The 232,765-nt window shown below is 39.5% G+C and overlaps 2 protein-coding genes across 3 annotated transcripts; both read left to right on the forward strand.

Moving 5' to 3' along the window:
* Positions 1-8,916: 8,916 nt before the first annotated feature.
* On the forward strand, positions 8,917-23,349 carry YIPF4 (Yip1 domain family member 4). The gene is made up of 6 exons (XM_009911708.2): positions 8,917-9,136; positions 12,266-12,419; positions 15,460-15,631; positions 17,688-17,765; positions 19,517-19,630; positions 22,383-23,349. Exons 1-6 carry the CDS (start codon positions 9,052-9,054, stop codon positions 22,518-22,520), a joined length of 741 nt encoding a protein of 246 aa, XP_009910010.1. The 5' UTR covers positions 8,917-9,051; the 3' UTR covers positions 22,521-23,349.
* Positions 23,350-26,710: 3,361 nt separating this feature from the next.
* On the forward strand, positions 26,711-206,615 carry BIRC6 (baculoviral IAP repeat containing 6). Of its 2 annotated transcripts, none has more exons than XM_054162362.1 (74): positions 26,711-27,106; positions 42,089-42,270; positions 45,164-45,301; positions 45,612-45,805; positions 47,231-47,342; positions 48,435-48,517; positions 49,595-49,817; positions 49,925-50,085; positions 51,852-51,910; positions 52,848-54,242; positions 65,593-65,742; positions 71,014-71,239; positions 75,096-75,256; positions 76,514-76,645; positions 78,543-78,674; positions 78,945-79,123; positions 79,717-79,847; positions 81,868-82,029; positions 82,168-82,299; positions 83,209-83,306; positions 84,430-84,577; positions 85,501-85,634; positions 86,732-86,878; positions 87,408-87,595; positions 88,087-88,401; positions 89,557-89,656; positions 90,120-90,334; positions 90,522-90,730; positions 91,040-91,386; positions 91,690-91,909; positions 92,809-92,942; positions 95,500-95,637; positions 96,321-96,448; positions 97,043-97,174; positions 99,063-99,278; positions 99,618-99,801; positions 100,454-100,609; positions 100,941-101,074; positions 102,644-102,797; positions 103,528-103,644; positions 104,698-104,852; positions 106,007-106,133; positions 106,853-106,963; positions 112,031-112,164; positions 112,757-112,884; positions 115,813-116,375; positions 117,670-117,845; positions 118,400-118,496; positions 118,670-118,864; positions 120,802-121,002; positions 121,739-122,018; positions 123,689-123,945; positions 125,157-125,265; positions 125,773-125,994; positions 128,745-129,525; positions 130,382-130,525; positions 131,218-131,347; positions 134,987-135,118; positions 137,275-137,442; positions 138,083-138,256; positions 139,232-139,428; positions 141,817-142,117; positions 144,671-144,888; positions 147,218-147,382; positions 149,308-149,476; positions 177,946-178,156; positions 188,800-188,945; positions 189,706-189,816; positions 190,998-191,215; positions 192,176-192,337; positions 194,921-194,998; positions 200,055-200,243; positions 203,214-203,348; positions 204,695-206,615. In XM_054162362.1, the coding sequence occupies exons 1-74, from the start codon at positions 26,848-26,850 to the stop codon at positions 204,872-204,874; spliced, it is 14,589 nt and encodes a 4,862-aa protein (XP_054018337.1). In that variant the 5' UTR covers positions 26,711-26,847; the 3' UTR covers positions 204,875-206,615. The 2 variants fall into 2 exon arrangements, with proteins under 2 accessions (XP_054018337.1, XP_054018338.1); XM_054162363.1 differs by having other exon boundaries at positions 86,732-86,866.
* Positions 206,616-232,765: the final 26,150 nt, after the last annotated feature.

Below are 232,765 nucleotides of genomic sequence, written 5' to 3' on the forward strand. Positions count from 1 at the left end.
TCATATTGGCTCAAGTACAGTTCAAATAATTAACTGTTTTCAATTGTCAGTAAAATTTTGCTAATCGGGTCTGTAGGGGAAATATTCTCTGGTTTGTATTTAGGGCAGGAGATGGGGTGGTTTACATTTAGTTTTATTTTAGCATTCTGACTAGCAAATTTGCTCATACACTTGACCATGTGTGAAGAACATGACAATGTGTCATACTTTCAAGAGCAAAGCTGGCTTTCCTCCATCTCTGAAGCACAGATTGAAATTCTATCATGTTCTTTTTGTAGGACCCAGGTCAGGCTTTAAAATGGAAACTTAGTGCCAGGTTTAACTAAAGAACAAATTGCTCTTGCATCACTTCAATACAAATAAGCTTCCCACTTGAATTGAAGTCAATATTGAGCAGTGATTCCTGACTTCTAATCTAGCAGCAGTAGGGGCATTGATTATGTAGATCAATGGCTTAGTAATTAATTTGCTTTCAATCATAAATTCTTGGTTAATCTTTGCTGAAAACTACGATCAGCCGAAGTACAAAAGTTTCAGAGCGACTCTGTGCCAGGCACAGACTAGCACTACAACACTGCAAAAGATCATGTATGTCAAGACTTGGGGAAGAAAGAAGCAGTGAAACCTGGGCTTCAGGGGATATACCAGAAAAACTCCCAGTAACACCAGTGGAGCATAGCTGTGCATAACTACCTATGAGTGTTGACCCAGATGACTACGCTTTTGCAAATGTCCCAGTGAAAATCCCTCAAGGTTGGGGAAGATGTGTGCTTATGAGTTGACTGACATCTACAGCAGTGTAACCCTGACTGTTGTGGTATACTACTATACTGATTCACCTTCCAGGCTGTGGCTTTAATGAAATACTTGGGTTTATCCTAAAGCCTGTGGAAAAACCTCATAGTCACCCTTACTTCTTTTCATGTAGTGCTAAAAAATGTTTGCTTCCTAGCAATCACATAAATTCACTCTCATTTTCTAATACTTGTTTTGAACAGGGGCTGTTTGGACCTTTTATAGTCCTCTCATGTCCTCTTGTCCAAAGTACACAGGCTACTACCAGAGTTTTCTAGTAATACACTACTGCTACTAGTAGTTCTAAGGTAGGTGCACTCCACATTCATACCTTCAAACCTTCAATTAGAAGTGGTCTGGGGTAATTTTGAGTAGAGAGCCTAAGAGGTAGTGAGTAGAGTTCCTGAGCCATCTGTATGTCATGAAGGAGACCTAAAAATAGTTTGGTTTCTGCAAGTATCTCCAGATCAATGAAATTTCTCTGTGGATACCGGGATATTCATAGGCTTGAAGAGGAACAACCCTTTGCTGTTTTCCCTATTACTATTTTTTTTGTAATTGGAGAAAAAACATCTGAGTTTTAACACTGACAAGTCTGCTTTTAATGTTATTTTCTGCTTTTTGGCAGGTGGCACCAATTTTTAAGGGCCTGTTAATGAACGAATTTGAGCAGTTGAAATTCCCACAAAATTAACCTGATCACTGCTATATCCCAGCCAAAGTTTAGTTAAATACATTTTGGTTAAAAAATTCTATGTATAAAGAAAGAGATGTCAGGGAAGATTCACAAGAAAAAATGAATGGGAGTAGAAAGGAATAAAGTTAAAGGAGAAAACAAATGCAGAGGAATAAATGTAAAGGGTTGCTTCCCAAATGTGAAGGAATCTCTGCAGTTAGAAATAGTCCAAATCTTATTTTCCTTCCACTGCAACCCATTATGTTTTCACACAAGGGAACTAACACAATAAGAACGTTAATGATCTTCTTGCGTGCTAGCTAGTTATTAGAGACTCACAATAAGGAAGGTGATCAGAGAATACTTGTCACATGCCCAAACCACCCTAATTCAAGGAAATTGCCACCTCAGTGCATCATATGAGGCAGGTCAAGCTGAGGGTGAAGCAAGCTTTCTGTGTAAGAATTTTAATTAGCAATGAGCACAATAAAATACATAAGCTGCTGAAAGTTAACAAGTGCTACTCTTTGAGAATCCATGCTGTGTACTTCTCTTTCCTCACCGCCATAGTGGATTAGCAGTATACTGGACAGTAATCAACAAATATTACAATCATCCTTCTAATCTTATTAACAAACTTGGAAGAAGCATTAAGGACATATTTACACCACTTGTGGGAAACAGTCCAAATACAACGAACCAAAAGCTGCTTATCTAGGAGCAAACCCAGCATTACATGACTGGAGGGGGCCAAGTTAATCAGACCTATCAAGAGACTAATTCAGATCCAGAGAGCTGTGAAGGCAGATTAAATGACTGTTCTTAAATAATTGAAAGTAGACACTATACAGCATTGTAACAATGAACAATGATCTTCTGTAGGGTGCAGTTTCCTCAATTCTGTGCATCTGTGTTTTGACATTTTAAGTATCTCATCAGCATCTTTTGATCCTGAAGTTGTGAATGTGCAGCAATAGCTTTATAATTCAGCTTGTTAATCATGAGATCTATAGGAAGGAAGGAAGAGGATGGGTTGTAAAAACAAACCTAAAATTGTGCACTGCAGTGCTACATGCACATACAAAATATAGAAGAATATGACCCAAGATGTTGTGGGGAAAAAATGAGGAAAGCAACCAAATGTGACAAACCATCTTTATATGTCTCACACTCCTTTTCTTTACAGACTGGAGGAGAGGACACTGCTGGTTAATTTTTTACTTCACAAACATTTTGTAGAGGCACTGAAATAGGCTGGTTTAGTGAGAAATTCAGCACACCAAAATGAAAGCTTATTCACTGGTTCCACCATGGAACAACTTGTGGTCTGGTCTTATTATACCTTTCTTCTAGTAGGATTGAGACTATGCACAGGCTATGACTGACTTCTCTGCAGAACTGTCTTCCAAGGTTCAGTTACTCACTTTTGAAAGTAATTGAAACACTGCTTTTTGGCTGCTTGCTTTTTTTTCCCTGACAGCTGTCACAGAATCACAGAAACATTCAGGTTGGAAAAGCCCCTCAGGACTACCAAGTCTAAATGACAACCCTACTCTACAATGTTCACCCCTAAACCATACACCAAGCACTACATCCAAATTACCTTTAAATGTTGCTGCCACTGTTCTGAGGGCAGCTGCTGGACATGTGCACGATTCCTTAGCTGACCAATTCCTTAGCACGCTGTGTAGAGCAAAACAATAGCATTCCATGTGTGCCAAGAACATCATCGTGTTGGCACCCTTTGATCGGAACATACTGCAGGAGCCACCTCCTTGACATGCTGGCACCTCTTATTGAGAAAATAGCTTATATAAGTGGTTGGATTTTACTGGTTAAGTGACTGGTAACAAACATTACAAAAAACAGCCACTCTGAGCTATAATACAGACTGGGGGGTTAGGGCTTCTCTAGGGATGTTGGTTAGGGATTCGGCTAGGGCTTTGGTGTGGGGATGCTGCTAGGGATATACTCAGGACTTCTTCTGTACGTGGGACTCTGAGACTACATAATGCTAGGGATTCTACAATGCAGTAATAAAGGACTTCTGGGAGCACTTCTGAGATTCTCTGCTCTCTGCATTTCTGGAATCTCATTGCTATATGGCAATGAGGTTCGTGCCTTCATTCGTCACCCAATGGTGACCCAAATCAGGGAGAACAACATTTAAACACATCCAGGGTTGGTGACTCAACCACCTCCCTGGGCAGCACATTCCAATGCCTGACCACTCTTTCAGTGAAAAGATTTTTCCTGAGTTAATCTGTTTTAGCTAAATAGTTTTAATTTATCATTATTTGTACTACAGTGACCTTGTTAAAATGATTTGAGCAGGTACCTTACCAGACTGAATGTTTTTGGTAATGACAACTGAAACAGAACAACTATGAAAACTTGCTTAATCCATCAGTGATTTTGACTTCCTATTCACACAGTAACTATTACAAAATATTCCAGTAAATTCACATACCTAACACATTTTGTACTATTAAAATTAGAGTAACAGGAATCCTTCCTAAGACAACCATTTGCAGCCAGGTTCTATTTGCGTCTATCTGACAAGGCACTTACACCCAGCACAGCTTTCTAAAACCTTTTAAAATATCTCCTTTCCCTGACTACACAGTAACCCAAAGCACAAGCAACTCGTGGCAGCAGTGAAGGTAGCACTTGCAAACAGCTGAAGATAGGAGGGTGGTTATGTGAAAATAGGTCCAAGCCTGCCTAAGCCTCAGCAGAGCAACTGGAGCAATTTATGATTGCTTACACTTTTACATGTCAATGAAGGTAATTTCTAAAGTGCACAGAAAGGGAAAATGCATAAAATGGTGAGAAATCTAGCAGCAACATCTGGATGAAACAGGTAACTCAGCTGGTTCTGAACACTTTTTATGAGTCCCATGCTGAACTGAAACCTTGTGCAAGATCTGGCAAAAGCAGCACTAGGTTGCCCTCCACTGGCACAGTCCAGGCAGCAGACAATGGGTTTCTCACTTGTATAATCTGAAGGAGGCGGCGGTTGAAAGCATGGAGAGGGCAGCCAAAATCTCCCAATTTGAGCAAATGTATTCCTCCCTCCTTGCACTAGTACCTACAAATAAACCATGTGACTAAGAGCATCATCCAAAAAGCTTCTTGAAATCTGACAGGCTGGCGCTAACAGTATCACAGTATCACAGTAACTAAGGTTGGAAGAGACCCCAAGGATCATCAAGTCCAACCTGTTCCAACAGACCTCACAACTAGACCATGGCACCAAGTGCCACGTCCAATCTCCCCTTGAACACCTCCAGGGACGGCGACTCCACCACCTCCCTGGGCAGCCCATTCCAATAACGAATGAGTCGCTCAGTGAAGAACTTTTTCCTCACCTCGAGTCTAAACCTCCCCTGGCACAGCTTGAGACTGTGTCCCCTTGTTCTGGTGCTGGTTGCCTGGGAGTAAAGAGAAAGAGGTATTAGAAATTGAAGGAAGCCTATTGCAAAGGTCTTAAACAAATTGCACATAATAAAGAAAATTAGTTACTCTTACCAAGTGTCCTGCATGCTCACTTTTAAAGGAGAAATCAAGTTATAGAAATATCTCTAGGCCTGACTTGTATTATCAAAATAATTTTCAATTAAAAGATAGGCGACATGCAATTACAGGGATCTTTTTTCTGTTGCTCCAAGGAAACCAATAATGAGTATAAAATGTTTGTAGAGAACCTGAATCCCAGGTGGACTTGATATAAATGCAAACTTCAGTTACAGTTGGTATCTGTGTTTAGAGCCATAAAGTGAACTCAAATCAGATTTAATGAAATATCAAAACTAATATTAATGTCAATGTAAAATATACAAAGTTATACTCAGCTCAATGGTCACAACAAACAGGTAAGCAGTCCTCAGGAGCAGACTGGTAACCAGAGAGAACAACTCTTGAGATGAGTTGAAGAAAGAGTCTCTACCTCTTGCAAACTTCCTCCTTTATGCTGAGTATGATGTTTATGGTATGGGATACACCAGTGAGCCAACTCAAGCCAGCTTCCCTGACTGACCTGAAACTGCAAACAGCCTACAGATCATTGCTGGCCTATGATTCTGTCCCACCAAAACCAGGACAGTTAAATATTGCCAAGTAGGAACTTCTCAATAATAACATAAAAACCAGATTGTTGCTCAAAATTATTTGAGATTGAAATCACAGTAATTTCCTTTAATGAGATCTAAATGAAAAAGGAGATTCCCTCCCCAAGTCAAACTACTGGTCTAATGCAATTTCTTGTCCTGCAACTTTTTCAATTAAAACCATATAAAGTACCACTGGATAGTAAACACAGAGGCAAGCTCTCCTGAACAGTCAAATGGAAGGGTGCACTTTTTCATATCCATCATGGAAAGAAAATATTTGGGGTGATGGTTTTTTCCAAGAAAGAAAGAAAAACTCCAGTGTTATATTTCAAAGGCTGAGTATTTGTCAGCAAACCTTTTGATACTGGAAGTTCAAAATAGTATTTTTAGCAACACGTAGGAAGCAGATTATGAAGCTCAAGCAGCGTATAGAAAGACAGGAAGACAGTATCTCACTCTCAAATGAGAAGCAGATTGTCCTGGTTTCACTGGGATAGAATCATATGCCAGCTATGGTATGCAGACCATTAGCAGTTACAAGTTAGCCATGAACTTAAGATGGGAGGGGAATAAACCAGGGCAGCTGACAGTTCTGGCTGGCTCACAGGTATATCCCACACCATGAACACCATGCTCATTGTGAAGGGGGAAGTTTTCTGGGCTTGGGGGTTCTTTCTGCCTCTCTCCATTCCTGGAGAGGCTTGTCTATAATTCTGCTCCTGCTCAACTCTTTTCCTGTTTATTGTGACCCTTCAGATATTTGCAGACATTGATAAGGTCCCCTCTCAGTCTTCTTCAGACTAAACAGCCCCAGGTCTGTCAGTCTTCAAAACAGTCCTCCCCCAGCTGTCCTGTAGATCCCAATCTTCTCTTCTCTAGGCTGAATAGCCCCAGCTCTCTGAGCCTGTCTTCATGGGAGAGATACTCCAGCCCTCTGATTCTCTTTGTGGCTCTTGTCTGGAGCCACTCCATCAGGTGTACATCCACCCTTGTGTTGGGTTCCCACAGACACAGTGCTCCAAGTGAGGTCTCACCAAGAATTGCCACACTTTGCTGGTCAAGCTTCTTTTGATGCAGCCTAGGATGCAATTTGCCTTCTGGGCTGCAAGTGCATGTTCTCCATAGAATCATAGAATAGTTTGGGTTGGAAGTGACCTCTATAGGTCATTTAGTCCAACTCTCCCTGCAGTAAGCAGGGACATCCTCAACTAGATCAGGTTGCCCAGAGCCCTGTTGAGCCTCATTTTGAGTATTTCCAGGGATGTGGCCTCAACCACCTCCCTGGGCAACCTGTTCAAGTGCTCCACTACCCTCATGATAAAGAACTTATTCCTAACATCCAATCTAAATCTACTCTAGTTTGAAACCATTGCCCTTTGTCCTATCACTACAGGTCTTTGTAAACAGTCTCTCTTAATCCTTCTTGCAGCCCCCCTTCAGGTACTGTATTGATAATGAAGATTGTTCCATCCTAGGTGCAAAACCCTGCACTTTATCTTGTTGAACCTCATGAGGTTCACCTGGGCCCACCTCTCCAGCTTGTTCTTCTGGATGACATCCCATCCCTCTGGCATATCAACAGCACCACTCAGCTTGGTGTCATCTGCAAACTTTCTGATGTTGCACTCAATCACACTGTCTATATCACTGATAAAAACATTAAACAGCACACATCCCAGTACAGACTCCACAGGGACACTACTTGTCAATGCTCTCCATCTGAACTTCAAGCCATTGAGCACCACCCTCTGGATGTGACCATCCAGCTAAGTCCTAACCCACTGAACAATGTTGAGGTTCCTTAGGTGGTCCTGATTTTCCCTTACCATGGGAAGAACTTTACCCTGATGGTTTGCACCTAGTGGTCCATCCACTCAGGAAGGGGATGGAATAAGACTGCAAATGAAGACTGAGACGAAAAGTTATTGGCTACCTCAGCCATCTCCTTGTCTGTTAACACCAGCTCTCCATTCTCACTTCTCAGAGGGGGTACACTTTGTTTGGTCTTTCTTTGCTGGTTGATGCACCTGTAGAAGCCCTTTTTATTTGCACCCTTTGCCAGGTTCAGCTCCAGCCATGCCTTGCCCTTTCTGACCTCATCCCTACACAATAAGGCAATGCCACTATACTCCTCACAGGTTACCTGTCCCTGCTTCCACCATCTATGTAATTCTCTCTTGGTTCTTTACTTTGACCAGCAGGTCTCTAGCCATGTTGGTCTCTTCCCTTTCTTGCCTGACTTCTTACACATTGGGACTGAGCACTCTTGTGCTCTTGTCCTGATTTGAGGCCAGACAGACCCTCTCTTGCCCCTGAGAGGGACAAAAGAATGACACTCACATAAATGGATGGCAAAAGTGATGGAATGTTTAAATGGAGAAGCAGTGTTTTACAGAAGCCATAAAGTATAGTGACAAAAGATCCCTAAAGCACAGAGAGCTGCTTACAGCACACCCAAAGGCCTCCCAGCACTTCCCTTCTCCCCACCTGAGGGTACACCCCAAACCCCCAGGGCTCTTCTCTTCCTGATCCCTATTCTAAGATGGTCATTGGATGAGAGAGAAAATGCTGTAATTTAGCCCTAAATATGTGCTAAACTCGGACCATTAAAAATTAAATACGGTAATAGGCAGATGGCATTTCCCACGTGGATGAACCACTTGAAGAAAAACTGTTGCAAGCAGTTGTCCCAGGGTGCAGAGAACAATTTTTTGCTGTCAGCCGTCAGAACAGTTCTGGAAGGTTAAACTGGGCTAAAACATCTGGCCTCATGTCTTAACATCACCCATCTTTATGGCTGGAGCTCCTCTATGGAAGCAGCCAACAGTCCACTGGAGAGACCCGGGCAGTCTTCCAGAAGCTCTGCTACAAGGAGCTGGTTTTTATCATTTGTAGGGTCTTGCCAGACAGACTTTCATAAAAACGTGCTGAAGGAATACTTTGGCCCTGCGTATCTGCTCCATCCCTGCGAGCGGCCCTGAGAACGCACAATTACGGCACCGGGGGCAAACCCTTGAAGGAGGGTGAGCGAAAGGAAGGAAGCCGCCCAGGAGGCGGCTGCCACTGGCCGGCTGACGACTCAGGAGCCGAATAACAACTCCACAGCTCAGAAGGGTAGCGTAACAGCTACAGCGCCTCGCAACGCCCTGAGCCCTTGCTCCTCCCACCGGTAGGGTCACGCTCTTCCAATCAGGAGGAACTTTACACTGGAGTGGCAGTGATCTCACTCCCAGGGCCAGAGCAGGGGAGTCAGCAAGCATAGGCCCTGTGAAAGCCAATCACGGTCCGCTTTGCAAGCAGCCAATCGGAGAGACTGTGTCGTTTGTTGTTGCCCCGTGAGGCGACTGCGCTGTGGGTTTTGGGTGCTGGCTGCTGTTAGAGGAAGCATCTGAGGAGGCTCAAGGCCCTGGTGCCTGCTGGCTTTTCGCTGCCGTCACCGGCCCTTCGGTCCCCGCGGAGGGGGGGGAAATGCAGCCCCCGGGCCCTCAGCAGCCGCCGCTCTATGCGCCGAGCAACGGGGACTTCACCTTTGTCTCCTCGGCAGACGCCGAAGGTGAGCGCGGTGCCGTGGCTGGGGCCGCTCGTGCTTCCCGAGAGACGGGCTCGGCCGGACTCCGGGGTAGCGGCCAGTTTCTGTGCCATTGAGATAAAAAGTGCCTTCCTTGCTCTCCGCCTGCCGCCCCTGAGGTTGGTGGCGTGGCTGGAGGCGGAGCAGGATGGCTGCGACAGCCTCTACCCTCGGGCCGCGCAGCCGGTGCTTCGCTGCAGCAGGGTGCTGGGAGCGTTACTTGACGCGGGTTAGAGAAGATGCGTACGACAGCGGCGTGGCAGGGCCGGCCGTGGTGTTTCGTTTCGCAGGTTCTCCTAAAGCCATTATGGAGGTCTTGCCTGCCATAACTTTGACAAGCGCTGTCATAGACCACTCCTCTTTCCCACGTTGCTGGAAGCAGATTTTTTTTTTCCTCTTGGAAGATTGTACCATATGTTCACGTTAGTTGTAATTCTGTGCCGTGTCCTATTTCAGTACAGTAATGAGAGGGTTAAAAAAAGCCGCCTGTGTAGTCAGGGTGAAGTGTGGCCTGCTGCTTAGCTGCTGCACAAGTAACTCCGGTGTGCCAGCATGAAATGAAAACCTGCCTTCAGACTGTGAAAAAAAACATACAAGAGCCAGGCTTGTGACAAGTTATTTTGATGACAAGTTATCTTTTGAGCTCCTTTAAACAACTGACGTTGTATTTTATATGCGTATTTAGTTACTGTTGTAATTGTGCATAGGGTGGGGAATCATTTAAATCCCGAATCTGGTGCCCCACCCTGGACAAGAATTACTGAAGTGGAAAAGCTACTGTAGAATACCTGTTTTTTGGTAAATTTTGCAGTCCTGACAAAGAACGCTAATCAACGGGTATTGGTGGTGGCTTTTTTTTGTTGCTGTTTGTGTCTGAGTGAGTGTGTTTGGTATTTGATTTGTTTGTGGTGTAGGTGGTGGTTGTTACTGTTTTTCATCATCTCAGCCTGAAAAAGAATTGATGCATCCTGGATTCCCACTGAAGTACTTACTGAGCAATGCAAAACCCAATCCAATACAGCCACTTTTCCAGTGGGATACTGAATTGCACTTGGCTGTGTGTTTTATGAACACAGGCAAGATTCTGCATAGACCTACTACTCTGACAAAGAAAAACATAAGCAAAGTTAAACAGCTTGATATTTCTAAATGAAAATACTATACATTGCACTCTACTTTGTTTGCTTCTCAAATCTAATCCATATGAAAAACAGCAGCATGAGATGTTTCATCTTCTAATCTTATTTCCATGAAAGGTAGGAACCGTTTGTGGGAAAGAACGCTGGAAACAGGTGTTTTCAGTGAAGTGGACAGATAAGGTACAAAGAACAGATCATTTGGTGGTTGCTTTGTTGTGGTGGTTTTTTTCCTTGTTTGTTTTTTTTTTTCTTGCACTGCTTGCTTAAAATTGAGAGTAAAAGGCTGTCTTGAAAGCTGTGTTCCCACAATGACTGGTTGAAATGAGGCATGTGAGATATCTTGGGTTCGCTTCTCTGATGTTCTTGCCTAAGACAGGAGCAGTGAAGGCACCCCAACTCTCAGAAGCAAGCATCAGAATCAATTTCTTGTCAGATTCCTCAGCACTCTGTTGATCTGGTGCTAACCATTCAGCGCAGACTATAGAAGAGGAAGTGGTGGATTTGTTTTCCTTGATGTCTGTAGCTTTAGAGGTCTTGCAAAATGGATTTACTGCTTGTGTCTTGTGAAAATATTTTGTCTGTACCCATACTGATAGGAGCAAAGAGAAATTCCTTCAAATTGCAGTGATCTTTACAAGCATCCTGCTCAGGTGATGTTCCAAGAATCAAAGCAATGGATCATTAACCCTCATGATTATGAAACAGCTGAAAACCATTTATGGGAGAGCTTAAATTTAATCTTAAGTGGCCTAGCAAGGTGATTAGGAAGAGACTGAGTGGTCAGTGAACACTTCAGATGTGCTGGCTGAAGACTCTGCAAGATCTGGCACTGTACTAGTTTTGTTCCTATAAAAATATGCTGCATTTTGATAGAAGATGTTGCAAATGTAATCTACAAATATGTCTTACCTCCTGAATATGTGTTTCAGAAACGTTTCAGTATGTGCTATAGCTAGGTGTTTTGAGAAATTTGTGCCTATGAGCGTTTTTGTGTGGGGAAAAAAACCAAAACAAAACCAAACACAACAATGGAAATGATGGATTTCCTTTGAAGTGAAAAAGTGTTTTGAGGAAAGAGTCTTCTCAATATATTTGCCATAAGCCTTGTGCAAAAAATTGACGTGTTTCTGTTTGGATTTTTCTTTTTTGGCAAATAATGGAAATTGATTTCCTAAAGGAATAATTATTCCCCTCTTCTGTTTTTTTTCCCTTTCTTGAAATTGCTATGTTTATTTTCACTTACTATTTTGTATTTTTCATCTGTATATAGCTGAATACAATGAGATAATGCAACTAATATTTGTCGGTGATTTTGACACAGCCCAAATGTATGTAAGTTGTTCTTTGTTTTGTTTAGTCCTATCACAGAACAAGATGATAGTACATTGAAGAGAAGTCCTTGGTATCTCTTTGTGTTGATTGGACTCAAAGGACCTGTGATTGTATTATGTTCCTAACATTTTAACCTGTATTAAAGTTGGGCAATGAATTAAAACATCCCCTAATGTTTTCCTGTCATGAAACATTTGACATAAAAGCAGAGAATGGTTTTGGCTGAAGCAATGCCACTGTGCAGAGGTGGACTAGAAGAGAAATGTAGTATAGTCAGCAAAAAAATGGTAAACTAATCACAACTTACAGTATGATGGAACTAGTTCTCCTTTCATGCTTTTAAATGCTTAAAGTAGAAATTGAAGCCTTTCTGTTAGCCATTGTGTTGTGTTACCAAAACGAGAGTTTTGTCCAGAAGCTAAAACTTGGTAATTTGAGACCAAAACTAATATTGCTACTGTTGCATTAAAGACAGAAGTATCTTTTCAAGTTACATAATCTGTTAAAATGTTATTGTATAATTATGGTGATGATCAGGACATTTGGCTTTATATATCTGTTACTTATTTTCCAGTACTTTTGAAATCACATGGCTTTTGGCAAGACATAGAAAGATGTATATTTCTCTCCCTTTTTCTTTAAGATCTTAGTGGCTCTATAACAACTCCAGATGTTAAGCTAAATCTTGGAGGAGAATTCATCAAAGAATCTACTGCAACTACATTCCTAAGACAGAGAGGATATGGCTGGCTTCTGGAAGTGGAAGATGATGACCCAGAAGATAACAAACCACTCCTGTATGTTATAATTACTTTTGGGTATCTATCTTTATTATCTGTGTAGGAAAACCAAAAATCTTGTGCCTTTCAAATTGTCCCACCAAATCATTTCATCAGTGAGTGTTTTCTGGTATAGGAATGAAAACATTGTTTATCATTTTGGTGGAGGAAGGAAGGAGAAAGTAAAAACCAATTGTATTAATCTGTATAAATATAAAAGTTTTATGACTTTCCTGCTCTTAAATGTTGTAATGGTTGGAAAATGGCTTAAATTATTAGGGCGTGCTCTTTATCTCTTGTGCTGACGTTGCAAGTTTCTTAATGCTGTTAAAGAATCAAAGGTGAAGACAATTCTGGGGAAAGATTCACGTGAAGCAGATCTAAGCAAATGCTGTCAGTTACTCAAATAGTGAATCACACTTATTGCAACAGGAATACTAGAAGCAAGGTGGCACAAACTTTAATCTTGGATAGTATTGTATATTACAAACCTAGATTAAAAGGGTGTTAAGTGTTCAAAGACCAAAATGTTGTTAAAACTGAAAAATCTCTGCAGCCCTTGTTCTATTCACAGAAATGTTTGGCTAAAGGAGGTTTGTATCTTAAGGTTACTACACTGAGTTACTGTGAGGCTGGGTCTCAGGAACTTTATTCCCAGTGTTTTCCTGTTCAAATTAAAAATAACAACACTTAAAAACATTAAGTAAGCAAGAAAGTACTCTGAAGAACTTGAATGAGCATGTTGGGAGAGAACAGATGTCTGGAAAGATTAATAATGATACTGTGACTTGGAAAGTACTTTAAGGTGTGCAGAAGGAGCTAATTGTGTGATAAAAGTCTGTTCTGTAAGCGTCTTTTAGTTAAGGAACAGGATGGTGTACTGAGGTGACAACTTAGGAATTCCCTCTGTTGTGTAACCTTTTATACTACAAAACTTAAGTTTGATTTAAAGAGAGCTGCTGATTGCTGGAGGTCAGGAGAACAGGCCAGGGATATGATGAGTTTGTGGCAAACAGGATGAATATAATCATCCTAACAGTGACAACCTTAATCTGACTTTCATGTACCCCTTTTAATGCATTTCTGTTTACTCCCAGAACATGTGTTCTAATAAAGCCTTATAACCTGAATCCTACTAGAATTAGAAAACCAGTCTCCAGCCCTCCTACCCTCTAACAGATCAACACCTGCTCCTAACGTGGTATCTGAGATCATTGAATCCAACCCCTCTGCCAGAGCAGGACCATAGAATCTAGTGCAGGTTGCACAGGAATGCAGCCAGATAGGTCTTGAAAGTGTCCAGAGTAGGAGACTCCACAGCCTCTTTGGGGGGCTTGTTCCAGTGCTCTGTGACCCTCACAGTGAAGAAGTTCCTTCTCAGGTTGAGGTGGAACTTCCTGTGCTGTAGTTTATATCCATTTTCCCTTGTCTTATCACAGAGTTGTTAGATAACTGAGAAGAGCCTATCCCCTCCTCCTTCATACCTAGCTCCGAGATATTTATAAACACTTATCAAATCCCCTCTCAGTCTTCTCTTCTCCAGACTAAAGAGCCCCAGGTCTCTCAGCCTCTCCTCAGGGCACATGCTCCAGTCCCTTAGTCATCTTTGTAGCCCTCTGCTGGACTCTCTCCCCTAGATCCCTGTCCCTCTTGAACTGAGGAGTCCAGAACTGGATGCAGTATTCCAGGTGAGGTTTCACTAGAGCAGGATAGAGAGGGAGGAGAACCTCCCTCAATCTGCTGGACCCACTCCACTTAATGCACGCCAGGATCCTCTTGGCCACAAGGGCACATTGCTGACCTATATATAACTTCTTGTCCACCAGGACTCCCAGATTGTTCTCCACAGGGCTGTTCTTCAGCAGATCACCCTCTAACCTGTACTGGTGCAGTTTATTTTTCCTCCCTAGATGCAGGACTCTGCACTTGCCCTTGTTAAACTTCATTAGGTTCTTCTTGGCCCAGCTCTCCAGTCTGTCCAAGTCTCGCTCAGTGAGCTTATTTATTTTAAAGACAAATTGTGATGAAATATGTCTTTGCATTTATTTCTTGCTTCAGTATTTCTGAGGAAATCATAGCCTTGTACAAAACTTTCTTAAATGGACTTAGGGTACAAATCTACATTTTTCTCCACTGTGCTCTTAAATGCAGAGCAAAGGGATATCTGCTGGATGTCTCTTGCAACACTTAGGAGCTCCTTGGCTATGACTGCATAAGATACTAATGTACAGCTCTGTCTTGAGGTTCCACACACAAACTTCAAGCCAAATTGCCAATTATTTCCCAGTATGCTGGGACAACCAGCACAAGATGTTAAGCCTCCTGTGCGGAAGAGTCTTCTTGTCACATTGTAGCTGCTTACAGATTGCTTGTAGCAAGGAGCAGAAAAGTCAACTAGAGAACAGGAAAATCTGTTGACAGAATGCATTGCTAGTTCAATTATTTTTATTTATTTTTACCCATATTGCAAACAAGTCAGCAGTAATTAAAAAATTGGCATAAACTGGTTGGCTGAAAACTACTGTTGTTGAAGTGAGGCCAAGCCCATTTTATTTACCAAAAAATGTATTTTCAATGATTTAGGATTAGTAAATGTAAAGGTATTTGTTCTCATAGAGTTTGAAACAAAATGTTTCTGTAGTAAGTGCAGTCATGGCAAACTTCTCAGCACAGAAATACACAGATATCCTGCTTTTGTGTATGCGTGTCTTTGACTTCTAAGGAGTTACAATGGTGTGAATGTTTTGTTCCTGCATGTCAGAAAATAGATCTAGTGTCTTAGTATAGACTGTTAGGGTATGTTTTGTGTGTTTTCTATTCTTAGTCATGTAATAGTTAGACATGCTTAACTATTCAAAAATCAATCAGACCAATTACTGAATGTAGGATGAAGATAACAGTGTTGCTCTGGATGGACTGTTCCTTGTGCTTGTCATGGCTTTAATGTATGACAGGAGACTTGCTCTATAAACCTACTGTTTGCTGCCCTACTTACTATTTTCATGCTCTGTTTCATTCCTGTGGTGTATAGTAATGCTTTCTTGCTTTGTAATTCCAGAGAGGAGCTTGACATTGATCTGAAGGATATTTACTACAAAATTCGATGTGTGTTGATGCCTATGCCATCTCTTGGGTTTAATAGGCAGGTAGTAAGAGACAATCCAGACTTTTGGGGTCCTCTGGCTGTTGTCCTCTTCTTCTCAATGATTTCATTATATGGACAATTTAAGGTGGGTAAAAGTCTTCTACCTAAAATTAAATCTAAACTAAATCTGGGGACCTGATTGCTAGGCAATTTGTATTTTTGAATAGATTCTTCTTCACGTATTAATGGGGTGCATTTCAAATGTAGTTTCTCAAGTTAATATGTAGCAAGACAGGAAGAAGAAATTTATTCTGTGGCTCACAGAAGTTAATTATGAAAAAATGTCACATTTGTGACAAAGGAAACAAACAAAGGAAAGATGTGGTTTCTAAAGGAAACAGATTGATACTAATGAGTTTATAAGATATATTGGTGCATCTTTTCATTTAAATTATGACCTTTAGTCAACATGCTTTTGATTACTAAAAAAAAATATTACTGAAGAACAGTTGTTTGGATGCCATGAACTTTAATTTCCTGACAAATAAAGCTACTTTTAAAATTCAGACCATATCACTGATATTACCCGATATATTTATTCTTCATTAGTGCCATTTGCTATATTGTCCTCCCTGCTGAATTGCAATCAAACAGACTCTAGTCAACTGACTTTTTCCATAATTCTTTTTTTAATTCCAGGGTAAATAGCTGTTCAGGGGCATTGTGCAGATTTAATTTGCCTCCATAAACACCGTTTTTGTTTGGTTTTTTAAACATTTAGATTGAAATGGAGTAGTGGTATCACTTGTAGTCACAACTCCAATCTGAGCCTATGTGATGCTGTTTCAGAAATCTTTGTGTGTAATTGGATTTGTTTTAAATACAATGTCACATAGCAGTAAGCCATACCTGAAGTAGCAGAATGTGCTTATGCAAAGGGTTTTTGTGAATGGTGAGATAAAAACATTCCCTTTGTGACCTCTGGCTTCCATATGGTGTACAAAATGCTGAATGAGAATTCACTCTATTTTGTTTTTTATGAGGCTTGACTTGAGTAGACTAAACCACTCTTTTATTCAAGTCACCTGGGTGGGCTACTTACCTGTCTCTCAGGGAAAGAAAAATGACCTTCTGTAGTTTGTACTGTACATGAACAGTAGGTCTTGTGTTTCTTGGAAATGGTGGATTTACCATGCCAATATAAGAGTACTCTGTGTGTGCAGGGGGGAAAGCTAGTAGCTAGCAGCAGGGTGACTGACAGTAGATAGATTGGATAAACTGAATGGCAGGCTGTAAGGTGGAGAGAAATGAGCATTCCTATTCTTAGACTTTAATTTGGTCCTCCTCTTTTAGACAGTGAAGGAAAGAAGGATGTAAAAGGCAGGCACGTGCCATTTTCAAATGTCATAAAGTGATTGCATTTTTTTTTAAGTAGTGATGTGATTTTTATCTGGTTCTCCACTATTTGATTCTTCTGGGAATCTGGAACTTTTAATTAAGCAAAATATTATGTACTAAATTAAGTTCAGACATTGTACATTTGGAAATACAGCAATTGGACTGATAGCATTGTTTCCTACCAAACACGTATTTCAAAAGGGAGAGCTTCATTTCTAATGATTCTTCTTCAAGAAATCTTAAGAGCAGAGCAATGAAAGAAGCAATAAAAAATGACAAACTTTGTCCCAGGACTTTGGAGTTGTGTATTAAGGTGCATTCATCAGCAAGTTCTACTGGGAGTTAATGTCCTATGTCGCATTCTGAGCATTCTCAGCTTTAGTAAAGAATAAAGGGGCATCTTTAAAGAAATAGAATTCCAGCACCTTGTGTTGGTTGGACTGACCTTTGAAAATGACTGAGCCCACATTTTGTAATGAGCAGGATGTGAAGACATTTAGCTAAGGTGGTCTTAGCTCTAGTTTTAACTAAACTCTTTCTACTTTGCTGTGGTATTGTAATACATGCAAAACACATTGCATGTGTATTCCATGTTCACCAAATATACAATTAATGAGTTTCTGTAAACCTGACTTTTGAATTTTGTTTTGAAGTTGCATTGTGGTACTAAGTAAATCTATTCTTGCTGCAGTTCAGAATTCAGTTTTGGATAATAAAAGCTTTGCAGTGAAAATTATTAACATAAATGAGTTTTTCTTTCTTGCAATGAAAATGATTAAATGAACTGTTCTTTATCTCCTAAGGTCGTTTCTTGGATTATAACTATTTGGATATTTGGATCCTTGACAATTTTTTTACTGGCCAGGGTTCTTGGAGGAGAAGTAAGTACCTCTATGTTAAAAGGACATATAGGGAGGTAACGTAAAGTCTGTTGTCTAAGTTTTTCGGTACTAGTTAGGTTTTCTTAGCGCTTGGCTTTGGACCTTTTAGCCAACTAAGAATGGATGTGGTTGGTAAGTATAACATCTATGGCCTCCAAAATGGGAAATACAGAGATGGTCAGCTAATCTTTGTATGATGGATAGCATGCTGGATGTGATAGAACAAAATGGATATTTATACTGTGAATCCCAGAAACTGTATCAGCTGCCTGTGATCCTGAACTGAAGTCCATCCTTGAGGGACAAGTGCTCTCAATTTTTTCATCACTAAGATAAATGGGACCTTTTTTCTCCTTTGAATTGATTATTTAAACTCTTTTATAAATGGGGCTACCAGCAGTTGAATAATGTAATTCTGGCTAGAGCACCTACTAGTTACTAGTTTTCATTCTTGTCCTGATGCATTTCAAATGCATTAAAGGATGACAGCACATATTCTTCAGCTTCAAAGCCAGTCGAACATCTGGCCTACACCCCTCCCTTCAGCTATTTTTACCAGTAGGGATGGAATAACTTTGAGCTGTTTACAAAGTGAGTTACTAAGTGATTGAGGTGTAAAGGAAAAACTACTTGCAGCAAGGCCTACAGACAACTACAGCAGAACAATCAGCAGGGTAGGATCAGCAGCATAAAATGCATTGAACTGTGTTGTGGAGAATTAAATATTCAGTGATAGCTGATTTTTGTATTTTCACTGTGCATCTTGCATTAATGAACTAGTTGCAGACTTCCTACATTTACTTTCTTTTTGTTTAGATTTTCCCTTCAATCATAATTGCCAGAGTTGCCTTCCATGAACACTGTTTTGAAAGAAGCAGCTTTTATAACTGTGATTGCATAGAACTGCATGCCAGTGTCGTTGGGATGCTTCTGTATCAATCTGTTTTGTGGCTCAAAATGTGAAATTATCAGAATGTATAACTGGGGAGAGAGTATAGGTCTGTGCGGTTTACTGTGAAGGATCAGTGGTCATGAGATTGCTTTCAAGATGGTCCCTTGTCTCACCATTAATTTTCCTATTAAATTCAAACAGTGTAACTGGGGCTAGGAATATTTTTAAACTGTAGTAAGGGAAAATCTGATGTCAGTGTGAAAAAGAGTTATGGAAATATTTGAACACATCTGTCTAAGTCATAATAAACTTAAACTGGAAATCAAAAGATTTCTGTGCTTAGAGGGATCGAGTTCTCGGTCTTCCACTGATACCAAAAGCATTCATGTATGTTACGTATTTATATATGAATGGATATGAGTATGTTAATACAGAGAATAGTATTTTTGCTGCTTGTGACAGCCAGGACTGCAGCTGATGACTGAAAGGTCTGTTGCAGTTTTGTGCTCCTGAGTGTCATATGTATGCTCTGTGGAGCGTGGCCATTGAACCACTTAAGGCGGAACATGAAAATGTGAGGGGTGGGTGAAATTACATACTTTAATCTGTGTGAATACCTCCATTGGAAATGACAAAGTAATTCAGTGTTTTTAAAAAAGAGCCTATTTCTAAGAGAACTGAATGGTTAATGACAAAATTCTAGAGGGTAGCATACAGAAACTAGCAAGCTTCCCTACCTGAAATGTCATTAATACTTCACATTATTATCACTGTTTATACTGTTGTAACAAGATCAGATTGTATTTGGTGACAAAGATTGAGTACTTGAAGCTTGTTTCTATGTGCTTGAAAATTTCAGGTTGCTTATGGCCAAGTTCTTGGTGTGATAGGATATTCCCTACTTCCCCTCATTGTTATAGCACCTGTACTTTTGGTGGTTGGATCATTTGAAGTTGTTTCTACCCTAATAAAAGTAAGTTCAGTATAATCGTGCAAGCTCTTTACTGTTATTTTTATGTCACTCTCCTAACACTTAAGTTTTGTTCAGGACAACATCATAATGTCAGAATCTGATTTAATGGCCATGGTGGTGTTAGGTCAATGGTTGGACTCAATCTTTGAGTTCTTTTCTAGCTGAAACAATTCTATGATATTTAGAACTACACATGCTCTCTGATCCTTTCATCTAGCATGGTGGACATGACTGCTAAGCAAATTCTGTTTCAAGTGTTTCTTTTGAGTGCTTGGGGATTATAGGTTGCTGTTGCTATAACAACGCTTGTTATCAGGTTAGCTTCTGTTTAAGTATTTTGATGTACTATATTAGTTGCATTAAAAATAGACAGGATTATCATTTTGAGAATAAATAAACCTCAAAAGGAAGAATCTGCAAAGGAGGTGTTCTATCCCATCCCCCATGGTGCAGTTTATTTTTAGTTCCTGCAGCATGAATATGACATTAGTCGCTGTTCTGAGACCTTCCCATAATGGTAGCAGTACAGAGCTTTCAACACCCTTTGCAGAGAAGGTGAGCATTGTTCTGATTTTTGCAGATGTGGTATGTAAAACACAGCAAGAATATCTTGCCTGATGCCACCTGCTGTTAGATGCCTTTTATGAAACTAGCAATGTCCTTGACAAATCCCAAAACTACATAATGTTCTAGAATGCTTCCAGTACTACTTGAAACCCTTTTAGGTAACCTTTGAAATTATTACTGAATTTTTGGGAAGGTTTGCTGAGAAGATTGTTACTAGCTGAGCTGTATGCTTTTTGAGTTCTTGTTCTATTGATTTGATAGGTTTCTGTCTGTTTAGCACGTTGGTAAACATTAACTTTCCAGTTAACTAATATGCAACTTGAAAATAGATGTTAATGAAATGTCTCTTACTTGGTTACTACTAGGAGCCTTATGTTAGCATCAGAGTGAATCTGAGCAATGTTCTTACCTTTGCATCATTTGTATGAAAATGCAGGACAAGGTTCATATGGCCAAAACTGCTTAGGCTATGCCAAATGCTGCTACTTATGACTTGAGAGCTCTGTTCTTGAGGAAATATATTTCACAGTCCTGAAGTAGAATAGTGACATTTCGGTCAGTTTTTCCTAGTTGCAATCAGCAAAGTGAACTACTAAAGTAATGCACCTTAATTGCTGCAGTGTTTGGTTTTTTTCAGTTATGGTGGTGGGTTTTGTTTGTAGATTTTTTCTTTGTTTTGTTTTTGTGTTTGGGTTGGTTTTTTACAACGGCAGTTGAGTGGGATGCAGTGCTATGTGGCTTCAGTTTCTGACAGAAGATGACAGAGCTGTGTAAAGTTCTTTGCTGGAAGCCTATTAGGTCAGCCCTCTTTGGTCTTGTGTTTTGCAGAAGAGTAGTGGTTGTGCATGCCACTAAATTTTAAGTATTTTTCATTTTGTGGTTTTTTTTAAAATTTTATTTTATTTATTAATGTTTCAGGTATTGCTAAAGGATAACAATATCTGATTGGTTTTTGCTATACCCTTGTTAGTTGGAGGTTTGAGTCAAGTTCACTGACCTTGAGACTTTTATTCTTTTTTAAAGTATGCATGCGAACTGCATAGAACATAGTGGGTATCTATAAGTAATATTGCTGTCTACCAATCTTTTCAACTGGTTATTTCCTAACCCCTATTATAAGAAGGATATGGATGTGCTGCAGCGTGTCCAGAGAAGGGTCACAAGGATGATTAGAGGGCTGGAGCACCTCTCCTGTGAGGACAGACTGAAAGAGTTGGGGCTATTAAGTCTGCGGAAGAGAGAGGATCTGAGACCTTATTGTGGCCTTCCAGTATCTTAAGGGGGCCTTCAAAAAAGATGGGTGAGGGACTTACTAGGGTGCCAGGTAATGATAGGACTAGGGGGAATGGGAAAAAAAAAAAAAATAGAAATGGGTAGATTCAGAGTGGATGTTAGGAAGAAATTCTTCACCATGAGGGTGGTGAGACACTGGAACAAAGTTGCGCAGTGAGGTGGTAGAAGCCCCATCCCTGGAGGTTTTTAAGGCCAAGTGGGATGTGGCTCTGAGCAACCTGATCTAGTGTGAGGGGTCCCTGCCCATGGCAGGGGGGTTGGAACTAGATGATCCTTGAGGTCCCTTCTAACCCTAACAATTCTATGATTCTAATACAGGCTTTGATGCAGATTGTGTTTTGGCAGGCTTCTCACTGCACCTTAAAAGAGTAGGAATGTTACTCTGTGGTGAGGGCACCATATTTAAAGAAAAGCTTATGAGCCACATGACTCTTGGGGGGGGAAAAAAAATGGTAATTTAACTCTCTGATATATTGTAGGAAGAAGAGTCAAGTGTAGTAACTTTTGCTTAAAGAAAAGGAGGTGGTCAGTAGTTGGGGCAGTCAAGGTAGAGACAAAAATTGTTAGTCCAGTGAAGTTTTAAATTACCAGTGTGTGTAAGATTATGGCTTGCTTTATGGTATCTCTGTGGCTTACATTAGAGAAAATTTACTATAGATCCTTAGCTACTCAATTCTGTAAAAATATCTCAAATGCAAACCGTGTGCATGTTTCTTAAAAATTTCTCTGAACTAAAATGAAAATGCATAGTATATTCTTTGTGTGTGTGTAGTTCTTCCACCAAAAATTCTTTTTAGGGGATTTATTTTTAATCATGTTCAGAGATATTTATCTTGGTATTTTGAGTGGTTTTCTTGTGGTGTCACCTAAGATTATTCATCTTCTCTTTCAGTTGTTCGGAGTCTTTTGGGCTGCATACAGTGCTGCATCATTACTAGTTGGAGAAGAATTCAAGACCAAGAAACCCCTTCTAATTTATCCAATCTTTTTATTATACATTTATTTTCTGTCCTTGTACACTGGGGTGTGATCTAGTGCAAGATGTGGCCAGAAACCATATTACATTAACTTGCAGACTTAAGATGCATAAGATTAAGGGGGCTGGAGATAATACAAGTGACTGTTTTGTATCCAGTTGTCGAGATGTTTTGAGATCGAAGAGTGTATTTGTGTATATTATTTAATGAAGCAATTGTAGCTATATAGATTTGTATCAAAGTTCTAGGTTTGTTTAAGACTCTTCAGATTTTAATTAACAAAATAAAAGAACATTGTGTTTTATAAGGAAGTATAGCAAAACCACAGCTCAATACCTGTGCCAAAAGCACTAGGACCAGATTACCATATTTGAGGTGAAAAATGAGAAGTAAATTATAACAATCTCCAAGTGCAATTTTTCTTTTCAGCTTAAACAGAGCTGGCTTTTTTTGACATGGCAAATTCTGTAGATAATATATATTTATGGAACAGTCCTGATTGTTCACAGAATAGTCTGTATAATCAAGACAGGAAGATACTACTTTTAATTTAGTGCCTCAATTACCTTGATTTGGCTATTGAGTTTTTATAAATTCCAATTTGTTTTCAACACATGTATATACTGTGTATTTTGTATCTATGGCTTGTGTGTAGAATAAATACTCCTTGGTTAAGGATGTATATTGGGTTTTTTAAAATGGAAGATACAAGTATTTGAAGTCTTAATTTACTATATCTCTGACCAAAGGGGCGAGATACTTACTGTGTGACATAATAAGAATGCATATAATAAGAATAAAATTATTTTACTTAAAAGTATAAATTTACAGAGAAATGGCTCAACACCTTTCTCAGCTGTAGTGCTGGCTTAATGTCGGAGGGAAAAAGATGATCTATCAAATTTGTGTGATCCTTAAACAATGTTATTTTATGATGACAATAAAAATGGTTTCCCTAACTGTTTTGCAACATCTTGCTCTGTCTTACTTTTGATAGTGTGGTATTTAACATGCATCTGTTTGTTTTCTCCAGTATTATTAATCCCTTGTGAGGAGAAATAAAAAATATTTGTAAGGACAGATTCTCCCTCTACTAAATAAGGCAGAATTGCAGCCTTAGTAACAATTACAGCCTTGCCAATTTTGACTATCCAACAATTATGTAATAACATGATGACATGTTAAATATTTCCTGTGTACTGTGTTGACTGCTTACTGTAACGTTTCTTCACAAGGGAAGTCCACTGAAGTTCACTTTGCATGGTACTAACTTAGACATTTGCAATCTTCAGTATTTAGTATTGCCAAATCAATCTTAACTTGTTCTACTGGGTCTTGGGTTGTGGTTTGTTTGGGGTTTTTTTTTGTTGTTGTAACAGAAATAAATGCATTTCCCATGTGCTTTAAATGCTGCAAATAAAAATGGACCATGACAAGGTAATAGCAAGGGACATATTTCCTTATTAGCACTGTACATTTTCAGCTTTTTAGTCTGTGTAACTTGCCATTTTGGTAAATTATTTTACCACTCATTACTGATGAAAGTTGTATGTTTAAATTCCAACTCTACGAAAATCTTCAGCTTACTCAGTCTGCTTTTCTGGCTGATGCTTGTGTAGGTTTTAAACAGAACTACTTAAAGTTGATACGTAAATTGTAATGTAGTACTTTGGCTTGTAATGCATTACAGGAGAAAAACTGGTGGAGTGATCAACTTTTCACCTAATTTTTGACTTCTGCAGAAGTGCAGGTGGAATGTGTGCAAAGTTGTACTAAACCAGTTATACTAGCAGTCTAATTCTTGTCTGCAAGTGAGCGTTCATACCGCAAAAAAAAAAAAGGCAAGTTACAGTATATTTTAAAGCATCATGTTAGTGTTGGAATCTTCTGTGATGATCTGGTCTTACCTCTCTTTTTCATGACATATTTCTTTAACAGAAATATTCAACCAGTATTAGAAGACTCAACCTATACTGTGAAACATGTTAACATGTTTAACTGAAATCACCACAAACATGAAGGGTAAGGACATATTTAGGTTACTAGGCTGGCAGAGAGCTTTAAACTTAGTAGTTCTTTGCATAGCTGTTCATTAGATGTCCATAATGGGTCCTGTGCATCTGAAATGACTCAATATCCAGAAGATGCAGTAATGTTGTACTTAATATCCAAATATCTTAATTTCCTCTTTGCTAATGTTCTGTGAAAATTATAGTTGCAATTTTGTTTCTTTCCACAGACTTGGTACCTGTGTAATATACAATGTAGATATGCACTTAACATAGTACATATTTTGTACACAAATGCAGATTTGCACCTTTGAATTTTAGCATCTCTAGGGTTACCTTCTGCATATGCCATGCAAGAAATACGTAAAACCAGCTCGCAGATGGTTCTAACAGTTTGTAATAACTCTGCATTCAACAAATTCGTATTTTTAGATGAGGTACATGTGTAAATACAAGATGTATTTTATAAAAATTTTGAATTAAACTTGTTTATAGACTGTATGAAGCTCATTTATATTTACTGAATCGGGACATCTATATTTCTGTTTGTCAGTCTTAATCATGGAGGCTATAACTTTTTGTGGTAATGTATACACTACTTCTTTCTGTCAAATTGGAAACTTGTACGTGCATCCAGCAAAAAGGTCCCTTTGCAAGATGCAGCACCTCATTTTAAGGTAGAGGCAGGGCTATATCATACCCTAACGAGGCATGCTCTTTAGATGATCTGTGTAGAGCTGCTAGACATGTATGGGTCTTTCTCCATCTTCCATCAGTCACTCATGCTGTTTAGCAGAAAAATTATACCTACATGGAAAGTATATAACATACATTGTTTTGATGCAAACAGCATACAGCCTGAGACTTGCTTTCAAGTTTTGTCACAGCTCTTTAGTACTAGAATCACTTGAAGTGGTGAAGCAAGCATAAAAGCTGCTTATTGTGCTCAGGGCAATTTGATTAGCCTGAGTGGCATACGTACCCCTGTGGGTCTGGCTTCTTTTCCTCCTTCCCACCCCCCCCCCCCCCCCCATGCTGGTTCTGAAATAATTTCCCTGTCATAGTAGCCTCTGCTATTTTGGGGGCTTCTACTAAAAAACTTGTCTGTAGGAAACCACGTTCTATTTGAAACCTCATTCTCTTTAAGACCATTGGTAGCTTAAAGCTTTCTCAGATGTTTCAGCAGAACCTATCACTTAAGTAACGAACAGTGCCCGCAGATAGGCTGAGATACACAAGCTGCAATCGTGTTCCAGTAGGTGAGAAGCGGAAAATCTCCACAAAATAGAGGTGACTTCGTCATGCTTCTGTCATTTTTGAAACATAGTTAATCCTGCCCCAGAACAAGTGCTTTCATGGGTACAAGGACTTTAACCCTGCCTGCCTGCCCTTTTTTGGGGGGGTGGGGGGGTGGGTCGGTAGTGTTGGGGGGACAATGATGCCGCCGCCACATTGTATTTACACGGGGACACACGATGGGCAACAGAGGCAGAAGCACTCCTTCCTCCCCGCCGGGACAGCCTTCTCAAACCCCGTTTTTTCCCTGAAAGTAAGCTGTAGCATACTCGCGCTTTGACTTCGTGGCTTGCTACCAAAGCTGGAACCAACTTAAATAGGAGCTCAGTCACTCTTCAAGCACAAGAAAAGCGGCCTCGGAGCCAGAGTATTAAAAGTAACTCCCCGTTGGAGTTTCCCGGGCGGAAAGCGGCAAATGCGCTCGCCCACTTATGACCCAGTTTTTATCCGAAGTGGTAACGACACCGCAGCTGTAACAGCCACGGAAAGACGGCGTCCAGTCTGCCCCTGACGCCCTCGGGCCGGAGCGCGGCGCCCGACACTGCTGCTGGCGCAACCCAACACAGGGCAAAGGCCAGGCAGGCCGGCGCTAGCACGCCGCAGCTCGGGCTTGCCTTGCGGGCCAGCCGGGCTTGCCTAGATGCAGCGTCTGCGCCTGCCTCTGGGCTGAGGGACGGTGCGCCCAGCACGCGAAGCCCCCCCGAACCCCCCCTCCTCACAAAAGCGCACGACGCCCCCTGCCGTAGAGGACGCGTGCGCCTTTCTCCCGACAGCGGCCGCGCCCTCCTGTGGGCCGAGGAAGGAGAGGAAGATGAGGACACGCGCGCGTGGCGCAGCCCCGCCCCGCTCTTTACCCCTTCCCCGTGACAAGTAACTGCTCCTCCCTCCCCTCCCCAGTCGGCGGTCAGTTCCGCATCCGGCGCGGTTGTGTCACTTCCTGCTTACGCTGGCGCTCTCCCTTTCCCCCTCTTCCCGGACCCGGATGGTGACTGGTGGCGGCGGTTCTAGGGACTGTCAGTGAGTGGCTCCCCTCGGGCCTCTTGTGCTGAGGGCGGCGGCGACAGCGGCCGGGAAGATGGCTGCGGCGGCCTCCTGCTCTTCGGCAGTGGCGGCGCCGGCTGGGCCCGGACCAGGGCCCGGGCCGGTGGCGGCTGGGCCGGGTTCTTGTGAGTGGCTGCTGCTGCGGGACGGCTGCCTGCGCTGCGACGCCGACGGTCTCTGCAGCCTGTGCTACCACCCGGCTCTCAACGCCATCCTGGCCGTGACCGCTCGTGGCGCCATCAAAGTCATCGACGGTACCTCGGGGGCCACGCTGCAGGCGTCGGCACTCAACGGTGAGTGCCGGGCCCCCGCGGCCTGCCGGGCCCTTCGGCCGCGGCCCGGGCGGTGGGACGATCGTGCCGTGGCAGCCCTCGGGGCGACTGCAGGGCACGATCACGGCGCTGCGGAGCCACGGGGGAGGCAGGCGGGCCGGAGGGTTTCCTGAAACAGGTGTTGTCGCGGGCGAGGGGCTTCCGCATGGGGAGGCTCGTGAGGAAGAGGCCGGGCTTCATTCGGGCCCTTGGTGCTGGGGAGGTTCCTCTCTCTCTTTCAATTCTACTCACTCTTCACGCCTGAACAGTTCCTGGTGTTGTGGGCAGAAATACTCGTGTAGGCAGCATTGAGGCGTTTGTTTTTGTTGTTTGGTGGGGAGGGTTTGGTGCGTTTTTCGTTTTGTTTGTTGGGGTTTTTTGTTTGTTGTTCTGTTTTGGGTTTTTTTTTGGGGTTTTTTTTTTTTTTCCTCTGTAAAATGTATTGGCGTGGTTATTTAAAGATTAAATGGAGATGGGAAACTATCATATGCAGGGCCGTATTTTTGTGTTCTAATTTGCCAGGTGTGCTTGTGGATGATGTAACATTGATACTTTGAAAAATTAGAAGCAGGGTGTTATGCAGGGTAGGTGTAGTTCTAGTTCTTATTGACATGTGATACTATAATAATTTATGTATTGAGCCTAGATCTGGGTTTGTTAAGAAGCCTTATATTTTAAAGGTGTCATTTGTCTTGTAGCTCAGAACTATTTAATGTCAGAACCCTTCATAAAGTTATTTGAAGATACGTTTTTATATATATTTGCACAATTCTTCGTGCTGCTGCATATACTGACTTTCTCTGGTGATAGTAACAATATCCCTGACCTTATGGTAAGAAGGCATGATTGTCTGCTGACTTTGTGGAGGCATTTTCATTATTGTGAAGTCATTTTCATGTTTTCCAGTTGATGTTTTTGTACTATCTACAAGATGGCTCTGTAGAAAAAGCTATCTATACCATTAACAGCTGTGTTCCTGGGTCATTAATGGTTCTTAAACTCTGGTATTTGTCAGAATATTGGTGGGGTTACTTACTTAGTATGCAGTAGAAAGATGTGATTCTTACTAGTTGCATGTTTCCATGTTCAGTTTCTCCTTACAGTTATACAGTTGAGTGTTGCTAATAAGATCTAGTTTTGCTGAGGGGTGGTAGTGAGGGGTTGGTGTTTGCCACCTCTGCATGGTGTAGTAATGTCAGGATTTGTACAGAGATTATACACATCACCTAGACTGTGTATTTTCACCTTGAAACCCAGCAACGGTACTAGTGTCAGACTGAAAAGAACAGGACAAACATGTCTGATTTCCTTTCAAAGGTTAAAGTTGGTACTTTATAAAGTATAAAGGTTTATAATGTTTAGGTTTATAGTGTTAAGTATTTGGGGTGATAAAAATTTTGTGGCATTATTAAGAAGCTGTAACCTGCTTTTGTTGTCAATCACATGTATTGAAAATGAGGATCTTGTGTTGTATCTCCTGCTTTGTTCGGAATTCAGATCGCTTTGCTTCTATAATTCCTTTTCTTTTACTGTTCTCTCTCCTAAAGTGCTTTTTTTATTAGTAATTTGGGTTTTTTGCTTCAAGCTCTTGCTAGAATATAAGAATTGCATTTAAGTTGTGGATGAAGAGGGCATAAATCAAGGACTTCATCTATAATTGGTTGTCTGTGTAGGAGATGTTTAATTCTCATGAACAGAAAAAGAGGAGGACTGTAAATCAAAGCCTAAATTATTATTTTTCACTTTTCCATGATAAAATCCTTGCAAAGGATTAGATTTGGTATTCAAAATGCTAATGCTAATTCTCCTTTAAATAGTAGCTATTTAAAAATAACTTATTACTTTGCTTCTGTTGCGTGCATTCAGTCATTCAGACATTTAGTGTCAGTCTTCTCTGTGACAGCATGACTGCAAAAGATGTTTTGTACTCCTCCTCACATGAAACAACAGAATTGCTTGTAATCTACCCATATTTTATCTGTGCAGTGTAGCTGATGATTACATTACTAGGAAAAAAAAATATAACCTTAGTTTAGGCTGAAGAAACTTTAAATGAATGTCCTCATAGATTCAGACCTTCATGCCTCTCAGAAACCTGGCTCATCTCAGCAGATGGTGTCTGTTAGGGTTGCTAGCAACCATGTTTGCTCTTGTTCTCTCCTTCTTCAGCCCTTCTTTGGGAAGAGGAGGATAAGAGGGTTCAACTGTTCTTCTGATGTTTGGCTGCTTTGTACGGCTTGAGCTCTTTTAATGTAGCATAGCAGTAGTTGGACACTCAGACCTGTAGAACCAACTCTGTCCCTGATTCCTCCCCTGCCATAAATGACAGGTCAAAGGATTTTGCTTCAGGGACTTCTGGTGCTATAACTAAAAATAGAGTCCTTAGGAATTAAAACTGCTTCTCTTGGGAGACTGTTTGTCCTCCTTGGTAATTGGGACTGCAGGTCTTTTGCCCTTCCAAAACATTTACATTGGACAGAAATGTTGTTGCTCATTACCCAAAGAAAAACAAAACTTAGCAGGCCTCTCTTTCTGGAAAGCAGATCAAGAAAAAGGATCCTTCGTGAAGGAAGGAGAGAATAAAAGAAAGCACCACCAGGCCTCAGTGTTGCTTTTATTTGCAGTTGCAGTTCACTATGGCGATACATTAAACTTTTAGCTCATTCTCAGTGAAAAGATTGAACCTGAAGATTACTGAACCTGATAGAACAGTGGAGGCTGCCTTCATTAAAATGTAAATGCAGATTTCTCTCTGTGATGTGTAAAAGTACACAACAGAAGATTTGCAGCCAAAACAGTTATAGATTGTTTCCAAATATTAGGATGTGTTCTCTGGTCTCCATGCTTCAGTTTCTCATGCAGATATCATTGGTCTGATGTATGTAATGATCCAGGGATGATATTCTGAGCCCAAACTGTAGGAATCCAGTGAGGATTGTGATGATAATTATACCACACTGAATTTTCATCAGATCTCTTTCTTGAAAGTGCATGATTGTCTTTAATCTGTTTCCTTTATGGGCACTGTGACTTTTTACTCTACTAAGGCCAGACTGGGAGTGCAAGGACAATTCTTGTAATTACTGGATATCATGCATTTCTCTGTGTTTGCCAGTAGTGATTAGTCAGGACTTGTTTTGAATCTGTCATGCAAATCTATCAAGTACTTTATTTTTCCTCTTAGGCATTTAAATATTTGTGTTTTCAGTTGCAAGTTGCGCAGTAGTAGCCAAAAAGCATGAATGATCCATCTCCAAATACTTCATCTAAGGATGAGTCTTTGCCTCAAAACACCCCAAACAAACCCAAAAGCCAGACAATCATCACCATGTTCCCCAAAACAAATGTCCTTATTGATCTTCAGGAGAGGTGTTTGATTTACCTTCTATTTACAACTAAAATAGAAAACTCTTCTAACTGGGAGAGTGCTGTAGTTCTCAGAGCAGCTTTTTCAGGAGCACAGTAAGAAACTAAAATGTACTGTTGGATGGAAATTGACCATCTTGAATGTCTCTGTGGGTTTTTCTAGATCAGTTTGACACAGCAGTAGCTTCAGAGCCTTGTTTACTAAAATGCACAGTGTTTCATTGTCAAAGCCTTATGAATTACTATAGATGTCCTAAAAATAATCCAAATGCAGACATCTGAAATCCATACAGGAAATAATCTGTTCCTTGTACATATGTAGCAGTTCCTCTAGGGGAAACAGACACTCGGCATTATCACTAGAAGCCCTCAACCACTGTTCTTTCACAAAAAGAATATAGAAGGAAATAGTTTCCAGCCCAGGAGGCTTACCTGTGGCAGCAAGTTCAGCTCTGTTGTCTGTCTATCAACATTCTCTTTTGGGAAGCTGTGTTTGGCTTCACTTGGATTACTTTGAATTATGGAGTCTTGGAAATTTATCAAGGGATATCCGATTCAGTTTCTTTTAGATTTCTTTCCATGTGATGCAAGAGGCAATACAGGAAGAATATGCTCTTTTTGCAGCTTGAAAGTCATAAAGGGTATGTACACTTCTTATAATCCCTGGGGAGAAACTGTTGGGATACTCTGCTGTCCAGTTCTAGGCGTGAGTTACATGAAGACGACATCAGCAATTCCACTCATTCAGGCCCATTGTGGTAATAGTTACTCAAGTTGTCTCCTTCATTCCTCGAAATTGGGGCAGGTTTCTTCACATTCTTGGCTCTTATTTTCACTTTTTTGAATTGTGAGGCAAAAAAAAAAGGCAGCTGCTCCTTGTTTACTTTCTCATCATGTGAGGAGTGTTGCCAAATACCTCCTGGTCTGCTACATCCCACCTTGTGTTTGAGTGTACTTGGATGGCAGTGTTAATCTGAGTAACATGCTTTCTCAAGCAGATCGTTCTATTGAAGTGAATGATTTTGTTGATGTATATCATGTGTATATGAAGAACCTTAATCACTTAAAAAAGAGAGTAGAAAAACTTAGATTTGAGTTCAGTGTTTTGTACCAGTAGAGATTCTAGACTGCTCTGTGCTGCATCTGTCTGCTAGTTTAATCAGAATGTCAGTTACTTACTATGCATCTTGCCAAACTGTCAAGGTGCCATTAATTAATATTTCCAGGCTCTGTGGAAGCACATCTGGATTATCTTGTGCAGAAGCTCACATAGATTAAAAATAATGATCTCTTTTTCACACATGCCTTTAAAGGAGTGTTTTCATTGCCCTATATATTGCAGGGATCCAGAAGTAACAACAGACAGAGATGCAGCCATATGTTATGTTGCCAGGCAAAATAGCACCATATTTTCTGTTTTATTGTCAGATCTTCATATCTGTGCTGATGGATTCATGGTTATCATTGCAACATTAGCACTGTGTTATTAAAGGTTGCATAATGCTTTAATGTCAGATAAATCAGAAATTTCCTAGCCCTCTACAAATGGACTTTGAAAAAGGTCTTCTGGAGGAAGATGTATCTTGAAATACTTCTTGCTAACCCAAAAAAGAAATCCTGTACTCTGTATCAAGGACTTGAAATTTGACTTCTCACCTTATGTCATGGGTAGTTAAGGTATGTCTTGTTGATATGAAGAATTCTTGGGAAAATACTCATTTTTTAATCTCAGTGCTGATCGTGCTCCAGCGTTGGTCAATTTTCAATAGTAAAACAGGTTGTCTTCAGGACAACTGGCCTCCCAAGCTGGTAGATGGGGTCAGGGAACAGTATTGCCCCCCTGTAGTCCAGGAGGAAGCAGTTGAGACCTGCTGAGTCACTTGGGTCCTCAAAAGTCTATGGGACTGGATGGGATCCATCCTAGGGTACTGAGAGAGCTGGCAGAATCACTCATTAAGCTGCTCACTGGAGAGGTCCCAGATGACTGGAAGCTGGCCTGTGTGATGCCCATCCACAAGCAGGGCCAGATGGAGGAACCTGGAAACTACAAGCCTGTCAGCCTGATCTCAGTGCCAGGCAAGACTATGGAACAGGTCATCTTGAGTGCAATCACACAGCAGCTACAGGATGGCCAACATGGATTTAGGAAGGGCAGGTCCTGCCTGACCGACCTGATCTCCTTCTATGATCAGGTGACCCACCTGGCGGATGTGGGGAAGGCTGTGGATGTAGTCTACCTGGACTTCAGCAAGGCCTTTGACACTGTCCCCCACAGCAAACTCCTGGCCAAGCTATCAGCCCATGGCTTAGACAGCATCACTGTGCTGGGCTAGGAACTGGCTGGAGGGCCAAGCCCAGAGAGTGGTGGTGAATGGTGCCACATCCATCTGGCAGCCAGTCACTAGTGGTGTCCCCCAGGGATCAGTATTGGCCCAATCCTGTTCAGTATCTTTATTGATGATCTGAATGAGGGGATTGAGTCCACCATTAGTAATTTGCAGATGACACCAAGTTGGGAGCGAGTGTCAATCTGTTGGAGAGTAGGAGAGCTCTGCAGGGACCTTGACAGGCTGGACAGATGGGCGGAGTCTAATGGCATGAGATTTAACACATCTAAGTGCTGGGTTCTACCCCATGCAGTGCTACAGGCTGGGGTCAGAGTGGCTGGAGAGCAGCCAGGCAGAAGGAGACCTGGGGGTACTGGATGACAGTAGGCTGAATGTGAGCCAGCAGTGTGCCCAGGTGGCCAAGGCAGCCAATGGCATCCTGGCCTGTATCGGGAACAGTGTGGCCAGCAGGACTAGGGAAGTCATTCTTCCCCTGTGCTCAGCTCTGGTTAGGCCACACCTTAAGTACTGTGTCAAGTTCTGCGCCCCTCAGTTTAAGAAAGATGTTGAGTTGCTTGAATGTGTTTAGAGAAGGGCAACAAGCATGACCCAGCCAACTCATCTTCCAAAGCCCTGATCTTTTTCCTATCCTGAACGTTGTGTTGGTTAATGGTTTGGATCTAGGGTACTCTCCTGTTGTTTAATTGGTCCTTTCTAGCAGCCTACCATAGTGTCAGCTGTCTCAGTAGATCCCCTTTCTTGAGTCTTTAGTTCCATTTTTTTAAAAGAATATTTTTATGGTTGCTAATGCATAACTTTTCTTATTTCACTTAAGCTTATCCTAGACTGAAGATTCACCTTGTTTCTTTCAAGCTTTTAATAGCAATTATGTCTGATTTTTTTGGTATGGTGTTGAACTGTATTTTCTGATTTTCTTTCCAAGTTACTTCAAAGCAGGAAACATAGTTATCCATCCTTGCTGTTACAAGGATTCTTTAATTCTTCTTGAGCAGTATGATGTCTTTCAGAAATACTTCTTAGGCTGTCTTGGAGATGGAGATAAGGCTTACAGGCATGTGAACTCTTAGACTAATATGCTCAAAAGTTGTCTATGATATGAGACAGGTTTTTGCATGTTGTCTGTTCCACTGGGATCCATAGCTGCTTACCATTTACTTTGTTTTATATTTAAATAAAAATTATACACGTGGATCAGTTCAATTCCCTGATGGTTCTTAAGCGATACCACAGTATTGCTTTCTGCTGTTAGAAAGCTGTCCTTTAAATAGTTAATGCTCTCAATTGCAATGACTGCTTGCAGTTACTAGATGAATGCTTATAAGTGAGTGAACAGTTCAAGACAAAATAGCTATTGCATGGAGTTTTCCCATTTATGTGATGTACCTGTGGTTTCTGTTCAGTCAAATATTGGATTGTGCCTTTGCTATCCTATTGTTGGGGAGAGTATCAAGATGTGGTAAAGATCCAGTGCACACAGCTAGTCAAATAGTTGACTGAAACTGGTGTATGCAAATTGTTTTTTGGAGATTTGCATGTATGTTAGGGGAAAGAGCACTCCACAGAGAAGGAGGGTTTATTCTATGTATTCTCTGCACAAGAGAGAGGGGAGAATGAAAGAGTTTTGTTTCACAGCTTACATTAAAGGTGTACAATTTGTGGCAGTAGTGACTGTCCCATAAAGGTAAATGCTACACTGTTAAAAATTTTCTCAAGGTATTTGCCAGGGCTGTCCAATGAGTATTTTATTAAAGTTTTTGTAATGTGTAACTTGGGGTATTTCCTTCTCAGTTAAGCAGACCTGAAAATTAGTAGCATTAGTGAGAATGCATACCCAGTCTCAAGTACTAGTTAATGAAGGCTTGCACAGTGTCTGGTCTGTCAGCAGTCCTTCAGTCTCCTGTATAGTTCATGGCAGGGAAAACTGATCCACTGTACTTCACTGACTTGACTCTGTGTGAAAAAATCAGGATCTTATCTGAGCATTTGGCAGATGTAGGAGAGAGTATGATAAATTGTTTACTGAGCAACAGGCTACAGGGACTCTCGAGGAAAGCCTCTTATGGAGAGGAAAGGCTGGGAGGGTGAGGAATGGGACTGAGAACTATGATGAAGTGGCTGGATGACAATGGGGAAAAGGCTAGAAAGGGTTAAGGAAGTAGGAAGGTGGGCAGATGGCAGTGAAGACTAGGAGTATAAGGAGTATTTTATTGGAGAGCAAGAAGACGCTGGTGGTTGTGGAGAAATACTGTGACAGACTTAGTTGACCTGTTTTCTGTGGGATCCTAAGTTCATTTTATGATGTAAATGATGACATGCAAAACTGATAGACTTTTTTGGATAGTGGTGTGTGGTTGGTTTTTTTTCTGTTCAGTATTTTATAACTTTTGTAAGTCAGAATTATCAATATTAGCATTTTCCAACAAATAATCTTAGGTTCCCTCTCCATTCAATACAGAGGAAAAGTTTTTACCCAGCTTTCGGAGAGCTTCCTTCCCATTGCCTGTAGAAGAAACCTAGCAAGATCAGCCTTACAACGTTTAAGTTAGCTTTTCCAAATGTCCCCTTTCAGTGACATAACTAAAATTAAACTTACAGAGTCACCCTCTTCAAATATTCCTGTGCTGCAAGTTTGTGTCTTAAATGTATCAGGTCCTTCAATTTTGCCAGCTTCTCTAATGAGTTTGAAAAGGCATCCTCATGAACAGTTTCACTTTGAAATGTAACATAAACATGAACGTATCTACTTTGTTCCACTTCAGCTTCCACTTATTAGGAGAATGTAAGAATTCAGTGGAGTTGGAGTCTGGCATACTGCACTGTAAACTGACTCAATGCCAGAATGAGATCTTGGAGTTATGCTAGAAATATGAAAATCTGGCTAAACATTCAGTAGTTATCATGTAAGCAAATACTAGGGAAGTTTTCAAGAGCCCAGCTGAGAATGTTAAGTCCATTTCAAATACCTGTATGTGTGCAATTTTGATTTTTCAGTCTCAAAGATTATAACAGTCCTAGAAGCTGAAGTTGTGGGATGGTTTATGCCTGCGAGATAGTATTCAGTTTGAGAAACAGAGATGAGGATGATTAGGAATAGGGAGTGAAGAAAGTGAGAGGGATTTGCAAACTTTTGAAAGTGTTCAAAAATGTAAATTGAGCTGTAAAAAGAGCTGACAGCATCAAAAGAAGTAATTGAAAGAAATAGTAAAATATGGAACTCCTGGTTATAGAATATTGTGGATGCAGGATATATGTAATTACAACAGTGCTGGGCAAAGTGGTGGAAGAACAACCTTATAATCCCTATATAAAAAAGAAATAACTGTTGTCTCAAAAGGTCTCTGAGCACAAATTAACAAGGGCTGAGACTGTTACTGGAAAGTACCTTTTGTATACATAGCCTTTCTTAAATTCTTCACAAGACAGTTTGAACGACTGTCTTGTACAAAATGTGGAGTTACGTGTGTTTCCCCCCGATCAAGTATGATTGCTTCCCTGTTCAGTATTGAGTTTCCTTGAAAGCATTGTCAGAAAGTGAAAGGTAGTAACTCAGTTTAATATAGCCATGTAACTGTTGCTGCACTAATGGAAGATTGCTATTAGATTTTCTCCCAGACTCTTTTGCTCTGTTTTTGCAGACTAAACAAGCCAAATTATCTTAGTCTTTCTTATGTAGTATGCTCCAGCCCTTTTAGCTGTCTTAGTAGTCCTTCTTGACACTTCTGTGTATGTGCTGATACATCATATGGACCAAAGCTGGTCATGGTATTCTGGATATGGCTCAAAATTGCTTAGTAGAGACTAATCTTTTCCTCTAATCTGCTCTGTGTGATAACAGCTTGTCACAGGAAGGATGCATTGCTGCCTCTTGTTCAGTCTATCCATTAGGATCCCCAGGTTCTTTCTGTTGAGTTGCCATCTAGATAATTGGCAGCTGCTTTTGATGGTAGGGGATTATAATCAACATCAAGTGTAACACTTTGCACTTGTCTATGTTGAACTTAAGGAAATTTTGTCAAGCCAGCTATCTGGCTTTTTGAGATCCTTTTAAAGGGCACCCCTGCCATTTAATACATCAGTTACCCTCAGTCTCCACAGTCTTGCTAAAGGTGCAGTCTGTCCCATCATCTAAGCCATTGATGAAGGCAGTAAACCATACTGAGCTTTGCTCATTGCCCTTCAGAAATGGCTGCCAGCTGGATGTTGAATTGTTAGCTACTAACTATGCTCACAACATCTAGACAGTTTTTCACTTGCTGTACAGTCCACCCATCTGCTTTTGAGTGTTTGCTGCTTCTCCCAAATTGATATTTTGGAAGCACCTTACAATGTTGGTGCTTGTGGGAGGGTGAAACTAAACCATTTCTTGGGGGTTCAAAAAGCGCTGTAACTGGAGATGTTTTCTCCTGCAGGATACAGAATGGGTGGACTCGGATGTTGTATCCACTTCTGTGACTGGTGGTAAAATTGAATCTGGCAAAGATTCTTTGTTGTGAAATGCTGCAATGGAAATTGCTCTTGAAGAATGGGAACTTCTGTTACTGAGCAGTGAAGTATTCCTTGCCAGTCTCTGGTTCTGGGTGGAGGCTGCTGTATAATCTATCTGTGTGACTTGTGAGATACTATTTTCCTGAAATTTTTTAATTGGTTTTTCACTTTGAGAAAAATGCTGACAAATGCATTGTCCTCTGTGAGGTATTTGCAGAATTGCAGAGACTTGAATTTTCACAAGTTATCTGAGTTTGCAGGAATGGTTGTGGAATACCTTATGAAATCCTTCATAATTTGTTCTCAGGATAATCATACAAAGCTGAGTTTTGTATGACATGTAAGGCAGCAGTAATGTCAGATACACAGAGAGCTGAAACAACATAAAGAGTGTGGGTACAAAGAGCTCACCAGTGTTTCCCTGCTGATTCAGTCTCTGTTTACCTCTGTAGTGGAAGAGGACCTAAGGCCTGCAAAGCTAGTGAGATACAAACTGCCTTGATCTCAGTGGGTTTTTATTTATGTTCTGAAACATTTTAAGTGTTAGTGTTAGCTGCTTGATCTAACATATCTAGTTAATATTCATGTGGCAGCCTCTAATGCTTTAGCCCAGATAACACATTGTCCTGCTTTAGAGATTATTAAATGAGTTGTTATAAAATGAAACAGATACTGAAACAACTCTGTCCTGTTTATTGCTAAAGGAAGAGAGAAACTGTAGATCACATGTCTTGTTCTTGATTGCCAAATAAGGGAGTTAGGAGGCATTTTGTGATGTTAAGCTGAGCATTTCTGTCCCATTTAATTTTTTTGTTGTTTAGACAATGTTTTAAGTTTTCTGTTTCAGCTCTGGTTTTGCTTTATTCAACCATTTTGGACTGCTCTTCTGGATGATGTGGCAGATGGAGGTGTGTGTTACATAGTTAAATCCAAAAGAGAAAATGTTGCTTGTGTATAGCTTGTCTAAGCCTGGTTACATCATCTAAAATAGCAACTTGCATTTGCTTTCATCAAATAGATTCCTTTGAATCATCAAGTCTGAGACTGCTTTTATTTTGAGAATGGAGGGACTGACCCATGGAGTATCTTCATGGTGACAGCAGTGTTCTTTGGTGAGGCAATGTTTAGAGCAAACAAGGGGCTAGGCTGGGGCTGGACCTGGAAGATAAAATGGCACTGCTGAAGTTTCCGCTGAAGGTGTAAGTGAGGAGGAGGAACAAGAGAGAATCTGATAACTTCAGTAATGGCAAAAGTCATGGCCAAACTTGGCCATAGCTTAGCCATCTTCTAATTCCAGTGTTCCCAAATATTCATGTCTCTGTTTACTTTGGCAGCTACTGATGTAAAAAACCCATTGAGATAACTTTCTTCTTTTTAAACCGGATTTGCAGTGGTTTGCCTTTTGTCCTCAACTGTGTGAAAATGTTATCTTTTGCAGCTAATACATACAGCTGTGATTCTACACATTATTAATTCAAAATAGTTTCCTGCAAATATAGCAAGTTAGGACAGCAAGTTAAGTTTTATATACGTACTGTAGAACTTCTGCAAACTGCAAGTGTTCTGACATGCTTGCTCTGGCAAACTTGTGTTATTTAGGTAGCTTGCACTGAGATATTATACTTAGTAACTGGATTTTTCAGTTAGTTTTATGATTATATGAAACAGTGGCAATAGGAGAGGCACTTGCCTCGCAACAGATGTGGACAGCAATGTACATAAGTTTTGGGGGTTTTTTTGAATCCCAGGTGCTTGTGAAAAATGCATGGAATGTAGTTGAGCAATGTTCTGTCAAGAAGCATTTTTGCCAGCAATGAAAAGGATAGTTTTGCTGTCTGCAAACCTGTGCTCTGGAAGGAGAATTTCACATAACGTATTGCCATGAGTAATAGTATTTCCTAAACTCGAAGGTTTACACCTGCAGCTCACAACAGAAAGGGGAAAATGAAATTTTTATTCTAACAGTAAAATCTAAAAGCTTCTGCTGTTGTACCATTCCCTTCTCTTGATTTTTTTTTCTTTTTTGATTCTCTTGCCTTCAATCTGTAAGATTAAGCATCATTTTTTTTTAATGATACAGTCTTAATATGATAAGCCTTTTGATCTCATGAAACTACCCCTTTAGGTTCCCATGGTTGCAGTAATTTGAGTACTGAGATACTGTTTGAATACGTATTTTAAACTGGAACTGCAAAAACTAATATTGGCACACCTAATGTGTGTTTTGCTGATCTGGATGGAGTTTTATTTCTCAAAAAAAAAAATATTATATGTTAATTCTTAATCTAAAGACCTAGTTGCATTCATAGATCAAAGTTAGGAATGTTCCTTCAGATATTTGATTGATCTTGGATCTTACCATAATGGAATTAGGGTTATGATCTGTGTGTTTACCACTCTCACTTTATGGCTGCAGACAAAAGTATTAAAGTAGTTTAGAAACTATTTGACTTCTGTATGCTCTGCATCAGGAGCTTGTCAGGAGGATTACTGACTTTGCAGTATGCTTTAGTGAAATTCCTGGCTAGCAGATTTCAAGGTGAATTAACTTTTTTCCACTATTAGAAAAGATAAAGGTGTTACTATCATTGTTAACCTACATCTTCTCCTGATGGTGGCCACACATACTGAAGTGACAGCCACTTTCTCTTAATGCCTGCAGGTAAGTGGGCACAGTAGATGCTGCTTAGACTTGACCAGAACAAGAGGACACAGTCTCAGGCTGCGTCAGGGGAGGTTTAGGCTGGAGGTTAGGAGGAAGTTTTACACAGAGAGAGTGATTGCCCATTGGAATGGGCTGCCTGAGGAGGTGGTGGGGTCACCGACGCTGGGGGTGTTCAGGGCGAGGCTTGACAGGATGCTTGGTTGTATGGTTTAGTTGATTAGGTGGTGTCGGATGATAGGTTGGACACGATGATCTCGAAGGTCTCTTCCAACCTGGTTAATTCTATTCTATTCTATTCTATTCTTAGGTAGTGTCCAAATTTTTCTGTAATGTGTTTTATAGATCAGATTTTGATTGCAGGAAGTTGCTGATCTCTCTTCTATATTGTCTGAAATAAAGAAGGCAGAGAGGGAATGTTCCTATTCTTAATTTCTGTAGTCAGGTTTATTTGCTTTTAAGTTTTTCATGTTTGTAGTTCTAAGGTTTCTATAGATGCCATATCATAAGCTATTCAGCTTGTACTTCTAGCATGCTAGCAGCCTGGCAGATTTCTCTAGAGGAATTGACAAAAGGTTTACCGATGTCATAGTGAGTTTTGTTTTTAATCCTAAACAGATAAGCAGGAGATACTGAGAGAAGCTGTGATTCACTTGTGCCAAGACTGAAAAGCAAATTTGTAAAAATAATTGAGTGACTTTCTCCTTCCACTACCCAAAATAAATTACACCTGAAGGTATTAGAATTAAAACAAGAGTAACAATTGGATTTTGATGCTCTGGTTTGGTGAGGTGACACGAAACTTTTGAACACTGATTTGTGATCACTGCTTATTGCTAGGAGATTTAGCCAGGCTGGACAGACAGGACATAATGTTGCAGTGGAATTGGGTAGATTTTCCAAACAATATTGGTCAGAGTCCTTTGGCACATTGTACAACATTGATCCTGAGTTAGAAAGGACCCTTCTGAAGATGCCGACACTTTTCTAGGCGTTTCTTCTACAGAAGTGGTAACTTCTTATATAGAGGTGACTTGTACATTCTTTAGCTTCTTGATTTTCAGTCTGCTCTTTTAATCATATGACCAGCTGTATGTGAACTACAGTATAGTTTGTGGCTGGTAGTAGAACTGTCTTGAAATGTATTTTCTGAGCTTCAGAATTAAACTTCTGAGTTGGTAAAACAGCTTGTCAACAGTTCAGAAGCTATTCGAAGTGTAAACTAGTCATTTGCAGAATATTTTTTCCCAGGGTGTTGAAACCACACTAAATGTTGATTGATGGAGCTTCAAGAAAAGGATTGAACTTAGCCTAAAGGAGCTTGTTTTTGTTTTATGTGCTTCAAATGAAATAAAACTGGCAACTGTAAATAACTTTCTAGAGATAGTTTGGCCAAAGTCTTTCTGTCAGTGTAACCAATTCAAATATTAACCAGCACAGTGAGAATTGCAACTGTTATGTAATAAATTTCTTGTGCTGCAGTGAATGTTTGTTTTGTTAATCAGAAACATTATATTGTTTAGATGCATTATTTACCTAATTAGTAAACTTCATTGGCTCCCAAAAATTGAGCCTAATTACACAGGGGGGTATTTGTTTAGCCATTTGGTGGTTTAGACATGAGCTTTCACTAACTTCACAAGAGGAGTGATAAAATAAGAATGGTCTAGCCTGGAAAACTGTAAGGGCTGGGGCTCCTACAGGCTGTTGCACACGGCATTGGGCATGACCCCTACTCCTGCGCTTCACAGGAAATAAGGAAAGTGCAAAATAAGCTGTTCATAGTGTTGGTACTGCCAGAAAAGGTCAGTTGCGTTTCTCAATTTGTCTGGGAAGGGCAACAAAGCTGGTGAAGGGCCTGGAGAGGGGACTGGGGTTGTTTAGTCTAGAGAAAAGGAGGATGAGAGGAGACTTCATTCTCTACACCATAGGAAACACAGTGGTTTGGTGAAAGTCGTAGTAGCTAAAATTCCAATTTTTTTTACCATCTCAAGAAGTAAAGATTTTGCTGAAGTGGTGTATTACTTTCCATAGCAGATATAGAAGGGCTTCTATAAAAGCTGTATTTTAAAGGAATCTTGCTTTTTGTTTTTCCCTTTATAGCAAAACCGGGTGGACGAGTGAAATGTCAGTATATTTCTGCTGTGGATAAAGTGATCTTTGTGGATGATTATGCAGTAGGATGTAGGAAAGATCTGAATGGCATCTTACTGTTAGACACAGCTCTACAAACGCCAGTTTCAAAACAAGATGACGTGGTTCAGCTTGAATTGCCAGTTACAGAGGTAAGATGGGGGCGGGGAAAGCAATACTGAAACCAGACGTTTGACCCTGAGTTTCTAGTGTGATATTAACAGCATGCATTGGAACAAGGTTCTTGGTTATTAGGTGTCATAGGGCAATATATTTTTGAAATTACCTGTATCTCAAACTAATAAGAGCTTGCCTAATTGAGAGCACATTTCAGATGAAAGAACTTTTTTGTGACCACGACTAGGGATTAATTTCTGAAACTTTGTCAGTGCTTATGTATGGAATTTTTCTGATTTAGGTTTTCAGGGAGAAAAAAACAACCATCAAAATCAGCTCATGTGGTGTGGCTACATGTGGAGAATTAATAGTGGAAGCTTAAGTTTTCTACCTACATCAATTGGCCTAATGATTCCCCCCTCCCTCCCCCTTTCAAACCTGGTTTCCTTTCCTTTTACAATTCCTCCTGGTTTAAGACAGTGTAACTAAGCATTTAGTATCACTTCAAGTAAATCTAATGTATACATTTTTGCTTGGAGTGTAGTGCTTAGGATTTTGTTGCATTGATTTACCTTCAGTTAGTGTAACATTTCTTAGGTGATGTAGAATGTACACTCTCATTTTCAAATGTTGTTTAGTACAAGATAGCTAACAATTGCTTCTGCTCTAAGGCACTTGGTAATGAGGGAAGTAGCTTTCACTGTTGTAGTAGTCATGAAGTAGTAGACCTGGGAAGTAAATCTGCACCACAGTTTCAATTACAAACAAAATTAATTCATTTTTTGGGGAAAAAGTATCTGCCAGTGGTAATGTTTAGAATAGTGCTTTCAGTCAAGCGAATCTAAATAGCAAAATCCATTCTGTTTGGAACAGTTTGTGGTTGTTTAAAGGACTGGCTGGCCCTTGCCATTGGGGAACATTTCCTTGTGTTTGTAATTTGAAAGATTTTATGTAACAAGAAAGCTGGACATTATTCAAGGATCACCTCTTCTGAGCCCAGGAGCAATGCATCCTGACAGAGAAAGGTGGGCAAAAATATCAGAAGGCCTGAATAGATGAACAGGGAGCTCCTGGATGCTTTTAGCTGCAAAAAGAAAGCCTACAGGAGGTGTTAGCAGCCAGGGATCAGGTTAGGAAAGCTAAGGTTCAGATAGAATAAAATCTGGCTAGGAACATCATGGGTAATGAGAAAATGTGTGTGTGTTTTTTTTTTTTTAAGTATGTCAGTGACAAAAGGAACAGGGAAAATGTGGGCCCCTTCTGGAAAGAAATGGAGGACCTGGTCACACAGAATTGGGGGAAGGTTGAGGTACTCAACTTTTTTTTGGCCTCAGTCTTCGATGATAAGGGCTCTAACCACACCATACAAGGTGCAGAAGACAAGGACTGGGAGAATGAGGATTTTCCCACTGTAAGAGTCCATGGGACCTGACAAGATACATCTGTGGGTCCTGAGAGAACTAGGAAATGATGCTGCAAAACCACTTTCCATCAAATGTGAAAAGTCATGGGGGTCTAGTGAAGTTCCCCCTCACTAGAAAAGGGGAAACATAACCTCCATTTTCCAAAAGGGAGATAAGGAAAACCCAGGGAACTACAGGCCAGTCACTCTCACCTCAAGTGCCTGGCAAGCTAATGGAGCAGAGCCTCTTGAAGACTCTGCTAGGGCACATGGAAAACAAGGAGGTGGTTGATGTTAACCAACATGGCTTCACCAAGGGCAAATCCTGGCTGACAAATGTGGCTTTTTATGCTGGGGTCACTGCATTGGTGGATAAGGGAAGAGGGTTCAGAGGAGGGCCACAAAAGATGATCAGAGGGCTGGAGCACCTCTCCCATGAGGATGGGCTGAGAGAGTTTGGTCTGTTCTGAAGAGAAGATTCCAGGGAGACATTATTGCAACCTTTGATATTTTGAAAGGGGCCTAGAGAAAAGCTGGAGAAGGACTGTGTAGAAGGGCATGTGGTGATAGGATAAGGGGTAGTGATTTTAAGCTAGAGCAGATTTAGATTGGACTTTTGAAGAAGCTCTTAGTGGTGAGGGTGGTGAGACACTGGAGTGGGTTGCCCAGAGAAGTTTTGGTTACCTCGTCTCTGGAAGTGTTTTAAGATCATGCTGGATGAGACACTGAGCAACCTGGTCTAGTGAGAGGTTTTTCTGCCCGTGATGAGGTGGGTAGGATCAGCAGATCTTTAAGGTCCCTTCCAGATCAAGCCAGTTTTCAAATCTTAGCCCACCTAACAACAGATACAGAATTCTCTGTGCCTTGCACATAAAGCATACCTTTAAGTTTTGCCTATCAACATGAAGTTAGCAGACACAGGAACAAATTCAAAACAGATGGGGCTAGGAAAAAGGTCTATAAATGGATGTTTATAGTGTTCCTTTCTAGATGCATTATTTCTGACTTTTAAGAATTTTTAGATTTTAAACTAGCTTGGGTTTTTCTGCTTCATTTTTCAGCTTCATGATACTAGCATTGTAAGTCATTTTATCTCTTAATTTTGTTGCAACATTGTTTTTCCAATTTTCATCTACCTTTTTAAAGATAGAAAGCTACTCAGAAAATTATTAAGACTTTGTTCTTCCTCTCACTATTTGTCCCTGAAGCTGAATGAATCCTTTGGAAGGGAAAGCACTGGTGATAGATATCTTGTTTTTCCTTGGCTTTAATTTATGTTCTGTTTTAATTGTTTATATGACTGATTGATTTAACATTTGGTAACATTGCCCTTGAGGGAACTTGTAGTAGTAGTTACTGCCACTGCTGAAGTGAGATTTGGATCTAATTACTCAGTTCTGGGTCTTCTATGGGAATTACGATGATATGATAAAGTAGGATATGATGAATTGTGTTTCCTAGAGCAGGTGTTGTTCTTGTCTGTAGCTACTCAATGTGGACGCTAACCTTGTGCATCTGCATTTCAGGCTCAGCAGCTGTTATCTGCTTGCATAGAAAAAGTAGATATTTCTAGTACAGAGGGATATGACTTATTCATCACACAGCTGAAGGATGGTTTAAAAAATACCTCACATGAAACAGCAGCAAATCATAAAGTTGCAAAGGTAAGAATTTCTTTGTACTGTCTAACATGGATTCCCAAATCCAGTCTGCTTGGCTGCCATTACTGAAGCATACAAAATGCCTGGCAGAATGTATTACGTGTTCCTTAGTTCCTCTGTGTGAAATGTCACTTATTAAAAGAACAAACAAGCTCAGTTTCGTGCTGATGAACCCAATTAATAAACCCAACCAAGCTTAAAATATGAAGTTACTGACTTTCCTTGCATGGTGGTGTCTGTGTTGCTGTTCTTCTATTATGTCTTGTAAAGTATAAACTAGACGATTTATCCACTTTTTTCCTTCTTAATTTAGTGGGCAACAGTTACGTTCCACCTTCCTCATCATGTCTTGAAGTCTGTCGCCAGTGCCATTGTAAATGAACTCAAGAAGATAAATCAAAATATTGCTGCCTTACCTGTAGCATCCTCTGTGATGGATAGGTTATCTTACCTCTTGCCCAGTGCACGACCAGAACTTGGCGTGGGACCTGGTCGATCTGTGGACAGGTATATTGAGACAAAATAAGTGGTGAAGTTGACCTCTTAGTTACACCAGTATAAGCTTTTAGATTACTTCTATTTATTTGCCAGAAGAATTAGTCCTATTCTGTACTTTTGCTGCTCTTAAAATGTAATGGTACTTAACTGTTTAATGCACCATGTGCTGTACACGGGAAACTTCGAGAAGCATTTATGGGTTCCACAAGACTGTTCTGTTTGGATTCTGATTTTAATGCCAGAGAAATTGAATTTGTATTGCTCTTGATCCCAGCAAATATCCTTGATTCAACAATGATAAATGCCAGGTCTTGCACTTGGGTCGCACCAACTCCATGCAGTGCTACAAGCTTGGAGTAGAGTGGCTGGAATGTTGTCCAGTAGAGACAGACCTGGGAGTGTTGATGGACAGCCAGCTGAATAGGAAACAGCTATGTGCTCAGATGGCCAAGAAAGCCAAGAATGTCCTGGCCTGTATCAGGAATAGTGTGACAGACAGGACCAGGAAACTGATTGGCCCCCTGTACCCAGCACTGATGAGGCCAGACCTTGAGCATTGCATTCAGTTTTGGGCCTCTCAGTACAAGAAAGACGTTGAGGTCCTGGAGTGGGTCCACAGAAGGGCAGTGAAACTGGTGAAGGCTCTGCATAACAGGTCTTAGGAGGAGCAGCTGAGGGAACTGGGGTTATTTTGTCTAGAGAAAAAGAGGCTGGGGGGTTTGGGCTCCTGAGTTCAAGAGACAGTGATCTATTGAAGAGAGTGCAACAGAGAGCAAGAAGCATGACTGGGGGACTGTGAAGAAAGACACAGAGAACTGGCGCTGTTTAGTCTTGAGATGGCTGAGAAGGGATCTTATTAATGTCTATAAATATCTGAGGAGTGGGTGTCAGGATGAAGATGGTCTCTTTATGGTGGTGCTCAGTGATAGGACAAGGAACAATGGGTACAAGATGCAACACAGGAGGTTCCACTTCAATGCAAGTAGGAACTTCTTTACAGTGAGGATGATGGATCACTGAAACAGGCTGCCCAGAGAGGTGGAGTTTCTCTTCCTCTGAAGACTTTCAAAACCCTCATGGATGTGTTTGTGTGTGGCCTGCCCTTGGTGATCCTGCTTTGGCAGGGGAGTTGGACTCAATGTTGTCTGGAGACCCCTTGCAGTCCCTAACATTCTGTGATTCTGTGATTTTATTAGTATTGCTTTAAAGGCTGTTGTATTGCTTTTAGTATTTTGCTGAGGATGTGCTTTAGGCACCCATGAGACAACTTCTAAACTTTTCTATAATTGTTGATGGTAACTGTGTAAATTACAGATAACAGTTGGTGGTAGTTCTAGTAGTTACTGAAGTATTGAAAATATTTCATAAATAGTTTACTTTTTTTATACTTATAAGTGGCAATGTTGAGTAATGTAGAGTTATTTACCTTTTTAGGTCTTTGATGTACAGTGAAGCTAACAGACGGGAGACATTCACTTCATGGCCTCATGTGGGTTATAGGTGGGCACAGCCAGATCCCATGGCTCAAGCTGGGTTCTATCACCAGGTAAAAGGTTTAATTGTTCTTCATATTTATCTTCTAGGTTTCTTTAATAATAGATTCCTTCAGTGATGTGAAAACCATAAAGAAAAAAGTTTGTCGTTCAGCTCTTTAAATTTGAGGGGTTTCTATGCCTTGAGGTTGCTTTTATAAACTTTTTTGGTACATGTCACAGAAAATAGTGTTCAGACCTTCAACATGTAAAACACTTCAGTATTGAACTGAGTTAAACAACATTAAAGTTGGTTGTTACAAAGTGTCTCTCCCTGTTATGTTGTTGAGTAAATATCCTTACTTCAAGCTAAACAAGCACTATGTTGACATTGGAGTTAGAGAACTGTACTTTCATTGTGGGACTTAAACCATAGCATAACAAACAAAGGTCCTAGATCACATTAATAAATTATTAAGTGTAGTAAATAAATACATCTTTAGTCTTTTATTCCACTACTTTGCATGTTTCTATTTTCCATTTCATATTATTTCTACCATTAACATATTTTATAATACTAATTTAGAGGACAAGGGCTAGGCAGCACATATCGTTTGGCATCAGTATTGTCTGCCTCATTATGCTAACTGCAAAACCTGTTAAGTGTAGGGGCTAAAGTTTTTGGAGGATTTCTTAGGCTTTTTCAAGAGGAGAAATGTTGGAAAACACATGTGTTAGAACTGCATCTACATATTCCCAAACATAACTCAGTGACATGAAATGTGATTGTGAAATGTCTGAATTTTAAGAAAATGGAAATTTCCATTCTTTTTTGTCTGTTTCTTCAGCTGGTTATGACAGTTCTTTTCAGAGTACTATATAGAATGCTTTATATGCCAACAGATTCAATGCATAATAGGAGGTTCTAAGTTACAACCTTGTGAAATTTTTTTCACAAGTAAAAGGCACCTTAGTGTATGTGGTTTTTATCCAGAGCCTTGCACACTTTAGTCTGAATCTCTCTTATTAGTGTCAAATACTGACACTTCATAGTATATTATTTGTGGCATTCATATGTATGTGGTGCTTGGCTATGCCCCTGGAAGGCATACTACTAGAAATCTTTCATATTATGTAGCTGTATGAATTTCTTCTTATTTTAATAGCCTGCTTCATCAGGAGATGACAGAGCCATGTGCTTTACCTGTAGTGTGTGTTTAGTATGCTGGGAACCTACAGATGAACCATGGTAAGTTTAATGATGTTTGGAGTAGACTTAATTTTGTGCTGAAAAGGTTAGAACTCTTTGCAGGACAAATACTTTAGTGGTATTTCTGGTGAGTTTAGGGCCTGTGGCTGACAAGAATGAATTTCCATAATGATTCCATGGGAGAAATCACAAAATAATTCCCTGTACTATGTCATGTCTCTGTATAATGCTAAACCCACAAAATTGTAGTTTGCTTTATTTCCTGATTCTGGATTGCTCTTCTACTTCGAATTGTTCCATGGCAAAGATGTCAGCCAGCATTTCTTTGTAAGGATCTAATCTCAATCTTCTGCGTGCTTGTGACTAGGACACATCAAGTTCTGCAATGTCTGTGCAGTGTGCGTTTGCCTTTTATGTGAAATTGCAAGATCCTTTACTAGTTTCTTGAATCAGCTAAAACTGTTCATAGTGACAGAAATGCAGGACCTTATGTTAATTTTAAATGGGTTCTTAATGTAATTTTTCTCTTGATTATTCAAACACATAAGATTAATGACTTGCTGAAAACTTCCCTTCATAGTCCTTGTCTCCTCCTTTCCTTTGTTAGTTTTCAGACATTGTAGTAGTATTAATTGCTCTTTGCCATGTCTCTGCCATAGGCACATACTGAGTTTAAAAGAGCGTTTCCATGCTTCTCGGTCAGTGTCATTCTGGTTATGACATTCAAGACTATTCTTTTTTTTTTGAGTGTATAGAGACAGGGCATTGCTTCATCTTACTATGTTACTTAAAATAATATGGCATTGGAGTTCTAATATGTGTTCTGTAGAATCTAACCTGCACTTTTATTTATGAGGATATGAAGAGCTACTGTCTGTTAGAACAATATTTCAATTATGTTAGGACCACTGTGCGTAGATTCCCCCATTTGAATATGAGTATCCATTAAGTGATCAAAGGCTTTAATACGGTCTGTTACTGCATGTTTGATTGAAGTGCTGTTCAAACAGTTCAGTCATAGCTTCATTTCATTTCAGGGGCTGAGTTTGTATATGATGTATATGTTTTTCTCAGTGAGAAACCAATGTTTACTGTGTGTGTTTGTTATATGAAAAGGTCCGAACATGAGAGACATTCCCCAAACTGCCCATTTGTCAAGGGTGAGCACACTCAGAATGTACCTCTTTCAGTCACGCTGGCAACAAGTCCAGCACAATTTCCCTGCACAGATGGCACTGACAGAATAGCCTGCTTTGGATCTGGAAGTTGTCCTCATTTTCTAGCTGCTGCAACAAAACGAGGAAAGATCTGCATATGGGATGTTTCGAAACTTATGAAGGTACGCAATATGAAAATCCCCAAATTTCTATTAACTAAGTACTTGTTAGCATATCTCTTTTTAAATCAAAGCCCTGGTGTGGGTTTTTTTTTGTTGTTGTTTCTCAGGTCCACTTAAAATTTGAGATCAATGCATATGATCCAGCTATTGTGCAGCAACTTATGTTATCAGGAGAACAGAGCTCAGGGGTTGACTCAAGGAGACCAACACTAGCATGGCTAGAAGATTCATCTAGCTGCTCAGATATACCAAAATTAGAAGGAGACAGGTATGTGCTTTGTGAAACTAAGATTGATTTTTTATTATTTTTTATGGAGATTTTTTTTTAAATTGCTGTGTATCTGTACACAATTCAACACTTAAAAAGGAGAGTAATTTAAATTCCAGTCCTTAAAGCCAGTTTCATTTTATTCCTGCTGTTTAAGTTTTTATACTCCACAAACAGAGCCAACCGAACCTCTTTGCTGCCATGTGCTGATGTTCCAGAGGCAGAGAAAAAAGAGAAAGGAATATAAGTTTGGGAACAGCTTTTCATTTAGTTATGGATAATACTTTTCTGGTTTTGAAAGCAAAGGCTACTTTTGAGTTTCTGGAACGTGCTTTTCTCTGCTTTTCCACGATGCCTGATTAAGTCATACTGAAAATAATTATGTGGATGTGCTAGGAATTTCTTTCATTTTGTGCTTTCAACACATGCATATGAACACTGTAAACAATTGACAGTCTTGTCGCAAGCTTGGAGGGTATGCCAGTGCTTAGAAAGTGTCATGTGAGAAAAATCAGTATTCTTTCATGTATGCTTCTTATAGTCTGTAGCTGGAAACTTGTATTGCCAAAACTCAAACTAAAGAATGAATAATTGTTTGAAAACTCAGGACTAAAGGTGTTTAAGGAGTCTTGCTGGTTTTCTCAATTTTTGTTCTTAAACTACAGCATCATAGAAAGCAACAGTGTTGCTAAATGCACAGGAAAGAAATTTTTTGGTTTTAAGTTGGTGTGTTTACTCCAGTACTGCAAGGCAAATACAAACTTAATCTTCTGAAGATAGTATGTAGAAATGTGGGCAGCTTCAAAGTGGGAGGCCTAACAGCTGCTGAGGCCTAGATTTTTACTGTAACTTTAGATCTCTAAACAGCTTGAGAGTTTAACCAGCTCTTAAAATTGGCTTGATTCTTGAAGGGTGGTACAATTAATACAATCATGCTGCTCAGAACTAAGTATCTTCACTTAACCTGTATGAAATTTAGTATTATTGTCTTCGTCTTGTGAAGTGAAGATTGATCAGGCTTGAGCCAAAAAAGATCTATTTCTTGGCTATGAGGAGGAAGATTCCAGTTTGCTGAAACCTGAGGAACTGACTTGATACTTAGTAGTTATACCTGAAGCTATAAAGGCATTACTGTTCTTCCGGCATGTAAAGAGCCTGTAACAAGAAAGTGTTTCTTATATTGGACATGTCAGATGTGTAAAATCTTCATATATACTTAGAACTACTGAAGGGCCTATTTTAAAGAGGTATCTTGAACTGAATTTGCTTTTATGAAAGTAATTATTCATCTGGTAGCATTTTTAAAAGCATCATACTGTTCATACAGTCTTTCTGTATTAGACGCAATGTTGCCTTGGTAGAATTAAAGACCAGTCTCGGCAGCTCCACCTTTCAGAGACTATTTTGAGGAACTTTGAAGAAAGTGTCATTAGTTTTTAGAGGTTTCATTTGGTTGGATCTTGTTTTCTTGAAAAAAATTCTGAGAACTGGCTTTCATTGTATTTCCTTTTGTGTCTGAAGTGTTGGGTATACACTAATAGAGGCAAACAGAAAGCTAGTGCGCTGGTTCGATGATTGAGGAAATGTCTTTATATTGTTGTTGTCTGTGACCAACTCATCAGTGGATGTACAGTGCTGACTAAAAGACATGTTAAGTTACAATACATATTGTATTTTTACTGTAGTTTAAGTAAAAATTAAAACACAGCTACAGTATATATGGTGTCATTCAAGCATTTTTGTTTTCTTATTTTGTTTTTCTTTAGTGATGACCTACTGGAGGATTCAGACAGTGAAGAGCACTCCAGGTCGGAATCTGTGACAGGTGGGTTATATGTGATCCATGTAATAATTTAGAGGCCAGGAGGGAAATTGTTCTTCTTGGGCTTTTAAAAAAGCTATGTCAAAACCAATGGAATTATATTGACTCTGTTTCTGTTAGGAAAAAGGAAAAAAATGACCTTGAAAGCAGTACCAATATTTAAGTCACTATTTTTGTGGTGGACAGATCACACGCAGGATAAAAACTGTACTTTATTGGTTAATAAGTTTCTTACTTGACAAAAAACATTGTTTATTTTGCTGTCAGTAAAACACACAAACCAAGTTAAAAGAATTTACTTAGAACAGACACATGTTACAACTGTAACGGAATTCAGGGGTTTACTGGAGAGAGTTGCTGTGTCTCGATTGATTCCATGTGAGTATGAGCTTTCATAGATTATTTCTCATGCTGAGTAAAGAGTTCATATGGAAGTTGAACAGTGCTATGCTTGGTGTTCTTGTGTTACTCTCTTAGCGGCTGAATCAGAAATTTGGATGGGAGGGAGGACTACATTCTTATTTTCCATAATCCATTTTGCATCTTTTCAGCAAGAATCAGCAAGGGGGGGGGGAAAGCACAGAACATGTGCATGCACTCAAGAAAATAGCCTGCCTAAAAATAGCATTAGTAAATAGCATTACCTTTCTACCAAAAAATTGGTAGAAAGGTAATGCTATTTACTGTGACACTTGTTACAATGGCTAATGTCATGTTCTCTTTCACTTTTATTGATAAAATTAGGTGAATTGTTAGTCTTTGTGGAAGGAATGTTTCTTGGCCTCCTTTATGGTTTCTCGACTCTCAAATCTTGAACATATGGAACGTTTTAATGTATTGAAACTGTAGAGCAGTGACTTCTTGCTTAATTATGATGTCCATAATACATTCAATATGATTTTTTTAACATGTATTTTCTTAAACATTTTTTGTTTTAAAGGTCATACATCACAAAAAGAAACCATGGAAGTCAGCCTTGATATAACTGCTCTCAGCATTCTTCAGCAACCTGAAAAACTTCAGTGGGAGATTGTTGCAAATGTTCTGGAAGACACGGTTAAGGATCTAGAAGAACTTGGGGCAAATCCCTGTCTAGCCAACTGTAAGAGTGAAAAGATGAAGGACAAACATCTAGAACAACACAACATTCCCTTTCCTTGTTTATTAGCTGGAGGTCTATTAACATACAAATCGCCTGCTACCTCTCCTGTTAGCAGTAACTCTCAGAGATCACTGGATGGCTTAAGTAGGACTCGAGATGAGAGTGTCTCAGAACAGGGATCAACTGACAATGAATCCTGCACTAATTCAGAACTGAATTCCCCTCTGGTAAGGAGGACTTTACCTGTATTGCTGCTATACAGCATTAAGGAGTCTGATGAAAAAGCAGGAAAACTCTTTTCACAGATGAACAATATTATGAGTAAAAGTATACATGATGATGGTTTCACAGTTCCACAGATCATTGAAATGGAGCTGGACAGTCAGGAACAGTTACTGTTGCAGGATCCCCCTGTGACTTACATTCAGCAGTTTGCAGATGCTGCAGCCAACCTAACTTCTCCGGACTCGGACAAGTGGAGCTCTATGATTCCCAAGCCTGGGACTTTGGTTCAGTGCCTGCGTCTGCCAAAGTTTGCAGAGGAGGAGAACCTGTGTGTAGATTCAATCACTCCTTGTGCAGATGGAGTTCATTTGTTAGTAGGACTGCGAACTTGTCCTGTTGAATCCCTGAGTGCAATAAATCAAGTAGAGGCCTTGAATAATTTAAATAAATTGAACTCGGCACTATGTGATAGAAGGAAGGGGGAACTAGAATCGAGTCTTGCTGTAGTGAATGGCACGAGTATTGATGTAATCCAACATGAGTCACCAGCAGATGTACCAACTCCTTTAATAATTCAACCTGAACAGAGAAGTGTTAGTGGTGGATACCTAGTACTTTATAAAATGAATTATGCCACCAGAATAGTTACTCTAGAGGAGGAACCAGTAAGAATCCAGCATATCAAAGACCCACAAGACACAATTACCTCAATGATTTTGCTCCCACCAGATATATTGGATAATCGAGAGGATGACTGTGAGGAGCCTGTAGAGGAAATACAATTAAGTTCTAAAAATGGCAGTGGGAGAGAAAGAAGATCTGAGATCTCTACTCTTGGGCACCTGGTAATAACTACTCAGGGAGGATATGTAAAAATACTAGATCTTTCGAACTTTGAAATTCTGGCCAAAGTGGAGCCACCTAAAAAAGAGGGCACTGAAGAACCAGATATGTTTGTCTCTGTGATATACTGTTCGGGCACAGACAGATTGTGTGCATGCACCAAAGGTAAGACTTCTAATTCTGGTTGGTTTGTTGTTTTGGGGTTTTTGTAATGCTTTATTTGACCGTATTTGAATTATATTATAGAATGTTATTGTCTCCGTTTCAAAATGGTTCCACTGAACTTACATACACTTTAATTCAGTTCTAGGGAGCATGGATTCTATTTAATTCCTTATCTTAAATGTAGGTTTTAATTTCCAAAATTGTAATAACTCCTGGGTATGTCCAGTGCCTTAGTAAATTTGCTCTTGTAGAGGCACAGATTTTCTTAAATGCAAACTGATTTTTGTATGTAATTATTTCTGTTAGAGATCCAAGTAGGGGCAAGTAGGAGGGAAGCATAAGTCAAGTCCAGGCAGCTGTTCCTTTGTAGAAGTTCTACCACACACCTCTCTGCTTCTTGTGTCACATTGGGACAGTAGAAGCAGCTCTGGCTGTTGCTTGACTTGAACTCCTCCGTGCATCAATGTCTCAGTTCTCCTGCATGTGAATGAAGCTGTGGTGAAAACACTTAGCCTTCCAAAGGGACTAAGGTCTTGGGTAGGTTCATGCATTTCAAATGAGTTCCTGCCAATATCGTGTGTAACTTTACTGGGAGAATTTAAATCAGCACATTTCCTTCTTAGTTGGTGTTTTTGTGGTGATTACACAATTCTCATAGAAGCAGATTGTAAAATCAGATCAGATTTGCCTGATATTTTCAACAGATAAAGTCAAACTTACTGTCAAAATACCATGTCTGTTAAGGGCTGTGAGTTTGTCACTTATCTACCAAGAGTATTAGCTGTGGAGATTTTAGGCTTTCTTTTTTTAGTGTAGATGTAAACACTGCGTGCTAGCAACTAATACTGATATTTGCAGATTTCTAGTGAAAACCTTCATATTTACTGAATTGTTCTCATTTGGTAACTGATTTTTGAAGAAATGTCTATTAAACTGTTTTAGTGTTATTTAATAATGAACACTTTTTCCTGGTTAAATTTGAACTCAAAGTTTATCGCCTTTGAAAACTATTAGTATATCATAGCTGTGTCGTAAGGGCTTTTTACCTGTACTTTGCTGATAAAACCACAATCTCATTTTAAAACACCCAAACCTCACTAAGGTGTTTTTCTACAGGATTATACTGCTATCTATTTCTTCTGTACATCAAACCTATTCTGTCTTCCTTGTGGTTTAAGATTAATGATAAAAGTTGGAAGGCTTTTCTGATGCTGTGCATGATACTTTGGTATCCAGTTAGTGTGTGTGGTTAATTATGTTGTTGCTGCATTTGGTATTGTCTAAACTTGTTTGGGGACTTTGAGTGTATCTGGCAGAAGTCTTGTGATCACTGGGCCTTGTTCTTGTGGAGTCCTTTGACTTCCCTGAGGTCTTCCAGAAACAAAACGTAGCAAAGAAGGATGAGTGCCAGAGGTTCCTACAATGTGTGGAGGATAGCTTCGTGACACAGCTAATGAGGGAGCCAACTAGGGAAAGTGCCTTGCTGGACCTGCTCTTTGTGAATAGAGAAGAACTTGTGGCTGACGTAGTGGTTTGGGGCCATCTTGGGCACAGTGATCATGAAATCATAGAGTTTTCATTTGTTGAATTAGAGCAGGGGTCAGCAGAGCTGCCTCCTGGGAGTTCTGCTGAGCAGACTTTGGCCTCTTTTAGAGATTAGAGTGGTGAGAGAGGCTGGTGGACAGAGTCCCTTGGGAGGCAGTGCTGAAGGGCCAAGGAGTCCAGGAAGACTGCACAGCTCAACAGGGAAATCTTAAAGGTGTAGGAACAGGCCTTGCTCATGTGCTGAAAGATGAGTAAGTGGGGGAAAAGGCTTGCCTGGCTGTTTGGTTGCTGCTTAGGGAGAAAAGGAGAGTCTATGGTTGTTGGAAGAAGGGGCAGGCCATTCAGGAGGACTACATGATTGCCAAGAGACTGTGCAGGGAGAAATTACAAGAGCCAAAGCCTTTAATTTCGCTTCAGCTATTAAGCTTCAGCTGGAAGATAGGGATGGGGAGCAGAATGAAGTCCCCATAATCCAAGAGAAGATGATTAGTCACCTGCTGCACCACTTAACACATATGTAAGTCTATAGAGTTAGATGGCATACATCCAAGGATATTCAGGGAGGTGGTAGAAATGCTTACCAAGCCACTTTCCATCATTTACCAGTAGTCCTAGCCAAGTGACTGGAGATTGGCAAATGTGATGCATTTACAAGGGCCGGAAGGAGGATCTAGGGAACTACAGACCTGTTAGTCTGACTTTGGTGCTGGGGAAGGTCATGGGGCAGGTCATCTTGAGTGTCATTATGCAGCATGTCCAGGGCAACCAGATGATCAGGCCCAGTCAGCTTGGATTCATGAAGGGCGGGTCCTGCTTGATGGGCCTGATCTCCTCCTACGATAAGGTGATCCGCTTAGTGGATGAGGAAGGGGTTATGGATGATGTTTATCTGGACTTCAGTAAAGCTTTTGACACTGTTTTCCACAGCATCCTCCTGGTGAAAACAGCTGCTTGTGGCGTGGATGGCTAGATGCTTTGCTGGGTTAAAAACTGGCTGGATGGTTGGGTCCAAAGAGTGGTGGGGAATGGAGTTAAATTCAGTTTGTGGCTGGTCACTGGTGCTGTGTCTGAGGGCTCACTCAGTTCTGTGGCCAGTTCTCTTTGATATCTCTTTTGGTGATCTGGGTGAGGGAATTGAGTGCACTCAATTGCATATGACCCTAAATTGTGTGGGAGTGTCAGTCTGCTCAAAGGTAGCAGGGCTCTGCAAAGGAATCTGAGCTGGCTGGATTGATGGGCTGAGGTAATTCATACGAAGTTCTAACAAAGCCAAGTACTGGCTTCTGCACTTGGGTCACAACAACCTCATACAGTGCTACAGGCTTGGGGCAAAGTGGCTGGAAAGCTGCCCAGCAGAAGAGGACCTGGTTGATAGCTGGCTGTATGTGAGCTGCCAGTGTGCGCAGATGGCCAAGAAAGCCAACAGCGTCCTGGCCTTTATCAGAAATAGCATCACCAGCAGAAGTAGGGAGGTGATTGTGCCCCTGTACTCAGCACTGATGAGGCCACACCTCGAATACTGTGTTCTGGTATGGGTTCCTCACTACAGGAAAGACATTGAATTGCTGAAACCTGCTCAGAGAAGGGCAGCAAGGCTGCTGAAGGCAATGCAGAAAGTCTTCTGAGGAGTAGCTGAGGAAATTTGGGTTGTTCAGTCTGAAGAAGAGGAGGCTAATGGGAGACCTCATTGCTCTCTACAGCTATCTGAAAGAAGGTTGCACAGAGGAGGGGCTTATCTCTTCTCCCTAGAATCAAGTGATAGAATGAGGGGAAATGGCCCAAAGTTGTGCCACAGGAAGTTTAGGTTGGATATCAGGAAAAAATTCTTTACTGAAGGAATGGTCAGATATTGAAATAGGTTGCCCAGGGAGGTGGTGGATTCACTGTCCCTGGAGGTGTTCAAGAAATGTGTGGACATGGCACTTTGCAACATGGTTTAATGGCCATTTGTGGTCTTAGGTTGATGGTTAGAGTCTATGATCTTAGAGGTATTTTCCAAAAAAAGCAGTTTTATGATTCTGTGTGCAGGTCTGTTGAGCTGGGAGCATTTATTCTGTGTGTGTAGGAGTATTTGTTGTGCTTAGATAACCACCACCTCTGTTACTGGAGAATACTTCCATCTCCCTCCTAATAGACAAGCATGGCATTCTGATTTTTCAGTAATTTTTTTAATGTGTTCTGTGTAGCACTCAGTGTTGTAACATCAATTTACTAATTTATAAATAGCTTTTCTGTGACTTATTTTATCCTTGCTGCCTTAAAGGTTTTGTCCTCTATGCCACAGACGTCTCTCTGCCTTCAATTTTCTTCTTTTAAATATAGTACTTTGATAACTCAGGGTTTTTAATCTGTTCTTATCTTTCATTTATAACCATTGCACCACTTGATTTTTCTACTCTGAAACCAAATTAGACTGTATTTCAGAATTCTTCAGAGGCTATCAATTTCTATTAATTTTTTAACCTTTCAGTCATTTCTAGTATAATTTTTCTCATGTCTGAGAAATTAAATCCAAAGGCATCATAAATATGTAGGGACCAATGTCCATTAGAAGTCTGAATTTCAGGATCTGATACTAGATATGTCTGAAGCCTCAAAGTCCTAACGTTTGTGCCAAAATATGAAGCTTTGTAAAGAATAACTTGATCTTAACTATTCATGAATAGTTGTACTGCATAAAATCCAGGAATACCAAAATAAAATGCAACAAAAAAAAAGCTCAACTATTAATAGAATTTCTTTATCCTATATCTTACTGCTCATTTGAATATCTTCATGTATGGAACAGGTTTTGCATAATTTTTTGTGTTGAATCATAATAATCCTTTAATCTTTCTGCTGTAAGGGGGTAAAATTGCTTGCTTATCCGCTAGGCAACTGGTGATACTATTTCATTTTAAATGTAATTTTATTAAACTTCCAAAGTAATTTTGAAGTCTTTGCTCCTCCACATTTACTACCACATGTGGAATGATGCCCTGCAGTCTTGACAGCATTAGGAGGATGTGTTGAAAGTAGAATGGCTGTATTCACCAATGTATTCAATGCTAATCCTTTTAGCAAGTAGCTTCTAGTGCAAAGACCTATGTGATAATGTTAGTTAAAAGATTTGGTCCTACATGTGCTCAAAATGCTTGAGTGTTGGCAGAAAACTATTGAATATAAACTGAGCAGTATATTCTTTCCTGCTTACTTGCTTAGGTGGCAGGAACTTCAGTGTCTGAAAGTTTTTGGATGCAAGATAGCCTTGTGGGTTTTTTCTTGCTGCTTCTGCTTGTCAACATGATTTTGACTGGTAGATAGTTTCAATTTTTCCCATATCTGCCTTTAAGCTATAATGAAAAGAAACCTCTGTGTGAATGGGTGTTGAAGGGTTTGTGTCATTTTATATAATTGTGCTTTACACCTGCATTTGACATTACTCTTCTTGGTGTGTTGGGAATAATTATTCTTACCCCACTTCAGAATTTTATCTGTTGGTGTCAGTTTCAAGTACTTTTCTGTTTCTGCAATGATTATCTGGAGTTGACATTTGGAAGGACGTATGCTAGTCTATTCTTGGTTCCAGTTCAGTTAAGCAAACAGAGTGGACTTACTGTGTATTCTGCTTTTTTCTGTTACCCTTGGCCAAGGTAGATCATAGTTAATAGTCCTCTTCATAGTGCTTTGTGTATTATCATATGGAGGTTTTAAATGTTTTCTTTTGTTGTTGATATAAAAGGGCTTAAATTTTGCTTTTGTAGCATCCAAAAATAAGTAACTTTCTTATTACAAAACTGCAGTAGGCCGACAGGTATTGATTTTGAATAAGGTTACAGCTTTTGATGATATTTTGAAGCCTATTATCTGATGGTTTAGGAGGGTCACATGAAGTTTGGATGCGTAAATTTCCAGAGCTACAGTTGTCACCACCATACGTCCCAATCTTTTTGTAATTACAGTCCTACTAAAAATTACTTAAAGAAATGGTTCCCAGAATACATTCTACTTTTCTTGTTTGTTGGGTTTGTCTTGGATTGTTTCTGTAGTCAGGCAATTTTGTTGAACTTTAGAATACGGAATGGGGTGGAAAAATAGATGTCTGAAACACTTTTTGTCTAACATAAAGGTGTAAATCTCTACTAGTATTTTGGTTTGGCAGTTTTGAAAATTGTGTATACTTGTGTTTCTGGGAGTATTTTTAAAAAATATTAGTATTTGTCAGTTTTCTGATACTGTCTAGTGCCTGAAGGTCTCTGAAGAAATATTACCTAGGCAGGAAAGTGAGGTGAGAGTTCAAACAAATGCTAGCAGAAGTGGAAATATTCACGGTGTTTTTGTGGTTGTTCTCTGCCAGACTGTCTGATTGAGTAGGTGTGAAAATCTGTATAATCTGTTTGAGTGCTTAAGTTTCTTCTAGTGAGAGAAGCACTCCTGGATTGTGAGCATTTGAAATCTGCAATCTAATTCTTTCACAAATCTGGTCTGTGCTAAGTGAAAGTTTTACAGTACATTGTTTCCCTGATGCGTCCTGTTAAAAATGCTAGTATTTGCATTACATAGAGCAAAATAAGTCTCATCAGGAAGTCAGTATTCAGTATTCAGTATCACTAAGGTTGGAAGAGACCTCAAAGATCATCGAGTCCAACCTGTCACCACAGACCTCATGACTAGAGTAGGGAGGACACTAGTGCCCACTGCAGGCTTGAACTCATGACCTTCCCCATTAAAGGTCTTAAGTCCATTCAGTTTTAAAGAAATTATTCTTCAGTAGTTCATTAGATTAAGTTAGTTGTAATTTTAGCTTAATTATTTGGAAATAATTTGGAGAAAGGCAGAGCAAGACTATTTTTCTACTTGTTGTCATCACCTCTATTGCTTTTTTTGTTGTAGCAGTTCTGCTTTCTGCCTATATTGCTTCAGAGCTGACAGACAAAAAGACCCACTTCCATTTGAAGCTCCATATTCAGTTTCTCTCACATAGCCACTCGTAGCTGATATTGGATCAGTTCTTTGGGATATTTTCTCTTTCTGAATTAGAGTGAGAAGCTGTAAAAAAAGATCATGAACGCTTGACTGTAACGCATCAGGTTGCTCAGGGAGATAGTTGAGGCCCCATCCCTGGAGATTTTCAAGGTGACACTGGACAGGGCTTTGAGCAACCTGATCTACTTGAGGATGCTCCTGCTTATTGCAGAGGAGGTTGGACTAGATGACCTTTGGAGGTCCCTTCCAACCCAGTCCATTCTGTGTACATGTAGCTTGCTGATTGTTTCACACTATCATCTATAAGCACTTTAGGTGTCTGTTTTGTGATTTATTTTTTCAAAATACTCTTTTCTACATACCTAGTCTCCTAAATTTTTGCCTTTTAGTCACTCCTCTTTCGATAAAGTTGGGTTATTTTCAGACTGGAGTTTGGTGTGTGGAAACGATGCTAACAGTTCTTGTTACTAGTCTGGCAGATCCGGATGGCACTTTCTTATATTTGAGAATTGTTTACCTAAAATCTTGTACCTTTCAATTAGAACAGATGTCTTGCTCTTGACTTGTATATAGTGTATTAATTGCACTTTGTAGCTTTTTTATTTTGTTTGGATGTGTTATTGCTCTTCCATGTTATGAGGCTTTGTCAGCATTGCATACTGGTGTATATGAAGTTCAGGATTCAATTGAGTATTTTCACTGTTCTGCCTTCATAGGCAATGGGCTCTAATGGGTTTGAGGAGGGGTGATTTCCACCCCCCATCAGAACTTGTGTTGGAAGTGATGCTAAGAGGTGGTTTTGAAGTTCACAGTATCACAGTAACTAAGGTTGGAAGAGACCCCAAGGATCATCAAGTCCAACCTGTTCCAACAGACCTCACGACTAGACCATGGCACCAAGTGCCATGTCCAATCTCCCCTTGAACACCTCCAGGGACGGCGACTCCACCACCTCCCTGGGCAGCCCATTCCAATGATGAATGACTCGCTCAGTGAAGAACTTTTTCCTCACCTCGAGTCTAAACCTCCCCTGGCACAGCTTGAGACTGTGTCCCCTTGTTCTGGTGCTGGTTGCCTGGGAGAAGAGACCAACCCCCTCCTGTCTACAACCACCTTTCAGGTAGTTGTAGAGGGCAATGAGGTCACCTCTGATCCTCCTCTTCTCCAGGCTAAACAATCCCAGCTCCCTCAGCCTCTCCTCACAGGGCTGTGCTCAAGGCCTCTCCCCAGCCTTGTTGCCCTTCTCTGGACACGTTCAAGTGTCTCGATGTCCTTCCTAAACTGAGGGGCCCAGAACTGGACACAGTACTCAAGGTGTGGCCTAACCAATGCAGAGTACAGGGGCACAATGACCTCCCTGCTCCTGCTGGCCACACTATTCCTAATACAGGCCAGGATGCCATTGGCCCTCTTGGCCACCTGGGCACACTGCTGGCTCATGTTTAGGCAGGTGTCAATCAGCACCCCCAGGTCCCTCTCTGTTTGGCAGCTCATTCAGAAGCAGAGTACTGATTAGCTTGGTTTTGAGAATCATGGAGAATTAGCATCCTACTCAATTCTTTTGCAGCATGCTGTCATTGGTGATGGGTTTTTTTATGTTTTTTTTTCCCCCTGATGTTTAGCTTGTATCATCTTTGCTGATTGGAGTCATTACTATCCTTTAAGAACATGGCAAAGAGATTACTTCAAAAAAAGGAGAGGAAGGAAGTTTATTTAGGTGTTCTCCCCCAACCATTTGTTTTCTTAGCTGAATATTTCCCGTTCTTTTAAACATCGACGGGGGGGAGGAGGGGAGAAAGAGTGCCTTACTCTCCTGTCCTAAAAGACCTGCTCAAGTCAGTCCACATGTTTCTCGTAGGGGTACCCCAAACTAGGCATAGTAATCCTATAGATGTATTTGAGTGCAACAGAAGAATTTCTTAGCTGCTCTGCGATCTGTAGATACCATGTGTGCACGTATACGTAGTGGGATGTGTGCGTTTTTGAGCAGGAAATTGAATCCGGTTTGTCACAAGAGCCTCTTTTACTGAACTGCTGGCTAGATGATTTTTCTTCATCCCATAATAGTGCATCTAATTATTTCTTGCTAGGCACAGTAACTTTCACTTGGCCCTATTCAATTGCATTCTATTTTTTCATAAGCTGGCATGCAATTTTTGCAGCTGAAATCTCCAAGAATAGTGTAAGTTCTGTTGGAGTGAGGTTTGGGGATGTTTCCTTGAGGCCATTTTTCAAATGTTCTGAAACAGTATGTTTGAGCTAACCCTTTACAGGCTCTGTGATGAGATGCGGAGTGCAAGTTGTGTAGCGGAAAGTTTCCTGTTGTATGGCTTCCTTCAGCTATGTCCTTGTGCTGTGATTTGATACCAGCACTTTTCCATACTCCTGCTAGAGTACAGATGCGTGGAGAATACAGAATGAGCTAGATAAGCTTTGGCTGCGGTGGCCTAGTCTCAACTGTGTTCTCTGAATTGTGCCAGTGTCACTTCGTTGGAACTGGTAGCTGCCAAAAGTAAGCTTGGGATGTATGATTTGCATGTTCTGTTTGTATAACCCACCATGTTCTTGAGTCCAAGCAAGTTACATATTCTAAATAGAATTCAGAGTTAAGATTAGATTATGTTACCTGTTATTTTTGGGAAGTGTAACCATGGTGGTTTTCAATTACTGTCTTTTGTGATTACTAAGTGAAGTGTCAGCTTTTGCATGTTCTTGGTAGTGCAGCAGAAGCACTTATCACATCTGTAAAAGTGATGCAAGTAGAGAAGTCTTCAGATACACTGCTACTTAGGATGTTTGCTACCTGGCTAAAATTTGATAGCACCAGCCTATTAGTGTGTATCTTGAGCCTGTAGTAATGCCACAACCCACCAATCCAAACCAAAACCCAGCACTGACCTTTGCAGAGTGGTGTTGGGGTTGAGGTTTTGTGTTGGGTTTTTTGTTTTTGTTTGTTTGTTTTCCCCATGGCTCTTGACTGTAGGAAATGTAGTGTCTTTGAAACAAAAAATTGAACATTTTTCATCAGAAGGTCATCTTTGGATATTCTAGGAGAAGAAATGCCTCCTGTCTGATATAGAAGCAAAGCCACGTGCAGGGTTTTGGATAATGTGCATGAGCACTAGTAGCTTCACAAGCTAATACTGTATGATTGAAATTTGTGATAGTTCTTTACAGAAGGTTTTTGCAAACAAATATGAGGAAATGAGATCAAGCTTGGCACTGATTTTTTTTTCTTGGAAAAATGCTAGTGTCTTTCAGGAATTTGGTGATTGCAAGTTCCTCTTCTTCCTGTAGTATGGATAAAATGATAAGAATGGGTTTTTTTGTAGCCGATAATTAGTGACAGAAACTCAGAAACTTGGTTTGAGGACATGGGGTTTGTTTCTTTAAAATCAAACCCTACCCAAGCATCTGCAGAGTAAGTGGGACTTTGGCGTAACTTTCCCTTAGAAAACACCTCAACTTTGTGAAGTTGCTCCTTCTGTGAGCTGTAAAACTGGCATAGTGCAGGTTAGTATTTTGAATTTGCATTGCATGAGGGGGTACTTGATTTCTAGTACAGGAGATTATCTGGTTTTGAGCATTGAGGTTGTTCTGATCGTTTATCTTCGAGCAGTAAACAGAACGGGAAACAAGGTGAGGTTTGGATTATTATCAAATAAAGGTCTTGTGGTCTGCTTTCTAATGTCCTTCATTCTGCCTGAGAAAGATGGCTTATTTTTGAGCTGTTAAATTTCAAGAAAATTTATTCTAAGTGTTGTTTGCTAGAATTGGGTATTTTAAAAAAATTTCCCCCTCTTCCCCTTCTCTCTCTTCCCCCTTCCCCCCTCCACTCTCAGGATCTACATGGGAGGTACTGTTGTGCACCGGGGGTGGGTGAGTTGGGGGTGAGAGAGGGGCGGTACAGACTTCATCTCAGTTAGAAAGGCCCCATCAACAAATGGCTTAATGAAATAGCTATTTTAATAAGATAGACTAAAAAGAGAAATATAACTAGTGAGAATGTCTCATATCCCTTCAGTTGCTGGGATCCCTGCTTTCATGCAGCGTCACCCCAGACCCCGTGTGGAATTTCCCACAGCACGCTACACAGATCTTGTCCATGGTGGGGGGGGTGTGTGTGTTCTTCCTTTATTGGTCATTAGAGCTATTATTTTATTCTTCTGTGTCGTTAAAATGGCAATTTTATGAAGCCATTTGTTGTCGGACTTTTCTTACTGAGATCCACAAAAAAGTCTATATGCCATCTCTGTGCCTCTCGTGCTTCTCAACTCTGTGCCTCCCAGACGTTCACTCTTTGCCTCTCTGTGCCTCTATTGCTCTGTTTCACTCTCACTAAGCAGAACATGTACCTCTTGTTAGGCTTTTATCTTGGGTTTTTTATTAGGTATATTATCTCAAGTTTATTTATGTCAGAGTACTTGAACAATTTGTGTAACAGGATTTGTTACAATGTTAGATGCTGAAGAACAGTCTGTAATCAATTTGCAGAAAAACTATGGAAGGCCTGTACCAGGATTTTCTTCTCTGTTTAAAGCCTACTGATTAGAATTTTTGTAACTTCTGAGACTGTTAACAGACCTTTCCCTCATACCAGCTTTATGTAAAATTGAGCATTCCTTTCCTGTCACTTCTCTGTAAGTGATAAGATTCATCTGTGTATATCTGTAGCGGTGAGTAAGGCAGCTTCCATGATTTCAAGCTTCCATCAAAACATTGTATCCATCGAAAATTTTGCAGTTGCTCTGTTGACTGTTGACCTAATTAGTGTTCTAATATCTGTTGTGAGTTAGCTGTGTCTGCCTGTCTAAACTTCTGCTGTCTGTGATTATTTTAGGTGGAGAACTTCATTTCCTTCAGATTGGAGGGACGTGCGATGACATAGATGAAGCTGATATACTTGTAGATGGATCCCTTTCCAAAAGCATAGAACAGTCATCAGAAGGCACCAAGCCCTTATCTAACCCTTCCAGTCCAGGCATTACAGGTAAATTATGAGTTTAAAGATATAACAAATAAAAAATGCTTATTTGTAATACTTCTGCAATTTTTTGAAGTTGCATATTAAGGTGGTTTTGAGTTCCTTAATGGCATATTTGTTTTTTCCCTTTTTGATGCTTGTAGTTGAAATTCTGTAGTTGCCATAAGTCTATCATTGGTTATATACAAGCAATGCTTTAGCAGTTCTGGGCTTAAAAAAACAAGACCAAAAATGAAACAACATGCTTTTGTAGAACTGATTGGTTTTCCAGCATCTACATGTTATTTTAAGTTTAGCAGACAGGGGAAAATGGGTAATTCTGCAGGCGTTGGGCTTCCCTCATAGCTTAAATAGGCTGGAGCGCTTTATTTGTAAGTAAAATGAGTAAAATAGAATTAACCAGGCTGGAAGAGACCTTTGAGATCATTGAGTCCAACCTGTCATCCAACACTGTCTAATCAACTAAACCATGGCACCAGCCTCTTCCCACACACCTCCAGTGATGGTGACTCCACCACCTCCCTGGGCAGCCCATTCCAATGCCCACTCACTCTTTCCATGAAGAACTTCTTCCTAACATCCAGCCTAAACCTCCCCTGGTTTATTCTGTAAAATAGCCTGAAAGTTTTGTGTAGAAGCTGTACAGCTCTGCTTAATAAAACTGTACAAAACATGTATTCAACAGATACTGTTGTGCACAGTGACATTGATTCTTTCTGTTACACTTCAAGCAGTGCAGTTGCTGTTGATTTGATTGAACTTAAAATGTGCAATTTTGGTTTTAGTACTTGTCTGGGTGGAGTTAAACTGGAATTCTGATGTTATTTACCTTCTAGTCTCCTTGGAAGGGTTGTCAGCACTTGGACATCAAGAAGTAACTGTTCCTAGTTGTCCAAACGTTTTTATGCTAAACATCCTATCTAGCTAGGTCTTATCTTTACTGCAGTTCTGATATACCTGTCTTGCCACAAGTCTGCTGCCTTTTTTAGTATGATAAGCCCTACGAGGAGAGGCTGAGGGAGCTGGGGTTGCTTAGCCTGGAGAAGAGGAGACTCAGGGGTGACCTTATTACTCTCTACAACTACCTGAAGGGAGGTTGTAGACAGACGGATGTTGGTCTCTTCTCCCAGGCAAGCAGTACCAGAACAAGAGGACACAGTTTCAGGCTGCGCCAGGGGAGATTCAGGCTGGATGTTAGAAAAAAGTTCTATACAGAAAGAGTGATTGCACATTGGAATGGGCTGCCTGGGGAGGTGGTGGAGTCGCCATCACTGGAGGTTTTTAGGAGAAGACTTGACGGGGTACTTGGTGCTGTGGGTTAGTTGCTTGGGCGGTGTTGGATTGGTTGATGGGTTGGACGCGATGATCTTGAAGGTCTCTTCCAACCTGGTTTATTCTATGTATTCTATGTATTCTATGTATCTTGCCTCACTATAGTAAAATAAGGACTTGAGTGAGAGGGTTGTTTACAAAAGAGCAACCCTTAGGTAGAAGGGGAAAAAGCTAAGGGGCTTCTCCTGCTTGTGAGGGAGAGCTGTGTGTATGCAGGTTATGAGAGTTCCTTTGTGGGCTCCTCAGTCTTCTCCTAGCACTCAGCAAAGGTACTTTAGATAATTTGCTTCAAAAACATAAGAGCATGTCTAATTTTTCTGGTTAAGGCTGAGGTAGATTTGAGTCATGCTGAGGATTTTAAAGTGTGTGTGTACATCTGTATAGGTGTGTGTATATATAGAGAGAGAGAGGTAGTCTTGCTTTCAGTTTTAAAGGGAATTGTTTGTGAGAGAGCTATTGAACTAATGGTTTTAGTTTTGTTTTAGCCTGCAATTGCTAAAGGTAGAGAGACAAAGTATAATTATTTTAGTTGGGTTGGCTGTGTGTTGGACAGGAGTAGGGATGTACTGGGAACAAATGACCTAGAATACAAAATACAAATAATGTAAAGCTTGAAGATAAAGCAACGATGCAGTGGAAATAAACTATTCATGTAGCTGTGACTATTTCTGAGAAGTGGTGTTAATTTTGGGTGTGTGTGTTTCTGGTGGGGGTGTCCTTGCCTGCAGCTGCAGAGGACAAAAAGTGCTGGGAGAGGACTAAATGGCAGACAACCAACTGTGCCAGCCCCTTCTTCTAATACAACTTACGTGACTGTTGTGTGGTATGGATACCACATCAGCTGGTTTGGCTAGCTATCCTGGGTGTACCCCCTTCCCACTTACTGTGAAGAAAATTTAACCCCATCCTAGCTGAACCCAGAACAATATATAGTGTGTGAATGATTGCTAGGGTTGTGCAAACATTTTCTGCATAATGAAGCTGTCAGCACATGCATGGATCATAGTTGGACATTGCCCTCAACATCTATAACATCATTGTTGCTTCCTTTTTGATCAAAATACTAAAGAGCAAAACCCCACTTCTATCATGCTGATGCTGTATGTAAGGAAACCCTTGAAAACTCCATTTATGAAGTTTTAGAAGATAGGTATCTTATTTAAAAGTTGCACAAGTTTTAGATGCAAGGAGATTCATATCTCTGATTTTCCACACCAATGAGACAGAGTAGCCACTTTTCATTTCTTAAACACATGCATATACTTTAGATTTCCCAGCAAGGTCATGCATATTCATATAATTTCCTGAAGCTAATCACCTTATTTACTGATCTATTACATTTGCGAGGTGCATCTCTGTGGTGGTCTCTGATGGTCTTTGAGGGGGGTCTAACATCAAGTCCTTTGGTTGAACTTTAGTACAGTTAGGTGGAATTTTGTAATTGGTTTTTTGACCTTGAGTATGGCCTGATTTGGATCAGGTTTCTTTTGTATCAAAGCAGCAAGGTTCCTCCCTACCTATTGTGTGTGATGAGAACATCTGTGTTTTGTCCTTGGAAATTCTGTTTTCACAGTTTGCTCTTTGTTAGCAAGTCTCCATTTTCACTGAGCAGAACTCTTACTTCATCAGTGCTTTTCAACAAATACATAGAAAGCTTTCTGTTTGGGGATGTGAACTTCTAGGTGGATCTGACAGCACAGAGGCTTGATTTATAAATCTTGTTCGCAGCTGATGGCAGGTAGCAGCAGGATGATTTTATGAAATCACTTTGGTGTTCTATGAAACTGTTGGCAAAAGATGGTATAGTCTGGATAGAAACAACAGCAAGAAGCATGATCTTTTATTCTTATATTGTTCATATATATATTGTGAGTTTTGTTTATGTTAACTTTTTTTGCCTTTCTGGAATTAATGTCTTCATTTTTATTTTCTAGCTTGCATTTTAAAACTTGGATAAAACTTAAATTATATTGTCTTAGAAGAAAATGGTTAACTTTACCAAGTTACAAATCTTAGGTCGGGTTAAAATTCTTATTTCCTTTTCAGGAGTGGAGCATTTTTTTATGGTGATGTAAAATAATGACTTTTTTTCAGGAGATAATTGAAAAAGAATATCAGTTTTCATGACCAGTTTAAAACCCTTTCCCAAGTTTGCTATTAGAACTTTAGCTTTTCATAACTCACTGTTTACAATATAACAAAAATAACCCTGCAAAAGTAGTCAAGTGTATTTGACAGCACTGGAAAGTTAAGTCCTTAATTTTTCACTTTAGGGGTTGATACCACGTTAAATGTTGCTACTGTGAATACTCTGAATTTATAATTTTTTGTTTCTGATTGGGAAAGGAGAATGAAACAGAAAAATAGCCAATTTACTCAAAGATAGAATTGTTGCGCAGTTTGAACTATGAACTCGCTTCTCATTGCAGTGTCATCCAGTTAATGAGGTTCATATTTGGCAGTAAAAAAAACAAATGGAGGTGTTTTCTGTTTTCTTGAAGTTAATCTCTAAAGCAATTCTAATTTCTAGTCTCTTCAGCATTTTCTTGCATCCTAGATAAAAAAACAGAAATCACAGTTATTACACTGTTTGCTTAACTCCGAGTATATCATCTTGAGCTCTTCCACTTTTGGAAGAGAATGGCGTGCACCTTTCTGTTTTCAAGATGTAGAATCCTGCCATGCATTTGCAAGACAGTCCCTAGGTTCAGGCTTCACTAGAGGGCTGATGGTGATGTTGGTGTAGGGTTTTTCATTTGTTTGGGATTTTGTTTTTTGTTTTCCTGGGTTTTGTTTGTCTGGGATGCGGGTTCTGTTTTGGTGGTTTGTTTGGGGTTGGTTTGTTGGTGTTTTGGGTTTTTGTGTGTGTGTGTGTGTTTTCCCCTGGGATGGTGTCAGTAGCAGTCGGGGAGCAAACTTTTATTCTTGAAAATCATCCTTTTTTACAAGCACAAGATTTTCTGAAAAATACATTTTTAAGAGACACTACTTGAAATGTCCGTGTGTTGTGCATATCTTGTTTTCTCTCAAGCCTCCAGATTTTTGTTTGTTTTCTGAAGAAACTTGAATATATTGAGTTCATTTGTAATGTTTTAGTTGTTTGTCTCCTTGGGATATTTTCATTTTCAGTGCATTTTCAACTAATACCTTTGTTTCCTCAGGGCAAGACTTGAATATGAAAACAAGAAGACAGAATATCTGTCTAGGCCCAGTGTCTTCCAAGTGCATTACATAATGCATGCTTGTTTTTCACTTACCCCTCTTTTTGAGCTAAGCTGGGAGCCTTCCAAAACATTTTATTAATCCACCATAAAATGAGTGTATGTTTACAAGCAGGTGCCAAAGTAATGTTTCAAACAGGGATAAAAGTGTAACAGTTGCATAGTAATTCCACATGTCTGTTTTCACTAAGTAAAACTTACCTTCTTTTATTCCCATCATCAGTAGAAGTATTAAAAAAAATGTTCATCAGCTTTACTTCATCCAAATATATCTGCCTGATTAGTTTTTCCTCATGATTTCTGGTTAAATCTGAGACAGCAGGCTCAGAGCTCTCAGTACTTAGCAAATTTATTCCTGATAAAGCTGCCTTCAAGGAATAACTGTTTTCAAGCCTAGTGTTGTTTGGTTGCTTGTGTTGGGATTTTTGTTGTTATTGTTGTTGTTTTTCTCCTTTGTTGGTTTGTGGGGTTTTTGTTCTGTTAGGGATTTTGTGGTGGGGTGTTTTGGGTTTTTTTGGGTGGTGGGTTTGGCTTTTTTGGGGTATTTTTTGTGGGTTTTTTCCGGTTGGTTGGAGTTTTTTTTGTTCTTTTAATTTATTTTTAGAAATTTGATTGAATGTGGTTAATTTTACCTGTAGCAGTTTGGATGCATTTCAAACTGTTTGTAGAATGCTCTGGAAAAATGCTCTATTTAGTAATTAATATATGGTCTCTAATTATACAGGAGTTGATCTTTTGGTGGACCAGCCATTTTCCCTTGAAACACTGACATCCCTGGTAGAGCTGACCCGTTTTGAAACCTTGACACCACGTTTTTCAGCCACTGTTCCTCCCTGCTGGGTAGAAGTCCAGCAAGAGCAACAGCAAAGGCGGCATCCTCAGCATTTGCACCAGCAGCACCACGGGGATGCAGCTCAACATACTCGAACTTGGAAGCTACAAACCGACAGGTAGGAAGGGTAACAGCGCAGGAAGGATTGTGTGTGCTGCTTAACTAGCTCACATAGCTGGTATAATAACAAATATCATGCAATTTATTTGTTTCTAGGTAGTGTAGAAGTTTAAGAATGCATGCTTTCAAAGATAATAATCCCTATTTGGTAGTTTGCATTATAGGTCTTTGTGAGATTAACAGAGTTGTTGTAGTGGACGCTGAAACAAATTGAAAAGTTGAGTTTTAAATTGGTGTATTTTATTTTGCCAAAAGTTGCCTTGCTATGTTCTGATTTGACAAGCACATTCACTAGAAATGCAGACGCTCTTGATTCGCCCATAAGCATGCACACATTCCTAGTACAATCTTTAACTGGAATATGCCAGCCACGGGTGTAAGTATGACCAACTAGTTGTCCTAAACAAAATCGTGTTGTAGTGTATTTTAAAATGTGAAGATAGAATGTGAATTTGTGTGTGTTCATGTGAGGCTAAATCTTTATGTGCAAGGCATTTGCTTAAGACCTTGTAGTCTCCTAGTTGTGCTAAACTTCATTTTCATTGCGATGAACCTGCACCAGCATGGTATGTGTAGTACTTAGTTTTTTACATGTGGTGTGAGAACTTCAGATTTCTCTGGGATCCTGAAGACTAGAACAGCAGTGTTGCAGTCTCCTTCAAGAGCTGCTTAAACCTACATGAAGTAGCTTTGCAGAGGTTTTTGAAAATACTGGAAAAATGAAGTACAGAAGTCAGGTGTCTTATTGGGTCAGGCTGTCTCTCACCAGCCCCACTGATGTATGAGCAATGGATAGCGATGCGGAATCTAAATGCCCATACAGTGGAAACAATGAAATAGCCAAAGGACACTAGAGGAGCTAGAGATCATGTGCTGAGTTAAAAAAACCCTGTTGTGTAAATAAGTGAAAACTAGCATGTGATAATGGAGCATTCCAGTTAGGAAAACCAAGTCTGGAAGGTAATAGTTGCAGGTGGTTCTGAGTCATGCATCGTCACATCAGCTCAGTTTGTTTTAATTAAGTGCTCATAAGCTACAGTTAAAAGCTTTAAAACCTTTATCTTGTGATTTTTGCAAGTAAATATTTTGTATGTAACAGGTAGAAAGGAGGTGATTCCTCACAAAATAATTTCTATTTAAAACTATTGATTATCCATTCTGTTCAGCAACAGCTGAAAAGTGCAAAGCAAGCAATATGAAGAAATAAGGAAGGAAACAGTGAAGGGTAATAGCTGTTAATTGGAAGGTGATAGGTGAAACATTAGTTTATGAATACTGTTTCATTACAGGAAAAAACTGTGCCTTTGACAGTTGCTAAATGGCCAGTAATGAAAATGGTTAAATTACAGTCCTTTTGTTCATAGGTTAGAATATACAATTTTAAGATTGAGATCAATGTTAGCTCTTAATTAAAAATTTTTTGGGAAGAAACTTTTTGGTTTCTGGACTATTTTGTTGGTCCTTAATATGGGATTTCTTTTTTCTCTGAGTGTTTTCATTTCTACCAACATAGGGAATCACAGGGTTAGATGGATGAGTAATGCAATTTGATATAGTAATTCTTTTGCTCTCAAACAGAAGGGGTTAATCCTTGTAATGTGTTTTAGGGAATAACATATTATCCTTGGGCTCTTTCGATCCTACTGTAAAAGCCTGTGTAACAAAGCAGAAAAAGCAGTCTAGTTTGTGTTACAAATTATTTAAATATTAGTATTTCCTCTTCAATGGTAATGCAACTGAAATGTTTTATTTTTTAATTATTTTTTTTTTAATTTAAATGAATTCCTAATGTGCTTTGACAAAACAGTGACCTCTGAGTTTCCTGGATTTTTTCTCTTACGCTGATGTATTTGGAAATAAGCAAAAGGGGAGGGTCTAAGTACTGATGTGCTTTCTAATGTTTAAGCTCTGGAAATGGGCCTGCAGCTCAAACTTCAGTTGTACTGGAAGACAAGAACATCAGTGAGATGTTCTAGGAAGGGAATGAAGGATATTGGAAAAACAATTTATAATTGTGAGAATGGTGGCAGAACAGAGTCCTCATTGTGTATTATTCTTTAAAAAGGTGCTGTAGATTTTTCAGAAGTTTAAAAAAACTAAACCCTTTGTGTGAAGGGTTGAAAGCTTTAGGAGAAACATTTTAGCAAGTGTTCCTAAAAGAACTTTGTGGGAGTTTGAAGGCAGATCCTCCCTTGCTTCCCACCAGGGCAGAAAAACGAGACTCTCACAAACAGATTTCAGAAGTGATGGAAAGTTTAAATGGAAAAGCAGTGAGTGGTTTACAGAAGCTACAAGCACAGTGACAAAAGAGATCCCAAAGCATACCCAGAAACCTCCCAGCACTCCCCTTCTCCCTGCCTGTGGGTACACCCTAAACCCTCAGGGCTCTTTCTTCCCCCCCCTCCACTGTTAGGCTAATCTCAGCTGGCCAGATTGCCCTTCCCCCTTCTCCTCCTGGCATTAGGCCTAGCCAGGCCTAAGAAGCCTTGAGATAACTCCCTTCTATTACCAGATAGGGAACATCTCCCACGGTAGTAGCGAGGAAAGAAAGAGGAAATGTAAGACCTTGCAGATGGATTTATAGGGAGCAGGACATTATGAGTATGAAATACACAGCTTCCTGTGTCCACCTACTGGGCTGGACACCTGGGGCTCAAAGGTGTATCTTGTGTGGTAGCAGCAGAAGGCACCCAGCCTAAACAGCTACGAACTTGCATTCCATAATTGGAGAAAAGTGGTAATTGGGATAAATATGCTGAAATACTGAGAACATAATAACTTTTTTTTTGGCTTCTTTCAAACCTTGCACATGAATAAAGAGGATGCATTTAAACAGATAATAGAAAAAAAAGTGCCTATAGGGGAGTTTTTCGCTCCTTGCAAAATTAGATTGTAGTGTTCACTGCCACAAAATAAGGCCTCTTCAGTTTTGAGTGATTATTTCATATGTGCCTATTGAGATACTTAACATTTCCTTTGGGGCTTCTGTTGCTGAATTCTGTCAAAAATACATTTCTGGAGTTGTAATTTTTCATTGATAGCTGCAATTACTACTTTTTTATAAAAGTTACTACATTTTAGGAAAAGGCTGATAAATTAAGGAGATCTTGTAGTGCAGTTATTTTGAAATAGAACTGTGACAATTCTCACTCAATTAGTCTTATCTGAGTGTCTCTTTTATTTGAAGTATGTTTTGCAAACCTGTGTTTATCCAACTATGGAGCTGATCATTGAGGGATGCTTTCAGTGCAAACTAAAGCAAGCCTCAAAAGGAAAATATAACTCATTTAAAAAAGCTGCACCAATTTTACACAGTGCAGGCTTCTGATTGTTCACCTACTGTGAAGCACTTCCCATGGAGGATAAATTATCAAATGCATTTAGTATTTTGAAAACAGTGTTTTAATTCTCTTGATTGCGGCGGCTGTATCAATGGCACTTTCCAGTGTTGTAACACTTACCAATGGAGAAGCCAAGTTTAAGAGACTGCAGAGTGATTACTGTCATGTTTTCATATACTTCACTAGTTGGCAGAACCTTTTGTAGGATACACATACACACACCATCACTTTTTGTCTAGAAATGAGTAACTGGTACGTAGTAGTACGGAACATTCACTGTAGTAAAGGTAATAGAGAATGTTTTCACTGCTATTTTTATCTGACCATGGACTTGCCCTCTCTTATCTGTGGTTAACTGCGGCTTGAAAGACTTTTCCTTCAGAAATCCATGTGTGTGAACTTCAGCAAAAAGAGTTTTTCTTCTTGTTAAAGAAGGTGTGCATAGATGGTGAATGCACTACTTGATCTATGTTTTCTTTTAACACTGAATCATTGCCATATTTTTCCTGACAGCAACAGCTGGGATGAGCATGTCTTTGAACTGGTTCTACCAAAAGCCTGTATGGTTGGACATGTGGACTTCAAGTTTGTTTTAAATTCGAACATCACAAACATTCCCCAGATTCAAGTGACTTTACTGAAAAATAAAGCTCCAGGCTTAGGGAAAGTCAATGGTAAGAAAGAGCTTAATGTGTCTTGTAGAATATTTATTTTCTCAAATGCTTTATGTTTTGTGATGTGTATTAGAAGACTTTCTTAGGATTGTGTAAATATTTCTATTTCCCATTTTATTCTGATTTCATGGTCTCTTTTCACTTAGACTTTGAATGTAAATTAGAGAAACAAACTGGATAAGGAATTTGAAATTGTTGAATTTTATACAAATAGAAGGGCATATCTCAAAGAGGTTGAACTGAATTTTTAGTCTGTACTGCTTGAATCCAACAGTCACTAGCAAAAAGCTGTTGTCAATCATAAATCTTCCTAGAGATCAACTGCTGAGACAAAAGGTGCTATGATTTTTAAAAAGCCATACAAGTTTTCATATAACTTCTTCCTCTGTAATATCCCCCAGTATTTAACAAGAAAAAAGGATGCTGGAGATGCCCTGTAAAGAAATTGGGGGTTATCTGAGAAAAAAGGTATTCTAGTAGAGTAATAGTCTTGGACAAAAGCATATTCTATTGGGATACAAGATGGTCTAAGAGCTTTAACAGAAGTTCTAGCTGTGACTGCAGGACAACAGTCAACAGGTGTCCTTGCAAGTTTTCTTTGTTTCATGTTTGAAGTAAAACCTTAATTTTAACATGTAACATTTTTTTTCTGTCAAAGCAGAAAATAGGACAGATAGTTCATGCTGCTCTGTTTTGTTTTCAGCACGAGTTCTAGAACTAGTCCATTTGCAGATCTAGATGTCAGAATTTATCTGAAATTTTATTTCCTTTAATGTTTCAGTTTTAAGTATTTCTGACCAAACAGTTCCATGAATTGGTAACTCTTTGAAAGCATTTTATTTGGATGTGAAACAGATTGCCAGAGCTTTTTGTAGATTCTTTACAGCATACTGATCCTAAGACATGATAGAGTGCTTCCAGAAAGTGACATTTCACTTCATTACATGCAGTGTAGTGGAATTTGCTTTTTTTCCTGCTTTCTGTTTATGGACCTGGTGGAGAAAGAATGAAATGGAGGGCCAGAGTATACACATGCAGTTTGGAAAGGGCTGAGGGGTGTTGAGAGTGCCTGCAAGGGCAATCTTGGCAAGGTCTGCTGATGCATTTTAAAGTGCAATCCTAATATGAAAAACATGCCTTTGTATATTTGTAGTTCTTATATTAGGCAGAAAGTGGATACATTTGATATGAGAACTACTGCTTCTGTTTTCTCTGGTACTTAAGCTTATGAAATCTTGGCAATGTTTTCATTTGCAGAAGCAGCAGTAGACAGACAGATAACATTTCCATTATCTCCAGCTCATAACATTGAAGTGGACAGAAATGGAAAACCAGGACTGGTTGAATTCAGTGAGGAAATGCAGTATATGGATGTAGAGGAACCACAATGTAAGTTGTAGTTATTTTGTTATACTTTGTTTAAAATATGAGCTTGTTCTTCTTCCTGTCTTTCAGTGATAGCCTGGAATTTATCAGGTGTTTAAAACAGACTAATTTCTCAATCCTCTTCAACATTTCCTCTCCCAATAGTCTGTTTACTGTGTGATTTAAAAGTTTAACATAAAAATACCAAAGAACCCCAAAATTTAAAAATGCAGTAGATTGACATAGTATCTAACTTTAACTCTCGCCCTGTTCCAGCAGTATTTTACTTGGTTTCCTTCCTTAATTAGTTTTAATAGAATTTTTCTTTGTATGCCTGGCTTCTGTGGAGACTGCTGCTGTAAACTAAGAATAATAATAAACAGGAAGTAAAGAATTCCCAGCTAGTCATGGTGATTTTCAGCCACTTGAGACTTGCTGCACTTTCTGTAACATTTTCTGTTAACCAGTACTCTTCTGTAAAATATATTGAGAGTCTCTGAAAGGCAATCAGGTTGGATCTGAGTGAGAACTACTACAGAATAAAAATTGATAGATGGCATGAATCAATTCCAGATCTGTGATTCTTTCTTGTGCCTTTCAACAGTTTTATTTCCCACCTTCCTTCCTTTCATGTGATCAGGCTTATCTAGAGCATGACTTCAAAGGTCCCTTCCAAACCCAACCACTCTGTTTCATCAACCCCAAGAAAGATGTGGTAAAGGGTGAGGAATCGAAGGGGTGATGAAAGTGCTGGAAGGAGGTGTTTCATGCTGAGAAGGAAGCAGCAGAAGTGTGTATGATAATTTTAGTATACCACAGGAGAAACAGTATAGGGGTGTATGGTGGGTTGAAAGGAAAGGCTCTGCTTTCCCTCCCCCACTGAGAAAGAAACCGTGGCTAGGCCAGTCAGAGAAAAAGCAGACTATGTATTTACAAGCATATATAGGAAGCAGATTATATGTAACACCACAAATACAGGTATTTTACAATATATACAGGAATATACAGCAAATGAACTCAACCAGAAACCAGACCCCCAACAGAAGGGGCTTCCCCCTGTTCCCCCTTCACCCCCCTACCTCCCTTCTCCCCCCAAAGAGTTAGAAAAAGAGATAAGGGCGGTTAGCAGGGGAGAAAAAAACAAAGAGAGGCCTTGTACAGGAGTTAGTATCTCTTATCTATTAGTTGGCCAGAAGCCCAGAAGAAGTCCAGCCGAAAGGGAGAGCGGATAAAGGAAGACTGAGAGGAAGTCCCAGCTCCCCTGGGTCTAAGACCTTAATTAGCCAATGAAATTCGTTTAGAATACCAAAGTATTCTATAAATATTTAGCCAGTGTGCCCCTTCCTTAAAGGCGCAGCCTCAAACGGTCACAGGGTGTTTCTGTGTTGTGGGGTTTGTTTTGTTTGGTTATTGTTTTCTTACTGATTTTTGTGTGGTTGGATTTTGTTTGCTGTTTTGTTTTGTTTGTTTGAATGCCTGGGGTTTTGTTTGGGTTTGTTCTGATTTGGTTTTGTTCTTGTTGTGGGTTATGGGGTTTTGTTGTCGTTCGTTTGTTTGTTTGTTGTGTGTTTTGTTGGTTTGTTTGGTTGGGTTTTTTCAGAAAAGACCCAGTGAAAGATGTGGATCAAAATATATTGGTTCATCATTTAATCAGTTGTGTGTTTTGCTGCTCTGATGAGCCAGTCAGTGTACATCTTATCCAAATAATGTAACGGGAAATGCTTTGAAAACTGTAATTTACTGTTACTGATTTTATAGGAAAATGGCTAAAAGTGAACCTCAAATAGTTGTTAGGTTTTTGATGTAGCTTGTGTGCCTTTAGTAATCAGAATTTGATGTGTATTTTTAACCCATGCAAATGAAAAGATTTTTGTGGCTTAATGATGAGTAATTCACATCCATGATATTCATGTTTTTCAAGGTCTTAGATTGTGCCCATTTCTGGAGGAACACAAGGAAGATATACTTTGTGGTCCAGTATGGCTGGCTACTGGGCTTGATCTATCAGGACATGCTGGAATGTTGACACTAACAAGTCCGAAGCTTGTTAAAGGTAAACCAGTCTGTTACGGTACCTACACTAAATGGTATGACTAAAACACTTCTCATACTTCTGGAGTCAGACTTTTATTTGTGTTTATTTTCACATTGATGAATTTTGATGCATAATACAATAGTGAGTTACCTTTCTAAACTACTAAAGTACTGTGATGAATACCGTTGAGCTGTGCTTGTACACTATTACCTCTGAAGCTGAAATTTGTGCACAACTTGCCCTAGTAAACTGTGGAAATTCTTCCTCCCTACCTCCTCCCTCTTCTAGGCATGGCTGGTGGCAAGTACCGCTCATTTTTAATTCATGTTAAAGCAGTGAATGACAGAGGAACAGAAGAAATCTGCAATGGTGGCATTAGACCAGTTGTTAGAATACCATCTCTAAAACCTCAGGCTAACAAGGGCCATTCCCTTGCTTCATTGTTGGCAAAAGTTGCAGCTGGCAAGGTAAGGAATAGCTCAGAACATCATCTGTATTAAAATTGTAGAATTAATATGAATTATGTAATATGAAAACAAAACAGCTGTTAGGAGAATTAATATCCATTAGAAATGACTTTTTCAAGAGTTGACACTGTGACTGACTCCTTCAAAAATCGGAGTTCAGCATTTCTCAAGTTGTTTCTTATGTACACAGTTAGTTGAAAGGTCTGTTCTGCCACTTTCCCATTCTGAGTACTTGGTTTTGAAACTTCTGATTTTTTGACTGTTTTCAGTAGCTGATAACCTCATCCTCTTATGAAGATTTTCGTGTGTGTGTGTGTGTGTTACTCTTGATTGTTGTAGTTTTATGATTGGATGATATGATGCATATCTTGTGGATGTGGTTGGAATAGATAAAACATAAGAAATTTGAGAATATTGCTAAATATGATGTTCTGTATCAAAGCAATTAGTGAGTAAAAGCAGTGTGCCTCAGTACAGTGCTCAAACCGAGCAAGAGATTTTTCTGAGCTGTATGCATTTCACTGAACAAGGTGTGCGAATTAAGCGGTCAAAACCAATGTGATTTGTGAATTATTCCACCCCAAAAAAACCAGGAAAAGCCATCAAGCAAAATTGAAACCACTAGTTCTTCAAGAAAATCAGATAATCTGAGAGGCTGTGATTTACTTCAAGAAGTCTCTGTGACAATTCGAAGATTTAAAAAAACTTCAATTTCAAAGGAAAGGTCAGTAGATGTCTTTCAATTCTGAATATTAGCTGTAGTTACACTTCTCACAAAATACTTAGCTTTCAGAATAGCTCAGGTCAGACCAGTGTTTCAAGTTGTCATTTTATAAGTGTCTTTTATATGGAAACTTCTACAAATTTTGTGTTTGAGGGCACTGTACCGTTCAAGTTGTAGCAGAATAACACCATGTGTGAAATTGTATGCTGAGTTATAATTTGCTCAACTTGGAAAGGCAAGTGTAAGTTTTCCTGGTAAATTAGATATATTAGCTGGACAGATTTGTTTGTTGGGTTTTTTTTTTAAAGAAAGCATCTTGCCTTTCCATTTGTACATGTTGTCTTGTTTCTTACAGTAGATGTAGATAGATATACATACATATATGGTTAGGGTTGGAAAGGATCATCCAGTTCCAGCCCCCCTGCGATGGGCACCTCACACTAGATCAGGTTGCTCACAGCCACATCCAGCCTGGCCTTAAAAAACTCCAGGGATGAGGCTTCCACCACCTCCCTGGGCAACCTGTTCCAGTGCCCCACCAACCTCATGGTGAAGAACTTCTTCCTAACATCCAATCTGAATCTACTCATTTCTAGTTTTGCTCCATTCCCCCTAGTCCTATCACTACCTGACACCCTAAAAAGCCCCGCCAGCAGATGTCAAGGGGGTTGAAATCCCCTACAAGGACCAGGGCCTGTGAACATGAAGCCACTTCTGTTTGCCTCTGGAGTGCCTCATCTGCTTGGTTCTGCTGGTCAGGTGGCCTGTAGCAGACCCTTACAATAACATCTCCTTCCCCTGTCTTCCCCTTAATCTTCGCCCATATGCTCCTTCCCCAGGTGGAGCTCCACTGGTCACTGATACAGAGAGCAATACCTCCTCCCCTCCTACCTTGCCTGTCCTTCCTAAAGAGCTTGTACCCATCTATCCCTACATTCCAGTTGTGGGAATCATCTCACCAAGTTTCAGTAATAGCCACTGCATCCTAGCAGCACAGTGGCCCTTAATTCATCCTGTTTGTAGCCCAAGCTGTGTGCATTTGCATAGAGGCACTTGAGTTGGGCTGGCCATGTCACCGTCTTAGGTGAATCCCCCTTGATTCCCTCGGAGTGTCCCAGTGCTTCGTACTTGGCTTGCCTCAGGGCAACAAGTTGAGAGCGCTTGCTAGCACTCCATCCCTCTGCCTCTGGTGAGCTGCCCCGATGTTTGTCACAGGCAAGCATGAGATTAACAGTCCACTCCCCTTCAAATCTACTTTAAAGCCCTATCAATGAGCCCTGCCAACTTCTGCCCTAGAATCCTTTTACCCCTCTGGGACAGGTGCATCCCATTGGTTGCTTGCAGCTCTGGTGCCCTGTAAACTGAGCTGTGATCATAAAATCCAAACCCCTGTCGATAACACCAGTCCCAGAGCCATGAATTGACCTCTTGGCTCTTCCCAAACATTCTCTTGTCCATTGCTGATATCAGAGGGATGGAGGAGAACACAGCTTGAGCTCCTGATCCTTTTAGCAGTTGCCCCATTTGTATTTGCCTCATTTGTATTTGTCAAAAAAGTTTAGAGTCAAGTTTAATAAATTATTCCCTAAACTGGTTAAATTCTATATGGATTGATGCCACAGACAAATAACATTTAATTTGTGTTACCGATTGCCACTCCACAATCATGGCACTAACTGTAATGGGCTTGACGGATTCAAAGAGGCTGCAAAGAGGTATGTGCAGATGATGAAAGTTTGGTTAGAATTAGATGTTACTAGACAAGTTATAAGAAAAAAAAAATATTCCTTGAAGGTTACTAAATGAACAGTAACCTAAGCAGTTCTGTGAGCATAAAATAAGATTGGGAATGCACACATTGAAAATGCGGCATGTGCTCGTGTGCTAGTCTTACTCGCGTCTAGGCATCTCTTTTTTTGCTGGTCCTAAGGCAGGATACAAAGCTAGAGGGATGCTTTAATGGGAGAGTGGCCAGAATTGGTAATTTTGTGTTGCTTTTTCCCTTTGCCCTCCTTCTTAGAGTTCAACGGTGTGCCATGCTACAGTTTTCAGAGTTCCATGAGAAGCTGCTCACCACTCTTTGCAAGAAGACAGATGATGGTCTGACTACAGAACATGCTCAGAGTCTTGTACTGGACACGCTTTGTTGGCTGGCTGGAGTGTATTCAAATGGACCTGGCAGGTAAAAGAGATTGTGTTTAAATCAGCATGGTTAGTTTTCACTGTCAGCTGAGGGTTTGTGGGTTGTTGTGTTTGTGTTTTTTGGTTTTGTTTTTTTAATATTGTATGATTCTCTGAAGTATGCAACTTCTTTTCACAGCTCAAAGGAAGGAAATGACAGCTTGCTTTCCAAAACACGTAAATGTGTCTCTGATATAATACGTGTTTGCTTCTTTGAAGCTGGCCGGAGCATAGCTCATAAATGTGCAAGGTTTCTTGCACTGTGCATCAGGTCAGTGCTAATTACATATTTGTTTATATATATTTATATTTTATATATTTGGGTGGGGTGGGGAGATTTGCATGCAGTCTGAATTGTGTTTGATGGTAGGCTGAACATGAGCCTGCAGTGTGCCCAGGTGGCCAAGAGGGCCAATGGCAACCTGGCCTGTATCAGGAACAGTGTGGCCAGCAGGAGCAGGGAGATCATTCTGCCCCTGTACTCAGCACTGGTTAGGCCACACCTCGAGTACTGTGTCCAGTTCTGGGCCTCTCAGTTTAGGAAGGATGTTGACTTGCTGGAACGTGTCCAGAGAAGGGCATCAAAGTTGGTGAGGGGTTTGGAACATAAGCCCTATGAGGAGAGACTGAGGGAGCTGGGGTTGCTTAGCCTGGAGAAGAGGAGGCTCAGGGGAGACCTTTTATTGCTCTCTACAACTACCTGAAGGGAGGTTGTAGCCAGGTGGGGGCTGGTCTCTTCTCCCAGGCAACCAGCACCAGAACAAGAGGACACAGTCTCAAGATGCACCTGGGAGGTTTAGACTGGATGTTAGGAAGAAATTCTACACAGAGAGTGACTGGCCCTTGGAATGTGCTGCCCGGGGAGGTGTTCATTGGAGGTGTTCAGGAGGAGACTTGATAGGGTGCTTGGTTCCATGGTTTAGTTGATTAGGTGGTGTTGGATAATAGGTTGGATGCAATGATCTTGAAGGTGTCTTCCAACCTGATTTGGTTGATTCTATTCTATTCTAATATGTTGTTGAGCATTACATTTATAAAGCAACACGATCTGGAAGATGTATTGAGGAAAAATGCATCAGGGTATGTCTACAAAGAACAATCTTTTCAGTGTCATCTTCTGGAGAAGATTTCATGTTCCATCTTTCTTAAATATTAAAAGTCTCTGTGTATTTCTTTGTAGCAATGGCAGGTGTGACCCCAGTCAGCAGGGGTTTGGATCAGTTCTTCTAAAAGCTTTGCTTGACAATATGCCTCTTTTGCCTGCTGCTGCAACAGGTGGTATGTATATAATGTTTGTGTCATAAAAATACACAGTACATTTGTTGTTTGGCATGACTTTCGTGTGAAATAATAATTAGGTATTTGTTCAGTCTGTACAAACTGCTTCTTGGGCTGGTCTGGTAAGGTGGTATCTGAGTATGAAGTATCCATTTATAGATGATGAAATCTTAAGCAAATTAGCTGGCTTAAGACAGTGCTAAAGCAAGTTTTGAAAGAATTTTCCAAGGTGTTAAGTAACCACAGATTGTTGAAATGAGTGAGATTTGGGTTTGTCATTTCTGCTAATTAGGGGATTCATTCTAAGGAGCGTGGCTATCGAAATTATGTCCATCTAGCAGTCCACTTCTGTTACTTCTGCATCAGAAGGAAATTGTAAACTAAATTCCATTCTCATCTACATTGTGAAGTAATGCTATCTTAGCACCCTGTTGAAGCCTTTGAAGTTTCCGTTAGAATGAGAAAACTACTCATGTTTGGGGTGGCAAGACCTGTTTTGTCTTTTTCTCAGTAGAATTTTATTGAATTGTGTCTAGCTTGACATTACCAAGGGGTCTCACAGGAAAATTAGTTTGAAGTCTGAAATGCTTGTTGTGCTACCACCCAGGTTAGAAACATTCAATATGCTGCTATTGAGGGTATGGAATGCACAGGGAGCGGAGGGCGAGGGATCTGAGCTATGTATTTGTATACAGAACCGCTGCTCCATGCTCCCAGACTGATCTGCAAGGAAACGGCCTCCAGCAAGTACAGAATAAAGAGACAGCAGCTGAAATTAGATGATAAGAGTGGAATCTAGAGTGAGGCTTGGCTCTGCAGGGACTGGTACCTCTAGCCTACCAGCTAGGTGTATAAAGAGCATTTTAATTGTTGCAGTAGCAGTGGGCAGAAGCAATGAAAGTAGTAGTTGCTTCAATTCCAGATTAGCCGATGAGAAACTGATGATAACAAAATTATTTTAATTGAAGCTTCTGAAAAAAAAAGGGAAAAGGGAAAATGCTTCCTAGTCTGTATTCAGTAATGATTAGATACCTCATTTTATCACTTCCATTGATTATGGTTCAAAATCGGCTTTCTGAGTGGAAAATTCACATCATCTTTTCTCTTTTTTTTCCAAACACAGGATCTGTGTATTGGTATTTTGTCTTGCTGAATTACGTGAAGGACGAAGATCTGGCAGGATGTAGTACAGCTTGTGCATCACTGCTGACTGCTGTGTCCCGGCAATTGCAGGATCGCCTAACACCTATGGAAGCATTGCTACAAACAAGGTACTAAGAAATGTGTTTGTAAACTTAAGCAAATATACAAACTGTCTAATGCCATCCTCTGGCATTCTGGAAAAGGTTTGCTGTTTTTAAATAAAAAAAAAAAGGTGTTTTGCTGCATCTGTTTGGGCAAGGATTAATTTGATACAGCGCTGGGAAGTAGTTGGATTTGAGCAGAGTTAAAAGATTAATTTAATTGCTTTCTTGTAATTTACAGTGCACTTGAAATCAGCAAATGTGTGCATAATGTCTGTACAGTCCTAAAGTTGGTATTTAAGATTCTTGGTGCAAGGATTTTGAGTGTGGGAGGGAATCGGATGTCCCGAACAGATTCAGGTCTGCGTAATGCTGCACAAAATTGTAGTATCTCTGTAAGATGGCCATACATTTAGTGTACTGCTGTTGAAGGCCAATTTCTTAGTATAGAGACCTAGAGTCATTTAGTGGGAATTGTGAATTGTGTATTAATATTATTCAAACTGATGTCACATCTCTTATGTCAGAAACTGATTGGCCATTTGACTTTGGGTTTATGTGGTACCTAAAAGAAATCTCAGATGGTTCAGTTTTTATAGCCATTTCCAAAGTCATGTTACAGTGATGGTAGCATGTTGCCATTAGACATCTCTTCCAGTTGTGATTTGTGGGTTAAGAGTTTTCCTCCATGTCAAGCAAGATCAAGGTAGTGGAGGGTTGAAAGAGGTTAGCTCAGAATCTTAAGGTCAAATTGAAAATTTAGTAAGCCAACTTTGCAGGGGAAAGGCAGGGGGAGGGGTTTTGATTGTCAGAGGGGGTTTGTTTTGCTTATTTTGTCATTTGAATGAAAGTGTGTGATCTAAGTCCTGATGATGAAATGCATGGCCATTTAATTTAATATGAAATCTTATTGTTTGAATAGTGCTTTTTTTGTCTCATTCTGTTTGCAGATATGGATTATATAGTTCACCTTTTGATCCAGTTCTGTTTGATTTGGAAATAAGTGGCTCTTCTTGTAAAAATGTATACAACAGCAGCATTGGAGTACAGTCAGATGAAATTGATTTGTCTGATGTTCTATCAGGTATATATGTTTAGTCTGTTGTGGAATAATGGCTAATTCTCTCTGTTATACTGTTTTCCTTTACCGAAGATGCAGTTTTATACTTTCCATCTGTTTTATAGCTGTGCATGGTGATGTACAAGATACTCTTTTGCTTTGTGAGATCTCTTACATTTCATTTAGCCCTTAGGGCAAGGGGGAAAAAAAAAAGCCTCTTTGTGGAATCTGTGCTTTTCTTATCCTGTAGATCTAAGAAAAGGCTAGAGGTTAAATAGAGAGGCTGCTATCATTCTCTGGGTCACAGTCTTCTAGGATGCATATGTCCAAGCTTTCTTGAGATAACGTTATTCATTTAGACCATCTCATAGGCAAAGAAACCTAAATGGATTATTCTGAAATTGGGAAGCTGTCTGATTGCAGTCTTCTACTTAAATGTTACAGATATAATGGGATTATTTTTGGTTGTTTTGGGTGGTTTTTTTTCTGTTTCAGGTACGTTAAAATACATTCGAAGTATATTTGTATCTATCACTCAGATTAATCCAGTAGTAAATCTTTAGACCATGGAATATCCTAAGTGTGAGACTGGTTTTACCTGTCAGGAAATTCTTGTCGTAATAAGCATATTCATCAGTCACAGTGACTCGTTTACTTTTCTTGCACATTCTTGTCCATCTCCTTCCCATCACTCCCTCCCTCCACACAACACTAGGAATTTGTTACATGTTGAGTAATAGTCTAGATTTTATACTGACTTGGTGTATGATCTTAGTTGGTGTGTTACTTTCTTTTCCTCTGCAGTAACACTGATGTCTATATATTCGCAATCTAGTTTTCTCACAGTGTAAAGCATCAGTTATATAATCTATATCTGGAATTAAGAAGGTTACACTATACTTCTACAGTCACATCTGATAGTTTCATTTAGGATCCTCTGTTAATAACAGACTTAGCAGCATTATCCATTTAAAAATACACTTTTATTTATATTGTGGTGGATGTGATAGTATTTGGGTAGCTGTTCCTCAACATGTATTATGTTTATCTGTTCCTTCCAAGTCTACAGGACTTGAAATGTAGGTATCAAGAAAACATTAGATGTATATTTTTCCTTTCAGGAAATGGGAAAATAAGTAGCTGTGCAGCAGCTGAGGGAAGTTTTACTTCACTTACTGGACTTCTGGAAGTTGAACCTCTGCACTTCACCTGTGTTTCAACAAGTGATGGAACTAGAATAGAAAGGGACGATGCAAGTACGTTTACTGGTATATACAACTTTTCTTTTTCTACTTAACATAGTTCCACAGTATGATATTTTTAATTGGGCATAATGAGCACTGTTTGAAAAAACAGATTGTCTGTAGTTTAAGTGTTGAAATGCATGGTGGGATAGCTTGAGTTTTGTTTTTTAAGTAGTTACTATGTAAGAAGTTAAACTTCTTAGAGCTTAGCAAACTGGATTCCAGATTTATTAATTTGAATGAATTTGTTTCTGTTGGAGTGTATAACATACAAGCTTGCATCTTTACTTTGCAGCCCTGTGTGGCAAAAGAATTCCAGGAGATGAGGTGCCTCTTCCCTAATGAAAATGTTGCATGTGTAATGAGTGAGCATAGTCTGTAAATCATATACTTTGTAATTCAAGGTGATGTTACTTTGTAGCAAGAGCTAGATAAAAGGAGATACTTCTCTTGTTTATACCTTGCCCTTTAATTGAATTCCTTACTAATTGCTAAGGCATATTTTATCTCTTTTCTACATACATGTTTGTTCTGTTTGTTTGTTTCATGCCAGTGAGTACCTTTGGGGTTACCCCAGCAGTTGGTGGCCTCTCTTCTGGAACAGTTGGGGAAGCCTCAACAGCACTGAGTTCAGCAGCCCAGGTAGCTTTGCAGTCTCTCTCTCATGCAATGGCCTCAGCCGAGCAACAGCTCCAGGTGCTGCAAGAGAAACAGCAGCAGCTTTTGAAGCTTCAGCAACAGGTTGGAGGCTATTTAGCTATTTTTTTAATGCTGTCTTTAGACTTCAAAAGCTGAGAGAGTAGTTGCAGAGCTAGTTGCCTTTTTTGTTTTCAAAGTCAATTCTTAATATGTATAAGTTTATCAGTCTGGACTTGAGAATAGCCCGCAAAATGAAAAGCACAACTGCCAACACAGGGAAGTAGCAGACATAAAACCATTGCCAGTGTAGAAGCTGAGCTGTGTTAAACTCTACTTTGCTGTTCAGTTGAAGGATTGTGGGGTGGTTTTATTATTCTGTTACTTAATTCCTCATGTTCCTCTGCAACTGAGGTCAAATTGAATAGAGTTTAAATTTTTAGCTTGGATTTGAACGCCTAAGTGCCTGTGTTGAAGGTAGCTGGGAGTTACTAAATCTAGTTCTATAATGAAAGCTGTACTTGTAGTTCAATACTACTACTATGTTCACAAAGCAGTATTATCTGCTGCATACACTGCTTTCATTTTCCCCACAGAAAGCTAAGCTGGAAGCAAAACTGCATCAGACAACAGCAGCAGCGGCGGCAGCAGCATCAGCAGTTGGTCCTGTTCACAACTCTGTGCCTTCTAATCCAGTAGCAGCCCCAGGGTTCTTCATTCATCCTTCGGATGTCATTCCACCCACACCAAAAACAACTCCTCTCTTCATGACTCCACCTTTGACTCCACCTAATGAGGCAGTTTCTGCTGTTATTAATGCAGAGCTTGCTCAGCTTTTCCCTGGTTCAGTCATTGATCCCCCAACAGTTAACCTTGCAGCACATAACAAGAACACGAGCAAATCTAGAACGGTAATTATATATGTGTGTTTTTTCTTATAGGAAGACGATTATAGAATGCATTGGGTTGGAGGGGACCTTTAAAAATCATCTGTTCAAATCCCCTTACAGTAACAGGAACATCCCCAGCTAGATCAGGCTGCTCAGAGTCCCATGAAGCCCGATCTTGAATGTCTCTAGGGATGGGGCCTGCACCACCTCCCTGGGCAATGTGTGCCAGTGTTCCACCACTCTCATAGTGGAAAAAACTCCTTCCTGGCATCCAGCCTAAATCTACTCTTCCCCAGTTTATAACCATTGCCTCTCATCCTACACACTTTTGTGAACAGTCCCTCCCCAGCTTTCTTGCAGGCCCCTTCACATAGTGGAAGTTCACTATTAGGTCTCCAGGGAGCCTTCTCTTCTCTAGGCTGAGCAACTCTAGCTGTCTTAGCCTGTCTTTTTAGAAGAGGTGCTCCAAGCCACTGATTAATTTTTAAGATGCTGTAAGCCTTAGCAAGATCTATTTTGTACTTGAGCGCTAGTAAATATTTATTTATATTAGCTGTGAAAACAACATCACTAAATTTAGATCATATCTCCCAGAATGGTAGGGGCTGGAAGGGACCTCAAAAGATCATCTAGTCCACCCCCTTGCCAGAGCAGGATCACCTATACCAGATAACACAGGAATGCATCTAGATGGGTTTTGAGTATCTCCAGAGAGGGAGACTCCACAACCCCTCTGGGCAGCCTGTTCCAATGTTCAATCAATCATCCTCACAGTGAAAAAGTTTTTCCTCATGTTTCCATATAACTTCCTATGCCTCAGTTTCCACCCACTGCCCCTTGTTTTGTCATTGGGCATCACTGAGAAGAACCTGACTCATGTGAAAAGTAAGACTTATGAAAGAGTGATGGAGTTAGAGCATCTCAAATGGTTTCTTTTAATTTGAGCTAGCTTAATTTGAGTTTAGTAGTTAATACATTTTTATGGTTCGTGCACAAATCCAAATGTAGTGTTTCAAAATTCTATGTCTTTAAATCACAAGAGGTTTTCTTACAGTCTTTTCTAAAGAGTATATTACTGTAAGTGTGTAGATGTTAACAACTGCATTTTACTGATGTACCTTTTTTTATCCTCCTCCCTCCCTCCTGCTTCCCCCTCCAAATCCCTCTTCTCCTCAGAATCCACTTGGATCCGGTCTTGCTCTTGCAATATCTCATGCTTCACATTTTCTTCAACCTCCACCTCATCAGTCAATTATTATAGAGCGAATGCACTCAGGTAAAAGCAGAATTCCTGATAATAATTTTGACATATTTTGTAATATGTGGATTGTTTTCCAGGATTTTAAGTAAGTTGCTGAGCTACAGTCTTGCTTGTCTTTCTAAAGAAAAGATATTGCTCACTTTGCATTTCTGTTGTATCTGAAAGTTTAAGATTCAGCATTCAGTGATGTTTATCAAGTTGAAAAATCATGGGGGATGGGTGAATATGTTGTGTCTCTGGACAGAGCACCTGTTCTGAAGTAGTGCATAAAAAGCATAACAAGCTTAAGCCAAAATTTTCCTTCTCAAAGGGTAAAAGCTATAGTGAGATTTTGACATTGTGCAGCTATTTTTAATCTCAAATACATGCCTTTGGAACAATATATATATATAAAGAAAGATTTTTGTTGTTAGAGAAGTATCTCTCTTTGCTGATTAGCATACGCTGGTGTTTTAGGCAATCCTGTCTTTTTCCCCAGGAGCAAGAAGATTTGTGACCTTAGATTTTGGAAGACCTATATTGCTGACAGACGTGTTGATTCCCACCTGTGGAGATTTGGCTTCTTTGTCTATTGACATCTGGACTTTAGGAGAAGAAGTGGATGGAAGGCGACTGGTAGTGGCTACTGACATTAGCACACATTCACTTATTTTACATGACTTGTTGCCTCCCCCAGTTTGCAGATTTATGAAGGTAAAAGGAGATAGACTTCATACTCTTACCTTTTAAATTAGTGATCCGTGTTAGCATGTGATCTTAGTTTCCCTATGTTCTTTTCAGGCCAAACCTTAGCTGGCTATGCATTTTAATGAATTTTTGACAGTGTTTATTTCTGCTTGTTTGGGTACAATTGTTACAGTATAGTTGTGTTCTCTTTCAGATCACTGTTATTGGTCGATACGGTAGCACAAATGCTAGAGCAAAAATCCCATTAGGATTTTATTATGGCCATACCTATATCTTACCTTTTGAAAATGAGCTGAAACTAATGCATGATCCCCTCAGAGGAGAAGGTGAAGCTGCAAATCAGCCAGAAATTGACCAACATTTGGCAATGATGATTGCATTACAAGAAGACATACAATGCAGGTTAGATTTAAAAGAGGTGTACTTACTAGTTATTGTTAAACTTGAAATACTGGGTTATCATAATCTTCTAGGGTGTTTTTATTATTTTCATGTATATTTTTCTTCTTCTTTCTGTAGTAGTCTTCAGACAAAAGAAAAGTGTGCCTTTGTTATAGAGTTAGTACAGTGAATATCTTTATAGCAGTAACAAAATCTGTTTTAAAAGTGCATTCAGAATGGACCAGTGGTGGTCTTCTGGCACTGTGACTGTCAAATGTATTGCCATTTGCTAACGTCTGTTGAATTGTGTGTTGGAATGTTTTCTTTTAGGTACAATTTGGCCTGTCATCGGTTAGAAATCCTTCTGCAGAGCATTGACCTGCCACCACTCAACAGTGCTAACAATGCCCAGTACTTCTTACGAAAGCCAGACAAGGCAGTAGAAGAAGATAGCAGAGTATTTTCTGCTTACCAGGACTGCATTCAGCTACAGCTTCAACTCAACTTGGCTCATCATGCTGTTCAGAGGCTCAAAGTAGCTTTAGGTGCAAGCAGGAAAACACTCAAGCAGCATTCTGATCCAAAAGAGTTGATTCAGATGTCATCCACAGAACAGTTACGCACTATCATTAGATACTTACTGGATACTTTGCTTAGTTTACTACATTCCTCCAATGGTTAGTATTTTTGCCATTAAACCAGTTTGTCTTGTAATTTCTTGTACCAGTTTGTGCTTAAGTATAACCAAGTCTTGGTTTTGTTGTGTGTAGATCCCATGGGAATATTTTCATTGATATGAAATTGATTTGGTTTTGACAAATGGCCTGGCCTTTATGGGTTGTCTGCAAATGGGTTGCATTTCCTCATATCTTCCTTCTACCTTGTGCCGATTAGTCTAATCATCATAGTTTTTAAAACTTACTTATGTTTTCAAGGCATTGTCTCCTTAAACATAGTTGCCTTTTCTCTTTTCTTAAAAGGGCACTCTGTTCCTGTGGTTCTGCAAAGTACTTTTCACGCTCAAGCTTGTGAAGAATTGTTTAAACACCTATGTATCAGTGGAACCCCAAAGATACGATTGCATACTGGCCTTCTGCTTGTTCAGCTCTGCGGAGGCGAGAGATGGTGGGGTCAGTTCCTCTCAAACGTACTGCAGGAATTATACAATTCGGAGCAACTGCTCATATTCCCACAAGACAGGTAAGTAATAAGTTTGTGTTGACAGCTGTGTGTCGCTTAAGTAATTCCATTGTTCATAACTTAACAATGGAATTGACAAAAGACAACTGAAGAATACTGGTCCATCTATTCAGTTGATTTAAGGATAATCCAACAAAAGCACTGCAAATTACAGATGTCTGTTTGCAGTTCCTGCACATATTTGGTGCATGCACAACCATAAATTGCTGGATTCTCTTACTGGGAGATCTTCACATACCTAACAGGATGGATCCTTACTGTCAAAAATTGCCTTCTCATTTATCAAGTTTAAACACACCCTCATCATACTCCTGCCCTTCCGATGCTTTTGGAAGTAGGATTGAGACTAAAAGCCACGCTACTAGCATTTAATATGGAAGATAAGAGCAAATAAATGTAGAGTTCTGCATTGAATGTTAGATGTGTTTATTATTTTATGTAATGGATTGAACGCTTCGATATTCTAAACATTAGCATTTTAATCAAACATATTTACTGTTTTGTGGCTTTCTGCCTTCTTTGGCAGCAATGGATAGCAATGTTTATTTTTTCACTACTTCAAAAAATTAATTAGTTCCAATTACCTAAGAATACATAGAATTAATTGTCTCTTCCTGCTAGTTAATATATCATACATAATAAGAAATAAAGGGAATGAGATCTTGTTTCAGATGTTAGATGTTGCTGGCCTTTTGAGGGGGAAAACATAAACTCTTCACCCTGAAATTTTGTGCCATCCTTGTAACAGAAGGTGAAATCAGTTCACGTGCTAGGCCACAGTAGCAATTTCCTTGTGCCTCAGATTAAAGCCCAGGGGAATACTGTTCTGTAAGGGGTTTTCAGGTTATTACTGGATCTGAAAAATAAATAAATCTTAAATATGTGATTTTTATTTTTAGGGTCTTCATGTTGCTTTCTTGCATTGGCCAAAGATCGCTTAGCAACAGTGGTGTTTTAGAAAGCTTACTTAATCTCCTGGATAACCTGCTGTCACCACTGCAACCTCATTTACCTGTGCACAGAAGAACTGAAGGTAGCCTTCTGATTTGGGAAAATATATTTTCGTATTCATTACAAGATAGAAAATTGAGAGACTAGCTCACAATTTTTGGTGTGTTAAATGAAGGAATTGCTTGGTTACTTTATTTCCAAAACAGCTGCTTTTTAAAATGTGCTGAAACTTGTATTCTTTAGGTCCTAAAAGAGATTCCTTTACCCCCACCCCTCCCCCCTCCAATTAAACCTGAGCAAAATCTATTTGATTGCTTTTAATCCATCTAGGAAGCTTTAAAGTTTTAACAGAGTGGGGGGGAACATCCAATGTGTAGACATCTTTAGTGACTTCAGTGTATTTTAGAAGGAAGTGCCCCTTTTTGCTCAGGAGATCCTTTCTAAGGTTCAAGCTTTTGAAGTGAAATGTGGTTACAAAGGCAGGTTTGTTAGGTATATTTGCATGGTTTCACCAAACCACATGGTGGGGTTTTTTTGTAATCACAAAGAACTTACCTTTTTTTTTTTTTTTTGAACCTAAGAAGTACTGAAGTTATATTCTCCAAACTTGATTTTCTTTTGACAATCTTAAATTTGAAGAAAAAGCTTGCCTTTGAAAACATCAAACTCTAGGCTATTTATTTGTAATGTACATGTAGCAGAGCATTGTAGAAGATGTATTTTAAGATTCTCAGCATTGTGAAGTTGATAAATGCCAGCTGAGACTGTCCTTGCTTTTTACCTTGTCTCCTGATGTAATCAAGCCTACAGCTGGTGTCAGAAGCTGCCCTATTGCTTCCCATTGGTCTACCATGTACTTTCTCTGTCGTGGCCATATCCTGCTGTAGTCTCTAACTAGTTTGAGGCAAACCGAAGCTTACATCTCCTCTACCTCTGTTTGCACTCTCCCCACAGCTGCCAATTCCTTTCATAGCTCTTGCCTTACTAGTTGTCCTCACGGAGGACTTTAGGAAGCAGAAGTAACTGATACTTCAGAACTTTATTTGCTGGTCTTCCAGCTTCCTTCCTCCTGGACAGTACAGGTGAGTACTAGGGCAGTATGTGTGGTGGAAGCGTCAGGTACAGCAGAAGAAATTCCTGTTTGAGAACTATCACACATAACTAAGGGTCAAAGGGGTGAAAACTTACTGGGGAAGGTCAGAAAACAAAGGACAATCAGAACAACAGGTGAGTGTTTTGGGTAGAAAGAAGTTGTAAACATTGAGGGAGAGGGAAAATAAAAGGAATAAGCTGAAAGCACTTGCCAGGAGAGAGCAAAGCTGAAATTCTTCATTTAAGAGATAAAAGAACTTCACTTATTTTTCAGATGTATGAGGAGGTGTATACTTCACTCTGCAGCAGACTCTTCTTTTTTTTTTTCTTTTTTTTTTTTTCCTTTTCATTCTGTCAACCAAAAAGATGGGTAGAGGTCACCAGTGCTACACATACTTATTCTTGCAATGTAGTCTGCAGTTCCTGTTTAGGTTCCGTTATGGAGAGACCTCCTTGTCCTTTGCCTGCTTAGCTGTGGGCTGCTTTCTGCTAGTGTGGACAGGAAAGTGGAGTTAACAGTCAGGGCCTGCATCCTATTCTTTGGGTTACCAGCAGCTACATGTTATCTTGGGCGGATCTGTGCCTTGGACAAGTCTGTGCTTTAGTTTTCTTGTTTCATCTGTAATTACTAATAGTGTGAGTGAGTTAAAGGTTTTTTAAGGTCGGTGCATTAAAAGTGTAGCGTAGTTAAATTTGGCTCAGCGCATTGCATAGATAAGAAAATGTGCCTGTAGTCTTCAGTACTAAAGATTTTGCTGTATTGATATTATGAAAAATAATGCCATTTCATAATGCCTATCTTTAAATGACCATTAATTGTAGGTTTCTGCTCATTATCAAGCATTTCCAAGTTCAATTTGGAATAGTTTATTTAGATTCATTCATGCACACAGATTTTTCTTTCTTGATGTTTAACATGTGGTTTCTTTTCCCTCCTACCTGTACAAAAATCTGTATTTAATGTGTAAGACTCAAATAGGCAATAGCCAGTCTTTAGTGTCACCTGCATGATTTATCCAGTCTGAACTCAGTCTTGGCTTTCCTGCATCCTATTCAAATGGCTATGTGAAAATGCACTAACAATGAAGGTATTTTGTTGGAACACCTAATGATGGAGGTATTTCGCACTGTTGAATTTGAGACATCAAATTTCTGTGCTTAAATTCAAGCATATGTCATTCCTGCATTTGATATTTAGGAAATACAGACATACTGTTTTTTTAATCTATTTTTAAAAAATGCTGCTTAATTTTTAGCTTCGAAAGTAGAGATTAAGCTTTTGACTTCTGACTTCACCAGACTGAAAGAACTGTGACATTTTCTCTTGCACCTGAGTTCTACACTGAATGTTTGGGGTGTTTTCTTCATTTATGTGTGCTTACATTTTTGTCCTTATTTTTCAACAAGACAAAAACAACAACAACAAAAGAAATGGAATCTTTGTGGCCTAGTGAAACGTGTACTATCTAATGCTGTTTATGTCTTCAAAACTAGTTTGTTCTGGCTTCCAAACATTATTAAGATGCTTAAATATATTTATTTTGAAGGAGTTTTAGATATCCCCATGATCAGCTGGGTTGTAATGCTGGTGTCCAGACTACTGGATTATGTAGCTACTGTTGAAGATGAAGCAGCCACAGCCAAGAAACCTCTGAATGGGAAAGAGAGGGAACGATTTTTGACAGGTGTGTTAACAGTTACTAATAAAACTTGCTTCTGTGGGTATTGGTTTGGGAGCCGTTCAGATGTTTAAAACGTATTTTCAATTCACTTGAAAAATTAGATTTTAAAGCAGATGTGATCATGTTATTTGCACTGCTATCTGCTTCCTTCAGTCACCTTCCTCTTTAGAAATACAACACTTTCAGGTTTTTCAAGTGAAAAATACAGGATTGATTTAAGCTTGTGAAACATCAATATATTATCCCATGACTGGGACCTTGCAATTGAGAGTGCCCCCCCCGCTGAAACAGTGCATTGTGAGGAATTGCAACAGTATAATTTTTGTTGTAATTTTTGTCAGTTTGTTTTTATTATTGATTAGGTTAGGTTTTCTTTTAACATCCTTATTAAAAATGGAAACTGTAAAGCTTTTGTGATCTAGAAGCCATTCAGACATTTTTAGTTAGGATAGTCATACATTTTAAACATAAGGAAAACAAGATGGTACCATTTCTCTTCGAAATTACACAGAAATATCACCTTCAGTGATGATAGATGTGTAACACTAAAAGATAGTTTTTTCTCATTTCTTTGGTATTTACTGTATGGGGCTGTTAGCAACTACTGCAATGTAAATGCTTCTCTTTGCAGTTAAATGAGGTTTAATAAGGTGGATTACTATCTCCTTTTTTATTATTTCCATTAGGAAACCAGTGGAGTTTTATAAATAATAGCCTTCACACTCAGAGTCTGAGCAGATCTACTAAAGGCAACAGTAGCCTGGATAGACTGTATTCTCGCAAGATCAGAAAACAGCTTGTGCATCATAAACAGGTGACTCCAAGCACGGTAGTGGCTATTTTCACAGAAGTATATCTCTTACTGTATAGCTCATTCCTTGGAAGAACAGCTTTGGCCTTGGACTCATTCAGCCTTGCTTTTGCATAGGTCTGGTTCTGTAGCTAAAGGCTGCCTAACTTCTTTGACATTCGTCTCAAACCATGGGGCATGGGATCTGCTGGAATAACAGATGTTGGAGTGAACTGTTGCACTGTGTCCCATATTGGTTAACAAATCTAATTGACTTTCTAGATAAATCTGGGTACACCTGAGTGCAAAAATTGAAGCAGTGATTTAAAAGTTGATAATTCTTAAAACACACAACTTTAATTCCTAAATGCAACCATGCAGGTTTTATGACCCAGGGCATGCTTGAGCTCCTTTAAAATGACTGATTCTTCTTAAACTTAATCTACTGTGGGTCTGCTACTAGCCCCTCCTGGTGTCGTAGTTAAAATTGTATATATACTGTATTTTGAAATCTCAAGTTACAATTTGAACTGAAGATTACTGTCATATGAACATACTGATCCTTTTAACATCTTATTGCTTAAATTTTCATTTTTTCCTATTAACATTTTCTTTTAGCAACTTAACTTACTAAAAGCAAAGCAGAAGGCTTTGGTGGAACAGATGGAAAAAGAGAAAATACAAAGCAACAAAGGATCATCATACAAACTTTTAGTAGAACAGGCAAAACTAAAGCAGGCTACTTCAAAGGTATGATGCTCTGAAACTGTGACTGCCTTCTTGTCCTTTGTGTGAAAAGACCTGTTCCTGCAAAGTCATTTTTGTCCAACATTGACCTTACTTTAAAAAGTCATTCCATCATGGCTGCTATCAAGTATATTCTGATGCTGAGAGCAGCAGCCATCTGGAAACTTCTTGCACTCTGAAAACAAGGTTTATCCTTCTGCAGGGATTGTCTAGGTAGCCATGGCCAAAATCACTAATAATGTTGTAACTTTCAGAATGCCAGTCATATCTTTAAACGTTGCATAGTATATACCATTTGAAATGTTAAGTACTATGTATGGCCATCTTTTATGCAGGATACTTTTCTGATTGCTTTCCTGGAGGAATAATCAGAAATTAATCATTTTAGTGACTGTCTTCCCAAAATAAGACTTTTGAGAATGTTTCCTGAGCTTTCTCAGAAGCTCCTTAGCTTCTTCAAAGTGCTTATACATGTTGAGGCACTTTGCAGTGAGCCTCAGATACCGACAGTGGATGTGGAAGTTAAAGAATCGCTGTGATTGAGATGAAGTGCTGGAATTTAGGGGTTTCTGGAGATGGCAACATGCCTTTCACAGGGAACACAAAAATGTGTGAATCTTTCTAGCTACCAAACTTAGGTATCTCTCTTCATATTTACTTTCCAGTTCCAGAAGTACTAAATGTCTGCCATGATGACTGAAAGTAGGCCTCTGGAAAGCGATAATAGTGTTAGTTGGACTTCAGAGGCAATCTGAAGGGAAATCTGATTTCATACTTACTGCCAGTAATTACAAACAAAAATACCCTCAACCAAAATTTAAACATTTGCATAAAAATGAATCCCTAAGTTTTCACTAACTGCTTGTCATGAGCTGTTCTTTTTGCACGATCTTCTGCATTATTCCAGCAGCTTATATCAAGGGGGCTATTCCACTGGTGGCCCCCTTGAGACATCTCTAAATGAGTCACTGGCTGAAATATGCTGTCCAGCTATTTAAGTTTCACTTTATAGCAGCCATGTTGCATCAAAAAAGCATGTTGAACTAAAGAGTTTTCCTAACCTCTAGTTATGGTATTACTATACCTTTAATAGTTGCATTTCATGCAGTTCTTACTACTCTGCTTACTAATCACTTTCAGTTATGACAAGTGAGAAACTTAAAAGGTATTGCATTTAGGAGAAAGCTGAAACCTTTGAGTTAGTAAATCACACAATCACAGAATGGTTTGGGCCTGAAGGGACCTTAGTTTTCTCTCTGTTCTACTTCAGTAGACTTAAGTGAGATCATAAGAGGCATTTGTGTTATCTGATTGTAGGCTACCTGTAGAGCTGATACAATAAACTGAACTACTAAATGTGTGCATTGGGAGGATTAATAAAAACATTGTCATTCCACTGAATTTTTAGACTCTCTGTCAAAAAAGTTGTAGTTTAGAGCTCTGACCAGTTATCAGGGTGGTTCAGTTTATGGCAGGTAATGGACACTTTGTAGCCTGGGAAGTGTTAAGGAGTTAAAAACTAGTGATGACTTATTTAATATAAAGAACTGAAAAGTCGTCATTCTTGTAAGGGTAAATTTCCATGTTAGCTGTTTCTGTATGCTTCATGGTAACCATAGCTTTATATATACATGTGGAAATATGAGAGAAACTCCTAAGATACACATTTGCAGTATGTTTTCTGGCAAATACAAAGGCTTAATGAACACTTGTGCTGCCAAAACAAATTCCTGTTAAAGCTTTAATTCCATTCCAGATTCTCATATATTCTTAGACATTTTTTCCCCTGAAGTTTTACAGTTACTGTTTTTGCTGCCTCAGATTTTCACTGTGAAAAGATTTAGAGATGAGTTTTAACCTGTCACTGTTTTTTCAAACTTAATTTCTGCAGCACTTCAAGGATTTAATACGATTACGTCGGACTGCAGAATGGCCTCGTTCTACTTTAGATACAGAAGTATCAGCAACAAAGGAAACTCCAGAAATTGAGCCGCTTCCATTTACCCTGGCACATGAACGTTGTATTTCTGTAGTGCAGAAGTTGGCACTCTTTCTCTTGTCCATGGACTTTACTTGTCATGCAGATTTACTTCTATTTGTTTGTAAGGTAAACAAAAATGGAACATCACTCTAGTTTCAATGGACACCACATTAATTGAGCCTTCCACAACTGCTTTTTGGATGGCTTGATGATAAAAATCAGCTGCAACATAATTTTTAGTAATTTCTGCTCTGTCACCTCTTGTTTAACTTATGATGGCTTCAAAAGTGTGCAGAAAAAACAACTTTAAAAAAACAAGTCATATAATTACATTTGTAACCTTTTAAAATGTAAGCTAGTATACCTGATTTACTTGTAAGCAAAATCTAATCATCATGGAAATTAAAACTATCACATACTTTCATAGTGTTTAAATAAGCTTCTTTTTATTTTTTTTCCTGATAGGTTCTTGCTAGGATTGCAAATGCTACAAGACCAACAATTCACTTATGTGAGATTGTGAATGAGACTCAGTTGGAAAGATTATTGCTGCTGCTTGTTGGAACTGACTTTAATAGAGGAGACATCTCTTGGGGAGGAGCATGGGCTCAGTATTCTCTGACTTGTATGCTGCAGGATATTCTAGCAGGTTTGGTTTCATACTTCTCAGCATGTGCATTATACTTTCTTCCTTTGGTATTTTAGGGACTTTATTATTATGTTGGAATCTGCTGACACTATAAAGACTGGGGGGGAATGTCATAACATTGAGAACAGTGTGAGAAAATGCAATGTGGAATTGCAGTTACAGTCAGTCCTGAAAAGTAGTTTGAAAATTATTCAGAACTCCTCCTCTTGAAAAAAGTAGCCCATTGAGGATTTAATTAGATGAAGAAAAACAGTTGGCCTGAACAACTGGAATAAAGCTTGAAATGGTGTTATCTATTTAATCTAATTGCTGTCTACAACTACCTGAAGGGAGGTTGTAGACAGGTGGGGGTAGGTTTCTTCTCCCAGGCAACCAGCACCAGAACAAAGAACATAGTCTCAAGCTGTGCCACGGGAGGTTTAGGCTGGATGTTAGGAAGAAGTTCTTCATAGAAAGGGTGATTGGCCATTGGAAGGGGCTGCCCAGGGAGGTGGTGGAGTCACCATCACTGGAGGTGTTTAGGAAGAGACTGGATGGGGTGCTTGATGCCAGGGTTTAGTTGACTAGATAATGGTGGATGATAAGTTGGACTCAATCTCAAAGGTCTCTTCCAACCTGTTCTATTCTATTCCTATTCTACTCCTGTTTGTAGGAGAGCTGTTGGCACCTATGGCTGCTGAAACTATGGAAGAAAGTGCTTTGGGGGAAGATGCTGGAGCTTCGGCTGGGGATTCTGATGATTCTCTCCAGCAGTCCACAGTTCAGTTAGTGGAAACAATAGATGAGCCTTTGACACATGACATCACAGGTAAACTATTAACATTTATATGTAAACTGCAAAAAGTTTTTAAAACTTTGCTGTTACTTATCCATCAAAATACCAGTAAAGGATTTTTCGTGATAGAATAACTTGTTTGTGAAAATGCAGGCAGACTGTTAGTAATTCGTCAACTTAGTTTTACAACCCATCAATAAAAAATGGTTGGTTTTCCCATTATTTAAAAAAGGCAAATAGACTGCATTCATTAACTTTATCAACTAAGAGCTGTAATATGGAAAACCTTAAAATTATCCAGTAAGTATATGATATATCCATGTTTTCTAATTTGTACTATTAATATTCTCTAAATCATTCAAAGGTGCTCCACCTCTGTCATCTTTGGAAAAAGATAAGGACATTGACCTTGAGTTATTGCAAGACCTGATGGAAGTTGACATTGATCCTTTGGATATTGATTTGGAAAAAGATCCTCTTGCAGCCAAAGTCTTCAAGGTATGGCACACCTCAGTTTTCAGGATAACCTTTACATGTGAAATAGTAAAATCCTTTTTATTTTGCACTTTGTCATTTACTCATTTTTATTTTGTATAAAGGTTTAACGAGGTGTGACAGAAAAGAATGTAAAGTTTGTGTTCACATCTCAGACTTCTTCATATGTCAATTGACCATAAATGGTTTACTTCTGTGTGAAGATATATGTGTATACAAGAGGTTCTGAGTTTACTCATGCTTTAGCACATGTTAAGGGCAAGAAAAGCTTAATGTAAAAGAAAAATAAGACTTAGTCTTGTTCTAGTGTAAAAAGTCAGCAGTACCTAATGTTCACACCAGCTTCAGACTACATAGAAGCAGCTAACTTCAAAACATGCATCACTGTGGAACAAGAAAATTAGTATGGGCTCAATCTTAATGGTCTCTTCCAACCTGGTTTAGTCTATTCCTATTTAAAATAAAGCAAAACATACCAGAGTTAGTAAAATACATTTAGATGTAATAGTATATCATCAAGGTCAAAACAGAACAAAAAATACTTTCTTAGTAAAGAAACACCGCTGTTTGTGATATGTTTGGTCTCTTTTCTCTGTCCATAAGGATGATGCTCACATTTGGAGCTTTCCCACTACTCTTGCTATTGACTTAAACCTTTGGCCTCATTTCAGTTACCTAAATTATCCTGGTCGTCGCTTGCTCAGACAACACTAAATTTTGGGGGTTTTTCTGTATTCCCTCATATATCCTTCCACTTATTACCTGTTATTATAAATGCTTGCTTTCTTTACTCACAATACCAAAAATTGCACTTATTTCTTAGTTTTTGTTATTGATGTTTCCTTCTTTATTTTGCTATTGTTTCATGTGTCAATATTCCTTAGACCATAATGATCCACATGTATCTTCATGATCTGATTACCCAATTGGTGGCCAAAAGATAGCCAGAATACCACTTCTTCGTTCTTAATCCTCCTAAAGATTGGCATCTGTATCTGTAAAATGGCAATTGATACTGGATCTTGCCATTAATAAGACAGGCATACACAAATTGCCTTGATACAGTCTTGCACTTTTTTATTTTCCTGTGGTCCATATAATTTCTTAGTGTCTTAAATAATGGCTTTACAGTACAGATTATTTAACTTTTGCAGTACCAAATACAAATAATACCTGAGCCTCGAAGAGGCTTCAAGATACTTTACTAGGACAGTTAATAATGTAGTATTCTGTCTTGGTAAATAACTTCTTGAAATAGCTGTGTGATAACTCCACTTCCAAATTTACAATATGGTACAATGTGTGAATGTAAACTGACAATAACCTTTTCAAATTGTCTTCTTGAATCTTTGCAGCAGCTAACTACATTGCCTGATTCTGACAGTCTTTAAGGATTCGGTGGTTTATATTGCAATAAAAATTTACATTTTCTAAAGCTGTTGGATCCACTCTTCTGGTTTTAATTTTTTCTAACTTCAGTGTTTGCTGTTGTTACAAATTTTATTTTTCTTGTTGGGCAGTCTATAAAGTTTCTGTTAATTTTTGTTCTCTTGTTTTGTTCTGGTTTTTAAGCCTATAAGCAGCACCTGGTATGATTACTGGGGTGCTGATTATGGTACCTATAACTACAATCCTTATATTGGAGGCGTTGGCATTCCAGTTGCAAAGCCACCAGTAACTACAGAGAAAAATGGATCACAAACTGTGAGCGTGTCAGTCTCTCAAGGTAAGCAAAGAATTAGTTATGCTCAGGGTCTTTCTGCTGTGATACTGTTTGCCATATTTGCGTACTATTTTCACAATATCTGCATATATTAAGTGGAAAGAATTACAGTTTCTGAATGCCACATTTTTTTCTCTGGTAAATGAGAGCATATTATGTGACACTTGTGTTTAAAACAGTTTAACAGAGCAGAAAATCTTATTTTTTTTTTTATCATGCACTTAATAGGCACTTTTAAATAACTTCTGTTTTGTCTGTAAATTTTTGAAGCTTTTTTATGAGTTGACTGATGTTTTTAGATAATTTGCCTTGCCCTAAAGAATGAGGTGGCACACTTGTACTTGCAGTACAAGTACTTGGTGATAGATCTTTACCCTGTCACACTAGAGAAAACCAGTGGTTTGATTCTTGGCTAAGAGACTTAGGAGAAGCAGTATTAAACATACAGAGTTAGTCTTGTGTGTTATTAAATGGACTGATGAAAAAAATGTGCATTTGTAACAGGAATTGAGTATTTTATTAATCATATATTTGGTGCTTATAAGAATCTTGTGTTCATTTCAGGGTATGTTTCTACATTTTGCTTCTGTCTTATAAAGGTGAAAATTTCTGTTAGTGATACTAAGAATTTTTTCAGATTGTGGGATTTATGTCTATATTGTTTGCACAGGAAGTTAAAGTAACTCTTTATATGTCTTTAATCCAGTTTTACCCTGTTTATTGCCTTCTGTAGCTTTAGATGCACGTCTAGAAGTTGGACTCGAACAGCAGGCTGAGCTGATGTTGAAAATGATGTCCACCCTGGAGGCTGATTCCATTCTGCAAGCATTAACAAACACATCTCCTACATGTAACTACATGTTGTCAAATTGTTCTCTTCACATAATGAACATAATGCTTTGAAATTTGTACTAATGTTATTTTGAAGTTGTTTTCCTGAATTTTCTTATTTGGACAAGTTTTAGAAATATTTCTTTATTCAGAGTGTTTAATTGTCTGTAAATACAGACAATTAAGCCATTTTGCAGGATTTATTTCACAGTGCATTGTCCTACACTGGAGAAATTGTTTCAGATCTAGATACTGGCCAGTAGGAGCGGGGAGGACATTGTGCCCCTGTACTCAGCACTGGTTAGGCCGTACCTTGAGTCCTGTGTCCAGTTCTGGGCCCCCTCAGTTTAGGAAAGATGTTGAGTTGCTGGAACATGTTCAGAGAAGGGCCACAAAGCTGGGGACGGGTTTGGAACATAAGCCCTATGAGGAGAGGCTGAGGGAGCTGGGGTTGCTTAGCCTGCAGATGAGGAGGCTCAGGGCAGACCTTATTGCTGTCTTCAACTACCTAAAGGGAGGTTGTAGCCAGGTGGGGATTGGTCTCTTCTCCCAGAAAACCAGCACCAGAACAAGAGGACACAGTCTCAAGCTGCACCAGGGGAGGTTTAGGCTGGATGTTAGGAAGAAGTTCTTCATAGCAAGAGTGATTGGCCATTGGAATGGGCTGCCCGGGGAGGTGGTGGAAGCACCATCACTGGAGGTGTTTAGGAAGAGGCTGGACGGGGTGCTTGGTGCCATGGTTTAGTTGATTGGATAGCATTGGGTGATAGATTGGATGTGATGATCTTGTAGGTCTTTTCCAACCTGGTTTATTCTATTCCTATTCCATTTGTTTCCTGCCTGGGTTTGTGTAGCTTCATTCTTACATTCATTGTGAAATTTTAGTGGTTTCAAAGCTGCTTTGGCAGTCAGTAGTCCAACTAAGCTGAACGCTATGTTGAAGATGTGAATTATGAAATAAGTGTCTTCCTCTTAAACAAAAACTGCAGGGAAATAAATGTGTCATTACTTTTACAAAATAATTTATGTAAAGAATCATAGAATGGTACTTCTTGGTTGTTTCTTTTTGTAGTAACCCAGTCTCCTAGTGGAACAGATGATTCGTTGCTAAGAGGATTACATGCTGCTAACCAAAATGCCCAGCTGATTGTACAGTTGTCATCTATACCTATGCTGAGTACATGCTTCAACAAACTCTTCTCTATGCTGCAAGTCCACCATGTTCAGGTATACAGTTAGGGACTTTGAAATGTTTTAATGGTATTTTTCTTTAAACTTGAAAGCTGTTTTCCTATGCATCTTACTATTTAGGATGCAAGTAAATTGTTCTTGTATGTGCTTTATTGCTTATGAAGATGTTATGGACAATAGTACCAATAATGTAATAGACAAGCTGCTGACATTTCTTGTTGCATTGAAAAAGAGGGTATACATTTTTATACTCAAAACCAAGTTTGTAGGTTCACTGAAAGAGAATTGTTAGCTTATTAGTGAAGAGTGTTACTAAGTGTGCAGTCTCCATCTGTGGATGTTTTCAAAACCCAGCTGGATAACCCCCCAAGCAACTCAGTCTGGCATCTTCTCTGGTACTTCTTGGAGCAGAAGACTGAATTGGATAATCTCCAGAGCTCCCTTCCAAGCTGTGTTATCTTCTGATCTGAAGTGCCAAAATTAAAATTATGTTTTTTGAAAAGTCATTGGTTTAGCAGCAGACTCCTTAGTACATACAAAAGAGTATGTATCATGTGTGCTATATGTGAGTGATCAGATGACTCCCTGCCTGATACGTTTTAATTGGGTAACTGACTATCCTGCAACTGTTCTCCAAATATTTCATTTAAAATAAAATTTCTGCTTCCCCAGAATATGTAAAGGGTTCAGTTCCTCAAAGGAGTTATTCAGAGTAAGCCTCAGTGTCTCTCTAACAGTAAAGGAGATTTCCCATTAATTTAGTTGACCTTTTGAATAATTTTGACTGGTAAACATCGCTTGATTATTGAGACATTCTGGATGCTCACATGGAAACTATTGTTACAGGTGTAAGGTTATGGTATAAACCTTTCTGAGTAGTGTGTAAAGCTGCTTTTTTTTTTTTTAACATAAGCTTAGAGAAACTTACACTGTATTTAGAAGACATTAATTACAAAAACATGGAAGTGTTTGCTAATTATGCCAAATTTGCCTTGAACATTACTGGATTTGAAGAGTCTGATAAAAACACAAAGGATAGAATGGTCATGTATGTTATTAGTGAAACAGCAGCAGCTGAGCATGTAGGTAAGACTTGTAAAAACAAAACAGGTAAATTTTTGAGCTCTAGAGTTCCAGAAAAACACTTCAGTTTGGTCTGATATTGTGGTGTTCTGTTTTTTTGTTATTAGCTTGAATCCCTTTTGCAGTTATGGCTCACATTAAGCCTGAATTCCAACTCTTCTGGAAGTAAAGATAGTGGCGCTGATATTTTCCTTTACAATGCTAACCGAATACCTGTCATTTCCTTGAACCAAGGTAAATACATTGAGTATAGGAAATTAATTTCAGAAAATGTAAGATAAGATTCCTTAATTTACTTAATTTTTACTAATAAGCAAAAAGTAGTACAATAAGTATACTCGATAGCATCAGTGTTAGGATAATTTCTGTGTTCTTTATTAAAGAGCTCCGGGGCTCATTGTGTTTTTAACTTGAAAAATGTGTAGGTAGTATGTAACTGAAAGGTAATCCCATGAATTAAATTGTAAAATTTGTCATTCTTAACTCATCACTCCCAAGAGGACTTTATGAAATATACTTCTTAATCTAAGGTGACTGTGCACCTGTATGCTCTTCCCTGACATTGCTTATCCTTGCATACCATCTTAAGATCTCTTTACTATCAGTGGAGAGGATTCCCTATTGCTTTTTGGCATCAGACTACTAATCTAGTACAAAGACTTGTCAAATTATTCTTTTTCTGTAATACATTATACTATATTAGTTTAGAAAGTGTCTGCTATACTGAACCTGTTACACTGATGTCCATGAGACAATTTTGAGATGCCAGGGTCTGAGCCCTTTAGAAAGTTCTGTGGGCCAGTTCCTGTGAAGGGTTGGTGAGGCTTCTTTTCCTTATTTTGTGTTAACAATAATGTTGAGGTAACATTTAGTAGAAATATAGCATCTTAGAGTAAAAAAGACACAGTAGTAATCTGAAGATTAAAGATTGGAAAAACATGTTTACTTCACAGCTTCAGTAACTAGTTTCCTGTCAGTTCTGGCGTGGTATCCTAATACGTTACTTCGGACATGGTGCCTTGTGCTTCATAGCCTAACTCTCATGACAAATATGCAGCTTAATGGTAAGTTTTGAGTTGTCTGGTTGTTGTGTGGCTGTTTTGTTGTTTGTTTTGGGGGGGGTGTGGGGTGAGGGGGTGTTTTTGTTTTTAATTTTATTTTTATATGGGATGTTTTAGTGACTTCAAATGAGTAGTGATTCCTATCAGAAAGACTACCACAAATTTCCTTTTGTCATGTAACTACTTGGTTGGTTGGTTCTCTATAGCTTCAGATTTTTCAAGAGTAGGCTCTTTGACTCACTTGTACCATGGGAGACTGAAATGCTAGTGGAAAAAGAAAATGTCATTATAAGTAGGTTGGCAATGTCTTCTAAAAATGAATTTTTAGTACTAGCTAGTGATCCTTGGCAATTAACTTTGTGCTGTGAGAAGGAGGAGCATAAAGGAAGGATTAAGGTGCTGTGAGAGAGATTAAAGTTTTCAGATGCAGTAGGAATATTTTCATAAATATACATGGCTTATGTTAAGTTATTTGAAAATAAGCTTCTGGAAGCTGAATGTATGCAAAAATAAATCCATCTCTATCATTTGATTTCCCTATGCACACCAGTTTATCTCACATTCTGTGTATTCCTCCCTAACACACTATAAATAATCTCAATCTGTGAATACAATTTTACCACATGACTGGTAGATATTAAGGGACATCATTTTTTTAATTAAGAAATTAAGGTTCTAAAGAGTTCACTGTCATAGGGTGGTGGTTGTGAGGAATGCTTTCATGACATTGTGTTCAGGGCTAAAGAAAGTATCACCAGGAAGAGCCTGGAGACTGGAATCTTTGAAAAGCGACATGCTAGACCAAGTCAGAACTCATGTCAATTCTGGTTTTACTCCCAAGTGTATGACTAAAGACAGTAATTACAGAAGAAAGAAACCCAAAGTGACTACCACACTTCTGTGAAGTGATTTTTTCCATTCTGTATCACATCTCCATGATTTGTGTCCAAGATGTTTACGAATCTCTTTTTTTTGCATGTATACTGTTTCAAATAATTGTCTTTAGGATGCACTTTTTTCATCAGGTTTTACTTTCTGTCTCTTTTCAGTGATGTTTTTTAGAGATCATTCTCATAAAAATCAGCTCAAATTTTTACTATTGGGTGAGGCAGTGGGGCCGTGAATAAACTAAGGGAGGAGTTTTAGTGAATACTAAACTGAGACCTCCATCGTACTCTTGGTATTTTGTAGGATAACAATGTCTGCAGTTAACAGCTATGTGTATTTTCAGCAAACAATGTAAAAAACCAAATTTTTCCTGAAACTGTTGAAATGTGACATGTTAATCATCTTTGGAGACAGGTTTCTTTTGTATCCTCTTAATTAGATTATAAGCTATGGAGTTCAAATTGCTCACGTATCTTCACTATACTGACAGATTTTTTTAGAGTTTGTGGGTTTTCTAAACTACTACTATGTCAATTACAGTTCATTGGGAATAATTTAGGTTAGTCTTTCTAGACATGTTTTTAAAATCAGGTTCTTTCCCCCTTTAATACCTAAAGTACAAGCCCTGAGATGGGTTCATTTGCAGAATATCTTCACTGATGAAAAAACTGCCACTACAAGAAACATTACCTTCAGGTGATTTCAGGTGTAATAAACCTTTTCAGATGTAGTAAGCCTTTTAAACAATTAGGAAGGCACCATTTCTTGATGTAATCCTCATAAGGTAATCATTTGCTGCTTCAGAAACTGAATAACAACTTAGAGGTGTAGCTGCTCATAGGCGTTTCAAAATACTTTTCTTGCAAGCGGGCGTTTTAGCACTGAAAAGTCCCACTGTCACTGATTTTTCTAAGTCATTGGACTTCAGAGCCTTCTCAGAGAACTTTGGTCTTAAGTTTCCTTTATTTAGTTGAAATTCTTTATTTATTCATGTGTTCATATTCAGCCATTCCGTCTTCCTTAGTCTTTCATTTAAAAAGAAGAAAGGAATCCATTCATGCCTCACTTGCATTCTATGAGTAGTCTCTTTGAACCCACTTCTGTACTCTGAAAATTACAGTTTTGATCACCATTTCTTCAAGAAATGAATGAATTAGAAGATCTTGCCATGAGAAATGAGGTAGTTCTAGTGATCTCACCTTGATGTTATTTTCAAAGTCCTAGTTATTTTTCCAAAACTCCAGTTCTCTCCAGTGGTAATCAAGGGTTTGTTGTTTCATCGTTGTTGTTTTCTACCCACCTGAGTATAGAACAGATTCTTCTGAGCAGCTGTCCTATGTTAGGATTTTATGAGCACCACTATGTAGGACAGGTCAGTTCATGGTCAGAAAATCTTACTTCATTATGCTGATAAACACCTTCAGAATGAGAGCTTAGGCTGTTTAACTTTAGTGCTACAAAAACTCTTATCTGAGGAGTGCAAGATACTTTTCAGGGATAAATGCAATACCCTCATTGAAATACTTTCACTGGTTATGAAATCTTGGGAAAAATTTTGCAAGAATTGTGTTTGAAATCAGTATTTGATGGGTGACAGCTAGAACTATTTAACCCCATGCAAAGGAAGGTGTGTAGAAGCAAATCTACTATGATACCTAGCTAAGAAAAATTTCTCAGAGCTACAATTGCTCTAAAGTCAACAGCTGTCATCTGTCAAATTGTTCTCATGGTGCATTTACTCATTTATTCCCTTCACAAGAACTATCTGTGCTCTCCTCACATGGCCTTTTGCTTCTCTGTTACTGTTGTCACCAGAAATACTGCATGAGGGCAGTGTTTTGAGCGTAAACACTACCTGACAGAACAGATAACATAGATGCATCTTGAAATCTGAGTTAGGATGCTGAACAAAACATGTCGGACTACAGTAGGGTAGGAAAAAAAAGTGGGTTTTTATATTTCAGTTGATATTTTCAGCTGTTATATAAAAGTAACATAGGAAGTAATGAGCATGTGTTTGGCATCAGTTTTTTTATTATGAAACAGTGGAAAAACTAGAGGCTTTTAATCTTCAAAGAAAGTAAGTTGAGAGTTAGCATATGGACCTGGCTGCTGCTTGTCAAGAGGGGCTACGTCTGTCAATTGCAGAGAAGTTGAAACATCTGCTTGTGTTAAGATGCAAAGTCTTCATAATAGCCAGATTCAATTAAGTAGTAGTTACAGTACAGACCTAACAGGTGAAGGTGAACACAGCAGGAAGAAGCTGGAGTTCTTAAAAAAAATGTTTCCTTTAAATTAAAACCAGGTGAAGAAATCAAGTAAATTGAAGCCACACTCTTGATGTTATTTGTTCAGCAAAATACAGGCCTACATACTCTAGAAGCTAGTTTCAATGGAGACTTTTTGGTGTGTTTTCTCTTTTTAAGAGAAAATTGAACAGCAGTGTTGCTTGTCACAGTGATCATGATAGATGTTATGGGTGATTCATAGTGGATTTTATAGGTGATTTCAGACAATTAAAATATTACCTTCAGTCTATGAAGGTAACATTCAGGAATGCAGGAAAGAGCAAAACCATTTCCCCTTTTCAAATGACAATAAAAACATTTTGAGTGCTTTTTATGTTTCTTTTAAAATTAATTTGGACACACAGTATTTTTGGATAAACCGAAGTGACCCCTCAGTTAAAACTGAAGTCCTACACAAAGTTTGAATAATGCAGTTATACTGAAACAAGTTGCAGAAAACTCTGAAAACCAGAATGACCAAATTCAAATGAACTTCTGATTTTGATTATGTTGGCTGTAGTTGAGTGTAATTTTAGTGGTAGTGATTAATGTTACATTTCAAAATAGTTTATAAGTGGAATTAAAAAAAATAAAAGGATAAACAAACACAAAAGGCAGTAGTGTAACAAGTGTAAGTATAGATGGAAGAGCTGTGAGTTTATTAAGTTAGTATTCTTAGTGACCTGAGAGTCATTTTCATTTTTACCTTGTATCATGATATATCTAGAAACACTGCCCAAAAATAATCAACCAAAAAACCCTCATCCCAACAGCAACCTACATACCTAGGTTTCTTAGAGTGAAAATAAGTGGTTTGTATGTTTAACTCAAGTAAATGCTCAAGGGTGCAGATTCAGCAGGGGAAAAAAAACCTTTATCCGTTCACCCAGGCTAGTGTTTCTAAGGGACATGCTGCAGTGGAAGGCTTCTCTGTTCTCTTGAAATGTTCAGTTTTTCTTTCAGAGAACCTGTGAAATTGTGTGCTTAACTTTTTACAGACTTGTCCCCCACCTAGACTGCTCGTATTTTGCATTATCAAATATAAACTAGATCATGCCCATGGCCTACAGGAGTTGTCACTGCAGTACTGGGGGATTCTTTCTTGCTTTTATTCAACTCCCAGCTATTGCCACACCACCAGTTGTAGCCCTACAGACTTGTCCCACTACCAGTGTTGATACATCGAGGAAATTAGTTTGTACTATTTCTCCAGCGTTTTTCTCCATTCATCTAAAGCAAGAGATCTGTGTATACTTGGAGAATAAAATGACATTTGGTAAAGGAAAAACTTAATGTGGATTATCTTCTCTCACAAGGATTTCTTCACATAGTGTCTTCCCAGTGCTATTCTTATTTCATTGCTCTGAAAGCTTTTCAACTGATACGGAAGCATTCAGGGTTTAATTCTGTTTTCAAAGGGGAGGTTTCCCTCCTAGCTCATTTGTTTGATCTTTGCATTTTAATTCCAATCCTGGTCCTCAGATTTCATATCTGTTCAGCTCCTTACAATTTAGTCAATGATGAGAAGTCTCAATGTGCCAGGAACAAAAATCTTGATTGTTTCTCAGACAATAAAACGTACGGTCTCTGTCTGACAGCAGAGTAGCAAAGAGAAAGAAATCCAAATGTCTTCATGTGTTTCTTCTATATAACAAAGCTCTTCTTTCAGGAATACTTCTTTAGCAAGCTAGGAACACTAATGGAACAGTTTTAGGGGTTTATATCTGTACTTACACTTAAAAATTGTAGTACTGAGGAAGCAGCTTTCAGTAGATGATTTTGCTGAGAATATTTCCACATTGTGAAATAAGCATAAGGGATATGCAGTATAAATGTTTCATCTACACTTAGTGCTTAAAATTACTGAATTTATTTTTATGTCTTTATTTTTAAGCTGGTCCAAGTGGTGCCATTGGAGCTCAGGAAAGTACTGCCCAATTGTTGGTGTCAGATCCAAACCTCATTCATGTGTTAGTGAAATTTCTTTCTGGCACTAATCCTCATGGAACAAATCAACACAGTCCCCAGGTATTTAATGATTAAAATAAGAGAAAGACACTCTGTAATAGGACTTCAGTCAATAAACTTTGTGTTATTCATAATGTATTTTGTCCTTAGCTTGTTTCTTATTTTTTGGTTAGACACTTGGTTCTGATAGCAACCACAGGGAAATTCACGTTGCTCATACACTCAGAGTAGTGGTCTTACTTTCCATAAAAGTTTCAAGAAACTACATAGTCTTTTCCAGAACTTAAAAGTTGTGCAGTACTATTAATTTAAAGCACTTGTATGTAAATATGTAGCTTGTAGAAAAACCTTGCTTAGCAGAGAAATGTATTCTGTGTCAAGTGTGGGTTTCATTGCTGAAAGTTAGTCTCAAGTTGCAAAGCAGCGCTTACGCAACTGAATTATTTGCCTTTTTACTAATGGTTAGTAAGAGAAAAACCCATAATACTAATGAATATGGAGTGGTTCTCCTGTGAAAACCCTGTAAAATTTCTTGTAAAGCAAGCTACATAATACTTTTCTGGTCTTAGAAAATGTTCTTGTTAAATATGACTTAATGTTCTAGAAGACATTTAAGTTTATTTAATGATTACTAAAACATCTTTCCCTTTAGGTTGGGCCAACAGCAACTCAAGCTATGCAAGAATTTCTTACTCGATTACAAGTGCACCTTTCTTCGACTTGTCCTCAGATGTTCAGTGAATTTTTATTGAAACTAATACATATACTTTCAACAGAAAGGTAAATGTTAACATGTTTGTTTGTTCTTTCATGCCCTCTTTGTCTTTAAAATATGTGTGAGTGAAAATCACAACTAAGATGTGTATGTCCCACCTTGTAATACTGTCAAGTATATGTGGATGAAGATTTTAGTGGTGGTGTGGCACTACCAAGAGGATGTGGACTGCTTCTGGCATGTGAAAGAGCACAACCTGAATTCACACACAGCCACCTGTGTGTGAGGGACAGTGAACAGAAGCACTAAAAAGTTATTTGGACTGATTTATCTAGAGCTGATACATAAGCCTTGTTAAAGCAGCCTAAAATAAGGGAACTTGGATGAGCATGCTATTAAAAAGATAAAAAGTACTTCTCTGCTTGAATTAAGAAAAGGCTCTAGAAATAATTCAGTATTCAGTATCACTAAGGTTGGAAGAGACCTCAAAGATCATCGAGTCCAACCTGTCACCACAGACCTCATGACTAGAGTAGGGAGGACACTAGTGCCCATATTCTATTCTATGTATTCTATGTATAATTATACACAAAGCCTCTGTCTGAGGCAGAACATCATTACCAGAAATAAATGATAATTCTTAATATACTTCAGACCAAACAATTACTGCATTTACATTCATAGATTGTGAAAATAGTATAGATTGGTTTTATATTGTGGTAGGATGAAATACGAGAGTGCATGGTCCTATTTACATAATATGCATATTTATCACTTTATTTCCTCTTCTCACCCTCTGCCCTGCTCTTCTTCTGGGGTCCTGATGCCTCCCAACTAGTGTAGAGAAGTGGCTGTTGGTGGGGTGAGAGATAAGGGCTTATGGCTTCTGTTTTATGGTTCTTCAAGGCTAGGTCAATGCGCACAAGACTTGTGTATGCAGTGGTACACTGTAAATGCAGTAATTGTTTGGTCTGAAGTATATTAAGAATTATCATTTATTTCTGGTAATGATGTTCTGCCTCAGACAGAGGCTTTGTGTATAATTATGGATAAGCTTCCTCAGGTTCTGGCTTCCCAGTAGGTGGCACTTTGATGTTACCTGTTCTTTAGTCATACAGAAAACAGTTTTGGCCTTCTGTAAGAGTTTTACTTAAACATGAATTTGATAGGTGGTGTTTAGCAAGCTACACTGATGATCAGTCACTTGTGCAAGAAATGTTATAATACAATAAAATAATTAAATTGGTGAATCTTGGAACATGTGTCTGCATTTGAAATAAGCTCATGACACAACTGAAAGGATAAGTTTTTGAAATGCTTTTTGAGGCAAACCAAAGGTTATTAAAGGGAAGCAAACCTCCCAAACCTCTGGTAATTACTGAAATATTCTATGTCTGCTTAGAGCATAAGGCTGATTGTGAGAAAGAGCAGTATACTTTTTTTACTGTGTTTTACTTAAAAGTGTTTTACTTTGCTAGTTCAACAACAGATATTTCCTTCAGGGCTATTTCTATAAACCTATGTCAAATGATAAAGAGAAATATATGAAAAAATCAGTAACTCACTTCAGGAATTAGCACCAGTTTTGTTTTAACTGTACAGATTCAAAACTTAGTGCCATGGTTTAGTTGATTAGATGGTGTTGGGTGATAGGTTGGACTCGATGATCTCCAAGGTCTTTTCCAACCTGGTTTATTCTATTTTAAAAGCTTCTGTACGCTGCCATTATACTTGTAAAAGCAGTTGGGAAAATTAACATCTCTTAAAGAGATCATTCAAGCAATTGTCTTGCAAGCACCAGCCTATGAATATCTTCTCATGTTCTTACATGTAGTTACTGTTTATATCACACAGTATCACAGTATCACAGTAACTAAGGTTGGAAGAGACCCCAAGGATCATCAAGTCCAACCTGTTCCAACAGACCTCACAACTAGATCATGGCACCAAGTGCCACGTCCAATCTCCCCTTGAACACCTCCAGGGACGGCGACTCCACCACCTCCCTGGGCAGCCCATTCCAATGACGAATGACTCGCTCAGTGAAGAACTTTTTCCTCACCTCGAGTCTAAACCTCCCCTGGCACAACTTGAGACTGTGTCCCCTTGTTCTGGTGCTGGTTGCCTGGGAGAAGAGACCAACCCCCTCCTGTCTACAACCACCTTTCAGGTAGTTGTAGAGGGCAATGAGGTCACCTCTGATCCTTCTCTTCTCCAGGCTAAACAATCCCAGCTCCCTCAGCCTCTCCTCATAGGGCTTGTGCTCAAGGCCTCTCCCCAGCCTTGTTGCCCTTCTCTGGACACGTTCAAGTGTCTCGATGTCCTTCCTAAACTGAGGGGCCCAGAACTGGACACAGTACTCAAGGTGTGGCCTAACCAATGCAGAGTACAGGGCACAATGACCTCCCTGCTCCTGCTGGCCACACTATTCCTAATACAGGCCAGGATGCCATTGGCCTTCTTGGCCACCTGGGCCACACCTAACCATTCTTTGCTTCAGAAGGGGAAAGAAACTCCTGCAGAACTGTGGAAAGAATAAAATCATGATTTATTTTTACAAAAGAAATAAACATAATAATATTAAAGCCATTACTTCTTCCCATGAATTTGCTCTGCAAACTTAGGAAACTTCTCACTGTATCTAAAGCCTATGCCTGCAAATGAATGATTAAAGTAGTAGATGGATTCTAGAATTCTTTGAAGGAAACTTTAATGATCAGTGGTATCAGGAAAGTGATAGCATGAGCAGATCCTACAAGCTGTGCAATGACTGGTATATTCAAATGTTATGAAGACTTGATTCATGTGGAAGATCAGATTATGCTTCAATGTGCATTTCTTATAATTGGATTTTTATTTATTGAAAGTCATGTATGCTTTTTGCTTCTTAAAAAAATCAAGTTAAAAACCCCAAAACCTCCAAACAGCCAAGCCTGTTCAACTTAATATTGAAAAATTACAATTGGCTTTTTGTTTGTTTGGTTTTCTTTCAGGGGTTCTTTCCAGACGGGCCAGGGACCCTTGGATGCGCAAGTGAAACTCCTGGAGTTCACCCTGGAACAGAATTTTGAAGTTGTATCAGTTAGCACTATTTCTGCAGTAATTGAGTCCATAACCTTCCTTGTGCATCACTACATTACATGTTCAGACAAAGTGATGTCTCGCAGTGGCTCAGACAGCTCTGTGGGCGCTCGAGCGTGTTTTGGAGGGCTGTTTGCCAATATTATCCGTCCAGGTGATGCCAAAGCAGTTTGTGGAGAAATGACAAGGGATCAGCTTATGTTTGATTTGTTAAAGCTGGTCAACATCTTAGTTCAGCTGCCGCTTTCTAGTAACCGAGAGTACAGTGCCCGTGTTCCCGTAGCCAGCAGTACCACAGACAGCGTGTCTGATGAAGAAAAAGTTTCAGGAGGCAAAGATGGCAATGGAAGCAACCCTAATACTCAAAGTTCAACTGCTTATGTGGCAGACTTGGTGTTAGCCAACCAACAAATTATGAGCCAGATTTTGTCTGCACTTGGCCAGTGTAACAGCAGCGCTATGGCAATGATTATTGGTAGGTATTTTGTAAATAAAAGGAAAGGTCTTTTGGGGTGATCTAACTCTTAAAATTTACAAACTATTAAATTGGGTGTAGACTTGCAAAGAATATGTCACAGAAATTCCAGGAAAAAGAGAAACTGTTAAGTGAAAGGGGATACAGATATGTGAGAAAAACTAATACGAAGTGAGAGACAGTAATTAAAGCAAACAGGATTGCATTTGAATTTGCTAAATTTTGGAACGGTCAGTGGTAAGGGGCCTCTAGAGATCATTTAGTCCAACTTCCCTGCACAAGGCAGGGTCAGCTCAGACCCTGTGTTAGAGAGCAGGCTGCTCAGTACCTTGTGCACCTCTGTCTCCCTGCATCCAGTGCTTATCAGTATTTTATTTCTTGACAGCTTGAAGTACTACAACTGTCAGTTCTCTTGCCAAAATACTTCTCTAAAGACCACTTGAACACATTATTTTTTATTATTATTTGTTAGTATAACTCCATTATCTCTAAATAGAATGGGATTATTCCATCAATTCCTATCCTTAAATCTAAAACCAATTCTAAAAGTTTATATGCTGTCCTGTGTTTTGTAAGACAGTTGTATTTCGAGGTAATCTCTTCCTTGGGAAGACTATTCTCTTGCTTTTCCATCCTCAGTTTCAAGAGCTGAGCGGGATGTTGCTCTGGGCAACCTGATCTAGTGGAAAGCCCATGGCAAGGGGTCCCTTCCAACCCTTGAAAATCCTGGGATTCTGTAATGTGCAATCAAGATTGCTAAATAAATAAATAATTCGTTAAAGCCTCATGAATAAATCCTGAGCTGTAACACTGAGAAGCAGAATTCCAGGAGAGGTATTTGGAGTGGAAATACATATGTTAAATATGTTAAATGTTAGGGGCTTTTTGGCTGCAGAATTACACTTCTATTATAATCTTTGGGGGGGGGACACCAAAAACAACTTACATACTTGGTAGCTGCTTATGTCTATAAGAGGTTCCAATCCTTTTAGATTAGAATAGGATTACTCTGTTTCCTTCATTAATTAGATTCATTGTTGTGGTTTTAACTAAAATTGGATTTAAATTCCCTGACTTCCTGGGTCAAGTCTTCCTATTTATACTGTAAATTAGGTAGTGTGTATCAGGGATCGCTAATTGTAATTTATATGATCCTGACAACTGACCCATTTGTAGTTTGTAAAATCCATGTGAACACTTACAAGAGCTCAAGTATATTTCTGTTCATTTAAGTGCTGTAATGATTTGTTTGGTTTCTCTTTATGACCTTTGAACTCTTTGTGTTTTCACTAAGGTGCAAGTGGCTTACATCTCACTAAACATGAAAATTTTCATGGTGGTTTAGATGCAATATCAGTTGGAGATGGGTTGTTCACTATCCTAACAACGCTTAGTAAGAAAGCAACAACAGTGCAAGTGATGCTTCAGCCAATTCTTACATACATGGCCTGTGGGTACATGGGCAGGCAGGTAAGTTCTCTTAGGTCTGCTTTGCATCAAGGGAGTTGTAGACTAGTTGATTCTATAACCCATAATAAACACAGAAAACTGAGCTAGTGCCATATAAAAGAAATGATAACATTTTCCCACCCTCTCTTCACTTTGGTGCTGAAGTTAGGAAGCCTCCCTCTGTTGCCCATAGGGTGGGGGAAAGAGTTTCTCTAAGGACATTTTGGTGCTCCCTTAAATGTTCCTGGCTAAAAGCTTAAGGATGAATTGAATACCATGTGTAGACAGGAAACACATTTATTGTGTTCATATTAGTGGGCATATGAAATGCTTAAGATTCTTATTTCCTTTCAGCTGCTTAGCTCAGCAGTTAGATCTTTTCCTTATCCCAAAGACTTCCTTTGTGTAAGATCTGGGCCATGTGGAACACAGTGTTGCTATTTCGTGGCAGAGAAGTCAACTATAGTGACATTTCCTCTCTGTGATATTTACTCATTAAAAAGGGAGAATAAGAGCAGTCATACATACTTCTGTCACATAAATTTTGTGTGAAACTGTTTAACTCTTTCTTATAGGGTTCTCTTGCCACTTGTCAGTTATCTGAACCACTGCTCTGGTTCATTTTACGGGTGTTGGATACAAGTGAGGCACTGAAAGCTTTCCATGATATGGGTAAGAAGGATTTTCTTTAGCTGCAACAAGGTTTATTGTAGAATATTTTTTGTCACAAAGAAGGAATGAAGGTACATATTTAAAGGAGCTAATTTACTAATTAGGCCTTTGCTTGCTTAGAATCTATTGCATGCTTCTGAACAGTGCTGTTTCCCCCCCTCCATTATATACAGGTGGTGTGCAGCTTATTTGTAACAACATGGTAACAAGTACAAGAGCTATTGTTAACACAGCAAGAAGTATGGTTTCAACTATTATGAAATTTCTGGATTGTGGTCCTACCAAAGCAACAGATAGCAGTTTGAAAGCTAGAGTGCTAGCTTCTGAGCCTGATAATGCAGAAGGAATTCACAATTTTGCACCTTTGGGTAAGTAATACTACTTTCTCTTGTATTAATATATCCACTGGTCATTTGAATCTTTACATTCTTAACTGAAGGTATTGTGATAGTGTCAAACATTTCAATACTACTAAATCTTGTAAACAGAGGAGTTATTGGTGTTTTAAGATGATGTTAGAGAGAAAGTTAGCAAGTCTTCCAGAGGTAACAAGACCTTGTGTGGATAGGGGAAAGAAGGGAAAGCAATCTGTGTCTGATTCAGTCATGCATCAGGCTGGGCCCCTTCCTTCTCCCCTAGGCCAGGGGATATGCCGTTCCAGCCCACCACCACACTACGACTGAATTCACTTATTTGTCAGGCTTAATAGGGTTATTACAGAAACACAGTAAATCTAGATGGCACATAATGACCCCACACTGGGTCAGAATAGAAGCTGGAGCATTGGGCTGTTCTTGCTGCTGCTCACACCTGTACCTAATCATTCCAATGTTACCTGCATCAATATCTTGTAGAACTGCAGGAACGCTTTGATATCAGTACAATGGCTGCTAGTTTAAGCACAATGCATGTGTTGCTGTTCCTGCCCACTACCCCATGAATTTATGCAGTGTGTCTCACTGTCAAAGAAGGGAGAAAGGAAGGATTATATTTTCAATTTCTGGGAAAATTGTCACACAAGGGAGGAATCCATTCAGTCCTGTCACTCAACAAAGAGTATCAAAACCAATTAAAATAGTCATTTAAAGGAAAAATGGAGCAACACAAATCTGGTCTTGTTGTGTATTACTACTTGCTATAGAACACATAGCCTAGATACTGCTATCATTCTTAACTCATGTTAAGGTTAGGAAAATAAGCAACTGCGATGATCAGGGTTTTGCAGACTTCGGCTATAACGTCTCCATCATTGTGATATTTAAAGCATTAAGCATGAGTTAACTGTGTTCAAGTTGCAAGCATACTGTTCAACCTGCACCTGTTGGTTTTTTTTGGCTTGTTTTTGTAATGAACTCCTGATACAAAGTTCAGTTTTGCCAGAGGACACTTGCTACCAGGCTACAAGTACAGAGTGGCTGGGGAGCGGCCTGGCAGAAAGGGACCTGGGGGTACTGGTCAATAGTAGGCTGAACGTGTGCCCAGGTGACCAAGAAGGCCAAGGGCATCCTGGCCTGCATCAGGAATAGTGTGGTTAGCAAGAGCAGGGAAGTCATTGTGCCCCTGTACTCAGCACTGGTTAGGCCACACCTTGAGTCCTGTGTCTAGTTCTGGGCCCCTCAGTTTAGGAAAGATGTTAAGTTGCTGGAATGTGTCCAGAGAAGGGCAACAAAGCTGGGGAGGGGTTTGGAGCACAAGCCCTATGAGGAGAGGCTAACAGAGCTGGGGTTGCTTAGCCTGAAGAAGAGGAGACTCAGGGGAGACCTTCTTGCTGTCTACAACTACCTGAAGGGAGGTTGTAGCCAGGTGGGGGCTGGTCTCTTCTCCCAGGCAACCAGCACCAGAACAAGAGGACACAGTCTCAAGCTGCACCAGGGGAGGTTCAGACTGGATGTTAGGAAGAAGTTCTTCATAGAAAGAGTGATTGGCTACTGGAATGGGCTGCCCAGGGAGGTGGTGGAATTGCTGTCACAAGAGGTGTTTAGGAAGAGACTGGCTGGGGTGCTTGGTGCCATGGTTTAGTTGATTAGATAGTGTTGGATGATAGCTTGGACTCGATCTCAAAGGTCTTTTGCAACCTGGTTAATTCTATTCTATTCTACATACATATGGATGTGTAAACTGCCTAAGTAAAACAGTGTAAAAGAAAAATCTCAGCAGTTGTCATTATTGCACATGGAATATTACTTAATAAACCAAAATTGGTGAGAGTGGGGAAAAGAAGTACTTTCCACACTTCAGATTGTTAATTTATCTGGAGTTCATTAATAATCATTAATAATCAATGTTAATGGTGCTGTTTTTGAAGGTTCAATCACCTCAAGCAGTCCCACTGCCCAGCCTGCTGAGGTGCTGTTGCAGGCTACCCCTCCCCACAGACGAGCTCGTTCTGCTGCATGGTCGTACATATTTTTACCTGAAGAAGCTTGGTGCGACCTCACAATTCACCTTCCTGCTGCTGTGCTGCTTAAGGAGATCCACATCCAGCCTCACCTGGCCTCTCTAGCAAGTAAGTGGATTCACTGACATTGATGCTGATTAAAAAACGTGAAGGGTGTAATTTAGAAGCGATACAGAGTATAATCAGAGGAAAGCTGACAGATTGTTTGAGAAATGCCTGTAAAATATGTTGTAAAGCTTGTAAATTCTGCTTGCCTTGAAAGTTGAATGCCTTGCCTCTTCTTGATTTCTAATAGCTTAGTACATGTCACTGTCCCTGGGGGTGTTCCAGCAGTGTGTGGACATGGTGCTAAGGGACATGGTTTAATGTCAACCCATCAGTACTGGGCCAAGGTTTGGACTGCATGATCTTTGTGGTCTCTTCCAACCAGACTGATTCTGCGATTCTGTGTGATGTTTGGAGGCATTATCATTAAATATGCCAAAAAGCCTCTCCTCAAAATGCTCTGTAATGAGAACATGATATTGGTGAAGGGATCTTTGGGCAAGAAGATTTTATATGGTAGCTGAAATAAAACATAAGATTTTCAACTCTTACTTTTGTGACCCTGAATTTCATCTTAAGTCTTCGAGAAACTGTTTATACTATGTATCAAAATTCTTAAGCATTTTAACATACACCAGCGCACAGGTCAAATACTGTAGCTGCAGTTCTGTAGTAGTGGTTGCCTAAGAACATTGACAATCTTCCTTTATTGCATCTTTAATAGGAATAAATGTTTAAGACTTCAAATTCAACCTAGTTCAGATTTTTAAACAATGTTAAATCTTGTTTTAATCTGCAGCTTGCCCTTCATCAGTATCTGTTGAAGTAAGTGCAGATGGTGTGAATATGCTCCCTTTGTCAACTCCTGTTATCACAAGTGGTCTCACCTATATAAAAATCCAGCTGGTAAAAGCTGAAGTTGCCTCAGCTGTCTGCCTTCGTCTGCATCGTCCTCGGGATGCCAGTACACTTGGCCTCTCTCAGATCAAACTGTTAGGCCTCACAGCCTTTGGAAGCACCTCATCTGCAACTGTCAATAATCCATTCCTCCCCTCTGAGGATCAGGTTTCTAAAACAAGGTAAGCTTCTAGTATTAAAGGGCAGAAGTATGTTTGTGCCAGTTCATAGTTTGGGGTTTTTTTAATGATGGTTTCCCTCTCTCAAGTCAGATCTTTTAATAACAAACAGTATTCATAACACCTGTTTTTGTACTTGAATGTTAATAGTTACAAAATCTGATTTCATGTGGCTTGGGAAACTTGGGGTTTGTTGTGGGGTTTTGTTTGTTTGTTTTTAGTAAAGACAAACATAAACAGTATTCTTCACTTTTCTGGTAGCATGCTTGTTCTGACTGTGTAAAAGAGAATGTTTCACCTCTGGAATGGTGAAAGAATATAAAGTGCAGGAAAGCATTTGGAGTTGCATTCTCTCTTTTAATGGGTAGACAGTTGTCAAGCTGAAGTAGCAGCCTGCTTCTTATCCCTGCTGGAGTCAACAGTTACATAAGTATTGGAGCAGGAATAGAACTAGGACAATGGGACGTTTAGTGAAAGTCATATCTAATGTTGATGTTGGCAAACATTTGAGAAACAGGAACTGAATGTTATGATTCTGACATATCAGCAAGATTTATTTTCAAAAGCTTTTATTTGGTTATGTGGCATCTCGTTCTTTTAATCCTCAAACATTTACTGTTATTTTTCAAGCATATTAATGCCAACTTGGAATTTCACTTAATGGGTGAATTTTCAGAGTTCCTGGGCTTACAGTTGAGCTTACTAAATTGTAAAAAATCACTAAAATTGTCTTGTGTTTGAACATTAATGTTCACAGATTGGAAAAGAGGGCATGAGAATTGTTTTGGTTTTAAACCCTTTCTTTGTCTGGGAGAAATTTTGTGAAAGCAAAGAAATTTAGAGAACATGGGTACTGCCCAGTAGATAATTGATAAAAGCTGTAGAACTGAAATTGGTCTTTGATATTGAGTAAGTGGTGCAAATCTTCATCACCAAATTACACTATTATTATTATATTTGTACTGCAGAAAGGTCAACTTTAAGTCACAGAAATAATCTTATCTAAAGGATTAAATAATCTGTCTAAAGGACAATGTGTACACGTTCTTCACATCTTGAAATGCGTTGTGACTTTTAACTTCAGTTTTTTAAGTATGTGAATGAAGGTAGTCATATGGGATATAATCAACAAAAATAATAAAAACATTTACTCTTTTCTAGAATGATATATATTTATGAGTAAATTATTCCTAAAAAAATGTTTAACCTTCATTTAAGATCTGTATGGAAGTTTGCCTGTTTTATAGCTGTGGGGGGTAGATGAGGTTAGCTGTGAGAACAAGCTAAACTTTTAGTTTAGAACTAGTCACTGAAATAATGGCATTTGTTTCACAGGCAATTTAGATTGCCATCTTGATTATGATGCTAGTTTAAACAGCATTGCAGTGTAATCTTATAAATAAAGTCTTGTTAATGTGTCTCCAAATTGATTCAATTGTAATTTGCTTTTGAATATTTACTGTTAACAAGAATACTGACCAATATTGTTAAATGAGAGACATGATGGAAATGCATGTCATTTTAATTTGCTTTTCTCAGATGATGTCTAATATGTCACAGCAATTTTCTGCAGTACTCATCCTAGAAACTAATACAAGTAGTAAGGTTATAGATGAAAAAAGAAATAATAAGATAATGATACATTAGCTCATTTTAATTTTTTTCCTTTTCAGTATTGGATGGTTAAGGTTGTTACACCATTGCCTCACTCACATCAGTGATTTGGAAGGAATGATGGCTAGTGCTGCAGCACCAACTGCTAATCTGTTGCAGACATGTGCTGCTTTACTAATGTCACCTTACTGTGGTATGCATTCTCCAAATATTGAGGCTGTACTTGTAAAAATTGGGCTCCAGTCCACCAGAATAGGCCTAAAATTGATTGACATTCTTCTGAGAAACTGCTCAGCATCTGGAAGTGATCCTGCAGGTGAGTGAAATGTTTTTCTTTTCAGTCACTGGTTAGAAACATTGCTTATATAAATGTGCAGCTACACTATATTTGTTTGTTACTTTCTGATTTTGAATTTCTGGTACTTGCCTTTCTGCTTTGTTATGCTTCTGAGTGTCACAGTTGTTGGATGTGCATAGTTCTACAACAGTAAGGTAGTATAACCAGCTTTGGTTTGGGGTTTTTTTGGTGTAGAGTAGATAATTGGTTCAGTATTTTGAAGACATTAGTAGGACATACAGTATGTTGTAAGTGAATCCTGCTATAGATAGATTCTGTGTCTAGATGTTTCAAAATAAAGAGCCTCTATATGTAGCACTCAGAAAAAAAAAAATATTTGGGCAGCACTGGTCTGTAGGACAGTGTAAATTCTGAGTCACGTGAATGGTTGAAAAAAGTTACAGCTAAAGGTATGTAATCAAGAAACTTGAACAACCAGTCTGTTTCCCACAACAAAGTTTTGCCATAGCTCTTCTGTTAATACACTGGGGGCTTTTTATCTTTGGTTCCATACCACTTTACTTTGCTATATCATGACTTCAAAATGAAAGAAAACCAGATGCATCTTTTCCCTCTTTTGAGGTTGCTGATATTAACACACACTACTCTTTTCACAAGGCTTCCATGACTTAGTCTGCCATGAGTTCTTATTTCAGTGTCACCTAATGACTTTTGTTGGAATGCTGTTGGATTGAGGTGCAGTTTCCTGCAGAGAGGAGATGAGCACAGTAAGGAGAAAATAAATAGGAAATAATCTGAGGAAATACTCAGCCTTAATCCAACTGATGAAAATACAGGCTTCCGTTTAAAAATAATATGTTTGCTTCTATCAAGTGTGAATTTTGACATCTCTGTCAGAATTAGTCTTGTCATTTTGGAACATATTGAAGAAAATCCAACTATTTAAAACTCTTTAAGTCCTGTATCTGGTGAAAGTTGTAATGATTTCTCCTTTTTATATGAAGTCTGAACATTACATTGAGCCTACCGAATGTGCAGTTTTGAGATAGCTGTGTGTATAAGAATCGCATCCTTGTGTTAAAGGCAAAAGCTCAGTTCAATCTTACTACTGGAATTCTGTAATAATTTCATTAGTACTTAAAAAAAAATACATATGTAAGTACTTCTATTATTTCCCCTTCCCTTTGTTTGTTTGTTTTTTGTTTGTTTGTTTGTTTTAATGCGGCAAGATCTGAATAGCCCTTTACTGTTTGGAAGATTAAATGGTCTCTCTTCTGACTCCACAATAGACATTCTTTACCAGCTTGGAACAACTCAAGACCCTGGAACAAAAGATAGGTAATGCTGTTTAGATTGTCACGTGGAAGAATATAGAAAAATAATCTGTGAAATTATGGCTTGATATTGCTACACAAAACCAGTGCTTTGAAAAGTGATTGTTATGAGATAGTGTGAAAGTGCAGAAATCTGAAGAAGCTTTCCAGCTTCCCCTCCTAGCTCCTTGAAACATTTGTAGAGAATGCTGCCCTTCTTGCTCTGCTCTCATAAATACGATAAAGCCTCTTTTGTTCAACTGGCTTTTCTTTGGAATGCCCAGAACTCAGATACCTGCTATGTTTTCTTTATCTATAGAAATAAAACTTAGGTTTGGCTGTCCAAGATAACTGGTTTTCATTAATTTTTCCCCTGGTAGGGACCTCAAAAAACCACTTTGCGCTCACTCTTAAACTTTGCTTCAAAGAAAGGGATAAACCTGTAAATCAGATTACAAAAAGACAGCAAGCTAATTTGGTTTTGAGTGTTTCTTTGACCTTTCATAATGCACTACACCATCTTGCATTCCAGAATTCAAGCATTGCTGAAATGGGTCAGTGATTCCGCAAGAGTTGCAGCTATGAAAAAAAGTGGCCGGGTCAGCTACATTTGTCCAAGTAGTTCAACAAGAGAATATGGTCTTTTGATGCCATCTCCTTCTCATTTGCATTGTGTAGCAGCAATTTTGTGGCATAGTTATGAATTGCTTGTTGAATACGATTTACCAGCCTTGCTGGACAGAGAGCTCTTCGAGTAAGTAAAGCAGTTTTGCATCACATAATTCTAAAAACTGAGTTGCTTTGTTCACTGACATGTTGTGACTTGAAGTGCACCCATTATGAAAGAACATTGGAAATTGTCATTCCAGAACCTAATTAATGGGGTGAGTACTTAAAGACACTTGAAGAGGTAGTTTTGTAGTTCTAAACACAGAACTGCACTTCACACATGGATGTGTGTCTTTGCACATATGTGAAAGGTAAACCATTGCATGGTTTGTTCTTGGTTTTGTTCTGGTTTTTTTACAGGTAACTCTTGGCTGCTGTTGTTGAAATTGAGTGCTTACAGTAATCTTCACAGTACCTATGAAAAATTATCTTCAGTAGTATCCTGCTACAGAATTATTTTTTAATATTGGTGTTATCCAATATCTCTAACTGAGAGATAAGAGCTAGGGGAGAGAGGGAATAGGTTTTTTGGTGTTGATGGTTTTGTTCCATCCTGTGTGATTGGAAAGAAAAAAAGCACAAAAACTTGAGTGAATCTTGACCTATGTGTTTGCTGGATTCTAAAGAAAAGTTCACCCTAAACAGCAAATGTATTGTTTTTATGATTCCATATAAAAATTCACGAACTAACATTCTTAATTTGTTGCTTAATCATCTCTTCTGTTCAAAGAAAACAAAAAAGAGAAGCTACAGAGCTTTATTTCATGTGTGTTATAGAAACATAGCTGTTACATTCCTGTCTTTCACTTATACCATTGACTGTAATTCCAGTTAATGAAAGGACTTTGATACCACATAATTGTCCTTAGGAAACATTCATATTTTTCTACTACCTTATTGTCTCCTTTAGGCACAATTAAATGTTCAGACACTGGGAAGTGTACAAATTATAGTTACTGGTGCAGTTGTAGAGTTCTTATATATGTGCAACTTGATGGTCTTTAGATATGTGGCTACAAACTAGGCCTTTCCCAAAGACGCTTCTATGATATTATCATATAAATTGCTAATTCAAAACAAACACGTTCATATTCAGACTGAATTTTAAAATGCAGGTCAATTAGTTCTTTTAGCAATACATTTTAGCAGAAACACATTCTCAGGATACATTTTAATGTTTGAAAATGAAGAACTATCTTTTGGAGGAAAGTATGCTGTTTTAATAACAGGCTGAAATGAAGGAAAACTAATAATACTGTGGTACCTAGTTTGAGTATGCACATTGCAATATAGCCCTGTTCCTCTACCTCCTGTCAAATAAATCTATCATTCATATCAGCCAGCACCTGGAGCAAATTATGAAATACTTTTTTAATAACTATAGGAGAATTGTTGACAGACTTATATGGGTAAATAATTCTTCTAATAAAAATAACTTTATGTATTCTTCACCCTTCCCTATATTTTTACTTTTACAATACTTTCATAGATTCTAGCTATGACTCCTGGTTTCTCCTTCATGTGATATTTCACTTTTTTCTTGGATATATTTTCCCATCACCCCTGTTTTCCACTTCAGTGTATCTGCTATGGCCCATGGATACTAAGTTATTGTTTAGTTATTTTTTTTAATATATAGTTGGAATGGAGTTATTTTTCATAGGGCTTGAATTTACCCAGGAAAATTTTGGCAGAAGGGTTGTGTGAACATGTAGTGGGAGATGAATTTAAGTGTCCCTTTATTATGTGTGGACTTCAGGAATTTGTGATTGTCTTCCCAAAGTTATGGGTCATTCAGTCACTGAGATGACTTTTTAATGTTTTATGTAACAGAATAACATTTCCATCCAGAAGAGGGAAAAACAATCCTTATCTGCAAATGGGAATGTGATATGTGGTGTTAAATCCAAACTTAAAAACCTAACATGGAAGTGGCATGAAGTTTGTGTTCATCTGATATTAAAATAATTATTAAATGTTAAAATATTAAGATAATATAATTTATGTGCAGTGTCAAGATGTTGCCAGTACAGTTCAGAAAGCTTCTTTCTTCTTTTGAAAGGAATACTTTGAACAAGTCTGTATGAAGAAATTATTATTTCAGTACTTTAATTGAATTTAATTGAATAATAGCAGCTAAATTAGCTCTTGCATTCATATGCCTTGAATTAAAATTAAAGCAGATTGTGTTTGGACAGCAGTGAGTTCAGACATAGGTCAGATTTTAGTATCTGAGAAATAAGTCTGTTGTTAACTTGTGTCCTAAGTTCAGCTTGAATAAGGGTAGCAAGTGTAACAGCATTCGACCAGGATTGTTTTTACTTTATTTACTTTTGCAACATCTTCAGATAAAACTCTAATATAGCAAATGTTAAAAATTTTTTGAAACATGTTAAAATAGTTTAAATTTTTAGTAACAATTAAGAGCACTGTAAAGGAGCGTCTGCATACATGCACTTGTGATACTTGGAGATCCAGCTTGGAGAGTTGAAATCATGAAGAGGTTGCAGCTCGCTCAAAGGTGCATAGATTATGATAACTGTTAAAAGACTGAAATCCTGTCTTTCATGTGCAACATGCAATAAAAGTTGGCTTATCTGTTTTAAATGTGGTATGATGAAAGAAATTTAAATATGCAGTGGAGGAATGCCTTTTGGGTGATCAATGTCCTCTGATCCTGTGAGCCAAAAGAGGTTTTCAAGCTTAGCAGAACATGTTTTATAACAGCTTCTGCAATAGCTAATCATGAATGTGGAAAGATGTTTCATGAACCAATGAAGAAAAGGGAATATGAGTGACAAACTATGTGTTGATGTCATTGTCTGTCCTCTACAGGTCGTTGTTTAACTGGTCCATGTCTCTTCCCTGCAACATGGTGCTGAAGAAGGCTGTTGATAGTTTGCTTTGTTCAATGTGCCACATCCACCCAAACTATTTTTCTTTACTCATGGGATGGATGGGTATCACTCCTCCTCCAATTGAGTGTCAGCACAGGCTGTCCATGACTGATGACAGCAAAAAGCAGGACCTTAGTTCATCTTTAACAGATGACTCTAAGAACGCACAAGCCCCTCTTGCACTAACAGAATCTCACCTGGCTACTCTTGCTGCTTCATCTCAGTCTCCTGAAGCTATCAAGCAATTATTGGACTCAGGTTTGCCTTCACTGCTTGTAAGAAGTCTTGCTAGTTTTTGCTTTAACCATACTTCTAGCTCTGACTGCACCGCACAATCAGTGGATATCACCCATGACAGGCTCAGGAGGCATCATGTTCCACAGCACTTTAATAAAATGCCTATCACGGCAGACCTGGTTGCTCCTGTTCTCAGGTTTTTGACAGAAGTTGGTAACAGCCACATGATGAAGGACTGGTTGGGCGGCTCTGAAGTAAATCCATTGTGGACAGCTCTTTTATTTCTGTTGTGCCATTCTGGTGCTACTTCTGGAGGACATAATGTGACAGCACAACAGACCAGTGCAAGATCCAGCTTACTGTCTTCAACTGTAACAACAGGGTTGACCACTCAGCAGCGGACAGCAATTGAAAATGCAACAGTTGCTTTTTTCCTACAGTGCATCTCTTGCCATCCCAATAACCAGAGACTTATGGCACAGGTGAGAGGGTAAAAAATGGTCTTAATTTCTTTATTAATAACCAAAGCTAGGTAACAAAATCCTTTCTTAGTTTTCTTCAAAGTAGCTGTTTGTTAAAATTGTTAGCTTTCTGGTCTGACTTTGAAAAGTATAAAAACATTTTGTCGTGGCAGTCCAGTCCTGTGTATCTTGGTTTAGATCAAAATACTATTTTAATTGGATAGGTGTGAACTCTTCTAAAATGGAATTTGAAAGTCAAGCTTCATACACATTTTTTATATTAGTAACTTAAGCAGATTTCTTGGTAAATTTGCTTGTGCGACTGCATGCACTGCACAATCCGTGACCGGTGAAATAGAGGCTGTTGCAGAATATAGCTTTGCATTTGGCATTCCTGTGCAAATTCAGCTATTTTCATCTCCCCCGTTAACCTTGCAGACCTACCTGACTAAAAGTCTACTTAAAAAAATGGGTTTTTTCAATGTTAAGAATAAATATGCCCCAGGAACAGTTAGATTTAAAACCAAAATATTTGGTTTTCTGTTAATGGCTGGTAGCAGTACTGCTGTATGCAGTGGAAAGTTTTTGCTTTAGGAAAAGAAAAGCTTCTAAGGAATTTTTTTTTGTTTGAATCTTGAGTAGTCTGTATGCATTTACAATTCCTTTTGATGCTGTAGCTTGTGTTTAGAACATTTTTTATTAAAACAGAAAAAAAAATCATTTGCTGCTGTTGTTTCCTTCAGTGGTGCTTGTTTCTGATCTGGCTTGCTACCTGGAAGGTAGATATTTGGCACTGCCTATTATGGCTGTGTAGAGCTGTACTTTAGAGACCTAAATATAGAAACATTTTGAATCTGATGTCATTTTGCATTCTCAGGTTCTCTGTGAACTGTTCCAGTCTTCTCCTCAGCGTGGGAATCTCCCAACCTCTGGAAATATTTCAGGATTTATTAGGAGGCTTTTTTTGCAGCTCATGCTAGAGGATGAGAAAGTGACTTTGTTTCTTCAGTCTCCGTGTCCAGTAAGAATTTTTTGGTGATGAAAGTGGAATAAATTTAGCATTAAAGCAAATAAAGCTGCATATATTCAACTTTGAAATGTCAGGTGGCAGCTTTTCCTGTTGGAGACATTGTGGAATTTTGGAAAGGAAGGTGTTGGTGAATTACAACAGCGTTTTAAAAGAAAGTTTAGGGCACTGTTGTGAGCCAAAGCCAGCTTGTTGAAAATATACTGTTTCTGAAAGAGTTGTCAACTGAAATTTATTTTATGGAAGACTTCTTAATAGTATCCCTACAGAAGATTAGCAAGTATGGATACAAGTTCTAGTCCTTCCAATAGTTCTTTATTATCATTTTCATATACTTGCAAATATCAGACACTGGTTTTTCTTCTTATATACAGCTGATTAAAATTGGATATTTTTTTTTAAAACAAATATGATGCACTGTTTCTGATGCTAAAAATACTCTAGGCTTTCAAAACAAATTCTTTTGAGCAAAAATGAAACTTGTCCTAATCTGATGCATTTTTACTGTATACCTGTAGAGTTGAAGGATACGTCAGTTTTTAGCACACACAAATACTTATTTTGCAGAGTTGAATTTATAAGAACATAGTAGTATCATTTACCTCTGAATGTTAAAGTCATGTTCAATGTTGTCCTTTTTACAAAGTGCTGACTTTCATTTTTAAAGTTGACTCTTTTCCTTTCAGCTGTACAAAGGTAGAATTAATGCTACTAGTCATGTAATTCAACATCCAATGTATGGAGCTGGACACAAATTTCGTACTCTTCACTTGCCTGTCTCAACAACTCTAGCGGAGGTTCTTGATCGTGTGTCAGGCAAGTTGGTTTTGGTGGCTTTTTTTGTTGGGGTTTGTTGTTGTTGTGATTATTTTTTGATTTGTTGGTTGGGGGATTTTGTTTGCTTTTTAGTATTGAAGAGTTCTTAATTATCTCACAGGATATTTGCAAGACCATGTAAATGTCAGGGGACTATCTCAAAATAGAGCTGAAATTATGTTGGTATGAAAAGGACTGTAACGAAGCCTCCATCTAATTTCTGTGGAATTACATTTGCCCCTCATATTGACAATAGTGTTTGTTTACTAAATGGAGCAAATAATGGTAGTTGATAGAGTACTAGACAGAACAAGGTATGTTTTTGGATTTTAACTAAAAGTAATCTATCCTTTCAAAATGCTTGAAGCTTATCTACCAGGGAATAGTTTGTTGTTTCTGGTAGAATTCTGTATTTGCTTACTGTACAGACACAGTCGTGTGTGCAGTGTGACTAATGTCTCTAGATCTCTGTTCAATTTATGGTCAGAATTACTGTAATGGGTGAGATAGTCACTACATGTGAGGTGAGGAGCAGTTGTTGAGCAGTGACATAAACTGTGCTTAATGGCTGCCTTAATGGTATATTGCTGTCAACTTGATAGCCCATATAATAGAGACTGGGAAGGGGAAGGTCATGATGTGATATACCATAATGTCTGCAGTTGAAACTGATCGAATGCTGATTTTGTAGGACACCATGACTTTAGGTTTTGCTACAGAATTACTCTTTCTCAGCTAACCTCTCTTTCTAAACTGGAGGAATTAATTCTGGAGAAATTCAGGTTCCATCCTTCATCTTATTTAACTTCTCCAATTTATTAAATGGTTAGGACATGGTAAAGAAAATATATGAGAAGTAAACTCTGTGTTTAGGGTGAGAGAGGGACAGAGAAGGGGTGGACTAGGCACAGAAAGGAGTAGTGCTACCAGTGCAACAGTAGGAAGTTATGGTGATTCTGTGTCAGTCTGCTGCTGTTCTCTTAACTACTCTGGTAATGTCTGAAATTGGTCGTATTGTACTTTGTGCAAAAATGAATCCCAGTAAGCACTTCATGCTTTTTTTCCCAGCCTTTAGAGAAAAACAGTGAGAGGAGCTAAATATTCTAGTTGCATCCCTTCACCATAGGAAGAAAATGTGCAGTATCGCTGCAGATAGTATTGTCTAGGATGAGTACCAGTTGTTTTGTATTTTGTTCACCTTGGTCTTAAGTTACTGGTCTTGACTGGTCAGAAAAATTGGATATCACTTCAGTAGTAAAAATACAGCAGTTTAAGCTTCCTTAGTTATATTAGTCACCTTTAAATTCTCCAGCAGTGAATGGGCATTCAGTCCATGGGACCAAACTAAAGTAACTCTGAAGTTTAGTAATAGTAGTAATAATGATAATGAGCATTTTTCTAAAAAGCTAGCAACCAGTCTCATGGCCAAGCTGTCAGCCCATGGCTTGGATGGGAGCACACTGCGATGGGTTAAGAACTGGCTGGAGGGCCGAGCCCAGAGAGTGGTGGTGAATGGTGCCACATCCAGCTGGCAGCCAGTCACCAGTGGTGTGCCCCAGGGATCAGTACTGGGCCCCATGCTCTTTAACATCTTTATTGATGATCTGGACGAGGGCATTGAGTCCATCATCAGTAAATTTGCTGACGACACCAAGCTGGGCGCAGGAGTTGATCTGCTGGAGGGTAGAGAGGCTCTGCAGAGGGACCTCGACAGGCTGGGCAGATGGGCAGAGTCCAACGGCATGAGATTTAACACATCCAAGTGCCGGGTTCTGCACATTGGCCACAGCAACCCCATGCAGAGCTACAGGCTGGGGTCAGAGTGGCTGGAGAGCAGTCAGGCTGAGAGGGACCTGGGGGTGTTGGTCGACGGTAGACTGAACATGAGCCTGCAGTGTGCCCAGGCAGCTAAGAGGGCCAATGGCATCCTGGCCTGCATCAGGAACAGTGTGGCCAGCAGGAGCAGGGAGGTCATTCTGCCCCTGTACACTGCACTGGTTAGGCCGCACCTTGAGTACTGTGTCCAGTTCTGGGCCCCTCAGTTTAGGAAGGAGGTTGACTTGCTGGAGCCTGTCCAGAGAAGGGCAACAAAGTTGGTGAGGGGTTTGGAATGCAAGCCTTATGAGGAGAGGCTGAGGGAGCTGGGGTTGCTTAGCCTGGAGAAGAGGAGACTCAGGGGTGACCTTATTACTCTCTACAACTACCTGAAGGGAGGTTGTAGACAGACAGATGTTGGTCTCTTCTCCCAGGCAAGCAGTACCAGAACAAGAGGACACAGTCTCAGGCTGCGCCAGGGGAGGTTCAGGCTGGATGTTAGAAAAAAGTTCTATACAGAAAGAGTGATTGCACATTGGAATGGGCTGCCTGGGGAGGTGGTGGAGTCGCCATCACTGGAGGTTTTTAGGAGAAGACTTGATGGGGTGCTTGGTGCCGTGGGTTAGTTGTTTGGGCGGTGTTGGATTGGTTGATGGGTTGGACACGATGATCTTGAAGGTCTCTTCCAACCTGGTTTATTCTATGTATATAGATAGATATTACACACACACACATTTATCATCCGTAGCAATGTTGGGTGCTCAGTAGCAGCAGTTTCACACTATGTCTTCTTTTGGTCTGCGCTACACAGATGAGCACAAATCATAGGGTATTTTCAAGCAGTTAAACCGTATGTCTTTCAGCATCTCATCCACTGGTGACATACAGTTAAAGGTAGCTGGATGTCACTTCTAGGTCTTGAGTCTGCAGCTATAGCTTAAGGCTGCTGTAGCTATGTGGAAACAAGTTACTACTCAGAATTAGAGAATTATTCAGTTATTTTGGTGCTAGTGTTGTACCTTACAAGGTGTGAAATGATTCGCTGTCACCAGTCATCAGTAATATATTAGCTTGCTGATAAGTGATCTGCACTAATGAATAAACCAAAGCAGCAAACTGTAGTAATCTTGGTTTGCTTAAGCAAAGAGTGTAAGTTGTGGATATATAATGTACTTAAGGCACCTTTCAAAGGAACAATCACACTTGCCAGATCTGAAATCCAGCATGTAACACTGGATACCTAGACCTAAAAAAAAATATGTATTTTAAGTCTGCAGTTGTCCTTAGGAAAAAAAGGTTTTATTTTAAAATTTTATTTACTTATTACTGTTTTGTTCTGTGGGGTTTTTGGGGGACATTTGACTTTGTTTTATTTCTAGCTAATTGCAGTGGTATTTTAACATGAATACATTTGATTCGTCAAGTAATGGTTTTAAACTGATACAGGTTTAAATAGAGGATACAATCTGGGGGTAAGAGAGTAGAAGAATTCTCATAATACCTAAATTCATAGGTATTTGGAAGATTGTTGCTGCCTGGGATGGAATATCAGTTGGTAGCACATAAGACCCTTAATGGGAAGCTTGTGAGTTCAAGCCTGCGGTGGGCACTATTGTCCTCCCTACTCTAGTCATGGGGTCTGTGGTGACAGGTTGGACTCGATGATCTTTGAGGTCTCTTCCAACCTTGGTGATACTGAATACTGATAGTGAATAATGAATACTAATCCAGTAAAGTAGCCCTGTTAATAGTGTAGAACTAATAAAATCAACTTGATATATTAAAATACTGTTCTGACCTCTTTTTTTTTAACTCCCTGTATAGATACGCCAAGTATTACAGCTAAGCTAATTAATGAACAGAAGGAAGACAAAGAAAAAAAGAACTATGAAGAGAAAGAAAAAGTTAAAGCAGAAAATGGATTTCAGGACAATTACAGTGTTGTTGTTGCTTCTGGTATGTCTTTTTCTTGTATCTCCTGAAAAGTTATCTTTTGGATGTTAAAAGTGTGTATAAGCATTTGCTAACATATTTTTGTTATTATTACTGCTGGTGGTTAGAAAATTCATGGTGCCCAATTGGTCTAACTGGCTAATAGGCAGCGAAGATTGGTTCCTGGTAAGACTGCTGTCTCTAGCAGATCATGTACTTTGATTAGTTTGTATCTAAATGTGTGTCAGTGATAGGTTGTGGATGCCTTTGCTAGTACATTTTACAGGATTTTGTAGAGACAGAATGGATTTATATGGCAATGCATTATTGCTTGTTGTGGTATGGGTAATACTACCTCTAGCTTTTTCAGTGGCTAATGCATCAGATTTTAATCACCTTTGCTCCTGCAGTATGCTTTGGAAATAAAAGGATCCGTATACTTTGCATAACAGCTGATAGTACTCTGCTATAAACTGTCAGATGAACAAGTAAGCATAAAAACATGTTATTCCCCTTGGAAACCATAAATACAGGGGTTTTGTCCAGAGCATTCACCTTCTGAAAACTGATGTGAATATCTTTCTGAAGTCTTGAACCTTTTCCCTCTGAAATTACTATGAAGGTTGTAGATCGAAGGTAGTAATTTTGCAGTGATACAAGATGATTACACTCCAGATGATCGCTGTGGAGATCATTAGTCTTTTGCTTTGAATTTCTGGTGTGTGCAAGAGAGATTAGTGAACTTCAAACTACTCTCTTCCTATCTAGATTTCTGCCTTCACTTTGGTACCTCTATTTCATTTTACAGTTCATGAAGCATGAAGAATAGATGCTGATTTCCTTGGACTCCTGGCACCAATATTTCTTAAGCTTTTTATTTCAGATTTTTAGGTGCAGATATAATTCTAAACTCAAGTGTTGACTAGGGCAACAGTTTCATAGATCTTTACAGCAATGCAGCTGATGATAATTACAGCATGTTTATCTGGAAAGATACTTGCAGTGGAAGCCACTTAAACAGGGTAAACATATTTTGGTAATATCTAAAATGTTAGCAGGTCCAAATGAAGATCTAAAACATTAATAAAGCAGAAAAATAATATGCTAAGCTTTACAGTATTATAGCATAGTCAGCCATTTCTCACCTCAGTTGCATCTCTGCTTCTTTCTGCTATGTCAAACAATATCATCAGACTTATTCTTTTTCTTCTTTTTGTTTGTATTTTTTCTCAGCTAAGTAAAACAGTTTAAATACAAACATCTCCCATTTACATTTCTTTTTACTACCTGTTGGAGAAATATTATTTCATTTTCATCTTTTCATATATTTGGCAGTTGTGTTTTGGGCTTTTTAGCATCCTCTGTCTCAAGCAGCCATTATTTAATTTGTTCCCTACTGCTAAAATTAATCAAGAGTAGAGGTGGTATTTGGAACCTGATCTTTCTGAGACAAGCTAGAGTAGTATACTGAGATTATGTATCGTGGCTGCTGGTACTGATAACTGAAACCAGTCTATGATAGCATTTCATGTGTGGGTGTTATTAGTTTTGGAGCTGCTCTTAGCTAGTGATAAGGCAGTAATTGTATGTGTCTTTGTGTACTGACCCAGCGGCATTTTCAGTTGGACTGTCAGTTGCATAGAAGGATGTGTGATAATAGTGTAAGTTCTCTGTACCTTAAGTCTACTTAAGCTGTTCCAAAAAATGGTAGTCTTGCTATAGAAGTTCAGTCTTGCTGTAGAAGTTCAATAAGCTTTTGAGTACCTATTCTAGCTTTTCATTTTTATGTAGTTCTTACTTCAAATGTTTTGACCTAGGCAACTTTAAAAGCGTGTTTAAAGCTGCCTTTCATCATGTCTGCTGAAACGTCTTGTCAATTCAGAAATCTTTGTGATTTCAAAGTTTTGATGTAGGGCCCATCACTAGACATTGTTTCTATTGGATTATATAATCCAAATACAGTTACAGTTTGGGTTATATTTGGGACTTGAGGCACAGCCTTGTAATCATAAAATACCAAGATTATATCCAAATATATTTTATACATGAATGTTATTCTGATAATTATCCAGTGCTGAAAACTTTGACTTTTTTGCTGTGATCAAAGTTACAGAGTACATTCCATATTGGCTGACTGAAGTTAATTATATACTAGAATGACTTTCTTACTACTGCACTAGGTTTGAAATCTCAGTCAAAGAGAGCTGTCTCATCCACCCCTCCACGTCCACCATCAAGACGAGGGAGAGTGATGGCAGATAAAGTTGGTACCTCTTCCTCAGGAGGAGAATCTTCCAGCAAGACCATTAGTGTTCCAGTCTTTCATCTATACCATAAACTTCTGCCAGGTAACTTTAATAACTCATTTTAAATGTCAAAAGTATGGTCATTTTAGTGTCTTACGTGTCGTCAGAAAGTAGACATAATGCCAATGGACATCATCTATCTTTCTTTTGAGCACCTTGAAGTGTAGAGCCCTTCTTTTCTGCCATTCACTTGGGGTTTTTTTCTTGCTGAATTGCATCCCCAGATAAAAGTAGTAAGTTGTGCTTGGGACTGCTGGGCAGAAGAAGAATTTCACATTTCTTTCTTTTTCACTTTTTTCCCACCCAATCATTTTACCTTATGGATGCACACCTTTATGCCACCACAATTCAAGCATGATGTAAGGCCAGGGTTTGATAATAGGGAACAGACAGTAGCCACTTCAAATGCAGATCAAATTACAGCCTTAGCCATTTGTCAAATATTCCCAGTGCTCAAACTCTCGGCATAGAGCTGCCTTGGGGAATATTGGCAGAGTTCATTGGTTGTTTCTGGACTGATGGGCCCACTTTTCCTAAGAGAACAAACAGGCCTTGGTTTGGCGACAGGTAATACTTACTCTGCTTGGCATCTGTGGTGCAAGTAATGAGCAGCATCTGGACATCTATGTTAAAATAACCCAATCCTAATTTTCCCCTCTGACTCAATGCCACTGTTGTTTAGGCCAACCGCTACCAGCTGAAATGACACTTGCTCAGCTTCTGACTCTGCTGTATGACCGTAAACTCCCGCAAGGATATCGATCCATAGATTTGACAGTTAAGCTTGGTTCCAAAGTCATCTCAGATCCAAGCTTATCAAAAACAGATTCATTTAAACGTCTACACACTGAAAAAGGTAATTCTTCTTGCCTACTTGTTATCTTCCTTTTTAACATGCCTTTGTTTTGGACAAAAATGTTTTTTTATTGTCTTGCTAAGAAGTAGTGATTTTCTGTGTTTTCTTGGATGATGTTCCTGAACTCTTTTCAACAAGATAAGCACTGAACTTCCTGATAAAGAGCAAATCCATTGCCTGGCTTTAGATTGTATCCATAAGATGCACCAATATGGTTGTTCTGGTTTCACATTTCTTTCATCATAGCAGTGTTGTATATGATACAATTATATGATTGTATAGTTACATTCTCTTTTATTTCTTGACACCTATACCACTTCTCTGTAATGCATATTTGTGCTGATAACCAGGGCGGATTAAGTAATGCAGGAGCTGTTTGAAACCACAAGTTACAGAAGCCTGTGAAAATTTTTTTATTGTCATCTTGGGTACTTAGATGCTTCTTTGAAAATGGGACTTTTTCTTAAGTCCATCTAAACAGAGCTTATAAGCCTAGCTTTTAAAAAGCCTTAATTGAAACTTTTTCTGATACCTGTTTTTTCTTATTGCTTGCTACCTACTTAATCATAGTGCTGGGGAAAGGGGAGGAAGGAGCGGTATCCAAGGAATCTGTTTTAAAGTATTTTGATACTGTTCCTGTAGTGGAGGACTTAGAGGAATGGGACCTTGAAATTAAGGTAAGGTGATCTGCTGATCACCAGCCTGCTGACATAGATCAAATTCTAATAAGGCATAAAAATCCAATAATTAACCTGTAACTCTGTAAAAATCCCGAGTTATGACGTAGCTCTGCCATTATTGGCAAAAGGCAACTCAAATACCTTAATTTTCTATTTATATTCTTGTACTCATTCATTTCAAGTTCTTGACTCAGGTTTTGTTTAAGAAGGAAGTCCACTTTTAAGTGAGGATGAAAAGAATAAACCAAATATTGATAATCATGTGTTCATTTCTCTTACTCCTATGGTTTTGTAGAACATGCGGATTTATTGGGAGCTTGCCCTGAAGATGAAGTCATCAGTCCTGGGGATGAGTGCATGGATGCAGTTCTAGATGAATCACTTCTTGAAACCTGTCCTATTCAGTCTCCACTGCAAGTTTTTGCAGGAATGGGGGGTTTGGCCCTTATTGCAGAAAGACTGCCTATGCTTTATCCTGATGTAATTCAGCAAGTGAGTGAAAAAAAACCAGTGCAGAAAAACATGCTAAGAGTGAATTGTTTGTTTATTTAGTGACTGTGTATTTCCTGTATTTCTTTTGGTTCAGTTTGGTATCTGTGTTATATGGGGAAGCTGCTTTAAAATAGGCTACTGCAGAACTCCACAGGCCAGTCCAGCTGTATATGCTGCTTCCCTATGTATGTTCACAGAATCAACAAGGTTGGAAAAGACCTCAGAGATCATAAAGTCCAACCTATCACCCAACACCTCATGATTAACTAAACCATGGCTTCAAGTGTCACGTCCATTCCCCTCTTGAACACCTCCAGGGATGGTGACTCCACCACCTTCCTGGGCAGCACATTCCAATGGCTAACAACTTCCTGTTAAAAACTTCTTCCTCACCTTGAGCCTAAATATTACAGGTTGTGTACCCATGTCCTTGTGGAACAAATGCATGAATTCAGTGTTGCTGCTTGCCCTGTTTCTGTTACTTCATAAAAAATCTTGGAGGTTGTAGTAGCATAAAGTTGCTGATGTAGTATAGAGCCATGCTTGCTTATCATTTAATTACTCATGTAAACATGCCTCAGGTGGTTCTCAAAGCAGATAATTTTAGACTTATTATTATAGATGAGAACGAACGCTATCATTTTAATTATCATTATGTTCCTAAATAACATAGGTAACATGGAGTTATGTAATAAAAATATGAATGCTAATTTTTTTTCTAAACTGTAATTATGCAGAGAACTTCTCTGGAGCCACTGATAGGCATTTCAGAAGTGTTAGCACAGGCATTAGTGTGGTATTACTCTTGTGGCTGCTGTTCTGGGTACACAGCCTTTATTTAAAGGGGAGGGAAAAAAGAGTGATTTATTCAAATTCTCTTTGGCTATATTCTTGAAATTTTTGGTTGTTACTCCTAAGAGGAAATATTATGAGTATTTATTCCCTTCAAAGTTAACATAATCATGAATTAAGGAGGTTGTTCCAGTACCCTTACAATAAAACTACGGCAGGAGTAGGATCCCTGTAGTGAGACCAGATAATTAGTATGAATCCTTTGTAAATAATTCTGTGAAGATGTTTTAGAGGTCTAGTATCAAGCTGTTTCCAAAATTGAAAGTTATGGAAAGCTATTCCCATTGAAAATTACAGCATTTTGAAATCCAAGAGAGTTAGTGTGTACTCTGTATTGAAGACAACCAAGTCACAGAATTCTGCAACAGGGGAAGGCAACTTACGGCCATGAAAAATGTCATCCTTTTCCCCCCTTAATTTTCTATAATCCTGGAAAGTTATTTTCTTTTTGCAGTTTTTTTAGCTTGAGATGTAACTTGGGATTCAAATACTCGATAAGAATTCTGTGATCCATAAAAAACACTAACTAGAAGATTCAGACTGGAGACTGATGAATTCTCCAGACTCTTCATTCTTTTTCTTTTTATATGTCTCCAAAGTCATTGATACTTTTGAGTCTCTTAATATGTCAATGATTGGTGTAGATGCAGCTAAGCATGGCTTTAACTTTTAATTATCAATTTGGTGTTCTGAATACATTCCACAAGGTTTTTTTTCAGATCAATCTTTTCCAGTTTAGATCAGTCTAATGATAAATATTAAAATTTTAAATGTAATTGTGAGAGTTCATCTGAATAGTATAAAAGCCTGAAACTTCAGTTATGTTTAATTATGAGTCATGCCTTCATTTTAACTGAGTGTGTTGCTGTTTCCTGAGGAGCTGTACAGCTGTTACCCCTCCTTAGACTCAGATTCCCATTATAATGCCTGGCTGCATAATCCTCTGTGCAGTGTTAGTTCATAAAACAGAGCTACAGACTGTTGTATTAGAGCATCATAGTAATAAAACCTTCCAAATCAATACGAAGCCCAAAAGGAGCACATGAGTTGCTACAAGGCTGCAAACATACCCAATTTTCTTCATAGTTTTTAAGGTACTGTGATTAATTGCTCTCCTTTTTGCTATATGCAATTAAGAACTGAACACTTGAGTTCACACTCAGTGCTTAAACATTAAAAATAAGAGGACCATTTCTTGCTTAACAGTCTGATATATATACACTTTTGCTATTATTTCAGTGTAATTTGTCTTCTGTGCCCCTAGATTTTAAGCAGCTCATTTTATTTGACAGTTTTAGGTGGTGAAATATGTGTAGGGGGCATTTTCTAAAACTGTATTGCAAATGCAACAAGTCTGCCCTTTTCAACCATTTAGCCAGGTCCTTGCATCTGTAAATGGCAGTGTAATCATGTGACTTTTTAATGGTGTTCTGTGTTAAGATTGTATGTTCTTCAAATCCTGACTGTACTAAAATTTATGTCTGGGTGAGTAACTGAATGACTAACAAAAGTTTTTTGTCGTTTTTGTCTATTAAGGTGAGCACTCCAGTGGTTACCTCAACCACACAAGAAAAGCAAAAGGACAGCGATCAGTTTGAATGGGTTACCATTGAACAGTCAGGGGAATTGGTGTACGAAGCACCAGAAACAATTGCTGCAGAACCTCCACCAATCAAGTCAACAGTTCAGACTATGTCTCCCATACCTGCACATTCTTTGGCTGCGTTTGGTTTATTTCTTCGTCTCCCAGGCTATGCTGAGGTGCTGCTAAAAGAACGGAAACATGCTCAGTGTCTGTTGAGATTGGTGTTGGGAGTTACAGATGATGGTGAAGGAAGTATGTGCTGCAATTACTATGTTTCTTTGTAGACCACTGCTAGATTGTTTTACTTGAATGTATTTACTCAGTAATGCTTTGAGAAGGAAGTTAAAATCGATCTGTTCACAGCTGTGTTGCTATCATTTTTGATTGCCTATTGTCTCTAAATATTAAATTCTAGCAAAGTTTTGTCACAGTCATCAATATTCAAGTGTTCCTATCTAGACGTCACAGTAGTTGTGAAATAGCTGATAAAATGACACTGCAAAGATTATAGTACACTCAGAACAATCCTAGTGCCTGAGTATGCTCAACTAATTGAGCAAATATCCTATAATTCTGCAACAACATGGAGAAAAATGTGATTAGGACCACAACTGCAGCAGATGTGGCAGAAACTGTTGGATAATACTAGTTTAGAAAAGGAGAGAAAGATCTAAAGATCACAATGATCAAATTAGCAGAGCAGGAGCCCTATCTTAATGGTGTGAGTTCAGAGGGAGAAATGATGTATTCTTTGAATGAACAGATGATCATGGACACCATTTATAGTCAATGTCTTTGCAGCTGAACCTGGAATTCTGGAAGTAGCTCTATATTGTGTTTCTTAGTGTTTTGGAAAACTGGAAGAGTGTATGTGAAAGATGTTTTAGTACTTGTAAGCTATTTCCTTCCTTTATGACTTTGAAAAGAATGCTGTGTTTTTTATGCAGCAATGAACTGAGATCAGTCTCTGTTCAGCACCCTATGGAGCGATGGACAATGAGTAGCTCATAAGGCAAACTTCTGTTTGTCTTTTGTACTCATCTGTATTTAGGTACAGGACAGAGACAACAATAAAAAATTGGTTAGGCTGCTTACTCCCCTCTAATTTGAGTAATAGTTAACTGAAGGACAGTCCCTCAGATTTTTGTCTTTGAGTGGTTCCAGTCCAATAGTCCTATGCTATTGCAACATTTTTAATATTGGGGGAGTTTCCCCCCTTTTTGGGTTTGGTGGTGGTGTTTTTGGGTTTGGTTTTTGTTTGGGTTTTTTTGAGGGGGGTTGTTTGGTTTTGTTGGGTGTGGTGGTTGGTTGGTTGGGTTTTTTTTTAATAGAGAGACCAACTCAAACCCTTAAAATTTGAGTTTCTTTCTTTTGTGTGTGCATATCCACTATTGCAATTGGAATACAGTTCCAGAACATAATGTTCCTGGTGGGTTGAGGCTGCTTAAATTTTCAGCCTAAATTTATTTGTATCCAGTCAGCGCCCAATTATCATTGTGCCAGCGTTGTTCCTCATCATAAATAGTTCTTTTCTCCAATGCATTTGGAGACAGGAATTGTATTCCCTCTTAGCCCTCTGTTTTGTTTGACTAAACAGTCAGTTTCTCCATTCCCTAAGGCAGACATCTGAATTCAGCTCTACGGAATGTGAGATCAATTGTACACTTGTCCATATTAATTCTCTGTATAAAGCATTAATATTTTCTCTTGGAAATGCACCTTTTCATATACCTAGTACCTTTATGCTTTTTTTGCATAATATGAAGAGCTGCATATCTAAGTCCATGGTTCATAGATTCAGTTGTATGCACAAATAAATCATGGACAAATGCTTTGGTTTCTTTTTTTTATTCTCCTTGTCATTTGGCTACACTTGCAATTCTGGAAGTCTATCAGATGAGCTTTGTTCCAGAGGTGTTCAGTTTTATTTATAAAAACCCCAATCAGAGGACTTTCTGCATCCTTTTTCTTGTCTTTACAAAGAGTGTCAGGTAGATATGAATTTCAGTATTTGAAGCATTTTCAGCTGTCCGATATCTCTGTTTATGTAGGCACTGGGGAAGGAGAAATGCATTAATAGATCACTGTTAATTGAAATTTGACTTTTAAAAGAAGTAATTTTTGCTTGTAATGCAAAAGGGTTTCAAATGTTAAATGATTCTTCTACAAAATTTAAGCATGCAGCTCATCTAATAAAAATTATGTTACTATTTCGCCATGTATTCAACTTTAACAGAATCACAGCTTGGATTATGTGAGTGATTTAATTTTCACTCTGGGCTCTTGAGTGTGAAGCAAAAACCCTACATCATGTTAAACTACAGCTGAGCTGCTATTAGCTGACCTAATTTGCTATTGTTGGAATGGTTTTGGTTTTTTGGTTTTGTGGTTTGGTTTGGGGTTTTTTGTTGTTGTCTTTATTTTGTTTTTCAGTAGTCTGAACTACCTTAGTTTTCTTCATTCAGAAACACAAGCTGACTTGTAATCAAATACAGAATTACGCTCACTATTATTAGCAAACCTAGTTTTCTCCCTGTAAATGGTGAATCAGATTTTATTACTTCGGTTCTTAACCAAAATAATCAAGGAAAGAAACATTTTTCCTTCTGCACTCTTTTGCTGATTTTTTGTTTTGTTTTGTTTGTGTGTGAAGAAAAAGCTAATATTAGGTTGCTTACTAGGCAAATGTTTTAAGTCCTTAGTAGATTTCTGTATGTGTTGTTTATAAACTACTGCAGATATTAATAGGCTTTATTGAACTACTGAAAGAAAATCTGAGTTTGATATTTTTCTTCTTCAATCTAGGTCATATCCTTCAGTCACCTTCAGCAAACGTGCTTCCAACTCTGCCCTTCCATGTGCTGCGCAGTTTGTTCAGCACAACACCACTGACTACTGATGATGGAGTACTGCTTAGGCGGATGGCATTGGAGATTGGGGCTATACATCTTATCCTTGCTTGTCTGTCTGCTCTAAGCCATCACGCACCAAGAGTGCCCAACTCTAGTCCCAACCAGGCAGAGGTAAGTTTAGCAGCAGAATAATTGCCACTGAGAAGAGTTTTAATTACAAAGAAGAAAATAATCTCATTTCTTAGACTATAGTCTTAATTTTTGCGGAGTGGGCATTTGAACAAAGGAAAAAAATAATGGAAAGTAGTTAAGAAATTTTCCTTGCGTGTTGCAAATAAAGTTAGTAATCATGAAATTTAACCAGCATTGCGATGAGACATTAAGTTGTAATCACTTTTATCACTTTTTTTTCTGCAGGACTTTATATTTCAGTACATGAGAGGCATAATGCTCAATGGATGGTGGTTCTTTAATCCTCATTAGATAGCATGACCTCATTACCTTATTTAGCATTCATCATCTAAACTCTACTGGCTGCAAATTAGTTCTTCTTAAGTGCTTCACAAACGTAAATGAGTTGTGAAAATGAATGAATTAATTCAGTCATGGTTTTTTGTTTGGTGTTTGCTTTTTTTCTTTTTAAATACCCTTTTTACTGGTGGAGAAATGAGATCTAAAGACAAAAATTTTCCATAGAGCTGAAGATCCCAAGTGATACTCCAAAATTAAAAATTTTCAAGGTATTTCTTGTATTATACCAGCTTCTGTTCAGAACATGTGTCCCCTGAATTTAAGATTATGATTAACCATTTCTGCATAACCTGCCAAGTGTCTATAAAAGTGTTTAAAAAAGTATGAAAGACTTGTCCTGCAGCATTGTGTGTTTCAGAGGCTTGTGCGAAAAGGTTCCTGGTGGCTAAATACGTCTAAGTAGCTGCAAAATATAGGGCTGTCCATATTTTAGTGGCTCTGACACTGATGAGAGGTTGAGCAAGGAAGAGATGAAGCTGTGCCTGCAAATAATTCACTTTAATGGCTAGTCAAATCTAAGAGGGAGATGAGATATTCTGCTTTTAATGGAATATCAGGTTGCTGACACATTAACACCTTAGCATTTTAAGGTTTTAGGAGGGAAAGGGCAACCATTAATTCTTATCTTAGCTTTGGTTCTTCCCTGACCCCTTAAACAGGTTACTTGCTCATAATGCACCTTCATCAGGTGAGGCTTGTATTTCTGGGCCCAAGCTTCCCTTAAGTGCTCTGAGTCAGTGTTCATGACAGTTCCCTCGGGCATTAAAGGCACAGTGTGTTCATGAGTGATGTAATTAGTAATGTCTATATGAGAATAACCACCTAAGCTATTTCATCACCAAGATGCAATACATTCTCAATGTACTAGTTAAATGGTGATTCCAGACTACTGGCAGTAAGGTGCTTCATAGGTGATAACTTTTTTTTTTACCATTGCAGTCTGTCTGTACATAATTTCTTTCCTTCAAGCATTGTCTTTAACAAAGTCACTGACGAACAGATCTGAACAGAAAACAAAGCTTTTTAGAGCTGTAAATGAAATACTGCAAACTAAAATTGGGCACCTACTGACAAGACCTGTTTTCCTTAAGGCTAATTGTCACTGAGTAACTCTAATAAAAATAGCAAGTGCTCATCACTTTGGAAAATAAGGTTACTTGTTTATGGTGCTAAATAGATGATTAGGAAAGCACTCATTAAAAAAAATGCCAATTGAAGGGTTTCTTGCTGTATCCTTTTCACCAAAGATCCATTAAACTTTGAAAATTAACATTAAATACTTAAATAGTTGGATAAGGGCTAAGGAATATCACATTGCAGTTAAATTAGTAAAATGCAACGAGGCAGACTACTGGAAAAAGCCATACAAGCACCTCTGGAAAATGTGCTCTCTGAGAAGATTTTAAGGATAAGGTGTTTTCCCCTCTTTTCTGGAGAGGAGGTAGTGTGTTTCAGTGACCCAGAGATCATGTGTCAGTGTTACACATGTAACGTGCACCTCTTGCTATTTTGGAACATTCATTCAGGATCAGCACATGCTTGAGCATTTCAGTTGTGCATTTTTTTTTGGTAACATTCCTGTTCCCATCCCCTTCATCTTGTTATGTTAGTAAACTGGGCTAAGTGTTCAACAGTAACACAGAGCTGTGATGTTTAGCATGATAGTGATTAAGTGCCATTTTAACATCTTTCATCATTGAAGCAGTGATAGTCTCGTAAAAGAAGAAAAGCAGGTTTATAGTCCTAGTCAAATTAAGGAGTCACTTTGAAGAATTTAGCACTGTCCTGTACTAGAATTCCATGTATGTGACAGTCTTTCCTATCTAAAGCTTTGAATTTTACTGGATGATATGTGTATGAAGTTACTAAGTTGGGATTGCATTCTTTTGCAGGACAAAGTCTTTCTAAAGACAGTGTTCACGAGATGAAAAATGAGATACTATTGCAACTTCTTTTTGTTTTAACTTAGCCACAGGTCTCAAGTACACACAGCAGTGCATCAACAGAAGAACAGCAGTTGTACTGGGCTAAGGGTACAGGTTTTGGAACAGGCTCCACAGCCTCAGGATGGGATGTTGAACAAGCTTTGACTAAGCAAAGGCTAGAAGAGGAGCATGTGACCTGCCTCCTACAGGTGTGTAATAATGAAATTTTGATGAATGACGAACACTTAAAGCATTAGGACTGGAAAATGCAAATGGAGCTTGTATTTTTTTCAGTCATATAGCAGAATAATTGTGATATTTGGGGCAAAAAATAATTTACAACCACCTGTCTACATGACGTATTTTCAGTGAGGCTGTTTTTTGCCGTCACAAGGGCGCTGCATAAAAAAACACACGTGGGTAAGCTTGGGTGACAGTTCTGAACAGACAGTGGACCAAGCAGCATTCCAGTGTATTTTCCTGGAGCTGTCACATATCTCTGTCAACCTCACTGCATTCAGTCAAAAATAAATGGAGGAGGACACAGAAATAGGTATTTTGTTCTGTGTGCTGATGAATCTTGCCTCTTTATTTCTCACAGATTTTTGCTCTGCTTTAAGGAAATGCCCGTAGTTGTTGCTGGTGTCCATGAATGTGTTCTGCCAGTGTAGCAAAATCCCCCTTGGACATACAGGAAAACCATGAGTATGTCAATTAAATGACACTAGTAAGTCACCAGTAAGCATCAAGATCTTAGTAAAACTGTGATGCTAAGGAGAAGAAAGTTCTGTGTAATTATGCTTTCGGTCTTTTGTGAGATGCACCAACCCCTGTTACCTTAGGTCACTGTAGAGAAGATGAGATTCTCTCTACTCGTTGAAAACAGCATTTGCAGAACTGTTAGCTCAAGTACATTAGCTAACCTAACTGCTTAGGGTAGAGTACAAAGGAGATGAAATTCTGAAAATGCCCATGCTCTGACTGAAGAAGATAACATTTTAATGTAATTAGTTATTTCAGTCACTGTAGATTAGGAGACATTATGAGGCACAAATATCACATCCCTTGAAAATGCAAAAGAAATGAAATCCAAACCAATTTTCTGAAGTGAGGAAGAGGAACATCACATTATTTACTTTGGCCAAGTTTCTAGGCAGTGTTCTGTATTAACCCATGCAGAGGTTTAGCTGTAAACTGTGTCAGTCATGAAGAAAGGAGGCATTTGCTTTGGACAGTCAGCAGTTGGAAGAAGTAGCAGAGAACTATTCAGCATTTTGCTGAAGATGTCTGTCATACAGCAGACTCTTCCTGGGCCCTTCTTCTGTTCAGAAAAGTTCTCTTGTATGGAGTGCTGATGTTTCAATAAAGTACCATGGATAATGGGGTTAGAGCAAAGAGAGAATGAAAGAGGAGGAAGAGGCTAAAAAGGTGAATAGACCCCATGTGACTTCAAGTAATGCAGCCTTTCAGGCTTTGAAGTTAATAAATTTGAGAGTACAACTGCACAAATAAGACTCAGGGAAATGCATTAGGTTGTATGTCTACAACACATGGTAAGGGCCTGTGAATTCAGTCAGAACCACCTTGGGGCAAGGAGGTGCAATTGTGAGATGACTCCCTTACTGTCACTGAGGAAAGGGCTGCATTTTGTTTATGAGCCACGTGGTTGTTCCCAGTAACTGTTATGCTCACTCTAAGCTGTTTGTTGCTTCATCTGTAAATAACAAATGATTTTGAAACATTTGCAGTTAAAAGAAAAAAAAAAAAACTAAAAATATAGTGTTGGTAGTTGGTGTTCTAAAATGAGCGGGACTGATGAGCTGCATTCTCAGTGGAGTGAGCTGGCAAACTCCTGTTTTGAGTAACTCCAGCAGGTTTGTCAAAATTAGTATCAATTGATCTGCTAAAGTAATTCAGAATTATAATCGTCGTATCACTGGTCAAGGTTGGAATTGTGGTCTAACAACTGCATCGATATTTCTCTGAGACACTTTTGGGACTGCTGAAATAAATACCACTACTGAATTAGCAAAGTAGCTAATGAAGTATTGTGGTGTCTGTCTTAAGGGAGGAAAGTCAAAGTTCTTTTGCCTAAAATAAATCAGTTTTAAGTACGTATTTTTATGCATTTCAGGTTCTTGCCAGTTACATAAATCCTGCAGGGAGTACATCAAATGGAGAGACCCAGACTAGCCATGAGGGCAGAGGGCAAAACAGCAGTGCTCTTCCATCTGTTCTCCTGGAGTTACTCAGTCAATCTTGCCTCATCCCAGCTATGTCTTCGTACCTCCGCAACGATTCAGGTAAGGTGCCATTGTCTCCTTCTAAATCAAAGTTGGCTTATTTCTGTCAATAACTTTTTGTGTAAGCAATGGGTAGTTCTGGGTAGTTTCAGTACATTTGTCAGTTTAGAATTGTACCAATGGAACATTCGCTTGAGCCTTAGAAAACAAAACTGTAGCGCTCATTGAAATGCTTACTTGCTTTGAGGATTTAAACTTTGCTGTTTTAATCTCTTTGTAATTTAATTGTTAAATTGGAAACCAACAGTAAACAGGTGTTTCCATCTGAAAAGTTTACATTTTAGTTCTTCTACAGAAGATATGTGGAGAGTACTTTTTACAAAACCTTGAAACTTAATGTGAAGAAGTATGTTCATTTTGTAAGACCATCGAGTAAGTGTGTGCCTGCAGCTGGTAAATGGTGTGTATACTAGGACAATACTTTGATCAGAGCTTTTAGTGCTTTATTTAGAAAGTACAGAACTAAGCCTCATTTCAAAACTTCAAAGTATTTTAAGTATATGGAAACAAATAATTCCTTTTTTTTAAAGGGAAAAACAGTGACTTGTGTCATCACATTTGTACTCTATTTTAAAACAAATTCATGGTTTTGTCCAGTATGTTACACCTTGTTTGCTGTGGAAACCGTTTCAGTTTTACAAGGTAGTGTCAAGCACTGTAAGTTAAGCAAATGCCTGTGTGGATCTGACAGCAGCACAACAGACTGTTGGTGATTTGTGTTCGGTCTCTCTAGATGACAGGCTTTACTGTGAAGGTATCAATAAACTTTCTTTTTTTCCTTCAGGTAACTGTCAGCCTGAAGTTTTTTAACACTGCCTGAGCCTTAGGTTGGATGGTTGTTCGGTTACTTTGTTAAAATGGATTTAATCCTTCAGTAGCAGCAGGAGTTGTTCCAAATTTGAATAATTAGTTTGTGGGCTTTATTTTGCCTGTGCTGTTTTTGGAGTAACTGATAAATGTCTTGTCACGTTACTGCCGTTCTCTTGGTTGCTGGTTGTAGGGTGTGGTGATGTGAAGTTCTTCAAACAATGCTGTATCTTCTTGTTGAGTTACACAGTATATTTTGTCTCCAAGGTAAAGGAAACCATCCACGTCTGAAGTATTTACAAATCTGTGTAGGCCTAAAACAAGAACATGGCTCTTCTAATCTGTACTAACAAGAGCATTATATAATGTTGTACGATGGAAATAGTTCAAAAATTCTGCTAAAGCCTTATAGTAAAAAGAAGTATATGAAGATCTTTCACTTACCAGTCCACAGTTTGACACCTCTCCCTAATTTTGCAATTAGTGACTTGGTTCTATTTTGCACATATTACAGTGAGGAAAACAAACTGCAGCTTATACACCAGACTTGTTATTGTAGATCAAAATAGAATTTACTACATTATTTTACATTATAAAGTAAAACAATAAATTAACTTTCTAACAGGTATTAACAAATACTTTTTCGTTGAAGTAGGAAGGAGAATTCTTTGAGAGACCTGGCAAAAATGTTATCTAAAGGATGAAGCTGTTGGTTTGAGTTATAAAGGAATTGCAGCTGTTGAAATTAGATTTTGCAGTTTCCAGTAGAAAAAACCTATCTGTCTATATTAGTCACCTTTTAGCTGAAGAGAAACAGTCACGCCTGATAGAGGATATGAAATATATGACTGATGGCAAGAAGTTCAAACTAGCTTGGATTTTTTAGGCACCATTTTTTCCAAAAGTAAAAAGAAAAGGCAAAATTGCACTGGGAAATGCTCATTTGGGGTATGTTTTCTACTGCTCAACTACTGTTGCTTGTGCTTGGCAAGGTATGTTGAAATGCTGTGCTTGTGAATTAACAATTAGTAGAGTGAACAATGTCGATACTTCTTTTTCCTAAATGGATGTGTAGCTATTAATGTGTAGTATATTAAAGCAAAGTAAAACCTTGCTTCTCAGAGAAGAGCTGTTACTCTTCTGATTACAAGTTCACAAAGTATGTGGTTATTTCTATTGGAATTTAGATCTGTAAAATCTGAAGGTGGTTATGCTTTGATCCATGCAGTAGTCTTGAAAGTTTCTTGCTGCATTTGTTAAAAGCCTGTGCATAAAACTAGAATTAACAATGTTCTTCTGGATTTAAAAAGCAAAAATCAACAACAACAAAAAAAACCCCAAGCAATAAAAAACAACCAGCCAAATTTGCAGGCTAATATAAATCAAGATTTTCTTTGAAGACATAGTAGAGCATCAGTATGAGAGGGAAATTCGTAGAAATGATGACTTTCAGAGAGAATGTCTTCTTGTCATGATTATTCTCATTTAGAATAGAATAAACCAGGTTGGAAGAGACCTTTGAGATCATCATGTCCAACCTATCATCCAACACCATCTAATCAACTAGGCCATGGCACCAAGCACCCTGTCTAGTCTCCTCCTAAACAAGTGAATCCCTGAAAACAGTTTCTTATTGATAGCCAGGCATAATTCCAATGCAGCTATTACTGTTTAGTTGAAAAGCAAACAAGTAGTTCTCACATAAATGTGTGCGAGTTGGAGGTGATGCTGGGGCTCTAAGCATCACTATCGATGTCAGGAGACATAGCTAACAGAAAACGTAGCTGTTGCTAAAGAGATAGAGGTTAGAAAGCTCTGGAGCTTAAGTTCTGGTACTATGCTTGTAAAACTGAAGAATTAACTTAATGTGTTTATAGGTGAAACATTTCAAATGTTCTTTTGACAGGAAAGTTCAGACCAGATGGTCCTTGAGGTCCCCTCCAACATGGTATTCTGTGGTTCTGTGGAACATGGAAGTGACTTTGTAAAAATTCTGGTTTTAATTTATTTTTTAAAACCTCCGAGACCAGTAAGTAGTCTGTAGTAAACCAGATTTGAGCCTTTCCTGTAGGAAAGGCTTCTCAATTTTAAGTGCCTTTTCTCCAGTAAGGCTGAAGGCTTACCCAGAGGGAGTAGGAAAGGGAACTGTGTTAGCAGTAATGCTTATGTGCATGGTATTCTGATTTTCATACCAGTGTATCTTCTGCTATCAAAAGGTACTTTGATGTGGAAGAAGCAGGTAACTGTATTCTTTCTGTAATTAGGGCACTGCATTCAGGATACTAACAGAGTGTTCCCAGGTTCTGGCACCCCAGCGGGAACAAGGTGTGTCCAGCACAATGCTGACAAAGACTACTTTTCAGCAAGTCTGTAACTTTCTCAGATTTCAGTGGATGCTCGGAGGCATTCTTCCTGTAGTTTTTTAGTTTTCACTATCCATGGTTACAGTAGCAGTGACCTTCACACATTTTGTGTGTGTGTGTGTGTTTATATCTGCCAGATGCATAAAATCATATAAGGAAATGTTTTAGTGAAGAACTACATGCAGTGGAGCTGTGCTTACGCCATTTCCTTTTATTTTACAGTAGGCTGATACTACTGTGGTGATGGAAGGTGGGAACTATTTTGAGAGCGATGAGAATCTTGGGTTTTTTTTATACACATTCAGTTAGCTACAGTATGATGTATGCTGTTTGCAATGCTGTTTTGGCAAAAGGCTCAAGCAGTTCTGGTATCGGAATATAAGATTGGCCTACATCACATTTAGAAATGTATCCAGGTTTTTGTTGCATGAATATGTTTTGCAGTCCCTGCTTAATTTGCCCAAAATGTGCATGGACTGTATTGTTACCTCGACTGGTCTAGGTAAAAGGAATGGTGACCAGATAAGGAGTACTCGCGTGTAATTTAATCTTGGAGTGGATCATTACAAACCAGATTACTCTGAAACATTCTGCACCTCACATCTGCATCATAGCAAGGTGATTGTGAAGTCCTTGAAAATTGTGAACTGACCACTTCCATTTCCTTAATTGCCTTTGTTGTTGTTTTTTTGAGAAGGAAGGTATATCAGTCTTTGAAGGACTTTTCCTTATTATGTAAGATAGATCATAGCTCTAGTCACAGGAAGTGATAGCTACTGTAACCCTCACCCTGTGTCTTGATAATTTTTCCCTGTTTGTTTTGTGTCCCGTTACAGCATTGCTGAGGCTTTTCATAGCTTTCGTGTTAGAAGTGTACAGTTTATCACTGGACTTCTTTTACAGTATCACAGTATAACTAAGGTTGGAAGAGACCCCAAGGATCATCAAGTCCAACCTGTCCCAACAGACCTCACAACTAGACCATGGCACCAAGTGCCACGTCCAGTCTCCCCTTTTATTACATTTGCGTTGACTTAATACTTTCATTTGTAAAATTGATGTAATTCCTAGCTTCTGTGTCATGGAACATCTAGCATGTATTCATTGCCATGCATTTGTGCACTTTGCACTCAAAGCCGTCATGTAAAACTCTTTCACTGTTGTTGTATATACAGCACATTTCATTTGACAGAATTACTGATGTAGGAAGTCTTTCAAAGATGCTCACACTTCTCTTCTTGAACAAAATGCTCAGCAATAAAATTTGCACTAACTAGAGTATGTAGCTGTTTTGGAAGTCTAGATTTTGCTGATTACTTGACTGATGAGCCTAGGTTTATTAAGACTAGTACTATCTAGTGTTTACAAGTGGAAGAGGGGGAAAGCAGTAGTAATAGTAGTCTTTGTAGCTAACAAGGATTAGCGAGAGAAGGCAGTTGAAGGAACTCAGGAAACAGGAAAAAAAATCAAATTACTTTTAGGACAAGGACTGTCTGTTTTGTTATAGATTTGGACATTGAAAAGCCCAGCAAAGTTGGGATTTACTAGTGATGCCACAATACCTGTTCTCACTTCAAAATACAGTACTGCTTTGTCCCTAAACTATGAACCCTAAAATGACTTAATCTTGTTTAAAGCAGAAGAGTGAAAAGTTTGATACCACCTCCTCCTTGGAAGTCAAGCCGATACTATACTATACTTGCTATAAGCAAGTTGCAGCATTTTGCCTTTTCTTGAATTTCCAGTCTTGCAGATAATACTGTGAATTCAGCTGCAGCTTTCTTGCCTGCTCCCCTCTTAGATCTCTTACTCACTCTTTATTCTTTGGTGGACAAAAGCATAGCTTGTGGTGTTAGATTAGCTCAGACTTCTTTGGGTTTGACTGCTGAGACGAGATGATGCGTTTCCATATCAGGGCTCCACTGAAAGGATTATTTACTTACCAAAATGTTCCACTTTGTAAAAGTCCAATACTTGCTTTTAATGCACTTCTCTAGTTTACTAAGTACTGTTGCACCCCGATCTTGTGGGTTTATTAGCAGTTGTGCTGTCATCTCCATGCTGCCAAATGTCTTATGTGAATCTTATGTAGTAAGTACTGTGAACAAATCTGTCGAAGGAGAACATAGTGAATTCTTTTTCTGCCTCTATATATCTTTGTTTGTTGAGTCCATTAAAACCATACTTTGTGGGCCTTGCCTTTTTACCTCACATGTTGAACTACATTAGATTGCATGCTGAAGTTAGGGTATTTCTTTTCTAAAAATAATTTTGATTCCCAAGGCATTATATGTTTTCGCTTACCTTTTTGTATTGTAGTCTGGTTCCACTGGACTGAGTAGGTTGAGTACTTTAGGAAGCTTGTGTTCCCGTATGGATCTCTGAAGTTGTTATACTGAGTTTACTTGGCTAAGAGTACCACATATTTGTTCATCTGGTTTTGAAGGTGTAAAGGTACTTCTTCAATGTACATGTTGAATTATCGTGAAATTCTGATTTTTCCCTAGATTATTGACTTTTTACTGTGTCTAATAAGAGGTGGCTCTAATACCCTTTTTGTTGATAAGATTCTTGTGCCTGTATTTGAGTAACCGTATAAGCATCACAGCTGTATATTGGAGCTCACTTAAGAGGATAGAGCATGTGAGTATAGAGCATGGGTATTACCTGTTAAGAGAGCATTTTAGACTTCTATTCTAAACCAAAATATAATTTGTATGCTGGGACAATTTCTGATGATGCTGTTCTGTAACTTTCTTTTAAGGGTCAGAACCTTCTGCTATATTTAGAAGTACAATTAGAAGTACGATGGCAGTTTAGGAAGACAACATAATCACCACAATGTAATATTCCTCTAGTTTTCATTAATGTTCATTCATTGGTAAAAGAATAATGGTGAACCTCCGCGCAAAAATTGGTTCTAACTTCAGGTTCGGTTTTTGTCTGTTTTGCTGTTGACGTTTTAACAAGAACAGGTGCAGTATCCCAGTCCAGTGCTGGAGTACTTGTTGATTCACAATTTAGAGAAGAGAGCTATGCACTGAAATGACATGAAATAAAACTGTTTATTTTTTCACAGAATTGACATTTTTTTTTAATTAACTTCAGGATCAAAAGAAGCAGCACTGATTTCTACCTGAATTTCATACTTTAGTTTTCAGGTTTTTGTATTCTCTCATTTTAAGACCAGTCTCAAATATCTTTGTATTATATTAATGCAGCGATAGCCATAAGTATGTAGATATCAGTTGTATATTGAAGAAAAATTAGAGTGTATTGGCTGTCTTCTGAAGTCTTAAACTTGAATAACCTGCATAATTCTTCTAGAATGCAGCTTAGTTTTACAGAATGCTTTGGTGCTTCATATACTGAAAATGAGCATACAGTACTAGAAACCTGCTGTAGGCAATGGATAGTGAATACATACTCTTTTTGCAAATGCTTCCTTCCAGTGCAGCCTCACCTCTGCTTATTATTTCGTCCGGTTGAGCCAGTATTGACTCAGAGTTGCAAAACCAGAATATACCCTCTTCCACCTCATTTGTCCATAAATCAGTTTTACAGCATAGTTTCTGCAACTGACTGAAATATCATTGCCAAATTCATTCTGTTCTAGGTCCCTGACTTTAGTTATACATGGGATTGTTTTGAAGTGACTTCCAAAGGCTCAGTTGGTTTAGCAGTTACGAAGTTATATACAGTAATAAGCTGTTACCTATACAAGGGATAGATTTCTTTGCTTTTTATGGAAGGACTGCATGTAGTTTTGCAGCCCTAGGAGAAGGAACTGAGCTGATTGTTCAGAAATGCAGCCCCTGCGTTGTTCCTCTGTGGCACATGTAATCCTAAGAAAGGTATTTATTAAAAACCAGTGGTGTTGGGTTTTTTCCCCCCAGTGTTGCCTTTGCACAGTTTTTAATCTTCAATTCTCAAAAGTAGCTTCTCTGTTAGAAGATATATGCAAAATATACTCATGAATACAAAAACTTACGTATCTCAGACCGCCTGCAACTGTGGATATAATTCAAAGACATACATAGGTTTCATTTAAAACATGGAATTAGTTTCATCAATTTCAGAAGTCTCTTTGCATCTTCCATGAAGTATGCATAAGAGTTGCAATTCTGGGCCTCAATCATGATACAAAAAGGGAAAATGTCTCTGGCACCTGGTCCAGAAAGAGAGACTATGCTTCTCTGGGCTGTTTTCCTTGCATGACCATTAATCCTTGTGCGATACACTTTATTGTACTTGAAAATAAGCATCAGGATGAAAACACAGAAGCTGTATTTGACTTATTTTAAGCACATTCTGAAAATGGCTATATAGAAAATGTAACTTGTTGGTTTTTTTTTCCCATTTGGATAATATTATTCTGCCATTTGTGCATATTAATGTTTCATTTTAGAAAGTACTGAAACTTAATTTTTCACACCACTTCAAAGGATTTTTAATTAGAAAAGTACATCATTGGTATAGCATGATGACTTCAAATGCACATTCAGTAAAGGCCATAAAATCCAACCTTTTTCAGCTTTCCACAAGACTAACAAAATGCTGCAGAATATAGTCAATGGTTGAAATTTTATTTAAACACTACAATTTGGGGTATAACAGTGTTCCTCTTTGCATACTTTTTATACATTAGTGTAAATTATAAGCTTAAATTATGGTGATATCAAAGCTTTTTTGCTGTTTTCTGGTCTCAGCTATGAGGGGAGATACTGCACAAAACCATGGAAAGCATCATGGGGCTTGCTTATGTGTATTTATATATTTAATCTCTTTCTGTATTCTGATTGTTTCCAGTGTTTGCTTACGTTTCTTCTGCCTTGCATGTTTGATGGCATTTAAACAGTGCTATTTGGAATTCATCTTTTATCAATGAGAAGTTGAATATAGTCTGCCTTAATTTACATAATTTAACACACTGGGCTCACAGATACATGTAGCAGTCATCAATACATCACCCTTAGCTAGACACTTAGCTCTGGAATGTTTTTGATGATCTTTTCAGACCATGGAGGTTTTTGCTTTAAATCTAGAAATCATTCTTACCATCGCTGGTCTTTGCACTGTGTGCTCTGCAATTGATACTCAAAAATATCATCAAAGTGTAGTGTAGATGTACACAAAAACAATAACAAATAAATTGAGCACAGTTCCAACAATCCCAAGCAGTGCTAAAATAGATTCTTCTTTTTCTTCCTTTTCCTCTTGCCTTTTTACGTCTTCCAGTGTTGTGATGGCTGAGGTCCCCATTTTTCCTGCAAATACCTTCACCAGTATTCTGGCAGCTAGCTAGAAGAAAGAAAGCAAATGGTAAATCTGGCCTGACAAACATGCAGGCTTTGGTATTTTCAAAAGCAGTTCCATACTTCTTTACACAATATTCCTTAATGCTGTATTTATAGAGTTGTATCAATGTCGTGTGTGTGAACATGTTCATATTAATTCTTCTGGAGATAGATTTGATAGGTAAAAACAGCTGGTTGCTTCAAGCCAATTAATGTGCTTTATTGTAAGAGAAATTTAAAGTCTGTCTTTAGCAGGCTAATTTATTTCCTTATGAAACACAGAACTGGTTAAAGCAGGTATGTGGGCATTATCCCATACTCCAAAATGCGCTAGGAGATAATGTGAATTTTCAGCTGTTGTAAAAAATTTAACTGCCACAGTGCAAAACCAGTTGAAAATACTCATGTCTGCTCCTTTGGAACATAGAAAATATGCCTTCTTACATACAGTATTGCAGTCTTTTTTGACCAGGGAGCCCTAAGTAGACAATTGCAGGTGAGATCCTAGGCTTTTACTTGCTCAATACATCAGGTTTTTTAACATCCATGCAACAGTAAACAAAAAATGTCTCTCTCTAGTATAAAGGTGGTTGTATGTGCTTATTATTGCAGAATGCCAAAGCACAGTACTACTTTTATAGTAACAAATTTCTGTATAAGGATTTGAAATAGATATTTACAGATGCATTTGTGATTTATTACCTTTTTTGTTGCAAAAGTGGGGTTGACAGATCATCTCTATTACTTATCTGCTCTTGTACTCTTAATTCACTGTCAAATATCCTTTAGAAACATATTCTCCATAAAATTATGTTCATTGGTGGCAGAGATTCTGATATTATATGTAATCTACTGTGCCGTTTTAGCCTCGTTGATCAGCAATTTGCAACCTTAAACCAAAATTTCATTGGGATTTCTACTAGTTCAGATAGCCCCAATTTACTGAAGACTTGCTATCACATTTTATAGTGCAATAGCTTCCCCCCCTCCCCCGGCAAACATCTTTAATCATTGGAGATAAACATTTCTGCTGTGAGTCTAATTAAAGCCATCAGATCAAAGCATATGTATCTCACAGAAAGGTAATAAAAAAAAAAGGTGTTTCTTACCCTACATTGCATCAGGAATAAAATGTCATCAGACATGCTTCTTACTCGTTGATTCAGCGGCAAGCCAGGCTTTTATCTTCATGAAGGGGCTGCTCTTCTCACTCAGACAGACCAGACAGGAGCATGAACAGTTCCTCGATGAAGAAGTTTATCAGTGAGGACAATAATGCTGTAGAATCTTCTTTTTCAGTAATCCGTTAAAGCAAGTGTAGCCAAAAAACCAGTAAACCCCTTTCTGGTAACGATCCTCAGCATTGACTAATTCTCATTAAAATTGAGGAATTTTCTTCCTTAGATGATGCAGAGCAGTGAAATGCATGCCGTTCCTTTCTGTCTTATAACAAAACAACTACAAACAGCTCCTGGTTTTATTCAGTTAGTTATTTATTAAGACTTCAGAAAACCCCAGCCTTTGATTTACTCTTTGTGGCAGCTGTCTGAAGAGGCTTTCTCACGTTGACATGCTGTAATTCCAAATGCAGCGAACTACGTGCAGTCACACTATGTAATTTTAGTCCAGCCTGCAAAAGGATGAAAAGAAGTCAGCTTTACTGGCAATCGTGTGAACGCCGTCACACACCTGCATTCAGAGCCTCTGCAAAGAATTCCAAGGTATCCTTTGGAGCATTGCATAACTTAGGCAGGCAAATCTGAAGAGAGGAATGACAGTGGCTTTAGCTGAACACTGTGGTGAGCTGTGACATTGATTAAACATGCGCTTGGCACTTGCTGAATAAAGAAGGAGCTACAAGCCACCCTTGCAGATAGTGAGTTGCATAACAATGTGCGATGGCTCTGCTGTTTCATTGTCAGGCCCAGCACATTTTAATCCTGTACCAACAGAGAAAGTGTGCTGTGTAAAGAGGAGTGGAGTTAACTGTACTTCAGGGTTTTCTGAGGAAGTGCTGCATGACAAATGGTGACATTAAGGCATTCAAGCTGAAACAGTGTTTCTGCCTTTTGTCTTTATGCTTTGTTTGACAGGCAATTGTTTCTATGGGAATTACTACTTCTGTTGATTTTCCTCTTCTTATTCACCACCCAAAGAATGCAGGTTGGTGTATAATTAGTGAAAACACCGACTTGAAGAAAAATGCTCCTGTTCTGATTTCATAGGAAGCAATAATTCAGTTTTTTCCTAGTTAAATAAGAGCGGTATTTTTTGCTTGCTCTTTTGGAAAGGGGGAGCAAAGTCTTTTCTTCCCAATCTCTCTTCAGATAAAAAGCCACAATTTTAATAACCTCTGCAAGTAGCTGTGTTTCATGGAATTTTATTCAGTCACTTTGGTCTCTGAAGGCTACCAGGGCAATCAGTGTGGTCTTTGTTGGTGTAGCACAGCTTTTTGGTATGAAGGCAATTGTATTTTACATATATTGGAAAACTTATTTTTAAACAAAACCTTGCAGTATCAAGCCGTTCAGAATTTAAAAGTACAAAAAGCATTATGAATATGAAAAAATAGAATTAATTACATAGAGTTTAAAGAGAAGGAATGTAAATGTAAACCTGGTCTCTTTCCAGAACAGCACATTTTTAAGAATCGCAAGGCATTGTTTGAAATTCACTGGCGGGGAGGGAGGGTTGGGGGCTGGTTTAATTTGGTTTTTTAGTGCTTGTTTGTTGGGGAGTTTTGGGTTGTCTTTGATTTTGTGTGTGTGTGTGTGTGTAAGAGAGAGAAAGCTTTAAATACTTCCATTTTCAAACCAATTTACTTAAGGATTCTTTTTTTCCCCCCCTCATTTTTCTCAAGTTTCTGAGCACATTTCTAAGTTTCTTAGTGGTGAAGAAAACGGCATAGTTATTTTCCATGTGTGTTATTTAAACAGTAAATACTATGCTTCAAGTACCATGAGTTGTATGGTGCTTAAACATGACTTGCTCTTTATCCTGAAAGTAATTTCTGCTCAGTTAAATTGTTTGACTCTAGAAGAATTAAGTAATTAGGTTAAATGCCTATCATAGCTTCCTTAAAATATAGTATGTGTATATGATTGTTCTTTTAAGCTCTTCCCTTATCCTGAAGACTGCTGCAACTTCAGTTAGTCTTGGCATAGTTCTCTATGTATCTTTATAACACATTTCTGTATTCATTTAGATGCATTCAGAGATATAAAGATGGGGGAAATTTTACTTGTGTGTTCTGACCATTCTGTTGCTGAGAAAATGTAGTAATAACTGATTTTTTTTCAAACCACTATATTAACCCTCACATATTAAAATCAAACCCTTTCCTTTGTGAAAGGGGGGAAATTTTCAATTCTACATCTTTTATTTAAAGATTAATAACATATTTGGAGTAGGAATCTCTCACCCTGTCAGCACAACCAGGTATAAAGATAAGGTCATCAGAAGAATTTCTTGCAATATCAAATATAAATTGTGACAAGAAAGTAAATTAAGATGTATCCACAGAGAGCAGCAAATACTCACAAGCTATTTATTGGCCTGTTTATTGCCAGGGTTGAGGTCTCATAGTGGTTTGCTGTTTGCATAATTATGATGCAACTGGCACTTGGTTGAGGTGAACCCAAGAAAACAAATTTCTCTGGGCTTTCTTCATGCAGTCAAGGTCCACAGCAAATGCCTGCTGCACATCGTGATTCAGATCCAGCATTTGCTGTGGACCTTGGTTAGATGATGTTTCTCTCATCCCATCCTTCTGTTGTATTGATATGTGTACACATGCCATGAACTGGTTTTGAAAACAGACCCAGAGAAAAAGAAATCTCTCTTACATCCAAGTAGAGGGATGGGGCAGTAGCTGCTGAAGCTGTCAGTGCTGGCAAAAAGTTACTCTCAGGGGTGGGAGGAGTGGGGGGGAAGGTTGTCAAGCTTCATATTTCTTAGTTATAGAAGGTTGAATTCATCTGTGTTGAATAGGAGCTGGTAGTTGCAAATAATTTCCTTATTTTGTGTTTTGTGTAAAATTGCATTAGAATCTTGGAGTACGTTTTATAAAAGTCAGTAATAAAGTGCCTGTTTGGAGGTGAATATTACAGGGTTGCACAGTATTTGGGTTTGGACACTGATATCCAAAAATATCCTAAATTTAATTTTGTTACTTCCATCTAGGCAGAGCTTTCAAGCACTTAGACATTGGCAGCTCCTTGGTAACTGATTTATGTAGCATCCCCAAAGGAGAACAAATTCTGTTGATGAGAGGTCATTCTGTTCATTACGGCTGATGTTTAAGCATTTGTATTGCATGGGAATAGACTTTAGGCAATACAAATGTATGTCATATTTTAAAGATATTAGTGCTTCAAGAGGAAGTTGCCAAGCTATCTTGTAAAAAAAGCTCCATAGTATAAATTCAATGATTTACAGTCTTGGTCCTTAAATGGTCATTATCCTGTTATATGCTACTGCTCTCAGTACTGTGGTACACCCCTGACATCACATTTACAAAAGGATCAAGTACTCTTAAGCAAAGGGTAAGTTTCCATTTTTCTTCATGTATTTGAATGGATTTATAGAAGTTTTATTTTCACATACTCAAAGATTACTCTGTATGCAGTATTTTTTCATTTGAATAGCATGTTTTGAATCAGATCTTGTGTGACCTTAAGGAGAGCAAATTGTCTGAAGAAGGCTGCAGGTTAAAACAGAATTTGAGAGAGAAAATGGAAAGAAAAATGCAATGAGCTGTCTAGACATAAAAATCTATTTAGGTTAAAATGCAATAATGAAGTCCAAAAGATCATTCATGCAAAAATTGTCCATGGAGACTGCTTTCCTCTGTAGCTATTCTGTATTTTCCCAAAGATGCAGGGAATAACTTAAAATGTAGTAGCACACACATCCCGTAGGTGTTGTGTTGTAGTTTTTCTTTGACAACTTCCACAAACTTCTCTTTATGAGATCTGAGACTTTTTCAGTTAAATTTCAGAACAGTAGAGCAAAGATGTCTTTGTTGGGATGCAGTAGTATGTACAAATTAAGATGAACTGATGATTCACTCAGCCTAAATGAGAGGTGGGTATTCATGCTCCCTTTTTCCTGGTTTTGGTGTGATTTTTTTTCTCTCTTGAGAGCTAAACACAATCAATCTTTTCTTTGGGGGAGCTGTTAGACTATTTTTTGTGATATAGATTGATGTGTGATGCCCTTGAGATGGCAGTGATGGGCATAGCCAATTTAAAGCAAGTTTTGAAGTATTTTACTACTCTTCTGTTGGCAGGGGGTGGGGGATGACACAAGGAAGAGCTTGGGTCCGTCATCTGTAGCAATATGTTACTTTTAAATTTCTTACTATTCTCATTCATACTTCTTTTATATGAGTTTGTAAATTAATTGCAATTCAGAATTCTCTCGTAACTACAGAAGTTCTAGTTTGTTCTCACCTGCCAGTCTTCACTTACTAGAAATTTGTTTGTTCCAGTCTCTCACATTTGCTTTAAAATCGTTCTGTGTTAGTATGTCAGTTAAACTGATACAGGGTACCAGTTCTTCTGCCACATCCCTTTCGATATCAGCTTCTCTGCACTGGTCAAGCACAGTGTTCTAAATGCACGCTGGTATTTTGTCAAGAGAAGTAGTAAATTTGACAGTTGAGTAATAATTTAGGAAAAACTGAGCCAGTCTGCCTTTGGAGGGTGTTGAGTGATATTCAGAGATTTGTTTTGAGGGAACTATTTTAATCACAGTGTTGATGAGCTAAAGCAACTGAGAAGCTGGTGAATGTTCCTGAATTAGCAGTGTGAGTTTCAGCCCCAACTGTGTCTGCTCACCTCCTGGATATAGTGAAAGGGAATGATAGAAAAAAGGCAAGAGGCGCTTTTTCCCCCCTCTTCTTCCAGTCTGTAGTCTCACATCAGGCAGTCTTCATTCTTGTCTTCTTCACTGGGATCAAAAAAGAATCTCTTGTATGCATGTGGTACTTTTTAATATAATTACTAACTGTGGAAAGGGACCTGGGGGTGCTGGTTGATGGTAGGCTGAACATGAGCCTGCAGTGTGCCCAGGCAGCCAGGAGGGCCAATGGCATCCTGGCCTGCATCAGGAACAGTGTGGCCAGCAGGAGCAGGGAGGTCATTCTGCCCCTGTACACTGCACTGGTTAGGCCGCACCTTGAGTACTGTGTCCAGTTCTGGGCCCCTCAGTTTAGGAAGGAGGTTGACTTGCTGGAACAAGTCCAGAAAAGGGCAACAAGGTTGGTGAGGGGCTTGGAGCACAAGCCCTATGAGGAGAGATTGAGGGAGCTGGGGTTGCTTAGCCTGCAGAGAAGGAGACTCAGGGGTGACCTTATTGCTCTCTACAACTACCTGAAAGGGGGGTGCAGTGAGGCGGAGGTTGGTCTCTTCTCCCAGGCAACCAGTACCAGAACAAGAGGACACAGTCTCAGGCTGCGCCAGGGGAGGTTTAGGCTGGAGGTTAGGAGGAAGTTTTACACAGAGAGAGTGATTGCCCACTGGAATGGGCTGCCTGAGGAGGTGGTGGGGTCGCTGTCGCTGGGGGTGTTCAGGGCGAGGCTTGACAGGATGCTTGGTTGCATGGTTTAGTTGATTGGGTGGTGTTGGATGATAGGTTGGACATGATGATCTCGAAGGTCTCTTCCAACCTGGTTTTTTCTATTCTATTCTAAAATACTTGTGATTCAGTCTGTTGTTCCCAGCTCAAGAGGGGTCTTTGGTCAGATAGCAGGTATCTGAGATTGTTTCTTCAAACTGGTTTGAGTGTAGGCTACATGCTTCTGAAAAAACATTAGGGCTTGTAAGTATCAAGTTTTTGAGCTGCCATGTTGCTAAGTTTTGGAGTGTTAGAGGAGTCCATTACATGAATATAGGGTCCTTACTGGACAAGCAATGGGAAGCAGAGCAGAGACAGCTGAACAAAAATCCACAATAGTGGCTCTCAAAGAACAACAGTAATAAAAGAAGGTCTGCTTTCTCCAAAGCCCTGAAAACATATTGCTTTGTGAGAAAGAACAAATTTCATCCATATGAGTTTCCACACGACCAATCTTAAAAACCAACGCAACGAGCCTTGAAGACACCACCATCCCAGCACCTTTTGCCACATTTCTTTCCTCTCAATTGTCATCTTTGGTTGGAAATAATTCTAGACTAAAAGGGTGAAATTATTGTCTCTTATTTTCTATTGAAAAGTAGTAGGAATGTATGCTTATTAGATGTTCAAAACATGTAAAGCAGCAGACTATTCCTGGTAGATAGTACTCTCAGACTAAAACTTTAACAGATTTTCTTAAAATGTCAAAACTGATTATCTGTTTGGGTGGTTAATAATATAAAACATTTATGAAATAAGTTGCAAATTTGTGCTTTCTAGCTCTACTGTGTTGCAGAAATTTGTTTTAATTTATAGGGAGTAATTATGGAATAGGTATTGAAACATCATAGCATGGAGATCTTTAAGCATGTGAAACCTGGTTGTTATGAGGAGAAAAGCAACTTAGGTTGTACCTGAGTATGCTTGATTGTATGGCAGACAAAGCACTTCTTTAAAGACTGCAGTTTGCTTACTTCAAGGAGCTAGTGGAAGTATTTTTTTTTCAACGTATCATTATTTATCAGAGGTCACTGAGAGGCTGTCATTTCTCCTTCAGTCTTTATCTGTTTCTCTACTGCACATTTTTTGTATGGCCTTTAAACATAAATCCATTAATTGGAGAGCTCTTCATTGATTTACACAGCTGGTGGTAGATTTTGCAGCTGCATGTACAGAGCATACTTCAGACTAGCTTGCAACCTCTAGCCCCACTCATTTGCTCATGGTGAATTAAGTTTTTCAGAGGAAGAGAGTTTTGCAGGAATGATAGCCATGAAAGCGTCAGATGAGAGATAAGAGGGGTAAAAGCTTCTTACATCTCACTGTTCTTCTTTCTCTTGCTTCTCACCCACATATTCTTTGCCTTATTGTCAAATTAATACAGAGTACTGTTCAGAAAAAAAAAGGGGAAAAAAAACAGCACTCTGGAATCAAGAGTGGAGTAAGGGGTTTTATATCTTTGTTTTTATGGCTATTAAATCACAGAAAATTTTCCAAATGGTAAGACACTGAAAGTGTTTTACAGTACAATTCTGAAAACTTAACTAAACAAGTTTTCCTTCTCATTTGGAGGCTACTGTAAAGTTCTGGACTTCCATGGTGACAGAATAGTATGACTGTCTTGGAAGCTTGAGCAACAGGCTGCTTACTTATCTGTATCTACCTGCCAAGGTTCTGTAATGTGTTTATGGTTGCCCTTGGGATGCACTTGGACATGACTCTTCTGGTACTAACATGTGGGGGTTTTGACAGACCTTGATGCCTTGCACTCCACTGTGTAGTATGTTTTATGTAAAAGGAAACTACACTGTGATGTTTGCTTTCCTGCCTCCCACAGATGAGTTATCTTTTTAAATAAACTTTCAGGAGAAATGCAGTTAGATGCTGGTCCTAGAACAAGGATTTATAGAAGCAAACAAATCACACATGAGATGCATCTGGTGTTTGTTTCATTCTGGAAGTTAGTTTCTGTGTGTTTATTTTACATAGAATAGAATAGAATACATAGAATAAACCAGGTTGGAAGAGACCTTCAAGATCACCGCATCCAACCCATCAACCAATCCAACACCACCCAAACAACTAACCCACGGCACCAAGCACCCCATCAAGTCTTCTGAAAACCTCCAGTGATGGTGACTCCACCACCTCCCCAGGCAGCCCATTCCAATGTGCAATCACTCTTTCTGTATAGAACTTTTTCCTAACATCTAACCTGAACCTCCCCTGGCACAGGCTGAGACTGTGTCCTCTTGTTCTGGTACTAGCTGCCTGGGAGAAGAGACCAACATCCGTCTGTCTACAACCTCCCTTCGGGTAGTTGTAGAGAGCAATAAGGTCACCCCTGAGTCTCCTCTTCTCCAGGCTAAGCAACCCCAGCTCCCTCAGCCTCTCCTCGTAGGGCTTGTGTTCCAAACCCCTCACCAACTTTGTTGCTCTTCTCTGGACTCGTTCCAGCAAGTCAACATCCTTGAGAAATAAAAGGTGGGGGCTGTTATCTTCAAAAATATTTTGGTTTTTGCCATAAGTGTTCCATGAAGTTCTCTTTGCCAACAGACTCTCACCATCTTGAGACTGCTATTTTAATTTCCAGAAGGGATCCTATCCTTAAGCTTTTCTGGTCCATTTATCTCAATGCTAAGATCCATGATTGTTTGATCTTCTGTTCATTAGTTGGAAGACAACACAGGGTAGCTGTATCCCTGCTTGTGGGACAAGATTGGGAGTCTAACTACTAGACTGGTTTTCCCTCTTGAGTGGAACTGGTAAAGACATTCAGGCAGGCCTGTCAAAATTTGAGATACCACATCGCAACTTTCAGAATTTCCAGAGTAAATATTACTGGGCCTCCCATTATTTCTTTGTTTGGTTTGGTTCTTTTTTCAGGATTGTTGGTTGTGGTTTGGTTGGGGGGGTTGGTTTGTTTGTGGGCTTGGTTTTTGTGTGTGTGGTTTTTTTCTGTTTGGGTTTTTGTTTTGTTTAGCCAGGACGAGACACCTCAGGTGGTTTGATTTTGACTTGGTAGATACGGTTGGGAATATGAGTGCTGCATAGCACCACATGTTACAAACATGGATAGATTTTATTAGAGGCATTAAGAATTAATTTTTTTAATTATGCAGACTCAGTCCTTTTTGAGAAAAGAGAATGACACCAGAGGACAGTGTGATACTATACTTCTTGCTCTGCAGTTCCATAGTGTATTACAGAAATGGACAATCTGCTTCTTTCCTCTTTTATTTTTTAACTCGCATGCTTTCTGAGTCTTGTTGCTAAACATACAGTAACCTACTTATGGGGCACAAGTATTGTATTTGTTCACACAAGAGACTGTAAGCAGTCTTCTTTTCTTTTCCCTCTATGAGTGGCTTTGTCAATTGGTGGCAGCGCAATTGGACAAGGTGGTAAAAATTTCTTGACCAAACAAAACTAGCAATTCCTTTCTGTTCATGTACAGAGCAGATTGCTGGAGTGAGTTCTAGATACTTTTACTTTGCCTTTCCTAAGAGTGCATTTACTGTACTTTCAACAAAGAGTTTTGTCAGCTGAGGTGTATATTTGAAGAGGAACTTACTGGACAGTGAGGTGAGGGCCATCTTTCGTTTCAGCAGTCGCAAGTCTGTTTGTTCAAGTGTATATAGGTCTTCATTATTGCAGGCATTGATAGGCTCATTTGTCTTTTATTTCTCTGGTGTTCTTGTTTTCTCTCCTGGTTTTGAAAATATTTGTAAATGTTATCTGGCATTTCTCATATTCTGATGCAGACACACCCCATTCATAGTATGTGCCTTCTTGCTATTCACTGAGGGTAGCATAATATTGAGTTAAAATCAAAGGAAACAGATCTCCGTGGCTCAAGGAGTTAGTCTAGGAAAAGTTAATCAATGTTAGATTATTCCAACACACAAACTAGCTTTTTTTTAATAGTATTTGCAATTTATTGCCCTCTCTAGAGGACAACTTCACTATAGTACCACTCATAAACAAAAGAGAGTATTTTCTTTTGGGTTAATCCTCATTGTTATACTGTAACATACTATAGGATGATCTATTTTAATAAGGGATGCAGGAACATGCATGAGGTTACACAGAATGTGCAAATTGTCCTGTTCCACGAGTCTAGGGCACAGAGATGATTTTCTCCATCATATGTGCTGCTCAGTTAAACTAGTTGATAAATCCACATTGATATTTGCACCCTTAAGGCACTTTCAGTATTAAGTGAGTAAGTCCACGTTACCTTTCATTGAACTCAGATTCAGGGTGGCTGTTCGACTTGAATTTTTCTCCCCACCCCGCACTCTGCGTGTTTACCAAAAGCTCATCTTGGTATTTAAACAACTGACTATTACCTAGAAATAGGCTGAAGTGATAAAATTCTGTTTTGCATATGCACAGGGTCGCAGCCGTCCTCACCAAACAAAACAATTAGATGTTTAAGGCAGAATGAGATTCCTAAGTGGTCTCTGTCCTCTGAGGACATGATCTTGTAGGCATGCTCACAGGTATGAACAGTTTGCCATAAAACACAGGAACCACACATCCTTTCATTCCAGTAACAATGTTGGTAGCCTCTGTTTGGTGTCTTTCCAAGTGCTGAAGTAATGTTTTAAAACCACCCCACAAGTCTTTTCATTTGAAATTCCATGTAGATCTCTGAAGCATGTGCAATGCAGTGGCAGTTTTCCATCCTATTTTCAATTCCTATCTTATTTTAAAGTACGCCTGACTGTTTTATGGGCCAGAAGGAGTAACACTCAGACTGAGGGACCACTTCAGGGTGGCTGTTTGCCCACTTCTCTGACAAAAATAGTTAAATCACTGTTCCTTCCTCCAGTGCAGGGATGATGGAAGCCAGATTAACTCCCTTTAAAAATCCTGCTTCATATTCTTAAGGGTAGCAATACCTTTCCTTTCATCTCTGTGCAGTGCCTGGACTTTGAGACACATATCATGAAGTGGTAGGCAAGCTTGCACCTCATCTGTTCTGTTTCTAATTTTACTATTTCAAGAAGGATTTTGTCTGCAGAATATTTAAATCCTGGTTTGGTTGGTTGGCTTGATTGTTATTTCTTTTTCTCTACAGAAAATATTTCTCAATATTTTTTTTTGGCTAAGTGGAAAATAAGTTTAACACTTCCAGCTTGCCTTTACTATTAGTTTTACTACATCTACTTCAGATATTTTTGGTTCTTTTTATCTTACTGAATGCCGTAATAAAGAGTTGTATTTAATCCTCTGACCAGGGAAAAAGCTTTCTGTATATCTTTCTTCATATTTTTATAACACATTCCTTTCATCTGTACCTTTGTATATATCATTATGTTATTTATTGTATAATATAGAATAATCCTGTAGCTTTACATACATGCTTCCTTACACTTGTTTTCTAGATTTGGCTACAAACATAACTTGGTAGTAGCTTTATGCTTTTCATTGTATTTCTTCATCTGTTGTTGGTTTTAAAGAACTGATGTTGGGTAAAATGAGTGATCTTTCAGAGGAGAAATTCTTAAAAGCTGCAGCGAGGTTGAACCCTGTGGCAGTGTGGCCTTCCTCTGCAGTGCTGTGCTTGCATCCTTTCTACACTGCTGCCTACTGGGCCAGTTTTTCAAACAGTCTCATTAAGTAATTTCTTTTCACCTTTTCTAATTTTTTTATCTGATTGTTGGGTGTCGGGGTTTTTTTTGACTGCTGATGTCTCAGTGCTGACATAAAAGCAGCAAAATTTTAAGACAGTAGCTGAATAATAATTGCCAACTTAGGAGCCCTACGCTGAGTTCATAGGTCCTCCCCTCTTGTACTGTTTACTGCTGTGACATGGGATTTGTTACTCATGATCTGTAAGGGGGCTTAACCCCTCTTTCTCCTGCTTCGCTGTACAAGGAGACTGGTCTTTTCTGATGCCATTTTTTCTGCTACTCAAAATGGTGCTGTGGAAATGCCTGTGTTGTTCTTACAAAGAAAGGTGAAGGAAAAGTCAAGCTAATTACTGCAAGATGACAGTTATTTAGAAAGCTTTTGTTTTGCTCTTACCCAAAGGCCAATGTTTTCTTAAAGAGATCTGCTTTTAAAATACTCTGTAGGCAGTCTTCTTCTTTCTATCAAAACAGAGCAGAATACAGGGTGTTAATTAGCCCTACTATAAAAGAGGCTTGCTCAGGGTTGATTCTGAAACAGAAAATCAAGGGGCAGCAGAGCATGCTGTATTTGGAACTGACACTATTGCCTGCAGTGTGGACTGCATTCATAGATCATATGTTTGCAAAGATGCAGCAAAGTGGGGCTGAGGAATGGCTGGGCTTTTAAAATATTTAGGAAAAGGATGTGTGGCCCTTTTGGAAAGAGTGTGGCTCACTTATGCTTATACCTGTGGCCATAAGGCTGGCTTTGTATGGCTTTGTTGAACGGCAGTTTGTAACTAGTGAGTCTTCAATATGATAATGAGATCCTAAAGTCTTTAATCATGGCTATGAACGTTGAGTTTGTGAATAGCATAGCGAGACATCAAAAATATGGCACTAATTGCAAAGCATGCTTTAGAAATGCTGTAAAATTGACAGAACTTTAAGATCCATCTTTAAATTACTCAAAGGATAAAAAAAGGTAAAAGGAAAAAAAATGCAGTAGCAGGTGTGTGTGGTACTGCAGCTGTGATCTTAACATTAGACTTTTTAGTAAGTAGCACGATAATGGGTGTCTTATTTTACTTTCAGTGTCTCAAATTGATGAGATCAATAACCTTTTAAACCTTATTACTATAAAAGAAGAAATTGCTATCTCAGAATATGAAGTAATTTTCTTGGGTTTTCTGTAGGGGAAGTTTAGTTACTCTGTTGTAAATTGAGCATTTGTACGTGACGGGAATAGAGCAGAATTATTATCTTATAATATAGCTGCTCCGTGTAATTGTCAGTGGTTTTCTTTCACATTCCTTAAAACAGATAGGATTGGGTGGCTACTTTGGGATGAACAGTTTAGAAAATGCAATCATTCATCTTTCCAGAAAAATATAAAGCCTCATTGAAATGGGAGAAATATAGATCCAAAGTAAATTAAAAAGACTTCTCGTGGGTCACTGGAAACTCTACCCCGTGTATGAAGGAGACCTCTTCGAATGGAAAATGAGAGCGTGATAATAAAACCAGAACTCAAGTTTGTCTTTGGTAGTAGAAGTCAATTTGCTCAAGTTTTAACCTGTTTTTTTCACTTCTGATTTTGTTAAATGTAAGCCACGTTTGCAAGAGTTTTTAGCTTTAAATTTACATTTCCTGGTTTTAGATACCCATTTGGAGGTGCTGGATGATGGGTTGGATGCGATGATCTTGAAGATCTCTTCCAACCTGGTCTGGTCTATTCTATTCTCTCCAGAATGCTTTTTTTCAGTTATTTCCTTTCACTTGTTCATTCACGTCCATGTGTACAATGACATCTCTGAGAAAAGAAATAAAAGTGGTGGAACACTGAAGCAGGTTGCCCAGGGAGGTGGTTGAGGCCCCTTCCCTGGAGATATTCAGGGTGAGACTCGATAGGGCCCTGGGCCGCCTGGTCTAGTTGGGGATGCCCCTGCTGACTGTGGGGAGGCTGGACTAGATGACCTTTGGAAGTCCCTTCTGGCCCAGACCATTCTAGGAAAAGGGTTCTAATTTGGAAAGAGTTTTCAGTGGTGCCTTCTGCTGTTGCTGTCAGCACAGCCGCCTTTCCTTCAATAGAGGCGGGTAGTCAGTGATGTATGTTGGTCAGAAGTAAGAAGAAATTGCACATAAGAAAAAAGTCATACTTTTGGGGGCCTTTAAAATAACAAATTCAAGAAGGCACAAGTCTAGCAAATGAGAAATTATGTACAGGAGATGAGATTGAGAGCATATTTAGACAGACACACACAACTTGTAGCACAGAACAAGAAGGGTGTGAGTCTGGCAGTGTTGATATATTTAAAATTGCTAATGGTATTTGGTGCTTTTCCTTTTTTCAAGTGTCTGTTAAAGTTTCTTTTACAACAAGTTTATAGGCTCCTTTTGAGTAGGAATTCCTAGTTTAGTTCATGGTGAGAATCACAGTTGGAAGGCCTTCACATCAGATGCAAATAAAGCAGAACTTTTCATTATTTTCTCACAACTTACTGTTCTGTATTTGTTTCTTTAATCTGCTGTAACATCTAAGATTTTTTTTGATCTAATGGGGATGCTATAGTACTAGTTGCCTTTAAAATAACGTATATATTCTTTGTGGTAAGTTTTATAATCTTATTCATAGCCAGTTAAGTTGTACTGAGGGTGTTAAATGGATTGCAAAAAATAAATTTATTGCTGTGCAGTACTATCTATTTAATGGTCCATTAGGCCTGGCTATTCTTTGTTGGAATATTGTATAATAGTGAAAGAAAGCAAAGGAGGATTAGACTCAGTTGGTCCATTATCTTGTTATAGATAGATATGCAATTTAAGGAGATACATTGATCCTATGAAACTACCTGGCCTTGTGGCTTTTTTATATATTTATATTAATGTTATTACTGCGTATGGGTAGGCTTAGGTCTTTGTAGGAAATTAGACCTGTGTTGGTGATGAATAAATAGGTGTCCAAAAAGCAAGTGAATCATTTCAATTTCACACAATCTTTGAATGTTAACCATTTCCCAGCAATAAGTAGGCTACCTAGAAGTTTTGAATGATGTGATCAGTGCCTTAATATCTCATGAGCTTTAGGGATTTGTGAAAGACTGCAGTTTTCAAAAGACAGGATGCTCAGCAGTTTCTGAAAGTCAGGACTTCTCAAAATAGCTTCAGTCAGGCTCCTCTTTCCTCCACCCTCCCCTTCTCCCAAAACAAGGAAGCAGGATAAAAACTGAGTGTAAATCCCTGTTCCAAGTCTAGTAACACAATTTAATCTTTGCCTCTTTTGAAGTAAATATGGGGTATACAGTAGTTACTCGAAGCAGTGCTAAGCAAACCTTAGTCAACAAAGGAGAGCTTCTAAACAGGTCCTTGGGGTAGTGGGGGTTGGGCCTTCCTCATCAATTCACTGTCCTGCAGAATCTCAGAGATCAAAAAATGGCCACAGTTTGTGTGTGCCTAATGTGCAGGATGGTCCACTCACACTCAGTATAGGAGCCTGAAGGCTGTACAGCTATTCAGTGAGACTTGGACAGACTGGACAGCTGGGCAAAGAAGAACCTAATGAGGTTAAGTGCATAGTCCTGCATCTGGGGAGGAACAATAAACTGTACCAGTACAGGTTAGAGGGTGATCTGCTAGAAAACAGCCCTGTGGAGAATGAGCTGGGTGTCCTGGTGGGCAAGAAGTTATCCATGGGTCAGCAATGTGCCCTTGTGGCCAAGAGGGCCAATGGGATCCTGGGGTGTCGGGACGACAGCGAGGGAAGACTGGCACCAATCAATGTGATTGATAAGCAAGCTCCAACCTTATTGTTGGAAAGCATGGCTTATAAAGCATCTCAGCTAAATATGCACAAATGTCATTATTCCATTGGCTATTAGTCCAGGGTCACATTATAATATCCAGCCTCCTTGTGGTTAGGTCTACGTGCAACTTCTCAAGCTCCTTTCTAACTAGTTCTTTGTTTCGCATATACTTTGTTTCACATGCTGTTATCTTCTAACACAGCTGCAAGCGCAGTCACAAAGCTATGGTGACCTTGCCGCATCAGCACACCAGCTAACATCAAGATGGAGTCTGGCCTACACACTTTGTTCGAACAGTTGTTCCATAGAACCATGTCCCTAAGATTCAAGCCATTCCTCAACACTGGGGTGCAATGGGATCCCCCTCTACTCTGCTCTAGTGAGACCTCACTTGGAATATTGCATCCAGTTCTGGGCTCCTCAGTTCAAGAGAGACAGGGATTTACTGGAGAGAGTCCAGTGGAGGGCTATAAGGATGATTAAGGGACTGGACCATGTGCCCTATGAGGAGGCTGAGAGACCTGGAGCTTTTTAGTCTGGAGAAGAGAAGACTGAGAGGGGATCTAATAAATGTTTATAAATATCTGAGTGGTGGGTCTCTTCTCAGTTGCACACTGTAATAGGACAAAGGGCAATAGATACAGACTACAGCACAGGAGGTTCCACCTCAACATGAGGAGGAACCTCTTTGCTTTGAGGGTCACAGAGCATTGGGATAGGATCCCCAGAGGAGTTGTGGAGCATCCTTCCCTGGAGACCTTCAAGACTCATTTGGCTGCATTCCTTTGCAACCTGCGCTAGATTCCATGGTCCTGCTCTGGAAGGGTTGTTGGACTTGGTGATCTCTGGAGGTCCCTTCCAACCCCTAACATCTTGTGAGCTGAATCTGCTAAAACCAGAAATTCTCTTCTTTCTGGAAAATATTTCCATTTTAAAGTTATGTCAGTTCAGTTTCCCTCAAGACAGTAATTTTCAATGTAACTACCCATTTAGCAAAGGAGAGGGCAAGCAAGCATTGAAGAATTTGAAATTATATATTCTGGCCTCATGAAAATTTTAGGGATTAAATAAATAAATAAAAGTGTTCCAGAAGTGAAATGCTGTTGTTACCTAATAGGTCCTACCTCCTTCACTCACTAGCTTTATAATAAACAGCTATTGATTAAATTGAGGAGCTGCTTGATCTTTTAACACTACAGGTGGGTGGTGGCTTTTGGTTTTGTGGTCTCCTTTTCTCTCTTTCTTTTGCCCTGTTCTTTCCCCCACACTCTGTCATCTCTTCTTCTCTCATTCCTCTTGTTCCCCAATTCACACGTCCTCAGATCAATCCGTGTTTATTTTAAGGCCATTTTGCACAATGAGGATTTCTCTTTTTGGCAATTGCTGTTCACTGGAAACTGAGTATAAGAAATTGAGATGTCTGTATAAACATAAAAAATATTGCATGCATACGTATATGAAAAATACAATCTACTAATGTGTAGTATATAATAATATGTGTGAAAATAGATACATTACGTGGATCAAAATATAATCAACGTCTATTTTCTTAATGCCAGTGCTTTAAATTCAATGGACTTTGCTTTAAATATATGGAGTATTTCAACATGGGATATTTTTAGAACCATGACATGATACCAAGCCTGACAGATTAATGCTTTGTCTCAGCAAATTTTCTTCCTGTTAACAGAGCTGCTTCCAGTTACGAGTTTGTGTCATTCACGTTAACATGAAATACGTTTTTTTTCCCTTAAGTAATACTGGTTTTTTTCTGAAGAAATATGGCCAGCAGGAGCAGGGAGGTCATTCTGCCCCTGTACACTGCACTGGTTAGGCCACACCTCGAGTACTGTGTCCAGGTCTGGGCTCCGCGGTTTAGGAAGGATGTTGACTTGCTGGAACGTGTCCAGAGAAGGGCAGCAAAGTTGGTGAGGGGTTTGGAACACAAGCCCTATGAGGAGAGGCTGAGGGAGCTGGGGTTGCTTAGCCTGGAGAAGAGGAGACTCAGGGGTGACCTTCTTGCTCTCTACAACTACCTGAAAGGAGGGTTGCAGACAGGCAGAGGTTGGTCTCTTCTCCCAGGCAACCAGTACCAGAACAAGAGGACACAGTCTTAGGCTGCACCAGGGGAGGTTTAGGCGGGTGGTTAGGAGGAAGTTTTACACAGAGAGAGTGATTGCCCATTGGAATGGGCTGCCTGAGGAGGTGGTGGAGTTGCCATCACTGGAGGTGTTCAGGAGGAGACTTGATAGGGTGCTTGGTTGCATGGTTTAGTTAATTAGGTGGTGTTGGATGATAGGTTGGACATGATGATCTTGAAGGTCTCTTCCAACCTGGTTTATTCTATTCTAAATACTGTTTTTTTTCTTAAGATTCAAGGCACATTCTTAAACATTTATATGCCAAGGTGAAAGAATAGAATAGGATTAACCAGGCTGGAAGAGACCTTTGAGATCGAGTCCAACCTATCATCCAACACTATCTAATCAACTAAACCATGGCAACAAGTGCCCCATCCAGTCTCTTCCTAAACACCTCCAGTGATGGTGACTCCACCACCTCCCTGGGCAGCTCATTCCAATGGCCAATCACTCTTTCCATGAAGAACTTCTTCCTAACACCTAGCCTTAATAAATCTAACAGTTTAAAATTGTAATAGCAGAACTCTTAGTAAAGATAAGCCTATCTTTAAACCTGGGTAAGACCTGCCTGTTGTATTTTGCTTGGCTGTTTATACAGTCCCATTGTGGTGTCTTTAGAGCTAAGGATTTGATGACAGGAGATGAAAGTTTGTGATCTGCTTTAGCTTGGAGGGTGAGTTGTGCTAAATGAAACATTAAAGAGTTCTATGCTTTGTCCTAAGGCAAGTTGTCAAGGGCTTTTTGTTTGCTGTTTTGGGGTGAGGTTTTTTTTTCCTGGAAAAAAAACATAAATTTATTTTATCAGAAACTCAGTCAGTTGTAAATACTTTGAACTAGAGCCATTTTTTTTTCTGCAGTTGGGTTAAAAATAGCGTGTCCTAAGGACAGAGGAAGCAGCTGTGTTAAAGTATCTTTGCATTGCTACGTTTTCAGGATTTCTAGTAATGATACAAAGTCAGTTGAAATGACATCTATTACAGATTTATCCAAGCAAGTGGAAGAGAAAAATTAACAGTGTGGTACTAGAGAATCCATTAGAATGGTGTGTCTCTGTCTGCTTCTCCTAGTCAGAGGAGCTGGTATCTATATTCTGCAAGTGTATTACTTTTGTAATACACTTGCAGAACTAAGACAGTGAGGTTTGTCTACCGAATATATATTCTTATTTGGCTTCGCTGTTTTGTGATTCATCTGTATGCAGATAAAATTTGCATCTTCCTCAGAACCATTGCATGCTCTGAAGAATGTGTAATGGTTTATTAAATGATACTTTCTTCATGACTAGACTTCTTAGCAGACTTCTTCATTTATTTCATGGCCATAAATATTCCTGCAGTAATGCAGACAAATTTTCCCAAAGGAGAAGATAACTGCAAATGAAAGGGGTGATATGAAATTCGTTATTAATGCTTACGCTGCTGGAATCAGCAAATGTCACCCTGCTGCGGTTCAATAGGCTGCAGTTTTTCCTCCATACGTATTTGTTTGCTGTTGTTGTCAGTACACAACTTGAGGCATAACTGTGTGTTAAGCTACTAGAAATGAATATAACATTTGCTAATCCAAACCTCGCTGACACTTTTGTCCTCTTGTGTCTTTTGCCAGTCTTTATTTTCCAGGCATCTAATCCATTTTTCTCCTGAAGAAGTCCATTAAATCGGGACTCCTAAATGGCTGTTACAAAATGGTGTATTTTTGTCATCAAATGTCATTAATGTTTTAATAACAAAAATACCATGTTTCTGTTTAAAACATCTGTGCTGAGAGTGAAGGATTTCCAGGTTTTTAGTAATTCTTGTGAACTGTGTTTGTCTCTTAGTTTTGGATATGGCCCGACACGTCCCCCTTTACCGAGCTCTGCTGGAATTACTCCGTGCCATCGCATCCTGCACGTCGATGGTACCATTACTGCTTCCTCTGTCGGGAGAAAGTAGTGAAGAGGAGGAAGAACAGCTGGAGTCACAAGCTTCTGTTGGGACTTTGTTGGCTAAAATGAAGACCTGTGTAGATACCTATACCAACCGACTGAGGTAATTGCTCCTAACCTTCATTTAAACCGTATTTTGTATTTACATGTTATGAATACAGAAGCGAGGAAGACTGAGAGGGCATTTAATAAATGTTAAGAGATATGAGGGCCAGGCCAGGAAGGGGCAGTCTCACTTGTACCCTGTGATGGGACAAGGGGCAACGGATGTAAACTACAGCACAGAAAGTTCCATATCAGCATGAGGAATAACTGTACTCTAAGGGTCACGGAGCAGTGGAGCAGACTCCCCAGAGAGGTTGTGGAGTCTCCTCTGGAGACTTTCAAGACCCATCTGGATGCATTCCTGTGTGACCTGCACTAGATTGTAAAGCCCTGCTCTGGCAGGCGGGGTTTGGACTCAAATGATCTCCAGAGGTCTCCCTTCCAACCTTTAACATCCTGTGATCCTGTGAAGTGAAAGAAAGATTCAGTGCTGTGTATTTATCTGAATGGGTGCCGCAGTCCAGCAGAACGTAGGATCTGTTTGAACTAGACTAATGTTTACATGTCCATGCTCTCTTTTACTGTGCTGTTTACAAGGAACACTGTTGTATGACACAAAGAAGCTGATATGTTTGTGTACCCTTGTCACACACACACTTCCTCAAACGTCTTCTCTTCAGTGAGGTTAATCTTTATTTTGCAAGGTTGTGCATTTCCTGCTGTCAGTCTGAAAGCAGGAGCATTCCGTGGGAGAAGGAATATTGAAGAAACCCATCCTGTACAGAATGGGGTTGGAGAAGTCCAAACCAAATAGTGGATTTTACAAAAAAATATTCTAGCTATCTTCTGTGTGCTTCTGTGCAGTTTTACCCATTGAGTAAGGACCAGGTTCCTCAATAGATTCTCCATCAGAGGCTAACAATTCAGGAGAGAAGCCTTTGGCTTCTGTCAGGAAAAATAAGTTTCAGAAGGTAAAAGATTTGAGAACTGGTATTTGTGGTGAGAAGCCTCACTATATAGGGTTGCAAATTGAGAATTTTGATGGTTAAAAGTTTTTGACTGGTGTCAGCTGTTGGTACTAGATAGGAAAAGCATTTCCCTGTTTGATTCTGTAACACCTCGTTTTCCATTAGCATCGGTGTCAGAGGTGAGCCAATATGCCAAAGGTGTTATGAAATAACAAACTACTGCCCCTAGAGCCATCCATGCCAGACTTCTGAGGTCTTGCAGCCTCCTATGAAAAACCCTCTCTTTGACAGGCTTTGTCAAATACTTGCAGTCTGATAGAGCAATTAACAAATGGGAAATTATTTGAATATCCCATCTCAGCTGTGGTGCCATCGGGCTGTGTAAGCGTTGCACTGTGATGCTGTATGAGCTTGCTGCACACACCTTCCAGAGGTCAGCTGACTTTCAAAAGAAACATGACAAACCACGGCTGACAGTTGGTTTCAGGAACCATAGACCAGCCTCTAACTCCCTTTGTAGAATAGTTGTAAAGGTGATAATAAACACAGATTGTTTTCTAATCTCAGGCTAATTGCCATCTGCTGTTCCTTGATGATTTTGGTGTCATACGCAGTTACAAGACAGTTTTGCTTTGTGAGATGTGATCTGCCCAGCTGTTTGGGCCATAGATGTTGTTGAAAAAGGAAAGGTAGTTCCTGTTCTACTCAGTAAGAACCAGTACCCTTAACTCAATTACCCCTCTAAATATTTTCCTGTGATGAAGGAGAACTGCCCTTTCAGGATAAATACAGTGCAGCTTTGTATTCTTACAACAGCTGAAACTACTTATTTCTACCTTCTTGACGTTTCTTTTGCCATTTCCAAGTATTTCAAAGGTCAGGTCATCCTCTCAGAGCACTTCTGAGTGATTCACATGCTGTTACTTTATGGCAGCTTTTCTTGTCCGTTCTCACACTGTGGAACTATGGCTTCTCTTCTTCAGAAGTGCTGCTTTCACTGACTGTTGCCTTCTGTAACATGTTGCTCTGTTGTTATGGTTCACAGGGCAGGATTCAAGTCTGAGAGGACCTGTTTTTTACTTACTTGATTAAGTCAGTGCTGCATGTGGTTCTGTCCAGAAGGGACTTTCACCACACTGGCACATACAGAATGAGCCCCAGCATGCTTCCTAGTACCTCCTGCCTCTGGGAGGTGCTGTAGCTGGTACAGATTTACACAACCAACTTCCCATCTCTTTTGGTATCTCTTCAGCCATTCACAGTATCACCAAGGTTGGAACAGACCTCAAAGATCATCAAGTCCAACCTTTCACCACAGACCTCATGACTAAACCATGGCACCAACTGCCACGTCCAGTCCCCTCTTGAACACCTCCAGGGATGGGGACTCCACCACCTCCCTGGGCAGCACATTCCAATGGCGAACAACTCCCTCAGTGAAGAACTCTCTCCTCACCTCGAGCCTAAACTTCCCCTGGTGCAGCTTGAGACTGTGTCCTTTTGTTTTCTAGTTTTCCTAACCAAGTATTTGGGTGGTTTTAGTGGCTGAATTATTGATTTCAGCCCAGACTGAGGGAGCTGGAAAAGCAAATGATGCAGTACAAATTGTAATTTCTTTCTTGTAATAGTTTTCTGCTTCTGGCAATTAATTGGTTTCTTGATTCTGCTTACTTGCTTCCAATTTAAGGATGGCTTTTTAGGAAATATTACCTGACCATCCCTGCAAAATTTAGTGCTTTCCCTAAGCATATGCTGAAATGTGATGAAAAGAAGGTAAAGTCAGGAAAAGGTATGTGTAGAATGTTCTTCCCTCCACTAAAAAGTGCGAATCTTTACCAACCAATATCTGAAAGAGTTTTCTGAACAGGAATCCTGGGTTTGGGAACTCTTTCTGTTAACTCCTGATGAACTGGACTTTATATGTGAATTTCATTAATCCTTCCTGACTGATACTGTTAGTCTTGCATATCAAGACTAACGTAATATACATGCATTGGGAAAGTTTGCTGAATGAATGCAAAAGAAACAGAATTAGGAAGGCCAAATAACAATTCTTTGTCAGATAGCCATCTAAAAATGCCAGCTTTTGCTTGCTGGCAATGTTATTTAGATCATAGTATGTGTGATCTTTTTAAAATAGAAAAGAAAGTGTACTAGGCTTCTATGTAATCCATTTGCAGTACAGATGTGTATATATTACATTCTCCATCGCAGTCACTTGTGGGGACTCACCTGGTCACATTCTAGCTTCAGATTTATAGAATCATGGAATCACAGAATTGTTTTGATTAGAAAAGACCTCCTAAGAGCGAGTGCAACCATCAACCTGACACCACTGTGGCCATTAAACCACATCCCAAAGTGCCATGTATGCACATTATTCTTTAACATCTCCAGGGATAGTGACTACACCACCTCCCTGGGCAGCCTAATAGCCAATATAAACCTCTTCTGGTGCAACTTGAGGCCATTGCCTCTCTTTCTGTTGTTTTATATGAGGGAGAAGAGACCAGTACTCACTTCAATACAATTCCTTTCAGGTGTATCTTTTCTTACTAAATCCAAACCAGAACTCTACCAGCTGCTAGGAAGAAAACCAGCACTGTCCCAGCTGAAACCAGGACAAAGCATTAAATGTTTGAGAGAATGGCATGATTGCTACTCAAAAGCTCTCTTTTAAAATAAGGTGTGACTGCTTCTTCAGCTTAGGATCTGAAAAAAAAGAGAACTGCAGAAACACAGTATGATTTTAATAAGTGATTCATTTGATAATTCTATGGTTAGCTCAGTTACCATATCTGTACAATCTTCTTGTATGAGGTGATTACTGAAGACTGTTTGTTGGACTGCTGGGGAGTCAGAAGCTCTCACTAGTTTGAGAGTGTTCATGTAATGGGTTGATGCAAGGGCTGAGTTTGAGACATTTGTTTCCTGTGATGGCTGATCCTTCTGCTATCAGAGAACTGCTGTGTAGCAAATCAGGCTCATCTGACCCACCATCTGCTAGGTAAGCTTCATGGCAAATTACTAAATTTGGCTGTGTAAGCTGAGGGCTTCTTTGTATAATATGAAGTATAGCAAGCCACATCCTCCCAGCCACTTCCACAGTAACTGCCTGAGTGAGATCTGAATTCTGTCATCTTCACACTTCCATTGCTTGCCACGGTTTCTAATGGTTAATCCTGCCCAGTTCCAAGATGGTCTGAATGTACTGGGTCCTGCCTCTCAAATGGTTCTTGTGACATGGATGTTTTCCTTTTGCATTGGGGATGCTAGAATACAACCAGTTAGGCCTCAGGTATTTCTACTGCTATGGATTTTCATTGTCTTCACAGATGCTTTACAGAACTTCTGTGTGAAGTAGTGCATTTTGCAAAGAAAGATGTTTGTCTATCACTGAGTCAAAAACTGAAGTTGAATTTGTAATTTATCTTCAAAAGACAATTACCTATTTCTTTTGCCATACTTTGAAGCTTGTGTTTGGAGATGATGGTTGGCTGCAGGGAGCAGTCCTGCAGCTTTTGCTAATCTGGAATGCTTCAGCTAAGTGTCTTGTATATGTAGTGCCCAAAGCCCCGAGGAGGTGCATGTGGAGGCATCTCAAAGGAGGTTACTTGCTTTCACTGGTGTTTGTGGCATTTATCTGCCAAAGCATGGTCTCCTGGTTGATTTTGCCTGATTTCAGAAGATTGGTTTCAGAATCTGTGAATTATTGGAAGGAGTGAGCTTCTCTTTGGTACCTGTCAGAACCTACAGGAAGTGAGGGACCATGAGGGCTGTGATGGCATGGTTGCAAACCTACGGCAGTTTTATCCCCAGACAGTGAGCATCTGTGAAACTGAGCAGAATTCTGCTGTGAGTGCTGTCCCTCTGGTACACAAGGGCTGGTTCATTGGCTTTGGTTTGTGAATACTTCGATAAAGGTATCGTTCAGCATCATCATGTTTGCCTTGAAGTATCAGGCAAGAGTGAGTAAGTATTAGTATTGGCTTTAAAAATTAAAGTTGCCTTGGGAGCATATCATTCATTATTCATTTAGCACAGCATGAAGAGAAGGCTGTCATCTTCTAGCGCAAGCTAAATTAATGGCTTAAATTATTAGCATGTACACTGCTGTCTCTTCTAGAAAATACATTAGTAACTGTCATCCCTTTAAATATGAGCTGACATGATTTTATCTGCTTTTTCTTCAACGGCAGAAAAACAGTATGGGGGAGTTTCTAAGTCTAAATTAAATATTTAGCTCCTCCTTCACTCTAAAAAATGTAACCTTTAGATAAAGATTTGGCTTGTGTTAAATAACTGCATTAGATTTTGCTTCAAAGGCAGAGTATTGGCAGAAAGAAATGTACAGAATAATGTAGACATTTAGATGCTTTCTAAAAATAGAGAAAATGTAGAGCAGCATATTCATATGGTTATGTGTTTGACCATAGTTTATTATTCATGAGTAGTATTGGTTCTGAAATTCCTTCAGATTCCCATTGAAAAAGCACAATTAGAGCTCAGGAGTCTGATTACACTGTAAGTTTATCTGCATACATAAATCTTTATGTAGGCTTATAGAGTGCAGGGAAGAAGCTAACGAATCTTAGTGGCTTTATCACTTAATTACTTTCTCTCTGGAGGTGCCTTCTATCCCCTAACATTCTGTGATTTTGGTATTTCATCTCCCCATTTGTATATTTTTAGGGAGAGGCTTGTAACCCCAGCATCTCCGTCTCTTGAGCTGGGACTCTATTTGTCCCTCTGAAACACAAGTCCCACACAGCTTGGGGAGAGCTCACTGTGGTGGAGATGACACCAAGAAGGGAGGATGACATTTTCTCAACTAATAATTTGCTTTGCCCATGTTATGTGTGCTTATATATGGTTAAATGGGCACCAGGTCACACACAAAATAATACCACATGTTTCACTAAGAAATAGGTTCATGACCACCAAAACATCATCCTCAGTAATGCTGTAGTTTTGTCCTGGGAGTAATGTTTGCAGCGTCCTGAAAATCCTGATGCCTGTCTCCAGGCTGAATGTATAAAAGCCTGAGGAGGCCACAAGGCCACAGCAGGCCTACAGAGGCCGTAAGCGACCATAACCTTTGTTTGCTCTTCATGTTACAGCATCCACCAATGCATTGCTGACATGCAAAATCCATTTAACTTTTTCACAAGGCTTTGAGTTACATTTGTGTGTCACCCCTTTTATAACCATATAGTTTAGGAAACTAGAGACTTCCTGGATCATGTTATTCCATTAGGGAGACGGGTGTATGGACCAGCTTCCCACCTCCACTTTTAGTTCCAGAGAAGTTTCATGTGAGATTTTAATTTTGGATATTGGTTTTTACCTTTGTAAGGATATGGTTTTAGAAAGTGCTGCTGCAGTCCTCTACTGTAGAAGAAATATAAAATTGAGTGTAATAACTTCTGTCTGCAGTGAAGTCTCAGGTGGCAAGTGATGACAAAACTGTGTGAACTTCAAAAATGATGATGAATGCGAACGCACAAACCACTGGGAAACTTTTGACAGATTTCCCCATCCAGAGTCTAGGGAATTACTTGATTTACCATATGTTGTTTGTAAATTAACTGAGAAACTGTACAGTATTGTTAAATAATTCCAAACATTTGTGTATAACACCGAATGTGCAGAGAATAAGATAATGTAGCAGACATTTTAGGAGCTGTGGAGGATTACGTGCAGTAAGTTACTATTCTGACAGCAAAAGAATCAACATAAATGTAGGAAGACAAAATGAGAGAGGAAAAATCTGAGGTCCTCATTAATAGTAGTCTTGAAAGTTATGGCAATACCAATTGGATTTTTTTTCCCCCAAAAGAGGGGATGAAAATACTCTCTTTACCCTAACCATCACAATGTGACTTGTCAGGAAACTAAATGCTGACAAAGTAGTATGTCTGATTTTTGGAGTTCCGTGATGACAGCTAGCTTATTCTCCCTAAAACTGACAGAAATCACTGATTAGGCAAAATCAAGGCCAACTATGAGACCTGGGTTATTTTTGTGTCTGAGGCAGAATCATTCCTGCACTTTCCTTTCTAAAATGCTTTTACACAGTTTTGCCCTGACTCAGAAGTTAAGCAGCTTGGTAAGGTAAACAACACACAGACTCCAGGTAACTACAGGTGACAGGATAGAGCTGTTCTGCAAATTATTTAAACTGTTTGTTCTGAGCAGAGGGACATTTGTCTGTTCAACTCTATGGCAGGGGGCAGAATCATCATAATGCTGCTAAAAGAGACAGTAAGAAAATACATTCTCTTGTGATAGTTCAGAAGTACCAAACCATTAACAGCTCTGGACAGCAAGAGGAAATTGGTACTGGGAATTTGCATTTGAGTAGCTGTCTCATTTTTCTACTGCTCCAACTAGTTCCTGGATGCAAGGGCATGTAGATACAGGAAAGGGGGAAGGAAGTAATGGCTTCAAACTTGAAGAAGATAAATTGCGATTCAGGGTGGTGAGGCTCAGTTTAGGAAAGATGTTGACTTGCTGGAGCATGTCCAGAGAAGGGCAACAAAGTTGTTGAGGAGTTTGGAACACAAGCCCTATGAGGAGAGGCTGAGGGAGCTGGGGTTGCTTAGCCTGGACAAGAGGAGGCTCAGGTGAGACCTTATTGCTCTCTGCAACTACCTGAAGGGAGGCTGTAGACAGGCAGGGGGCTGGTCTCTTCTCCCAGGCAACCAGCACCAGAACAAGAGGACACAGTCTCAAGCTGTGCCAGGGGAGGTTCAGACTGGATGTTAGGAAGAAATTTTTCACAGAGAGTGATTGCCCATTGGAATGGGCTGCCTGGGGAGGTGGTGGAGTCACCATCATTGGAGGTGTTCAGGAGGAGACTTGACACGGTGCTTGGCTGCATGGTTTAGTTGATTAGATGGTGTTGGATGATAGGTTGGACATGATGATCTTGAAGGTCTCTTCCGACCTGGTTTATTCTATTCTAAGTGTCCCTGCCTACAGCAGAGGGGTTGGAACTAGATGAACTTTAAGGTCCATTGCAACCTAAACCATTCTGTGATATTCTTTATGTGCTTAGGTAGTTGACTGTCAGTAACTCAGTATGTCTGCAGGAGGTTTTAAGCATGTGGTTATGCATTTTGTCTGGTGAGGCCAATGCTTCAATTTTGTTTTGTTTGTTTGGTTTTTTTACTATTATTGAAAAAAAAAATCCTAAATCCATGTGGAAGATGAAAGACTTGCAAGGTAACTACCTTGAAAATCAATTTGTAAGAATTAATATCATTTCAGTACCTTCAGTACCTGGTTTGATTTTTATTGTTTTTATGCATCTTTATCTTGGCTAAGCCCACTGACATCTTATTTTAGCTAAAAAGTCTCTAAGGGTTTTGTAGCAAGCAGCTTAAGAATTGTCCATCAACAGCAAGCAGTTCTAAATCTGTAATAGCTTTCTTAAGACTGGTGGCTGTGAGCGTGGCTGTGATGTTAGAACAGGTTATCGCTGAGGTTTAGTGAACCACCTCAATAGATGATTTTAAAATATTGGCCTAAATTTCCACCAGGTAAAAGGCAGTCGTGAGGATTTTGTAAAGTATGAATAGGAGAGGCAGCTGCTGCTTCTTTGTCTTACAGTGTTCTTTAAATGCTGAATGACACTGTTTGGCTCTGCTTTTCTTCTCACTCGGAGCCCCTGAAAACTCAGGATTGCTTGAAATGCACAATGGGCTAACACCCTTTTGGAGTCAGTCTGGAACAGGGAAAATGTACCACACTGCAGCAACAGATTTTGTTATTAATGTGCTCTAGGGCTACTCTCATTTGATTAAGTACAGCGCAAAGACTTTTGGTATTAATGTAATCACCTCTGCTGAATAATTTAGAGACTCATTCTCTATGCATGATTTCAGTCTAGATTAAAATACAGAATGGATATAGTGCATAGTAGCTGCTAAAATGTTTAGGACATCAAAGCATTAAATAGCTCATTTCTCATCTCTAGGTAGCTTTCTGGTTTGATTCTAGGTATGGTAGTGGCCAAGAGAAAACCATCACTGCTTGACCGTTGAAATTGTTTGGGTCATAAGATGAAAAAGTGCTGAAAAAAAAACAACAAAACCAACAACAACAAAAAACCACACACACAAACTGCAGTAAATCAATTACAAAATAACTATGTACATTTATGCTAGCTCATAAAACATGGAAGCTTTTAACTATGCACATTTAGGTTGAATGTTATCAAATACCACGTTCATAATTTCAGCAGTTACATATATATTAGTACAGATTGAGTTAACATAACCTGAACACAGGTTCCTCTCAGGCTGTGCCAGGGGAGGTTTAGGCTGGAGGTTAGGAAGAAGTTCTACACAGAGAGAGTGATTGCCCATTGGAATGGGCTGCCCGGGGAGGTGGTGGAGTCACCATCATTGGAGGTGTTCAGGAGGAGACTTGATAGGGTGCTCGGTTGCATGGTTTAGTTGATTAGGTGGTGTTGGATGATAGGTTGGACGCGATGATCTTGAAGGTCTCTTCCAACCTGGTCTATTCTATTCTGAATGCTTAAATTACTAGGCAACTAGCTTTTATCTAGCAATGGTGTTAGCACATACTGCATTTTCAGATTACTTAATTATAAAAACTTGAGGTCTTTAAATGGACATTGCAGGTAGCAATACCTTGATCATAAACAGCTGCTACAGTATAGACAATTTAAAAAATGATGTTGCATTAAACTGTTCATTGAAATTAAAGGTCTTAACTTCTGCAGCCCCCGAGAGAACTGCAGGGAGCCACTAACTTCATTTTTGTCCCCCTTTCTTGTGATGTTTTGGTTGCAGCTCACAGACATGCTGTGAATTTACCAGGAGTTTCCTAGTGGCTTTCCTTGAGTGTGTTTTATAAATACTTGCAAGTGTATTTTGAGTAGAAAAGAGTACTTCATTACCTATTTAGGACTTGATTTTGCACAAGGATCTCCATGGGTGGATAAAATGCACTGACTGTGTAAGCTTTTCTAGTACCTTTTGAAAATGCACAAAGATCAGGTCAGCATGCAGTGTAACCATCAGAAGTGCTAAATGGTTGACGCAGAAACACTGGTTGGTTGTTCGTGTTTTTACTCTTTGTGTCAGATGTACATCTGTTTGTCATGTCAAGACTATGTTCAGTACTGTCACAGTTGACTGCTACATTCAGTGATTAATCTGGAGATACATAGAGACATTCCATTTCAGAAGACTCATTTTCATCTTTGTCCTTTAATCTTTGGTATTATTCTCTGTTGACATGTGCTAATAACTGTATGACCTGAGAGACTGAGGGAGCTGGGATTGTTTAGCCTGGAGAAGAGGAGGCTCAGGGGAGACCTTATTGCTCTCTACAACTATCTGAAAGGTGGTTGTAGCCAAGAAGGGCTTGGTCTCTTCTCTCAGGCAAGCAGCACCAGAACAAGAGGACACAGTCTCAAGCTGCACCAGGGGAAGTTTAGGCTCAAGGTGAGGAGAAAGTTCTTCACCGAGAGAGTCATTTGTCATTGGAATGTGCTGCCCAGGGAGGTGGTGGAGTCACCATCCCTGGAGGTGTTCCAGAGGGGATTGGACGTGGCACTTGGTGCCATGGTCTAGTCATGAGGTGTTGGGTGACAGGTTGGACTTGATGATATTTGAGGTCTCTTCCAACCTTAGTGATACTGTGACTGGTTGAAAAATATTCCCCATGCTATATCTTCTTTTTTCCCCCAAAAAAACAGGTCTAAAAAAGACAAAGCTAAAGCGGGAGTAAAACCAGATACTTCTGACCAAGAACCAGAGGGACTGACACTTTTGGTACCAGACATCCAAAAGACTGCAGAGATAGTTTATGCTGCTACCACCAGTTTGCGCCAAGCAAACCAAGGTAAAATAGAAACAATTTTATAAATGCTGTTTGTTTGGAATATATTAATTAACAGGTAACTTATAAATTAGCTTAAAGGAAAGAAAAACTCCTCCCTCCCAAGTACTGACTACATTTTCAAAGGTGGTTGGACCCTTGTTGTCTTAAAAGTTTCAATCAGGAAACAGAGTAACTCCAGTAAGCTGGAGTACATCTCGCTCCTTTCAGCGTAAGTATGTAGCTCCTTTTTGTTCATTCCTTCAGGGACTCAACCTGTAGACATTCAAAGGACCATCTGGTTGTCTAGTAAAGAAAAATAATGGTTAGGTAGCTTAATAAGGGGAGTGGATTTTAAAAAGCCGTGTATCATCAGCTCCTGCTTTTGGAGAGCATATGAGGAATAGGTGTGTGAGTGTCCATTCACATGAGCATATGTCAAACTTCTTATTTTAAATTGAAAAAAAAAAATGAATAAAGCAGAAGCAGCAGTAACAGATTATTCACAGCAGCAGTAACAGATTATTCACAGCAGCAGTAACAGATTATTCACAGCAGCAGCAGACCTGAATTAGTTCTGAGCTGAGACTCTGCCCTTTATTTACTTCGAGCTGTTCAGGTAATGAAATGGTAGCGAGAGAACCAGATTTGTGTTGAGAGTGATCCGAGTTTTGAGACTCCTCTCCAAACAATGTAACCATTCAAAGTTAAAAATCCTCAAATGCTTGTTGTACTTGTCTCAAAATTACATGGTTAACTGCAATCATCCTGTTCTGTATAACAGAAAAGAAGATGGCTGAATACTCCAAAAAGGCTGCTGTGAAGCCCAAGCCTTTGTCTGTTTTACGGTCTCTTGAAGAAAAGTATGTGGCCGTCATGAAAAAACTCCAGTTTGGTAGGTTGAGAAATGTGAATTTTTGTGGGTTTGAAAAGCAAATACTGAAGAAATAAGTAATGTGATGAACACAATCCCTAATTACTTTTGAAAGTTACCAACTTTTTTACACGTGTCCACTGGTGCTGTTCATACATACAGAACTACAGAAGTCTGTATTTTCAGGTTGCCAACCTATGCACTATTTGAACTGCTAAGAAATACTTTAAGCATATATTTGATGAATTCAAGGGACCAAATGAATTGAATGATGGTGCTTGTGTTCTCATTCCAGCAATGACTTGTGACTCTTTCAGTCTGCAAATTACATTGAAATGTTAGATTATTTTGAAGCTCATCTGTGACAGTGTGTACCTTCTTTAATGCAGCTTTATTTTTTTAAATGGAATAAAATTCAGCTCAAAATGTGGCTTTTAGAATGTAATAGGAGTAAGCTTCATGCGTCCTCTCATGGAGTGCAATATATTGCACTGGAAAAAGCACGGGACTCGGTGCTTATTTTGGCCACAATCAGAACGTTCTCGAAGGACAAATAGCATCTCATCCAAAAAGAGCTGCAAAATCATTGCAAAAACACGTTCTAAGAAGTATTTTCTGAGTTGCAGTGCCAGCATTTTCAGTCACATACTTGTAGTGTTGTATTTGTAAGGGATTTTCCTCCCAAATGTTTGTGGAGTGTATGCCAAGCATCAGGAGGTAGGGAAGTTTGTCGTGGCAGCTTTTCACAGCCCGGCAGCCGTGCTGTAGATTGCGCACAGTGAGCGAGCAAAGAAAACTCGTGTCGCTGTAATGTTTTATGATCTTTTAATAACACCGCAGCCACCACACGAGTAAATACAGCTGGCACTCTGCTTCACACCAGTTCCTTCATTAGCAGCATTATGTATTCATGAGTATCGTTCATTATATTACTGGAGTAGCTGCTAGCTTCCCAAATCAGAAATGGTGTATATTTGACAAGTTGGGATAGGAAAGCTTGTAAGTTTGCTGCAGAAATTAATGCAGCCCAAGACTCTGGTGTTTTGTTTTCTGTCATCACTCTTGACTCACAAAATACATTGTTTTTCTAATTAATGTAACAGACAATAAATCCCCAATTTAAATACCCAGTCTTTGTGCAGGACTTACCCATGGTTTTCTTCAGTGTCTTCCTGATGCATTTAAATTTTCCTCTCTTCTAGATACATTTGAAATGGTTTCTGAAGATGATGACGGAAAATTGGTTTTTAAAGTAAATTACCACTACATGTCTCAGGTGAAAAACGCAAGCGATGCCAACAGTGCTGCCAGAGCCCGCCGCCTTGCTCAAGAAGCTGTGACTCTCTCAACCTCACTGCCTCTCTCATCCTCATCCAGCGTGTTTGTACGTTGTGATGAGGAGCGGCTTGACATTATGAAGGTAAAGCAGCAAAGTCATTTTCATTTCCTTATTTTGGCTGGGTGTTAGGAAGAAGTTCTTCATGGAAAGAGCGATTGGCCATGGAATGAGCTGCCCAGGGAGGTGGTGGAGTCACCATCACTGGAGCTGTTTAGGATGAGACTGGATGGGGCACTAGTTGCCATGGTTTAGTTGATTAGATAGTGTTGGATGATAGGTTGGACTTGATGATCTCAAAGGTCTCTTCCAGCCTGGTTTGTCCTATTCTGTTCTTTCACCTTGGCATATAAATGTTTAAGAATGTGCCTTGAATCTTAAGAAAAAACCCAGAAGTATTTCATGTGCACTTGACTTGCTACCCAAACTTTAGATAAGTAGTAGAATAGAATAGACCAGACCAGACCAGACCAGTATAGTCTGATCCTCCCTGGTGAGAGGCAAGGTGAGTCCATCTACCCCAGGAGTGCTGTGTTAACCAGGGACACTTCACAGAACAGGGTTAATTCTTCATTTCATTCTGAAACAAAAAGTTTTATTTCAATACTCCATCATGGTCAAAGAGTAGGACCATTGAATAGGACCATTTCAGTTGATAAAAAGCAGTAGTTAACGGAGAAGTGCACTCAGTATCTCTGGGCCTAAAGTTTGAAGAAAAAATTCTGTTGATAGTGTCCAGCAGTGGGTAGGGGTTTAGCTCCTCCTGTTTTGCTTTCCATTTGTAATCTGGAAAAATGAACATTAGCAGAAGGCTTCACTTGCCCACAGTATCAAAATGAACAAACTGACAGCTTGTGTATGATTATGATGTCCAATGGTATTTTTTGATAAGCAGCATCTGGAAATAAAGTGGTTCACACAGCATAGAGTCTCAATTGTGTAGCAAATAGAATGTTTTGGTGGTTTTGTTTTTTTTAACTTGTGGGTATTTTTGTTTTTCCTTTTTGTTTGTTTGTTGGTTTGGTTTTGTCCCCACAATGGTAGGTTCTCATTACTGGTCCTGCAGACACTCCTTATGCAAATGGTTGCTTTGAATTTGATGTATATTTTCCACAAGACTATCCTAATTCCCCTCCACTTGTGAATCTGGAAACAACTGGAGGCCACAGCGTGAGATTTAATCCAAACCTCTACAATGATGGCAAGGTAGGTCAGCTCTATTGTTGTGTATAGGTGTCACAAGGAAGTGAAAGGGATGAATGGATGAAACTTTCTCCTTTGCAATCAAATGATCAGCTGCTCCTGTGTACTGGAGGAAGCTGTTTGATTAAAACTGGCCTTCAAACTCCAAGGATGAGTAATTGGACAGTTTCAAATCTCCTTCCTGAATCATCTTGGCGATAACTTTTTTTCTTTTTCTTTTTTTTCCCCGAGCCTTTGTGAGCTGGATTGGACCAAAAAGCAAGTAATTTTGACCTAGAAAAATGTTCTTTTCCACCTTCTTAGCTAAATAAACCAGGCAGAAATTTATTTTGGCTGGCTGAAATACTCAGGATCATTTCCACGGACAAAGTGTGCTTAATATTAGCTGCAACTGAATCTTTTTGCCAAGTGACTTATCTTTTATTTTTCCATGCAAAAGGTCTTTTTCTTGAGGGTAGATAAAGACTTTCCTCAGCCTCTGTATTGTTTAGTTTAAAAAATGTAATTGTGAAGTATGGACTTCATGACATTTTTCTCAAGGGGAAAAAAAACCACAGTAAAGCTTTGGGAAATAATCGCACAAATTAAACACGCTTTCCCCTTTCCTTCCCCCACGTACTTGGCGTGTTGTGGCTCATTCTAAGGCACCAAAAAGATAAGGAGAAGTCAAGCACATATCAGGGAGATGCAACTTACATTAAAATTCTGCACACATGAAGTTCTCTCCAGAGCTACAGACATGGCCGTGTGTGTATTTCCACCCACAAAATGGCTTTGGCTGTAGCACTGTGGTAGTCCTTCAGCTTTTTCATGTGGTGCAGACACTTCATCCATAGGTTAGTGTTTTTCCTTATTCCCATGTCATTCATGGGTTTCCTGTACTCTCTGTTTTCACAAGCTATAATAATACTCCTTTCCAGTACTAGACATGGAGGGTTTTTCTTCTCTTATAGAATCCCAGAATCATCGAATGTATTGGTTGGAAAAGACCGTGAAGTCCAACCATTATCTAACTCTGCCAACGCTGGTCCTAAACCATGTCCCTTAGCACCACATCTGTATATCTTCTGAACGCTTTGAGGAATGGGGATTCCAACCACTTCTGTGGGGAACTTGTTCCAGTGTTTGATAACCATTTCAGTAAAGAAGTCACTTCTAATATCCAACCTAAACTTCCCTTCGTGCAACTTGAGGCCATTTCCTATCATCTTACCCCTTTTTACTGTGGAGAAGAGACCAACACCCACCTCAGTAAAACTCCTTGCTGGTAGTTGTAGAGAGCAATGAGGTCTTCCTTTTCTCCAAACTAAACAACCCCAGTTCCCTCAGCTACTCCTAGTAAGACCTGTTCTCCAGACCCTTCACCAGTTTCATTGCCCTTCTCTGAACCCACTCCAGGACCTCAATGTCTTTCTTGTAGTGAGGACCCCAAAACTGAACACAGTATTTGAGGTATGGTTTCATCAGTGCCAAATACAGGGGCACAATCACTTCCCTAGTCCTTCTGATCACACTATTCCTGATACAGGCCAGGATGCTCTTGGCTTTCTTGGCCCCCTGAGCACACTGCTGGCTCATTTTCAGATGGTTGTGAACCAGCACACCCAGGTCATTTTCTGCTGGGCAGCTTTCAGCTGCATTTCCCCAAGCCTGTAGCATTGCATAGGGTGGTTGTGACCCAAGTGCAGGACCCAGCAGTTGGGCTTTTTGAATCTCATACAACTGGCCTCAGCCCATTGATCCAGCTTGTCCAGGTCCCTTTGTAGAGCCTTCTTACTCTCAAGCAGATCAACACTCCCTCCCAGCTTAGTGTCATTTGCAAACTTACTGAGGGTACACTCAGTCGCCTCATCCAGATGATTGATGAAGATACTGAACAGGTCCCACTACTGAACCATGAGGAACACCACTTGTGACCAGTCACCAAGTGGATTTAACTCTGTTCACCACCACTGTTTACGCCTGATCACCCAGCCATTATTTTACCCAGCAGCATGGCTGTAGAATCTAATTTGTACTGGTGACCTCATCTCCTTTTTTCTTTGCCTACCATTAAGTCTTGGCAAACATTCACCTCTAGTTTTCTCCTGTTTATTTTGCCTCTCTGTGTTCCCTAACTGATTACTTCATTTTGTGATATGGTTCAAGAACTCGCCATAAAGTCCAGGTCAGTCATATAAGCTAAGAAATATTTTCAGTTCCTGGATAGCCTGTGAGACAGAAACCACCTTTCATGTGCTTAAGCAGTGATGACCTTAAAAACTACGAAAGGAAGCATTAGAACAGTATTTAAAGAGGGAAGAGACAGATTCATAATTCTTTTATTATTTTTTTGAGCCACTAGAACCTGCAGGTTTTCCGTGGTAAAAAGTAATCAGCCTTGCCTTGTTCATTTATTAATACACTTACCCACATTAGTTTTAGCTGCTTTTATTTCAAATTACTTTCCCAGGAAGCAAATTTGCCTTTTAGAATGCTGTTACACAGAAGTCTGTGAAAATGTAAAAGCTTGCATGTAATGTTAGCATCTGGCCAAACAGAAAAATGTCGTCATAATGTTTGTCTGTGGCATTATCACCTTTCCAGGTATGTTTAAGCATACTTAACACGTGGCATGGGAGGCCAGAAGAGAAATGGAATCCCCAAACATCAAGTTTTTTGCAGGTGAGCATTTCTTCTTTCTTTTCAGTAGATGCAATTTAGGACTACTGAGTAATCTGTCGATCCGAAGGATTCTTGTTCTAGGGCTTTTAAACTAGAATTTTCTTTCTCAGGTAAGTGTAAGCAAGCTAAATGTCCAGAAAGCATCCTTGGAACACAAGGAAAGAAATGCCCTAGAGCAGACAAGTTCTTTAGAGTGCTCTTTCCAACAGTATTTCTACTGATCTTGTCTTGAAGAGTGGGTTTTCCTGTGCGTAGCGCATTCCTGCGCTGCTTGGACTTTGTCTGAATTATTTCTAGACACTGGAAGATAGCATCTCCTCCTTGAACTCTCTGTCACATAGTGGGCTCCACGTTATGAGAAATGAGGAAGTACACTAGTGCCAACTGTAAAGCTACTCCTCTAAAGTCTACAAGTAGCTGAATGGGGGAATAAACCTGAAGGGAGGTAAAGTGTTATGGAACACAGCATACCTACAATTAGGATTAGATTAGGCTGGAATTTATTGGGACATACAGCTGTTACAGCTTTGCATCATAGAAATGCACTGACTAATAAGCATGTAAAATAAAAGTAAAGCTTGCAATGGCTTATTGCCTATGGCATTTTCTGAATTTATTCCCTCCTTGGAATAATTATTGCACAGCACAAGGTACACTTCTGTTCTAAATCCTGAAAGACTCTGCAGTTCATTTCAGCATAGTAGATCTTCAGTTCTGGCCTTCAGCAGGACAGATTTCAGCTTGTTCAAGAATTGGCCTCAGGGCTGGTTGATCAGTCTCCAGAATGTTCAGGAATGGTCTATTCCAGTGTGTATAAGTCAATCAAGAGAGTATAGAAAGCCAGCCTGGGTGAACAAAGAGCTCCTGCCTAAGTGGAACTGCAAGAAGGGGATGGGCCAAGCATTCAGGAGAGAAACGAAGAAATCCAAAGTTAGGTTGGTGTTGAAAATGGCCAAGGATATAAAGAGGAATAAGAAAGGCTACTTAAAAGAGGGTTTAGCAGCAAAATAATGCATTTGCCTTAGGCTTTCCTGCTGCTCAAATGGGAAGGACATAGAAAATCCAGAGGTCATCTCTGCCTCATTCTTTAGGGGTTAGGTTTGCTTTCCATGGTCCTGAGCCCTCAGTAGGTAGGTCAGTGAGAAAAGGAGTTACCCACAGTAGAGGAAAGATTATTTAGGCTGATTTGACCCACTGGTTCATAGAACCAAGTCTCATGCATAGAGGGGTGCTGAGGGAGCCAGACAAAGTCACTGCAAAGCCACTAGCTCTCGTCCTTGAAAGGTCAGAACAATCAAGGGAGTTTACTGGCAAATCTCACTTCTAGACAGGCAAGGAGGAGGGTGTGGGGGTCAACTGCAGGCTGGTCAGCAATACCCAAGTCCTTGAGAAGATGGTAGAACAAATCTGGAAGCTCTTTTCAAGTACAGGAAAGATAAAAATAAGACTGCAAACAGGCAGCATGGATTTACTGGGGGAGAATAGTGCCTGTAGAGCCTGCATGCCTTCTACAGTGACTGGTGCCACATAGAAGGAGAGCAGTGGATGTAGTTTACATTGACTTCATCAAGACTACTGATTCAGTCTCTTTTAGTACCCCTGTAGCCAAATTGGTGACATGTGGATTATAAATAGGTGAAAAACTGGCTGGTCCAATGGCAAAGAGATCTTGCTGCTGTTTTGGTGAAGGTACAGAGAAGGTGGAGTGAGACACCTCTTAAAGATGCAGAGCACTAGGACAAGTACCAATTGACACAAGATGGGAAATGGGAAATTTTGATTAAATATTAGGAAGAACTGTTTCACTATGAGGGTGATCAAATGCTAGGATAGGTGTCCCAAGAGAGACTGTGGAATTTCCATTCCTGGAGTTTCCTTGGGATAGTAACACTCCCTTTCCTTTCAAGAGACAATGATTAAAAAGGCTCTGCAGAGGGACCTCGACCGACTGGACAGATGGGCACAGTCCAATGGAATGGCATTTAACAAGTCCAAGTGCCGGGTGCTGCACTTTGGCCACGGCAACCCCATGCAGAGCTACAGGCTGGGGTCAGAGTGGCTGGAGAGCTCCCAGACAGGGACCTGGGGATACTGATTGACAGCCGCCTAAACATGAGCCAGCAGTGTGCCCAGGTGGCCAAGAGGGCCAATGGCATCCTGGCCTGTATTAGGAATGGTGTGGCCAGCAGGAGCAGGGAAGTCATTGTGCCCCTGTACTCTGCATTGGTTAGGCCACACCTTGAGTACTGTGTCCAGTTCTGGGCCCCTCAGTTTAGGAAGGACATCGAGACACTTGAACGTGTCCAGAGAAGGGCAACAAGGCTGGGGAGAGGCCTTGAGCACAAGCCCTGTGAGGAGAGGCTGAGGGAGCTGGAATTGTTTAGCCTGGAGAAGAGGAGGCTCAGGGGTGACCTCATTGCCCTCTACAACTACCTGAAAGGTGGTTGTAGACAGGAAGGGGTTGGTCTCTTCTCCCGGGCAACCAGCACCAGAACAAGGGGACACAGTCTCAAGCTGCGCCAGGGGAAGGTTAGACTCGAGGTGAGGAGAAAGTTCGTCACTGAGCGAGTCATTTGTCATTGGAATGTGCTGCCCAGGGAGGTGGTGGAGTCGCCATCCCTGGAGGTGTTCAAGAGGGGATTGGACGTGGCACTTGGAGGTCTGTGGAGACAGGTTGGACTCGATGATCCTTGAGGTCTCTTCCAACCTCAGTGATACTGTGATGATTTCAAGATTGAAGTTGTGGTTCCTTATGTAGTGTTTTGATTTTTGTTTAACACAAAATAGCCATGGCTGCTTCCAGTTCAGAGAATGGCAGGCACTGGAGAGGAGGTGGTGGCACACATGTAACAATACCTAGCTTGAGCACCTGCCCAAGAAACAGAAATACTTGCTTAGTTTTCCTTCTCAGCCCAACAGGTGGGGGATGCTGCTTCACATTTCCCACTGCCCTATCCATCAGGATAAAGACTTAGTTGCCCTAGGTTGCACTTCCGTGCAGTGGTTAAAGCACAACTCCACAACTACAAACAGAAAGTGTCATGGCACCAAAGGGAATATGGGTGCATTTCTGTGAGGTGAGATTGACCTGCAACTTTCAAGTGATTCTTGAGCTATTGCCATGATGAGAGGTTACTGGTTTGACATGGAGTGAGGACACACTGCAGAGAGTGTGGGAAGCTGGAATGCTTTTGTGCTGGCATTGCTACACAGGAAACTCTTAATTAAGAGTGTGACCCAAAGTCTTGAATTGTTACTGTCCTGGTTTCTATCTGATGTCAGTTGTGTGTTCAGCTTTTCCCAACAAAAGGAGGACAGTTGTCTTCACAAACTGGGCTGCTAAATTAGGAGATGGCTCCAAGCTTTAAATTGTATCTAGGCTGGGAGGGGAGTCAGTTCCAGAAACAGCTGCCCTGAAGTTTTGAATCTAATGCAGTGAATGTCTTGCACCAAAGTATGCCATTCTTTGCAATGTAACATCTAATCAGGTTTATCCATGTTTGAGACAATGACAGTGTTCAAATCACCTCTTTTTAATTTTGTTTTACAGTTCTGAAACTAGGTTTGTGTCACAGAATCGCCATCTCTAAAATTCTTGCTCCAGTTGGTCCTAACTACATAAGGCAAACCTAGCCTTCATTTAAAATGTAAAAAATAATGTCAGTTATGGTTTTTTTACTTAGAGAACAACATTTTTGCACATAAGATAGTTTTGATTAAGTAGAACAAGCTGACAGGGGCAAGCATTCTAACATTGGGAAAATTAACAAGCCATCAAATTATGAATGTAGTGAACATACACATTTGGTTTCCTATGAGCACCGCATAGCTATTGAATTCTTTGGTTTATATTAGGAAGATCTGGGTTTATACTTAGATGCCTTGTATGTATTTAAGCATCTATTCCCACATGTACTTAGTATAATTGAAAGGGGGAAAGATTAGCTGGTTCTTTGTTAATACAGTACTAAAAAGTGTTGTAGTTTTTTTTTCCCCTCTCATATCTTAAGAGAAGTTCTGAGGTTTTGTCTTAATGGCACATGACTCAGAGTGTTACATGTAAAATCCATAACTGAAGAGCTAAAAATGTATGCAAATCAATGTAATGCACTTGAAAGAACACAGGAGAGTATGAAGATGAACTCAGTGGTTTGCATTTCACTTCTGTTGTTCCTTTTCCACCGAGTTCAGAATTAGTAAGTTCAGCCACAGGAGCAGTTCAAGAATTTTGACTTGACAAATAAATCTATACTTTCTTTCTCAGAAGGGTGCAACGAGACATCTCTTCCATCAAACATTTACTAAAATTTGTATCTTTGTCATTTTTTTTAACTTGTATTTCTCATTTTCTTGGTCATAGGATGCAGTCATAGGCATTATGGGTTTTATGTGTAGTGACAGTTTTGGTTTGAAAGCATGGACATTGCCTACTTGCACATAGCCTCTATTACAAATGACAGTAGAATAGAATAGAACAGACCAGGTTGGAAGAGACCTTCGAGATCATCGTGTCCAGCCTGTCATCCAACACCACCTAATCAACTAAACCATGCAACCAAGCACCCTATCAAGTCTCCTCCTAAACACTTCCAATGATGGTGACTCCACCACCTCCCCAGGCAGCCCATTCCAATAGCCAATCACTCTGTGTAGAATTTCTTCCTAACCTCCAGCCTAAACCTCCCCTGCCACAGCTTGAGACTGTGTCCTCTTGTTCTGGTACTGGTTGCCTGGGAGAAGAGACCAACCCCCACCTGTCTACAGCCTCCCTTCAGGTAGTTGTGGAAAGCAACAAGGTCTCCCCTGACCCTCTTCTTCTCCAGGCTAAGCAACCCCAGCTCCCTCAGTCTCACCTCACAGGGCTTGTGTTCCAAACCCCTCACCAACTTTGTTGCCCTTCTCTGGACACGTTCCAGCAACTCAACATCCTTCCTAAGCTGAGGGGCCCAGTACTTTGCCATAGAAGTTGTTTTGCATACAAGGTAAGCAAAACTATGTGTATTTGTAAAAACACGTGGGTAGCGCAATTTTAATACTTGGTTTCTTTGCTTAACAGGTGTTAGTGTCTGTCCAATCCCTAATACTGGTGGCAGAACCATATTTCAATGAACCGGGTTATGAACGATCGCGAGGAACTCCAAGTGGTACCCAGAGCTCCAGAGAGTATGATGGAAATATTCGACAGGCAACAGTCAAGTGGGCAATGCTTGAACAAATCAGAAATCCACTGCCATGTTTTAAGGAGGTAGGTTTTGTAAATATCTTGATTGTTATTTGTTTTATTTGAGTGTTAAGAATAATGCAAACATTTGGAAGCATCATGCATTGCACAGGATGATGGCTTTAGCTGACTTGTTATTTCCTGGGGCAACTGGCTACTGGCTCTAGAGACTGAAGTAAATAAGGATGCTCCTAACTTCCTGGGATTCTTTTCTGCATAAATGATGCTACAAGATGGTCCCACACCTCAATTTAGAAGAGGTAACAGTTTTAGTGGTTCAGAGTAAAATGCATTTTTCTCCATGCATTTGCTGGTATTACCGTGAGATGACTCAAGTCTGTCAAACCATATTCACACAGATTATCTTACTTAGCCTATCTTCCACTCTTTTTTCCTCAAATCCTTTACCATACATGCTCAAGTCTCTGTGATCTAATTGACCTGCTTTGAGAAAGAAGTTGGAGTACAGACATTGTGAGAGAATTCCCTAACAACTAAATTGTTTATGATGCTATGAATGAGTTAGTCTGTTTTCATTAATGTAAACAAATGTGATTTCTTTCAGAAATGTGATTTCTTTCTTCTAATAGATCCTTTTTTTTCCTAGCTAAATGTAACAATTTTCACTCTCTTTTTGCCAAAAAAGTTCTCAAATTACAGTAAGTGTAAATTCATTGAAGATACCATCAGGTGGGTGCTCCCTGACAGTTGGCTCCAACTTTCTTTTCACGTGTAGAGAAATGAAGGATATGCAACATTGCAGTGCTTGGCAAATGACTTCCAGCTGCTGTTACTGCACTTCTGAAAAGTAGCTCAGCAATATTGTGCTTAGTCGGCAGCTTCACTTTCGTTCTAATTGTATGACAAAAGCTGACATCCTGCCTCTCTTCAGGAGGAAAAGTAATACGATGCATCCAAATGGTGGTGCTTCAGTGGAAGAGTTGTCATTTCCTGAGAAGAGATGACTTAGCATTACCAAAAAGCAGATGTTGAAAACAGTACAGCCACTGCCTTTCTGAATGTGGTTTGTAGCTGGGGCTGAGTTACACTGAGCCACAGGCACACATGCAAATGAAAAGTAGCACCGAGAGGTAGACAGCAGTTTGCAGAGGTATCTTGAACATTTTCATCTCCCTTTTGTTACCTGTGAACAGGCAAGTGTTACGCTGTGAAGAAGAGAATGGCCAACACTTAAATGCTTTGCATCCAAGTCATTCTGTTCTGGTTTGGGTAACTGAGGTTTTCTTTATTTCCCAAGATACAGTTTTCAATTTTCCCCTGAAGTTAAGGTCTTGAGGACAGTATGATGAAATCCTTGAGATTCTGAGAAGAAATTTGAAAGTTTTGGTAGCCTGCTTCTGTAAGGATAAGTTTGAGGCTACGTTTGCCTTGGAGTTAAAATAGCAGTTTAACCTTGGAGTCCTACCCAGAGCCTTAGCAATTTGTGCACCATGAGAACTCCTCTCAACTTCTCCGAATACACATTCCCTGTCACTGGGTGTCATGTATCTATCTTCACATATCAAAAAATGGAGACTCTGCACTGGAAAGCATGACATTATTCTCTGATGCAATAGCAGAATTTTGGAAGCAAGCAAGATTCCATCTATGGTCCCATCCAAATGAAGATGCATCTCTTGTACAGACTACCTGATCACTTCTCTCAGACTAGCTTGTTGTAAAGAAATCTAGGGGGTTTTGTAGGTTTGCATCAGGAACTGTAGCAGTGGTGACCATTCAGTAACATAAATGCAAAGGCATCCTGAAAACTGAGGTACAAGAAAATATATATTGTTCAGCTAAGATCTTTTGTCTTCACCAATCTGAGCTGTCTTCCCTTCAGTGTCTTAAATGACAGGTAGTCTCAGGAGATCTAAATTGCAGGCTTTGGGAGTTCTTCCAAGCTCCATTATGGATATAAGGAATGTGCCCAGAACTGAAGTCAATTATGTTTTCAATATGGAGTTTTTCTTTAGACAGATAGCTGTATTATCAGACCCCTAGAGGGAAAGATGATTTTGTCAATTATGTTGCAATAGTGCAAAGAACTCTCTGTGCTCAGTGAAATGCATTGGATTTTATTGTTTATTAAGCAGGCAGAGTTTTAGAAATCTGTTTAAGACAAAGCTTCACAACTTCGAGGGTTGATTGGTTGGGATGATTTTAAACCTAAATCTGTACAGAAATATCAAAATGACTGTGCTACCAAACACTGGTTTCTACTCAAACTGGGCAATTCGCAACTATTGCCTAGGAATTCTAGCGTCCCCAGTGGTAGTGCCTCTGCCTAGGACATGTAAATGTGGTTGCATCTTTTCCATAGCAGCAGGTACAATTCTCCTTCTCTCAGAGAAGCGTGTTGTGTTCCAATACTCACACTGGTGGCAGTGTTTCTGCTTGTTTTTGATCAGGCAGCAAGTGGTTAATGACAGGGAAGGACATGCCTACACTTCTTTATGTAAACAGAACTGTGGAAGCAGTAGTAATTGTATCTCTGTAACCTTGCCCCTGTGCAAAAATAAGTGTCCATGCATAGTGCCTGCATACTACATAACTAAGACCATCTTTGAGCTGAATAATGTGTCCAACAGTCTGCTCTCCCTTTTTCTTTTTCTTGGTGTGAACTGTATTTCCGGCACTCAATTTACCCTTCGCCCAGCTAGCACAAGTGAATGCTGAAATGGCAGGCTGCACTGCAATCACCAATTCATAGTGACTGGAAGAGAAGTTCAGGCCAACCACCTCCTCAAAACAGGATCAGCTGAATTCAGACCAGGCTCCTCAGGATTTCTTCCAGCTGGGTCATGGAAATCTCCAAGGACAGAAGTTCCACAAACTACCTCCAACCTGGTTCAATGCTGAATTATCTTCATACTTATTTTTGTCTTATATCCCGTTAGATGCGTAGGGGTCCTCCACATTTTGTATGGTGGAAGCATATGGTTCTTAAGCAATGATGAAGACTGTTCTTTTGTTTGGGATGTTTTCTTGCAGGTCATCCACAAACATTTTTACTTGAAAAGAGTGGAGATCATGGCTCAGTGTGAGGAATGGATAGCAGACATACAGCAGTACAGCAGTGACAAACGGGTAGGCAGGACTATGTCCCATCATGCAGCAGCTCTAAAGGTGAGACGTGCTTTTATAATCATATATTCTTTAATCCAAACATGACAAATGGCAATTAAATTGCTCTGCAGCTGAGTTTTTGATAATAACAGTAACAGAAAACCCCAGCAACTTTAAAACATGTAAACAAACCTAAGGTTCCTAATTGTCAAGAAGCGAAGTTTCACTTCCTCAGTATTTTTTTTCCTTCAAATTAAGATTCTCCTTTAGCACCTGCCCTGCTTATTTTCCTGTAAGTAGTTACATAAGATACAGTAAGTTTTTTTCCTCTCTCAAGGTGGGTGGAGAATTATGATAAAGTACTGCAACCAATTCCTTGCCAGAAAACAAGCTTTTTGAATGAAGAAGCACAATTAGTGAACTGTGGCCCAATTCAATTAGTTATACACTATCTTAACTTTTAACAACAGTTATAACCATTTTATAACGTGCATCACCTTCCCCTGAGGAGAAATAAATAAATAAAGGCAGGCTTCATTTTCTATTGCTAGCCTTGCCTGCTTTCCATGTGGCTAGTCAGCAAAATGAAGGTACTGTTGGTTACTATATACTGCAGTCACTATACAGACCTCTGTACGTCTGTCTCTGTAACCTCTCATCATGAATGCTTTAAAACTTAACATGTTGATTGTATGACCTACCTAGTCCAAGCCAGTTTCTGCTGTAATCACAGAATACAGCTCAAGACAAACAGTGCAGCATTTAGGCTGATGCACTTGTTTGCTGCAGTTCTGTTCACTGTCTTAATTTGCCTGTAGCAGTGCTTGCTCATAATTCACAGAATCAGCCAGGTTGCAAGTGACCTCCAAGATCATCAAGTCCAACCGATCACCCAACCCTAAGTAAACAACTAGACCATGGCACTATGTGCCTCATCCAGTCTTTTCTTCAACACCTCCAGTGATGGTGACTCTACCACCTCCCTGGGCAGCCCATTCCAATGGCAAATCATTCTTTCTGTGAAGAACTTCTTTCTAAGATCAAGCTTAAACTTTCCCTGCACAGCTTGAGACTCTGTCCTCTTGTTCTAGTGCTGGTTGCCTGGGAGTAGAGACCAACCCCCACCTGGGTACAACCACTCTTCAGGTAGTTGTAGACAGCAATAAGGTCTCCCCTGAGCCTCCTCATCTCCAGGCTAAACAACCCCAGCTCCCTCAGCTGCTTCTCTACAGGTCACTACAAGGGAAGGGCCAATCCTTAAATACAGAGGGGAGTTCTTCGGTCATTGAAGCAATATATTTATGTCTTCTCTACTTAATACTTTTTTTGCCTTACATTGTCTAACATTGTGAAAAGTGTTGTTTCAGCTGTGGTCTTCCCACACTGACCTCTTTTTGTATATCCAGCGTCACACAGCTCAGCTGCGGGAAGAACTCCTAAAGCTTCCCTGTCCTGAGGGACTGGATCCCGACACCGACGACGCCACAGAAAAATGCAGTGCCACAACAAGTTCAGAAGAGACGATGTTGCACGAACAGGTTAAACCCAGCAGCAGTAAAGATATCCCTACTGATTTCAAGTTATGAGTTGCATTGACATGGACTTTCTAGAAAACAAGGCTTTGAAGCACAAGCCAAATATGTCAATATTTGTATGTAAGAAGCTAATTATGTAATAGGTAATGAAATTGAAACTATACTATGCCCTTAAGGATATACAGTTTAATTCAAGATGATCTTTTATTTACCTGTACAAGAGTGTAAACTTTTTGTGCTTTTATTTTTCAATTGTGAGAACCACTGATTGGTATGTTTAAAAAGTTATGTATACAAGAAATGGATAAATCACTGATATATAAGGGAAACTACCTTAGGAAAGAATGTTTACTGAATGTTTATTATTTTTTTTTACTTGGTAGAGTGAGGGCGGTTGTAACAAAGAATATATATTGGTCATTCTTACAGCTCCTATTTAAAGTCAGAAAATTTTCACTGAATTTGATAGATTTTATGTTTGGCCATATTCATGCTCATATTTGATTCTAAAACAAACCCTCCTGTATACTTCAATAAACGTTGAATGGACATGATCCCTCTTTTATGATTTACTGGTACATTTTTTACAATAAACTGCCATGAAATACATTCTAGCTGGAGACTTGCACTTGTATGACTGAATTCATTCCAGTCAACATCTTTAACGTTATGCTTACTAATTCGAAAATGCAGACTAAATAAATGCACATGGTTTTACCTCATGCCAAAATTTGGACTTCTGAATTCATCTTTGGCTGTTTTATGCAAACTAACAGTATTCTAAATTTCTTAAGGGCTCTTCTGGAACAAAGCCTCCTTTTGGTTGGAATGTCTTGATTTTTACATGATCAACTGTGCTCTTTAAGTGCTGACAGGGACTAGTGGCATGCCATGCAGGACATTAACATTCCGTAGTCCTACTGTATAGATTTCTTTCCAGTTTTGTACTTGCACCCATGGATCTCTAAAAAGGGTAAAGGATTTTCTTGATCTAATAATCAGGTTTTGCTTTTAAAATAACATGCATTGCTGTCACCCTTCAAAATTTTTTGACCAGTCATTGAAGGACTAAAAAGTTATTACTGGTATCACCTCAGACTAATGATCTGTTGTGTTATAAATAAGTATAAATCAGGCAAAACCGAAGCTTTTTTGGTTTCTATTTGTTCTTTGTTTATAAGTATCATGCTGGAACTTTTTCACTTTTTGTTTGCCAATGTATTGTTTCTAATCATTAAAAATGGCACCAACTGAGGCTGTGTTCTTACGCTGACAGTGAACAAAGTTTGAAGTAAAATGTTTCTGTTGCATGGATATGGTGTGTTAATCCAAGGCTTGTCCTGACTCTGCATTCGTCTCAAAACAACAACATGGGCATGCCCGCATCACTTCAGGGGATCCTTAATCAAGGAGCAAAACAAGCTGCTGTGTGCCAGAGCTGCTGCTTAATGTGTGACATGAAGAGCTTGTGCCACATAGTCCAAGTGTCAGAACTCCAGTGTTAAAACAGCACCGCCGTTTTCTAGGTGGATGTTTACTTCCCTTCTGTTACTGTACAAAATGACTGTGATATTCTTGTAAAGGCTCCAAAGGCAAATTTACCTGCAAATTTCCAACTGTGTTGAAGTTAGTGGCTTCCATTAGAGCTCTTCATTCGGTGCTTGACCTATCTGCCTACAGGAGCATAGCCTTTTTATAAAATCCTGGCACTTGTACCACAACTAACTGTATCAGACCTGAAGATGCTCATTAAACATGATGACCATTAACATTTTTTTTTACCATTAAAAACCAGCATTGCAATAAGTACCTAATGCATTGATTTGACACTAAGAGGGTGGCTAGCATGGTTGCACCTTTTTCTTTAGTGTGTGTTTATGGTGTCATAGCAACGCTAATGTGAAGTCACTGCTGCTTAATTAAGCAGATGTAAACAGCTGCATGGGATATTAAACTCTAATTTGTATCCACATTACCAATTATTTTTTGCTCTAACCTCAGTTAGAATAGTATTGTACCAAATTAATGCAGATACTCAAGCCGTAGTAACTTGCCTGTGTTACAGTTCAGTAAGTAAACTGATCTTGGCCGCAGATGGGAAATAACTGTCTTTCAAGGTTTTAGCTATAACATGCAAGGTAGATATCTTACTTTGCAGAAAAATCACAGTAAATCCCATGAAGTATGTAGACAATGGAGTACTTTTTAAAGTCACTTCCCCTCATCTTTTCACCATTTTGTCAAAGTGTATAGGAACCTGTATAGTTTAGATCAGTTTCTGCCCATAACATAAAGGTCCCATTTTTTAACTCTTAAGCTGGTCAGCAAACTGCTGGTTAGATCAGGACAGAACTTTACTCCATGGTTTTTGGTCCTGCCTTTGGCCCAAAATTCACCTCTGACAGGTTGCCACATTGCACAGAGTGGAATGTTACCAGGCACTGGAATCACTGTAGCCATCCTGCCCAAGGGAGAGCACACCACACAAGTCAATACTCTTTCCTGGTGCTTTTAGGAAGGAAAAAAAAAACAAGGAAATTTAAACAATAAGAACCCTGTAAACAACTTCCAAGTTTCATTCCTGTAATTACATATTAGATATTTAGGTACTAGCAGAATGAAGTATATGTGACTATAGAGTGACTGGGTCTGCAGCAGCCTCTTTGGCATTGTTGGTTGGGTTTTGCTGCTGTTTTTCTTTTCTAAATCTTTGACAAAAGTTCAAGGTAGAGATAGGGCATATCTGCTAGACTGTCAGGGATAAAATGATGTGAATGTAGGCAAGACTGGGCTACTGCTAGCTTCTAGGGAGCTTCAGTGTGGGTCCTACCATCAGCACTGTGGTTGGATGATAATCTATTAAGCAGCAATAGAGCCTCAATCTTTACTTAAAGACAGCAAGCTCCTATACAACACAGGAAATAAATACTACACTGCTTATGCTGGCTTTAACCTCTGCTTGCTACATCAAATACAGCATTCAGGAATGGTAGGAATCAGACTGTTAAAAAAGGCATTACTACAAACCTTTTCTTTTCCCATGCAACTATGTAATCCTACACATAAACTGTTTATTAGGATGGCTTTTCATTCCCAAAGTGTTTCTGGTGTTAATTAACATCAACAAATGATCTCTTTTACACCCTGAGGCAAACAGCTTGCTAAGAAAATAACCATATCAATTTACCTTGTTTATAAACGTTGAACCCAAACCCAGCTGACCTACATTTAAGCCAATACAATACTACTATGTTACCCTGTATCCCTGTGGAGGAGAATTACTGAGGCTTAGATTTTCAGATGGAATTCCTCAGGCATGGCTTCATTTTTTTACCTCCATGCTGCCTTTGTGTTAGTGTGGTTTAGAAGCCTTCTTTCCCTGTTTCCTTATTTGCTTGTCCAGAAGCCAGTCTCCATCATCTGCTCCCCTGGACTGTCAACTCTGTAGTTACAAAGCAGAAAATAGAAACACTTTTCAATGGAATAAAGGCACAGATCCACATTTATCTTGCCATAAGGAATAAGTATAAGGTATACTAAGCTATTTCAGGCACATGTTTGTAATTCTTTGGGGTTTTTTCCCCACTATGTGCATATACACACATACTTACTTAGGTTTAAATGTATCGGGTCTGGCAGCTGCCTGTCTTTGAAAAGCAGGTTTTTGAGCTTCACTGTTTCTCTCCTTTTCTACAGGTTAGGTGGAATTTGCAGGTGTTTTTACTGCAACATGATAGAAGTAAGTTTCACAATTACTAAAACAAAACAGATTCTCCTAGAACATAAAATGCAGACAATATATACTCCACGAATTACTATGGTAGGGCTCTAAAATAATCTCAGCACTGCCTCTGTTTTTAATGAAGGCTCAGAGAAAACAAATACCAAACCACAATGAGCCATCCTGATTTTGAGAGGTCTGCATGTTATGACTTGTCACCTCTGTAAGCCACAATCTCTTCTGTGCTTCTTGCCTGAGAAGCAACTTTTTAAGTCTTGCAAAGTGCTGACTTGGTAGACTTAGTTCTCCAGCTGTATTAATGCTACTTACCCTTTACATTTAGAGTGCCTATACTAACTATATCATTTACTAATACAGAATCACAAAATCACCAAGGTTGGAAGAGACCTCAAAGATCATCAAGTCCAACCTGTCACCACAGACCTCAAGACTAAACCAATGCACCAAGTGCCACATCTAATCCCCACTTGAACACCTCCAGTGATGGTGACTCCACCACCTCCCTGGGCAGCACATTCCAATGGCGAATGACTCTCTCAGTGAAGAACTTTCTCCTCACCTCAAGCCTAAACTTCCCCTGGTGGAGCGTGAGACTGTGTCCTCTTGTTCTGGTGCTGGTTGCCTAGGAGAAGACACCAACCCCCTCCTGGCTACAACCACCCTTCAGGTAGTTGTAGGCAGCAATGAGGTCTCCCTTGAGCCTCCTCTTCTCCAGGCTAAACAACCCCAGCTCCCTCAGCCTCTCCTTGTAGGGCTTGTGCTCAAGGCCTCTCACCAGCTTCATTGCCCTTCTTTGGACATGTTCAAATACTCAAGGTGTGGCCTAACTTGTGCTGAGTACAGGGGCACAATGACTTCCCTGCTCCTGCTAGCAATACAATACCATGGCTTCTGGGCATCTTGTTCAGACCATGCTTTTGCCAAGAAAGGTTAAACCAGATGATCCTTCAGGTCTCCTTTCAACCTGGTATTCTATGATCATCTCCAAATGTCTAGATAATATTAATGCTAGAGTCTAACATGTCTGCAATTCAGATTGTTAAATACAACATTGTATTGGACAGGTGTCCAGGAAAGAAAAAAGCAGGTTCTTCATCAGTCAGAGACCATGCAGGGTATCTGGCAGCCCTGCTTCTGGTGGGAAGATCACTGAGTTGGGATGCAGGGCAAGCAGAGCCCCAAGAAAATCTGAGAGTGAAAAAAAGGCATGATGTTCTTCCCCTTCAAGACATTTAGAAGTGAGGTAACTGGTAAGACTTGCACACCATAGAAATTGTTAAACCTCAAGAGTAATGCCCAAAATTAAACCAAGTATAAACGTGTGCTTACAAAAATAAGCAGCAGGCTGCTCTACTAGGGTTGCTAGATGTGGCTTTTATGTAAGGCACATGCTTCTCAAACACATCATGTCTCACTGCATTTAAAAACCATCAGACAAGTTTCCAACATAACCACTTACTGTGTTTTGGGTTTTTTTAATTTGTTTATCCTGCACCTCCGTTCATTGCTCTTTCCCACCTGCCAGCCCACAGCCACAGATAGGCCTTTAGTAGTTCAACTCTTTGCATAATGCTCTGTGGGCAGAAAAGAGCAACGTCTCAGTCTCCCAAGAGCAAACACACAAACACAATAAAAATGTAACACCTCCAACCAGAAAATTAAAGCAAACTAAACTTGAGTAATACCAAATTCAATTTGCCATCATTAATGACTGCCTCTGTTGCTTTATTCAGCATTTTCTCATTTACCAGAACAAATGGGAAAAGCAAAATGTGAGGCTCTTCCATCTTTTCAATTTTCTTTCAGATATTTAAACAAGTATGTGATTCAGAAAAAAAAAGTGAACCCAACAGAAAATGTCTTGCAACTTACTCCTAAGCAATGGTTTGGATGTCCCACAAGTCCTGTTCTCTCACCATGAAACTCTTTAAGTTTCCAGCCACAGAAAAACTTTGCCCTTACATAAATGAGCAGTGACCACATCAATGCAAACTTCCAGGGCCTTGTCAGTCATAGAATCATAGGATGCACTGGGTTGGAGGGGACCTCTAGAGGTCATCCAGTCCTCTTGTAGTAAGCAGGGGCATCCCCAACTTTGATCAGGTTGTTCAGAGCCCCATCAAGCCTGACCTTGAATGTCTCCAGGGTTAGGACCTCCACCACTTCCCTGGGCAACCTGTTCCTCCAGTGATTCACCACCTTGAGATTCCTTTGTTTGAAACCTGTGATAATAAGCTTATTTCTACAATTACTTTAAGCAGCTAATTAAAAAGATAATGAGCTGGATGCCACACAGTTGTATAACAGGCATGGCTGGAGCCTAGTGCACCACACTTCACAGAATCACAAAATTAACCAGGCTGGAAAAGACCACCTAGTTCTAAGCCTGGAGTGTGACAGCAACTCTTGTAACACTGCAGGAGGGTAACACTGCACAAGGAGTACACCAGCATGATTAAATTACCATGTAGCAAGGTCTTAACCATTACACATGCACAGTCAGCCTAGCCGAGCACCAGCATTCTCACATTAGGGAGGCCAGGGTGCCAGATCCCTGTGCATGCTGGCTGGAACTGTCCTGCATGAGATGAGCTCCAGCCTCCATCCTGGCTACAGATAAAGTTCAGGCTGTTTGCTGGCAAGGTACTGTGGCAATGACTCAAGAGGAAATGGCAGATCAAATAGCCAACAGCAGGATTGCTGGATAAGAACTTATATGCCTGCCAACAGGACCCATCCTCTTAACTACCAAGTTGTCACTGTGAAATGCCAACTGGATTTTGAGGCAGTGCAATTTGGTGTGATACAAAATTCAGGGAGGCTAGGCTGGCCTGGCCTTCAGCTCAGCAGCAGTCACAAGAGAAATCGTGTGACCATCCGGGCTGGCTGAGTTTTGCCATAGCAGGTGGGTTTCTGGATAACTCCCAGAGTACTACAGAAGCCCCAAACTAGGGAAAAAAAATACCTCTTCCCGATTTAATTCAATGCATGACTCATCTCTCTCATGGTCACTAAAGGCAACAGAATGTGTAGGCAGATCACAGACACTGAAATACCTGCTGTCATATCTCCCAGGGAGGCTTTAAAGCTTAGCAACATGAAGGATCTCAATGGAGACCACCTGATCCATATGACAGAACAGAGAAGACAAGGTGGAAATTACACCCAGATGAGGATTTAGCTCAATACAGACCTCATTCTAGTGAAAAAATCAATAAAATAAAATAATTAGTAACACAAACAACAAAACTCAAAACAAACAAAAAACCCCACTACTAATACACAGTCACAAACAATTGCTGTTGACAGCAAGTGGTGACCAAAGCAGAAGTCCTCCAAAGGACAAAACAGCCTGCTCTATCTGCACAGCCTACTGATGTGTTAAACCTCTTTCCACTCTCTTCTAGCTGTTTCTCCAAGGAAATCATTCATGGTAGAAAACAAATAGCCAGATGAAAAATGACACACAGTAGGGAACTGAACATCGGTACCTTGTGTCAGAGGAGAAGCCAAACCATTTAAACAAAGGAGAGGAGTGCGTGGCTCCTGATAAACTGTGCAGTTCAGGAAAGATGGTTCTGTCCTGAAGAGCTCTCAAGAGTCTCTGTTGCTAACAAAAATAAATGAAGGATAGTGCAGAAATTTCAAGACTGCAAGAGAGAACTGCACTGGAATGCAAAATTTGATGTATGCCTAATACAAGACATGGATTGATTAGCTGAATAACATAGTTGAGATGCTGTTGGCTTCCTGAAAATGTTTGTATGACTTGTGTAAGTGTATTTTTAATTACTACTTTGAATATGCCTTTGCTTTTACTTGCAAATGTGTTTTCAGGTGCAGGATCCAAAAGCAAATGATTCTGCATTGCCAAATGTGCCCTCAAACGCAGCTGTCCAGTCACTGTCACTACAGACTAGCCATGACTGTGAACTCATCCAGTTTTCACTTTCCCCTGATAGTTCATTTTGCACATTTCGGCACGCTGACCTCCTTCTATGCAACAAAGCTCCACTGAGGCAACAGAGCTGTGCTAAGTGCCCCAGCATTCATCACTGGCTGCAGTTAAACATCCCAGTAGGTCAGGGTCTGGAGTCCCACCACAAAGCATCCTTAATCTGTCATACAGAAATGATTCTTTGTTTATTCCCAAATACTACATCCTATGACTGACACAGTTTAAATTGCCAGCAGTGTTTGCCTCAACCCTTGCTGCCTTTGTTATCAGGCTGAAGTTGTTCCAGAAGCCCTCTGGCAAAAAAATGCCTACAATTTAGATTTTTCCTAAATTTAAAGTATTTCCATAGTTGAACAGCTTTCACTTTAACAGCCTTTGGGGTTTAGTTCAGTCAGCATATGTAAAGAAAATACTTCAATGTTCTTGTTGTGTTATCATCTTTTGATCGTAGTTTAGGCCTCTGTGTATGACTTGTTATTTAGATGACATCTAAGGAAAAAGACAGCTCTATGTGAAGTTAAGGAAATGTTTCAAGTGTCATTTTGAGGCACATACCAGACAAGATTATTTGCTCTTTGATTTCTTGTTAAAATACAATTTAAAAATTCATATGACCATTCTGCATACTAAGGCCCAAAGTCAGTTTTATCACAGAAATGCTGACCACCTGGAGGTGATCACCCTTTGGCCCTGCTGTTCCCCAGTCCCAGCTCCCTCAAAGGCTACAACTACTCATGAAATACGTGATCCAGATCCCCTACCACCACGACAGTTTAGACCCTGTGCTTTAAGCTAATTGCTTTCTCCCTTTTGTCCCTAGTTCCAGTTAAGTAGCAATGTTACCATGGATACCCTGCGTTTATAGCTTACTTCGGTTACAAGACATAATGTGTACATTTTCATTTACTCAAAACCAAAACCATTGCACAATAGGTGAAAAAATAAGGACGAACGCTAAGCATAGGTCATGTTTCACTTTTACAAGGCTGGCCATTTTCAGTTTCTCTCATACTTGCAGTTAAAACCCATTAATCATCATAAACCCATTGGTCTAAAAGGAGAGGTAACACATTTTTCCATGTAAATCACTTCATTGCCACGACAGAATAATGTCCGAGAATCTAAACAGGTGATCTAATAAAGTTTCCTTTTCATAGTATCACAGTATCAGTCAGGGTTGGAAGGGACCACAAGGATCATCTAGTTCCAACGCCCCTGCCATGGGCAGGGACACCCCACACTAGACCAGGCTGGCCAGAGCCTCGTCCAGCCTGGTCTTAAACACCTCCAGGGATGGCACCCCGACCACCTCCCTGGACAACCGTGCTCAGGATTAAAGTGGGGAGACACATACACAACAGGTACACAACCCACACACAACACAGGGTGTGACTGGCACCAGCTGATGGTAAGAAAAATTCAGTTTTAATTGTTGTAAAATAGACCTAAATACTATATTGACACAGATACACCTTGAGAGACTGAGAAAAATACACACATAACTCAATAGTGGAGCAGTAGGAACTCAAGACCTTTCTAGACTAGAAGTCCAGCTCTGGCTAATAGTAAGATTTTCTGAAATTTCTAAAAAACAATTAAAATCAAAATTAACTTAGTAAGTTATATCATTTCTTTCCTCTTTTTAAGGATCATTTTTGATCAGTAATCCAGCATTTCATGTTCACCATTTGTACATGCACATACACTTGAATACACAAATTCCTTTAGCTGAAACCAGCTTTGCATCGAAGTTGGCTTTGTGCATAAGAATTCTCACACAATGGAACGGCAGTACAGGTGAGAATCAGAACTTTATTTCTCCCCTCAAAACAGATCAACTTCCCCAAATTGTAGCCTACACTTTTGTCCTGGTTTAAGGCCGGACAGATCCTCTATTGCCCTGAGAGGGACAGAAGAATGACACTCACACAAAAGGATTGGATAGTGATGGAAAGTTTAAATGGAGAAGCAATTGGTGTTTTACAAAAACTACAAAGCGTAGTGGCAAGAATATCCCAAAGCATACAAAGGGCCTTACACCACACCCAAAGGCCTCCCAACACTTCCCTCCTCCCCACCTGAGGGTGTATACTCAAAACTCCACAGGGCTCTTTCTCCCTTTCCTTCTCTGTAAAAAATTAAAAGCTATTCATAGATCTTTAAAGTAATTTGATTCATAACAGCAGAAAAGTTTCCTCATGAAATCAACCTAATCCTTTTGCCAGTGATTTCTATTCATTTTTTGTTCAGCTTGGTTCACTAACCAATTTTAGATACCTCTAGATGTACCCTTAAATATATTTTTAGGGTAAGACATATCATTAACATCCCCTTGCACAATCAAAACCTTAGTATACAGTACAGGGGGGAAAAAAAAAAGAAAATAAAAAGAAAACAAAACCCCAAACAATAAATCAACAGTAAATCATCCACACAGAAAGCAAAGAGAAATCTCTCTTACTCCACACATCCCCCCTTCCTTCTGTTCATCTCCTTCATAAAGACAGAGACTGTGTTTCTGTAGTTGTATCTCTACGTGAACTCACTGATCACTACAGAAACAAACAATTCTGCTTTGTCCTGACAGGAACAGCACAAGAGGTGAGGAGAAAGTTCTTCACAGAAAGAGTTGTTGGCTATTGGAATGTGCTGCTCAGGGAGGTGGTGGAGTCACTGTGCCTAGAGGTGTTCAAGAGGGGATTGGATGTGGCACTTGAAGCCATGGTTTAGTTAGTCATGAGGTCTTGGGTGACAGGTTGGACTTCATGATCTCTGAGGTCTCTTCCAACCTTTTTGATTCTATGATTCTATGATCTCTCTTGATGAACTTCAGTAAGCTTCATTAATTTGTCAGTACTGATAGGGGGAAAGGGAAGTATCAAGTGCTTTGTATTAGCAATCGCTCTGTATTACCTCAGTGGAGGAGGCCACCTTAAATAAGAACAACCCTTGGCAGCAATCAGTCAGGATCTGGGGGGTATAACTCCCCAAAACAGAATCTTTACTGCTGATTCTCAACAGGTGCAACACAGAATCGCATTAAAAAACCCCCACTGACTCAGTCTAAGTACGAATTGTTCTCACTAAAACACTTTAAGATCAAACACTGTGTTCTTGAATGCTGTTTCGCTGTATCCTTTATCAATTCATAGATTACCTGCATTACCTCACTCTCACTGCAAAACCTACTATCAACTTTTCCAATGTTTACATTTTTCTTTCCTTTCTATAATCTCCTTGCTCACACAAAAAGTGTGAGCACTTTCTATACTCTCCTTGCTCTTTTAAAAAGTAATGTGAGGTCTTTCACTGTAGGTTATTTAAGCAGTCTTTAGTACTCACCTCATACTTGAATGTCCAGTTTTCTTAACTTCAGTAGTATTTTTGAGGTTAACAGCAAAAACTTCAACATTTTTTTCCTAAAATGACACCCTAATTAACTGTGTTTCATCTACATTGTTTTTAAGCTCTTTATCATTCTGCCCCTTTTAAGAACAAATGAATACATATAATGAATACATATATTTATAATATATATTATTAAATATCTATTATAAATATATATTTATATATTTATTATATATAGTGTATATTTATATATATTATAAATGTATATGTAGTATAAAATTAAATTCAGTAACTGAAACAATGCTTCACCTGGCAATATGTTAATGTTTAAAAGATAACAACAATAGTAACACAAATTAAAAGGGAAATGTATGCACACATTTTCCATACTGGACTCAATTTAGGAACAGACTGAAGCTGTTTAGGAATAGACTGAAGCTGATAACCTTATATTTACTTTAAGACTCCTTGATGCTAGTAAAAGTAGTTTGTTTGGGGTTTTTTAATTAAGAGACTGGGGCCCATTATCATCTCAAGCTGTGCTAAAAGCTGACAAATTAAACCTGCCAGTTATAGATACATTAAATTTCCCTCTAATTCCTTCGACCTACTACAAACAGAAACCAATTACTTCTCTCTTTAAGCTCACAGTACTTTTGTGTGTGTTATGTGTCTCACCCTAATAATTTTCTTCCAGGTGCACTGCAGCAAAGCGAAAAATAGCATTAACCAATTCACAAAACTGTTGCACACAGCCTTTGCTGAAGTAAAATTTCTCTTTCCTCTGTTTTTGACTGCACTGCAGAACTGCTCTAACCACTGCATTTACAGATGACAACATACTGGTATTTAAATTCTGCAAGGGTACCATCTGCCCTTATCTGAGCTATGAGGCTGAAATGCCCTTTATTCCAACAAACCAAGAGATCTTTTGGAGAACAGGATGTAAATTGTGTGGAGGAGGAAAGAATATGGACTACATTTCATTTGCTTGGAAAATTCTCTTGTACTCCAAAGAAACAAAGCAGATTTCAAAATAGTCTTGATCAGCCACTGAACCTTTTGCCCAGATGCTGCCACAACTTACAGGGTGGCTCTTCCAGGACATGACTCTCAGCATAAAATGCTACCATTAATAATTATTTTCCTTGTCAGAAACAATAATGTATCAGACCTCTTAAATGTCCATGCCCTCCCCTTATTCATCATTTCCTGAACAAGATACTGGAGCTCTTAATATGCATGTATGCAAATTGGTACAGCCTGATCCCCCACTCATCCAGGAACATTCATTTCCATTGCCTATTTACCCTTCCCTCCACAAACACATTCATGCTATCTTTCACACTGCATTATGGACAAACTGAAACAAAACCCTTCCAGGCTTGTCTGCAATGCCACTTCTCAACACTCTTTTTCTCATCCTTTTCCAGCATCTACCATGACAGCTCCTCCAACACACTGATTGTATATACATGGAGGGTTTGCAGCAATTTCCATTATTTACATAGCATTCAGATCTTTTCATTAAAAAGATAAAATCAGACAAGATGCAGCTGTTGACACAGCTGGTTTATGAAAACATTCTTCACTCTGCCTTTAACTACATTAGCTCTCTCCACAGCATAGCCAAATACATCTTGTAACAACTCTGTCTTCCACTGGAACAGTTCTTATCAGGGCATCTAGGGTACTAACTGGCCATTAACAGCCTTGACCAGCCTCACCTGGGGCCCACACACACCCCTGTCAGCCCATGGGGCCAGGAGCTCTATTTAAGTCCAGGCCTTCAGTCTTGGCCTAAGCTTGGTTGTTACAGTGTTGGTTTCCAGATTTGTCACAGCTATGGACCCTGTTGACCCCAACCCCTGCACTGCCTCGGCCTTGGACCTGCTCACTGTGAGTTTGCATAATGATCTAGACCTGTCCACAGCCTGTGAGTCTGCCTTGCTCATCTGCCCTTGCCTTGCCAGCTGTGTAGTGAAGATTGTTACCCAATTCTTCTGCAGTGATTAAGATTTCCAGGCCTTATTTTAAAATGGTTCATTTAAAATAACAAAATTACTTTGCAGGCATTGAGTAAGCAAAAGAGTTATCTTGCAATGCTAAATTTGAACTGGAAACTGACAAACCTTTTATGCCAAGTTTGTACCAAATACGGCATTGTGGCTGCTCCTTTTTTATCCTCTACAACAACACTAGGAAAATATTATAGCTGAAGATGTCATTGTTATGAATGTATTGGGAAATGAGGGAATCTTTCCCTAAGCATGGAAAGTTTGGAAGTAGGTGGAAATTTCCACATTTATGTTGATTTTTGGAGTGTGTTGGTTTGTTGGGTGTTTGTCTGGGTTGAGGGGTTTTGTCTTGGTTTGGTTTTTTTGTATGGACTTGTAATGCCTTTGTGTCATGAAGCTCCACAAACTCAGGACTTGAGAGGAAAACAGACAAGGTTGGACTAGATGATCTTTAGAGGTTCCTTCCAACTCAAATCATTCCATGAGTCTATGAAATAATCTGTTCTAGATGTAGTACAGAATGTAAGATGTTGTGACTCTCAACAAATGTGACATTCCACACTACAGAAATTCTTCTTTGCTGATCTTCACCATCGAGTAGAGCTTCATTGAAAAGATTTATTTGCTATCATGACCTTGAAATGAGCTAGTGGTAATGTCTGTCAGAAGTATGTTGGGGCTGAGTTGTGCTCACACTGCCATTGGTACTGCTGACCATCCTTCAACACAGGTAAAAGGCTATGGGTGATCCCCATGGCCTCACTGTAGAATGGGACCAGGCATAGGGAGGACACAAGTTGTGAGGTGTTGCTCAGTATTGAAGATAAGCCAGCATGTGTCCAAGTGACCAAGAAGGCCAACAGCATCCTGGCCTTCAACAGCAATAGAGGCCTGTACTGGGCACTGGTGAGGCTGTGTCCTGAATGTTTAGTTCGGTTTTGGGCTTCTCTCTCTCCAGAGAAGGGCACCAAAGCTAGAAAAGGGTGTAGATCATAAGCCCTATGAGAAATGGCTAGGAGTAGTGGGCTTGTTTATGGTAGGAGGATGCTGAGGGGAGGTTTTCTCACTCTCTACAACTCCCTTAAAGGAGGTTAGAGTGAGATGGCAGTTGGTCTCTTCTCCCAGGTAACAAGTGATAAGACAAGAGAAAATGGCTTCAGGTTGTGCCAGGGGAGGTTTAAGTCAGACATGAGAAACAGCATCTTCCCTGAAGGGCCTGTCAAGCCCTGGAGCAAGCTGCCCAGAGCAGCAGTGGGGTCACTATCCATGGAGGAATTGGAAAGGTGTGTACATCTGGTGCAGAGGACATGCTTTAGTGGTGACCTGGCAGTGCTGGGTTAATAGTTGGACCTGATGATCTTAAAGGCCTTTTGCAACCAAAACAATTCCATTATTCTGGTATAGTGACTGGCATAGCAGTGTCTCTAAGAGGCACTATCCCAACATAAATAAATAACAAAGCAACTTTGGTAATTCAAAAGGAAGACCTCATCCTTTATTTATGTGAGCTGAAAACCCATTACTGAAATGTTCTTTATTTTAAAAGCTACATCTACAAATAGGAAGAGCTGCAAGTGCTTTATTATGTGAGCACTGTTTTTGTAAGCATAACTCCAGATGGTGACACTGAACTGCACTGTTAACATCTGAGGGAAAAAAACCTGTCACTGTTTTCTTACATTTGGTGAATGTAGATGAATCTCTTTTAAAATAAGTCATTCTTGGTTTTATTTCATCCTGTGGATTCATCCAAGCCACCCACAGCTCGAAGATTATCCTTTCCTGAACTTGCCAATTTTTTCACATTTGAAATCTACCAGCTGCCAGATTTATATGCAAACCCAGTGCCTCACACCACACAAGACATCTCTTTCACTTTTAAACTAGTCATTTGAGTAATATGTGAGGCTCACTTACAAAAACTGTTAGAAAAAGGCAGGTATTCCACCTGAGAAGCCTGTAAAATTTCCCCAGGGCAGATACCTGACTACAACAGCAGTGAATGTGGACTGCAAAAAAAAAACCAAAAAGGCAGACTACTGCTGCATTAGCACATAGAGCAGTGAGCTTTAGCATTGGCTTTATCTAGATTCTGACTCTATCTTCATCTTTAAAAAGTCCCACATTACACAAGCTGTGAATTCATTCATGCCTAGGGAAATTATGAAGACTGTAGAAGTACTAGGAGATCATTATTTCTCGGAACAGATCCTTTTCCTGTATCTCAGCCTACTCTTCCCTCTTGAATTGTATTCAAACACATATTTAAGCAAGGAATCTATCTCACTTTTAGTTCTGATAAGAATGAGAAAGAAAAAAACAGAACAGGGATAGCATTGGGGTTTTTTAAAAGAACCCAGACAGACAGCTAACTCATCTCCTAGTCATATTCAGCAAACCATTTTCTTATGAATCCTCAAAAGCTTGAGATTCCCACAGTGTATCCTTTTTGGTAGTTACTTCTGTCCAGGGCTGCTGCCTTTTTGCTGTATGAAGGACAAGGAGGGGAAAAAAACTTGGCAGCTCCCAAGCTCTTGGTGGGTTCCTTCAGAAGAGAAGTTCTGAATGTCACCTATGATCACTGTCGCCATGAATTTCACATTCTCTTGGGTTAAAAGCGAAGCCAGCTAAAAACTGATTTAATGTCCTGCAAGTTATGCCAATGCATAAATTAGTAGTAACATCTTATCTATGTTCACTGCTTTGCTTTAGGTTTCCTTACAGGAAAGCAGTAAGATGGCTTACAGCTGACTTCCACTGTCAGTTATGACGTTGGAGAAAGTTTTGTGAAGAAATGTTCAAAGAAAACTCCTTTAAAGCTGGTTATTTCTGACTGGCTTTAATCTGTTAGAACTGCTGCAAACTATTAGCCACTTTGCTTCGTGGTGGTTTTGTTTGTTTGTGGAACAGGAATCCCTTTCCTAAAGAAATGTTGTTGCAGAAAAGCATCATAGAATGGCTTAGGTTGGAAGGGACCTCAAACTCCAACTCTACCCCTGCCATGTGCAGGAGTGCTTCTCAAATAGACTTGGTTGCTCAAGGCCTTATCACAGCTATTTTCCTGGCTCCAGAACAAGCATTAAATACAAAAAAGAAGCCTGCTGCAGCTGGGAACCACCAGGTGCAACTTTCAATTTCACCGAAATAGACAGAACCTAATGGCAGCATTCATCTGTGCTTTCTAAGGGCAGGTGCAGTGAAGGTATTTTATGGAACTACTTCATTTTATATGTTGTTTTTTTTGTTGGCTGGTTTTGTTTTAATTATAAACTGAAAATGGGTGGAAAAAAACTTCTTTTAATCCATGGATAATACTACATATCTTAATTATAAACCTCTGATAGGGCCTCTCTCTCTACAACTACCTGAAGGGTGGTTGTAGCCAGGAGGGAGTTGGTCTCTTCTCCCAGGCAACCAGCACCAGAACAAGAGGACACAGTCTCAAGCTGTGCCAGGGGAGGTTTAGGCTGGCTGTTAGGAAGAAGTTCTTCACAGAAAGAGTGATTGCCCATTGGAATGGGCTGCCCAAGGAGGTGTGGAGTCACCATCATTGGAGGTGTTCAGGAGGAGACTTGATAGGGATCTTGGTTGCATGGTTTAGTTCATTAGGTGGTATTGGATGATAGGTTGGACATGATGATCTTGAAGGTCTCTTCCAACCTGGTTTATTCTATTCTATTCTGGCCTGCTACCAATCAAAGGTATTTCAGAAGGATTATATATTCTATTCCAAAAGAAATTAAGACACCAAAGGAAAATCATTGTCAGTTCCAAAACTGTTCTAGAGACCTGAAGTAAAGCAACACATTCTTGAATAGACTTTGTTGCCCTTCTCTGGACATGTTCCAGCAACTCAACATCTTTCCTAAACTGAGGGGCCCAGAACTGGACACAGGACTCGAGGTGGGGCCTAACCAGTGCAGTGTACAGGGGCAAAATGACCTCCCTGCTCCTGCTGGCCACACTGTTCCTGATACAGGCCAGGATGCCATTGGCCCTCTTTGCCACCTGGGCATACTGCAGGCTCATGTTCAACCTACCATCGACCAGTACCCCCAGGTCCCTCTCTGCCTGGCTGCTCTCCAGCCACTCTGACCCCAGCCTGTAGCACTGCATGGGGTTGCTGTGGCCAATGTGCAGAACCCGGCACTTGGATGTGTTAAATCTCATGCCCTTGAACTCTGCCCATCTGCCCAGCCTGTCGAGGTCCCTCTGCAGAGTCTCTCTACCCTCCAGCAGATCAACTCCTGCCCCCAGCTTGGTGTTGTCTGCAAATTTATTGATTATGGACTCAATGCCCTCATCCAGATCATCAATAAAGATGTTAAAGAGCATGGGGCCCAGCACTGATCCTTGGGGCACACCACTGGTGATACCAAGTCTGAACACATTGACAAATCTAGCACTACTGCGATCAATGGAAAAAAGGTTTTACAAAGAAAATCACTGTAAATCAGAATCCAATCTTCCTCTTCCTTCCCAACAACGTATCAGCATGAGCAATAGCCACAAATTCTGTTTCAGAGCTAAATATGGAGATTTTAAGATACATGCTATTATTGATGAAAACTTGAATCTAAGCTTGTCACTGAAGAAAATTATGTCACTAATTCCAATATAGGAAAGAAGTGAAATATGACAGTGACTTGCATTGCCAGTGTCAGCAGAATTTAGCCTAGATGTACATGGACACTATGACACTGGAAATGCAGTAAAAAGTGTAAGTACAAACCCCACTATGTTATGCAAAGAGAAGTTAAGAGGGGGAAAAAAAGTATTGGGAAAAGTGAACAGCCTGCAAATTTGTGTGCTGTGAGCAAAAATTTTAAGGATCCTGGTGGTGTTACTAAATCAGGAGTTTTGCATACACCAGGGTTAGTGAGGCCTGGCTTTGAACTGATTTGTGTCTCAGCTGACTGCAATCTGCAACTGAAGCTTTTTTATGCCCTCAGGGCATTTAATGGATCCTGACTCCAACCCCTCTTCCCTCCCCAGTTACCTCCTCAGGGCTAAGTTCTCTTTCACATAGTAACACAAGGTTTTCATGCAGGAGATACAAACTGGGATGGTTATATTTGTCTTCTTGTTTATCCAACTCTTTCACAAACCTAAAAAACCCCTAATCAACCTCTGTCATTAAGTTAAATGCTCTGTTGATCTTAAATCATAAATAGGACTAAGATATTGGTATTATCCCATTATTTGCACGTATTAACATATATATTTTTTTTATAGTCTGTTTTTATCAAATAGACTTTACAGCCCATTGATTTAGGCAGTGAGTCTGAACACTGTTATTAGCCCAAGCTTCTGGCAGGATTTTTTCCTGGAGGTTAAATGGCTTCTTTCCAAATTGCACCTTGGCAGAGATTTTTCTGCTGTGCTTAGACTCATGGGCTTTCCTTATTCTTGTACTTCTAGGTCATTAAGCAACAATAAAGTATTTATGATATCTAATGTCTTGGACTTCACAATAATTGTTCTAGTAGTATGACAACCTATGGTACCATATTTTTCAGAATGTCTTAAATTTTGCTCCCATATAACTGTATTACCTTCCAACTTACATGTCAATCTCAAGGCTTTGCATAGTAACCATAGGTATCCTGTACATTCTGAGTGTGATACCTTCCTACTGCAGGACACTGTGTGTATTTTGATACCAGGCCTCACTATAAATTATATCAGAGAATATAGTAACTGCTATAGATTTTTATTTTGTTTTAAGCTTGTTTGAAAAGGTTGGAATAAAGCAGTAATATCTAAGATGAGTTGAACTATCTGTGTACACATGGAGGTGTGACAGGTTTGATTTATAGCAGCTTTATCTTAAATTAAAAAAAAACATTGATTCTAGGGAACACAGGTGACAAGGAATTACATTTTCATTTCTAGGATTCAGAAGCCAGTTGCTGAAATAAGCTCCTCCTCCCCCAACTGCCCTCTGTGCAAACCTGAAGCAGTTAAAAGATTCTGTGTTTGGAGTTTAAGTCTGAAGAGATGTACAAATACGTAACTATATCTGAGTCACTAATCCAGAAATGTACTATCTACTAAACTAACAAATACAAAGCTTCCCTGCTACTAGGCCTACCTATGCACTTCAGTGCAGAGAAAGAATATGGAGCCTGGCATACCTGCACACTCAACCATTAAACTAAACAGGGGACACATTCAAAACTCAGTTCATTTGTCAAGCTGACAGTAGCTGGAAGATTTCTGCATGCAAAATATAGAAGCATCTGGCTATCAAGAATATTAAGACCTTACCTATTGATCTCTTTCATCTGCTTAAATTAATTCAAGATGTTAGGATGCCAAAAAATGGTGATTAAAGATCCCATACATAAAAAAAATCAAAACCCAGTGAAGCAATAAGGAGATGATACGCATACTACAAAACCATACCTGCTGTACAGCTCCCAAATAGCAGATTGAAAACCTATAAACCCCAGAAACCTGACTGCTAGAAGTGGTGGACACTATGGCTTATTTTAAAAATGAGAGGAAAAAGAAATGCATTTTGTTTCTTTGTTACAAAGGACTTTAAGGAGAAAATTGTTGCAAAGAGAGATAAGGAACCAGAAGATGGGAAAATAGGATTGTATTTCTATACACATTTGTTTCTTTGTTTTTAAAGGACCAAGCTACAATATTGCCTACAAATACAGGCTAGGTGTAACTTCTCTAACAAGGACCTATATTCCCTGCAGGACTGGGCTTCATGTACTAAATCCCTGTGGTGGTAGGGCTAAATGAGTCCCGCACAAACCCAGACAGGTCCTGGAATGTCTAGACATGGTCCCCCTCTTTCCCCTCCCTCCTGTAGGAGTTGGTGTAATGTGGGAAAAGGGATAAAAGAACAGGCACCAACATGTCCGGTAAAGAGTTTCCTTTTGGGGTAAGAGCACTGGCCACTGCTTCTCCCAGCCAGGCCTATATTCCCACCTTTTATGGCCACAGCCTGGCAGAGTCCCATTTCATTGGCTAAGTGTTTGCTGGCTTCAGTTGCCCTACTGGCCCAATTGAATCTCAGACAAGTCATAAATACAGGCCAATTTCTATTCGCCTTGCCTTGCCTGACTTGCCTACTTGGACTTGCCTTGCCTTGAGTTGCCTGGTCCAAGACCTGGGATAGAAGCCACGAGCCCTACTTACTGGAAGTCTGAGAAACCACAGGCCTTAGGACCCAAGCCCCACTTCCCCTTGCAACCAAATTCGTGCTGTGCCTCAGTTTACCCAGGAAGACACAAGAGCCCTTCGTGAAAACGTACGGTACCGCCTGCCCTCCTACTGGAGCCAGATCAGCCTCAAGGCCACACTGGCACCCTTACAACCTTAATGGCTAATGTACAGCAGCAGCACCCCTCTGTGAGTAACTAATTGATTGCCTCCTGTATTTACAGTTCTCCTGAGTCTCCTCTGTGGTGGAGCACCATATTGCTCCCGGGAATTCTCTTATCACACTATCACCAAGGTTGGACCTCAAAGATCATCAAGTCCAACCTGTACCACAGACCTCATGACTAAACCATGGCACCAAGTGCCATGTCCAATCCCCTCATGAACACTTCCAGGGATGGTGACTCCACCACCTCCCTGGGCAGCACATTCCAATGACGAATGACTCTCTTGGTGAAGAACTTTCTCCTCACCTCAAGCCTAAACTTCTGGAGCAGTTTGAGACTGTCCTCTTGTTCTGGTGCTGGTTGCTAGAGAGAAGAGACCAATCCCTTCCTGGCTACAACCTCCCTTCAGGTAGTTGTAGAGAGCAATGAGGTCACCCCTGAGCCTCCTCTTCTCCAGGCTAAACAACCCCAGCTCCCTCAGCCTCTCCTCATGGGGCTTGTGTTGTTATTCCTTCTAGTTTGTTTAAAATTGTTACATTGCCTAAATACATTCCCACTGTAAATATAACCCTATTTGTTAAGTTTTTGGCAAATGTTCATATTAATTAAAAATTATTAATGTTTTAATTAATATTCATATTTGCCATATTAGTTTCCATAAATTCTATAACAATCCCTGCAGCAGATTAATTTAAGTTAGCAAGTTGAAGACTTCACAACACAAACCAATACAAATCGCTACATTAACTAGGCAACTTGAAGATACAAGCCTTATCTTTCCTTTATTAATTTTTAAGAGAGCAGGATGAAAATCACTGCACCTACTTTTACTCTTCCAGAAACAATTTAACTGTAGCAAGGGCACCATCTTTATCCTGTACCTTTCTTCCCTTTATAGTACTAGCGTAGAAATTTATGGCTTGAAACTGAGATGTAAATAGAAATAGCTATTATTCTGTCAGAAGCAAGGAGATGACATTTGAGGAGAATCTGTTCACACTAGAAGCCAGACTAAATTAAGTCTTGACCTATACCACACTGTGATGCTATCAGAATCTGGCTGCATGCCAGTCAGCCTCAATGCCATCTCTGCAATCTAAATTTGGCTGTTACATATATATATAGTGAGAGAGAGAGAGATTAATCTATAGAGAGAAAAAAAAAAAGAAAGCAACACATGATTGTTGATAACCTTTCTAAGTTTAGAAAAAAGAAATAAAGCATTATCTTAATAGATGTAGCAATTAATGCCATTGAGACTGAATAATACATAACTTTTAAAAACTACCAGTAGAAGTGCTGGAAAATCTACATTGTCTTTCCAAAGTCATGCAAGTGTCACTGCCACAATCGGACTCATTATTCATTTTTGGGGCTCTGCCTGGGTGGAGATTGGGACTGAGATAATGAACTAAAAGAGGACAGCAGAGGAAGACAAGGAAAAGTTCTTTTTGTTATTGTGTGTTTTTTGAGAAACATTTTGCCAAATGCCTTGAATTATTTGTCTAAAATCATTAGACTAACAACTATTAAAGTATGACAGAGCAGCACTGCAACCAGAATACCCAGATTTAAAACAACACACATGCTTATTTAATCACATCACAACCATCTATGGAAAGTTCTCGCCTCCCTTTTCCTGACTACACTCTCTACAAAGCAGACCACTAAAGCTCTGTATTGATAAATTATTTCTGGGCCTGTACAGCTGTGAAGTGTGTTTCACAGCCACCAAATGCAGCCTTCTCCCATCAAGATGATGCAATGTTCGGGGGAGAGAGGGGGGCGGAAAGAGAGAGAGAGAGAGAAAAGTCATAAGGAAAAAGCTTCATGAGGGAGTTCAGGTGATAATTTAAGCAAAATTACTACCTTCAGAAGTCTGAATGTGTGCGCTGAACATCCTTTGCTTCCTCTTTATAGCAACTGTTACAAGCAGGAAGACTATCGTGAACTCCCCTTAAACTTTTTGACTAAATACCATCCTAACTCTTTTCTCATAGGTTAAGTCATAAAGAAAAGAATAACATTTGAGAAAGAAACCAGAGACAAGTTGAGAATTGCTGATGAATGGAAAATATAAAGCTAAGGGATTTCAGCGAAAACCTTCTGATTCCCTAACTCTTTAGCTAATGTCAGGCGGGGGGTTGGGGGAGCGGAAAATAACACCACAACAAAACACAAAAAGCCCACAACCTAAACCAAAACCACCTGTCCCTAAGGGTCAATCAATCTTAATTAATTTGTTTCTGAGCATTCAGACCCTGTACTGACGTATCTTCTCAATTTTACTGAGGAAGTAAGTTCTCATACTTGATACCTGAAAAACGCTCACTAAAATGTAAAGCCCAAATGTATGCATGATTTTTACCACACAAAAGAGCTCTTGCTGAAAAAATAATAAAATTAAAAATCATGAATGAGTTCTAAGAAGGATTGTTTTTACCATAAAGGAAAAGCTTAGCTAAATAGTTTGAGCAATAAAGGTTGAAATGGCGTGTGAGCATCCAGAATGGGAATGATGAATGTGCACTCAGACTTAGAATTGCTGCCAAGTCCAAATGAAAACTTCAATTAAATAACCTAAGCTTCATTTTCCTGGAGGAAAAAAAAAGGCAAGGCTTGTGTTCATAAAGTTTTTTGGGAAAAATAATAAAAATAAAAAATGGACAGGAAGATTTGAGAATATTATCAAGACACAGGTAGCAGCAGAGACCCAAAACCTGGTTCCTTGGAAGTTCTAAGGAAGGATGTTTTATTCAGGAGGACACTATCGCTATGCCGTTTTGGCGTGATCTCTCCTTATCTTGTGCAGGCTTATCAATTTTTAGAAGCAAATCCTGCAGGACTTTTGCCAGACATCAAGTCATATGCTTTTAGCCCAAGTGTGCTGACAAGAATTTGGCGGCAATGCTAACATACACCTGAAAAGTCCTTGTGAAAAATGCAGCGAGTAACAATTCTAATGACTTTGTGGAAGGACAGAACACCTACTGTGTCACCAAGGTTATAGAAGATAATAAGGGGGGTGGGGGGAGGGGTGTCAAATTACTATTTCTGGTAAAAAAATGTTTTGGGTTCCTCCCCCTCCAACATAAATTTGGAAATCTGCCCTGAAAACACAATGTCTCATCTACATCCAGAGAGATCAGAAGAACATACAGTTAGTGAAGCATATACTCTGTGTGCTCCATTCCTGGTTCACTTATTCCGGGAATGATCTATGGTAGTGAAAATCACAGTACATACACTGATTCATCCCAGGCTAAGTGGAATTGAATATAAGGAATTCACAGCATTGATTAATCATCTTATTTTAGAAAGGCTTTTTTTTCTGTGGCTGTTCACTTGCTTGTTTTACAGGGGTTAGTATATTTACTCTAAGGGGTTTAGATGTTACATGTATAAAGGAAAGCCGTGCAGAAACACCACTAAATCTGCAGTTGGTGCATGTGTTACTATTCTCTTGTGCATGGTCATGGGAGGGACTGCAGTAATAGCAAAGCCCCTAGGGACACTAGATAAGGTTTTACATTTCTTTTCTATTTGGGGGATACTTGCTTCTAATACCGAAATAAATGACCTACTGCACCTGCAAATCAGTGCCTGTTTTCTTGAAGGCACTCTCAGCTATAGATGTCTGTAAGAACAAAAAACTTCAGTAGAAGAAGGAAATAAAATATGCAAACTGAAATTCCTACAAGGGAGAGACAGCAGCACTTTCCCAGCAGGAATTTCAGTAAGCAATGAGAATGAGTCATGATACAGCTCTGTGATTCAGACAATTCAGAGCCACTCTGGGATGTAAAACCACTGACACATTTTTGCTCTGAACGAATCCATACAACAAAAACGTATTGTCCCGCTCTTATGAGACTCTCCTAACAACTTTCTGATGGAGGTTTGTTTTGTTTTTCAATTTGTTACTGCAAATCTGGGTTTAGCCAACTTTAGATCCTTAATAAATTGACCATATTTGTTTCAGCCCTTTACCTCTGCAGTAACATATTTATTTTGCAGCAGAACATACATTAAAATGTAGATGTGGACTAACGCCTTACTGTTTCCTAATCTGGCTTTATTAGTAATTGCTACAACCAGACTTTGAACGGAATGGATGTGTAACAGATCAACAGAGACCAAGCATGTAACAAGACATAAAAAGTGATTCCTCATCATGTCTGTTTCTATTCTGCTCTTTAGTCATAACTCTGCTACAATATTCCTTAACCTACAAGAGTGGGAAGAAAAATAATTTCCCACAGCAACGAAATTAAGGCATAATTCTGTTACTGAGAACACTGTCCTGAAGGGACAAAAGCCTCAGAAATGCTCTGAATCAGACAATGGGGCAGGAGCCCGCAGGTCTGGTTTTTCAGGAGATCGTCCACATTGCCCAGGCTCGTCTGAACATGCCCTGGGGTCCAAGCGGGCCAGGTGTGTGTGCCTTTGGCCACTCTTTGGAGAAAACTGATTCTATAGGTTAAAGTATCAGGCTTTTATCTCTTAATCATTGTTGTCACTGGCCGTCATTGTCTCGGGAAATCTATAAATACTAGCCCAAGGAGCCAGTGCCTCGCCTTGCCTTGTCCAAGCTCTGAGAGATGTCATAAGCCTTGCTTGCCTTACAATTTGTAATCCGAGCTGCGCTTCAGTTTACCCGGAAAGACTGCAAAGTCCCTCACTGAAAAGCGTTATAAAGCCCAGGAGCAGACAGACATGTTTTGCCGGGCCGAGAGACGAACTCCAGGAGGAACTGAGACCCCAGGACAGTTTAGTTTTATTGTAAGAAGTAACAAGAACCGCTGCGAAGATTGCAGCTGGAGAACATCTCCAAACAGGCAAAGCTACAAAGCCGATAAGCCCTGCAAGCTTTGGCAGCAACCTCTTTGCTACAAAGCTTTCAGCTATAAAGCCTGTACGTGCTACAGCAACAAGCTGCAGGAGCCAACAGAAAGTAAAACTGGGTTCTTGTAGCTTTCATGTGTTCAACACCATTTTGGTTTTGTTTAAATCCCCACACATACCGCGTGGTACAACTACCTGTGGAATATAAACCTTGCAGCTGAACGTACTAGACTAAAGTGATTTGCAGTGAGTAATCTATGGGATCTGATTTTTATAAGCATCTGCTAAAAGGCCTGTTGCCCTAGAGAATTCCAGAGTTTCCCCCCTCGCCCCCTTGTGGGCAATCTCTGGCATGTTGCTGCTGATGTTCTCTTTTTTTTTCTTTACAGTTTAAATTACTGTTTGTTGTTTCTGGATTTCTGCTCATATTGTTTAAATTGTTACATATTCCTGCTGCTGAGGTATCTGTTCCCCAACCAAATGTTTTGAATAGGTTTTATTAATATCTTCTGCGGGCTTTATTAGTAATAAAGTTATTGATATTTTTATTAAGCATTCTGTCTATTAAGTATTAATAATCACCATACAATCATAACAAGCAGTTGGAAAACCTATGGGAACTTATTTTCATGCTACTAGCTACAAGAAACCTGGGATTGGAATTAAAACAGATACCGCCAACTTTACCATAGGATCTGAAAGATTGTACATAGAATCATAGAATCAGTAAGGTTGGAAAAGACCTCAAAGATCATCAAGTCCAACCTGTCACCCAAGACCTCGTGACTAACTAAACCATGGCTTCAAGTGCCACGTCCAGTCCCCTCTTGAACACCTCCAGGGATGGTGACTCCACCACTTCCCTGGGCAGCACATTCCAATGGCCAACAACTCTCTCTGTGAAGTACTTTCTTCTCACCTCTAGCCTAAGCTTCTCCTGGTGCAGCTTGAGACTGTCCTCTTTTTCTGGTGCTGGTTGCCTGGGAGAAGGCATAAATTACACCTCAATGAAAGTCAAATCCTGATCTTACTGAGACCAAGGGCTTTTCCTACGTAAAATAAGAGATGGTGAACAACATTGATTTCTTCATGTTTGTGCAAAATGAATGAAAATTCTCACAGGCGCTGGCAGTGCAAGAAAATGTGTGAGATTTGAAGAATTCTGTTGTTCACCTTGGGGGACTTGTATAAGAATGGGTTGGTTTCCTCCAACTCGCTGAAAGTCTGCTCAGAAGTTGTCAGTCTCTCCTTTGGGTAGCCAGGAGAAGTAAAGAGCTCAGCAAAAGCAGTTACAAAGGACAGGGAAATGAGTCATCCTAGTCCACTGTTAATGATCTCATCCATTCTTCACTGTGTCAAACTATGACAGGCATTTTGAGGTAGGTTTTGAAAGAGAACATTTCCTTTGGTTTTATTCTTCCCAAGACAGATAATCCTCATAGAAGCTAGCAGTTTCAAAGATTTAGAGACTCATGGAGCAGCTGATTTGAGGCTGCTAAAGGCCAGTCAGACCTACTGGTCCTTTAAGTGTGAATATTTTCTCTGTATCTACTTCCCTCCATTATAATCTAATTGTTCATTTTGATAGAACCTTTTTCTTGGCAACTTCTAACATTTCAGTAAGTTTCACCTACCTCAAACTGTGGAGAACAAAAAGCATCCTCAGTGATGCTGTGTGTCATTCGAATCACATTTGAAAATACTGTAAAACATTGTATTCTCATAAATACTGTGCAGATGACATCTAGAGAAGATTTACGAGAACAACTGAATTTCTGTCATTTGCAGACAGAATGCATGGCCTCCTGCCTTAACACTTCTTCATCACATGCTCTTTATTCCTCTGGTATTATAATTCTAGCACACTTCAAAACTACACTAAACTTAAGCAAATTCAAACTGAGACAGCCAAACCAGAGGGTGGCAAAAAAGTACTTCTCTGACATACTGGGGACCATACCCCCAATCATTCAGTAACTTCTCGTTTAAAGCATACATTTCAAAGGGGAAAAAAGGAAAAAAAGAAAGTCTTTACTCTCTCACATACATGAAACTTAGCAAGGCCAAAAGCCACGGAGATATCTCAAACTTTGGAGGACCAACACAAAAAAAAAATCACTGTGATTTTTTGAGCACAATTGGAATTGCCTGCCTACGAGCTTTACTTTTTTTGTGGTGAAAGATGGTGCGCTAGGAATTGATAGGGGAAATGGAACAAAAATAGAAATGGGTAGATTCAGATTGGATGTTAGGAAGAAGTTCTTCACCCTGAGGGTGGTGAGACACTAGAACAGGTTGCCCAGGGAGGTGGTACAAGCCCCATCCCTGGAGGTTTTTAAGGCCAGGCTGGATGTGGCTCTGGGCAACCTAGTGTAGTGTGAGGTGTCGCTGCCCATGGCAGGGGGCTTGGAACTAGATGGCCCTTAGGGTCCCTTCCAAGCCTAACAATTCCATGATTCTGTGATCTTCAGGACATTCATCTTCTCGTATCACTAACTTGCCTCCCGCTGAGACGGGTTTTGACTTTATTACATTTCAGCAGCAGCTCTGAGAGAATGCTTTTATTGTTTGACAGAATTCTGAGTAAGCAGGAAGGCATGTCCTTTTTTTCTCCTCCTCTGAGGAATATGCACATTGTAAGAGAGCTCAGAAAAGATGGGGCAAATTTGTTTTACTACAGGT

This window comes from Dryobates pubescens, chromosome 6 (genome assembly GCF_014839835.1).
Source record: "Dryobates pubescens isolate bDryPub1 chromosome 6, bDryPub1.pri, whole genome shotgun sequence".
Classification (NCBI taxonomy): domain Eukaryota; kingdom Metazoa; phylum Chordata; class Aves; order Piciformes; family Picidae; genus Dryobates; species Dryobates pubescens.

What these genes read in the sequence shown, in the direction of transcription:
- YIPF4 (XM_009911708.2), top strand. Translation starts at nt 9,052, where the DNA reads ATGCAGCCCCCGGGCCCTCAGCAGCCGCCGCTCTATGCGCCGAGCAAC. An exon ending in GAAGATAACAAACCACTCCT is followed by an intron (nt 12,420 to 15,459) that starts GTATGTTATAAT and finishes TTGTAATTCCAG; the next exon opens with AGAGGAGCTTGACATTGATC. An exon ending in CATTATATGGACAATTTAAG is followed by an intron (nt 15,632 to 17,687) that starts GTGGGTAAAAGT and finishes TTATCTCCTAAG; the next exon opens with GTCGTTTCTTGGATTATAAC.
- BIRC6 (XM_054162362.1), top strand. Translation starts at nt 26,848, where the DNA reads ATGGCTGCGGCGGCCTCCTGCTCTTCGGCAGTGGCGGCGCCGGCTGGG. An exon ending in TTTCTTGCACTGTGCATCAG is followed by an intron (nt 82,300 to 83,208) that starts GTCAGTGCTAAT and finishes ATTTCTTTGTAG; the next exon opens with CAATGGCAGGTGTGACCCCA. An exon ending in CGATGCAAGTACGTTTACTG is followed by an intron (nt 86,879 to 87,407) that starts GTATATACAACT and finishes GTTTCATGCCAG; the next exon opens with TGAGTACCTTTGGGGTTACC.